The sequence below is a fragment of the Oncorhynchus gorbuscha genome, linkage group LG02, assembly GCF_021184085.1.
Source record: "Oncorhynchus gorbuscha isolate QuinsamMale2020 ecotype Even-year linkage group LG02, OgorEven_v1.0, whole genome shotgun sequence".
In the NCBI taxonomy this organism is placed as follows: domain Eukaryota; kingdom Metazoa; phylum Chordata; class Actinopteri; order Salmoniformes; family Salmonidae; genus Oncorhynchus; species Oncorhynchus gorbuscha.
Genome location: NC_060174.1, coordinates 15,911,247 through 16,199,604, shown reverse-complemented (window position 1 = coordinate 16,199,604; position 288,358 = coordinate 15,911,247). Strand labels below are relative to the sequence as shown.

The 288,358-nt window shown below is 42.6% G+C and overlaps 13 protein-coding genes and 1 non-coding gene across 22 annotated transcripts; 8 read left to right on the top strand and 6 right to left on the bottom strand.

Moving 5' to 3' along the window:
• Positions 1–7,548: 7,548 nt before the first annotated feature.
• LOC123997841 (B-cadherin-like) lies at positions 7,549–19,287 on the bottom strand. The gene is made up of 13 exons (XM_046302445.1): positions 19,131–19,287; positions 12,173–12,257; positions 12,022–12,059; positions 11,779–11,919; positions 11,534–11,689; positions 11,277–11,421; positions 10,977–11,149; positions 10,762–10,890; positions 10,415–10,600; positions 10,002–10,243; positions 8,617–8,756; positions 8,272–8,496; positions 7,549–8,132 (listed from the first exon to the last, which is right to left on the bottom strand). Exons 1-13 carry the CDS (start codon positions 19,161–19,163, stop codon positions 7,969–7,971), a joined length of 1,857 nt encoding a protein of 618 aa, XP_046158401.1. The 5' UTR covers positions 19,164–19,287; the 3' UTR covers positions 7,549–7,968.
• Positions 19,288–27,309: 8,022 nt separating this feature from the next.
• Positions 27,310–44,746, top strand: LOC123997831 (hippocampus abundant transcript 1 protein-like). 2 transcript variants are annotated; one of them, XM_046302431.1, is made up of 12 exons: positions 27,310–27,403; positions 31,943–32,038; positions 32,719–32,781; positions 32,879–33,006; positions 33,260–33,374; positions 33,616–33,834; positions 37,344–37,457; positions 39,011–39,082; positions 40,825–40,937; positions 41,027–41,124; positions 41,628–41,794; positions 43,329–44,746. In XM_046302431.1, the coding sequence occupies exons 3-12, from the start codon at positions 32,755–32,757 to the stop codon at positions 43,533–43,535; spliced, it is 1,260 nt and encodes a 419-aa protein (XP_046158387.1). In that variant the 5' UTR covers positions 27,310–27,403; positions 31,943–32,038; positions 32,719–32,754; the 3' UTR covers positions 43,536–44,746. The 2 variants fall into 2 exon arrangements, with proteins under 2 accessions (XP_046158387.1, XP_046158379.1); XM_046302423.1 differs by lacking the exon at positions 27,310–27,403 and adding an exon at positions 28,925–29,191.
• Positions 44,747–51,970: 7,224 nt separating this feature from the next.
• On the bottom strand, positions 51,971–70,691 carry sass6 (SAS-6 centriolar assembly protein). The gene is made up of 17 exons (XM_046302385.1): positions 70,376–70,691; positions 69,966–70,026; positions 69,290–69,369; positions 69,114–69,218; positions 68,857–69,031; positions 68,452–68,529; positions 68,213–68,332; positions 67,366–67,557; positions 66,912–67,106; positions 60,866–60,955; positions 60,444–60,623; positions 60,146–60,227; positions 59,871–60,004; positions 59,227–59,352; positions 58,779–58,882; positions 58,449–58,543; positions 51,971–52,651 (listed from the first exon to the last, which is right to left on the bottom strand). Exons 1-17 carry the CDS (start codon positions 70,438–70,440, stop codon positions 52,584–52,586), a joined length of 1,950 nt encoding a protein of 649 aa, XP_046158341.1. The 5' UTR covers positions 70,441–70,691; the 3' UTR covers positions 51,971–52,583.
• A 112-nt stretch (positions 70,692–70,803) lies between these two features.
• On the top strand, positions 70,804–80,281 carry trmt13 (tRNA methyltransferase 13 homolog). Its single transcript, XM_046302397.1, has 11 exons — positions 70,804–71,013; positions 75,099–75,148; positions 75,250–75,316; positions 76,788–76,850; positions 77,003–77,072; positions 77,162–77,268; positions 77,358–77,525; positions 77,648–77,720; positions 78,089–78,163; positions 78,344–78,767; positions 78,910–80,281. Exons 1-11 carry the CDS (start codon positions 70,879–70,881, stop codon positions 79,082–79,084), a joined length of 1,407 nt encoding a protein of 468 aa, XP_046158353.1. The 5' UTR covers positions 70,804–70,878; the 3' UTR covers positions 79,085–80,281.
• Positions 77,315–82,586, bottom strand: lrrc39 (leucine rich repeat containing 39). Its single transcript, XM_046302409.1, has 8 exons — positions 82,204–82,586; positions 81,931–82,036; positions 81,628–81,784; positions 81,270–81,406; positions 80,679–80,824; positions 80,423–80,575; positions 79,992–80,170; positions 77,315–79,604 (listed from the first exon to the last, which is right to left on the bottom strand). The coding sequence occupies exons 1-8, from the start codon at positions 82,323–82,325 to the stop codon at positions 79,531–79,533; spliced, it is 1,074 nt and encodes a 357-aa protein (XP_046158365.1). The 5' UTR covers positions 82,326–82,586; the 3' UTR covers positions 77,315–79,530.
• Positions 82,587–84,547: 1,961 nt separating this feature from the next.
• Positions 84,548–92,230, bottom strand: LOC123991354 (lipoamide acyltransferase component of branched-chain alpha-keto acid dehydrogenase complex, mitochondrial-like). The gene is made up of 11 exons (XM_046292863.1): positions 92,103–92,230; positions 91,326–91,452; positions 90,898–90,973; positions 90,549–90,730; positions 90,177–90,304; positions 89,429–89,681; positions 89,132–89,298; positions 88,269–88,346; positions 87,834–88,025; positions 87,529–87,600; positions 84,548–85,691 (listed from the first exon to the last, which is right to left on the bottom strand). The coding sequence occupies exons 1-11, from the start codon at positions 92,145–92,147 to the stop codon at positions 85,524–85,526; spliced, it is 1,488 nt and encodes a 495-aa protein (XP_046148819.1). The 5' UTR covers positions 92,148–92,230; the 3' UTR covers positions 84,548–85,523.
• Positions 85,792–85,924, bottom strand: LOC124015819. The gene has a single exon (XR_006835219.1). It is a non-coding gene; the product is annotated as a small nucleolar RNA SNORD94 (small nucleolar RNA).
• A 5,653-nt stretch (positions 92,231–97,883) lies between the features above and the next one.
• Positions 97,884–113,114, top strand: rtca (RNA 3'-terminal phosphate cyclase). Its single transcript, XM_046302372.1, has 11 exons — positions 97,884–98,323; positions 98,438–98,538; positions 99,075–99,218; positions 100,047–100,170; positions 100,629–100,687; positions 100,786–100,927; positions 107,915–108,036; positions 110,849–110,907; positions 111,575–111,669; positions 111,898–112,002; positions 112,122–113,114. The coding sequence occupies exons 1-11, from the start codon at positions 98,279–98,281 to the stop codon at positions 112,218–112,220; spliced, it is 1,095 nt and encodes a 364-aa protein (XP_046158328.1). The 5' UTR covers positions 97,884–98,278; the 3' UTR covers positions 112,221–113,114.
• A 7,073-nt stretch (positions 113,115–120,187) lies between these two features.
• Positions 120,188–188,108, top strand: cdc14ab (cell division cycle 14Ab). Of its 7 annotated transcripts, none has more exons than XM_046302322.1 (17): positions 120,188–120,685; positions 121,126–121,216; positions 122,041–122,094; positions 123,898–123,973; positions 128,495–128,587; positions 133,116–133,195; positions 138,921–138,987; positions 156,939–157,001; positions 157,702–157,789; positions 158,116–158,346; positions 161,383–161,521; positions 171,393–171,564; positions 173,192–173,295; positions 176,508–176,555; positions 179,676–179,807; positions 182,165–182,564; positions 185,652–188,108. In XM_046302322.1, exons 1-17 carry the CDS (start codon positions 120,589–120,591, stop codon positions 185,679–185,681), a joined length of 1,965 nt encoding a protein of 654 aa, XP_046158278.1. In that variant the 5' UTR covers positions 120,188–120,588; the 3' UTR covers positions 185,682–188,108. The 7 variants fall into 7 exon arrangements, with proteins under 7 accessions (XP_046158278.1, XP_046158286.1, XP_046158298.1 ...); XM_046302314.1 differs by having other exon boundaries at positions 120,189–120,685; positions 179,673–179,807; XM_046302330.1 differs by lacking the exon at positions 176,508–176,555.
• A 10,796-nt stretch (positions 188,109–198,904) lies between these two features.
• On the top strand, positions 198,905–200,141 carry gpr88 (G protein-coupled receptor 88). Its single transcript, XM_046292850.1, is given in 4 exon segments — positions 198,905–198,977; positions 198,980–199,320; positions 199,322–199,794; positions 199,796–200,141. Coding segments are annotated over 4 exon segments (1,002 nt in total). The 3' UTR covers positions 199,911–200,141.
• A 330-nt stretch (positions 200,142–200,471) lies between these two features.
• Positions 200,472–207,004, top strand: LOC123991339 (vascular cell adhesion protein 1-like). Its single transcript, XM_046292840.1, has 6 exons — positions 200,472–200,695; positions 200,793–201,074; positions 201,274–201,564; positions 202,151–202,408; positions 204,875–205,150; positions 205,678–207,004. Exons 1-6 carry the CDS (start codon positions 200,647–200,649, stop codon positions 205,791–205,793), a joined length of 1,272 nt encoding a protein of 423 aa, XP_046148796.1. The 5' UTR covers positions 200,472–200,646; the 3' UTR covers positions 205,794–207,004.
• Positions 207,005–211,315: 4,311 nt separating this feature from the next.
• On the top strand, positions 211,316–223,866 carry vcam1b (vascular cell adhesion molecule 1b). Of its 2 annotated transcripts, none has more exons than XM_046302300.1 (10): positions 211,316–211,640; positions 211,958–212,233; positions 213,633–213,914; positions 214,312–214,572; positions 214,779–215,054; positions 216,133–216,402; positions 218,850–219,161; positions 219,453–219,728; positions 221,873–222,133; positions 222,531–223,866. In XM_046302300.1, exons 1-10 carry the CDS (start codon positions 211,604–211,606, stop codon positions 222,689–222,691), a joined length of 2,412 nt encoding a protein of 803 aa, XP_046158256.1. In that variant the 5' UTR covers positions 211,316–211,603; the 3' UTR covers positions 222,692–223,866. The 2 variants fall into 2 exon arrangements, with proteins under 2 accessions (XP_046158256.1, XP_046158248.1); XM_046302292.1 differs by having other exon boundaries at positions 211,318–211,640; positions 213,624–213,914.
• A 20,111-nt stretch (positions 223,867–243,977) lies between these two features.
• slc30a7 (solute carrier family 30 member 7) lies at positions 243,978–274,210 on the top strand. The gene is made up of 11 exons (XM_046302279.1): positions 243,978–244,136; positions 244,684–244,785; positions 245,206–245,319; positions 248,387–248,474; positions 248,656–248,788; positions 255,843–256,031; positions 257,578–257,625; positions 258,723–258,858; positions 272,367–272,457; positions 272,553–272,702; positions 273,094–274,210. Exons 1-11 carry the CDS (start codon positions 244,057–244,059, stop codon positions 273,139–273,141), a joined length of 1,179 nt encoding a protein of 392 aa, XP_046158235.1. The 5' UTR covers positions 243,978–244,056; the 3' UTR covers positions 273,142–274,210.
• Positions 274,211–275,254: 1,044 nt separating this feature from the next.
• Positions 275,255–288,087, bottom strand: dph5 (diphthamide biosynthesis 5). Its single transcript, XM_046299403.1, is given in 6 exon segments — positions 275,255–275,331; positions 281,049–281,169; positions 282,926–283,032; positions 287,136–287,256; positions 287,775–287,897; positions 288,079–288,087. Coding segments are annotated over 6 exon segments (558 nt in total).
• Positions 288,088–288,358: the final 271 nt, after the last annotated feature.

Here is a 288,358-nt window from a genome sequence, read left to right as displayed (position 1 = left end):
AAGAAGATGGTGATGTCATATGCCATCAGTCGGAATACTAGTAATTTCAACAACTGATTAATATTAAAAACGTGACAAAATAACTCAATTCAGCTAAAGCGACTCTTATCATCAACCAATTTTTGCATTCAATGTCAGTTTGCCACAACTTCCTGATGGAAACGAAAAGTGACACTTCAAAAGACCACATGGTTATGAATAGTTGCATGGACTGAAATATATTGCAAAACATTCACTACTACAGTATTGAAAACTACTTAAGTTTTACAAACAAGGCCTCAGATCTATAAACTAATGACTGGACAAGTAATCAGATGAAGGGCCACGATCAGTAGGGCACAACAATGTTTTGAAACGAAAAGCAGAAATGACACTGTCTTGCAGTCTTGGTAAAAAAAACAATGACCAAGAGTGTGTGCATGTTTGCAGATTCAAGGGTTGCGTGGTAGCCACAGGCCACTGGGTACAACACATAAATACGAATTTGTTCTTAACTGGCTTGTCAGTTAAATAATGGTCACATAAATCAAATCGAATATAATTACAACAGGGATAATTGGGAAATATTTGGTTGAGATGATCAATGCGATTACAACCTATATTCACCCACTCAAAAAGACAGTTGAATTTCCAATGTTACGCTTTTAACCATTTTAAAAGTACAGAAAAATTCAAATGGGAATACAATGTCAGATATTTTGTATATTTATACAACAGATTCATGTGTTGTCACTGTGCTTCATCTAATAGTAGAACCAAATGACCTGGATTGCAGATGAGATTACATTAAAAGTACATGGTGCAAGTGATCAGTGCCATTCAAGATTCTGCACAGATTATTATAGCAATTGTGAAGACCTCCACAGACCTGCAACCATGGCATGCTATCTTGAACATGTTTAATCCCATTTTTTAACTTAGATTTTTGGTTGAGTTGGAGAGGTGAATCCAACATATGTTAACTTGTCCATGAGTAGTTAATAGGCTATTTATTGTATTTCAAAAGTGATATTCACATCTCCATCTCATCCTAATTCACTACATTGGTGTCAAAAAGAGAGAAGGTGTCCGTGAGGCCATCGGAGTGGCATGTACAAGTGAGGGATTTGGCAAAGAGAAATTACTGAACACTGTAGCGACATTAATCCAACACCTAACCACCTTGTCAAGAGTTTCGGGCCTCCTTTCATGATGATTCCAGGCAGCCGCTCAAGAGTAAAATGTGTACAATGTTTGAAATAATTGTGTTTTTTGTTGTTGTGTCGCACTGCTCCCTGCTTTTAAACGGATTACGCATTGCTTTGACAACGATGGATTGATTGTACAAACGTTGTGGAAAACTCATCAAATTTTCTATGGATTTACAAAAAACATGCACCTCCACTGGCACTGCATATCCGAGACAAACTTCAGTGCTTCGGGATAATGCGGCAAGAAGCTCGGTGAGAGGGAATACAGGTAGTAAGGGCACACAGGACAATACTGACAATAGAAGGTAACAGACCTAAAATGCATCAAAAACACAATCGCTCACGTCAATGCAGAGCTCCAACTGAATTATGTGATGTCGCAAATAAGTCCCAGAATGCCCCAGAACTCCAAATGTGCTTGTTTGTAATTCAAGATCATTGATAAACAAAGTGGATGCATTTGAACTGCTTCTTCAATTAGTAAATGCAGACATTGGATGTGTCACTGAAACTTGGGCCCACGAAAACATCCCAGATTAATCTCTTTTCATATATAACTATCAGATGTTCAGAAATGACAGGTCCCGAGAGGGGATGAGAGGAGGGTGTCTGGCTAAGTATGTGAACCACAGTATGCAGTCAAAGAGAAGAACTGACCTAGAGAAAGAGGAATGTGAGTGTATGTGGCTTCAGTTCCGTCCTAAACGACTCCCCAGCTCAGTTTCAACTCTGTTCGTGGGAGTACTCTACCATCCACCATGGGCAAATGAGAAAACACTGTGGATGTGATCAGGATGTCCTATCTCCAAATGGGTCTGTATGGAGACTTTAATCACCTGCCTATCAAGATGCTGACAAACTCCCATCCAGACATGAAACAAGTGGTCAAAGACAAGACCAGAGGGGACGCCATCCTAGATCTGATCATTGCAAATATGAAGAATCACTACAACACCCCCATCGTACTTGCTCCTCTCAGATCCAGTGATCACAAATGTCTGCTGTTCTCCCCAAACACAACATCAGGAGGAAGAAGCCAGGTGCAGCAGAAAAAGGACGTCTGGTAACCCAGAACAGAAAGGAGGTCTCGGCACAATGTATGGCCTGTACTAACTGGTCTGCCGTATATGAGGTGGAGAGCATTGATGCAAAGGTGGAGATGTTCAACTCCTGCATTCAAACTGCACTTGATGTATGCATGCTAATAAGAAATAAGAAAAGAACAGCACTGGACAAGCCCTGGATGACTGAGAGAATAAAGGCCACAATCAGGAAAAGACAGATGATTGTCAACAGATGAGGTACAACATTGAAATGGAGAAAATACAGAAACACAGCGCAAACACTTATCAAAGAAGCAAAGACAAACTACTACAAAACTGAAATCCAGGACCTAAAGAAGAAAAGCACTAAGGAATGGTGGGACTACATTAACAAAGGACTGGTGACGAAAGAAAACATCAGGAGGGAGATTACAGGTCGAGGGTGTAATATTTGTGTTGTGGAGAAATGACCAGGCAGGAGACGGCAGTACAGTTTGTTTTCGTTTAGTCAAAACCTCTCGTGCTCTACAGCCCCCGGCAAAATAGTGCGCATGTGCATTTCCTATTAGGTGTAGTAACATAACACTGCCGTAATACATTACTGCTTAGTAAAAGCATAGTAACTAATATAACCAGATGTAGATCACAGATACTACAAAGGGTTCTGAAGACAAAGATGCGGCTGATGTTTTTAATGTCTTTTTTGCTGAAGAATGGACAAGCACCACACCTCTTGCCACCTTCCCCCTGCCCATGCCTACAAGGCAGGTTGAGCTGTGCAGCATTGGCCAGATAAAGCAAGCTCTGGCCAGACTGAGCCCATGTAAAGCGTGTGGGCATTCCAGCCTGGCTACTAAAAGAGAATGCAGAAGATCTTCTCTCTTCCTACAGCTTCCACACGATGTCACCAGTCTTGTCATTTGCCTGGGCTTTGTTTCTTGGTCAAATGAACAAGAGACAGCCCATTTCTTCCGGTCTCCGACAGGATGTTTTGGTCTTGAAATATCCGGACATGAGTTCAAGACGTGGAGCTATTGAATATACATCGCCCCGTGATCAATTTGATAGGTATTAGTAAACGTTAATAATCTAAAGTTGCATTACAAAAGTATTTCGAAGTGTTTTGTGAAAGTTTATCGTCGACTTTTTTAATTTAAAAAAATGACGTTGCGTTATAAGACGCTGTTTTTTCCTTGATCACACAGTCTTCATAGATCGATATCTAGGCTATAATGGACCGATTTAATCGAAAAAAAGACCCAATAGTGATGTTTATGGGACATCTAGGAGTGCCAACAAAGAAGATCGTCAAAGGTAATGAATGTTTTATATTTTATTTCTGCGTTTTGTGTAGCGCCGACTATGCTAATTATTTTATTTACGTCCCCTGCGGGTATTTTGGGGTGTTGCATGCTATCAGATAATAGCTTCTCATGCTTTCGCCGAAAAGCATTTTAAAAATCTGACTTGTTGGCTGGATTCACAACGAGTGTAGCTTTAATTCAGTACCCTGCATGTGTGTTTTAATGAACGTTTGAGTTTTAACGAGTGCTATTAGCATTTAGCGTAGCGTATTTGCATTTCCAGATGTCTAGATGGGACGCCTGCGTGTCGGGTGGACGTAAGAGGTTAACCAGGACAGTTATTGAAATGGACAACATCAGTGTTAAAATACAATTAAAGTGCATGGTGAGGACATGGGAGCAATGATAGCATGCATCTCAATCAGACATATGCATTGCTACTCCAGGGTGGGGAAGAGGTTCCCATGGTCCCATCAGCTAACTATCTGGAATGGCACTTGGGATCTACTCTCTCTCACACTCAGATCAGTTTCAATGGAGATGAAATACTGTACAATTTATATAGAATCTCTGTGGGAGATGGCATCAATGTGTCGATGTGGCTGGCACACACCATTCAGTGGATGACCAGTTGGTTCACTGCCCTTATCAGATCTGTGGAGTACGGTCATATTCTGCTTGTGTGCTGTATATTCCACACACAGTAAATCAACTCTGATTTTACTGCAATCAGACTTTTTACCGTGTTTCTGTCTCTTGTAATAAATTCATGTTTTCGAGAAATATAGGGTACAAAAATTGGAGTTATATAATTTACTTGATAACCAACAACCCATATTCAAGCCTCGCGTTCTAAATGAATGTAAGAATAAGTCAATATATTTGAAAGGTTAGCTGGTTAACTTAATTCATGAGTCTGCTTTCAGGAACAAACTTCACTCTCCACTTCACTCTCCATGGTTGTATGGAGAGCAGTTAACAAATAGATCAAGACGCAGGTTTCATTATACAAAGACAGAGACAAAAGGTGAGAATGAACCAAAACAGCTTTATTCTCTGCAAGCATGCAAATGATAACCAAGCAACCTTCACAACAATGGTCAATTATATCAACAGTGCCCAAGTGGAATTTTTCACACCCAGTTTTTGCTTTCTTGCCTTCATTTCATGTGTAGAAATAATCAAATGTTAATTTATTTTCACTGATGTGCACAACCAGCTACATACTTAAAATGAAAGACAAAATATTACATGTTCTAGTGAATGAACAATGAATGAAAACAGATGTATTAACTGCAATGTTTCCTCTAAACTGTGCAGTGGCGCAAGAATTTCACTGAGTTCGCCCCATAAGTTTGCACTTTATCGATCAAAGTTTCTCGGGGATCGAATCAACATTTTATCAGACCCTTTTTAATGCAAAAAAAAGAAAACAAATCTAACTTTGCAAGATTGAGTCTATGGTTTTGTTTTAGGCAGAGCCAGATCTCAACTGAGAGCAATTCTATTGATGGGTATCCCTCAAGCGTCTTTCAATTACCCTGGAGTGAATATGCTTTTCAGATCAGAACACAGAGCACATTTGTTGATATTCTTTGCTAGTTAGCGAGTTATTAGCCCAGTTATAGGTACATTGTATTCGGAAAGTATTCAGACCCCTTCACTTTTTCCACATTTTGCTATGTTACAGCCTTATACTAAAATGTATTAAATTGTTGTTTTTTCTTCTCATCGATCTGCACACAATACCCCATAATGACAAAGCAAAAAATATTTAGAATTTTTAGCACATTTATTAAAAATAAAAAGCCTGAAATATTACATTTACATAAGTATTCCGACCCTTTACTCAATACTTTGTTGAACCACATTTGGCAGCAAATACAGCCTTGAGTCTTCTTGGGTATGGCTACAAGCTTGGAACACCTGTATTTGGGGAGTTTCTTCTATTCTTCTCTGCAGATCTTCTCAAATTCTGTCAAGTTTGATGGGGAGTGTCGCTACACAGCTATTTTCAGGTCTCTCCGGAGATGTTAGATCGTGTTCAAGTCCGGGCTCTGGCTGGGCCACTCAAGGACATTCAGAGACTTGGCCAGAAGCCACTCCTTTGTTATCTTGGCTGTGTGTTTAAGGTAGTTGTCCTGTTTTGAGTGGAACCTTCTCCCCAGTCTGAGGTCCTGAGTGCTCAGGAGCAGGTTTTCATCAAGGATTTCTCTGTACTTTACTCCGTTCATCTTTCCCTCAATCCTGACTAGTCTCCCAGTCCCTACCACTGAAAAACATGATGCTGCCACCACCATGATTCACTGTAGGGATGGTATGGGCCAGGTGATGAGCGGTGCCTAGTTTCCTTCAGACTTGACGCTTGGATTTCAAGCCAAACAGTTCATTCTTGGTTTCATCAGACCATAGAATCTTGTTTCTCATAATCTGAGAGTCCTTTAGGTGCCTTTTCACAAACTCCAAGCGGGGTGTCATATGCTTTTCACTAAGGAGTGGCTTCCCTCTGGTCACTCTACCATAAAGTCCTGATTTGTGGAGTACTGCAGAGATGGAAGAACCTTCCAGAAGGACAGCCATCTCCACAGAGAAACTCTGGATCTCTGTCAAAGTAACCATCAGGTTCACCTTCCTGACCAAGGCCCGTCTCCCCAGTTTGGCATGGCAGCCGGCTCTAGGAAGAGTCTTAGTGGTTCCAAACTTCTTCCATTTAAGAATGATGGAGGTCACTGTGTTCTTGGGGCCCTTCAATGCTACAGAAATGTTTTGGTACCCTTTTCCCAGATCTGTGCTTTGACACAATCCTGTCTCTGGGATCTACAGACAATTCCTTCAAACTCATGGCTTGGTTTTTGCTCTGACATACACTGTCAACTGTGGGACCTTATACAGACAGGTGTGTACCTTTCCAAATCATGTCCAATCAATTGAATTTGCCACAGGTGGACTCCAATCAAGTTGTGGAAACATCTCAAGGATGATCAGTGGAAACAGGATGCACCTGAGCTCAATGTCAACCATCATAGCAAATGGTCTGAATTATTATGTAAATAAGGTATTTGTTTATTTGTAACAAAATTGCAACAAAAAACAGTTGCTTTGTTGTGTGTAGATTGATGAGGGAAAAAAATGTGTGATATATTTAAGAGTAAGGCTGTAACGTATTGATTTCAAACATAGTCACACCACACATTTTCCTCTTTGTAACAGGCTGCTGCACTCACCTTTCATGTACAAGGTTCCAATGCAGCCAGTCCTCTCTGAAATACTTTAATGCTTTTAAAGGGGCAATCAGCAGTTGTTAAAATCCATTTTTGGACTTAAGTGATACCTACCCATTGATTCTTGATTCATTTGTTTTTAATGTCTCAAACTTATTTCAGCCATACCCCATCAGAGCATGTTTTGTTTGCCAATGTTTGTAAACGAAATGTTAACACTGTATAGCCTCAACATGGTTGAAACTATAATGTTGATACTGATTGTGTGGCAGCTACTCCTTCTAGTGGCATTGACTTACTGACCAGCAGGATCCTCGCTTATCTTGAACCTGATATTGGTGTTCATATTACTAACTGCAGAGCAATGGAGCTCCTTGCAAAATGCTGCTGAAGTCTGAATGAGGAGAATACCAGTAAACACATGGCTATGTTCTGAATGTTTGTAGATTAATTTGTAGAAGGCTTGTAGAAAAGGGGGCTCACTGAAAATTTGCTCGGTATAATCTACCCATATTGAAGCTTAGCTTTCTAAATGAAACTAAAAATCAATAAATATATCTGAATGTTTGGCTGGTTAGCTTAATGATCCTGCTTTATGGAACAGCCAACAGATGGGAACTGATGTCCTGCACAGTATACACAATAAGACAAAAATATCACTCCATGGTTCTGAAAAACTAGGCTAGATCAAAAAGGCAAGATGCAAATCAAGATTGTGTGTTGTATGAGGGCAGTTAACCAATAGGAAAGAGACGCAGGTTTCAATGTACAAGGACAGAGAAACAAAAGGTGAGAATGAACCAAAAAGGCTTTATTCAATTTATATTAGAAACATGCATAAAGCTCTCTGCAAGCATGCAAATGATCATGTTCTCCATGGAAATAAAAAACCAGCAACCTTCTCAACAATGGTCAAATATATCAGCGGTTCCCGAGGAAATGTATACAAACTCATATTTGCCTTGAAATGTAAAAATGCACAACGAGCAAAACAAATAGAAAATGTGAACAAAAAAACTTGCGTTGACATAAGTAATTCCGAAAAATGTTCAGTACTTTGATGGAACAAATACTGGCAAATTAGCTGTGAATTTTCCTACTAATTTCTGGCTTTGTGACATACCCCTGCTGTCAAAAGAAGTGACAACCTTCCCAAAACAAGCAACTCAGCTCTGCAAGCTATTAAAATGCTAAGGAAATGTCATATAGGTCAGGATCTAACACAGAAATCCCCCCAGGTCATGCAGCTGTCCTCATTCATGGTGACGTGAATGACATGGTCTTGTTTCAGCCCGCCAGCATCAGTGACCCTCAGATTAATGTAGAAGTTTCTCTGCTCCCTCATGGCCTTGAATGTCAATTCAACCACAGTTCCTGGGACAGGAGAAAAATAGGACACATTTCAACTTTGAATGTGAAGAATGTTGTCAAAAGAACATTCTTGGTCTGTTGATATTATTCTGAATACAAATGAACAGACTAATGTAGAGTGAATGTGAAAAGCAATACACACCTGTTTCGTCCATTTGGGCAGCGCAATACATATTGGACCCTTCCAGAAGTTCTACACTGAAGGCTTCAGCAAAGCCTGGCCCGTCTCTGTCTGTCACAGCCAAACGCACTAGACGGGGGTCTTGGTTGCAGAGCTTCAACGGGGTGTCATCAATAGTCGGAGCATTGTCGTTTACATCTTCCAGCTCTATCAGAATGGTTCCAGTTCCAGTTGCAGGGATTTCATCTGATAATCCAAAACAAGATACTTTTATCAAATGGGGAAATGAAGAAGTCAACTAAACGAACCTTGTTCCTTGGTTGAAGCCTGCTGGTGAACAAGATTACAACGAATTCAGAATTCCACCTTCGATGGCGAGAATGAGAACTCTGTATTTGCCATCTTTGACAAAGGGAGACTCTCTGTCCAGGGAGTGTTTGGTTTTGATCATTCCGGTCTCACTGTTGATGTCCAGCCATTTAGCAGGATCTCTGTCCATGCGATACCTAGAATATACAGTACATTGAGTTAAAACATCACCATTCACAAGGCTTCTTGCAATCTTAATGCATATGCATCTGAATGTACTTTATCATAAAGGGCATGTATATCATTGAATTGACTTAGCAGCATAATGTATCTGGGGCAGCACCGTAGCCTAGTGGTTATATTGTTGGACTAGTAACCAAAAGGTTGCAAGATCAAATCCCCAAGCTGATGTAGCAGTGTGATGTTGTTCCTCTAGATTTTGCACCAAGTTGCACACAAGGACCAATTCAAATAGGCCATGTCAAGAGGGGATTTTAATTCAGTGTATTTTTTTATTTAATTACAGCTGCATAGCTAATGTTTTTGTTTGGTGTACAAACACTTTTTCATATCAATATTGTACATGTGATTGTAAAAGTTTTGTATATTTTTGTTTGGTCCATCGCAGGTTACCTGTATTTCCTTACCCCCTTATTGTTTTCTTTTGCCTGACCTTCAGCTGGTAAGGTATGTTTTCCTTGGCTCCGAAATTGTTTAATATTAAACCGTCATAATGTTACACAATGTACTGTTAGGCTACCATAAGTTTGTTACAATGTGGATAATATAAAGATTTATGTTAACAAGTTTCACAAAGCTCGCTAACTAGGGTATCTATTGTAACTTGTGAGTACTTGGGACAGTGTTTGAGTGAGTTTCCATGTGCTTGCGCAGGTGCCTGAGAGCTAGGACCACGCCAAGGGTTAACATAATGTATGTTGTCTCTTCGTGTGCAGGTATGTCTTTTACTTTGTCTGAATTATGTTCTGTATCATTTTGCTTGTGTTGTATGTTGTGCTGTTGTGCATTGAATGTGTGCAAGCAGCACCTGTTATTTCCTTTTGGCGCCCTTTTGCCTGACTTTCAGCTAGCAAGGTGCCTGAGAGCTAGGACCGCACCAAGGGTTAACATAACGTGTGTTGTCTCTTCGTGTGCAGGGCAAATAAAAAGAATTCAACGAGTAACTAGTTGTGGCAGCGTCCTAATTAACAGTACACAACACAGAATGAACCACGCTACACTGACAAGGTACAAAATCTGTCGTTCTGCCCCTGAACAAGGCTGTTACCCACGGTTCCTAGGCCGTCATTGAAAATAAGAATTTGTTCTTAACTGACTTGCCTAGTTAAAAAAATATTTTTTTTAAATCGATCTCCACATTTATACCAGGACCTCAACTGAATGAAATAAATTGCAGATAAAATAAAGTTTCATGAACTCACATGAGTTTATGTGCCATGATGTCTGGATCAATGGCTGTATACAGAACCAAATCACTGTCCACTGGCAGGTGTTCAGATATAGAAACAACCTTTTCCACTGGGTCAAAGACAGGGGCATCATTCCTATCCTCCACATTCACCTGGACTGTGGAGGTGGAGGTGGGCAGGGGTGTGGCAAATGGGACCTCATTCTCCACAGTCACCAACAGGGTGTAGCGATTGTCCTTCTCAAAGTCAAGGGGCTAAATGGGAACGAGACACAGCCAGGTTCATGACACAATGACAAAAACATCAACAATTTTGTCAAATATTTGTATGGTTCTACAGTGAAATTCAGACCACAGTCAAATACATATGTGCTGTAACTTGGCTCCATTCACATACTCATCTGAACAAAGAAACCAAGCAGGTACCTTGGCTGTGGTAATGATTCCTTCCAGTCTACTAGGTCCAGTGTTTACAGTGAACATTCCACCTGGGTCTCCATCTACAATCCTGTACTTGGTGGCCCAGTTGGAAGAGTGTGGCTCATCTCCATCACTCACTGGCATTTTGACCACCAGGGCATTCACTTTGTTCTCTGGGACAGACACCGTGTTCTGGAAAGAAAATACATGAAGAGAACATGTGAGAAGATGTGCTGTATGCCATTTATCAAGTTCAAATTTTCATCAAGTCAGCTCCTTCAAACAAAATATTTCCCTCTTCAAGTCACCTTTACTGTTTAATGAGCGGTACTGTTTGCTGATTGTACACTTACCAAAGACTTCTCAAATTGAGGAGCTATGTCATTGCTGTCCGTTACAGTAATTATGGATTTTCCGAAACATGTCAGACCATTGCCCTCCAAATCAGCAGCTTGGATTTCCAATGTATATTTTGGAATATTCTGGAAAATGACACCAGATGGAGCACATTGTGAAATGTAGCGGTTACTGTAAGTTAAAATTGTATGCTAGTAGTGTAGCCACTAACCTCTCTGTCCAGTCCAGCAGCATTGACCCGAATCCCTCCTGTGACAGGGTTGATGACAAACATGTTGGGACTCGGCAGTTCAGGTTCCTGATTTATAATGGTGTATCTGACATCAGAATTGGCTGAGTCAGGCTCATCTGCATCGGTGGCTGTGACCTCCATGACCTCAAACCCTGAGAAGAAAATATTTCAACATAAATGATATTCATGGATGACAATAAAACATATTGAATATTGATATTGTACTTTTATTCTAAAACTCAGCTAAGTATATTTGACTCAATGTTGACTGAGACACACCTGGTAGGGATGCTTCCGGGACAATCCCTGTAAAAGGATCTTGGGTGAAAACTGGCTTGTTGTCATTCATATCAATTACTTGAACAATAATCTCCATTGGCTCTTCTGCTCTACCCGCACCAACTGCAACAGCATGAACCAAAAGCTAAAGGGGAAAATATAGAAAAATGTTAAAATAACATGCATTCAATGTTATAGAATTCAAAAGGCAAAACAAACTGACATTACCAGATATTTGTCTTATTTACAAACATTACCAAATAATAGTTTTTTCTCTCTCTGTCCAAAGGCTGGGTCACATAGAGAATCCCAGAGTTTTTGTCCACAGTGAACAGTCTCATAGGGGGTTGATCTGCTCCAGAACCAGTGATGCTGTACAGGATCTTCACCTCTTTAGTTTCGGTGGATCTAATCTGAATGTATAAATATTAACAATGTTAAAACCAGAACAAAATCCTGAAACAACAATGTTTTCTGCCAACATAAATCTACAATCACTCACATGCACCACCTCCTTGGGGAAAGGGCCTCTTGCGTTCTCTGGGATGTTGATGGGAGGAATGACCCAATCCCCTTTCCTTCTCACCAGACCTACCAAAGGCTTTGGAAACCCCAGAACTGGAAGACTTGCAGGATATTTAGGCTGTGCCAAAAATATTTGTACAAATTAGAAAAATTAGACCAGCCCTATGATTAGAATTAGAGGAATGAAACTGACACTAAGTTTTAAGATCCACATTCTCACCTGAGAGGCAATGCCAGCATCCTCATGGCCGAAGCCCTCTGTGAGGAGATCAAATGAATATGAACTGTTTAAAAGCAAACTATTCCACTACAGTATGTTGCTACTACTCTGTATAATGCAATATAATATTCTAAACAGTCAAATAGGTCACCCTCAGTTTCTTCCCCTCCAGTCGGTGGATAGTCAAAGCCATTTCCTGACTGTAAAGTCTCAGACATTCTCCCCAGGGCCCAACCCTGAGGTTTGAAGGAAAAGGAATATTGAAAAACATGATCTACACTTCCCTCTATATGTTATTGGACAGTGAAGTTAAATGGTTTTATTTGGCTCTACATTCCAGCCTTTTACATTAGAATGTTTAATATTAGGTGACAATACAGAATGCCAGCTTTTATTTGAGCATGTTTTCATATACATCTGTTCCCCGTTTAAAGATGGAAGCACTTTATGTATCTAGAAAAAAGCTTAAGCATTTGGACAAATTCCCTTTTTGTGCCAGTTTCATAATCTAAACCAGGATTAAGCCTTAATGTGTACTAGTTAAAACGAGTACATTTAAGTATAAAGGCACAAGGCGAGACCCAGATACAGGAGGCAGATGGATTGAGTCTGATATTTATTGTATCCAAAAGGGGTAGGCAAGAGAATGGTCGTGGACAGGTTAAAGGTCAAAACCAGTTCAGAGTCCAGGAGGTACAGCGTGGCAGACAGGCTCAAGGTCAGGACAGATGGGTACAGAGTCCAGAAAACAGGCAAGGGTCAAAACCAGGAGGTCTAGTAAAAGAGCATCGAAACAGGCAGGCGCACAGAAAACCCACTTGTTGACTTGGAACATACAAGACAAACTGGCACAGAGGGGAAGATAACACAGGGATATATACACCAGGGATAACAAGCGACACCTGGAGGGGGTGGAGACAATAACAAGGACAGGTGAAACTGATCAGAGTGTGATATTAAGTAGCTTTCATGAATGTGGCCTAAATTTGGCGTAGTTAGTAGGAGACTATGGAGTCCTGGAGTAAGGTAAGTAAGGTAAGTAAGTCTAAATGAGAACACCTGAGATTAGCCAGAGGATTTCATGAGAATGAAATGAAATATCTGAAGGAAGAACATGAAATGAAGATGAGAATTCTACAGGTTGAATTCGATATGAAGTTGGAAGAGAGAGGCAGTAACGAGACAATTGTGATTACCAACCACGGTGAACAATATGACATGTAAAAAATAAATGTCTCGTTGTTTGGATATTCAAGAGTGAGAGTTTTGTTGATCACCACAAACCACATTTTAAACCAGCCTTGGTTTAGTCACTCATTTAAATTTTGCTGCACACTATTTTAATGTTGTACAGAACAAAGATTATCAAAGCAAAGATAAGCCATAATGAATACATTCCATATTTAAATGCATCTCATCTAGTTGAAGATCTGCAATGTGAAAGCAACTGTATGCAAGTCCTCGTTGGTCATTGCCTGCCTCAGCCTTGGGCATATTAGCTTGATCCTGATCTTCCATTGCAATGCTGCTTCAGGTAGTTGTGCAGCACAGCTGTAGCAATGATCACATTGCAGCATCTTTTTGACTTGAAACGAGGTGTATTGCGTAAACACTGGAATTGACTTATCCATACTCCAAACATACTCTCGTGCGGATATGAGCTTGGTTGTATCTTTGCTGCTCAGCGGTTGTGGGATTTATGTATGGCGTGAATAAAAAGTTACTCTGACCATATCTGTGACAAGAGATGAAAAGAATCTGCCCACTCCATCAAGCAATGGGGACAACAACACAGGGCATTCACGGGACCTCATGGAACCATGGACCGCACCTGCAGAAACTGGACAACGGGGGGAAGCAGAGGAGATACCTATCATAGACTTCTCCCAGCTGACGCTCGACATACCTCCTACGCCACCTCCAGTGGTAGAAACAACCAGCTGGTATGATTGAGTAGAATCAGCCAACAGTAACACGGAAGCAGCAATGTGAGAGTCAGTAGTGCATAACCTTAAAGGGTAATAATAGGAAGCTTCCGTTTAACACACAGGCCTGAGATTACGTAGGTCTACAGCCCCAGTGGGAACTTCCCCTTTAAAAATATATATAAAGAGAACAGAGATCATAAGACAGTATGATCCTCGTTAACATGTGAGACAGACTTCATATGGAGGATCATCATAGCTAAATGTACTATTGCACTATAAGCTTTTTGTTAGACTATAACATTATTAGAGAATTGGATTATTTTGTCTATGTACTTATTGGATCACTATCTGAATATACTTGGTTGAACTTGGTGACCCCGAGACTGAGTCTAAGAAAAACAGAGGTAACCACCTCTTGAATACAGACAAAGTGGCGGTCACTCAGTGAGACATCAGGTACAGATGTGATTGGCAATACAAGGAAACAGCAAAATACCAGTTACAATATATTGAGTCTATACACAGAGTTGTAAGTTACTAGTATTAGGATATACGCTTTTTGTTGGACTAGAACAATATTAGAGGATTGGATTATTTTGCCTATATACTTATTGGATCACGATCTGAATATACTTGGTTGAACTTGGTGACCCCGAGACTGAGTCTAAGAAAAACAGAGGTCTAACCACCTCTTGAATACAGACAAAGTGGCGGTCACTCAGTGAGACATCAGGTACAGATGTGATTGGCAATACAAGGAAACAGCAAAATACCAGTTACAATATATTGAGTCCATACACAGAGTTGTAAGTGTATTAAGATATTAGAATTCGGAATCTAGCGCCGTAGCTGCGAGAATACCGATTACGGGAAAGTGACCAAGGGACTGAGCATTTAAGGTAATTGAACTATTTTCGCTATTTAGTCAATATTGTTAGAAGTGTTAACGCATTTAAAGTTTTGCAATATTATCTGGCATAGCTTAAAGCATTAAGGATTGATTGAGCATTATTGTTGTATTGAGAAACTGTAGAACCATTGAATTGTAATGATGTGTATAAGACAAAAAACAGAGTGACTTAATAAAAGCTTGAAACTTTGACAACTAGGCCAGATTAACGATCTGGAGAGCAAACGCCTTTGACACTCTCACTGAACAGAAAGTGACCCTGGTTATAGGTTAAAGTGATTGCACTAAAGAATATTTCATTGTGTGGACAATAATATATTTTTAAGGAAGTCAAGACATATGCCAATACTAGTTTCCGAGTGACTACTAGCTGACGAGCATAATAACTACTAGGAGTTATTAGGTATTGATATATACATAGGTAAAGATAACTTGAGGGTAAGGAAATATAGGAGGAATCCATAACGCTTCATAATATTTAAATAGGAGTATATCTATCCAAGGCCTCATACTAGACCGGACAATAAGGGAGTGACGAAGAAATAGAAGGGTTGGTAGGGCCGCACGGCAAGGCCCTTGTTACAATGAAGTAACTAAAGTCCCAAAGTACTCTGCCCAGCCAGAGGACGGGGTAGAGGCTTTTGCTGCAGGCATTGGGCAAAAGTCAGCACTGTGACAATATCCACTGTCACCAAGTAGTAGTCCACTATGTTGTCCTCTCTGAAACGAGGTACACAATGAAGAGCTGCATCTTTCCAATGGGCAACAATGTTTGAAAACTCTAAATTAGGTGTGAGTACACCCTGAACATTGATGGAAAACCAATTCTTACAGTTCCTGTACTCCTCATCATCAGGAGTTGATGGACACTTTATGGGAATGTGACATCCATCTATGCATCCGAACACTCCTGGGAAGTGCCTATATTCATAGAATTGCAATTTATAGTTGTCTTGGCCAGCAGCATCAGGAAACTTGATGTAAAGGCTCCACAGTTTACAAATGTCCCAGCAGACTTTAAACTCTTCTACACAGTTGCGTCACTGGCACCACACAAATCAACAGTTTCACGATGAAAGATTCCAGATGCCAAAAACCTCAAAATGATCAGAACTTGGAGAGAATTGGCTAAAGGCCTTCCTCTTTGAGACCGAGAGGAAAGTCTAGGCTTAAGCAAAGATCTCTCCAATGCATTTTCTTTCTACATACGAAAGAGGTCTCAAAGCTAATTCATCAAAGTAGTTTAATGGAAATGCTAATGTTAGCTCTAACACAAGCGAGCGAGCTAGCTATTTTTAGATGCACGCACAATAATATATCAGATACAGATATTGTGACCACTTGGAGCCTGATTTTTTATTTTTTTATTTAACTAGGCAAGTCAGTTAAGAACAAATTCTTATTTACAATGATGACCTAGGAACAATGGGTTAACTGCCTTGTTCAGGGGCAGAACGACAGATTTTTACCAGAGATACAATCTAGCAACCTTTCGGTTACAGGCCCAACGCTCTAACCACTAGGCTACCTGCCTCCCCTGCCAAGGCACGGGGACGTCAGGCGGGTCTGCCAAGGCTGGAACTAGCAGGACACAGTTCAGAGGGGCTAACATAAACCCCAAGACTGCGACAGGCAGCAGACATGGACTGTAAAGACTGGAGGGGGCTCCCAGGGCATCATTGGACAGCAGCAGGCTGGACAACAAAGGATGGACTAGGCTGTTCCCACCAGACATGGACCGGAGATGGTGGTCGGGTGGACTGTAGGAACCTTCCATCTTCATGACCGCTTCTATGAGCTCATCAATCTTGTCACCTGGCTGTGTAAACACAGTGTGTGCTCCGGTTGTCACTGGCAGTCCACGCTCAGGTCAACGCTGATCCCGGTGATATCTGGTCTAGGTTCGATGCTGATCTTCAGGATCTCTGGTCGAGGTTCGGCCCTGATCTTGGCGATCTCTGGTCGATGTTAGCTTGAGGTGGGAACCCCGGTGTATTAGCACCCCGATGAAAAGGCTCAGGCTCTGTTCTCTATTCTGCTGGTCAGCCTGGGTGATGAGTTGTGGAAGGGGAAGGTCATTTTAAAGGTGGTATGTCATGTTTCGAGTGCTCAAGAGAACCCTCTAGCTGCTCTCCCTCGTAGGAGTGGTAAGTGAATGTGTGTGGTAGTCTGTTCCTTGACTTGTAGCCATGCCATAATTATCAAGATATTGTGGCAGGTGAGCTGGTCGGTGCAGATGGGCCACATCTTGTGGAAGATCTTCTCTGTTAACTGGCATCCTTGGGCTGTAGCAGTTACTGGATCCGTATCGAAAGGACCAGGAAAAATAGGTGGGGCAACGCAGGCGCCGGTTTTTGGCCGGTAGCTACCACCATAGGGTGTCCTTCGAGGAAGCATTATTTCAGTTCCAGGTTTCAAAAATGATCCACACACACACAAAACCACTCTAACAGTAATGGTGTCTAACAATGATTGTGATTCTGAAAACAAAGAGGTAAAACAGACTATAGCACTGATACTGTATGCAGGACATGACTAACAAGCTGGCACAGGCTTGTATATAACAGCACGGGCTGTACCACTGTAGCAGGAAATGTGTGTTCACATGACAAGCTACACAGGCTATGGAACTTGTAGAAAATGGTAAATATACTAATGTAAACAATGCAGTATTGTAAGTACGTCTTAAATGACTTAAATGTAAATGTTCACAACATGAACACATTTACCATGAGCGGTGTACACAGAAAATAGCCTAGCAGCACTCGTGAGAACTGTGGTTTATCGCTAACAGGAATGCTAAATAATAACGCACTCTGATGGATATTCTAACACTAGCGAGCTAGCTAACAATCTCCACATAAATGTTGATTACAACAATAGGCAATCTTAAACTCCGAAATCAACAAGACATAAACATATTAAGGCACTTATTTTTAGATGTATGCACAGTAAAATATCAGACAGCTAAGGTGTGTGACCACAGGAGGAAGAGTAGTAGGAGTGCTCGTCCTGGTAGGGAAAGCACGTTTCTGACATCTTGCCTGCTGGTGCTGGGGTCCTACACTGAATATCCCCGGAATTCTATTGTTGATAGGCTGATATAAAACTGATTGGTGTGACATTGACCAATAGGAACTAAAATAATGGTGAATAATATTTTGTGCCATTTTGGAGTCAATTTTATTCTAAGTAAGAATAGAAAATGTTTATGAACACGTGCACTTTTATGTGGATGCTACCATGATTATGGATAATTATGAATGAACTGTGAATTAAAAGGTTACAGAGGCACAAGGATCATACCCCCTAAAAAACTGTTGAACTGACAGTCACTGGAGGCCATCGGGGTGTGTACATGTGAGGAACTTGATTTAGAGAAGCATGGGGACACGCTCTTGAAGGAAGGGGTAGTTTATTACATTAATCAGCTTTATAACCCGTGTTGAGCCTAACCGGCATACATAGGCTGCGTGTGAGTTTCAAATTTGGGGTAAGCATTTTCACCATTAAAATGCTAACTTCCCCTGTTATTGGTAATGATAAGATGTTAGAATGTTTGTTGTAGCCTCTGAAAGGCATCTTACTCATCATTATTCATGATTTATTCATGATTTTTCTTAATCATGGTATTATCAGGATTTATTTTTGAAATGTTCAGAAACATCTTAGAAGGAAATTATTCAAGTCACCATTCACCGTTTAGTTCCTATTGTGCAAAACATAACATTAAAACACCAAAAACAAACTGCAAATGCATTCAAGATTAGAGTCTGAAACTTGATGTAGTCATTGCGTGCAAGGAATATGGGACCAAATACTAAACCTTTGACTGCTTCTATAGACTATAAGAGAATTTGTCCAAATATTTATGACTTACTAACATGGGGGGGACTAGATAAATAAAGTGCTTTCATTTCTAAACTGTAAAACAGATATGTATAAAAGAAAAACTCAAATAATAGGTGACATTCTGTACTGTCGCCTCATCTGACACATTTGATCTCAAGTCCAAAATGCTGTAGAATAGAGCCAAATTTAAATTTTAGCTTCAATGTCCAAAAACAAATTGAGGGGATTGTACTTCACCTGTCATGTCAAAGCGGTACAGAAAATGATATCATATGCATGCATCTTTATATGTATAAATGTTGTAGAGTATATAAGCACTTGTGTCCCCACATTCAGAAAATATTTCATTTCTTGATTTTACTTTGTAGTAAACATTAAAATATAGACCTATTCATTAGTCAAATTTAGCCAGAGCTCACCCAGATCAAGAAGATGGTGATGTCATATGCCATCAGTCGGAATACTAGTAATTTCAACAACTGATTAATATTAAAAACGTGACAAAATAACTCAATTCAGCTAAAGCGACTCTTATCATCAACCAATTTTTGCATTCAATGTCAGTTTGCCACAACTTCCTGATTGAAACGAAAAGTGACACTTCAAAAGACCACATGGTTATGAATAGTTGCATGGACTGAAATATATTGCAAAACTATCACTACTACAGTATTGAAAACTACTTAAGTTTTACAAACAAGGCATCAGATCTATAAACTAATGACTGGACAAGTAATCAGATGAAGGGCCACGATCAGTAGGGCACAACAATGTTTTGAAACGAAAAGCAGAAATGACACTGTCTTGCAGTCTTGGTAAAAAAACAAATGACCAAGAGTGTGTTGTGCATGTTTGCAGATTCAAGGGTTGCGTGGTAGCCACAGGCCACTGGGTACAACACATAAATAAGAATTTGTTCTTAACTGGCTTGTCAGTTAAATAATGGTCACATAAATCAAATAAAATATAATTACATCAGGGATAATTGGGAAATATTTGGTTGAGATGATCAATGCGATTACAACCTATATTCACCCACTCAAAAAGACAGTTGAATTTCCAATGTTACGCTTTTAACCATTTTAAAAGTACAGAAAAATTCAAATGGGAATACAATGTCAGATATTTTGTATATTTATACAACAGATTCATGTGTTGTCACTGTGCTTCATCTAATAGTAGAACCAAATGACCTGGATTGCAGATGAGATTACATTAAAAGTACATGGTGCAAGTGATCAAATCAAAGGCAGGGGGTGGCAGCATCATGTTGTGGGAGTGCTTTGCTGCAGGAGGGACTGGTGCACTTCACAAAATAGATGGCTCATGAGGTAGGAAAATTATGTGGATATATTGAAGCAACATCTCAAGACATCAGTCAGGAAGTTAAAGCTTTGGTTGCAAATGGGTCTTCCAAATGGACAAAGACCCCAAGCATCCTTCCAAAGTTGTGTCAAAATGGCTTGTGGACAACAAAGTCAAGGTATTGGAGTGGCCATCACAAAGCTCTGACCTCAATCCTACAGAAAATGTGTGGGCAGAACTGAAAAAGCGTGTGTGAGCAAAGAGGCCTACAAACCTGACTCAGTTACAGGAAGAATGGGCCAAAATTTACCCAACTTATTGTGGGAAGCTTGTGGAAGGCTACCTGAAACGTTTTACCAAAGTTAAACAATTTAAAGGCAATGCTACCAAATACTAATTGAGTGTATGTAAACTTCTGACCCACTAGGAATATGATGAAAGATATAAAAGCTGAAATAAATCATTCTCTCTACTATTATTCTGACATTTAAACATTCTTAAAATAAATTGGTGATCCTAACTGACCTAAAACAGGGAATTTTTACTAGGATTAAATGTCAGGTATTGTGAAAAACTGAGTTTTAATGTATTTGGCTCAGGTGTATGTAAACTTCCGACTTCAACTGTACGTGACAACTCAGACCTCATAACCGAGGACAGCTTAATGTTATTTTTCGATTTTTACAAAGCATTTGACACAGTGGAGCATCAGTTCCTCTTCCACTCCCTTGAGCAAATTGGCTTTGGAGATTTTTTCTGTAAGGCTATTAAGACTCTCTATAAGAATGGTAACAGCTCTATCAAACTAAAACATGGCACCTCACCTAGATTTGAGTTAAAGAGAGGAATTAGGCAAAGTTGTCCTATCTCACCATATCTACTTTTTATTAATCATCAAACGTCTTACAAATTATTTATATAATAGTACAAGGTATTTCCATAGCTGGTTAAGGAATGATTATAAGCCAGCTGGCTGACGATACTATACTTTTTCTGAAAGACGCTAGTCAGATTCCCAATGTGATTGAATCCTTTTCCAAAGAATCTGGTCTATATCTTAACATTGATAAATGTGAACTCATGGCTGTCAAAGATTATATGTCACCCTCATATTATGGTATTACAGTGAAAGAAGAACTTACATATTTAGGCATAACCATTACTAAGGATCAGAAGTCTAAAGGCTTACTAAATTTTAACCCTCATATTTAAAATAAAAACAAAAAATAAACAGAAGAAGCTAAATAAATGGCTACAGCGAAACTTATCCTTAAAAGTAAGAGTCCTAATAACCAAGGCTGAGGGTATCTCTAGAATAACATATGCCGTTCTATCTTTATATCTTGATGGTAAAATAAGAAAAGAGATAGACCAGATGCTTTTCAACTTTCTGTGGAGAAACCGTACCCATGACATTAGGAAAACTGTTGTAATGAACACTTATGAGTATGGTGGGCTGAATTTTCTGGACTTTACTACCTTAAATAATAACTTTAAGATCAACTGGATAAAGAAATTCCCAAGAAGACCCAATTCTACATGGAATTTTATGTCTTCTCTACTTTTGGTGGCCTTAACTTCATGTTGGCAACTATAATATTGACAAATTTCCAATGAAACTCTGCTTTTTCATCGGCATTGTCATGATCCTTAATTTATAAGCATAATTTTTCTCCACACATATATTGTATTTGGAATAATCGGGACATATTGTACACTGCTCAAAAAAATATAGGGAACACTAAAATAACACATCCTAGATCTGAAAGAATGAAATTTTCTTATTAAATACTTTTTCTTTACATAGTTGAATGTGCTGACAACAAAATCACACAAAAATTATCAATGGAAATCAAATTTATCAACCCATGGAGGTCTGGATTTGGAGTCACACTCAAAATTAAAGTGGAAAACCACACTAACTTTGATGTAATGTCCTTAAAACAAGTCAAAATGAGGCTCAGTAGTGTGTGTGGCCTCCACGTGCCTGTATGACCTCTCTACAATGGCTGGGCATGCTCCTGATGAGGTGGCGGATGGTCTCCTGAGGGATCTCCTCCCAGACCTGGACTAAAAGCATCCGCCAACTCCTGGACAGTCTGTGGTGCAACGTTGGTGGATGGAGCGAGACATGATGTCCCAGATGTGCTCAATTGGATTCAGGTCTGGAGAACGGGCAGGCCAGTCCATGGCATCAATGCCTTCCTCTTGCAGGAACTGCTGACACACTCCAGCCACATGAGGTCTAGCATTGTCTTGCATTAGGAGGAACCCAGGAGGAACCCAGGGCCAACCGCACCAGCATATGGTCTCACAAAATGTCTGAGGATCTCATCTCGGTACCTATTGGCAGTCAGGCTACCTCTCGCGAGCACATGGAGGGCTGTGCGGCCCCCCAAAGAAATGCCACCCCACACCATGACTGACCCACCGCCAAACCGGTCATGCTGGAGGATGTTGCAGGCAGCAGAACGTTCTCCACGGCATCTCCAGACTCTGTCACGTCTGTCACATGCTCAGTGTGAACCTGCTTTCATCTGTGAAGAGCACAGGGTGCCAGTGGCGAATTTGCCAATCTTGGTGTTCTCTGGCAAATGCCAAACGTCCTGCACGGTGTTGGGCTGTAAGCACAACCCCCACCTGTGGACGTCAGGCCCTCATACCACCGTCATGGAGTCTGTTTCTGACCGTTTGAGCAGACACATGCACATTTGTGGCCTGCTGGAGGTCATTTTGCAGGGCTCTGGCAGTGCTCCTCCTTGCACAAAGGCGGAGGTAGCGGTCCTGTTGCTGGGTTGTTGCCCTCCTACGGCCTCCTCCATGTCTCCTGATGTACTAGCCTGTCTCCTGGTAGCACTTCCATGCTCTGGACACTACGCTGACAGACACAGCAAACCTTCTTGCCACAGCTCGCATTGATGTGCCATCCTGGATGAGTTGCACTACCTGAGCCACTTGTGTGGGTTGTAGACTCCATCTCATGCTACCACTAGAGTGAAAGCACCGCCAGCATTCAAAAGTGACCAAAACATCAGCCAGGAAGCATAGGAACTGAGAAGTGGTCTGTGGTCCCCACCTGCAGAACCACTCCTTTATTGGGGGTGTCTTGCTAATTGCCTATAAGTTCCACCTGTTGTCTATTCCATTTGCACAACAGCATGTGAAATTTATTGTCAATCAGTGTTGCTTCCTAAGTGGACAGTTTGATTTCACAGAAGTGTGATTGATTTGGAGTTACATTGTGTTGTTTAAGTGTTCCCTTTATTTTTTTGAGCAGTGTATAAATATACTTCTTTGTTTTTAGAATATTGTTTCCAAAATAATATCCTATTGGTGAGCCAACTTGTAAATGCAGAGGGTCTTTTACTTAATTATAAGGAATTCTTATCACTTTACAAGATTGCTGTAACATCTAAAGATTTTGCAATTGTTTTAGATGCCATTCCCTCAGGTGTTGCTTTATTATTCGGGAATGGGTCAAGACCTGATCCTGAGAATATTCCTACGATTACCCCTGTTGACTCTTCAGTAGGAAAGATTTGTTTTTCTTTTAGTCCATTCAACAACAAAGGAGCTATATGAGCCTTGTTTCAAAAGGATGTTGTACCTTACGTCATGCCATATTGGAATGGGTTTTATTGATAATGTCTGTTGGGAAAAAGTTTGGATGTTGCCACAAACATACCTACTTACTAACAAAATTAAGGAAGTTTCTTTTAAAATTATTCATAAATATTATCCTGCCATCCACTACATGAAGAAGTTATTTTTTTTAAACATACATTGAAATGGTACCTTTTGTAATGACCACCCAGAAAAGTGTTGCATATTGTTTGGCATTGTATTCATGTAAGGAATTTGTGGCAAGACATCAGTAGATTTATAATTGAACACATTTTTTAAGATTTTAGACTATTATGGAGAGATGTGCTGCTTGGATTCTTTACTTATGATAAAATAAGTTGAAACTATTTTATGTAATTCATTTCATTATTCTGTTGCCAAATGTCATATTCACAAATGTAAATTTACAAACAAAACACCACATTTTATTACCTTGCAAAAATAAATTAAACTATATTTTAAATACAATTTTTTATTTTTTTAAAGCTGTTAGAATTATATATGTGTGTATATCCCTTAAGGTCCTTGTGTAATGTGATATTGTACCCCCTAGCCCAAATGTCCTTGGTATGTTTGTTATACATACTCCATGTACTTATATTCCCCATGTACCTTTTATATTGATTGTAATTGTATTAAAAAAAACTTTACACCTCAACGCCAATATGGAGTCAACATGCAACTGTGAGTAAAAATGTATGTAAATAAGTTAGAAATTGTGCTACTAATGCACATGACGTCACAAACACGTCTCGTAAAAGTTATGATGTTTTTGTTTGGTTACCTTTTGGAAATTGTAGAAGTAAAACATTTTCCTTCTTCAGAAGTTCCAGCTAGGCAGGCAAACGTTATTTAGCTAATTAATTTGCAAGCTATCATACAGAGAGGGTATGTATTTTATATGTTTGGAATGCAGCCACCAACTCCCCTCAGCCCTCATATTAAGTGGACACTTCTGATGACGTTTCATGACATCTGACGAGTATACACTTGCAGGGCAAATTGCAAGGGAGGAAGGAAGGATTTTTAAATGAACCACCCTTGCCCGGAAATTCGTCACTCGTTCATGCCACGATGATTGTGTTTTCAGCCACCGGTAGCTTGTGGGAGCTTTATATGCCCTACAGTCAATTATGATTGCACGCCTACTTATATTAACTATATAATTATTAATATAGGCCTACTGTATGATAGCTAGCAAATGTAACCAATGTGAAATGGCTAGCTAGTTAGCGGTGGTGCGCGCTAACAGCGGTTCAATCGGTGACGTCACTCACTCTGAGAGCTGAAGTAGTTGTTTCCCTTGCAGAGTGAGGGGTAATGATGCTTCTGCTTCGTGGGTGTCAGTTGTCTATGTGTGCAGAGGGTCCCTGGTTCAAGCCCAGGTAGGGGCGAGGAGAGGGACGGAAGCTATCCTGTTACATAAATGAATTAGCTAACTAACGTCAGCCTGCCTTCTGAAGAAGGAAGATGTTTTATTTCTCCAAAAGCTAACCATACAAAAACATAATTACTTTTACGAGACGTGTTTGTGCATTAGTAGGACAATTTCTAACTTATTTCCATTTATTTTTACTTACTTGTATGTTGACTCCATGTTGAGGTTTTAAGTTTTGGCTGACTTTTTCTTAGCGGATGTACAATCATCGCAAATTTCATTATGGGGTGTTTCAGGCCCCGAAGTGAACATAATTGAACACTCTCAAACTTCTTTAAAAACGAGGGCAGTGGGGTTTACGTTGCACTTTTCTTGCTTGGTTAATCATTTGGACCTACGACAAAATGGTCATGGGGATTCCCCCAAGGGCGTAAGGTGAGGGTAAGTATATTAGGGTGTGTCTTTTATGAGTTTGAAACGCAGCTGGTGTGTCTTAAGTGTTTGGAATGCAGCCATGGTATCAAGAACTAGATTAAACTATCTGAAACGAGTCACTTATGATTCCCCACATGGCAGTTTCTTGTCATTGTTTGTAGCTATCTGGCCATCCAGTTGCCATATTTATGCAATAAACTTTTTCCATAATGTTATTGAGCCAAATAAGGAATATCACAGCAACTTGTAGGACGTTACATGCTGACCAGACCGGACACGTTGCGTGGGCGTGCGTCACAAAATACATTTAGAAATCCATGTTGTTCAATTATTACACCCACATGGGCCAACGAGCGTCTGCGATGCCAAGGGCTAAAATAGAAGCAATTTCTATTTCTGACACAGATCACGCTGAAAGTCCTGCTTCTCCCATCTCATTGGTTTATAGAAACAGATACCCACATGCCATCTCCATGCCATCTCCTCATTGGTTATACCCACGTGGGTGATTGAAAGAGAAACTGTTTTGCCGGTAGTCGTGGTAATATTATGAAAGTTTAGATGCCAATCACCATATACAGTGGGGAGAACAAGTATTTGATAACCTGCAAAATTGGCAGTGTTTCCTACTTAAAGCGTGTAGAGGTCTGTAATTTTTATCATGTGTACACATCAACTGTGCGAGTCGGAATCTAAAACAAAAATCCAGAAAATCACATTGTATGATTTTTAAGCAATTAATTTGTATTTTATTACATGACATAAGTATTTGATACATCAGAAAAGCAGAACTTAATATTTGGTACAGAAACCTTTGCTTGCAATTAGAGATCATACGTTTTCTGTAGTTCTTGACCAGGTTTGCACACACTGCAGCAGGGATTTTGGCCCACTCCTCCATACAGACCTTCTAAAGATCCTTCAGGTTTCGGGGCTGTCGCTGGGCAATACGGACTTTCAGCTCCCTCCAAAGATTTTCTATTGGGTTCAGGTCTGGAGACTGGCTAGGCCACTCCAGGACCTTGAGATGCTTCTTACAGAGCCACTCCTTAGTTGCCCTGGCTGTGTGTTTCGGGTCGTTGTCATGCTGGAAGACCCAGTCACGACCCATCTTTAATACTCTTACTGAGGGAAGGAGGTTGTTGGCCAAGATCTTGCAATACATGGCATTGCAGGATTTTAATCCATGACGGCGTAGTGTGTTACTAATGGTTTTCTTTGAGACTGTGGTCCCAGCTCTCTTCAGGTCATTGACCAGGTCCTGCCGTGTAGTTCTGGGCTGATCCCTCACCTTCCTCATGATCATTGATGCCCCACGAGGTGAGATCTTGCATGGAGCCCCAGACCGAGGGTGATTGACCGGCATCTTGAACTTCTTCCATTTTCTAATAAATGCGCCAACAGTTGTTGCCTTCTCACCAAGCTGCTTGCCTATTGTCCTGTAGCCCATCCCAGCCTTGTGCATTTCTACAATTTTATCCCTGATGTCCTTACACTGCTGTCTAGTCTTGGCCATTGTGGAAAGGTTTGAGTCTGTTTGACGGAGTGTGTGGACAGGTGTCTTTTATACAGGTAACGAGTTCAAACAGGTGCAGTTAATACAGGTAATGAGTGGAGAACAGGAGGGATTCTTAAAGAAAAACTAACAGGTCTGTGAGAGCCGGAATTCTCACTGGTTGGTAGGTGATCAAATACTTATGTCATGCAATAAAATGCAAATAAATTACTTAAAAATCATACAATTGGATTTTTGATGATAAAAATTACAGAGCTCTACATGCTTTGTAAGTAGGAAAACCTGCAAAATCAGCAGTGTATCAAATACTTATTCTCCCCACTGTAAAGTCAAAGATGAAAAAGCATGGAAGGAGGAGGGATGACTAGAAACGATTGGGTTGGCCGTTTCACGTGTGGATTAATTGGTGGAGTAGAAGAGCTTGTGCATTTCAGGTAAAATAACAACTCAATGTTTATATCCCAGGACAAATTAGCTTGCAACAGCAAGCTAGCAAAATAGGACAAATTACCTAGCAAGCTAAATAGCAAAATAGCCATACATGTTTATTGCTTTTCGACCTGTCCCAAAATTAATGTCATTGGTTCAGAGTTTGTTTTGATATTTTAACCTGCGTGTCATGATCGCGTTTGGTGTAGGGGGACAAAATACATTTATGCACGATAGCACACGCGCGCAGCCGGTTTGGGTTCGTAAAGAAGCAAAGTTCAGTTTTCCTCAAAATAATAATTATTGCAAGCTATGACATGACTTAATAAAATAAAATTGAATAATGTTGCAAGAGAAAATGTAATTTGCCCTCATTTAGCTCGCCAGATCATTTGCACAAGGGGAAATGGTATATGGCCAATATACCATGGCTAAGGGCTGTTCTTACGCATGCCGCAACGCGGAGTGCCTGGATACAGCCCTAAACCGTGGTATACTGGCCATATATCACAAACCCCCGAGGGGCCTTATTGCTATTATAAACTGGTTACCAACATAATCAGAGCAGTAAAAATAATTGTTTTGTCAAACCCGTGGTATACTGTCTCATACACCACGACTTTCAGCCAATCAGCATTCAGGGCTCGAACTACCCAGTTTATAATTGTAAATAAATCCCATTTGTCCATGTGCATTACCATTGATACATCCAACAGGAAAGTTTGAGGGATGACAGTTGGACAGAATCTCAATCTCTGAGCAAGAACCATTTGGAAGAACATTAAAAAAATGGATGCTAGGCTATTTTCTGGCAATTGTGCTGTCATTGTGTGCCTTTAACCTTTAACTAGGCAAACAAGTGGGACTGCAGATAACGGCCTCTGTGATACAGCCCGGGTTCGAACCGGGCTGTTGTGATGTAGTGCCTTAGACCGCTGTCTAAGACTTCAAACCGTTATAAATGGCCCATTTGCAAGATTTACATTTTAATAGGCATAGGCTGCATATTAAAATCTGGGTTTATGATTGTAATTTGACTTTGCCATGGTTTCCTTAGATAAAGGCAGGAAGCCTATAGCCCTTGATTTAAGCAGCTTGTTTAAGATTAATTTCAAGGTAAGAAGTACTTCTTTCCCAATAGCCTGCTGGAATAGGCTACTGAGGATGGTGTCATAATTTCGACCACTGAATTAAATATGAATAATATGTATATGAACTGAAAATGTTTGTCATGATTTGACCTTATATTTTTCCGAGATTCCAGTAGTTTTGAACGCGGCAATACGAGGTCAATTCATGACGTTAGTGATATTCAGGTCTGAGCTCAAGAAAGAGGCCCGAGTTCAGGAGATGAAATTCCGAGTTGGATAACCGTTCAAACGTACTTTTCCCAGTCGGAGCTCGTTTTTTCCCAAGTTGTTTTGAACGCACAAATCGGAGAATTTCAAATTCCCAGGTCACAGTTGTTTTGAAGGCGGTATAATCTTTGATTGCGGGTAAAATGCACGTCAGAACATCGTGTGATGACACGTCATTACGTTTTAACAATGTTTTTGCAAAGATGGCGGTGGCTGAGTGAATGGACGAAACAGCCCTTTTAGTTCGAACATTTGATTTATTCCGTTTCTTATCAAACATAATCTGATTTAAATAGTTTATCTAAAATGTCTTTACAAATATATTCTTATTAAACAAATAACTAGAATGGTAATATGACACAGAGCAAAAAGAAGAAACGGGCGAATCGCAGTCTCCTGCTGGCGAAAAAAATTATTATCAAGGATGGAGGAACGGTAAGTTTACACCAAAATCGCACTATTTGGCATCGTATTTCTTGAGATTAGTTTGCCGCATGTGGTATGTCTGTCTACAATATGTGAAATGTAACGCGCTAGCTCGTTCTGCTTGCCAGCGCCCTAGGGGAAGTTCGGATGCCTCTTCCTAGTCCTATCAAAAACATCAGTGCTAGATACGTCAGCTAGCTAACGTATCTGCTGGTGCTAACTAACGTTGTCTGTTTGTTTACTTCCGTGTAACGTTAGCTAGCTATCCTCTAGTAAAAGTATAGCTTCTCACTCAGCAGTATGGTAGCGAACACTACATGACCAAAAGTATGTGGACACCTGCTCGTCGAACATCTGATTCCAAAATCATGGGTATTAATATGGAGTTGGTCTCACCTTTACTGCAAAAACAGCCTCTACTTTTCTGAGAAGGCTTCCCTCTAGATGTTGGAACTTTCTGCGGGGACTTGCTTCCATTCAGCCACGAGCATTAGTGCAGTCGGGTAGTGATGTTGGGCAATTAGGCCAGGCTCACAGTTGGCATTCCAAAGGTGTTCGATGGGGTTGAGGTCAGGGCTCTGTGTAGGCCAGTAAGGTTCTTCCACACTGATCTCGAGAACCCATTTCTGTATGGACCTCGCTTTGTGCACAGGGGCATTGTCGTGCTGAAACAGGAAAGGGCCTTCCTCAGACTGTTGCCACAAAGTTGGAAGTACAGAATCGTCTAGAATGTAATTGTATGCTGTACTGTTGATTTCCCTTCACTGGAACGACGGGGCCTAGCCAGAACCATGAAAAACAGCCCTATTATTATTCCTACTCCACCAAACCTTACAGTAGGCACTATGCATTCTGGCAGGTCGCATTCTCCTGGCATCCGCCAAATCCAGATTCTTCTTTCAAACTGCCAGATGGTGAAGCATGATTCATCACTCCAGAGAACGGGTTTCCACTGCTCCAGAGTCCAATGGCGGTGAGCTTTACACCACTCCAGCCAACACTTGGCATTGCACATGGTGACCTTAGGCTTGAGTGCAGCTGCTCAGCCATGTAAACCCATTTCATGATGTTCCAGACGAACAGTTCTTGTGCTGATGTTTTATTTTATTTTTTTAAACACGCGCCTCTGCACTCAGCGGTACGGTTCTGTGAGCTTGTGTGGCCTACCACTTCGGGGCTGAGCTGTTGTTGCTCCTAGACGTTTCCACTTCACAATAACAGCACTTACAGTTGACCAGGGCAGAAATTTGATGAGCTAACTTGTTGTAAAGGTGGCAGCTTATGACGGTGCCACGTAGTGCTTGGCGATATGGCCAAGATACCATATCACGGTATATAAACAAATGTTGACACTATTTTATGTTTTTATTTTATTTGCTTTATAAGTAGTGCATGACCTCGGTGGCAACCCATACATTCTAAGTGATTTAAATGTGTATTTCTCCATTTTGATTAGTTTTATACTGATTAATTCAACCCAAAATATTTTTTCGCATTTTCATACATTTCTGCATTTACTGCACTCATTTGAGATCATTTCCACACTGCCATGTAGGGCTGCACTATATGGGCAAACAATGTTGTTTGACATGAAAACGAAGGAAAATGCCGGGGAGGAGTTATTGTGATGGGGTAGGAACCAAAGTGTTGATAATTGTTTCCTATGGGACCCTATAATCTTTGGCTACATTGACTGTTTTCTCTTAGCTACTTCATGTAGCTAACATATTGATGCTTCTTGTATTCCTCTTTGATTTAGAAGGTACAGTTGCACAAACAACATGCTGATTTAGAACTACACCATCACTGGTATTATCAGGCATGTCTACTCTGACTCTGTACATTTATTAGCAAGCTACCTAGCGATTAGCGGCTAACAAGATTTAGGCCCAACTTGCTAAGAAAATACAAACTAGCTGCTTGCAGATGTGAACAAAACAAACTAATAGTGTAATTTATAGAACGCTACTGGATTTATATGAAGAAGCAAATTGAAAACAGCTTTGTTGTCATAAACATTGTTGCATGTGCTGCATTGATCATGCAGACTGAACGCAAGTGTCTTGTGGTCGAGGAACAACAAATGCGCTCCTTGAGTGGCAGGGCGGGGCTAGGTCTGTGTGGAAAGCTGCATGGAGAGAGCAGAGAGAGATGACTCAAGTAGCGAAATAAACTTATAAAAATGTACATTAAACACGGCGTATCACATTTAACAAATCAAACATTCAAATGCCATTATAGAAGGTAAAGTAAAAACCCAAACCAGCCCATGCATCAATACCGGTATATCCTAAAATACGGTACACCGCCCAGCCCTAGACTGCCACGTCGAAAGTCACTGAGCTCTTAAGTACGGTCCGTTCTACTGCCAGTGTTTCTCTTTGGAGATTGCATGGCCATGTGCTCAATTTTATACACCTGACAACGAGGTGTGGATGAAACGGCTGAATCCACTAGTTGTCCACATACTTTTGGCCATAGTGTATAATCATACACAGGTGATCATATTCCTGCTAACAAAAGTCAGATTTGTCAAGAATGCCACTACTGGCTCTTCCAATGTGGGAAATGTAACTTTAGAAGAGTCAATAGTGGCAGATATGAATTATGTTGTTGATGACTGTAAGCAGGAAGTTGCCACACTGTGTATAATGATGTCCTATTGCTGAGTTGACCTTTTAAATATATCTTATTTGAAAGTAAGATCATTGAGTATTGCTTGTTGACATACTTGCATAACGGTTCCACTCTGTTCACCAGGCACAAGGTTTCGGAGCTCCCAGCGTCTACCATGCTGTAATTGTCATCTTTTTGGAATTTTTTGCCTGGGGCCTTCTTACAGCACCCACTTTGGTGGTAGGTTGTCGTCTTTATTACCTAGTATTTCATACAGTGTGATTTGTTGGCTGCTGATGAAATTATTGAAACAATAAGGCCCCTGGGGGATTGGTATATGGCCGATTTACAACGGCTAAGGGCTGTTTTTTAATGCTCGATGCAACGCAGTGCCTTGACACAGCCTTTAGCTGTAGTATATTGGCCATATATCACAAACCCTGAGGTGCCTTATTGCTATTATAAACTGGTTACCAATGTAATTAGAGCAGTAAAAATACATGTTTTGTCATACCCGTGGTATACGGTCTGTTATAAACTGGGTGGTTCGAGCCCTGAATGCTGGTTGGCTGAAAGCGGTGGTATATGAGACCGTAAACCACGAGTATGACAAAAGATTTATTCTTACTCTTCTAATTACATTTTAACCAGTTTATAATAGCAGTATGGCACCTCAGGGGTTTGTGTTATATGGCCAATATACCACGGGTAAGGGCTGTATCCAGACACTCCATGTTGCGTTGTGCTTAAGAACAGCCCTTAGCTGTGGTATGTTGGCCATATACCATATGTTGGCCATATACCACACCCCCTTTGGCCTTATTGCTGGCTGTCAGTCAATCGGCATTCAGTGCTCGAACCACCCAGTTTATAATCAAAATTAAGTCTCTACTATGTGTTCTTATCCCCTTGTTATCCAGGTCCTACATGAGACATTCCCGAAGCATACGTTTCTAATGAATGGCTTGATCCAAGGGGTAAAGGTATGGTGTTTGAACAGGTGTTATTATTTTGAACAGCACATCTAATTGCACTTCAATTCTATTTCCATTCATTGGGTGTCTTCTTATTGTGTTTCAGGGCCTGCTGTCTTTCCTGAGTGCTCCGCTGATTGGTGCCCTGTCTGATGTGTGGGGTCGGAAGTCTTTTCTCCTGCTTACTGTTTTCTTCACCTGCGCTCCCATTCCACTGATGAAGATAAGCCCCTGGTACGATGGCACGCAACCAGAGAGAGTCCATAGTTACTGAGATCACCATTCAAATGAATCATAGTTCTATGGAATCTATTGTGGTTAAACCAATTGGGACGATCTGAACTTCGTGCTGAATTTCACACTGTTCTACTTTGCACTATTCCATATTTTCTGCAAGATGCATTAGCTAATATAATGTGATGTGTTGAGATGGAACTGAGAGTCAAGTGTAATAATAACTGAGTGCCATATCCTGCCTCTGTTTCAGGTGGTATTTTGCAGTTATCTCTGTGTCCGGTGTGTTTGCTGTAACCTTCTCCGTGGTCTTTGCCTATGTGGCTGACATAACGCAGGAGCATGAACGCAGCATGGCCTATGGACTGGTGTGTATCAGACATTACCTACACAATTTATTCTAATCTTCAACTTTCATGTTTGCCACCTCACCTTTTTTGATTCAGTGATCTGTGGTCCATTTGTGGCTAAAATAGTTATATCCTTTAGAACCTATTTTCAATTTGGTCCCACTTAACGAAGTAGACATTTTGCACAAACTCAAGAAAGTGAAACTCCAATTTTATTTAAAGAGTTAGTCAGTAAACCACCTCTACTCTTGTTCGTTAGGTGTCGGCCACCTTTGCTGCTAGCCTGGTGACGAGCCCGGCCATCGGAGCCTACCTGGGCCGTGTGTATGGTGACGGCCTGGTGGTGGTGCTGGCCTCAGCAATCGCTATGCTGGACATCTGCTTCATCCTGGTGGCCGTGCCCGAGTCTCTGCCTGAGAAGATGCGGCCAGCATCCTGGGGGGCTCCCATCTCCTGGGAACAGGCCGACCCCTTTGCTGTGAGTACATTGTCCACTTCTAAAGGTTCTGTCAGTTTCTCTACCCCATGAATTATCCAACTGTTATGTTTATGTACCCCCTTAGTGTGCTTTTAGAGTTCAACATGATTTGGATTGGCCAGATGAGATGCCTTCTCTTGACATCTATATTTATGGAAAATTACATGAGGATTCAAGAAGTAAAGGGTTAGCCCAGTCCTACCAATGTACAAATATATTGGCTTGTTTGGGAAACATTCTCAAACCTGTGAAGATGTGTGCTTCACTTTGGCACTGATCAGTGGTAGTAGCTAGCATTTGTATTAGGCTTTGGTGGGTCTCTGAGACCGAGGAGGAACATGGACATTTCCTTTCTACCGCGTCACAGTCCTGATGCTGGGGAAAGTCTAGAATTCAAAAATAACGTGTGGGGGGGAGACAATGGTATCAATGGAATTGGTGGTGGAGGCAGGTATTGTTCTTGGTAAAAAAAGAGGGCTCAGCAATAGAATGTGGTGAGAATGGCTGTGCTGCAAGACCTTGTCCTCTTGACTGACGGCCATAACTCAATCACTTAATGTTTTCATTAGATTTCATAAAAGAACAAGACCAACTGAGATGTTGTATGCATTTTGGAAGAGAAACTGACCAATTGTAATGTGGTTAATTGTAAGGGTGTAACCTCTTGCAACTTAACCACATTACAATTGGTCAGTTTCTCTTCACAAATGCATACAACACCTCAGTTGGTCTTGTTCATGTGTTTGGACTGAATTGTTTGGTACAGGCCATGTTGGTGTACCTCCGCTTTTAGTTACGAACAATGTCTTTCTAATTGGGCATAGAAACCAACATTGCCCAAAACCGGTTAACCGTGCTGAAATGGCACACAAACATCATTTTTGAAAAACACAATGGGATTTACCTGGCATAAGGAACAAGCGTTTAGACCAAGGTGTGTTCTACATCATGCAAACCTGAACTCTCCTAAAATGGGTTGTTTTTACCTTTATTTAACTAGGCAAGTCGGTTAAATAAAAAATACAAAGTGCTGATATTCCTGATTCCAATAATGATCATGTATCATGTAATGCCTGATGAGAGCACAATCAGGATTAACAACTTATCTTAAATGAAAACATGATTAATCAGCAACACTAAAATAAAGTGCAATATGTGTGTGAAATCAATATGTTAACATTGCTCGGACATTGTATAAGCTTGCTATATGCTATAAGGTTTTCTTACAAAGAGAAAAATATGCACACTTGAGACTCATAATAAAGGGGGCTTGTCTGTAGCACAGTACTTCCCCCACTCTGGGGCAATGAGATGGGCTGTCACTAAAGCCTTGTTCACACTGCAAGCCTTAATGCTCAAATCTGTTTTGGACTACTGATGGTCAAAACAGCAAGTTACAAGTGACCAAATCAGATTTGTGTGTGTTCAGACAGCAGTCATTTACTGACACGGCTATGCTAGTTGTCATAGTAATGACAGGTCTGTGTGTGCAGTGGTGTTGGCTGATTGTGCTTCCTATCACTCAGAAGTTATGTTTCAAACTAAGGTGACAACCCTTCCTATCATGGACGTTTCTCAGTTGCTTTGAATGTTCAAAATCATAGTGTAAAAACACTTAAAACGAGTCCTTTTTGGCTAGCCACAGCAGTCAACTAGGTAGCTGTTTAGCATTGTAGCACATTCACACATTTGTTTGTAAACATTTTACAAGGTAGTTAGCTACTACATGTTCTTGTCAAACTGTCAACAGTGTAGCTACCAAGCAACAAGATATGTTTAAGTCTTAACTACTTGAGGCCAAATGAATCAGATTTTACCGTTCAGACACAAGTCACATGGCCAGGAATCCATTTTTTTTCTGAATTCAAACCTATGAAGGTGGCTTGAAATATAAGATTCCAGTCTGTTCCAATTGCAGGAAAAATAACCAATTTGAAATCAGATATGCAAATAAATAGGATTTAGTACTTAGGATGTAAACAAGGTGCTGAAATCCCTTATTCTAAACCACAGAGAAGGGGAGCATATCAGTGGCTATAAGCTAAACATGCCTATCGCTATTGTAATTTATTTGGCCTTGTCAGAATCCGCTGCGAAGAGCTGCTTGAATGCAGAGGGGAGATTAAGTTTATTTTGATTTACTTTTTGCATTTCCACCTTGCTCCCGGTGGTATGAATACTTTGGTCATGTCGGTGTAAATGTGTCAACATATTTGAGGTGCTGGGAGCTGCATAGGCTATTCTGGTTGAGCAGTGGCTACATAGTATTGTTAACTCTCTGTCCATCGCCATTGTAATCTACTGTGAAGCCAAAATGTTTTCAAACTGGAGATTTAGACGGTGATGGAGAATCCTGATTTGTCGACCCCATCACTCGTAATCGTACAGAACTACTTCCCGAATTTTGATTACAACGTGCAGAGCCTATAGGCGTTGTTTGATTATTCTAATGTATTTTATTCGGGTTTATCGTGCGGACCGAATCAAGTTCCCCACACCTAATGTTCCGTATAAATACATTTACCCTTACACCCATAATTCTCTGGATATGGTAGATGAAATGGCTTACTTTTTAAATCATAGGCTACCATCTGTTGTCTTAATTATCACTGATAAACAATTATATTCTACTGGCTATTGTTGATAGTCTATAAAGAGAAAGCTACAAAAAGACACCTAGCATTGGTCTTGGCTAGCCCACGGTAGGCCTTGGCTAGCCCACGGTAGGCCTTGGCTAGCCCACGGTAGGCCTTGGCTAGCCCACGGTAGGCCTTGGCTAGCCCACGGTAGGCCTTGGCTAGCCCACGGTAGGCCTTGGCTAGCCCACGGTAGGCCTTGGCTAGCCCACGGTAGGCCTTGGCTAGCCCACGGTAGGCCTTGGCTAGCCCACGGTAGGCGTACAGTATCAATATCTATTTTGAAAAGCAGTCGGTCTTAAAGGGGCAACATCCTATTTTGAGATGTAATAAATAATTACAGACCTGCTTTAGAAACAAACATTTACGCAATTAATCTAAAGCAATTGTATCAAATAGAGTAATGTCTTGCATTGTAAAATTATATCATACAGCTTTTAATACATAATTAATAATAACCAAATGTAGCCTATTACTAGCTGAATATAGAGAGAAAGCACACACCCCAATGCATTTAACTGCCAGTGAGGAAAAAAAGTGAACATTGAACCCTGAGTAAATATACCCAAATCAATGCAAGAACAGAAGGGCATGCTAAGATGGCTAGTCATTATTAGTCAGGTCATTTAAAAATTGGTGCGACCAAAGGTTAGTGGAAAAAGCTAGTCTAGAGCCCTGGATTGACCTACAACAATGAGGCTAAAGGATTTTTTTTTTTTTAGTCTGAGCGAAATCTCTCCCTCTCACTTGCTCTCTGGTTGTGACCCAGTTCTCATAGAAGGCCTCCTTTCTGCCATAAGACTTGTGAAGGAGTGGATGGGTGTTCATTGTACATCATATTGTTATCACCAACCCCTTGCTTTCTGTCTCCAGTCTCTAAGGAAAGTGGGCCAGGATTCCACTGTGCTGCTCATCTGTATAACAGTGTTCCTGTCCTACCTCCCCGAGGCTGGCCAGTACTCCAGCTTCTTTCTCTACTTACGACAGGTCTGTCTACAATGTATTCTGTCAAACGTATGGCCCAAATAAACAGTGTGTGTGTGTGACGCATGTCAGATGTGTCCACCCCCTTCCTGTATTAAAATTATTCTCAAATGTTTATTCTATTCTACTACCATTTACTTTGTTCGTATTCTTATCTTGTATTATTTCTTATTGTTGAGAAGGAACCTGCAAGTAAGAATTTCATTGGACGGTGTCTCCTGTACATAAGACAAACTTAACTTTTTGAGTTATTGCCATGATCAATAATGGAGGTCACGGAGGTCAAGTCCCCTTCATAGTCAAAATATTTGGCAGACTTGTCAAGGGGGTTTTATAGTTAATTTGAAGAACATTGCAAAGTGATTTCACAAATGGTCCGTTACACCGTTAATTTCTGTTCTTTGCTGCTTGCAGCTACACTACATGCTCGTCAAACATCTCATTCCAAAATCATGGGCATTAATATGGAGATGGTCCCCCATTTGCTAACAGCCTCCGCTCTCTCTCTTCTGGGAAGGCTTTCCACTAGATGTTGGAACATTGCTGCAGGGTCTTGCTTCCATTTAGCCACAAGCATTAGTGAGGTTGGGCACTGATGTTGGACAATTAGGTTTGATGGGGTTGAGGTCAGGGCTTTGGCCAGTCAAGTTCTTTCACACTGATCTCAACAAAACATTTCTGTATGGAACTCTCTTTGTGCATGGGGACATTGTCATGCTGAAACAAGAAAGGGCCTTCCCCAAAGTTGGATGCACAGAATTGTCTAGAATGCTATTGTATGCTGTAGCGTTAAGATTTCACTGGAACTGCAGGGCCTAACCCGAACCATGAAAAACAGCCCCAGACCATTATTCCTCCTCCAACAAACTTTTTCAGTTGGCACTATGCATTGGGGCAGGTAGCGTTCTCCTGGTATCTGCCAAACACAGATTTCTCTGTCGGACTGCCAGATGGTAAAGCGTGATTCATCACTCCATAGAATGTTTCCACTGCTCCAGAGTCCAATGGCGGCGAACTTTACACCACTCCAGCTGAAGCTTGGTATTGCGCATGGTGATTATAAGCTTGTGTGCGGCTGCTCGGCCATGGAAACTCATTTCTTGGAAGCTTCCGACTAATAGTTTTTGTGCTGACTATTTTTACGCGCTTCAGCACTCGGCGGTCCCCTCCTGTGAGCTTGTATGGTCTACCACTTCGCGGCTGTGCCGTTGTTGCTCTTAGACGTATCCACTTGACAATAACAGCACTTACAATTGACTGGGCAGCTCTAGTAGGGCAGGAATTTCAAACTGACTTATTGGAGAGATTGCATCCTATGGCGGTGCCACTTTGAAAGTCACTGAGCTCTTTAGTATGGGCCATTCTACTGCCAATGTTTGGCTATGGAGATTGAATGGCTGTGTGCTGAAATAGCCAAATCCACTAATTTCAGGGGTGTCTACATGTAGTGTATACTTAGCTAAAACATTGTCTTTGCTTGATGATGGGTGTAGTTACTTTGGTCTCACTGGCAATACAATCATATGCATTTTGTTTTTAATTTATTTTTTCTACAGATTATGGGATTTTCACCTGAAAGTGTTGCAGCTTTCATAGCTGTTCTAGGACTGCTTTCAATTGTTGCACAGGTTAGTTGTCATTCAATTAACATGTACAGTGCCTTCAGAAAGTACACATACCCCTTGACTTATTCTACATTTTGTGTTACAGCCTGAATTCTAAATGAATTATTTTCTCACCCATCTACACACAATGCCCCATAACGACAAAGTGAAAATGTGTTTAGTGATGGGGTTTTTGCAATTTTATTGAAAATGAAATAAAATATTATTTTATAAGTATTCCCACCCCCTTTGCTATGACACTCCAAATTTAGCTTGGGTGCATCCAATTTCCTTTGATCATCCTTGGGATTTCACTACAACTTGATTGGAGTCCACGTGTTGTCAATTCAATTGTTTGAACATGATTTAGAAATAAACACAACTGTCCATATAAGGTCCCACAGTTGACAGTGCATGTCAGAGCAGAAACTATACCATGAACTCCAAGGAACTGTCTGTAGATCTCCGAGATAGAATTGTGATGAGACATACAGTATATCACAAAAGTGAGTACACCCCTCACATTTTTGTACATATGAGTTTCTTTTCCTGTGACAACACTGAAGAAATTACACTTTGCTACAATATAAAGCAGTGAGTGTACAACTTGTGTAACAGTTTAAATTTGCAGTCCCCTCAAAATAACTCTACACGCAGCCATTAATGTCTAAACCGCTGGCAACAAGTGAGTACACCCCTAAGTGAAAATGTCCAAATTGGTCCCAATTAGCCATTTTCCCTCCCCGGTGTCATGTGACTCGTTAGTGTTACAAGGTCTCAGGTGTGAATGGGGATCAGGTGTGTTAAATTTGGTGTCATCGCTCTCACACTTCCTCATACTGACTGGTCACTGGAAGTTCAACATGGCACCTCATGGCAAAGAACTCTCTGAGGATCTGAAAAAAAAATGTGTTGCTCTACATAAAGATGGCCTGGGCTATAAGAAGATTGCCAAGACCATGAAACTGAGCTGCAGCATGGTGGCCAAGACCGGTTTAACTGGACAGGTTCCACTCAGAACAGGCCTCGCCATGGTCGACCAAAGAAGTTCAGTGCACGTGCTCAGCGTCATATCCAGAGGTTGTCTTTGGGAAATAGACATATGAGTGCTGCCAGCATTGCTGCAGAGGTTGAAGGGGTGGGGGGGTCAGCCTGCCAGTGCTCAGACCATATGCCATACACTGCATCAAATTGGTCTGCATGGCTGTCGTCCCAGAAGGAAGCCTCTTCTAAAGATGATGCACAAGAAAGCCTGCAAACAGTTTGCTGAAAACAAGCAGACTAAGGACATGGATTACTGGAACCATGTCCTGTGGTCTGATGAGACCAAGAAACTTATTTGGTTCAGATGGTGTCAAGCGTGTGTGGCGGCAACCAGGTGAGTACAGTCAAGCATGGTGGTGGGAGTGTCATGATCTGGGGCTGCATGAGTGCTGCCGGCACTGGGGAGCTACAGTTCATTGAGGGAACCATGAATGCCAACATGTACTGTGACATACTGAAGCAGAGCATGATCCCCTCACTTCGGAGACTGGGCCGCAGGGCAGTTTCCACTTAGTCATTATGGGGTATTTCATCCATTTTGAATTCCGGCTGTAACACAACAACATGTGGAATAAGGGGTATGAATACTGTCTGAAGGTGCTGTAATCCCAATCTCTGCCATGTTATGTGAACCTGGTTTGGGCATTAATGAGAACTTTCATTACATGCAATATTAACATTCAAATAAATGGTTTCCATTTATATTATTTTTCTTTTGTCAGACAGTAGTATTAAGTTTACTCATGCGTTCCATCGGGAACAAGAATACTATCTTGCTCGGCCTTGGGTTCCAGATACTACAGCTCGCCTGGTATGGGTTTGGCTCCGAGCCATGGTAAGCTTTTTTAAAGTGACTCATCTGATTCAGGTCAATGAAGAGATACTCTTTCAAGTGACTTAATCTGTCTTCTCTCATCTCTACAGGATGATGTGGGCAGCAGGGGCACTAGCAGCCATGTCAAGCATCACTTTCCCAGCAATCAGTGCTTTGGTTTCCCGCACTGCTGAACCAGACCAACAAGGTTTGTACTTTGTACTTTGTTATAGTTTTATTTTGCATCTATGCATAGTCACTTTACCCTCTTATCTACATGAACATATTACCTTGACTAACCCATACCGCTGCAGTGACTCTGTTCCGGTACCCTTTTGTATATAGCCTCTTTATACTGTAGTTATTTTATTACTATTTTTCCTTTAGTTTATTTAGCACATTGTTTCTTACTTTTTAACTCTTCATTGTTGGTTAAAGGCTCATACGTAAGCATTTCACGGTAAATTGTATTCGGCGCATGTGACAAATACATTTTTATTTGATTTTGCATGTTCTTTGATTCATCTATTGGCCTGGTCGTAATTGGAAATGAAAAATGGTTCTCAGTTGATTCAGCGAAATGACATTTAAGATTTTTGTTTCCTTCAAAGAAAGGAAATAATTATTATGAACTATCCTTTTAACTTGCCTGATGAAGTAAAGGTTGAATGCAATCCAATTGATAAATGATTGTTGGCTGTCATCTCACAGGAGTGGGCCAGGGGATGGTGACAGGGATCCGGGGGCTATGTAACGGCCTGGGCCCTGCGCTCTATGGCTTCATCTTCTACATCTTCCACGTGGAGCTGGATGCGCCTCCAGATGGCAACGGGGACACTCCGGTCCATACTCAAGCCCACCTTCAGCTCCTCCCACAGGTTAGCCCCCAGCTCCCCAACCCCAACCTTTTCTGCTCCTCTCACAAGTTAGCCCCCAGCTCCCCAACCTTTTCTGCTTCTCTCACAAGTTAGCCCCCAGCCTCCCAACCCCAACCTTTTCTGCTTCTCTCACAAGTTAGCCCCCAGCTCCCCAACCTTTTCTGCTTCTCTCACAAGTTAGCCCCCAGCTCCCCAACCTTTTCTGCTTCTCTCACAAGTTAGCCCCCAGCTCCCCAACCTTTTCTGCTTCTCTCACAAGTTAGCCCCCAGCTCCCCAACCTTTTCTGCTTCTCTCACAAGTTAGCCCCCAGCTCCCCAACCTTTTCTGCTTCTCTCACAAGTTAGCCCCAGCTCCCCAACCTTTTCTGCTTCTCTCACAAGTTAGCCCCCAGCTCCCCAACCTTTTCTGCTTCTCTCACAAGTTAGCCCCCAGCTCCAACATTTTCAGCTCTTTCCACAGGTTAGCCCCCAGCGCCACACCCCTAACACCAACCTTTTCAGCTCCTCCCACATCTTAGTCCCCAGCGCCACACCCCTAACACCAACCTTTTCAGCTCCTCCCACATCTTAGCCCCCAGCGCCACACCCCTAACACCAACCTTTTCAGCTCCTCCTACCATCTTAGCCCCCAGCGCCACATCCCTAACACCAACCTTTTCAGCTCCTCCCACATTTTAGCCCCCAGCGCCACACCCCTAACACCAACCTTTTCAGCTCCTCTCACATCTTAGCCCCCAGCGCCACATCCCTAACACCAACCTTTTCAGCTCCTCCCACATCTTAGCCCCTAGCACCAACCTTTTCAGCTCCTCCCACATCTTAGCACCCAGCGCCACATCCCTAACACCAACCTTTTCAGCTCCTCTCAACATCTTAGCCCCCAGCGCCACATCCCTAACACCAACCTTTTCAGCTCCTCCCACATCTTAGCCCCTAGCACCAACCTTTTCAGCTCCTCCCACATCTTAGCACCCAGCGCCACATCCCTAACACCAACCTTTTCAGCTCCTCCCACACCCCTAACACCAACCTTTTCAGCTCCTCCCACATCTTAGCCCCCAGCGTCACACCCGTAACACCAACCTTTTCAGCTCTTTCCACAGGTTAGCCCCCAGTGCCACACCCCTAACACCAACCTTTTCAGCTCCTCCCACATCTTAGCCCCCAGCGCCACATCCCCAACATTCTCTGCGCCTCCGCCTTATTGTTTAGATCTTTAGCCCGAACCCGACAGGGCTTGAATTTTCAGGCCCAATCAAACCTCTACTCGTCCTCACAATACACAACCGGAACCAGTCAGATAATACATTTCACTTTGAAGGTTTGTTTTGACATCCAGGATACCTCCTCAAAAATGACCAGACAGTTTAACAAGGTTCTATCCCTGTCTTAAAAGTTAGAGGGTTTTGGGCACTATTTAATGTTAACTAGTTATCAAGTATCAATACACTTGTGTAACCATAATTTGTTAAATGTTCCTAATCACTTCAGGTATGGAAAATGTGAACCTTTTTTTATTTCCTCCTCTCCTCAGAGTTCCATCATTCCTGGCCCGCCCTTCCTCTTCGGAGCATGCTCAGTGCTACTAGCGCTCCTGGTGGCACTCTTCATACCAGAGCAACCTCACCTAGGCCTCCGGCCCGGCAGCTGGAAGAAGCACAGCTCGCCCCACGGACACCCTCACAGCCTGCGGCCGCCAGGGGAGGCCAAAGAGCCCCTACTGCAAGACTCAAACGTGTAACACTGGCTACTTAGGCCAGATGCCCTCCCTCTTCAGAAAGAGAGCTCTTTTATATAGGTATAACAGACAGCAATCTAAAAGCTATATTAAGAGTTACCACTATATATGTATACATAGGAGTATGTTTTTGAGAGAAAGTTCTATCCAAAGGCACTATTTGCAATGGCTTATATTTATTGATTTTTGTTTATTCCTTAAACTTTTACAACAACAAAAATATTCCCTGGACTGTTTTGATGATATTGAACAGGGGCGTAGCTCACTCAGGGACGTACACCTGGTAAGACGGGGCTGTTTCTGAACACAGTGTTCCACAATCAGAAGAGGGCATCTCTGTACAACAAAAGCAACCTAGAAAGATAGATGCATCACAAAGACTGGTTAGTCCTCTAGAATTGGGCCTTCAGCTTTATGGAACGTGGTGTGAGAAAATGACACTGCGGGGCCGAGTTGGAAATTCAGGTGGCATTTCTCCAGATCTCAGCATAAAAAGCCTTAATCCACATAACCATGGAATGTGAAAACGCAATGGACTTGGAAAGGTACAGCTGAATTTTTAAAGCACCTTTTATTTTGAACCTCATATCAAACTGCTGCCTATATGAATTCCTACAACCACTTCGTCAGACTGACTGGTGCCTTTCCTTGGCTTTGGGAGTGTGTTACTTTTTGACGGGACCACAATGAGATCTTGAATCGCCCCCCGATCGCTCTCTCTGAAATCATTGGCTTGGTATTTTTAGTCTTATTCTCATTTGTACGTGTACACGGCCAAGTCCCTAACATGTATGGATCGTACAGTTACAGGAAATGATCATACAAGAAGGGTTTGCCTTTTTGAAATATCTCGTCAGCCAACACGTTGCATAGTTACGGAATCCATAGATCCATCTCCAGTGGCCTTCTATAAACCATTTCACTTGTACAATGCGCTCTTGTTTTAACTTGCTAATTGACCAAATACCAAAAGAAAGTACATATTGAATCATGAAAGTTGTGAAATATTAGTTGTGTGCTCTAGTTATTTATGAGTTGGTGTTATGTAAAACATTGCAATTTCTTAATACTGTATGCTGTTTTCTTTTCCATGTATTGTAATATTGTTTTGCTGCCTTATTTCAACCTTTTAAACATTAAATTGTTGACTGACCGTGTAAATATACATTAAGTATAGAACCATGCATTTCAATAAAGTGGAATATTTTGATGTATGTTGGATTTATGGCTGGGAAACCTGTGCTATTTTAGTAGAACAGATCATTGAGCCAAATCCAAACCAGTGACAAGTCTATACTGTATCTGGTAGTCAATGCATTTTATGGTTCCACCCATGTTCTTTAATTGTACACTCTATAAGATAAATTAATTTGTATGTTCTACTGTGTTGGGAAGGAGACTCCATCTCGCCTGTTGTCAAATACACATTGCAGGCAGTTATTTTACCAAGAAAACATTTAACCTCATGCTATGTTTCTTATCTTACCTATAAAAAGAAAAACGATTTCAGGAAATCCACAAGATGCATATCAAGTTCTCAGTTCGAAGATGACAAACCAGCTAATGGATACTGAACAAAAATATAAACGCAACAATTTAAAAGATTTTACTGTGTTACAATTTATAAGGAAATCAGGCAATTTAGTCTGGTTGTAAACCATCATAGCACTGAGACTGCACTTGTGAAGGTGGTAAATGACCTTTTAATGGTGTCAGACTGAGGCTCTGCATCTATCCCCGTGCTCCTAGACCTTAGTGCTGCTTTCGATACCATCGATCACCACATTATTTTGGAGAGATTGGAAACCCAAATTGGTCTACACGGACAAGTTCTGGCCTGATTTAGATCTTATCTGTCGGAAAGATGTTAAGTCTCTGTGGATGGTTTGTACCCTGACAAATCAACTGTAAATTTCTGTGTTCCTCAAGGCTCCGTTTTAGGACCACTTTTGTTTTCTCTCTATTTTACCTCTTGGTGATGTTATCTGGAAACAGTGTTAACTTTCACTGCTATGCGGATGACACACAGCTGTACATTTCAATGAAATATGGTGAAGCCCCAAAATTGCCCTCCCTGGAAGCCTTTGTGTCAGACATAAGGAAGTGGATGGCAGCAAATGTTACACTTTTAAACTCGGACAAAACAGAGATGCTTGTTCTAGGTCCCAAGAAACAAAGAGATATTCTGTTGAATCTGACAATCTTGATGGTTGTACAGTCGTCTCAATTAAAACTGTGAAGGACCTCGGCATTACTCTGGACCCTGATCTCTCTTTTGACGAACATATCAAGACTGTTTCAAGGACAGCTTTTTTCCATCTACGTAATATTGCAAAAATCTTAAACTTTCTGTCTAAAAATCATGCAGAAAAATGTATCCATGCTTTTGTCACTTCTAGGTTAGACTACTGCCATACATACCTACACGTACGCTACGGTCACAAGACTCAGGCCTCCTTACTGTCCCTAGTATTTCAAAGCAAACAGCAGGGCATTCTCCAAAAGAGCTCAATTTTATGGAATGGTCTGCCTATCCATGTGAGAGACGCAGACTCGGTCTCAACCTTTAAGTCTTTATTAATTTTTTTATTTTACCTGTATTTAAAATAAGTTAAGAACAAATTTTTATTTTCTAATGACGGGCTAGGAACAGTGGGTTAACTGCATGTTCAGGGGCAGAACAACAGATTTGTACCTTGTCAGCTCGGGGGTTTGAACTTGAAACCTTCCACTTATCTAGTCCAACGCTCTAACCACTAGGCTACCCTGCCGCCCCAAGACATCTCTTCAGTAGGTCCTATGATTGAGTGTAGTCTGGCCCAGGAGTGTGAAGGTGAACGGAAAGGCACTTGAGCAACGAACTGCCCCTGCTGTCTCTGCCTGGCCGGTTCCCCTCTCTCCACTGGGATTCTCTGCCTCTAACCCTATTACAAGGGCTGAGTCACTGACGTGATCTTCATGTCCGGGTTGGCGTTCCCCTTTGGTTGTGCCGTGGGGGAGATCTTTGTGGGCTATACTCGGCCTTGTCTCAAAATGTTAAGTTGGTGGTTGAAAATATTCCTCTAGTGGTGACCCTGCTGGTCATCTATGAACATTTGAACATCTTGGCCATGTTCTATTATAATCTCCACCCGGCACAGCCAGAAGAGGACTGGCCACCCCTCATAGACTGGTTCCTCTCTAGGTTTCTTCCCAGGTTCTGGCCTTTCTAGGGAGTTTTTCCTAGCCACCATGCTTCCACACCTGCATTGCTTGCTGTTTGGGGTTTTAGGCTGGGTTTCTGAACAGCACTTTGTGACATCAGCTGATGTAAGAAAGGCTTTCTTTATTAATACATTTGATTGATTGATTGAATTTAAATAAATACATTTGTCCCTATGCATTTTAAATGACTGGGAATAGAGATACAGTGCATTCTGAATGTATTCACACCCCTTCACTTTATCTACATTTTGTTACGCTAGAGCCTTATTCTGAAATGGAAACAAAAATAAAAAATCCTAATCAATCTACCCAAAAGACCCCATAATGACAAAGTGAAAACAGACTCGAAATTGAGCTCAGGTGCATCCTGTTTCCATTGATCATCCTTGAGATGGAGTCCACCTGTGGTGAATTCAATTGATTGGACATGATTTGGAAAGGCACACACCTGTCTATGTAAGGTCCCACAGTTGAGTCAGAGATTAAACCAAGCTATGTGGTCAAAATAATTGTCCGAAGAGCTTTGAGACAGGATTGTGTCGAGGCACAGATCTGGGAAAGGGTAACAAATCAATTCTGCTGCATTGAAGGTCCCCAAGAACACAGTGGCCTCCATCATTCTTAAATGGAAGAAGTCTGAAACCACCAAGACTCTTCCTGGCCAAACTGAGCAGTCGGGGGAGAAGGGCCTTGGTCAAGGAGGTGACCAAAAACCCGATGGTCACTCTGACAGCTCCACAGTTCCCGATGGTCACTCTGACAGCTCACACTTTCCAAAAGGACAACCATCTCCGCCACACATCAGTAAAAGGCACATGACAGCCTGCTTGGACTCTCAGATCATGAGAAACAAGATTCTCTGGTCTGATGAAACCACTCTGGTGTGAATTCCATGCGTCACATCTAGGAAACCAGGCACCACACATGGCCAATACCATCCCTACGGTGACGCATGTTTTCAGTGGCAGGGACTGGGAGACTAGTCAGGCTGAAGGGAAAGATGAACCAATCAAAGTACAGAGTTCCTTGATGAAAACCTGCTCCAGAGCACTCAGGACCTCAGATTGGCGTGAAGGTTCACCTTCCAACAGGACAATGACCCTAAGCACACACCCAAGTCAACACAGGAGTGGCTTTGGGACAAGCTTCTGAATGTCCTTGTGGTCCAGCCAGAGCCAAGACTTGAAACCGATCGAAGATCTCTGGAGACACATGAAAATAGCTGTGCAGCGACGCTCTCCATCCAACCTGACAGAGCTTGAGAGGATCTGTAGAGGATCTGTAAAAAATATGTTTTTGCTTTGTTATTATGGGGTACTGTGTATCGATTGATGAGGGGGAAAAAACTATTTAAGCAATTTTTGAATAAGGCTGTAACGTAACAAAATGTGTGAAGGGGTCGGGATACTTTCCGAATGCATCTGTTGGTCACAGATACCTTAAAAGGTAGGGGTGTGGATCAGAAAACCAGTCAGTATATGGTGTGACCATTTGCCTCATGTAGCACAACACATCTCCTTAGCATAGGATTGATGTTGTCCCACTCCTCTTCAATGGCTGTGTTAAGTTACTGTATATTGGCAGGAACTGGAACACGCTGTCGATCCAGAGCATCCCAAATGGGTGAGGGTGAGTGAGTCTGGTGAGTATGCAGGCCCAGTGGCGACCCGTCATTCAGGGCAGGAGGGGCAGCCATGGAAAAATCCGGAGCGTAGGGGTTGGTCATGTTCTCTAGTTGTGCCATGCTTGGCTCAGTGTTCTGTCACTCATGGGGAACCTACGTCATACAAAATCTATGGGGGGTGACATCAATACACATATGTACCGTAGCTCTCATTGGACTGATAATCTTGCTAGCAAGCTAGACAAGCAGTCATCGTCATGAATCAAGTCGACAATCTACTGGCAAATCCTTTTCAATCCTTGTCATATGAAGATAAATAATGAAAATAAATACACATTAAACATATCGTTGCTCATTGGCCATAGAAGATGGTGCCGGAGGGGATGGCTGCCGTTTTATGGGCTCTTAACCAACTGCTATTTTGTTTGGTTTTTGCATTGTTTAACTTATTTTGTACATAATGTTGCTGCTACCGTCTCTTATGACCGAAAAGAGCTTCTGGACATCAGAACAGCAATTGCTCACCGTGAACTGGACAAACCATTTTTCTTTAATGAGTCGGGCGAGAGGGATTTACTCCAGACACCCGACAATACACTCGTCCCCGTCAATCGCATGAGAAAAAGACAGAAATATCGTGGAAGGAGATTGGGGTGCCTTGTAAGGATCCGGCAATGAGTGGCTAATCTGCCTTTGCCATCGGCAAATGTACAATCACTGGATAATAAAGTGAACGAACTACAAGCACGTATATCCTACCAACAGGACATTAAAACCTGTAATATCTTATTTTTCACCGAGTCGTGGCTGAACGACAACATGAATAACATATTAGCTGGCGGGTTATACACTGTAACGGCAGGATAGAACAGCAGCCTCTGGAAAGACAAGGGGTGGCGGTCTACGTATATTTGTAAACAACAGCAGGTGCACAATATCTAAGGACGTCTCAAGGCTTTGCTCGCCTGAGGTAGAGTATCTCATGATAAACTGTAGACCACACTATCTACCAAGAGTTTTCATCTATATTCTTCGTAGCGGTCTATTTATCATCACAAACCGATGCTGGCACTAAGACCGCACTCAATGAGGTGTATGCGGCCATAAGCAAACAGGAAACTGGTCATCCAGAGGCGGTGCTCCTAGTGGCCGGGTATTTTAATGCAGGGAAACTTATATAAATTTTCGTCATTTCTACCAGCATGTTAAATGTGCAACTAGAGGAGAAAAAAACTCTAGACCACCTTTACTCCACACACAGAGACATCTGCAAAGCTCTCCCTCGCCCTCCATTTGGCAAATCTGACGATAATTTTATCCTCCTGATTCCTGCTTACAAGCTAAAACTAAACCAGGATGCACCAGTGACTCAGTCAATAAAAAACTGGTCAGATGAAGCAGATGCTACAAATACCTAGGTGTCTGGTTAGACTGTAAACTCTCCTTCAACTCACATAAAACATCTCCAATCCAAAGTTAAATCTAGAATTGGCTTCCTATTTCGCAACAAAGCATCCTTCACTCATGCTGCCACACATACACTCGTAAAACTGACCATCTTTACCGATCCTCGACTTTGGCGATGTCATTTACAAAATAGCCTCAAACACTCTACTCAACAAATTGGATGCAGTCTATCACATTGCCATCCGTTTTGTCACCAAAGCCCAATACACTATCCACCTCTGCAACCTGTACACTCTCGTTGGCTGGCCCTCGCTTCATACTCGTCGCCAAACCAACTGGCTCCAGGTCATCTACAAGACCCTGCTAGGTAAAGTCCCGCCTTATCTCTGCTCGCTGGTCACCATAGCTGCACCCACCCGTAGCACACGTTCCAGCAGGTACAGTGGGGAGAACAAGTATTTGATACACTGCAGATTTTGCAGGTTTTCCTACTTACAAAGCATGTAGAGGTCTGTAATTTTTATCATAGGTACACTTCAACTGTGAGAGACGGAATCTAAAACAAAAATCCAGAAAATCACATTGTATGATTTTTAAGTAATTCATTTGCATTTCATTGCATGAGTATTTGATCACCTACCAACCAGTAAGAATTCCAGCTCTCACAGACCTGTTAGTTTTTCTTTAAGAAACCCTCCTGTTCTCCACTCATTACCTGTATTAACTGCACCTGTTTGAACTTGTTACCTGTATAAAAGATACCTGTCCACACACTCAATCAAACAGACTCCAACCTCTCCACAATGGCCAAGACCAAACAGCTGTGTAAGGACATCAGGGATAAAATTGTAGACCTGCACAAGGCTGGGATGGGCTTCAGGACAATAAAGCAGCAGCTTGGTGAGAAGGCAACAACTGTTGGCGCAATTATTAGAAAATGGAAGAAGTTCAAGATGACGGTCTGATGAGACAAAAATAGAGCTTTTTGGTCTAAACTCCACTCGCCGTGTTTGTAGGAGGAAGAAGGATGAGTCCAACCCCAAGAACACCATCCCAACCGTGAAGCATGGAGGTGGAAGCATCATTCTTTGGGGATGCTTTTCTGCAAAGGGGACAGGACGACTGCACCGTATTCAGGGGAGGATAGATGGGGCCATGTATGGCGAGATCTTGGCCAACACCCTCCTCCCCTCAGTAAGAGCATTGAAGATGGGTCGTGGCTGGGTCTTCCAGCATGACAACGACCTGAAACACACAGCCAGGGCAACTAAGGAGTGGCTCCGTAAGAAGCATCTCAAGGTCCTGGAGTGGCCTAGCCAGTCTCCAGACCTGAACCCAATAGAAAATCTTTGGAGGAAGCTGAAAGTCCGTATTGCCCAGCAACAGCCCCGAAACCTGAAGGATCTGGAGAAAGTCTGTATGGATGCTCTCCCCACTGTATCTGCAGTACTAAATCCACATGTGCATGCATGTGTTTGTGCCAATGTTTTGTGGTGCTTCACAGTCTGTTCCATAAGGTGCTTTTTTATAGCTGTTTTTTTAATGCTTGCATCAGTTACTTGATGCAGAATAGAGCCATGACTACATGGAACTCTATGTAGTACTGTGTGCCTCCCATAGTCTGTTCTGGACTTGGGAACTGTGACTTTGCACACAATCATCAGAATAGAAAGGAGTGGGAGGCCCCGGAGCACAACTGAGCAAGAAGACAAGTACATTGTCTAGTTTGAGAAACAGAAGCCTCACAAGTCCTCAACTGGCAGCTTCATTAACTAGTACCCGCAAAACATCAGTCTCAAAGTCAACAGTGAAGAGGCGACTCTGGGATGCCTGTCTTCAAGGCAGAGTTGCAAAGAAAAAGACATATCTCAGACTGGCCAATAAAAATAAAAGATTAAGATGGGCAAAAGAACAGACACTGGACTCTGCCTTGAAGGCCAGCATCCCGGAGTCCTCTTCACTGTTGACTTTGAGACTGGCGTCTAATCAGTTTATTGATGTGCCACACCTGTCAGGTGGATGGTATATCAAAAGTAAACCTGCTTATTAACAGGGATGTAAACTAATTTAAATGAACAAGCTTTTAGTGTACATGGAACATTTCTGGGATTGTTTATTTCAAGCTCATGAAACAAACTTCACATGTTGTGTTTATATTTTTGTTCATTGTAGCTAGTTGATCAGAGAGAGACTAGACAACAGATTCTGAAAACAAAACTTTAATCTACAGATATACACACACATTAATGACTCATTTCATACACCCATATGTACAGTTTTTACACAGCAAACACTTCAGTAGCAATCATTTTGTGGTTCATGCTCTGTTCATCAATACGCTGGTGATGACTTCCGATTAGCATGTACATGTTAACTTTTCTCTGGTTATGTTTTATCAAATTGTTGCACCATGAGAACAGACGGCAGCTTTTCTTGAGGAACACTCATTGGTAGAACGTATCATTCGTACCAGGACTTGAGTACTAGAGTGTTAAAAGTTATGAAGACACCCAGAGCAACATGATGACAGCATTAGTTATGTCAATGCTAATTATGAGTAAGATGTGACGACAAAGTTATTTTTTAAACAAACCAACCAACGTAATATTTGGCAAACCGATCAAGTGGCTTAATTACTATTGATTGGTTGTCTTTTTAATAAATACTTGGAAACACAGCAGGTTAAAAACATTAACATAGGCGGAGGTACTGTGAGAATCTGTGGTTGGTCGAACAATTCACTCTCCTTAGTCACAGTGGTATTCAGTGGTGTGTTGTGGAGTGGACATTACAGTAGTTATTGGCTCCATTCCTTCTCAGCCAGGGAAGTAAGCGGACGACAGAGGGTGCAGGCCAGGCTTGGCTGGTGGTGGCCTTGGAACATCTAGAGACAAATGGGGGGGGAAATGAAGTCGTATGACAGACAAAATCTGAATCTTAATTCAGCAAGGTTACTGGCAATGTGCAAGACAATAGCTGTGTTCGAATACTCATACTAACTACACTATTTGTGATGTTAATTGAGTATATAGTATGCTTATTGGTCATAATATGGATATAGTATGCCAAAAGTTCCAGGCTGTCGTACTAAATTCGCCAAAATATTAAGTATACATGCAGAGGACACTATTTCTGTACTTTAGGGCCCATACTGCAATTCAGAAAATAGGCGTGGCGTCACATGTTCAGATTTTAAGAAAATGGCGGAAAATATGCACCCCATACAACGAGAGCGGATACAAATGCATTGCTTTAACTAATTATGACAATATAAAAAGTAATGATTTTTCAAATAAGTTACCTTACATGTTATGTTGGCTGACAGTTTGTTAGTTACGCTGTCCTTACGAACCACATAGCTTATCATTACAACCGTATGCATCAGTATGTAAGCTAACATTAGTTGGCTAATAATACAGCAAACTAGACAGTATGTTAAGTATAAACTAACTACCCAATGTTCATTTACTTGATTCATCCTGTCATTCTTAGCTAAATGTTATCGTCGTTGTGCGTTCAACGGACATTCTGCTGCTTTCGTAAATTCACTCTGGCTATTTACTCCGATTTCAGAGCACTCTCGTCTGAGTGTACCAGAGCGCAGAATAATGGATTTACGAGCGCGCCAACACCCATTGAATGTGGCCGGTGTCAGTAAAAGTCGGCAAAAAAAAGCGTAATTAAATTGTTACCAGAAGTACAATCACCAACTTTCTGGATAATAAACTGCCTAACCGGCTCTGCTAGGGCGAGTAAAATGGTCAGTGGTCTCATTTGTGTCTGGAAGTAGCTAGCCAACATCAGCTTGGGTGGTTGACTGCCGCTGTAAGGTCAGAACGCTCAAATCAACCCTATTCCTCGGCAGAGCATCCAGTGTGCGCTCCATAAATTAAATCTGGAGGATAGAATTAACACACCCGAAATCGTAAATTGTCTAACTAGTCATTTGTAACAAGAGGTTGCATAGCAACAGCATCAACTTAAGGTAGACCGGCAAAGAGCTAGTACGCTCAATTGAAAGGATACTGTTCGTTTACAGTATACTAAAATTAACTAATAGTATGTAGTGTACAGTATGTTAGTATGGTTATTCGAACACAGACAATGTGTATGATTTTAAAAAAGCAGAACAAACCCATTGGGTTTGGTTGAATCAATTTGGTTTCAATGTAATTTGTCAACGTACATGGAATGTGTAAAGTACATTGGATTAATTTAAAAAAATAATAAGCAATGCAAACTGTTGAGTGAAATTTCAACCACAGGATTAAGTCAAAATTGTAACCAATTTAACAGACAATCCTTGTATAAAATATGTTGAATTTGTACCTTTTTTATTTGACCTTTATTTAACTAGGCAAGTCAGTGAAGAACAAATTCTTATTTTCAATGACGGCCTAGGAACAGTGGGTTAACTGCCTGTTCAGGGGCAGAACGACAGATTTGTACCTTGTCAGCTCGGGGGTTTGAACTTGCAAGCTTCCGGTTACTAGTCCAACGCTCTAACCACTAGGCTACGCTGCCACCCCCTTTGAAATGGACCTTCAACGTTATACAGTGTACAAAACAGTAAAAACACCTGCTCTTTCCATGAGACTGACCAGGTGAGAACTATGGTCACTTGTATAAATTCACTTAAATCAATGTAGTCGCGGCCAAAAGTTTTGAGAATGACACAAATCTAAATGTCCGCTGCCTCAGTTTGTATGATCGCAATTTGCATATACTCCAGAATGTTATGAAGAGTGATCAGATGAATTGCAAAGTCCCTCTTTGCCATGCAAATGAACTGAATCCCCCAAAAACATTTCCACTGCATTTCAGCCCTGCCACAAAAGGACCAGCTGACATCATGTCAGTGATTCTCATTAACACAGGTGTGAGTGTTGATGAGGACAAGGCTGGAGATCACTCTGTCATGCTGATTCAGTTTGAATAATAGACTGGAACCTTCAAAAGGAGGGTGGTGCTTGGAATCATTGTTCTTCCTGTCAACCATGGTTACCTGCAAGTAAACACATGCCGTCATCATTGCTTTGCACAAAAAGGGCTTCACAGGCAAGGATATTGCTGCCAGTAAGATTGCACCTAAATCAACCATTTATCGGATCATCAAGAACTTCAAGGAGAGCGGTTCAATTGTTCTAAAGAAGGCTTCCGGGCACTCAAGAAAGTCCAGCAAGTGCCAGGACAGTCTCCTAAAGTTGATTCAGCTGTGGGATCGGGGCACCACCAGTATAGAGCTTGCTCAGGAATGGCAGCAGGCAGGTGTGAGTGCATTTGCACGTACAGTGAGGGAAAGACAATTTGGAGGATGGCCTAGTGTCAAGAAGGGCCGTAAAGAAGCCACTTCTCTCCAGGAAAAACATCAGGGACAGACTGATATTCTGCAAAAGGTACAGGGATTGGACTGCTGAGGATTGGGTAAAGTCATTTTCTCTGATGAATCCCCTTTCTGATTGTATGGGGCATCCAAATAAAAGCTTGTCCGGAGAAGACAAGGTGAGCGCTACCATCAGGCCTGTGTCATGCCAACAGTAAAGCATCCTGAGACCATTCATGTGTGGGGTTGCTTCTCAGCCAAGGGAGTGGGCTCACTCACAATTTTGCCAAAGAACACGGCCATGAATAAAGAATGGTACCAACTTCGAGAGCAACTTCTCCCAACCATCCAGGAACAGTTTGGTGACGAACAATGCATTTTCCAGCATGATGGAGCACCTTGCCATAAGGCAAAAGTGATAACTAGGTGGCTCTGGGAACAAAACATCAATATTTTGGGACCATGGCCAAGAAACTCCCCAGACAAAATCCCATAAATTCTGACAAACTCCAAGCATTGATTATGCAAGAATGGGCTGCCATCAGTCAGGATGTGGCCCAGAAGTTAATTGACAGCATGCCATGGGCAGATTGCAGAGGTCTTGGAAAAAGAAGGGTCAACAATGCAAATATGGACTCTGCATCAACTTTGTGTAATTGTCAATTAAAGCCTTTGACACTTATGAAATGCTTATAATTATACTTCAGTATTCCAATGTAACACCTGACAAAAATATCTAAAGACACTGAAGCAGCAAACTTTATGGAAATTAATATTTGTGTCATTCTCCAAACTTTTGGCCACGACTGCAGAAGGGGAGGAGACAGGTTAAAGAAGGATTTTTAAGCTTTGAGACAATTGAGACATGGATTGTGTATGTGTGCCATTCAAAGACAAGTATGTAAGTGCCTTTGAACAGGATATGGTAGTAGGTGCCAGGCACACCGATTTGAGTGAGTCAAGAACTGCCCAAAGGACATCCAGCCAACTTGACAACTGTGGGAAGCATTGGAGTCAACATGGGCCCGCATCCCTGTGGAATGATTGACATCTTGGAGGCCATGCCTGAAGATTTGAGGCTGTTCTGAAGGCAAAGGGGGGGGGGGGGGGGGGGTGCAACTCAATATTAGGAAGGTGTTCCTAAATGTGTTCTCCCATCCAAGGCAATTTTTTAAAACACTTTTTCTCCCCAATTTTGTGATATCCAATTCGTAGTTACAGTCTTGTCCCATCGCTGCAACTCCCGTACGGACTCGGGAGAGGCAAAGGTCGAGAGCCATGCGTCCTCCGAAACACGACCCTGCCAAACCGCACTGCTTCTTGACACACTGCTCACTTTACCCGGAAGCCAGCCACACCAATGTGTCGGAGGAAACACTGTACAATAGGCGACCGTGTCAGCGTGCATGGGCCCGGCCCGCCACAGGAATCGCTAGAGCACGATGGGACAAGGATATCCCAGCCAGCAAACCCTTCCCTAATCCAGACGCTGGGCCAATTGTGTGAACCCGGATCTGTAGTGACAATGCAGTGCCTCAGACCTCTGAGTCATGGAATCAGGCAGAACTCCTGTGCTGCCATCCTGTTAGAAGGTAACAGATTATTTTATTACAATGGTTAAATTGGATTTTCATTGTGTTCAATGGTGTTATTAGCCCCCTAGTGGCGCTTTCTGGTACTTAGAAAGACGACGCAAACGGGAAGTTCAGAATTTGTTTTGCACGCATAGAAGCAGCTACAAACAACGCTACGGTGCAGGTCTTTCAATGTAGTTATTTCTTGTCACGCTTCAGCCTTGGAAAAATATTTGTTTGTAAGTTCGATTCAAGCATTTAGCTAATGATGATAATCTTCTTATTGATAGAGTTGCTTACCAATCAATGTTGGTTGCATTTACTCACAAATTGCAATGCCTTTAATGTATGTCGTTAGCTGTATTACTTTGCTCATGCGTCATGCAAACGAATTGTAAAATATACAATGCTGTAGTTTTGTTACTGTTTCTAGTGTAATATGCTTTGTTATTCTACATAGATGGTTATACATTATTAGAGTAATGAAAGGAGCCAATTACCATATGGTTAACAATTAGCTATATGGTTTGGCATCATGCCAGATGCATGGTACCTTAGCGCATGCTTTGTATTTATGCAACTTCAAATGTTTAATGTACAGCTACAGTATGTCGGTGTGAATTGAACACTAAAGTATATTCTTTTCTGTATTTTGCAGTTTCACAACAAACGTTTTCAATATATTCATTCAAGAAAAGTCACGCCTTGGGAGTTTTATTGAAGACTTAGTTGTTAGCTATCTGTCTAGTTTTGCATGGGAACGCAACTCAAGGGCAGAATAACTCCTATCAGCAATACAAGGTTTATTTGAGTAATTGCAAGGATGATCCAATTTCCAGAGAAATTGCCACATCAAATAACAAAAATACTCATAAACTTTGATGAAAGATACATGTTTTACACAGAATTAAAGATAAACTGGTTCTTAATGCAACCTCTGTGTCAGATTTCAAAAAAGCTTTACGGCAAAAGCACAATATTCAATAATCTGAGAACAGCATTCAGCCACAGAAGCAAGCCATACATTTACCCGTCAAATTGTGGAGTCAACAAAAGTCATAAATAGCATTATAAATCTTCACTTACCTTTGCTGATCTTCGTCGGAATGCACACCCAGGACTCCCACAATAAATGTTTGTTTTGTTCGATTACGTCCATATTTATGTCCAAATACGGTCTTTTTATAATAAATCTTCAATAATATTCCAACCGGACAATAGCGTATTCATTACAGAGGAAAAAGAAGGAACGGCGCGCCCGCGTGACTGCGCAGTAAACAACTGATTGGCCTCAGCCTAGTCCACTTATTGAAACAGCTGTTATTCGACACCCTTCCACAATAGACGCCTCAAACAACTTTCTAAAGGCTGTTGACATCTGCTGGAAGCCTTGGGAAGTGCAATCTGGCCCCATAGACACAGTATATTGGATAGGCGATCACTTAAATGAAACTACAAACCTCAGATTTCCAACTTCTTGGTTGGATTCGTCTCAGGTTTTTCACATGTCATATGAGTTCTGTTATACTCACAGACATCATTCAAACAGTTTTAGAAACTTCAGTGTTTTCTATCCAATACTAATAATAATATGCATATATTAGCATCTGGGACAGAGTAGCAGGCAGTTTACTCTGGACACCTTATTCATCCAAGCTACTCAATACTGCTCCCCTGTCACCAAGAAGTTAAGAGGCATGTAGAGTGAACTTCCCCTCATAAACTGGCATCACTCAAACAAACAACCCCCAGTGTCTACAAAGCAGGTATGGATGTGGTCTTACCTCTGTTGAGGTGCATGCTAGACAACAGACCACGGAGGGGAATGCTGTCGTCTCGCTTCTCAAAGTACTTGGACTCCAACCCAGCAGGCTCGCCACTACAAGTTCAAAAAAGAGAAAGAAGAATAAGACCGTTATGAAGATGGAAAAAAAGGCAGTCTGAATGGAAGGCCCAGAGAATAAAGTAGATGGTCTTGGGCTCTTGCTGATGGTGATGGACCATCCATAAACCGGAGCTATTTTCATGCAACAGTGAGCAGAGAAAACATTTCTGAACACTTCAAGTTAATTCTGATGCTGAAAGCACACAACGTAACAGAGAGCTGGACTCACTTCTCTTTGTTGGAGGGCTGAGGGGGATGCTGTGCTGTGGGGCTCCCATCCCTCACATCCACCGGAGACATGCCGGGCTTGGTACTCATCGGGTTAAACTGGACCTGCAATTCAGTCCAGGTCAACAAAAAAAGTCTGAATTCAAGCAAACCCCCAAATACAGCTGAAACGAGTTAGAAATACAACAAAATTGAGTTCAAGCTGCCTTATCCCACACCTCATAGAATTATTGGTTCTTCCAAGATTAAATCATAGTCGACGTAAGGAATTGTTATCCATACCTACATCCATACCTGCTTTAGGTAAATCATCCAGGTTGCTATTCATGATGTGGCCCAAATTCAAGGCGGTGTCATTGCAAAACCACACCTATTTCAACAAACTTCTGAATATAGCATGAAAGTTTAATTAGAATTTCAGCGTAACAAAGGAGAAAAAATTAGCCTGCCTTGGCTCCAGGGCCCTGGTTGTGTAGTGAGAAGACGGAGCGGCTGGACAGAGGGAGTTTGGAGTTCAGCGTGGACGTGATGGGGTAGCCCTGTCCGGCCGAGGAGGGAAACGCTCGGCTGTCCAGCTGAAAACAAAGTCAAGCACACATGACTTGAGCTGATCTGATTGTGTGCACTTTGCTGGTCAAATCGTAATTGGTCAAATCGTAAAAGGTAGACTTGACAATATGATGTCATCATTCACAACATTGCGAACCTTGCAGATAGAAATACCATGAATAGAGCTGACATGATTCCTTGTTATACATAACAAGTTTATTCATATATCTGAATATTCCAAAACTGTGTGTCCTGCCGCCTGCGTAACGCATCTCTGCTAACAGAAAACAATCCAATTTAAATCTGCCAAATGCCAACAGCAGATTCCATCTTTATTGACGTCTATAAGCAGAAAGTTTCCCTGCCTGTGTATGATGTCATATGGTAGAGTCTGCCTTTAAGACGCATACATACAACTCAAATTAACTTTAAAATCGACACAATAAATATAAAACTGCAATTAAAAACACAAAACCCGATACCCACTGCAACTAAAACATCAAACCAATATCTTAACGTGTACTATGACATGTTTATTGCTTACCATGTTGTGAGATGCACCGCCCATCCTCTGTCCAGTTGAGGCTGAGAGAGTTGAAGGAGTCTCAAACGTTCCAAGGATCTCCGGCTTCCTGGATAACTGGTTCTCATTCAGCTGTTTGTTCAGCCACATTATAACTGAAGGATAAGACAAATCCATTGATGCAGGGGAAGACTAAATGAATACAAACAGTAGGTCATTTGATAACAGCCAAGGTTAAGCGCAAAATCATGTAGTTGTATTTTTTGTGAAACATTTCTTTAAACGACCTTCCATACCATTCTCGTTTGTTTTCAGCACCTCCCTGCTTTCATCTAATTTCTGAACAGTCTCCTCCAACTGCTCCTTCAATTTCGACACCTACAGTGGAAGTTACAACCAATAAGATCAATCCAAACTTGACACCCAATAATTATGTTAGCGCCCACTACTCCTCAGAACTTGGCTTGCGCTTGTGCGCGCGCACACACACACACACACACACACACACACACACACTTTCGGCAGCCATTTCTGACCATTTTTGTTATTCTCAGATTCGCATTTAAGGTAGTGGACACTAATGGAAACACACACCTCCTCGTCTCTATGCTTGAGCTGCTGCTGAGTGTCCTGCAGGTCTCGCTGGGCTTTGTGCAGCCTCTCCTGGGTCTCCTGAAGCACCTTCTCCTGAGACACCATCACAGTGTTCTTCACCTTGATCTTCCCCACCAGGCCCCTCAGCTCTCCCTGCAGCTTCTTGATGATGCCATTGGCCTAGGAAGTCAACACGAGGTAGTGTCAAGACGGTACTTCACCCCCACGCTCAATGTGTTCTTTCTCAAAGGGGATGTGATCAGACCCAAGACAAAATTGCTATCAATATTTAGACTCAAATAAGTACATGAGTGGACAAGGACTTGTGGATTTGAACTTGACTGGCTTGAGTCTATGACCATGTATTTTCAGACCATGACATGCATAACAAAAAGCCATGACTGGAAATGTAAGTAACCCACCTTTATGAGTTCCTCAGACAGGGATTTCACTGTGGCTTCCAGTTTTCCCATTTGGAGTTGTTTGCTTTCGGCATTTCCTTCAACTGAGTTCTACACACAAACACAGAATGTCACATGTTGTATAGCACACTGTATTACATATACAACTAATATAAGGACAGGACATGAGACTGGAGTAGAAATTAACGTCAGCATTGTTTAATGCATTTCACAAGAAGAACATTCCAAGCATTTCAACGTAGGTAAGCAAGGGAGGGTTACAAGTGCCCTAAAGGGACAAAACTAGAATATCAATACACAACATATTCCTCCCCCTATACCTTTGATGACTCATAAGGAAAAAGTAAATATTCACTGTTTTGCCTTGTTTTCTTTTTAATATAAGTTATCTTGATGTAAATAAATGAACTTTTCAGAATAGCCATTTCTAAACTAGGGATAGAGGGTAGACTGCCTCAGTCCCCAGACTTAAGCCAGGGGTCTATTCTGCTCCAATGTCGGAGGTTAGTCTGAACTAAATAGTCAACCTATCAGGGGGTCGTCTTTCTCTTGCAGGGTAATGACGACGTACAGGTGAGTCTACAGTCACATTATCTCTGAGTCTGAGTGGTGATGGTGTATGCCCAGACCGGGGTGCAACAGTACCCTGAGTAGGCACACTGGCTGGTTCAGGTGAGTCTAGAGTACTTTCCACATTTGTAGGTTGCTGCAATGGATGTTCAGGTGATAGCTCATAGTCATGGTAGGTCTCCAGTAGCTGATCTTAGTTTGTCACTTGACATGAGTCATCTCTGAGGTTGGTTCCTGGCAACAGTTGATCCACGTGTCTCCTCCAGATTATGTTTTCTGGTGTGTGAACTGTGTAGGACATAGGCCCTGTTTGTGCAACCACTGTGGCTGGTATCCACTTTGGACCTTTGCAGTAGTTCTGAGCAAGAACTCTCTCCAGCTATGAAGCTTTTGTCTTTTGCTTTGCTCCGTCTCTCCACCTGTGCTCTCTGTACAACCTGTCTTGTCTTTGGAGGTCGAGTCACGTGCGAAGCAGTCTTTTCATCATGGGTGCCACGTTGGTTGTAGGGTGGGGAGTGTTTCTGTACGTTAAAACCTGTTTGGGACAGGGGGCAGCATTTTCACATTTGGATGAAAAGCGCGCCCAGAGTAAACTGCCTGCTACTCAGTCCCAGTTGCTAATATATGCATATTATTAGTAGATTTGGATAGAAAACTCACGTTTCTAAAACGGTTTGAATTATGTCTGTGAGTATAACAGAACTCATATGGCAGGCAAAAACCTGAGAAAAATTCAACCAGGAAGTGGGAAATCTGAGGTTTGTAGTTTTTCAAAGCTTGGCCTATTGAAAACAGTGTATATGGCATCTAATTGCACTTCCTAAGGCTTCCACTAGATGTCAACCGTCTTTAGAGGGCTCTTTGAGTCAGTGGTCTGGCAGAGTGCCACGAGCATGTGACGTGCGGTGATGTGAGAGGTAGCTCTCGTTCCATTGCTTTTCTACAGACAAAGGAATTCTCCGGTTGGAACATTATTGAAGATTTATCTAAAAAACATCCTAAAGATTGATTCTACACATCGTTTGACATGTTTCTACAGACTGTAACGGAACTGTTGGACTTTGTCTGGACCTTGTGCTTCATGAAGATGGATTACTGGGCGGAACACATTAACAACAAGTTGGACATAAATGATTAACTTTATCAAACATTTATTGTGGAACTGGGATTCCTGGGAGTGCATTCTGATGAAGATCAAATGTAAGTGAATATTTATAATGCTATTTCTGACTCCAACATGGCGGATATCTCTTTGGCTTGATTTGTCGTCTGAGCGCTGTACTCAGATTATTGCATGGTGTGCTTTTTCCGTAAAGTTTTTAAAAATCTGACACAGCAGTTGCATTAAGGAGAAATCTCTATAATTCTGTGAATAACACATGTATCTTTTATCAATGTTTATTATGAGTATTTCTGGAAATTGATGTGGCTCTCTGCAAAATCAGATGTTTTGGAAGAAAAACATTACTGAACGTAACGCGCCAATGTAAACAGATTTTTGGATATAAATATGCACTTTATTGAACAAAACATACATTTATTGTGTAACATGTCATATGAGTGTCATCTAATGAAGATCAAAGGTTAGTGATTAATTTTATCGATATTTCTGCTTTTGTGACAACTATCTTTGGCTGGAAAAATGGCTGTGTGTGTTTTTGTGACTTGGCTCTGACCTAACAATCATATGTTGTGCTTTCGCTGTAAAGCCTTTTTGAAGTCGGACACGATGGGTAGATTAACAAGAAGTTTCTTTCAGTTGGTGTATTGCACTTGTTAATGTGTAAAAGTTACATATTTCAAAAGAATATTTTTGAATTTCGCACGCTGCCTTTTCAGCGGAATGTTGTCGAGGGGTGCCGCTAGCGGAACCCCTAGCCATAAGAAGTTTTAACAAGAAGGTGTTTAGACACCTATTAAGGGAGCCGTTATCGTGATGATTTTAAAGCCTGCTTCATCGTTTGGACAAACCTTTCAGCGAGGCCGTTCGTAGCAGGGTGATACGGTGCTGACTTGATGTGCTGAATTCCATTTCCGGAACTCTTCAGACACCAGTTGGAGGCCATTATCACTAACGAGTTGCGTCGGCAAGCCGAAGAGACAGAAGATTGACCGTTGCTCTTCGATGGTTCTCTCCGCTGAGATGCTCTTCATCACTGTGACCTCAGGCCATTTGCTGTGTGCGTCAACTACGACTAAGAAAATTACGATCCTCCATTGGGCCTGCATAGTCTATGTGGACTCGCTGCCAAGGCGCCTCTGGGAAGTCCCATGGGTGTAGTGGCGCTAGCTGAGGAATGTTCCTCATCTTTTGATATGCAGAACATGACTTGACGTTGTCTTCGATAGCTGCGTCCAGACCTGGCCACCAAAAGTAGCTGCGTGCAATCTCCTTCATTCGCACCATGCCACAGTGCACTTCTCAGTGGTGGCAGTATGATGACTCGAAAACCCCATAGCAAGCATCCAAACTGAACTGTGAGCTTGTTTCTCCTCACTGGGTAAGGTTGTAGGCTGTCTGACATCTCCTTTTCCACGAGTGACAATGTCCACAACCTCAGACATCACTGGATCAGTGTGGGAGAACTTTTTCCACTTGGACAGATGTAACTAGGGCATTCGTAATTTCCTTGAAGTAGAAGATTTCAGCCTGGGAGTGCTTAGTGTGTGTGACAGGTAAGGGTAGCCTTGAGATGCCATCTGCATTGCAGTGCTGCTCAGACCTTCTGTACTTGGTATCGTACTGGTGAGAAGATAACAATAACGCCCATCGCTGCATGCGGCTGGCTGCAAGCAACGGAATGCCGTTGTGGGGACCAAAGATTGAGGTGAGGGGTCTATGGTCAGCCAGCAGTGTGAATCGTCAGCCAAACAGAAACTGATGAAATTTCTTAACTCCAAACACAATTGCGAGTGCTTCACGCTCGATCTGTGCATAATTGCTTTCTGCTTTACTTAAGGTCCTTGATGCGAAAGCAATTGGCCTTCACCTGATGGCATGATGTGTGACACAACCACACCAACGCCATAAGGCTATGCATCACATGCCAACTGTAATGGCAAGTTGGGGTTGAAGTGGGTTAGGGCCTCTGAGCTAAGGCTGTTTTCACTTTCTTGAAGGCCTCCTCACATCGGTCTGTGCACTTCCACTGTTTGGTTTAATTCAAAGGTTCATGCAGTGGCTTTAACATGTTAGCTAGGTTTGGCACAAACTTTGCGTAGTATGTCAGTAGTCCTAAGAATGATCTCAGCTGACTCACGTTCTGTGGGGATGGAGCTTCCGTCAACGGCCTTCACCTTCGATGGCGCCTTGTGGAGCCCCGAACTGTTGATGACGTGGCCCAGGTACTCAGAGGGCCGGGAAAACTTGCATTCGTCCAACCGGACCCTCAGACCGTACTCCTCCAATCTCTGTAGTGTAGCGTTCAGGTTTCTCAGGTGCTCCTGCTCGTCTTTGCCGGTGATGAGTAGATCATCGAAGTAACATTGGACCCCAGTGAGCCCACTCAGTATCGGGTCCATAGCTCTATGAAATAAGGCAGGAGCTGAGGTGATTCCAAAAGGAAGCCTCCAGTACCTGTACAGTCCTTTGAGTCACTATGATCAACAGTTCTTGTGACTCTCGGTCCACATGCATCTGTAGATAGACTTGTCAGGCCTATCTTACTGAATTTTTGTCCTCCAGCTAAACCAGAAAAGAGGTAGTCAATGAGGGGTAGTGGATATTTTTCAGCAGTCAAGACTGGGTTAACGGTGACTTAGAAATCACCACAGAGTCTTGAGTGAGCCATATTTTTTTATGACTGGAACAACAGGTGTAGCCCATTCACTAACATTCACTGGATCCAATACTCCACTCTCGACTAGTCTGTTTAGCTCAATTTCAACTTGAGGTTTTATGGCGTATGGGACAGGTCTAGCTTTGAAGAACTTTGGCTTGCTGTTTGGTTTAACTGTTATGTCCTTCATACTGCCAAGTTCTTCTTGGAACACATCTGCGTGTTTCCTCAATATCCCTTGTAGGTTTGGGTCCTCTTTTGCAACCATGTGAATTTCCTGCCAGTTTAGTTTGATCTTTACCAGCCATGTGCGTCCTAGCAATGCTGGATGGTTGCCTTTCACAATGTAGAGTGGTAGCTTTACCTTCTGTTTGTTGAGCTCCACTGTAACAATCACGCTTCCTCTCACCGGTGTATGTTTTCAGTGTCATCTCTGTGGGCTGTAGTGTGAGGTGATGTAGTTTCTCCTTGTATACAGCCTCAGACAGCAAAGATATGGCTGCTCCAGTGTCCAGTTGCATCCGTACTGCGTTTCCATCCAGTAGCGGTGTCACCCAGTACCCGTATCCATTGTGTGAAATGGACAAAACATGCAAAGATTCTTCCCCTTCAGACAAGGTATCACTTTGTTCATCCTCCGTGTGCTCCATTTTATGCACTTTCTTTTTGTACTTCCTGAAGTCGCTTTTCCTTTGTTCAGTACTTTTGTTTTTAAATGCACGTTCGATGTGACCCTTTTTTCCACAACTTCTGCAGTCTAAGTCATTGCACCAACACTCCTCTGCTTGGTGACCTGGTTTCCCACAGCGATAGCATGGCTTTCCATTCACCGTGTTCATTCAGATAACTGTTTAAATACAGCCACAAACTGAGTGATTCCCCCTCCTCTTGATTTCTCTTATGGAACGGGAATCTCTCTGTGATTATCAGTGGTTTGGGAGAATAATGTCATTTTAAGGTAGCCACAATTTCATCATATGATTTATCACCAGGTTTTTCAGGCGTTACTAGGCTGCGCAGTAGATTGAATGTTTTTCCTCCCAAAACAGTCAAAAATATTGGCACAACGACTTCTGCTTTAATTCCATTTGCCTACACAAAGTACTCAAAAACACTGTGTAAGAACTCCATTGTTCCATAGATTCATCAAATGTTCCTATTTTCGGTTTATTTTTCTTTCTCACACTTTTCAGACGGTCCCTTACACCAGACCCCTTTTTTCCTTTCTTTTAACTCACGCTGACTTCACTTTCTCCCGCAGCGAAACTCTTCCTATCCCTCGAGGCTCTCGTTGCCGTGACATCAAAGGCTAGCTAGCATCACTCAGTCGAGTGCTCCACGTTTTGTTTGAGTCTTTCTACAGCGAAAAAAATAACGAATTTAACTCAGAATTTCTGCCGAAGATTAGCACAAACGTGAAAACGTTTCTTCCTCGTCCCCAGTTTTGTTGTATAGCACACTGTATACAACTAATATAAGGACAGGACATGTGAAGGAAACAGAAATTAACGTTGGCATTGTATAATGCATTTCACAGGAAGAACATTCAAGGTAGGTAAGCTGGGGGGGGGTTACAGGTGCCAATATCAATACATAACATAATTCATTAATATTAATTTTAACAAAGATCCTGGCTTTTCTGACAGTATTGAGGGGGGGTAAATGCTCTCCATTTGCCAAGGGGACTGACTACATACCTTTTGTTGCTGAGTGGCTTCCAGCACTTCCTTGGTGCGGAGCACGAGCTGCTCCTTATCTTTCATCTCCTGCTCCAGGACTGCCACACGTGTCTGCAGCTGGTTCACCTGACGCTCCTTCTCGTGACACTCCGTGTCCAGGGTGCCGTTCTCCCTCCGAAGAGACAGGGCCTGCTGCTTCGCTCGCTGAGACTCCTGTTCTCACATACACACTTGTCAGCAGGTTATTTAGACATTGGTGGTCAACATGGCGGCCGGCAAGATTTCAATTTCTCTATTAAATCAGTAATTCAATATGGATGTAAAAAAAAAAAAAAAAACACACACATGATATGAAACGACAGATACTTATCCTAGGAGCGTTTCAGACTTAAAAATGTAAACTGTTCACAAAAGTGGCAGTTTTCATGAAATTTCCCCCACTAAATGATGGCCGCTTGCGCCCCCCCCTCACCTCTTCCAGTCCCACTAGTTTGGCTTTGAAGTCGCGGATGGTGGACTCGCTCTTGTATCTCTTCTCAGTCAGGTCCCTGTTGGAGGTCTCAAGCTCGGCCAGCCTGCTCTGCAGCTGTTGGGTGCTCTTAGTGTGGGCTCCCTCCAGCTCCCGGCGCAGCTGCTCGTTTTGTTGCTGCAGCCTGGTTTGTGTCTGCACAGGGCAAGATGAGAAACACCACAAGAGAAAACCACTTATTTTTGAGAGAAATCATATAAAATCTAGCATGAGAACTACGTTCATAGAAGTGAGCTTCTAATTTTTTCTAGCTTATAAATAGGCACATTCTTCTCGCCCCTGTCTTTAGTGTACAAGAGAAAGTAGTGTACCATGTTCTGTCAATATACATAGTAAAATAATAGTTTATTAATAAACAACTCCAAGGGGGCCCCTTTTTCTCTCCCAAATTCTGTTCCTCAGTTTATTTTACAAGTGTTAAGTGTTAGGTGTGTTTACAAGTGTTAGGTGTGTTAGGTTTGGCTTTTTAAGCCAATAGCGTGATAATTTCAATGTGTTGATTAGATAGTAGCTGGGAGCTTTCGGTGTCTACTTGTGAGATTTGTTCATGACAGTTTTCGGTGGAACACGTGAAAATTGCATGTAATTTCAGAATTGTTTGGCGAGCTTCTCATTAGGTGGGCTGCGAGCTACTAGTAGCTCGCTATAAACCTGTTGGAGACTCCAGTCATCTCAAATAGATAAAAAAAACAGTCAAGGTTTTATGGCTTCTGATAACTGGAATAGCACTTAGACGATTTCAGGCAGTTAACTAAACATAATACTTATAATACGAGAAGTTACATGATACCTCCAAAGCGTTCTCCCGCTCTGCAGTGAGGTCCTGAGAGTGGCGGCTCGACAGAGCGCTTGTTTGGCTGGTCCACTCAGACCGAAGCTTGTCTAGCTCTCTGCTCTTCTCCGACAGAGTCTGTAAGACACGTTTATATGAAAGGTGACCTTTTTAAAAATCGGGACCCACTTAAGATGTTACTTCTCCCGCCTACATTTTTAGATGAATCAATCAATTCAGATCAACTACTGCTTTACCTGTTGTGTGTAGCTGAGCTGCCTCGAGAGATCATCTTCAGTCTTCTTCAGCCTCTGTTCCAACTGCTGCTTCTCCTCCTGACATATCAAAATGGGGGGATAGCTTAAAATACAACGAAGAAGTTTCTCAGACTTTAGTATACCGCAGTCTGTGTTGCTTCATGGAATCTCCCAAGGTCCTTCATAGGTCTGCTATCAACCATTCCCAAGACTGAGGTCACAAAGACAACTAGGGGTGGTTTCCCAGACACAGATGAATCCTACTCCAGGACTAAAACCAACCTCGATGGAAAAACTCCATCAAAAATGTTTATTTTTTTATTTATTTTAATTTGATCCAGGACTAGGCTAAATCTGTGTCCCCGAAACTAGTGTTTCTAAGGGAGTTACGGGAGATTCACTTACCTTTACACAGGAGAGACAAACTGCCAGGTACTTCTTGATCTCCACGTCAGTGCCATGTAGCAGCTTCAGAGACAGGTGAGTGAGGTGCTTGAATGCGTTGGTCTCCACAACATTGAGGTTGGCAGGGCTGTGGTCTAATACTGGGGATGATGGAGATGACAACTGGAGCAGAAATCTAGGGAAAGGAGAGCAAAGAGACATCACATGTCCATGATCTCAGTTAGTGGAGACATTCAACGAGCTGAGAGTCTTCTCACCTTGGATTCTCTTTGTCTTGCTCCGAGATACACTGGTTTAGCAGGTCTATAAACTTCTGAGGAAAGGACGCAAAGTCTACCAACAGGCCCTGTTGAACTTTCAAACTGATGACAGAGAAGACGTAGGATTAGTGTACGCTCATTATAGTGGGCACAATGACTGAATTGTAAGATACCTTTGAAAATCCTCTTCTGATATGGCAAGGTTGTACAGAAAATAAGGGTCGGTGTCATCTGTCAGTCTCACCAGCAGATCCTAGAATGCAAAGTTGTGTTAGTTACAGTGGCTTTTTCACTAACTACTACCTTGAGGGAAGGACTGACATTTGGGAAATGCAGACGTGATAGGGAATCCCTTGAACAGGGGAAGTGCATTGTCAACTAACGTCAATCATTAAGCAGAATCCAGTCGCTAATGTTTGTAGGTCAGCCCTTGAAAACCATTAAGGCCCATGAATAGTCTAACCCATGCATGCCTCCCAGAGAGCCACCCTTTTGCAACTTTCACTTCCATTAAAAACACCCACTAACAGTTATGTGGCTGTAACGATGCATTGCTAATTAGGACTGGTGCTTCTCCAATGTGTTGTACCATGAAGTGAGTGACAGGAAACTTTTGGTGTTGTTGATGTCTGTTCAGCGGAAGTTAGCCCGCCGTGGTATGATGTTGTATTGATGAGTATCTTTATGTTGGGTATTTATGCATGCCCACAGTAGTAAGCAATGCATTTCGAGATCAATGCACTGGTTTCTGAAACACTGCTCATTCACACTATATAAAAAGAGGGAGGGTGATGATGGGAAAATAATCTGTCTTGCAAAACACCAACCAAGGTTGTAAGTACCACTTACCCTTTTGTGGACTGGATTAGTTGTTAATTGAAGCTCAATGCAGACTCTGATATTTCCTCTCCTGTAATGTAAAGTTAGCCAGAAAGATTCAATCAATGTATTTTTAGTCGTAACATAGAACTCCATTGATATATTTGTTATTATCAAGCGCCATCTGGCGAATGGCGAAGATGACATTTAACGTTACTGAACATGCTAACTTAGCTAGCTAGCAATGTAACGCGTAGCACAGGTTGCTGGATAGTCTGTAGCTAGCTGATGCCCAGACACGACTATATCAAATTGATGAGCTATCTAGTTAGGCCGCAAGTGTCGATATTGCTTGATATCTAGCTAGTTACGGTAGCTAGATAACGTTAATTATGCTAGCTAGTTAACGAACGGTAACGTTAGCAATCAATCGAACTTACCTTTCTTCGCAATCTTTGCATTTGACGTGCACTTGCAATCGCTTATTGAAAAGTGTTTCTGTCATGATTGTTTCATACTCCCAAAAATGTAGTGTCTAAATTGCAAATTCCAAGGTTAGATTTGTATGGCCTTGGTTTAAAAAAAATAGTCTCTTCAATTTCGAGTTTGGCGCTTCTCTCCCGCGAATAACCGTTGGGGAAACATTCACTTGAGAAAGAGGCGACGGAAGTAACGTCGAGAAATAATGTGCGCGTTCCAGATCATCTAAATTGCAGACGAGTGGTGGAATAGCACAATGTGCTGCTTCACTTGTTGATCGTTCTTACAGTCAAACTACAACAACACCACATTAACTACACTCTATAGCTACTACTGGGTATAAATGTGTAAAACATACTCAGTAATTGAGTTGCAGCTTCGTGAAATGTAGACCACCTGGAACGCGTCCCCATTCTATGGTACTGTAGTTGGATGACGTGGTAACTATACGGAAGTAGTAAACATGGAGGTCCCCACCACGGACGGCGTGTCTGCACCTCTGCCTGGAAGATGTGCTTTTTACGTGGAAAAGAAAAAACGATACTGCAAAATGATAGTTGGAAGTGGAAAAGCATATTGTGGGGAACATGCTAATGCGGTAAGTAGAGCAGGACACCACCACACTGTTTGACACAACTGTCAAAATATTCCCAGCCACGGCTAGCCCCATAAACTACCCCCTGAACGTGGGGGATTTGTGTAGGTTACTGTTATGGCAACTGAAGATAGCTGACTAAACTTCACTCCATGGTGAATGAAGTTTCAAATTAACTCCACCAACGGAGTGATGCAGAGACCAGGCGAAGTGGAATTAATCTCCGACTACATCGATTCGGCCATAGACTAACAAAATATGGATGAATCAAATGCCGCGTTCATGTGCCAGTCGGAACTAGGGACCTCAAATGTTAGATGCAGCACGTGGATAACTACAACCAAATTCCCGAGTTTCCTAGTTCCGACTAGAACGTGAACTAGACTGTAAAAAAAACATGGATGAAGCCATCACCCCATTGTTTCCAATGAGAATGCTCAGTGGCACATTTGATTATCAGGAAGTCATTTCAGCATGTCACCATCTTACTACATGGAGGAGTTTTTGGAAACGTTGCATGTACAGTTTGAGTTACTCTAGGACAAGTTTCCTCAACTGGTGTTCCGCAGTCCAAATTTGGCATGCAGGAGGTTTTTATTTGTCCCCACAACTTTTCTAAGCATAAAAGACTAAAAACACCAGGAAATCAGCTTCAAGTGATTTTCATTTAGGAAATATATTCCCAAGTATTCACACACAGAGAGAAACGTGTTTGTATACAAATGTAAGCAAGTTTTGAAATGATCTATATGGGATTCTTGCGGTCAAATTGCAATTTACAAATTATTTGTAGTTATGTTCCGGCCTGACCATCGAGTCATAGAAAAAAACGGCCCGCGGCTGAACCTAGTTGATGATCCCTGCTCTAGGAAGTGATGTTGCAGGCCAGCTCAGTGCTGCCACCTCTCATGGAGTAACTCAAATTGAATGCTGACCAAGGTACTGCAGGCCGGCATTAGCGACAAAATTATCTTTATAACATTGTCTGTGTATGATTTTAAAGTAATCGGTTCAAATTAGGGATGCACGATATATCGGTGAAGATATCGGAATCAGATATTAGCTAAAAATGCCAACGTCGGTATCCGCCCGATGTCTATATAACGCCGATGTGAAAGCTGACGTACATACCTATATGACATAATGACGCCACAAAAAATGTTGTATTACATGTGCAATAGCGTCACTGCTCTGAGCTTCACGACATACTATGGAACATCGTTTGGGTCTTGGCGTGTCAAAAAAGACACACGTCAAATAACACTTTGTGTTAAATAAGCTTTTAATTTGACACTTGTCAAATAACACAGTTCTATTATAGAATGCTGTGTGTTCTCAATTTGCACATGCAAGCCAAGCTCCACCACTACTATCAGTAGTACTGTCAAAGCTGTACAAACAAGTCTGCAAACAAGCCACGAACCCTGCTGCCCAAAGCTAATGTTATAAGCAGCCAGCTAGCTTCATCTGGCTAGTGAGGCTCGACTGGACCAGGTTATATGTTGTGAAGCTAGCCACAATAAGTATTAGGCACAATCGTGGCATTTGTGATTTGCCTTCAAAGTAAAAGTAACCCTTTGAAAGTGATACCCACAGAAGACAACTGGGAAGAGTTTACACAAATATTAGCATTGTAGCTCTTATCACAGAACTGTGACTGTGAAATCACCTCCCCAGTCAGCCAATTGTGTATTGATATTAATATTTCACTGTACAGCTTTACCTAAGGATTGGGCATCAATGAAATGGGGTATCAGTCTACTCAATACCCAATATATTTTTTCCCAAAGTTATCAGACTCCAAACCATCCACGCAGTATTGTTTTTCCTCTGGAATACTGTACAATAAACATAGGTTGACAATAAATGAGGCTCAATTCACAGTTGTTTCAGTAAGGCTGTACAGTGAAATAAGTATGCCCCCAATGCAATTATAAAGTATAATACATCCAGTATGATTAACAGATTTTTGTCAAATTAACAAATTGTTGTCTTTTGACTTTATATAACATTCCAACCTCGTTTTGCATGATCGATTCAATTATGGCATACTTCTACAATTTGTATTCATTTGCATCACTGTCAATTACATATTTTATTTTGAAGGCTAACTGCAAAGTCCACTACTGTGGCTAATTCCTATTGTGGCTAGCTCCACATAGATTGGTCTGACCACCATTAATCAAATAAGAACTGTTTTATAAATTAGGGTTAATTTAGATGACACCTAGCTATATAGTTACAGTTGAAGTCGGAAGATTACATACACTTAGGTTGGAGTCATTAAAACTTTTTTTTCAAACACTCCACAAATGTTTTGTTAACTATAGTTTTGCAAGTCGGTTAGGACATCTACTTTGTGCATGACACAAGTAATTTTTCCAACAATTGTTTACAGACAGATTATTTTACTGTGTCACAATTCCAGTGGGTCAGAAGTTTACATACAGCAAGTTGACTGTGCCTTTAAACAGCTTGGAAAATTCCAGAAAAAGATGTCATGGCTTTAGAAGCTTCTGATAGGCTAATTGACATAATTTAAAAATATATAATTTATTTGTCACATACACATGGTTAGCAGATGTTAATGCGAGTGTAGTGAAATGCTTGTGCTTCTAGTTCGGACAATGCAGTAATAACCAACGAGTAATCTAACCTAACCATTCCAAAACTACTACCTTATACACACAAGTGTAAAGGGATAAAGAATATGTACATAAAGATATATGAATGAGTGATGGTACAGAACGGCATAGGCAAGATGCAGTAGATGGTATCGAGTACAGTATATACATATGAGATGAGTAATGTAGGGTGTGTAAACAAAGTGGCATAGTTTAAAGTGGCTAGTGATATGTGTATTACATAAAGATGCAGTAGATGATAGAGTACGGTATATACATATACATATGAGATGAATAATGTAGGGTATGTAAACATTATATTAAGTAGCATTGTTTAAAGTGGCTAGTGATATATTTTCCATCAATTTCCATCCATTCCCATTATTAAAGTGGCTGGAGTTGAGTCAGTGTGTTGGCAGCAGCCACTCAATGTGGCTGTTTAACAGTGATGGCCTTGAGATAGAAGCTGTTTTTCAGTCTCTCGGTCCCAGCTTTGATTCACCTGTACTGACCTCGCCTTCTGGATGATAGCGGGGTGAACAGGCAGTGGCTCGGGTGGTTGTTGTCCTTGATGATCTTTATGGCCTTCCTGTGACATCGGGTGGTGTAGGTGTCCTGGAGGGCAGGTAGTTTGCCCCCGGTGATGCGTTGTGCAGACCTCACTACCCTTTTTTAATGCGAGTATAGTACCTTTTTTTATGACCGGCCTGATGGAAATGGGAAAGAAATTTGAACTTTCCAAATGTCTACAAAACAAAATTTGCTAGACAAGATATCTTTTTGTGTCTGTAAAATTAATTATGCGAGAAATGTTGGTGGAAATGCTTTTATTCGCAAATATGGATATAATAACATATCAAAGTACAATTGGAATCACGTGATGACTTGTGGTCCTCCTACAACTCGTCTGGAAAGCATGCTGTTTATTAGGATACAGATGAAATAAATGATGATGACCTTCACAGGGTAGTGAAAGTGCAAGGTGATGAGCTTGATTCTCCTTTCTATTAAATACGCAGGGTTTTATTCAGGTGACATGATCATTGATACTAGGCTGCCGTTTGACAAATACAAATATTCTTGCTCTTTTGTCCATAATAATCTCATGATATAGGCTATAGATGCGCTCTAGCTAACCGCTCAATACTGTATCTGCATTCTTTTGGCTAGAGCCACTTTTTTTAAAACCATCAGTAGAGTTGAAAATGCGATGGAAACCCATTTAACTTGTATTTTATATTTGGTACATGGAATTTAACAGCAAAAGGTATTTTTATGTGCATTACGTCATCACGCAGAGCCTTTTCTCTGCACCTTTGTACATTTGATGGAAACCTATCTCATATGTTTTTATGCTGATTTTTGAATATACACATGAAATTCTGCCGCCAATTGGATGAAAACCTAGCTATTAGGAGTGATATATGTTTCATATTGCAACTTCTCCTCTTGTGCTGTGTTTAGGAAAAGGACTGTGAGAAAAAAAGAATACCATGTCCTCTGGATCCAAAACAGTAAGTTGGCACTTGGGAGAGACAAAATCCCGAATTTTAAAAAGGTAAATTGTACCATTTCAGGAGAACCTCTAAATCTATGATTTCATCTGTCTTTGTAGTACTGTATTCGAAGATCTTTTAGCAAAACATCTGAAGAAGTGCAACTCCAGAGAGAAACCCAAACCTGTAAGTTGAATATACACTGAACAAAAATATAAACACAACATGTAAAGTGTTGGTCCCATGTTTCATGAGCTGAAATAAATGATCCCAGAAATTTTTCCAACTCACAAAAGCTTATTTCTCTCAGATTTTGTGCACAAATCCGTTAGTGAGCAAAAAAGGCCACTAAAACATGTCGTTTTGTCACACAACACAGATGTCTCAAGTTTTGAGGTAGGGTGTAATTGGCATGCTGACTGCAGGAATGTCCACCAGAGCTGTTGCCAGAGAATTTCATGTTTATTTCCCTACCATAAGCCACCTCCGACGTTGTTTTAGAGAATTTGTCAGTTGTGAGGCCAACCTGCCTCACAACCGTAACCACGCCAGCCCTAGACCTCCAACATCCGGCTTCTTCACTTGCAGGATTTTCTGAGATGAATTTCTGCACAATTTGTCAGAAACCGTCTCAGGGAATCTCATCTGCATGCTCGTTGTCCTCACCAGAGTTTTGACCTGACTCGAGTTTGACGTCGTAAATGCTTTTAGTGGGCAAATGCTCACCTTCAATGGCCACTGGTACACTCGAGAAGTGTGCTGTTCATGGATGAATCCCAGTTTCAACTGTACCGGGCAGATGGCGTCGTGTGAGTGAGCTGTTTGCTGATGTCAGTGTTGTGAACAGAGTGCCCCATGTTGGCAGTGAGGTTATGGTAGGGGCAGGCATAAGCTACGGACAACGAACACAATTGCATTTTATCGATGGCAATTTGAATGCACAGATACCGTGACGAGATCCTGAGGCCCATTGTCGTGCCATTCATCAGCCGACATCACCTCATGTTTCAGCTTGAAAAAGCACGGCCCTATGTCGCAAGGAAAAGTACACATTTTCATGGAAGATGAAAATGGCCGTTCTTCCATGGCCTGCATACTTACCAGACATGTCACCCATTGAGCATGTTTGGGATGCTCTGGGTCAACGTGTACGGTAGCGCGTTCCAGTTCCCGCCAATATCCAGCAACTTCACGCAGCAATTGAAGAGGAGTGGGACAACATTCCACAGGCCACAATCAACAGCCTTCTGGTCCTTCTGTAGCTCAGTTGGTAGAGCATGGCGCTTGTAACGCCAGGGTAGTGGGTTCGATCCCCGGGACCACCCATACGTAGAATGTATGCACACATGACTGTAAGTCGCTTTGGATAAAAGCGTCTGCTAAATGGCATATATTATTATTATTATATATTATCAACTCTATGCAAAGAAGATATGTTAAGCTGCATGAGGTGGTCACACTAGATACTGACTGGTTTTCTGATCCATAACCCTACTTTTTTTTAAAGGTATCTGTGACCAACAGATGCATATCTGTATTCCCCATTTGTTCAGTGTAATTATGAGAATACATACCCAGGTATCTCAAATACATTGGCCTAAATGTCCCTTCTATTAGCCTAAATTGATTAATCTTTCTTTCTCCTATGCAAATGTAGCTGTTCTATGTGCAAGATATTAATGCTGGACCAGCCATTGTTGAGGACACCCTCAAAGATGAGGTAATGTCACAGCATTGAGTCACTAAAGTGACATTATATACGAGAAACTGGGTGTATGTCTTATGAGCAGAACCTTAGAAAGATGCTGACATTACCTACAATAGAGAGACACCATGATTAAGGCCATACTTACATGATTCACTTTTATTTAGGTACCTTTATCAGATCGCAGCAAAGCAGAGTTGAACCTGCTCATAAAAAAACTGAAGACTGCCGTCAAAGGTAAGCAATACCTAACAGCATTCACTGACATGCTGAACATGATTAATCCAATGTGGTGCTTAATGTATGAGCCCCCAATGTTTCTGCAGGGTTCAAATGCAAACATGAAGAAAATATACAATCTCACCCTGCTCTCCATGAAGCTTTGAATGATCCAAAGAATGGGGACTCTGCATTCAAACACCTGAAGCAACAGGTACTTTAATTTAATCTCACATGATTTGCATTCATTTATATACATTATCTTTCAATATAAATTAATGTATGATTTGCCTGTTTTAAAAGGCGTCCCTTTTAGGAAACATGGAGGATTTGCACCTGCTTGGACCTAACAGGTGTTTTGTTGAGTTTGGTGCAGGGAAAGGCAAGCTTTCCCACTGGATCCATGTCGCTCTGAAAGCCTATGACGACATCCATTTCCTGCTTGTGGAAAGATCAAGCGCTCGTTTTAAAGTATAACACCACCTGTTAAGCTATGTTTTATCTTTCAACCCGTTTATACATAAAGTGATATATTTGGCTGTGCACACATCTTCACTGTTAAGTAATTGTCCCCCCAATTCATTCTCATTCAGGTAGATGGCAAACATCAGAATTCTGATACCAAATTTGAAAGACTACAAGTGGATATTCAGCACCTTGATTTGCGTAAGTAACTACATTTAAAAGACACATTTTAATTTGAATAATATTTATTCACATTAAACAGTCAATCAGTTATCATGTAAAATACATCATCACAAACAGACACCCTACCCTGTTAGTGTTTTCTGGAGGTGAAGTGGATTATACTTTTCAACACAGTGAGAGAGATGCCACACCCTCTAAAAATGTACCCGATGGGATCACCCTTCAAACACAAGTTGGCACTGACAAATTGCCTGAAAAGCACACTTATATATTATGAAGATTAGAAGAACTTGTACAGCCAAGTACATAGTTGATTTAAGAATTGAACAAAGCATTAGCAGGCACGTTGAGCTTTTCTGAAACCTTTTCCTGTTATTTGCCTTTAGGTAAAGTTCCTCTCCTCCAAGAAAAGGGACTTCCAGTGGTTGGAGTGGGCAAACACTTGTGTGGCGCAGCAACAGGTAAGACCAGGCACTACATCTCTGAGTACTAGGTCTCACCGGGGGGAAAGATCTTGTACTGGAATCTTGAATGGTGTTGAATTTTGAAAGGCAACATAGAAGTGATTCCAAAAAGAATAGTTATTGATTAATGCGTCTTTGAGTCACTCCTTACTCATTAACCTCCACCACACTGAATAGACCTTGCTCTTCAATGCCTACTGGGCAGCTCAGAGACTGCGCCCCATGGGATCAAAGATCAGCCACCCAGCAAGCGCTCAAAGCTCCAGCAGCAGCCTGGAGAGTCTACAGGACCGGAGCTTCAGCCCATTCCCAGGGTGGCAGGGGAGACAGCTGCCGGCCAGGACCTGAGGGTGGGTGGGGTGGCCATCGCCTTGTGCTGCCACCACCGCTGTGACTGGAGGCATTATGTAGGCAAGGAGTTCTTCAAGGAGAAAGGACTTGGTGCCTCTGAGTTCGCTGCCTTCCTGCGCATGTCAAGTTGGGCGACCTGTGGCTCGAGACAAGCGAGACAGACCTCTCCACCACAAGGTCAAACTGACCAAACATTTGAGGAAGAGGAGCATGAGGCGACAGAAGAGGCTGAACTAGACAGCTTGGAAGGGTGAGTATTGCCATTGAGCTGTAGAGACATACATTTCACCCATGTTGCATAGTCATTGTAACATAGACTGAAGACCTGTCGTCACATTGTGTCCAACATAAACCTCAATTGCTTCATCTTTTTTCTTCTTCTGTGCTATTAGAGTGTTGAATGCTGAGGACCGTGAACACATAGGACGCCTGTGCAAGCTGCTGATTGACCAGGGCAGGGTTCACTTCCTGCAGCAGAAGGGATTTGACTCCCGCCTACTCTACTACACCAGCTCAGATGTTTCTCTAGAAAACGTGTTGCTGACTGCACTTCCCGCCTCGCGGTGAAAATAAATTCCATTGACAGTGCAACCTGCACGGTGCACGGGCAGCACAACTCTCTATTTTGAGCAGTGCTATTTATCTTGATACTTTTCCTCTTTTTTTTTAAGCCCAAGAAAGCATGAAACCTGTTTGCAGTTACAGAAAACATTACACTGGTAACAGAAGAAAACAGACTGTTAACAAGGCAAAAAGCTCAGGACATAGCAGACAAGACTATGGTTGGAGTCAATTCCATTTAAAGTTTAGTCATTTAATTTTTGTAAATGTATTTTTAAAATGTCCAGGAAATTAAGTGGATTTGACAAGTTAGATTTCCCAAAAAGAGAAAGAAATGCTTAAAAGGACATGCTTGACAAGACCAGGCAGTCACCACATGGAAGACGAGACTTTGTCCACAACAGACAAGGCAGGAACCGACAGAGGCCAACATGAATGACTGCTACAGTAGGTCACAGTAACAGTGCAGATTCTGCCACAGCTTCAAGGGTCACATTTAGTTCTGAGGTGTAGTTTGACTCCGGTGCTGAAACAGACATTTCAAAAGGACAGTATCATTAAAGAGCAATTCCGGGGTCTACAAAAATGCAAATACCTTTTGGCACGATTTGTTCCAGGAACAATTAGTAATATCATAAATATTCATAGTAGTCAGCAAATGACAACGTGTCTTTGGAAGCTAGCTAGTGAGTCAAACTGCACTAGATGGCACCGTACAGAACGTAACGTTAGGTGGATGACTTGAGGACTTTTCTCACCTCTTGGGACTGGGAGTGGTACCGTTAGCTTGTTTGCCTACTTTGTTTTTCTGCGTGGATTAAACTTGAATAAACTTTTCAATAATATGTCAGCTTACCCTGCTATTAGTCAACAGGTCACCATACAGTTCAAGTACATATTTGTTGGTACATACGATTTACACGATGCATATTTAGCATGGCGTTAACTCTTTTCCGTGCCTCCTGGCAGTAGACGCGCATGAAATCTCGGCCAAACATCTCTCTGTCATCCTCTTCCTCATCCTCAGATTTATTCGGGGCAGCTGGCAGCTCCACTTCATATGTTAGAGGGTTGTCTCTGAAATTCACAAACCTGCAAGTATAGCGAACATGATGAATGAAGATTAATTTGTTTTGATATAAAATACATTGATGGAAATCTTTTGCTAGTTTTAATATGAATATAAAGCTTTTGGAAATACAATTAATGACTCATGGCTTACGTATTCGTTTACCCGCTTTTATTAAGTTAATTGTTGCCGATCTGGGCCAATACATTTGTTTGTCTACAGCCCACTCATCCCCAAAACAACCAATAGCTCCCATCCCTAGACATGGCACTCACCTGAGGTTGTTCATGTCCTCCATCATTGAGGGAATGTCATGTAGCTTATTGTTGCTAAGCACCAGCGTGTCCAGGCTTCGCATGTAACAGATGTTGTCAGGCAGGAACTCCAGTTCGTTCCTCTGCAGCCACATAGTATGCAGCTTCTCCATTCTGGACAGAGCAAGCACATATGTATGTAGTTTTTTTCTCTTGTGTATTTCTATCGAAATGCTGTGCTTGGATATATGGTTATGGTAGATGTGTGTAAGCCTACCTGTGGATGTCATGTGGTAAACTCTGCAGCCGATTTCCACCCATATCCAACCATTCCAGGGCAGGCAGACTCACCACACTCTCTGGGATCTCTGTGAACTGGTTCATGGAGAGATCCAAGTGGCAAAGCTTCTTCAGGTTGCTAATCTGAGGACAACAGAACGGGAAATTAGCACAGTGAGGGACAAGCACATGAATCATAATGTACCTAGAAGGTTCCAATAAAGGAATATATATATTTTTTTAAACACTACTTCATATTCATCATCTCCAGAACCACCCCAACATCAACATATGTGAAAATGGAACGTTTCTATGTTTTGTAGTAAAATATTGAGGAAGATAAGTGTTCCAATGACATCAACAAATTAGTAGGCAATGCCTACTCACAACTGGTCAAAATCACACGATGCACACCGATGATGTCATTGGAAATACTTAAATTCCTATATCCTTTTAATTACAGCACATAAAAAAGCACAATTTTCACATATGTTGATGGTGGGGTGGTGCTGGAGAGAATGAATATGAAGTTGAAAAATGGTTTAGTTTCCCTTTAACGTTAAACCAACAATCATGCCATGTTGGGTACCTCTGAAGGCAGCTCGTCAAGGTCCCTGTTCATTGCCAGCTCCAGTTTCTCCAGGTTCTCACAACAGCCCAGTTCTTCTGGAACACTTTGCACTCTATTGTAGCTCACCAGCAGCTCCCTTAGCCTGGTCAGTTTACCTAGAGAGGGAAAGCTACACAGTAGGTAATGTGTTCTGACATGAAGCACAAGTCATCACCCACTGGGCACAGACGTCAATTCAATGTCTATTCCATGTTGGTTCAACATACTTTCAATGAAATTAAGTGGACACTACTTTGATTCAACCAGTGTGTGCCCAGTGGGCAGCGTCTGTGATTACATTCATTGAGGGGATGTTACATGTAACTGGTTTACTGACCAATCTCTTTTGGGATCTCTGTGATGGCATTTCGGGACAGGTCAAGAACAAGCAGATTCTCAAAGCTGGAAACGAAGCGGGGGATTGTCTGTAGTCCAACCCTGTGAAGCTGCCACTCCATGAGTTGAGGAAAGTGAACCAAGGCTTGAGGCAAAGTCTGTCAAAGAAGAGTATTCAACATAAAAAAATGTTATCTGGTGCTATGCTTGTCAATTTTCCCCAAAAGTAGAGTTTGTGTAAAAACACTTGCTGTTCTATTTTGATGACAATCATACGGCATAGAGTTAAGATGACGGAAGGTACCTTCCATTCTTCTTTCTCTATCCTTAAAATGACACGTCCTTCCTCTGTCACCACCTTCTCTTTCAGCTTGGCCAGTATAATCCGATCTTCCCAGTTATGTCTCACCCTTTGGTATAGATTTACATTTACTTTTAAGTCATTTAGCAGACGCTCTTATCCAGAGCGACTTACAAATTGGTGTAGAGCAATACGTCATAGACAGGTCCAAGTTATCTCAATGAGTTTGGTCTCATTCACTTTCTATTAAGATGATGAAGGATAAATATCACTCACCTACCTACACCGGCCCGTTGTTCTTGTTGCTTCTGCAGATCTTGTTTCGTTTTCTTAATTCTAGTCTCCCAAAGGGACTTGATAGAGCTGACGGAGCCACTGCACACTGCCACCCCGGTCATGGTGACTCTACACCAACTGTTCAAACAGCTCCCAAAAATGTCTAAACTCAAAACAGGACTGGAGTCTGGTTGATCACTGCTTCCCTTAATTAGCTAGACAAGGACAGATGCAGGAAATTCTCTGCTCAGATGTATTGACTGCAGAAGGAAACTCACTCATAATGATGATTGATAACATAAGATTATGTAGCCTGTTTTTTATTTGGATCTTCATTCATCTTCCATATCAAGAGGAGATTACTCTTTCACATAATTGACAAAAATAGACTGTAAAGTTCAGGGAAGCACGAACACAATGTGCGAGTTAAAAACCGATTGGAGCACAGCTGTAGTAGTCCTGTAAGAAATGGTAAAATAGTACTTTCTAGATTGGACAAATTTGCTTCAAGAAAACCCTTGTAATGAATTCCTCACAAATCTCTTCAGTGTATTCCATTGTGTTGATGGAATAACTTCTTTGCTTTGAAAATCTTGTAACAGAGTAGCAATAGACCTCTTCCCATGTCTGTCACTGGTGATGAAACGTGACCCTAGAGGAGGTCTAATTTTAGTCAGGGGTAGAACACTGAAAATAGTGTTGGTGGTCACATGCTAAACTTGGCACATGGACTTCTGTCTCCCCTGACAACACATACCTTCAGGAGATGGTAGAAAGAATAGAGTGAAATAGTTTGTGGTGGAAAACCTTCAATGTCCATGCAACATGTTTGTCCTCTGTTTAACAGGGAGTGAAATAAGAGTAATTTAGGATCAGCTCTATTTGTTTCAAAATCTGAAAGACAGACTAAAAGATTGAGCAATGGTCAATGGAAAGATGGTTACATTTTAAATAGACTGTAGACCTATGTGATCTATAGACCTTTTAATAGCCATAAATAAATACTGGAAATGTTCAACCTGTACTTCTCTCCCATGCTTTACTTTCAGGTTTGGTGACAACTTTTCAGTTCCTATAGATAAGGGCAGTCAAACTCATTCCATGGAGGGCCTGGTGCAAGGTTCGGACCAGATTTGCACCCCCCAAAAAAAAAAAAAAAAAAAAACATTATTTCATTATTGTTGGACAAAAATACTCTAAAAACACCAGCAAAATTGTGCTTTTAATTTTTAAATACTGTTCCAAATGATTCCCAACATAGAGATATGTGCTCGTATACAAATCTAAGCAAGGTTACACATTATGGTTCAGTCACATATTGTATGTTTGGGCTTCTTGTGGTAAATTTGTAGGATTACAAATTATTAGCAATTCTGTTCAAGAACAAAATTGTCCCACGGCTGAATCAATACTGAACAAAAAAATGAACGCAACATGTAAAATGTTGGTCCCATGTTTCATGAGCTAAACTAAAAGATTCCAGAAATGTTCCATATGCACAAGAAGCTAATTTCTTTCAAATGTTGTGTACATATTTGTTTACATCCCTGTTAGCGAGCATTTCTCCTTTGCCAAGATAATCCATTCAGCTGACAGGTGTGGTATATCAAGAAGCTGATTAAACAGCATGATCATTACACAGGTGCACCTTGTGCAGGGGACAATAAAATGGCACTCTAAAATGTGCAGTTTTGTTTCACAACACAATGCCACAGATGTCTCAAGTTTTGAGGGAGCATGCAATCAGCATGCTGACTGCAGGACAGTCCACCAGAGCTGTTGCCAGAAAATTTGTTTAATTTCTCTACCATAAGCCATCTTCGTCATTTTAGAGAATTTGGCTGTACGTCCAACCATCGTCACAACTGCAGACCCCGTGTAACCACGCCAGCCCAGGACCTTCACATCCCTCTTCTTCAACTGCGGAATCGTCTGAGCAGGGGGTATTTCGGTCTGTAATAAAGCCCTTTTGTTGAGATAAACTCATTGGCTGGGCCTGGCTCCCCTATGCCCTCCCAGGCCCGTACCTTTGCCCAGTCATGTGATATCCATAGATCAGGGCCTAATGCATTTATTGAAATTGACAGATTTCCTTATGTACTGTAACTCAGTAAAACCTTTGAAATTGTTGCATTTATATTTTATTTCAGTATAGTTGATCCCTGTCCTAGTGTCTGCTGTTTTTTTCCTTTCAATGAAAACCTAGGACTCTGTTCAATCTGTATTGACGAAACGTTACAGAAACTAAGGTCATTTCCAAATTGAGCTGACATAGCTGTAGATCGATTAAGAGAGAACCCGCAGACCCTCTGCCCTTCATTCATAGAATGAGATTGACACGTGATATAGATAAATGAAAGGCTTTATTTTGCCAAAATAATGAGCTTCACGAGTTTTGGGGAACATATAATTCACAACACAAGAACAAAGCTTTACACATTAAATGTATTAAACTTGTTTTCAGGATTCACACTATCAGAAAGAACAGTGGTTGTCGAGTCAGTCTGGCATTTCTCCTGTCCCGTCAAATAATACAATCTCCCTTAAGTACAGAGAGATCACAGTACACATTCCCCAAAATCCTACACTAGGTGTTCACTTCCAACCATAATTTTTAAAGCAATACATTATCTGACAGCAATAAAAGCAGACTAACAGATACATTTATCAAACTTAACAATTGTAGGAGCCTTATGTCCACTCATAGCAGATGTGTACACTCACAAGTGCGTGTTGTGCAATGATGCTTTTCAAGGGGAATCACTAAATCACACACTCTTGAAAAGAGCTTTCTAGTGTTGCTGAGGGAATTTGTGGGGCCATAAAAAAAATAAAGACAAGCCCTTGCACCTTTAAGGTTATTCCCTGGTTTCGGCACCAATACCCTTAAAGGTGCAGGGCCTTTTTTTACAGAGCCATACAGTATTTCAGAAATAGAGTAGGTTTACTAAAGGTCTGTTTTCCAACATTCAGCAAAAAGCGCTACTGTTCCTAACCATCCTATGTCAGTAAGGCAACCGGAAGAGAGAAATAAAACTAAGGCAACACACAAAGATAAAACAGCCTGCAACTTGATATTAGTTTCACAATGTTGAGTAGTAGGTAACTTGTAGTGTCTGTGGCATGTGCAGCCATTCATATTCTGAGGAAGAAAGGTTTTGGAAGGCCAAGGAGACGGGAGCAGTATGGGGACAAGTAACACCCAGTCAATGTGACTACCCAGAGAGTCAGAGTACAGTAGACCATTTTCACATAATCATGGTGACTGGTTTTGCGTCTCAGAGCTGCATTCAGAGGAGGCCGTCCATGGTGCCGCAGGCTCATTTTAGGTCCAGGACCATTGATGCTGGGTTCTCCAGGTAGTCCGTCCACAGGTTCGAGAACCGCGCCATTGTGGCCCCGTCGATGATCCGGTGGTCTGCCGACCAGCTGACATTCATGATGTGAGCTTTCACCACCTCGTCCCTTGAGTTAAACCTCGGCAGGACCTGAAAGGGGCATGAACATGTCAGGAGATTATTATTCATAAAGCAATCAAGACATACATAACCACCAAATAAATATAATGTAACAAGTACAGAGAGTCATGAGGCTCAGTCAGGCATCTGTATCGTGTCTGCACCTCCCAGTCAGCCAGACACATACCCACTGAGCTAAAAACCAACACTCAGCTCCCATTATCAGCCGAGTTCCGTACCCCTGTGCTTCTCACCATAGCCATCATGGACAACATAGAGTTGAAGTTCGAAGTTTACATACTCTTAGGTTGGAGTCATTAAAACTTGTTTTTCAACCACTCCACAAATTTCTTATTAAACTATAGTTTTGGTAAGTCGGTTAGGACATCTACTTTGTGCGTGACAAGTAATTTTTCCAACAATTGTTAACGCACAGATTATTTCCCTTATAATTCAATGTATCACAATGCCAGTGGGTCAGAAGTTAACAAACACTAAGTTGACTGTGTCTTTAAACAGCTTGGAAAATTCCAGAAAATGTCATGGCTTTAGAAGCTTCTGATCGTGTAAATGACGTAATTTGAGTCATTTGAAGGTGTACCCTGTGGATGTATTTCAAGGCCTATCTTCAAACTCAGTGCCTCTTTGCTTGACATCATAGTAAAAATCAAAAGAAATCAGCGAAGACCTCAGCCAAGAAAAAGTTGTAAACCTCCACAAGTCTGGTTCATCCTTGGGAGCAATTTCATCTGTACAAACAATAGTACGCAAGTATAAACACCATGGGACCACACAGCCGTCACACCGCTCAGGAAGGAGACGCATTCTGTCTCCTAGAGATGAACGTACTTTGGTGCGAAAAGTGCAAATCAATCCTAGAACAACAGCAAAGGACCTTGTGAAGAAGCTGGAGGGAACAGGTACAAAAGTATCTATAGCCACGGTAAAACGAGTCCTATATCGACATAACCTGAAAGGCCACTCAGCAAGGAAGAAGCCACAGCTCCAAAACCACCATAAAAAAGCCAGACTACGGTTTGCAACTGCACATGGGGACAAAGATCGTACTTTTTGAAGAAATGTCCTCTGGTCTGATGAAACAAAAATAGAACTGTTTGGCCATAATGACCAGGGGGGGGGGGCTTGCAAGCAGAAAAACACCATCCCAACCGTGAAGCACGGGTGTGGCAGCATCATTTTGTGGCGGTGCTTTGCTCCAGGAGGGACTGGTGCACTTCACAAAATAGATGGCATCATGAGGGAAAATTATTTGGATGTATTGAAGCAACATCTCAAGACATCAGTTGAAGCTTGGTCGCAAATGGGTCTTCCAAATGGACAATGACCCCAAGCATACTTCCAAAGTTGTGGCAAAATGGCTTAAGGACAACAAAGTCAAGGTATTGGAGTGGTCAACACAAAGCCTCAATCCCATAGAAGATTTGTGGGCAGAACTGAAAAAGCGCGTGCGAGCAAGGAGGCCGACAAACCTGACTCAGTTACAGGAATTGGCCAAAATTCACCCAACTTATTGTGGGAAGTTTGTGGAAGGCTACCCGGAACATTTGATCCAAGTTAAACAATTAAAAGGCAATGCTACCAAATACTAATTGAGTATGTAAACTTCTGAGCCACTGGGAATGTGATTAAAGAAATAAAAGCTGAAATAAATCATTCGCTCTGCTATTATTCTGACATTTCACATTCTTAAAATAAAGTGGTGATCCTAACTGACCTAAAACAGGGAATTTTTACTGGGATTAAATGTCAAGAATTGAGGACTACCGAGTTTAAACGTATTTGGCTAAGGTGTATGTAAACTTCAGACTTCAACTGTAGCTGATAAAGTCATTTAGGATTCACAAACCTGGATCTTTCCCAGAGCGCCAATCGCCACCTCTGAAGGCAAAATCACTGGCTTTGCATACGTGCCTCCAATCTGATTCAAGGGAATACACAGATACATGACATGTAAATACTGAACAAGCGACCCATGCAAGCATAGGAAACAAATAATGCAGTAGCTAGCAGTCAATTACTATTCAAATAAGCATTACTAGATGAATACCACAAAGCCCAACCAGTTTGATTTATGAGTATTACTTAACAAGCGCATCCTCCGAGCTTTAGCATTAGTTTCTCCCAAGGCCCCCAAACCCCACCCCCTCTCACCGAGCCGATGTTGGAGAGGGTGAAGGTGCCTCCTGTGAGGTCGGCCGTGCCCAGCTGGCCCGTGGCGCCCAGAGTCTGCATGCGGTTGAGCTCCACGGCAATCTCAAACACACTCAGCATCTGCACATTCTTCACATTGGGTACCAGCAGACCCCGGCTCGTGTCCATGGCCAGGCCAATGTTGTGGGACACCTGGTTGGAGGAGACGAAAAAGAAGCTGACCCAGTTTGGGTTCTCAATCTTTTCGACGGGGGGGGGTTTGAGAAGTTTAAACACTCTTCATGTTCATGTTAATGATTGCTTCTATTTCTACCGTCCAGAATTGTGCTCGCCGTGATCAAGCACAAATACACAATGTATTTTAATATTTTGATGCGTCATTATCTATAATAACACTGCAATATCTAGAGCTGGGGGACCTTCCGGCAGCCTTACCTTGTAGGTGATGTTCTGAACAGCCTCGTCCACCGAGGCGTTGAGGATGGGGAAACGGAGTAGGCCCAGAGAAGCAGCCTGCTCAAACAGACAAGATATTTATCACCATCACAGCAAACAGACTATTTCTCCAAATCCTCCAACATAGTCCTTTTGGTATGGTATGGGGCGGCAGGTAGTCTAGTGGTTAGAGCATCGGACTAATAACCGGGAAGTTTGCAAGATCGAATCCCTGAGCTGACAAGGTAAAAATCTGTCGTTCTGCCCCTGAACAAGGCAGTTAACCCACTGTTCCTAGGCCTTCATTGAAAATAAGAATTTGTTCTTAACGGACTTGCCTAGTTAAATAAACTTTTAAAAATGGCATGATGCATCCCACTGCATCATGAGACTTATGACACCTGTTGCAGTGAGGTTGCTCTCCAGACATAACAGAAGCCATTTAAGCCGTTTAATTTGTCATAATAATAATAAGTAATTTGGCATGGGTGGTCATAAACTGACATGAGCTTATAACACTCATTCCAATGTCATAACAATCATGCCAAATAATGTGTTATAGTGCCACCTTGCCACCTCACTATAACACTTTATTTGGCATGATTGTTATGACATTGGAATGAGTGTTATAAGCTCATGTCAGTTTATGACCACCCATGCCAAATGACATATTATTATTATTATGAGAAATTAAATGGCTTCTGGTGTTAAAAGTTTATTTAACTTGGCAAGTCGGTTAAGAACAAATTCTTATTTTCAATGACGACCTAGGAACAGTGGTTTAACTGCCTTGTTCAGGGGCAGCTTGACACCCAAATGTCACCTCACAACATCATTATATTATGTCAGGAGTCAAAGTTCACCTTGATGAAGAAGGGCATGTAGCTGAGCTTGACACCACGAGCCTCTGACAGGCCCTTCAGCTCCTTGCGCAGCTGTACCAGCCTGGTCAGGTTCACCTCATCACAGTACCCAAAGTGGGGAATTTTCAAGGCGGCAGTCATGGTCTTTACCATCGCTTTGTGGAAACCTGGTCATTCCAAGGATTACAATGGGAAAAAGGGATCACCCATAGTGATTATTAACTGAATCAGAGATGTATCCCAGAAAGCAAATACATTTACTGGAAGCATTAACCATCTCTGTAAAACTGCCTCTACCTTTCAGGGGCTCAGTGCTGTCCGTGCCCGAGAAGACAGGCCTGGAGATTGCAGGGAGCGGAACACTTGGTGGGAACTTCGCCTTGGGCTTGACACCCGAAGAGGGGGCGGATGCTGTGGGAAGTGGAGGCTGAATCTCGTGGAATGGGGTCAGGGGTAAGATGGCCCCTGTCTGTTTGGCCAGGAAGTTGAGGATGTCCTCTTTGAGGATCCGTCCGTCTCTCCCCGTTCCGACCACTTCACTCAGCTTTATCTGAGAAGGAGTAATGAGACAGACAGGTGAACATGAGGTAAAGGAATAATGGGGAGTGGCAATGAGGTAAAAGGCCAGACAGGTGGACATTAGTGTGGTGGGGGTCGATACACTTACATATCGCAATGTTATTTATTTGTTTTATATATATTTTTACTGTAGATAGCTGTAGTTGGCGCTTTTTAAACAGTGAGACACCATGTTTTCAGCAGTTATTTTCCTGACTGATCAAAACTCATTTTCTCATGCTCTCTTGTCTCTCTGTAGTAGAACATACAGTGAGCAATATGTTTGGAACATCATATTGCAATACATATCAGCACCTTGGTATCGTGATAACATCATATGGTCCCTGGCAATTCCCAGCCCTAGTGGACATCCACAAAATCCTGCACACCTATTAGCTCTCTAGGATGACCATTGGTACCACTGGTTAAAGGGGCAGTGTGCTGCTATACTTTGTGTTGACAGTGTGTGTATGTTTTAATAACTCACATTGTTCTCCATAGCTAAACGACGGACTGCAGGGGTGGCCTGGGTCTTGTGTCCCTTGATTTCCTGGTGTGTGTGCTCATCGTGTGACATTGCCGGGGTCTCCACAACATCCTCCTCATGGGCCACCTCTGAAAGATTGACCACAAAGTCACCATCACCACCAACCATTGGGAGTCAATGTTGTTTTCGGACTTCCAGATATTCTGTTGTGTTTCTACATTTGTATTTTTATGATGAACGGTAATATAAAAAGGTAAAGGAAATGGCTTCAATGTTTCCAGTTCCAACTGTTCTGAAAATGTTCACTGTCAGCGACTTCATACATAAGAAGTTGGGAGATTCCCATTACTCTAGTGTTGGTGCCCTACCTACCCGGACCGGACTCTGTCTCGATATCCACCAGCGCTGTGCCCACTAAGGCTGTAGCATCCACCTCATAGTAGAGCTTTTTAATGACACCGTCATAGCGACTTGTGATGGTAACAGATGCCTTGTCACTCTGTACCTCACAGATGCTGTCAAACTGAGACACCTTGTCTCCCTCCTTTACATACCTATGGGAAGAGAAAGAGACATGGAACCCTAACAAAATATGTATCTTGGAGCAGCAAATCTTGGAGCAGCAAAGCCCTGTAATAATTGAACTTGTGTGCCTTCTAGTGGCAACTCTTATAAAAACCTAATTCATAAAAAAGTGGTGTACCATATTTTGAAAACATACCATTCCTTCACCGTCACCTCCATGATGCCCTCACCAATATCTGAAAGTTTGAATGGCAGAATTGGTCCTGGTGTGACTGTAAAAAGAACAAGTGATCATTAAAACAACATTAATTATTTAGCCTATAACTTCCACATAGCCTTATGTCTATGACATCTGTTGTAATAGAACTGATTTAAAATAAAATATTTTTAACATAATTTGAACCTGTAAGATTGATTGTTTACAGCCTGTGTGTACACTGTCAACAGCGTTCTTACTTATTGGGCTAGTTCGCTTTGAATGGTACAATGCCCGGGTGGTTGGAGATTTAATTTAAGGACCAAGGGAATGGTCTAAAAAAAAAGCAAACCCACCCCCCAGCACCGGGCCCTGCAAAAAGAACACGCCTCAGTTGGAATATACTGTTAGTGCAGAAGCCTACTCACCATAACTTGTGCGAAAAAACCTAGTGCTGCACAGCTGAGGGATGAAGACAGAATGGGGATGGAGGGTGTAGTCTGGTCGGCCAGTTTGGACCCTGGAGCAGCAACGCTTGTGCCGGTGTTCCAAAATCTGGGATGATAAACATTGACAATAAAGAGATCCATGTCATTACCATTAATTTGATGGGGTTGGACACTGCGGGAGCTCGCTACTTCTATACACAGCATCTTTAGTTATTATATAGCATGACTGTTGGGTAGCTATAAAAAGTTAACTAGATGCAAAGCAAGTTAAGTTATTTAATATCTAACCAATTTAACATCCAACAAAGTTAAATCGTCAATACCAAAGTGTTGTAGCCATTCATGGCTAAATTGTTTATCGAAGTTACTTTATCTAACGTTAACTGGAAACTTGTTGAAAAGACATTGTAACCATTGGCATTCATGTTCAATTCTGTCATCACACACAACGTCAAGAGTTTGAGTCAATTTGTTGGCTAGCTACATATTTGGGCTAGTAGTAGCGAGCAAATAGCATTTTTTGTCAATACAAAGCAATGTCGAAATATTTAATTTCAATCCCACCGTAGTGTAGACTAGTTCACTAACGTTAGCCATTCAGCTAGGTAGCTTGTTTGCTAGCAGCTGCATAGGTAAAGTCTCTATATGGAGGTATAGTGGCAGGTTTTCTAAACGTATGATACTTGTGCATCATCAACTATTTATGCAAAGTTTTCAGGTGGGGATTAACATTTGGAAAAACTCAAATAAACATACCAAGCGTCTCATAAATGTGAATGAGCCTCTAGTAAATGCCGCCATCTTTGTTTTCTTTCGGATCTGACGGACAATGCACACCCCTTTCAATGGCCAATCGCAGATCAATCACAAATAGGGCAGCGTGAAGGGATTGTCCGCTCCTAAATAGAAAACAAGTCAGTTTTGACTGGACTAGTGGTCCACTAGTATATTCTGGACTGCTAGTCCAGTCAAAATAACTAAATTGGTGTTCCATTTACCTTGGCTGTTTGATTCACTAAGAAAGTTCCTTAACACTTTATTTGAGGGGATGTTGATAATACATTCATTATCCATAACACATACGCAGTACAACCAAATATATGTCTAACTAATCCAAAATAGTTCATATGTGTCGTTTACAGTGGGAGCATATTATTCATAGCGGGCAGAACAAGCATGGACGTGGGAAAAGCCAAGCACGAGCTAGCGAGATCCCATTGGCGCGTTGTAGCATATATTTGCATATTTCAATACGGGAACGCCTCCCTCGTGAATTTCTCGTCAAGTCTATAAAACTAAGTGCACTGTGATTTTAACATATTCTAGTTTAAGGAACATACATGTATTTACTGAGCTAAGTAACCCGTGACTGGACTGCCTCTCACTACCATAGTTGGGAGTGAGAAAAAGTTCTAAACGGATGCTTCAGCCAAAGAGTTTTACAACTAAACCAAGATAGACCACAGCCTATTGTGTTCAATGGGAATAAAGAGTCATAGTGGGCAGAAAAAGCAATGAGGTGGGCAGATTCAAGCACAAGCTAGCGAGATCCTATTGGCGCGTTCCAACATATATCTGCAAATTTCCGGTAGGGAACACATATTATGTGAAGTGTGCCTGTGCAGAAACTACATTCGCCTTTGCACTCCTTCTAAGCAACGCGATTTTTAAAAGTTCTGCAAACGGTAAAAAACTTAGTCCACTCTGTTCATAACAGATTTTAGTTTTGGGATAGAAAAAACGATTTTGAAATAAAAATGTTTCATCGACGAGAAAATGTGCCGAATATCGGCCAAAATCCAACTCGTTCCATCTCACACTCTGTGTCTGTGTTACAACATTACTTGAGGCGATGTTAATGGGGTTAATAGTGATGGACCAGTAATTGAGGTTTGCTGGTTTGAGTCCCTGAGCTGACTATGTGATTAAGTAAACCGACTAGGTGAAAAATCTGTTGATGTGCCTTTGAGTAAGGCACTTACCCCTTATTGCTCCAGGAAGTAGCTCTGTTTATGAGTGTCTGCTAAATTACTCAAATGTCAAATTTATTAGCAAATTCATAACACATACGCAGTGCAACTTTACTTGAGGGGATGTTAATGTAACAGATGTCATTGTACTTCATAATTCTCTTGTGTTGTATTTTTAAAGAAAGGACTGTCCAGTCAGCGATCGAGGTTTATTGGTGTTTATTCTGACAATAGACACAAGGAAGCACATTAGATGTGCAGGACAACAGTATTTTCATGGCTGTAGATTTGTGATTCGTTGCTTGTCAGTCGGTATCAGACTAGGTTTTTTGTAATCAAACATCAAAACAATGACAAAAATAGTACAAAATACAATCAATGTCAGTACCTGACGATAGATAGAAGAAGCAAATTAGATTTGCAGGACAGTATGTTGATGGCTGTAGATTTGTGTTGTGTCTTTTGGCATGGAAATGCAGTGCCTTCAGAAAGTATTCACACCCCTTGACTTTTTCCACATTTTGTTGTGTTACACCCTGAATTTAAAATGGATTCAATCGAGATTTTGTGTCACTGATATATGCACAATACCGCATACTGTCAATATGGAATTTTGTTTTTAGAATTTTGTACAAATTAATAAAAAATGAAAATCTGAAATGTCTTGAATTAATAAGAATTCAACCTCTTTGTTATAGCAAGCCTAAATTTAAAGAAATGTGCTTAACAAGTCACATTATAAGTTGCATGGAATCACTCTGTGTGCAATGATAGTGGTTAACATGATTTTTTAATGACTACCCCACCTCTGTACCACACACATACATTTATCTGTAAGGTCCCTCAGTCAAGAAGTGAATTTCAAGCACAGATTCAACCACAAAGACCAGGGAGGTTTTCCAATGCATCGCAAAGGGCACCTATTGTGAGATGGGTGAAAAGAAAAGAAGCAGACACTCAATATCCCTTTGAGCATAGTGAAGTTATCAATTACGCTTTGGATGGTGTATCAATACACCCAGTCACTACAAAGATGCAGGCGTCCTTCCTAACTCAATTGCCAGAGAGGAAGGAAACCACTCAGGGATTTAACAATGAAGCCAATGGGGATTTTAAAACAGTAACAGATTAATGGCTATGATATGAGAAAACTGAGGATGGATCAACAACATCGTAGTTACTCCACAAAACTAAATGACAGAGTAAAAAGAAAGAAGCCCGCACAGTATAAAAATATTCCCAAACATGCATTTTGTGTGCAATAAGGCACTGAAATAATACAAAAAAAATCATGCAAAAAAATGTGGCTAATTAATTAATTTATGTTTGGGGCTAATCCAACACAACACATCACTGAGTACCAGTCTTCATATTTTCAAGCATAGTGGTGGCTGAATCATGTTATGGTTATGCTTGTCATTGGCAAGGACAAGAGAGTTATTTAGGATAAAGCAAAAATAATAGCAATCCCAGGAAAAATCCTTGAAGAAAAACTTGTTCAGTCTGCCTTTCAACAGAAACTGGGAGACAAATTCACCATTCATCCGGGAGGGACAGAAAAGGCCCAAGCATCCTCCTACGAAGCCAGAAACTGGACACCTAGCCATGGCCCGGGACTGGAAGATGCTTGTCGATATTGGCCAGCAACTCATTTTTCCACCTGAGATTGCTTCTACCAACCTTAGGCCAAACATGGTACTCTGGTCCCCTTCACGAAAGGCTGTGTACATCATAGTGCTCACAGACCCGTGGGAAAACTCTGTTGAAGAGGCCTACGAGCGTAAAAAACTGCGTTACACAGAGTTGGCAGCAGACGCAACTCAGCGTGGCTGGAATGCAAAAGTCTGGCCAGTTGAAGTGGGATGCAGAGGATTCGTGGCTTGTTCCACCATCAGGTTGCTGAAAGAACTTGGAATCCATGGATAGGCTCTGAGGCAGACCGTCAGAGCAGTTTCTCAAGCAGCTGAAAGAGGCAGCCAGTGGATCTGGATCAAACGGAAGGACCCTTGCTGGGCTATAACTTCATGACCCCCCCACCCCCACCTGAGAACCCAATTCAGATCCCTCCAACTTGAGGAGGGCATATGAGGTATGCGGTCAGCTGTAGGGCTGGCTCAGGGAAGAGGACGCCCCTGCCTTGCATAGTCTCGTGGGAAATCTTAATTGTGCATGGGACACAAGCTAAAGCTTGATCACCCTTTAGCTGGCCACCTTTGATGAGGGTGTTTAGTGATTAAAGGCCGAAACCCCCACTGATTTGAAGGCACACTACTGAGGATGTGTCCCAAAATGTACATCCTAACCCAGTTTAAGAAATAAACCTCCCATGCCACTCTGTCAACATCACAGCAAATCTCATGTGAGTGCATTCCATCTATTGGCACAATGGACAGTTTTAACATCTCGTCCCGTGTTTTATGATTCTGGTGGACATTCCTGCAGTCAGCATGCCAATTGCATGCTTGCTCAAAACTTGAGACATCTGTAGCATTGTGTTATGTCAGAAAACTGCACATATTAGAGGGGTCTTTTATTGTCCCCAGCACCTGTGTAACGATCATGCTGTTTCATCAGCTTCTTGATATGCCACACCTGTCAGGTGGATGGATTATCTTGTGAAAGAAGAAGAAATGCTGACGAACAGGGATGTAAACACATTTTTGCACAACATTTGAGATAAATTAGCATTTTGTATATAGACTTTAAAAAATATATTTATTTATTTATTTTATTTAAAGAAATTTATACTGTATTATTTATTGACTGTATGTTTGTTTATTCCATGTGTAACTCTGTGTTGTTGTATGTGTCAAACTGCTTTGCTTTATCTTGGCCAGGTCGCAGTTGTAAATGAGAGCTTGTTCTCAACTAGCCTATCTGGTTAAATAAAGGTGAAATAAAAATAAATAAATACAATTTTGTGCATATGGAACATTTCTGGGCTCTTTAATTTCAGTTTGTGAAACATGGGACTAACACTACATCTTGCGTTTATATTTTTGTTCAGTGTATATACATTAGGACATTTACATAGTGAACTCGTACACATTGTAAATATGAAAATAGAATATAGAATTTCAGAACGTGACCTACCCCTTGCATGTCAATATCAGACTAAGAAGAATTTACGTTCGCAATCTTCCCCTATCTGCAAACGTAACCAACGGCATAAAACCTTATTGATATTTAAATTCAATCAATTAATATAAATATATTTCTGCTGTGTCAAGTGGAAACATAACCAACCCTGTTACATTAATAACACATTCATTATCAATAACAACCACAAGTTGATATTTCCGGTATATCACACAGTAAATGTAGTTTGTTTGTTATACTGCAGATTTGAACATGCAAAATGATCAAGTGCTGCTAATCAATGTGTTTTGCATTGGTTATGAATGGGTTATGTATGGGTTATGAATGGGTTATGAATGGCTTATGAATGGGTTATGAATGGGTTATGAATGGCTTATGAATGGGTTATGTATGGATTATGAGTGGGCTATGTATGTTATGAATGCGTCAGGTTATTATAGGTTATTAATGTGTTATGTATGGGTTATGAATGCATTATGTATGGGTTTTGAATGGGTGAAATATGAGTTCTGAATGTGTTATGTATGGGTTATGAATGGGTTATGTATAGGTTATGCATAGGTTATGAATGTGTTATACATTTTAAAACTGGGAACCAATCAAACAATGGGATGCCTATCCAAAGACAAGGTCTGCAACCACTGTTGAACTTTGTGTTTTGATGCATCTCAACAACAAAGGGATGTGGGTGTTTGTTGCTTATCCAATAAGAGTATCCAACCTGATCAGAGGAGGAGACAGAGCCTTGACTGCATAGGAAAATCTTCCTAATAGAATGTCTGTGCTAACGTATGGATATGTTTATTGGGTGCAAGTGCATCCAGTATTATTTTTGGTGTGCTGAATGGGGCAAACACCTGGCTCCTCTGACCCCAAGACAAATATTCTACTTGCTACTAGTCAAAATGCCAATAATAATAGGAACATACTGTACCTATGTGGCAGTGTTTATCAAGGTAGACTCAGCAATATGACGTAGATGCAGAAAGTAAACAGCATATTAGGTCAATTTCCTTCAACAAGCACGAGGCTCAACTTCTCCGCTGTTTCAGTCCGGTGGCTTTTAAGCTGTAACAGTGTGAAGCGAACATGCGCGCTTGCGCAGATACTGTGTGTGACCGTGTGAGAGCAAAGTCTTGCATCTCGCTCATCTCAATATCTGCGGTGTTGCTCGTTGCAATGCCATGACTTAAATGCTCTCTCGCTCTCTTTCACACACACACACACACTGTAATGCGTATTAAAGGGCGGTTGAATTACACAATTAACAATTCATTGGTCATGAAGCACGAAAATGCTAAATATCTAAGGTAAGGACACCAATGTAATTTTGGTGAACCATCCCTTTAATGCCTATGCATTAATTCATTGTTATGATTTGTAGTATTTTTTTCTAGGCCTTCCCCACTACTTTTCCAACTTTGAACAGGGAGGGGGTGAGTCAATTGATTCCTTGCTGATCACAATTGCGCATGTGCCAACAGTCAACACGATCAAGAGTAGCAGCCTTAATGCTGAGCAACATTTCATGGAAAAATGTGAATAACACGTGAACATCGCAGTTCAAATATAACCCGTTTTTTCGTATCGTTGTGGGATTTTCATTTTTTCTCTCCCAAGTAATAAGAAATTGCTTTCATTGATAACTACCGCACTGCGCAGTGACGGTTGGGGGAAGTTCACAATTGGAGTAGCTACCCCAGACGTCGGCGGAGTGTCTGTTACATCAAACGCTATAAAAAGCTACTTCAGGGCAGAGCATCCATATTTGCGTGTTTTCACATCTTTAGGTACAGACATCATACATTTCTTATAGTGGAGGAGTCATTGAAAAACATAAATATTTTTCTTCTTGTTTCAAAAATGGCCGCAGCAATGGTGGAAATGGACGGAAGTATAATGGAGGGTGTGAGTATTTCACACGATTAAAATACAATTTCTACTACATATTTTAGCAATATGATTTGACATTGAACTTAGAATATGTTTTTACTATGTATATTATGTTTTGTCCTCTTTCAGGGTGGGCAAATTTTGAGAGTATCTGCCGCACTGAGTTGCATCAACGGCGCTTCCATCAGAATAAACAAAATTCGCGCAGGTAGAGGTACACCAGGATTAAGGTATTCATTTTCTAAATCCATGTCATGAATTTGTAGAGTATGTAGCTGGCTAGACGACAACAAAAGCCACATGTCATCCTACTAATATAAGAAAGCTTCATTCGAGTTGCAGTCTATAGCCCTGGGGCAATCGCCGGCGTCTCCAGACAGAAGTTTAGTCAATCAGAAAACAAAGCAAAGTTGGTTTAAAGGACCTTTATTTTCCAAGCAGATAGAGCGTCAACTTTAATCTGACAATTAGCTGTTTTACAGCCCATGGTCTATAACTTGTCTTATCTTTTGTTTCATATTTAATGGCAGATGCCCACCCTCATAGCTATATTTTTCATGTGATCCTTTGTTGGTAATGTGCAAGCACATGGCAGTTGACTTATTTCTATCAACAACTGAACTAGAAAACTTTTCCCTCATTGTCTTTTGTCATTCAGTGCAGATGATATCATAGCCTACATATTGTCATTATTCAATTGAAATAGCTACGTTTTTTCCCCTTTCATTGTTAACCACTTGCCCCCCCTTCCCCTTTTCACTACTAGACCACAGCATCTGTCAGGGTTGGAGTTGGTGAGGGACATTTGTTGTGGAAATCTTGAGGGAGGCTCAGTGGGATCTACAGAAGTCACACTCACCCCTGGGAAAATAAAAGCTGGGAATCACACCGCAGACCCACAAACGGCAGGGTAAATCATGTTAGGCTGCACCACCGTTATTCCTGACGGCACACATTCAATGGGAGTATGGGACACAGTTTTTGGTTCCTAATCTCAGACAATAATTTATTTAACTAGGCAAGTCAGTTAAGAACAAATTCTTATTTACAATGAAGGGCTAGGAACAGTGGGTTAACAGCCTCGTTCAGGGGCGGGATTGACAGATTTTTACCTTGTCAGCTCGGGGATTCGATCTAGCAACCTTTCTGTTACTGGCCCATGCTCTAAACACTAGGCTACCTGCCGCCCCAAAGAAAGACAGAGCTGTGGATGGCTATCCAAATGCACTTGTTAAAAACCTTGTTATTATCAATCTGACATGATACCCATATAAACATTACCCAAAACTATGTTGAGTTAAGACAATTTCACAAAATAGCAGGGGAAAAAATATTTAGCCTCAGACGATACAATATACTTCAGTGTCAATTTTTAAATGGAAATTAATTTTGTGTATAACGATGGGGGATATTTACATTTGGGAGTCTGGAACCCCTGTTAGTCTCCTGGGGCAGCAGATAGCTTAGCGTTTAAGGGCGTTGGGCCAGTAACCAAAAGATCACTGGTTTGAAACCCCTGAGCCGGCAAGGTGGAAAAATGTGCCGTTCTGAGCAAGGCAGTTAACCCCCAACAACTGCTCCCTGGGCACCTATGATGTCGATTTTTTAGGCAACCCCCTGCACCTCTGATTCAGAGGGTTTGGGTTTATTTTGGTAGAATGCATTTAGTTGTACAACAGGGAAGGTAAAGGGGAAACCTAGTCAATCTATCTCATACTTCTATCTTGCTCTGTTCCAGGAGTGTGGGGCTGCTGCTGCAGGTCTCTCTACCCTGTGCCCTGTACGCTGATGGCCCCTCTGAGCTCTGTCTGAAGGGGGGCACCAACGCGGATATGGCCCCGCAGATTGACTACACCATCAAGGTATGGCTAACCTTAACCTGTGTTGGGAGAGGTACCAGTGGTTGTAATTTTTAAAATGTATTTTACCTTTATTTAACTAGACAAGCCAGTTAATAAGAAGAAATTCTTATTTTCAATGACTGCCTAGGAACAGTGGGTTAACTGCCTTGTTCAGGGGCAGAACGACAGATTTTTACCTCATCAGCTCGGGGATTCGATCTTGCAACCTTTCGGTTACTAGTCCAACGCTCTAACCACTAGGCTACCCTGCCGTAATGTGGGTTGGGTTCCTGGGAAATCATGAATTTTAGTTATCACAAATTCTTAAATACCTTGTCTATAGACAGGCACGAAGATGGACTGCTTGGTTTATGACTGTCACTAAACATCCTCTTATTTGCCATCTACTTATTTTTAAGTTAGTTTCTTTGTGTTACCGTTATATGTACTCCTAAAGTCAGTTTGACATTTTCCCCCAGGTATTCAAGCCCATTGTGGAGAAGTTTGGTGTACATTTCAACTGTGACTTGAGAATGAGGTTAGTATCGTCCTCCCTGTTAGATTAGTGTTGGTGTAAAAAAAATACTGCCTGGTACCCAAAATATAACCATGCGTGCATGTTCTTGTTTTGAATAGGGGCTACTACCCCAAAGGCGGAGGTGAGGTGGTGGCTAAGGTTAGCCCAGTGAGCGAGCTGAGCCCTGTCAACATGACCGAACGAGGAACCATCTCCAAGATCTATGGAAGGTCCTTTGTTGCTGGGGTTTTACCCTATAAGGTACCATACCAAGCAATGGCGTTGGGTTAGAGTTGCCTATGCATTTTAAGTTACTGTTATACAGTGCCTATAAAAAGTCCACACCAGCTTGAACTTTTTTTCCACATCTTGTTGCGTTACAAAGTGGGATTTAAGAAGATTTAATTGTATTTTTTTTGTAATTGATCTACACAGAATACTCTAATGTCAAAGTGAAAAGAATTCTACTCATTTTACAAATTAGTTTTTTTAGGCTAACTGGCTTAACAAATCACAAGTTATATGGACTCACCATGAGGCCATTAGGGATTTTAAAACTGCTGCAGAGTTCAATGGCTATGATGGGCGAAAACAACCGAGGAAGAAAAAAACACTGCAAAGGAATTATTATTTTTGGCTTAAATGCAAAGCCTTGTGTTTGGGGGCAAATCCAATACATCACTGAGTAACTGCCTCCTTTATTTTCAAGCATGGTGGTGACTGCATCATGGTATGGTATGCTTGACATCGGCAAAGACTGGGCAGTTTTTCAGGATGAAAAGAAACAGGATTGAGCTAAGCCAGTGTTTCCCACACTCGGTCCTCAGGACCCAAACGGGTACACGTTTTGGTTTTTGCCCCAACACTGCACAGCTGATTTAAGTGATCAAAGCTTGATGATTAGTTGATTGTCTGACTCAGCTGTGTAGTGCTTGGGCAAAAACCAAAACGTGCACCTTTTTGGGGTCCAGAGGGCTTAGTTTGGGAAATCCCTAAGCTAAGCACACGCACAATCCAAGAGAACCTGCTTCAGTCTGCTTTACACCAGACACTGGGAAAGGAATTAATCTTTCAGTGGGACAATAACCTACAACATAAACATTTACATTTAAGTCATTTAGCAGACGCTCTTATCCAGAGCGACTTACAAATTGGCCAAATGTACACTGGAGTTGCTTACCAAAAAGACTGAATGTTCCTGAATGGCCAAGTTACAGTTTTGACTTAAATCTGCTTGAAAATCTATGGCAAGACTTTTGTGAAGTGCTGGTTCAGAAAAGTTATTGTATTATTAAAAACAAGGTATTTGGTATTTATTAGGATCCCCATTAGCTGTTGGAAAAGCAGCAGCTACTCTTCCTGGGGTCCACACAAGACATGAAACATAATACAGAATGACATTATATAGAACATCATTAGACAAGAACAGCTCAAGGACAGAAATGCATACATTTAAAAAAGGCACACGTAAAAAGGAGAGGGGTTATTTAAGATACTCCTTGAAGAAGTAGGGTTCCTGGTGCTTTTGGAAGATGTGCAGGGACTCTGCTTTCCTAGCTTCAGGGGGAAGCTTATTCTACCATTGGGGTGTCAGGAGAAGAGCTTGGACCAGACTGTGCGGAAGCTGCCCTCTAGTGGTGGTTGGGCCAAGAGACCAGAGGTGGCTGTACGGAGTTGGGGTGTAGGGTTTGAGCATAGCCTGAAGGTAGGGATGCCAGTGGAGATTGCAGCGAAGCGGGATGATCTTGCAATCAGAAGGTTGCAAGATCAAATCGCCGAGCTGACAAGGTAAAACTCTGTTGTTCTGCCCCTGAACAAGGCAGTTAACCGTAGTCCGTCATTGAAAATAAGAATTTGTTCTTAACTGACTTGCCTAGTTAAATAAAGGTGTTTAAAAAAGGATCTGCTGGTTCACGGTGTCGAAGGCAGTGGGTAGATTAGAGGATGAGAACAGAGGAGAGAGACAGTAAGCTTTGGCAGTGTGGAGAGCCACTGTGACACAGAAGAGCAGTCTTGGTTGAGTGACCAGTCTTGAAGTCTGACTGGTTATCGGAGTTGATCAGACAGTGTTTTGGAAAGATATTTAAAAAAGATACAGTTTTTGATGTCAAGATGATTTAAGTGTTGTATTTTTGAGGAGGGGAGCGTCTCCGGACGTTTTGAAGTCAAGAGTGGACCCTTCCAGTGGCCAGGGATTAATTGATGAGGGAAGTGAGGACAGGGAGAAGGTCTCCAGAGATTTTCTGGAGGAGGGGAGGGGTTCAAGCGGGCAGGTTGTTGGGCAGTCAGACCTCCCTAGTTGCAGGATTTCCTCTGGAGAGAGAGGAGAGAAAGAGGTCACTGAGTAGGGAAGTTCTGTGTGAGTGGACCAGTTGAATCAATAGGCTGAGTGAATGACTAGCGGATGTCGTCAACCTTCTTTTCAAAGTGTCTGACAAAGTTGTTCGGGGAGGGGGTGGAGGATTAAGGAGCGAGGAGAAGGTTGAAAAGAGTTAACTGGGGTTAGAGGCAGAAGCTTGTAATTTATAGTGATAGAAAGTGGCTTTAGCGGCAGATACAGAGGAGGAGGTAAAAATCTGTCGTTCGGCCCCTGAGCAATACAGTTAACCCGCTGTTCCTAGGGCGCCTGAAGACGTGGATGTCGTTACGCATTAAATGCGTAAGACACATTTCAGTTGAAGGCATTCAATTGTACAACTGACAAGGTATCACCCTTTCCCTCAGAGGAGGGAGTGAAAGTATGATAGGTCCTGCAGAAGTTTAGTTTTCCTCCATTTTCACTCAGCTGCCCGCAACCCTGTTCTGTAAGCTCGCAATGAGTCACTCAGCCACGTAGTGGGAGGGCTGAGCCGGCCAGGAGGATAAGGGACAGTGGGAGTCATAGGATGCGGAAAGGGATGGGAGAGTAGGGTCGATGAGGCAGAATCAGGAGACAGGATTTCATTTTTTCCCCCTGCCCAATTTCGTGGGAACCAATTGGTAGTAGTTACAGTCTTTGTCTCATCGCTGCAACTCCCGTACGGACTCAGGAGAGGCGAAGGTCGAGAGCCATGCGTCCTCCTGAAACACATCCCAACCTAGCCACACAGCTTCTTGACACAATTCACATCCAACCCGGAAGCCCGCCGCACCAATGTGTCGGAGGAAACACCGTATACACCTGGAGACCTGGTCAGTGTGCACTCCACCCAGCCCACCACAGGAGCCACTAGTGCACGATGAGGCAAAGCTATCCCTGCCGGCCAAACCCTGCCTAACCTGGACGACGCTGGGCCAATTGTGCGTCTCCCCATGGACCTCCAGAATCACCAGAATCTCTGGTGGCCCAGCTAGCACTGAGATACAGTGCCTTAGACCACAGTGCCACCCGGGAGGCCCGAAGAAGGATTTAATAGAAGGGAGAGATGATAGGATAGAGGAGGGAGTAGTGGGAGAGCGACAATTGCGACGGTGCATGACCGTCTGGGTAGGGGTGAGTAGCTAGGGTTTGAGGAAAGGGACACCGAAAAGGAAGCAAAGTAGTGATCAGAGACCCGGAGGGGGATTGTAGTGAGATTAGTAGGCGAACGGCCTCTAGTAAAGATGAGTTCAAGCGTGCCTGCCTTGTGAGTTGGAGGGGATTGGGAAATGTTGCGGTCAAGAGCAACAGTAAAATAACAATAGCGAGACTATACAGGGGGGTACCGGTACAGAGTCGATGTGCAGGGGGGCACCGGATAGTAGAGGTAATTGAGGTAAGATGTATATGTAGGTTGAGTTATTATCTATGCATAGTCAATTCAATAACAGAGAGTAGCAGTGGTGTAAGGGGGGGGGGGTCATGCAATAAGTCTGCGTAGGCATGTGATTAGCTGTTCAGGAGTCTTATGGCTTGGGGGGGTAGAAGCTGTTTGGAAGCCTAGACTTGGTGCTCCGGTACCGCTTGCCGTGCGGTAGCAGAGAGAAAGTCTATGACTAGGGTGGCTGGAGTCTTTGACAATTTTTTAGGGCCTTCCTCTGACACTGCCTGGTATATAGGCCCTGGATGGCAGGAAGCTTGGCCCCAGTGATGTACTGGGCCGTACGCACTACCCTCTAGTGCCTTGCAGTCAGCGGCTGAGCAGTTGCCATACCAGGCAGGCAGTGATGCAACCAGTCCGGATGCTTTTGATGGTGCAGCTGTAGAACCTTTTGAGGACCCATGCCAAATCTGTTTAGTCTCCTGAGGGGGAATAGGTTTTTGTCGGGCCCTCTTCACGACTGTCTTGGTGTGCTTGGACCTTGTTAGTTTATTGGTGATGAGGACACCAAGGAACTTGAAGCTCTCAACCTTTTCCACTACAGCCCCTTCGATGAGAATGGGGGCATGCACGATCTTTTTTTCCCTGTAATCCACAATCCTCTCCTTTTGTCTTGATCATGGTGAGGGAGAGGATGTTGTTCTGGCACCACATGGCCAGGTCTCTGACATCGGCGAACTTAACGATTGGAGTCGTGCCTGGCCTTGCAGTCATGAGTGAACAGGGAGTACAGGAGGGGACTGAGCACGCACCCCTGAGGGGCCCCTGTGTTGAGGTTCAGCGTGGCGGATGTGTTGTTATCTACCCTTACTACCTGAGGGCGGCCCATCAGGAAGTTCCTGATCCAGTAGCAGAGGGAGGTGTTTAGTCCCAGGTTTTAGCTTATTGATATGCTTTGAGGGAGGGCACTATGGTGTTGAACGCTGAGCTGTAGTCAATGAACAGCATTCTTACATAGGTGTTACTTTTGTCCAGGTGGGAAAGGGCAGTGTGGAGTGCAATAGATTGCATCATCTGTGGATCTGGCAGCGCAGTATGCAAATGATGTGAGTGCTTTGTGTTGATCGTCATTTAGGCAGGTTACCTTAGTGTTCTTGGGCACAGCAACTATGGTGGTCTGCTTAAAATATGTTGGTATTACAGACTCAGACAGGGAGAAGTTGAAAATGTCAGTGAAGACACTTGCCAGTTGGTCAGCGCAGGCTCGCAGTACATGTCCTGGTTATCTGTCTGGACCTGTGGCCATGTGAATGTTAACCTGTTTTAAAGGTCCTACTTACATTGGCTGCAGAGAGCGTAATCACACAGTCTTCCGGAACAGCTTGTGCCCTCATGCATCTTTCAGTGTTATTTGCTTCGAAGCGCGCATAGAAGTAGTTTAGCTCATCTGGTAGACTTGTGTCACTGGGCAGCTCTCGGCTGTGCTTCCCTTTATCATCTTTAATGGTTTGCAAGCCCTGCCACATCCGACAAGCATCAGAGCCGGTGTAGTACGATTCAATCTTAGTCCTGTATTGGCGCTTTGCCTGTTTGATGGTTTGTCGGAGGCCATAGCGGGATTTCTTATAAACTTCCGGATTAGAGTCCCGCTCCTTGAAAGCAGCAGCTCAAGCCTTTAGCTCAGTGCGGATGTTGCCTGTAATCCATGGCTTCTGGTTGGAGTATGTACGTACGGTTACTGTGGGGACGACGTCATTGATGCTCTTATTGATGAAGCCAATGACTGATGTGGTGATTAGTCACTGGTGCGTCCTGCTTTAATTTTTGCTTGTATGCAGGTTTCAGGAGGATAGAATTATGGTCAGATTTGCCAAATGGAGGGTGATTTTAAGTTTCCCTGTATTAAAGTCCCCAGCCAAGAGTGGCTCTGCCTCTGGGGGAGTGTTTTCCTGTTTGCTTATAATGGAATACAGCTCATTGATTGCGGTCTTAGTGCCAGCATCAGTCTGTGGTGGTATGTAGACAGCTATGAAATTTACAGATAAACTCTTGGTAGATAGTGTTGTCTACAGTTTATCAAGAGATACTCAGGCGAGCAAAACCTTGAGATTTCCTTGGATATCGTACACCAGCTCTTGTTTACAAAAATACATAGTCCGCTTCCCCTTGTCTTAACAGACGCCGCTGTTCTATCCTGCCAGTACAGTGTATAACCAGCCAGCTGTATGTTGATAATGTTGTCATTCAGCCACAACTCCGTGAAGCATAAGATTTTACAGTTTTGAATGTCCCGTTGGTAGTTTAATCTTCCGTGTAGGTCATCGATTTTACTTTCCAAAGATTGCACGTTTGCTAGCTGAATGGAAGGCAGTTGGGGTTTATTCGTTGGCCTACGAATTCTCAGAATGCAGCCTGCCCTCCAGCCCGTTTTTCTCCACCTTCTCTTCATGCAAATGACGGGGATCTGGGGAAAGCAGTATGTCATTCACGTCAGACTCGTTAAAGGGGAAAAAGGGATCCTGCCAGTTCGTGGTGAGTAATCGCAGTTTTGATGTCCAGAAGTTTTTTCAGTCATAAGAGACAGTTGCAGCAACATTATGTCCAAAATAAGTTACAAAAAAATCATTTAAAAAATACAAGTTCCAAACAACGCAAAGAAACTAACAAAAAAAACACAATCTGTGGCTGTGTATGAAAGAGATTCTGTGTACTATGTCATATGTGCACAACGTCATTGCTCTCCGGCTCTCTCTCTGCTGTGTCCACTGAGCTGTTGGGCCTGCCCTGCAACCTTATTGGTTAACGCTGGGCAGGCCTTTTGGTAGTTGTCACTCAAATGAGAGGGGCTGAAGCTCTTTGGGTAGAACTCAAATTCCTACGGGGCTGGCCCACATGGGGTGGAAATTTAGGGAAAATGGCGCAGCTTCAAGAAAACGTTTCTTTCAAACTAGTGATTTCGTGGCTAATTGAGGTAAGACATTATGCTTACAATTGGCTCATTCACCCCTCTCCCCTGTAACTATTTCCGAGGTTGTTGCTGTAAATGAGTGTGTTCTCCGTCAACGTACTTGGGAAAATAATGGTTAAATAAAAAATCTTAATGTATGAGCTACACATTGACACATCCAGCCCAAATAGGGAGGTAGTCACCAAAATACCGGAGCATGTCTTTAATGTAGTACTGTAGTGATTACTTTTAGCCCTACCTACATGTACATATTACCTCAACTACCTTGTACCCCAGCACATTTACTCGGTACTGGTACTCCTTGTATAATCTTTTCACGGTGAAGTCTACACTTGTTGTATACGGCGCATGTGACAAAGTAAAATTGAAATTTTGCGGTTTTGTCCTTATTCCACTTGTGTACTTACAAACAACGGATTAGACCATTATGGACAGGTGAAATGCATGTGATGGAGCAGTTTCCTGTCCGTCTGCTACCCCTCTGGACTTAAATGCACATGATAAAATGAAGTAGTTTCTGAGATCAGATTTGAGTGAGCTCAAATACTCCTTTTCCTCCAGCTTGCCAAGGACATGGCCACGACTGCAACAAGAGTTATCAGGCGAGAGATAAAGGACCTTTACATCAACATTCAAACACTGCAGGAGAAGGACATGGCCTGTGGAAGCGGCAACGGCATCATGTGAGCGTATTTACATGACATTAACCATTGCATTATCACTCAAATGTATTTATAAAGCCCTTTTGACATTGGCAGATGTCACAATGTGCTTATACAGAAACCCAGCCTCAACTCCAAACCGCAAGCAATGCAGATGTAGAATCATTGTAGCTAGGAAAAACTTCTTAGAAAGGCAGAAACATAGTAGGAAGAAACCTAGAGAGGAACCAGGCTCTGAGGGGTCTTCTTTTGGCTGTGCCGGGTGGAGGTTATAAGAGTTCATGGCCATTAAGGCCAGATCGTTCTTCAAGAAGTTTAAACGTTCAGCAGGGTCAAATAATAAGCAGTGGTTGTAGAGGGTGCAACAGGTCAGTACCTCAGGAGTAAATGTCTGTTTGCTTTGAGGTCGAGACAGCAGATGGGAGAGGGAGGGTCTAAACAGCAGGTCCGGGACAAAGTAGCACCTCTGGGGAACAGGTCAGGTTTTCCATCGCCACAGAAACTGGATCAGAGGCACAACCAGGTGGACTAGGGACACCCTGGAGTCATCAGTCCAGATGGTCCTCCGGGAGGGGAGAGCGATGGCAGAATTAGAGGGACACCAATCTTGGGGCACCACAAAGTTTGTTTCATGAGTTACAGATTCCCGAATTAACTAAAGAATATCAGAATATATTGTAAAATGAGTCATCCATTCATTAATTATTAGTATTATTATTACCTCATATCAGTCTTTCTGAATGTCGTTGACTTCAAATCTGCATGAACCCATGTCTAAATGTTTCAGTGATAGTAAATAATTAAGACAATTTGTGTAACTAAAATAATCACACAGAATTACATACACACACAATATATTATATGTTGATCACTAGCATAATGCAATGAAAAGTCCCTAGTGGACTAACCTGATATGACAGCTTGGTACACAATGAAAAGGGAGGGGCATGTTAATTTATTATACATGCGTGTGAAGCTATGCTCATGGGAATATGAATACTTTGCACATGAACGACCGCTCATTTGAAAATAATTGCAATGTGTATATATATTTACGCTTGTATATATATTTACGCTTGTATGTCTTTGTTGTCTCTGTTGAAATCGCTATTGGGAGTCATTCGACAGAAGTCTCTGGTTTGTCCACCAGAGGTCACAGTGTCCTTTGTATTTGTTGTCGTCTTTGTTTTGGAAGTGTTCGTTAGATTGGAGGGTCTTGTAGTTGGTCTTGTAGTTTTAGACCATTTGTCACGTATTCAGCTCGCGCTGCACGTATACTGGGCTAGTAGTTTAACCTCTTGAAGCTAGGGGGCACTATTTTTATGTTTGGAAAAATAACGTTCCCAATGTAAACAGCCTATTTCTCAGGCCCATAATGCTAGAATATGCATATAATTGACAGATTAGGATAGAAAACACAAAATATTGTCTGTGAGTATAACAGAACTGATATTGCAGGGGCAACCTGAGGAAAATCAAACCAGGAAGTTGCTTCTATTTTGAAAGCTCCATGTTCCATAGCATGCCTAAGCTCCATTTAAAGGGATATCAACCAGATTCCTTTCCTATCGCTTTCTCAAGGTGTCAACAGTCTTTAGACATAGTTTCAGGCTTTTATTTTGAAAAATGAGCGAGAAAGATAACATCGTGTCAGGTGTTTGCATGAGTTTTGCTCGCGCAACAGAGTTTGGGCAGCCATTGCCTCTCCCTCTCCTACTGATAAAGACAGTTGCAGTTGATATATTATCGATGGTATATTTGAAAAACAACCTGTGGATTGACTATAGAAAATGTTTGACATGTTTCTGTGGACATTACGGATACTATTTGGAATTTGTCTGAGTTGTCGTGACTCACCTTGAAGGGTGTGGTTACTGACGTGGAAAAAGGTTTTTATATAAAAATTATCTCATTTAGAAGGTTAAAATCACATTTCATCTTCTCACAAATTGTTTTATATTTAATCATCTGTTGTACAACATTTAGATGTAAACCTGACCCTGTGAATGCGTACACTTTCAGAGATAGTTATTTAGTTTTACTGTCCTTGCGGATCAGTGGGACGCTAAGCCAACATCCGGTGAAATTGCAGAGCGCGAAATTCAAAATGTAAAAATTCTTCAAATTCACCATTCATGAAAATACAAGTGTCTTACATCGTTTAAAAGCTTAACCTCTTGTTAATCCAGGCGCTTTATCAGATTTCAAAAAGGCTTTACAGTGAAAGCAAACCGTGCGATTATCTGAGGACAGCGCCCCGCGTACAAAAGCATTACAAACATTTTCCAAACAAGCAGAGGTGTCACGAAAGTCTGAAATAGATCCCTTACCTTTGAATATCATCCTCTGTTTGCAATCCCAAGAGTCCCAGCTACATAACAACTGTTTGTTTTGTTCGATAAAGTCCTTTATATCCCCAAAAAGTCAGTTTAGTTGGTGCACTTGATTCAGTAATCCACCGGTTTCCCTCGTTCAAAATGCATACAAATGAATCCCAAATGTTACCAATAAACATTGTCCAAACAAGTGAAACAATGTTTCTAATCAATCCTCAGGTACCCTAATATGTAAATAAATGATCAAATTTGAGGAGAATAGTATGTTCATGGTGGGTGGGTGAGAGAGAGGAGAGGGTGGGAGGGCTGGTCTTTGATCCTCACCCAGGAGGGAAAGTCATGACAGTAGACTGATGGCTTGCATAATGTTTTGTGTCCCTAGTTTGGTGGATAGACAATAGAGAAGGTAACATTCAACAGAACTGCAATGGGTTGTCTCATCTTAAATGCTATCCACCTCTACCACATTTTTGATATGGTGTCTCTATTCTCCCCAGAATCATCGCAGAGTCTTCCACAGGCTGTATATTTGCAGGGTCAGCTCTTGGCAAGAAAGGTGAGAAATCCATTGTTCTTATGCTTGTTTGGTCTTTGAAGTGAAGTGTACAGTCCAATATGTACCACTAGTGGGCAACGTTCTACAAATAAAGACATGCTTGACAATGTTATGCTGTGAAACTGTATATAAGCTTGGATGGTGAGTAAAGTTGTGCTTCAACATAAGCATTGCTAAAGCCATACAAGGTAAGTGGTCAACAGCAGAGAATAGGGAAATATTGAGAAAAAGGAAAATGTTGGCTAACATTTTCAAATTGCTATCCTATGCATCTGTAGGTTGTTTTTTTAATGTTGTGACCGTTACATGAACAAAAGTTTGTTCTATTGGGGGCAGAGTTAGGAAGTGTATGTATCTGAATAATTTAAATATCCAACCCAGCTCTATCCAATGACCTGGTTTGCACCTCCCCTGTGACTCTCTCGCACACCAATAACCTCTGGGCCAGTATTCTCAAATCTTCTAAGAGTAAAATATCTGTTGATTTGGAGTCAGTTTTGCTTTTTAGATCATAATATGATTTGATTATTCTAGGGAGGCCTGATCCTAGATCAGCACTTCTGCTCTTAGACGCTACAAATATGGGCCCAGATAAAATAATTGGGGGGGAAAATATAACACATGCTGAGCAGATTGGCTGTCTAACGCTGGTCCCCCAATGTCTCAGGTGTGTACCCAGACAAAGTGGGCTTTGAGGCTGCAGAGATGCTGCTCAGGAATATAAGGCACAACGGCTGTGTGGACGAGTTTCTGCAGGACCAGGTTAGCAATAAACCACGCACACACATGGGTATTTCACAAACCAAGCTTCGGTGTCCTTCTGTAAGTAATCTATAATCATTGTAATTAACGTATACTTCCAAATTCAAGTTAAGAATGGGTGCTTGACACCATACCTCTCCTTGCCTCACTGTCCATCTCACAGCAGCCACTTGAACTTACTCTATTTGAAGTCAGCTGCTGAACTCTTCTTCTTTCACTCCCTGGCAGCTCATCCTTTTCATGGCCTTGGCAAACGGCATCTCCAGAATCCGCACTGGCCCAGTCACCCTACACACAAAGACTGCAATCCATGTGGCAGAACAGCTCACCCAGGTGGGTCCAAAACACATTTTAATTGATTTCCAAAGACTCAATTGATGGGAAAATGAGTACTCAGTGCATGGTTTTATAAAGTCAACTTTTTATATAAAATGTCTTTCCCTTATTCCCAGGCCAAGTTTACAGTGACCAAGGCAGATGACGAGAATGCCAGCAATGACACCTACATCATCGAGTGCCAAGGAGTGGGTGTCACCAACCCTCATTTCTAGCCACACCCATGTGTCTAACCGCCCCTTTTATGTTGTCTCCACCTGCAGCCGTGGATAGAAGAGGTACTGGAGACACTACTGTGATGTCATCTAACGGTCAGATGCTGCTTCTATTTATATTAGGATTTATTGTGGCCCTCGTGGCACGATATTCAAGCAAATGAATTATTGGTTTACAAACGCACAGCCACATGACAGTTGGTCATCGTTGTCCTTTCCCCCTATTGCATTAACTGTCATTACCCTCGTAGCTTGTATAACTCAGGGTATTAATGCCTTACACTGTTATAATAAAAACATTAGATTTCTGTGTAGAAGGGGTGTACGTTTCAGCAGTCTCAGTGCATACAGGCTTTTATGGCAACAAAAAAAAACATTGTTCATGGTCTCTGTCCCTAGTTGATCATTCTAGTTCCATTTTGCTTCATACGGGGAGGATTTCTGTATTTTGAAAGATATGTCTTGAAAAAGTGATTGCTGAAAAGCAAAACATTTTGGGGCTATGACAACAATGGACTAATGAAACAAATACCAATATGTTGTTTTTGGGTGGAGTTTTCCTTTATGTCAATTGTTTCACTTATTAGATTTTTTTTGGTGCATTGTTTGTCACTCAGGTAATGCAGATTAGACTGCAGAGTTGTGTTGACTACTGTATTAGTCAGATAATGTTTAAAAGACAATGTGGAGATTTGTTTTCCACATTGTTTTGAGAAAATATGAATAAAATACCTTATTTTTGCCTTCTCTGAACAAAAGATGATCTTGAGTAAAGGATTTCTGACATATCATGGATTGATTCAGATATCTTCTCACCCCCAGAAATGCGTAGCTGGATGTCTGTCATCACTCATAACCCCTTCATTGCATTAAAAAATTAAATCCATGTCTTTACATATCATGGTAGTGATTCAAACTGTTTTAGTACAGGGGACTATTTAATTCCAGTGAATGACTCGTTCCAGCAATCTTAATGTGCTGAAGAGTACATAGCCATAGCATGGAGTTGCTTGTCTGATAGTTATTAGCTATCTAGCTGACCCAGCTTGATAGCATGGTCATGTTATACTTGCCAACTAATGATTCGCCAGCAAGAACCTTTGCTTTTTGCCATTGCAACTGTTGAGGTGCTTGGTGTTCTTATTCCAGATCATTAGCAGAAATAGCTGCAGGGTTGTCTGACTGGAAAGCATGCAGTCAGACACCTTGGGCATTTCACTGTACTTGTGCATGTGATAACTAAGTCTTCAGGAGTGAAGTGTAGACCCATGGAAAAACCTTATGCAACTTCTCTCAGCAAAGCTGACTTTTTTCCTCCAGTCTGCAACTACTTGACAACTTTTTCGACAAGCTCTCCAAGTAATGAGAAGGTTAACTATGGTATGTTTTAGCTTTGCTTGTTGAGTGGTTATGAACGTGGTTAATGTGTGAGGGCTTGAGGGTTGACTGCAAGGCTTGTTGCTTAGCTATTTTTGTGGCCTAATCCAATTCTCTTCACTCACCACCAAATGTGTGGACATCTCATTGGTGAGGTTGTTGTGAACATTGAGCTTTTTCTCAATCTCCAGTTATTCACAACCGTAATCTGTGTGTTGCTGATAGTCACCAACTTTCTAATTTTAAGCTATTGTTTTAGATTGAAACAATTGTTTTTATTGGTAGCTCAGTCACTGAATTGTATACCGATTTTACAGTACATACAAAACTACAAATTCTCAATAAAAAAATAATCCCAAAGTACAACACCCATAATAGCACCACTATATAAACTTTAGTCTGCTTTGTCTATTTCAGGGACACCCCAGGTCCTGGCTATGTACTCACGGCAGGGGATATTGTGTAATCTTATCAGTTATCATCTTGGCCTGTTTCCTTCCATCTTTTCATCGTTTTTCTCCACCCATCCTGTTTGTCTGTTCTCAGATGCAATAAAAGGTTACAAACCTTGAAGACCATTTAGGGAGCTGATGTCGGACTTGAAAGTATGATAATGAGAGATTTGTTTGCTACAGTACAGCAGGCCTACAATCAGTAATCTCTACGTTCACAAACCGTGGCGGTGCTGATAGATACAGTATGTCAACACCACATGACTTTAGGGCCGTTGAAGCATTTTTACTGCAAATAAAGCAAGAGAAACAAACTATAGTAATCTTATCAGGTTCATAGTGTAGGAACAGGCCTGAAAATGTATAGTGTAAACAATATACTGTAACCTGTATTTGTCAAATATACACACTTATGTTGTTCCTTGTCAACCATTGCTTAACCTTTCTGAACTGCCCTTACAATGGTTGCATAAAGGATTATTGTCAACACACTTCTGAAGTGAAAAGATTTACTCTGAGAGTTGGCAGAGCCATAAAAGCCTATGTTTCAAAACCAGTGCTATTTCAACTACCCAACACTCCGAGGTTGGGGAAATTGCATCACGCCACAGTTTTAAATTCGCAAAACACCCTGTCAAGACAACTCTCTTGATCTAATACTCTTATTGTCTGGTGGTTCTTTAGAATAAACTGATGAGAGGAAACTATGCACATCCAAAGATTCTCTTGTCTGAAATTGCTTTCCTTGTTGCACAGTGCAGGTAAGCCATCTCTTCACAGCACAGAGGTGGGTGTCACCTTAATTGGAGAGAACGGGCTTGTGGTAATGGCTGGACCGGAATCAGTGGAATGGTATCAAACACATGGTTTGATTCCACTCCATTTGCTCCGTTCTAGCCATTCTTATGAGCCGTCCACTGCTTTACAGGTACAGGTTTGCTTGTCCTTCTTTTCCATGATGTCAGACATGGAGAGTATTAAGTTGCCTCAACATCAAATACAAACAACTCGTCAATGAATGTTGTGTGAGAAATACTGTAATACAAAGCACGGCAATCAGATGACAAGTGAGCAGCATTTATAGGGCAGATGGATTTCTATCTACATAGAGTAAATGGCACATTAGTGGTTGATCAATCGGAGAGGGAACTCAAGGAAGATTGAAATTCCCACCTTGCCTGCTGTGTAACAGGAACAGGAGCCTCGTGAGGGCCGATCACATTGCAGTAACCAGAGGTGGTTACCTGATCCCACCTTGCTAGCTTTGTGTTCCTCTGGCATGCTCAGGGGTACAGCACTCACAAAGCCCCTCTTTCTCTCGTTTGGTAAACATCGACTTGTTTATATTCTGGGGTTGGAGCGGCACAGTGATCCACAGAGTTGTCGCTGAAGGTCCCGGGTGGCCCCCAAACCTCCCGTTTTGCTGCACCCCAATGAAGGCATGTCAGACGTTGCTTCCTGGAGGACCCAGGAGCACAGTGACTGGAGCCAGCCTGCAGCCGCAGCATCAGCCCCCCAGCGGGTCTGGATCTCTCTCATAGCAGGTGAGCTAGATCCATTGAAAACCACACTCTCTCTAACTGCTGCCAGAGGCATCAATCTTTACTAGGATCAATGAGTATTATATCTGGGATTGGGGTTTGTTTTATGTGGTCTCTTCTAAGCTTCACTGAAAACAGGCACAGTCTTTATTGCAATCCTGTGATTGAATGAAAATGAAACAAACAGCTACTATTATCAAGGCATTTCACAGATAGTGAAACTGCCACCTCCGTTTGTGACATTACAAAGAAGTTACTGTATACAATGAGCATTTTTTTCTCCCTTGAACATCATTCCCGACGCAGCAACAAAAAAATGTGCGCATTGTGCGACGCTCCTCGGCTCTGCTTCGTCAACAAAATAAAAACAACATCCGAGGGGTGGCCAGTGACGCTGTTTCTCTACTGCGGATTCCGTCTTTAAAGGATGGTTTAATAAGAATACAAATGTACATAATGTTGTGCTTACCAAATAAACCCGAGTTGATACAAGCCTAGGTAATAAGTGAACCATCCATTTAAGAAAGCCTACCTTGAAAGGCCAGGGTTTGTCCCGGTCATGTTCTGGATTATATTTCTGTCAATTTATGGGACTTTTTTGACTTGAGCAGCTCCGGAGGCATACATTCTGTGTAGTCCCAAACTGTGCACGATGGCAACAAAAACAAGGGGTTGCTTTCAGTTCACTCACTTACTCCCTCTCATTGGGGGTGACCCACATACATACTGGCACGAGAGGATGATACCCATAGAGATCCTATTAAATTCCTATCAAGTGACATACAGTTCCTTTCGGTATGTATTCAGACCAATTGACTTTTTCCACATTTTGTTAGGTTACAGCTTTATTCTAAAATGTATTAAATATTTTTTCATCCGCATCAATCTACACACAATACCCCATAATGACAAAGCAAAAACAGGGTTTTAGAAATGGTTGTAAATGTATTTATTTTTAAATTTAAAAAAGATTCAATATACATAAGTATTCAGACCCTTTACTCAGTACTTTGTTGAAGTACCTTTGGCAGTGATTACAGCCTCAAGTCTTGGGTATGACGCTACAAGCTTGGCACACCTGTATTTGGGGAGTTTCTCCTATTCTTCTCTGGAGACCCTCTCAAACTCTGTCAGGTTGGATGGGGAGCGATGCTGCACAGCTATTTTCAGGTCTCTCCAGAGATGTTAGATTGGGTTCAAGTCCGGGCTCTGGCTGGGCCACTTAAGGACATTCAGAGACTTGTTCCAAAGCCACTCCTGCATTGTCTTGACTGTGTGCTTAGGGTCATTGCCCTGTTGGAAGGTAAACCATCACCCCAGTCTGAGGTCCTGAGCGCTCTGGAGCAGGTTTCCATCAATGATCTCTCTATACTTTGCTCCGTTCATCTTTCCCTCAATTCTGACTAGTCTCCCAGTCCATGCCGCTGAAAAACATCCCCAAAGCATGATGCTGCCACCACCATGCTTCACCGTAGGGATGATGCCAGGTTTCCTCCAGAGTTCAAGCTAGGTTTCATCAGACCAGATAATCTGTTTCTCATGGTCTGAGAGTTCTTTAGGTCCCTTTTGGCAAACTCCAAGTGGGCTGTCATGTGCCTTTTACTAAGGAGTGGCTTCTGTCTGGCCACTCTACCATAAAGGCCTGATTGGTGGAGTGCTGCAGAGATGGTTGTCCTTCTGGAAGGTTCTCCCATCTCCACAGAGTAATTCTGGAGCTCTGTCAAAGTGACCATTGGGTTCTTGGTCACCTCCCTGACCAAGGCCTTTCTCCCCCGATTGCTCCGTTTGGCTGGGGGGCCAGCTCTAGGAAGAGTCTTGGTGGTTCCAAACTTCTTCCATTTAAGAATGATGGAGGCCACTGTGTTCTTGGGGACCTTCAATGCTGCACCATTTTTTTGGCACCCTTGCTCAGATCTGTGCCTCGACACAATCCTGTCTTGGAGCTCTACGGGCAATTCCTTCGACCTCATGGCTTGGTTTTTGCTCTGACATGCACTGTCAATTGTGGGACTTTATATAGACAGGTGTGTGCCATTCCAAATCATGTCCAATCATTTGAATTTACCACAGGTGGACTCCAAGTTGTAGAAACATCTTAATGATGATCTATGGAAACAGTATGCACCTGAGCTCAATTTTATAGCAAAAGGTCTTAATGCTTATGTAATAAGGAATTTCTAAACTGTTTGAATTTGTCTTTGTCATTATGGGGTAGTGTGTGTAGATTGATGAGGATAAAAAAATAATCAATTTTAGATTAAGGCCGTAACGTAACAAAATGTGGAAAAAGTCAAGGGGTCTGAATACTTTCCGAAGGCCCTGTAAAACAACAGGACCATGTAAGACATCATAGTAAAATGGAGGGATGTTTCCTGTACCACAGTATAAGTCATAATACCCATAAAACCTAGCGGTCAAACAGGAAAATAGTTCCAATGGTTTTTACACCATTCATTTTCCCATAGGAGATTTTAGACACTTAAAATAAGGGATGTGTTTCATGTAGGCTTAACCTGGTGTGACTTTTTGATTACGGTGTAAATTTCTTAAGGACAGGGTTTACTTTTATCAATATGTTCGGCTCTATTTTCCTCTGAGTCGAAAAATGCTTAAGCGTTTTGAAATCCGCCACACACGCTTAAGCGTTTTGTCAGAAAAAAACATGCACACATTTAAAAACAATATGCTACCTATTGTTTTATCTATAAGATGTCTTGCACAAAAAATACTATATTATATACTATTATTAGTATTCTAATTGCTAATTATATAATGATATCTGATTCTGGTGTCACAGTGTACTTTAGGGGCAGTACTTATGTTTGGATATAAAGATACATCAAACATTGAGGATGAGATTAAGCTGAGATCAAGCTTGGTTGCATATTGTATTGCGTTTATAAAATGAAATAAGCACCATCCCCCGAATTCGGGGGATAGCCCTGACTCCATGATCCTAGGTCCAGCAAATGCCATACAACTCTCCTTCCGTGGCCTCCAATTGCTCTTAAATACAAGAAAAACTAAATGTATGCTCTTCAACTGATCGCTACCTGCACCTGCCCGCCTGTCCAACATCACTACTCTGGACGGCTCTGACTTAGAATACGTGGACAACTACAAATACTTAGGTGTCTGGTTAGACTGTAAACTCTCCTTCCAGACCCATATCAAACATCTCCAATCTAAAGTTAAATCTAGAATTGGCTTCCTATTTCGCAAAGCATCCTTCACTCATGCTGCCAAACATACCCTTGTAAAACTGACCATCCTACCAATCCTCGACTTTGGCGATGTCATTTACAAAATAGCCCCCAATACCCTACTCAACAAATTGGATGCAGTCTATCACAGTGCAATCCGTTTTGTCACCAAAGCCCCATATACTACACACCATTGCGACCTGTACGCTCTCGTTGGCTGGCCCTCGCTTCATACTCGTCGCCAAACCCACTGGCTCCATGTCATCTACAAGACCCTGCTAGGTAAAGTCCCCCCTTATCTCAGCTCGCTGGTCACCATAGCATCTCCCACCTGTAGCACACGCTCCAGCAGGTATATCTCTCTAGTCACCCCCAAAACCAATTCTTTCTTTTGCCGCCTCTCCTTCCAGTTCTCTGCTGCCAATGACTGGAAAGAACTACAAAAATCTCTGAAACTGGAAACACTTATCTCCCTCACTAGCTTTAAGCACCAACTGTCAGAGCAGCTCACAGATTACTGCACCTGTACATAGCCCACCTATAATTTAGCCCAAACAACTATCTCTTTCCCTACTGTAATTAATTTATTTATTTATTTAGCTCCTTTGCACCCCATTATATGTATTTGTACTTTGCACATTATTCCATTGCAAATCTACCATTCCAGTGTTTTACTTGCTATATTGTATTTACTTTGCCACAATGGCCTTTTTTGCCTTTACCTCCCTTATCTCACCTCATTTGCTCACATCGTATATAGACTTGTTTATACTGTATTATTAACTGTATGTTTGTTTTACTCCATGTGTAACTCTGTGTCGTTGTATGTGTCGAACTGCTTTGCTTTATCCTGGCCAGGTCGCAATTGTAAATGAGAACTTGTTCTCAACTTGCCTACCTGGTTAAATAAAGGTGAAATAAAAATAAAATAAATAAAATTTAAAAAATCTAATCTAATCAGCAACCAACATCTTAGCCGTTACTCCAATAGGTCTGAAATGATTGAACACTTAAAAGTAGGCGTTTGACAAAGGTTGTTACAATATTAACAGAAGATTCAGTTGCTCATATCAAGCTATATATTTACTTATATAGTTCTGGGGGATTTATAGCATGTCATTATGTTTTTTCCTGCATTCTATAACTTTTGTAAATAATCCACTGGGCCATGTTGAACAGGCATAATCAAAGTGTGTTACTGATATAGGCCTCAGTGTTTACCCATATACGTTTTTATTCTACTCTCTTTACTGTGTCCTTCCCTCCATTGTCGAGTTCAGACAACGTATTTGATCGCTGATTGGTTGAGGGAGACCATGCCCTGGCAACGTGCCTTTGTGTGGCGATTGGGTTTCTGGTTACCATGTGATGTCCCTTTAAGATGTTTGCTTGTAGTCGAATGACTATCCGCAATCATGGCAGGGATTCAGGAAAAAGATTTGTGCACTGTCTGGGTAGGAAATAAGTCAAGAGGACGTCTGCTATTTGTAATGCATGGATATTTTCCTCAGCGCTGAATGAAACCAAGAGGCACGCAAATATTTTTTGCTGCAGAGCTTTACTTTTTCTTGGGCATGGATTTCGAATGGTCAAATTACGTTTAATTTATTATTTTAGCCAGAGCAAAGTGCGTGGCTGCTAGCAAACCGCTAACTTAGCTACTAGTTGGATAGACGCTATCCTAACTAAATGAGCTACTCTGTTTTTTATTTAATTTTTTAGTGTTTACTAATATTTAACTAGTTAGCTTTTTTTTCCAGTTTAGTCAGTCTTAGCAACTTGTTTGTGTCGATCGATGACTCTCGACAGCCTTAAACATTCTCCTATCCTTTCAACTTTGTTTAAAATGGCAGACGACATAGAATTGATAGGAGCCTGTGAATTAATAAAAGGTAAGTGAACATTTGCTAGTTGGCGATGTGTAAACTTTCTGCTAATTAATTATCAAGTCAACGCGAGTATTTTCGCCAACCTGGCTAGCTAGCCTTCTTTTGCGAGCCAGTCTAAGCTGTCTGTGATTGACATGAATTGGTTGGAGAACTACTAGCTATGACTAACGTTACTGGCTAACCTGAAACGAATATTGTCTTATTTTCAAAGTAAACTAAGAGCGAATTCATCTGATATTTTCAGATTAATGTAGTTTTGTACGGGACGTCAGCTAGCTAGCTACCTTGTAATCACAGCTCGTGGAAAACAATGTTGCCAAGTCTTCCTTGGTGAAGTGTGTTAAACGATTTGTTTGTTCTATCGATGTTGTGATGTCTGTTGTTATGGCCCCTGAAGGTTTGCTGTTCATACATGTATGTACCCATGTTTTTTTCTTCTTCAGATCGATTATATTTTGCTACCCTAAGAAGCAAGCCAAAAAGCACTGCAAACACTCACTACTTCTGCACAGATGACGAATTTATCTATGAAAAGTAAGTTTTGTTCTCCCTCGCAGTATCTCTTCGCACTTTCATTAGCTTCAGTGCATTTGTTTAGATACGGTCCACTGGACAGCGCCAACAAGTGTCGCAGGGTTGCTGAAGAGCTGTCACTGCAATTACGTAACAGCTTTTAATTGAACGTTTTCCAATTCAGATTAATAAAGCCATTGTGTTCCACTCGGCTTGGAGTTGACCAATGGTTTACATCAATGGTTCCCAAACTTTTTACAGTCCTGTACCCCTTCAAACATTACACCTCCAGCTGCGTACCAGGGTCAGTTCAATTTCAAATGTTGTTTTTTGCCATCATTGTAAGCCTGCCATGGCAAAAAAACAACATTTGAAATTGAACTGACACTGGTACGCAGCTAGAGGTTGAATGTTTGAAGGAGTGTGATTTTTTTTGTCACAATCCTGTTCGTGGGAAGTGACAAAGAGCTCTTATAGGACCAGGGCGCAAATGATGATAAACCATTTAGCTCTTTATTTAGCCATCTTACATATAAAACCTTATTTGTTCATCAAAAATGTTGAATAACTCACCACAGATTAATGAGAAGGGTGTGCTTGAAAGGATGCACATAACTCTGAAATGTTGGTTGTATTGGAGAGTCTCTCTTAAATAATTTTCCACACACAGTCTGTGCCTGGATTTGGTTTCATACTTGTGAGGGCTGAGAATCCACTCTCACTTAGGTACGTGGTTGCAAAGGGCATCAGTGTCCCAACTTGAAATCGCCCGACCTCTAGTTTTCATAACAATCGGCAATCGGCATTTTTGGACACCGATTATGGCTGATTACATTGCATTCCAGGAGGAGACTGCGTGGCAGGCTGACCACCTGTTATGAGTGCAGCAAGGAGCCAAGGTAAGTTGCTAGCTAGCATTAAACTTTAACATAGTTCAACATAGTCACTAGTTAACTACACGTGGTTGATGATATTACTAGTTTATCTAGCTTGTCCTGCGTTGCATATAATCGATGCGGTGCCTGTTAATTTATCATCGAATCACAGCCTTCTCCAAACGGGTGATGAATTAACAAGCACATTCATGAAAAAAGCACTGTTGCACCAATGTGTACCTAACCATAAACTTCAATGCCTTTCTTAAAATCAATACACAAGTATATATTTTTAGACCTGCATATCTAGTTAATATTGCCTGCTAACATTAACTTCTTTTAACTAGGGAAATTGTGTCACTTCTCTTGCGTTCTGTACAAGCAGAGTCAGGGTATTTGCAGCAGTTTAGGCTGTCTGGCTCGTTGCGAACTGTGTGAAGAACATTTCTTCCGAACAAAGTCCGTAATTAATTTGCCAGAATTGTAAATAATTATGACATTGAAGGTTGTGCAATGTGTAACAGCAATATTTATACTTAAGGATGCCACCATAAATGTTTGTTTTTTTCTTTTGAAATGATGGTTTCCGGATTTGACCATATTAATGACCTACGGATCGTATTTCTGTGTGTTATTATAATTAAGTCTATGATTTGATAGAGCAGTCTGACTGAGCGGTGGTAGGCAGCAGCAGGCTCATAAACATTCATTCAAACAACACTTGCCTGCATTTGCCAGCAGCTCTTTGCTGTGCTTCAAGCATTGCCCTTGTTTATGACTTGAAGACTATCAACTCCTGAGATTAGGCTGGCAATACTAAAGTACCTATTAGAACGTTCAATAGTCAAAGATATATGAAATACAAATGGTATAGAGAGAAATAGTCCTATAATAACTACAACCTAAAACGTCTTACCTGGGAATACTGATGACTCATGTTAAAAGGAACCACCAGCTTTCATATGTTCATATGTTCTCATGTTCTCTCGGTGGAGAGCCTCTCGGTGGAGAGCCTCTCGGTGGAGAGCCTCTCGGTGGAGAGCCTCTCGGTGGAGAGCCTCTCGGTGGAGAGCCTCTCGGTGGAGAGCCTCTCGGTGGAGAGCCTCTCGGTGGAGAGCCTCTCGGTGGAGAGCCTCTCGGTGGAGAGCCTCTCGGTGGAGAGCCTCTGCAGTGTCCCCAAGTGGCATCAGGAGCAACTCCTTGCACACACGTTACCACTCCACTATGTCTCCCTGTCATGGCTTTTGCGCCATCAGTACAAATACCAACATGAGCAGCAGCTACATACAGACCGTTAGTGGAATTCCCTCGAGAGAGTAACAGTTCATGTGATTGGATGTTAATTATTTGACTAGGCTACCTGTATTTGACATTGTGTTGTTATTTTGCTGAACACTAGATGGTTTATTTTTTATTTTTTGGCAGTAAAATGAGGATACTCAGGCGAGGAAAAAACCTCACCCAAATCTATAGCCCCGTGGGAAAATATAAATGGACTGTTTGAAAATGTGAAGGGAATTTTATTTTTAAAGGGAATCACATTTTTATTTGCTGTACCCCCAGGTCTACGTGTACCCCAGCTTGGGAATACCAGGTTTACATAGTGCAAGCGTTTGATTAACCCTCCCTGCTGAACTTGTGAACAGGAAAGTGAAACACAAAATTGTGGTTCAATACAAAAATGTAATTGATAAGAAATATTACAGATGGGGTTCATTCCTGAATTAGGATAGCTAAGGCATCTCAATATTAGGAAGTTCTATGTTGAATGAAAATATGTTTTAACCAATTCAGTCTGACATTTTTTAAATGTTAATTATATTTCAGCTTCTATGCGGATTTTGGACCACTCAACCTAGCCATGCTATACAGATACAGCTGTAAACTCAACAAAAAGCTGAAGGTAAGTCATGTGCCTCTCTCTGTTCGTGCCTTTCTGCCCCCATTAAGAATGTACATTATGTATCTGTGACAACAAAATCAATTTGTGTAGTTCTACCTCGCACGCCCTCATTGACAACAACCGCAAGGTCTGTGGCATTTGAAGACATGCCAGCACATAGAGTAGTGTAGTTTATGGGGTTAGTTATTAGATAATTGCAAAACCCACACACTGCCCGCTCGGCTAGAGTTTAGCTACTTGCAAGGACAATACTAAATTCAGAGAGGTCTTTAGCAGTAGTATATGAGCATCTTTTTCTCTGTCTCCATGTCATTTTAAAACCATTGTGCAACTTGAAGGGTAGGTATGGAATTAATGGATAAAGCACAAGTCCTCAGACCATTTAAATCAAAGCTTTGGCAAAGTCATTGGCTTTCTGTTTTCAGCCACTGACTCACCTGTCCCAAAGCTGCGTTGGCACTTTCCCTCGGACAGAGTCATTAGAGATGCCAGGATAATCTGTGTAGGCTGACACAATCTGCTCCAGCTCGTAGTATAGGCTACAATATTCATTCAGTGGCCAGTTTATTAGGTACACCCTTCTAGTACTAGGTTGGACTCCCCTTTGCCTCCAGAACAGCTTGAATTCTTCAGGGTGTGGAATTTAGTATCAAATGCCCTAACTTGTGGAAGAAAAACATTACCCACATCACTGCCACCAGGTTGTACCAGGCAGGCTGGGGCTATGGAATCATACTGCTTACGCCAAATCCTGACTCTGACATCAGCATGACGGAACAGGAACTGGGATTCGTCGGACTAGGCGTTCATTTTCTACTCCTTAGTTGTATGGTTTTGGTGATCACATGCCCACTGGAGTCGCTTCTTGCTTTTAGCTGAAAGGAGGGGAACCCGGTGTGGTCATCTGCTGCAATAGCCCATCCGTGACAAGGACTGTTGCGTTCCGATATGCTGTTCTGCACACTACCGTTGTCCTGCTGTTATTTGCCTGTTTGTGGCCCGCTTGCACGATTCTTGCCATTCACCTTTGACCTCATCAACGAGCTGTTTGTTTTCTCTCACAGTACTGCTCCTGACTGGATGTTTTTTTTATTTGTCGCACCATTCTCGTCCGGCCGTTTCTGAGGTACTGGCACCGACAATTATACCACACTCAGTGGCATAGGTAACTCATTTAGCCCATTCTAACATTCAATCAAACAGTAACTGAATGCCTTGATGCCTGCCTCACGAATAATGTTCCCTCTAAGCTGTGTGCCTGCGCAGGCGTGAAGTAGCCAGAGACTGCCGCGCAGCTCCCCGGGACAGAGTGCAGAACAATATTAGCCACTTGCAACATACCGAAACTAAACAAACTACGCAAGGGTTCTCATGGTTGTAGGGTTCTCATGGTCATGACTCGGCCTGTACTCTACACAAACCGGCATAAACAGACCGGCATAAACAATCAAAGTTGCCATAGGCCTATATGCAAATAGACCATGCCATATGTGGATCTGTGCCATTTACTTTGAACAGGACTGTGTTTACTGCTGTGGTTATGAGTAGATGCACTTGTTTTAAGATCAAACTAAGAGCTGCATGCAGCATCAAACAACCTAAAAATGTTCAGTCACCTCCTTGTCTGGAGGACAAGTATATGAACAGGTTCATGTCGAGCCCTGCGTGTTTCAGAAGTCTCATGGAATGTAGGCCTACATTGAACACCACACATTGCTACTGTAGGCTTAAGGAAATGACTGTTCTATCAATGTTAAAATGTTATGGAATGCATTTTCTTCATTGTTTTTGATGGTAGGACACTCCGGTAGGAGTGTCAATTAGCCACAGTAGCCTACTTGGTCACTGTTTTAACTCTAACTTAAAGCGGGTACAGACTCATGTTGTTTAAATGCATATTTGAGAATATTTGCGTAAAAATCTGTCGCCGGTTGGATGGAAACCTAGCTAGTTAAAATAATTTCATTGGTCTTGCCTGTCAAGTACATGGCATGTTGTTTATAAAGCTGTCTTTGTTCTTGTTTGTGGATGTGCTTTTATCCAGGAGTCATAACAATTCTGCTATTCACAATTTATGACACTAATGCCAATTTTTACATGAATTCAGTTGCTGTTAGGCTAACCTGAGAATTTGATTTATGGTTGTCATTCTGGGTGCTTAAATTCTCCCAATATGTTTATTGTTCAGCAATCTCAATTATATTCAGAGGTATGTGAGGTAAAGGAGATGTGAAGTTTTCGCTATGCCTACTCAATTTTTAGCTCTCAATTGCCCTTTTTAAAAGCCCACCAGGCCAAAACCTTCTCATAAGACCCTGGTCAATGGGAGCTCCCAACTTCCCAGACACACACCAATAAAGTTGCCAATTTTGTCTAACTCATGCCTTTCTACCCCAGTGTGAATGTTGCTCGCATAAAGAGAGTTTAATTAATAGAGGTTCTGCGTCTTTTTGTCCTGTCATTTTTCCGTTGAAGCAGACGATCTGTAGATCTGTTATATGTAGGTGTTGGTCAGTGTTGAAGGTAAAGTCTCAAGCAAGCATGATGTTTTTATGGCTGTCTCTCCCTCCCTCCCTCCCAGTCCACGCTACCACGCTTTGCCCTCCGGTGTTTGTGTTGTCAATAGTGTGTTGCCTTAGGGACAGCATTCCTTTGAAACTCCATTGGTTTGAATCTGGTACATGAAAGCTGAGATGTAAAAAAAAAAAAAAAAAAAGACAGGAAAAGTGGACAACCCTGATTTTAAGAAATGACACCGTTTGGAGGATGTGAACATCCCATACCTGTGGAACTTGATCTGGGACATACAGAGCCCATTTGATATGTGTTGCCCCCACTCACCTACCCCATTTCCACATCCTCTCACCACTCATGCTTGTGTCTGGCCTGGCTTCCGGTTGGTCTGGCTTAACCTGCTTAGCGATGCAGTTCACCTGTTTTAACCCTGACCTTTAGCCAGAGGCCTACATCCTCTAGAAGCCTTGTTAGTTAGTCTGTTGAAGTATTTTACATATAAAGTGAAAGTATTAGAGCAGATTGGGTCTATTTCCCCCACAGTGCATTGTAGGCTATGTCCTATTGCTCATAGCCGTCAATGTATTGGGAACACTGACAGTAGGCTACATTTTTCTGTGATAAAGCATTTTCTTCGTATGAAGACAAGCATATTGTTGCCATTGAATGCAAGAACTACAGTGGGGCAAAAAAAATCCCTGAAAAAAAATCCCCGAAAATCACATTGTAGGATTTAAAATGAATTTATTTGTAAATTATGGTTGGAAGTTTTTGTTATTGACCAAATACTTATTTTCCACCGTAATTTGCTAATAAATTCATTAAAAATCCTACAATGTGATTTTAGGGGAAAAAAAATCTCATTTTGTCTGTCATAGTTGAAGTGTACCTATGATGAAAATTACAGGCCTCACTCATCTTTTTAAGTGGGAGAACTTGCACAATTGGTTGCTGACTAAATACTTTTTTGCCCCACTGTAGGTTGCTTCCCTCAGGCTGAGATGATGATGATGATGATATTGGCATTTTTCTCATTTGGGCAAAAGTCCATCCACTACCCTCTCTCTTGCCTCTGTCCTCTTTATAGTCCTTCGTGGAAGAGTTTTGAAATCTGCCACACCCCCTTTTAATCAGCTTTTTGTCAAAGGACGGGAAAAAAAGCAACATGCTACTTTATAACCATAAAATGTCTAGCGCATGACTTAATTAGTTTATCACTTTACACATGTATTTTGGGATCCACCCCTGTAAACATAATTTGCGTGATGGGGGGGACTGGGTTTGTCCTTACAAGCCTTTGTGGTTTCATTTCCATACCAAACTTCAATTAGGCTAGAGACCCAAGCATGCTGTTCCTCATATTGCTGATTAGCCCTGTGTAGCAGTGACTATGTTTATGGATGGATGCGTCTATCTTCTAGCTTGCCTGTGCTGCTTCTTGAGTGCTTTGGCCGACTCGGGCAGTGATTCTGAACGAGAACACTGACCGCGGCATACACCGGCAGCCCATCTGCCAGCGGCTCCTCTTCCTGCATCCCTAGCGGATCGGTGGTGTCCTGAGCGTCTGAGCAGCAGCTGCCCCAGCATCTATCTGCATCTGTCCAAATAATATAGCCTAGTGTAATATCATATACAAGCCAGAACCAGATGTGCCTTTAGGTCTATTAATTAGCCCCAAAACTGCCACATTCTTGTGTCTTTCTTATTGAGTGCAAAATAGGAGGCTGCTGAGTTTATCGTTGTTGATTTCTGTATGTTTCATGAACACTAGTATTTATAGGACTAGTGTATTTCTAAGCTAGATAGAAATACGTCATACACAGTACTGTACAATCTTTGGTCACCTAACTGTTGTTTCGACGTGGTTTAGTTGAGTTTTCTGTGACTCATCCAGTGTTTGTGCATATCTTTATCAATTATTCTAATCTAAATAGCTCTAATGTGAAGAGGTTCTAAATGAATGTGATTCAGTTTTTCTTACGTGTTTTTTTCTCCTTTTGTCTGCAGTCGTTCACACTGACCAGAAAGCGAATCGTGCACTACACCAGCTTTGACCAGCGGAAAAGGGCTAATGCTGCTGTTTTAATTGCTGCCTATGCTGTGAGTATTGCCTTCTATCTATCTCTCTCCTTTCTCTTCTCTCTGCAGGGAAGGAAGTTAGGCAAGGAGAAAAAAGCTTATATTGGGCCGTTGCGTCATGCTGCACCCCTCAACAAAATGCAGCTCAACTCATTTTGCATTAGTATCTGTTACGAATCCCTTTTGGCCCGACAGTCTAGGGGGGATGGTAATGAGACCCGTAACATAACTCATGCAAATTATTGTGACAAAGTAAAAGTGTGCACGAAATAACCACGACAACAGAAATCTACTGTCAAACTCTAGGTTTATTTATAAACACACGGTAATGGGGGGAGCAGGAAAAGGGGCTGAGCTGGACCCAAGGAAAGAAACAATAAATATACAAAAACACACCCCTAAGCTAGACTAGCCTACTTTAACAGCTAACTAACTAACCAAAAATACAGTGGGTGGTCCGCCCAGTTCTACCTAGTGTATTTAACAAAGTTCACCTACGGGTAGTGTATGCCCATGGGCGACTTGTCTTGGTTTCCCTTTTTCCCACCAGCAAACGAACAAACACCATAACCAAAAACAATACTCACAGGTGATGACAAAGTGCTATGGAGGTGCTTTAAACAAAAGAGAGGTTAAGACACAAAGCGAGAGTGAAACACAGAGACCTACAGACATGGCATTTACAGAGAGATTGAGCTAGAGATTGAGCTAGAGATTGAGCTGAGCCGAGCGCTAGAACAAACAAATGATGGGGTTTTTAAACCATGGGGAAGGAACTGTGATAGGTCAGGAAATAGGAGGTGTGTCTTCTGATTGATGATTGATTGTTGACTGATTGGGGAGTGATGATTTTCACCTGTGAGGAGAGAAAAGAAACACACACACAGGATACACACACACACACAGGATAACTGTATCCGTAACAGTATCAATGTACCCAGATGGCCCCTATGCACTTTTCCCCTAGCGTGTTGTTTTTGTTGTATCTGCAGTATTGTCTACCCAGGCCTTTTTTTCAGGGCTTCTTTCAGTCAGTGCTGATTTCCTTTTAAGGTGGCACTCCCCCTTCCAGCCAGGTCTCTCTCTGACTCTTGGAGAAACGGATGGGAGAGGACTGCTATAGACAGCCCTATTGTCCTGCCACAGTGACCCCATCTTCCTGCCCCCTTTGAATGCCCAGCAGCTCCTGTTGCATTAGTCCCTATTCATTTGGTCCCTTGCTGCCAGACATGGTTGAAGGCTGTCCTTTCACTCCCAGTCAGATACCAGCCTTGACTGTAATGTGTGACGGCATCTCTTGCCAGCTGGCCGCTCGGTCACATGGCAGTAAATGAGGGGATTTATCCGGTTCTTCTGTTGTTATGCTATGATGAGGACATGCCTTATGACAGAGCCCGGCAATGGCATGATGATCTTCTCAGGCAATGTGGGTCACTAGTATTTACTCAGTGGACTGTGCCTAGTCCCCAAGGGAACAGACAGAGGAACAGCAATGGTCATGATACACTTTGCATGTAATCTAAGGCCCTTCTCTGAATATTTTTTCATTGTGATGCCCTGCCTGGACTAGAAACATGATATAGGCTCTATCAGCCCTTCTGGTTTTCGCCCTTAATGGCTATGACAATGAATGGTAAAATGCAGTTGTTGAGTTTCTCACAGTTAACATGGTTTTCTTAACTAGCTAGTCTATATACATCCCAAAGTATATTCTTATAATGGCCAGGGTTGGATTGAATAAGGACCGTGGTCTTGTTAGCCAACCCAGGCAGGGCCCCAGTCTCATAGCTCTGGGATGAGATTTGAAGCATCGTTGCAGCAGGGGCCTTGCTGGATTATAATCTGGATTTGGCATCTAATCCTGGTTGACAGTGGCAGGAGGACAGTTGCATGCCATAATACCCCCCCCCCCCAACACACCCACCCCTGAGCTGAACCATGTACATCATGCTATGCCCAACTGTTCACATGCTAGTTTAGTCCTGTCAGCATGTCTAGACACTAGCCATATTGACACATGATCAGATGCTTGTCAATGTCTGTCAATGCTAGAGATAATGTATTTACAGCACTTTCCAAACAAAAATAGGATTTGATCCACTCACCAAATAGATCCTGTCACTTTTCCCTTTACATTTCCTGTATTGGCCAATAGGAGACTGATGACCTTGTGGGTTGTGGGAGTTGAATTGCATTGATGGTGTGTCTAATCTGTCACTCAGTGACCCTATTAAAGCTGCTGTCATTTATTCCTTCCTAGACAATCTCTCAAGGGTAGATGCACAAGGCGAGGCGCTCCGCTAAATTTAGCCTGAACCCTGACCCGAAGCCCAAGATGAACTCCCCATTCAATGACTGAAATATCAGCACCTCTTTCAAAACCAGGCCATATAATTTCTTTCCTCTGCACGATTCATTGGCTCACAAATGCACACAGAGGACATGGCATTCAGAAATCAATATCGAGCCTGACGAACTGTGTTTATCCACTTAGATGGGATGTGAGGTTTGTCTGCAATGTTGTAACCTCTGTTCTGCAGTGTGTCTAGCTATTTAGCCTAGGGGGATTGTGTTGTCTTTAATAACGAGAGAACATGCAGGGAAGGTGGCAGGGCTTTCCTCCCTGTTGTTTTCTCTCCAAGTGGGTCTACATTGATCCGGTCAGGTGATTGTGTGGGCTCCGTTGAGTCCTCCTGGGCCTGCTCTTGTTACAGATGTTTTAATACCAGTAACCCGCTTTGAACCCAAGAGAATTATATGTGTGGGACGAACAGCTGTCCCTGTGGGACTCCAAATTCTGTGTCACGTGGGACAACACACACACACACACAGACACCAGCAGTAGACTTTAAGCTGGTGCATTTCAGCAGTATCCAGTTGTCTGACTGGTGAATATTTCATGAAGTGGGAGCAGCAATAACAAAGCTCTGTTCTTTTTGCTGAGGGGACACCGGCTTCATGCACTGCTTGGCCTCCATGTCACCAGACCTACTGATATACAAGCTGCATACACAAGCCCACTCTCCCATACAAGCCTCCTTCAAGACAAATCTTCCATTCAACATTTTCACACCAGCGCTGGTCGGACCTGTTAAAGTTCATAGAAAGAAATCAGTCAATTGAAATAAATTCATTAGGCCCTGATGTATGGATTTCACATGACCGGGAATACAGATATGCATCTGTTGGTCACAGCATGATCATGCTGAAAGTTGAGGTGATGGCGGTGAATGATTCGCACAACAATGGGCCTCAGGATCTCATCACGGTATCTCTGTGCATTCAAATTGCAATCGATAAAATGCAATTGTGTTCGTTGTCCGTAGCTTATGCCTGCCCATAACCCCACCGCCACCATGGGGCACTCTTTTCACAACATTGACATCAGCGAAACTCTCGCCCACATGACGCCATACACGTGGTCTGCAGTTGTGAGGCCTGTTGGACTTAGTGCCAAATTCTATAAAATAATTTGAGGTGGCTTATGGTAGAGAAATGAGCATTCAATTCTCTGGCAACAGCTCTGGTGGACATTACTGCAGTCAGCATGTAGTTGCGCTCTTGCTCAGAATTTGAGACATCAGTGGTATTGTGTTCTGTGACATCTGCACATTTGAGTGGCCTTTTATTGTCCCCAACACAGGGTGTACCTGTATAATGATCATGCTGTTAATCAGCTTCTTGATATGCCACACCTGTCAGATGGATTGAATCTCATGACAAAGGAGAAATGTTCACTAATGGGGTTGGAAACAAATTTGCGCACAACTTGAGAGTAAGCTTTTTGTGTGTATGGCTGATTTCTGGGATCTTTTATATCAGCTCATGAAACATGGGACCAATACTTTACATGTTGAATTCATCTTTTTTTAAATGGAGTGTCCGGGATTTACGTACAGAATAATATGTAATGCTCCGAGACCAGTTTTGTTATTTCCAGAGGGTTTGTTTACGTTCTTCGTTTACTTTGTTCATAGTTCTGCTTAATTCTCTACATCTTCAGTGGAAATGAAATAGCAGATGTGTTGCTTGTCTCTGCCCTCCACTCTCTGTCGTTACAACTCCTTGTATGGATGTGGGATGCCGAGGTGTTGATTCAGATGAGCCCTGCTTTTCTGACCTGGGGTTGGGAGAGCAGCACTTTCGTGGATGGATATGAGTTGGCTACCGTGTGTTTCTGTATGGCTTCCATTTGGAGAGCCTGTGGTGCTGTGACCATGCCGTCTGGCCCCTTACTGGCCTATTTAGGCGGATGCCTGGGGAATCTCATGTGACACCGTGTCTCCCTCTCCCTGTTATATTACCTGTCCTTGTTACATTCCCTGTTTTATATTAGTGCTCTAAGAACAAATATTTTCAAAACCAGAGTAAATCAGGAAGCTGAAGGATTACCAAAATGAGGGAATGAACTGTGGCTTCAGTGATTCCAAGCGATGGTTTACTAACTGCGTTCTCTCACACTTCCTCTGTCTCGCTCTCTCTTACTCTCTCTTACTCTTTCTCTCGCTCTTTCTTTTTGTCTTTCTCTTCTCTCCTGTTTATCTACCAGGTCATCTACCTAAAGAAGACCCCAGAGGAGGCCTACAGGGCTCTGATCTCAGGCTCCAATGCTTCATATCTTCCCTTCAGGTAATACCAGACTAGCCATGTGCACTCTACCACACAGCAGCATGATTTCTAACCACAGAAACAATCATTTAATAATTGTCTAGGAAGCACATCTTGGCTAATTGCCTTACATCACAGCTGCACCTGACAAAGACCCGGGTCACAGCTGCACCTGACAAAGGCCCGGGTCACAGCTGCACCTGACAAAGGCCCGGGTCACAGCTGCACCTGACAAAGGCCCGGGTCACAGCTGCACCTGACAAAGGCCCGGGTCACAGCTGCACCTGACAAAGGCCCGGGTCACAGCTGCACCTGACAAAGGCCCGGGTCACAGCTGCACCTGACAAAGGCCCGGGTCACAGCTGCACCTGACAAAGGCCGGGTCACAGCTGCACCTGACAAAGGCCCGGGTCACAGCTGCACCTGACAAAGGCCCGGGTCACAGCTGCACCTGACAAAGGCCCGGGTCACAGCTGCACCTGACAAAGGCCCGGGTCACAGCTGCACCTGACAAAGGCCCGGGTCACAGCTGCACCTGACAAAGGCCCGGGTCACAGCTGCACCTGACAAAGGCCCGGGTCACAGCTGCACCTGACAAAGGCCCGGGTCACAGCTGCACCTGACAAAGGCCCGGGTCACAGCTGCACCTGACAAAGGCCCGGGTCACAGCTGCACCTGACAAAGGCCCGGGTCACAGCTGCACCTGACAAAGGCCCGGGTCACAGCTGCACCTGACAAAGGCCCGGGTCACAGCTGCACCTGACAAAGGCCCGGGTCACAGCTGCACCTGACAAAGGCCCGGGTCACAGCTGCACCTGACAAAGGCCCGGGTCACAGCTGCACCTGACAAAGGCCCGGGTCACAGCTGCACCTGACAAAGGCCCGGGTCACAGCTGCACCTGACAAAGGCCCGGGTCACAGCTGCACCTGACAAAGGCCCGGGTCACAGCTGCACCTGACAAAGGCCCGGGTCACAGCTGCACCTGACAAAGGCCCGGGTCACAGCTGCACCTGACAAAGGCCCGGGTCACAGCGCCACCTGACAAAGGCCCGGGTCACAGCGCCACCTGACAAAGGCCCGGGTCACAGCGCCACCTGACAAAGGCCCGGGTCACAGCGCCACCTGACAAAGGCCCGGGTCACAGCGCCACCTGACAAAGGCCCGGGTCACAGCGCCACCTGACAAGAAGGCCCGGGTCACAGCGCCACCTGACAAGACAGGCCCGGGTCACAGCGCCACCTGACAAGACAGGCCCGGGACACAGCGCCACCTGTGTCTTCATCCTCTTATTAACAGGATGTGTGTGTCTTACAGTAGATTGGGCCTGTGTGTATACAGTATCATTCAAAACTTTGGTCACCTACTCATTCCAGGGTTTTTCTTAATTTTTTACTATTTTCGACATTGTAGAATAATAGTAAAGACATCAACTATGAATTAACATATTATTTAATGGAATTATGTAGTAACCCCAAAAAGTGTTAAACAAATACAAATATATGGAACTGGGCTCCCGAATGGCGCAGCGGTCTAAGGCACTGCATCTCAGTGCAAGAGGAGTCACTACAGTCCCTGGTTCGAATCCAGGCTGTATCACATCCAGCTGTGCTTGGGAGTCCCATAGGGCGGCACGCAATTGGCCCAACGTCATTTGGGTTTTGCCGGGGTAGACCCGGCAAAACCCTTTTGTTCTTAATTGACTTTCATTGTTAAATAAAAGTTGCCACATGATTCCAAGTGTTATTTCATAGTTTTGATGTCTTCATTATTATTCTACAATGTAGAAAATGGTAAAAATAAAGATAAAGCCTTAAATGACTAGGTGTGTCCAAACTTTTGACTGCTACTGTATGTGTACATAATGACGTATTACCTGAGGCTCCAATAACTTCTGGAGTGTCTCGTGTCATTTACATTACATTTACATTTAAGTCATTTAGCAGATGCTCTTATCCAGAGCGACTTACAAATTGGTGCATTCACCTTATGACATCCAGTAGAACAGTCATTTTACAATAGTGCATCTAAATCTTAAGGGGGGGGGGTGAGAAGGATTACTTATCCTATCCTAGGTATTCCTTAAAGAGGTGGGGTTTCAGGTGTCTCCGGAAGGTGGTGATTGACTCCGCTGTCGTTCAACCAGGTCAGGTATTAGACCTGAAAAAAACCGATTCGATGCCCTCTCTGAAAGTAATTATATTTCATATAGTACGGTCTGTAGCTTTCCCAGGTAGGTTTGTGGCAATGACTAAACATTTTCTATATCCTACAAGTTTATCCAAAACATTTTCTTCAGTTATTAGTTCTGCCCTACTCTGAAACAGAACACACATTTGTTTTTTACTCTGGATATTCCAACCACTCTCTCCCAAGCATAACATGGACTGATCTGCTTTCCCGTAGCATAAGACATCTATGCCTATTGTGGATCAGCGGACTCACACTTTTTAATAGGATTGGATGACATTTCAGAGGAGTGAAAGTGGTAAATGGAATAAACAGAATGTTATATCACTCACACTGCTGTTACGTGCACACATAGTTTAATCCTGATGTTAGCCTGGTTTGTTTGTCTCGTCATAACACAAACAAACAAACAGTTGTCATGCATCTGGATGGAGTGGACTGTTTAGAATAGATAGCTGGATTAGATTAAGATCTTTAATTTGGAATTATCATGGGGCTACTGTTTTCCAAGCTATAATTTTAGGATTGGTTAGGATTGTTTTTGCAATTGTTCACCTCGGTGTTAGTTTGACCTTTTTCCTTGAACAAATACCAGGAACGAGGCTATAGTCGTGTGTGTTGGCTATACTCGAGTCTGTAGCAAATAGCCTTATCTCACCAGTTCTTTCCTAATGAACTGTGTAGTGAGTCACACCCTCATGACCACCGTACCATCGGCATTCCAACCTAACTCCACATGGAGGTCAGGAATTTGGGTGGAGGGGAACATTTAATGAGGGACAGAGCGAGGTTACGTCGTCTGGTAAATAAAGTGAAAGCATGTTGATGTTTTACCCACTCTCTGCCATTCTCTGCCACTAAATTGACCTGTATGGCTGCTTTCTTTACTTGTCTTGTCCACAAAGCCTGTGATTCATTGCCCTGTGACACGGGTTGGCAGCCAGGCTCTAGGATTGATTTGGGTATTGTTGGCTTGAGTTATGATAGTGACAGATATTGGCCCTTCGGGCTTGTCTCAACCTGCCTGCTTGTTTGGAGAGAGAATGGAGCTTTTGACAGTTTACTTTAGTTGTAATGGGCCTCTAGCAAATGGGATGGCACTTGCATAATATGTTGAAATTGATGAAGAATGAACAAGGGGAGAAGGGCGAAGAAGGGGATGGCGTTCTCATCATTCCATTATTAGGCTCTCTGGTCCATCACTTCTTCAAACTGTAATGTTCATTTCATTTCCCCCAGTGTTAGCTTGAGGAATTACGAACACAAACGACTAAAGTCAAACAGCAATTTGAATTGCTTTAAGAGCTATGTGTTCACTCCCACCTAAACTACAGCATATAGGCCTCGTTTTACATAGTTGTGTAAAGAGGCTGGACCAACCCTCCTCCTTCCACTCTGCGAAGCCAGCACTTTTTTAAAGTTTAATTTTGAACTGGGTTTGATGGATATCTCTGAGCTACTTTTAGAAAGTCTATTTCTAACTGGGCCTTTGACCTTGACTTTTCCTCCATCTCTCCCCAGTGGTTCCCTTCAGAGGGTCAGTCAGTGTGGTTAGAATATTAGCAAGCTGGGATGGAGGGAGGGGGTGATGGAGGGACAGACTGTACCCCGATCCTCAGCTCACATAGTTAGTAGGGCAGGGACAATACCTGTATTGCAATATTCACTAGTATTGTGGCAAGGAAATAAAATACGAAGCGGATTTGAATTGTTTAGAGAAACTGCCCAAATGTTGGGAACAATTATCATTATTTCGTCATCCAGAGTCACATTTATTTATTTTCCAAGCTATATAACGCAATATTTTACATACTGCAGGTTTTTAAAGGACAAAGGAGTTTGACCTGCTTTGTGTTTTAATTTTTTACATGGAAAAACTATTACGGTACTGCTATCATCACAGCCCTACTAATTAGTGGTTGACTTATTTTAGCTGTGTGCAGACTGGAGTTTGAGATGGTATTGCTACACTGTCATGACAGGGAAACGGACTGACTCACACGCACATTAGTACATTGATACACATTACGATACAGAGACTCAACACATTGTGGCATATAATCACACACATGCACAAATGTTTTTTCTGTATGTGAATGTCTGTGTGTGGTGTCACGGTAACTGAGCTCCTCATGCTTCCGCCGCACTGCTTTGTGTAGGTGGCCTCTTGAAGGTTCTTGGTTGAACCTCTCCCATTCACGTTGATGTTCTTGTCAGTAGCAGAACGCTCACAGCCTGCAGCTTCACTCCAAGATTGGAAAGGGAACACAACAGCTGACTTTGACCCAGATTCTTTCTGCCATCTACAATATGCATATGAAATGAGGAATCAAGTAAACTTGCGCATAATGTACATTCAGTTTGTGTGCATAAATGTGTTTTTGAGACAAACTATGTTATTGGCTAGGCCAAATAGGGCTGCAATGCAAATGCTTGCATTTTGTGAAGGATATCTCTAGAAAGATCTCTCCCACATTGTCTGGTGTCCTCTCTCAGGGCCAACTCTGCACGCAACATCCCCATAAGAACATGGAGATCGTCTTCCGCTTTGCACCATGAATATACAGAGCCCTGTTTCAAGCTCTGTTTGAAAACAACGTTATTTTATTCTCCTTTGTCTCTGGCCTATTATTTAGTGTCCATCTATCCCATAATATGAGACACTGCAAATGGTAATTGTTTCCAAGGTGACTCAGTGTCACCCACAGCCTGTATATCAGGGGTTCTAGATCTAGGATGTCATCTGAGAAGTGTATGGTGACATCAATGTTGTCCTGGCGCAATGCCTGGTTCTATTGGAGCATTCCTCTTGGTACCCATGTCCCATGAAGATGATATCATTATTTAAAGGTTTGGATAGAGGGTTGCTTATTTGTGTCTGTGTGCAATGGGGATGTTTGCTGTATTTTGAATCTGATATGGGTGTGTGTCTGGAGGGTTGTTATCAAATCAAATCACATTTATTTATATAGCCCTTCGTACATCAGCTGATATCTCAAAGTGCTGTACAGAAACCCAGCCTAAAACCGCAAACAGCAAGCAATGCAGGTGTAGAAGCACGGTGGCTAGGAAAAACTCCCTAGAAAGGCTGAAACCTAGAGGAACCAGGCTATGTGGGTTCCTCTTCTGGCTGTGCTGGGTGGAGATTATAACAGAACATGGCCAAGATGTTCAAATGTTCATAAATTACCAGCATAGTACAATAATAATAAGGCAGAACAGTTGAAACTGGAGCAGCAGCACGGCCAGGTGGACTGGGGACAGCAAGGAGTCCGTCATGTCAGGTAGTCCTGAGGCATGGTCATAGGGGGGTGAGGATGCTACATTGGCTGTCCTCTGCCAATCTCTCTGAAGTACTTAGGCAAACATGGAGAATATATAGCTTACCCTATTCAAAGAGAACCTTGTATACCCCTCTTGTCCATCCATAACTCTACCTATAAAGTACCCATGTGTGGGCTCCAGTTTTTCCAATCTCTGTGTTCATTGCGACACTCTTATCACTCACTCATTTTTCAATGAATCGTTCACTCACGCCTTCATGTCTTTGTTTTTCAGGGATGCCTCGTTTGGAAATTGCACATACAACCTGACGATTCTCGACTGCCTACAAGGAATCTGGAAAGTGAGTTGTGTGTATTTATGGAGTTATTTGGCTTTACAATAAATTGTAATGTTAAATTGAACTTTAATAATTTTTGTAACATCTTGATTGCTTTCCTCCTGCGCCCTCTCTTCCTCTCTCTATCACCATTCTAAGCACTTTTTATATCCAAGGCAAGCTAACACTTTACAGGAAGTGATGTTGGTCTTCAGTTACTCAGTAACTACCATGGTAGCCTAAATGTAAACACAGTACTTATTTTCGTTCTGTCCTTAGGTTAACTACACATGTCAATGTTGATGTGTAATTACCTTAATTCTGAATGAGTTACCAAATTATTTGAAACCCCAAACCATCTACATGGTATTTATGCATCATAACCTGAAGTTAATAACACCTTCAGCCTAAACTGAGGAAATCGAGACCTATTTCAACGTAATGGGTTAGGATGAGTCTTGCAGTGTGACGGGGGTTACAAATTAAAGTTTTTCATCTGTCTCATAGGACCAATTATAAACTGTGTGGTTCGTGGCCTGAATGCTGATTTGGCAGACAGCCGTGGTATCGTATACCACGGGTATGACAAAACATATATTTTTACTGCTCTAATTACTTTGGTAACCCATTTATAATAGCAATAAGGCACCTCGGGGGATAGCCATGGAATATTTTGCTAACGGCTGTATCCAGGCACTCAGTTGTCGTGCTTAAGAACAGTCCTTAGCCGTGGTATATTGGCCATGTACCAGACTCCCTCAGGTCTTATTGCTTAAATAACCTGCTTTTATCCAACCAAAATTGCATTGAGATTCCATGGTTAAACAAACCTGCCATAGCAGTCTAAAGAAGTGTCTTTGTTTACAGCTTTGCCCGCACATCCTGACCTAGCATTATTAAGACCATAATCCCAGACTGAGGGCAGAGTTCTGTAGTCCGGGTGGGTGGAGGATCCTATGTTGTGTGTAGTCTATGGGGTATGAGGGTGTTCTACTTTGTTGGGGGGGATGGTGAGCAGTAGGAAGGTAGCATGGACTCACGCGGCACAGCATGTGGGGCACACTTCCCTGCAGGTACATGGACGAAGGCGCTCGCTCTCTCACAGTGGCTAAGCTGGGGATTTATGGTGCCGGCAGTGTGTGCCTCGGTCTGTTCTTATCATGGCTGACTAATCCTCCTCCGATCAGACATGGAGGTCAGTATTTGGGTAGAACGTTCCCTGTAGATGCAGGGTCTCTCAGAACGTTCCCTGTATTTAATGGCAAATCTAGTGGTCAAAAGGGAATGAGAACTATACAAACAAAACCCAGAACATCTTTATGGTGCCACCTTAGGCTTTTTTTCCTGTATATTTCTGTGTAGTGTGTGCAAACCTGGTCCATTTAGTTGCTGGAAGTCATGGAGAAAGCTTTACGGTGCTTGTGCTGTATTTTTAGCTACAAAGGTTCTGTCCATGTTTTGACATGGAATGGAGGGCCTCCTTTTAAAATGGGATGATGTGAACTTATTACGTACTTAGCATCAACACTTGGTTGAAACTAGAGGTGAACCGATTAATCAGAACGGCCGATTTAATTAGGGCTGATTTCAAGTTTTCATAGCAATCGGAAATCGGTATTTTTGGGCGCCGATAAAATAAAATAATTTTTTTTCTATTTTATACCTTTATTTAACTAGGCAAGTCAGTTAAGAACACATTCTTATTTTCAATGACGGCCTAGGAACGGTGGGTTAACTGCCTCGTTCAGGAGCAGAACGACAGATTTTCACCTTGGTCTTCAACTGGTCCAACGCAATAACGACCTGCCTCTCTCTCGTTCCACTCCACGAGGAGACTGCCTGTTACGCAAATGCAGTAAGCCAATGTAAGTTGCTAACTAGCATTAATCTTATAAAAAACAATCAATCATAATCACTAGTTAACTACACATGGTTGATGATATTACTAGATATTATCTAACATGTCCTGCGTTGCATATAATCTGACTGAGCATACAAGTATCTAAGTATCTGGCTGAGCGGTGGTAGGCAGAAGCAGGCGCGTAAACATTAATTCAAACAGCACTTTTGTGCGTTTTGCTAGCAGCTCTTCGTTGTGCGTCAAGCATTGCGCTGTTTGACTTCAAGCCTATCAACTCCCGAGATGAGGCTGGTGTAACCGAAGTGAAATGGCTAGCTAATTAGCGCGTTAATAGTGTTTCAAACATCACTCGCTCTGAGCCTTCTAGTAGTTGTTTCCCTTGCTCTGCATGGGTAACACTGCTTCGATGGTGGCTGTTGTGTTGCTGGTTCGAGCCCAGGGAGGAGCGAGGAGAGGGACGGAAGATATACTGTTACACTGGCAAAACTATAGTGCCTATAAGAAGATCCAATAGTCAAAGGTTATTGAAATACAAATGGTATAGAGGGAAATAGTCCTATAATTCCTATGATAACTACAACCTAAAACTTCTTACCTGGGAATATTGAAGACTCATGTTTAAAGGAACCACCAGCTTTCATATGTTCTCATGTTCTTAGCAAGGAACTAAAACGTTAGCTTTCTTACATGGCACGTATTGCACTTTTACTTCTCCAACACTTTTGTTTTTGCATGATTTAAACCAAATTGAACATGTTTCATTATTTACTTGAGGCTAAATAGATTTTATTGATGTATTATATTAAGTGAAAAAATAAGTGTTCATTCAGTATTGTTGTAATTGTCATTATTAAAAATAAATAAATAAAAATCGTCCGATTAATTGGTATCGGCTTTTTTTGGTCCTCCAATAATCGGTCGACCTCTAGTCGAGACGTACTACAGCTGAATCTCTGTGTGTGTGTGTGTGTGTGTGTGTGTGTGTGTTGTTTGGCCATGTCATTCCAGAAAATTTGTCAAACACCCATTGGACAGGAATGTCTCAGATCCCACTGTACATTTCAGCTTTTTCTGCCATCTTCCCCAAAAGGCCCTAGCGCCCACCTACCCCACTACATCACTCCCCAACAACCTAGGGAATGTCTCTTCCCATTGTGAGAGGCAGGGAATAACAACTTAATCCGTGGCGATATTGAAATTTACGGGAGATTTTAATCTCCAGTGCCCATTTATTTGAAATGAGGATTTGGGGTGAATTTAAACTTGCCTTGTTAATTCTCATGAAATGTATACAAGTCCTGGTATCGGTATAGGCTAGTATATAGCCCTCAGAACAACTTGCCTACTTCCCTTTGTTGCTGTTTTGCTGGTGCTTTAAGCACCCATTTCCCCACCTCGTTATGGTCCTGTAATGCTGTGAGTCTCTAATGTATGGTGTTGGCTCAGACGGCAGCCTGTTGTGTTAATTACAGGCTGTTTCGGTTCTAATCACGGTGATCTGTTCCATGATTCACTGTTTGGCTGTTTCTCTGCCCGGGCTTCTCCCAGTGCCCTCATTAGCATGCCACTGTGCTGAAGAATTAATCACTTGACACACTGTCGTGTAGCCGTCTTCATCGACCTGGCCAAGGCCTTCGACTCTGTCAATCACCATATTCTTATCAGCAGACTCAGTAGCCTCGGTTTTTCTAATGACTGCCTTGCCTGGTTCACCAACTACTTTGCAGACAGAGTTCAGTATGTCAAATCGGAGGGCATGTTGTCCGGTCCTCTGGCAGTCTCTATGGGGGTGCCACAGTGTTCAATTCTCGAGACGACTCTTTTCACTGTATATACCAATGATGTTGCTCTTGCTGCGGGCGATTCCCTGATCCACCTCTACGCAGACGACACCATTCTGTATACTTCTGGCCCTTCCTTGGACACTGTAGCTCAGTTGGTAGAGCATGGTGCTTGTAACGCCAGGGTAGTGGGTTCGATCCCCGGGACCACCCATACGTAGAATGTATGCACACATGACTGTAAGTCGCTTTGGATAAAAGCGTCTGCTAAATGGCTATTATTATTATTATTATATATTAACCTCCAAACGAGCTTCAATGCCATACAACACTCCTTCCGTGGCCTAAAACTGCTCTTAAACGCTAATAAAACCAAATGCATGCTTTTCAACCGCTCGCTGCCTGCACCCGCACGCCCGACTAGCATCACCACCCTGGATGGTTCCGACCTAGAATATGTGGACATCTATAAGTACCTAGGTGTCTGGCTAGACTGTAAACTCTCCTTCCAGACCCATATCAAACATCTCCAATCTAAAATCAAATCTAGAGTCGGCTTTCTATTCCGCAACAAAGCCTCCTTCACTCACGCCGCCAAACTTACCCTAGTAAAACTGACTATCCTACCGATCCTCGACTTAGGCGATGTCATTTACAAAACAGCTTCCAATACTCAAACTGCATCCAGTTTGCTGAGTAATCACAGTGCCATCCGTTTTGTTACTAAAGTACCTTATACCGCCCACCACTGCGACCTGTATGCTCTAGTCGGCTGGCCCTCGCTATATATTCGTCGCCGGACCCACTGGCTCCAGGTTGTCTACAAGTCTATGCTAGGTAAAGCTACGCCTTATCTCAGTTCACTGGTCACAATGGCAACACCCACCCGTAGCATGCGCTCCAGCAGGTGTAGCTCACTGATCATCCCTAAAGCCAACACCTCATTTGGCCGCCTTTCGTTCCAGTTCTCTGCTGCCTGTGACTGTAACGAATTGCAAAAATCGCTGAAGTTGGAGACTTATCTCCCTCACCAACTTTAAACATCTGCTATCTGAGCAGCTAACCGATCGCTGCAGCTGTACATAGTCCATCGGTAAATAGCCCACCCAATTTACCTACCTCATCCCCATACTGTTTTTATTTATTTACTTTTCTGCTCTTTTGCACACTAGTATCTCTACCTGCACATGACCATCTGATCATTTATCACTCCAGTGTTAATCTGCTAAATTGTAATTATTCGCCTTCCTCCTCATACCTTTTGCACACAATGTATATAGACTCTTTTTTTCTGTGTTATTGACTTGTTTATTGTTTACTCCATGTGTAACTCTGTGTTGTCTGTTCACACTACTATGCTTTCTTGGCCAGGTTGCAGTTGTAAATGAGAACTTGTTCTCAACGAGCCTACCTGGTTAAATAAAGGTGAAATAAAATAAAAAACACACAGGTAAATGCTAGCTTCTGGACGCAATTATAATTTTTTTTCAGTTGAAGTCGGAAGTTTAAATTTAACAAAATTTTCAACCACTCCACAAATTTCTTTTTATCAAACTTTAGTTTTCGCAAGTCGGTTAGGACTTCTACTTTGCATGACACAAGTAATTTTTCCAACAATTGTTTACAGACAGATTATTTAACTTATAATTCACTGTATCACAATTCCAGTGGGTCAGAAGTTTACATACACTAAGTTGACTGCCTTTTAAACAGCTTGGACAATTCCAGAAAATGATGTCTTGGCATTAGAAGCTACTGATGGGCTAATTAACTTAATTTGAGTCAACATCTCAACCGTGAAGCACGGGGGTGACAGCATCATGTTGTTGGGGGTGCTTTGCTGCAGGAGGGACTGGTGCACTTCACAAAATAGATTGCATCATGAGGTAGGAAAATTGTGGATATTTTGAAGCAACATCAAGACATCCGTCAGGAAGGTAAAGCGTGGTTGTAAATGAGTCTTCCAAATGGACAATGACCCCAAGCATACTTCCAAAGTTGTGGCAAAATGGCTTAAGGACAACAAAGTCAAGGTATTGGAGTGGCCATAACAAAGCCCTGACCTCAATCCCATAGAAAATATGCGGACAGAACTGAAAAAGTGTGTGCGAGCATGGAGGCCTACAAACCTGACTCCGTTACACCAGCTCTGTCAGGAGGAATGGCTCAAAATTCATCCAACTTATTGTGGGAAGCTTGGGGAAGGCTACCCAAAACGTTTAACCCAAGTTAAACAACTTAAAGGCAATGATGCCAAATACTAATTGAGTGTATGTAAACGTCTTACCCACTGGGAATGTGATGAAATAAATAAAAGCTGAAATACATCATACATCTCTCCACTATTATTCTGACATTTCACATTAAAATAAACGTGGTGATCCTAACTGACCTAAAACAGGGATTTTTTTTTACTGGGATTAAATGTCAGGAATTGTGAAACTGACTTTAAATGTATTTGGCTAAGGTGTATGTAAACTTCTGACTTCAACTGTATATACATGAAAAACAAATATTGTATGTATGAAAAGCTGATCCATTAAGATGTCTGGAGAAAAATGAATAAATCCATTGCAAAATAATGCGTTAAATCCTCAAGCTGCTTGGAAATTAGTGTTGGGTGTGTTCTATTTTTACTCACGCAAAAGATGTGAGGTCCTCATAGGCACTATAGCTAAGTGTACTGGGCAAAATTGGCATAAATTGTGTTTACTATCCCCGTGTCCAGTGTTCCCGCCGAGGAGATTATTTTTTTCAAAACCGACAGACTGCCTCACGATCGTGCCTTGAGGACAAAGTAACGAGGCTGATCGGCGTAAAGCTTTTCCAAGGAGTTGACAGTTTTTACTTCCCATCTGTTCTCTTTGATCAGGCAAAGGTCTGCTGCAAACGCAAGTAAATTAGAAGCACATTGTGTTCATCAGGCCCAGTCCTAGCAGTTCTGCTACCACCCTAAGCCAGATCAACATATGCTGCCCCTGTGTCATGTATAGTATATAGTCTATCAATCCATTCCAAAACTTGAGTAATAATGTGTATCATGTATCAACATTGTTGCCAACTAGTCACATTGGAGAGTTGCAATCATTAGGATGCCTATTGCCTATAGTATGAAACAGAGTTATCAATAAGCCAACTATATCACACATGACACCAGTCATGACCCCACGATAGTTACATTTACATTTAAGTCATTTAGCAGACGCTCTTATCCAGAGCGACTTACAAATTGGTGCATTCACCTTATGACATCCAGTGGAACAACCACTTTACAATAGTGCATCTAAATATTTTAAGGGGGGGTGAGAAGGATTACTTTATCCTATCCTAGGTATTCCTTAAAGAGGTGGGGTTTCAGGTGTCTCCGGAAGTTCAAATGACAAACATAATATGAATTAGCATGTTACCTTAAATGCATGGCGCTGGCCTCGTTTCACAGGAGCATTGTAAAATAAGCTTTCTCTCAATGAACCAGTCTTAACAAATGTTAATTTTCATATCGGATTTGATTGTCCAACAACAGTTTTATAACGTCTTCAATTTGTGGCTGCCTTGAGTGCGTTGGGCTAAATTACATTTTTATTTTACCTTTATTTAACTAGGCAAGTCAGTTAAGAACAAATTCTTATTTTCAATGACAACCCACCTGTTCCTAGGCTAACTACCTGTTCAGGGGCAGAACTACAGATTTGTACCTTGTCAGCTCGGGGGTTTGAACTTGCAACCTTCCGGTTACTAGTCCAATGCTATAACCACTATGCTACCCTGCTGCCCCGAGAGGCCTAAATTGTCATTTGAAACTGCTGTGTTTTGTAATTAATTAATTAAACTGTTCATACAAACAATAACAGGCCAGGTTGTTCATAATTTATACATTATACATTTTAAACCATTTTATATTTTTTTATTTCACCTTTTAACCAGGTAGGCCAGTTGAGAACAAGTTCTCATTTACAACTGCGACCTGGCCAAGATAAAGCAAAGCAGTGCATCAAAAAACAACAGTTGCACATGGGATAAACAAAAGTACAGTCAATAACACAATTGAAAAATCAATATACGGTGTGTGCAAATGGAGTAAGGAGGTAAGGCAATAAATATGCCATAGTAGTGAAGTAATTACAATTTAGCAAATTAACACTGGAGTGATAGATGTGCAAGTAGAAATACTGGTGTGCAAAAAAGTAAATAGAAACAATATGGGGATGAGGTAGGCAGTTGGATGGGCTATTTACAGATAGACTATGTAAAGCTTCAACGATTGGTAAGCTGCTCAGATAGCTGATGCTTCAAGTTAGTGAGGGAGATATGAGTCTCCAACTTTCCAGTTATTGGCAGCAGAGAACTGGAAGGAAAGGCTGCCATAGAGGTGTTGGCTTTGGGGATGACCAGTGAGATATACCTGCTGGAGCGCATGCTACGGGTAGGTTTTATGGTTACCAGTGAGCTGAGATAAGGCGGAGCTTTACCTAGCAAAGCCTTATAGATGACCTGGAGCCAGTGGGTCTGGCGGTGAATATGTAGCGAGGGCCAGCCGACGAGAGCATATAAGTTGCAGTGGTGGGTGGTATATGGGGCTTTGGTGACAAAACGGATGGCACTGTGATAGACTGCATCCAATTTGTTGAGTAGAGTGTTGGAGGCTATTTTGTAAATGACATCGCCAAAGTCGAGGATCGGTAGGATGGTCAGTTTTATGAGGGTATGTTTGGTAGTGTGAGTGAAGGAGGCTTTGTTGTGAAATAGGAAGCCGATTCTAGATTTAATTTTGGATTGGAGATGCTTAGTGTGAGTCTGGAAGGAGAGTTTACAGTCTAGCCAGACACCTTGGAATTTGTAGTTGTCCACATATTGAGTCCGAACCGTCCAGAGTGGTGATGCTGGGCGGGTGTGGGCAGCGATCGGTTGAATAGCATGCGTTTTATTTTACTAGCGTTTAAGAGCAGTTGGAGGCCACAGAAGGAGTGTTCTATGGCATTGAAGCTTACATTTACATTACATTTAAGTCATTTAGCAGACGCTCTTATCCAGAGCGACTTACAAATTGGTGCATTCACCTTATGACATCCAGTGGAACAGCCACTTTACAATAGTGCATCTAAATATTTTAAGGGGGGAGGGGGTGAGAAGGATTACTTTATCCTATCCTAAGTATTCCTTAAAGAGGTGGGGTTTCAGGTGTCTCCGGAAGGTGGTGATTGACTCCGCTGTCCTGGCGTCGTGAGGGAGTTTGTTCCACCATTGGGGAGCCAGAGCAGCGAACCGTTTTGACTGGGCTGAGCGGGAACTGTACTTCCTCACTGGTAGGGAGACGAGAAGCTTGTTTGGAGGTTTGTTTACATTGTCCAAAGAAGGGCCAGAAGTATACAGAATGGGGTCGTCTGCGTAGAGTTGGATCAAGGAATCATCCGCAGCAAGAGCGACATCGTTGATATCTACAGAGAAAAGTCGCCCTGAGAATTGAAGCCTGTGGTACCCCCATAGAGATTGCCAGAGGTCTGGACAACAGGCCCTCCAATTTGACACACTGAACTTTATTAGAGAAGTAGTTGGTGAAGCAGTCATTTGAGAAGCCAAGACTGTTGAGTCTGCCGATAAGAATGTGGTGCTGCTGCACAGTACTGTCTTTTATCGATGGCGATTATGATATCGTTTAGTATCTTGAGCGTGGCTGAAGTGCACCCATGACCAGCTCGGAAACCGGATTGCACAGCTGACCCATAATGGAAGCAGGCAATGAGGCAGTGATCCCTAAGATCCTGATTGAAAACAGCAGTTGTATTTGGAGGGCAAATTGGTCAGGATAATATCTATAAGGGAGACTCCTCCCCGTTTGGCAGTTCTATCTTGACGGAAAATGTTGTAGTTGGATGGAAATCTCAGAATTTTTGGTGGCCTTCCTAAACCAGGATTCAGACATGGCAAGGACATCGGGGTTGGTGGAGTGTGCTAAAGCAGTGAGTAAAATAAACTAAGGGAGGAGGCTTGTGATGTTTACATACATGAAATCAAGGATTTTACGGTTCCGGTATTACTGTGTCGGCAACTTGTTCTACTAGGATAAATGTTTTTATAGTGGGGAGGAAGACAACTTTTCAATAAAACCTGTCGTTGGTATAAGGTCATTATACTTTTATTTTATTACAACTTGAGGCTATTTTTTATTCTGATGAATGACCATAATCTAAATGTGATTCTGAGCACCGTGGGTGAACGTCCTAAAGCCGTACACACCCAATCCATATGGATGTTTGGTAAATTTCTCGAATGTCTGGTAAATTAAAATCTTGCAGGTCACGTTGTCCGGCACCTAATTTTCCTAATGAAAACCGTGGTACACACGCACAAATGTACATAGATGATGATATGTTTTTGTATCTTTTTTTTATTTAGATCTTGTAAAAGAAAATACAATGTTATATTCTCCTACATTCCTCTCACATTCCAAACTTCAAAGTGTTTCCTTTCAAATGGTATCAATAATATTGCATATCCTTGCTGCAGGCAGTTAGTCATTTTAGGCAAAAAATAAATAAAGAGTGGATCCTTGAGGTTTTAAAGGGATCTCCTTCCTTTGTAAACCTTAACATGGTACAGAGCAGGAGTAGTACATTTTCACTGTTTACTGTGGCTGGCAGAGGGCTTCATTCACTATGGAACCTACTGCCCAGGAGAACTGAGAAAAGGTACTTAACACAGGCCTGGGAGAGAGAGCAGCTCACAGACAGCGGTCAACACTACAGACCTGGCAGGGAGACTAGGGGATGGAAAAAGACTGCATGCACGTGCCCACGGCACGTTCACATATCCAATGTTTGTGTGCTTTTTTTGTCCATTCTGTTTCCCTGTCTGAACGGGGTAGTCTCCTACTCTGACTTTCTGTTTTATAAAGTGATTTGACATTTCATTGTTTTTTAAAAATAAATTATTAAAAAATCTACTGTCCCTAAGAACACAGTGGCCATTATTCTTAAATGGAAAAAAAATGTAACCACCAAGACTACCAAGAGCTGGCTGCCCAACCAAACTGAGAAGGACCTTTGTCAAGGTGGTGACCAAGAACCCAATGGTCACTCTGAAGGAGATCCTCTATGGCAGGGGTGTCAAACTCAAATACCCAGTGGGCCAAAATGTAAAACCTGAACAAAGTCACAGGCCAACATTGAACAAATTAACCTTTTAATATGGACCCAAACAAGTTTTGCTTTAACATTGAATATGGAACAAGCATCGCTTATTACCATACAATATATAATTTAATAGTGGAGACATGCAAAATCGAATTTCAAATGAAAAAACACATCAATGGCATTCATTTATTAAATAAATAAAATTTAAATAAAAATTGTATGCCTCTTTTCTATTTGCAGCCTTCTGATTTAAATACCAAAAGAAACTTTTTCCACTGGCTAATAATTTTACAAATAAAATGATAATAAATCAATCAACCATTCAAGCCCATGCCTTGTAGCAGATACCTGGCATCTCTTCTTGGATGCTAGTTCATCAATGTCTGGGCTCAAGCTCTGAGCTGAAGAAATCCTCATTATCGAGCGAAGATGTTCATCAGTCAGACGTCTCCTGTGAGTTGTTTTGGTCATCTTCATCGAGGAGAAAAGTTGCTCGCATAGATAAGTGCTGCCGAACATGGAGAGCATCTGAGCAGCTTGGGTGCGGAGCTGAGGCATTGTGTCAGGGATGAACCGTGGAAACTGTGCGGTGCCCACAGCATCATACTTTGACTTCAGCGTGTCTTTGCACTGGAGTTCAATCAGCTCCATTTGGATGTTGGTTGGTGCATTTTCCACATCAACTGCGAAGGGATTACTAAGCAGTTCAAACTTGCATTTCTGGGCATCGAAGTCGGCAAATCGCCGGCTAAACTCAGCGGCGAGAACACTGAGTTTTTCAGCAAACTGTGCGCATGGGAACACGGCGGTAGAGATCTGCGCTTTTATGGATTGGCAGCAGGGAAAATGGCAAGGGTTTCCTTGCAGCATCTGATTCTCCCACAGGCACAGTTTAGTTTTGAAGGCCCTCACTGCAGCGTACATGTCTGTGATGATGCGCCCCCGCCCCTGAAGCTGCAGGTTCAGTGCATCGAGATGGCTCGAGATGTCACAGAGAAAGGCCAGCTCACACAGGAACTTTTGCTCCCGGAGCTCTGCTGTATCCTTCCCTTTGGTTTCCAGGAATTGACATATTTCCTCACTCAGCTCGAAACATCTGTTCAGTACTTTTCCTCTGCTTAGCCATCTCACCTCTGCGTGATACGGCACGGTATGCCGAACCACACTCCTCCAGAAAAGATTTAAACTGGCGGTGATTTAGACCTTTGGCTCTTATAAAGTTAACTACCTGTGTTACTGTGGTCATAACATGTTCCATCTTTAGGGCTTTGGCACACAGTGCTTCCTGATGTATGATGCAGTGGTAAACAGTTAGCTCACCTGCACAGTTCTCTTCCCGCATCTTCTCCCGAACCATGCCCACCAGTCCACTCTTTTTACCGCACATCGCTGGCGCACCATCTGTCGTTAATCCAACGAGTTTATCCCACGGCTGCTTTATTTCAGTTACACATTTGGAAACCTCCTCAAAGATTTCCTTTCCTGTGGTTGTGCCATGGATTGATTTGAATCCTAATAACTCCTCCGTAACACACAGATTTGAGTCCACTCCACGGATGAAGACTGACAGCTGAGCAGTATCAGATGCGTCGCAGCTCTCATCCACAGCGAGGGAGAACGCAACAAAATCTTTTCCCTTTTCCATCAGCTGGTCGAACAGATTGGTGGCAAGATCACATGTGCGATCAGCTACTGTGTTCAGGCTCAAGTTTGAAAATGCTTGTTTTTTCTCTGGGCATACGAGGTCACAAACCTTCATCATGCACTTTTTCATGAACTCTCCCTCATTAAAGGGCCGGGCTGATTTTGCGATCTCTGCTGCCACTATATAACTAGCCTTTACAGCAGCCTCGCTTTGTGATGTGGCTTTTTTAAACATATTCTGTTGTGAAACCAAACTTCTTTTCATCTCCTCTACTTTCTGGTTCCTTTGAGTCATGTCCAGGTCCTTGTATTTGTCATGGTGTTTCGTTTCATAGTGTCGTCTAATGTTGTACTCCTTACTTACAGCCACGTTGACTCCACAAACAAGACAAACAGGTTTGTCTTTTACATATGTAAACAGATATTCTGCCTCCCACTTGTCCAGAAAGCTCCTGTTTTCTGCCTTTCTTTTCACCATTTTTGGGAAGGGTTAGCTCACTGACAGTTGTAGCGTCTATGTTGCTATGACTACTGTCACAGAGGAGAGAGCGTTTCTGGGTCCTGTCCTGATTGGCGCTCAAACAGCAGAGCATTATGGGATTCGTAGTATTAGTGGTGAATGCGCTGTATAATACCGGCGGGCCAGCTCTAGTAGTAATTTGGTATTGTCTCACGGGCCAAATATAATTACCCCACGGGCCAAATTTGGCCCACGGGCCAGAGTTTGACACCCATGCTCTATGGAGATGGTTTTCCTTCTGGAAGGTTCCCCCATCTCTGCAGCACTCCACCAATCAGGCCTTTATGGTAGAGTGGCCAGACGCTAGCCACTCCTTAGTAAAAGGCACCTAAAGGACACTCAGACCATGAGAAACAAGATTCTCTGGTCTGATGAAACCAAGATTGAACACTATGGCCTAAATGCCAAGCGTCACGTCTGGAGGAAACCTGGCACCATCCCTACGCTGAAGCATGGTGGTGGCCACATCATGCTGTGGGGATTTTTTTCAGCGGCAGAGTCTGGATCGAGGGAAAGATGAACGGAACAAAGTACAGAGAGTTCCTTGATGAAAACCTGCTCTAGAGTGCTCAGGACCTCAGGGCTGGGGCAAAGGTTCACCTTCCAACAGGACAACGACCCTAAGCACACAGCCAAGACAATGCAGGAGTAGCTTCTATACAAGTCTTTGAATGTCTTTAAGTGACCCAGCCAGAGCCTGGACTTAAACCCAATCGAACATCTCTGAAGAGACCTGAAAATAGCTGTGCAGCATGCTTCCCATCAAATCAAAATGTATTTATATAGCCCTTCGTACATCAGCTGATATCTCAAAGTGCTGTACAGAAACCCAGCCAAAAACGGCAAGCAATGCAGGTGTAGAAGCCCATCCAACCAGGCAGAGCTTGAGAAGATCTGCGGAGAATGGGGAAAACTCCCCAAATACAGTTTTGCCATTCTTGTAGCCATACCCATGATGACTCGAGGCTGTAATTGCTGACAAAGGTGCATAAAAAGTACTGAGTGAAGTGTCTGAATACCTGTGAAAATATATTTCAGTTTTATTTGTAATAAATTTGCAAACATTTTTTGTTTTGTTATTATTGTGTGTAGATTTGATTGGGGGGGGGGGGGGATGACAATTGAATCCATTTTAGAATAACGTAACAAATGTGAAGGGGAAAAATGTGGGAAAAGTCAAGGGGTCTGAATACTTTCTGACTGCACTCTCCACTACATCTTATTATTGACAGCCAAGTCAAAGGGTCGCTGTTACGAATTCCTTTGGCCCGGCAGTCTAGGGGGGGATGGTAACGAGACCCGTAACATAACTCATGCAAAGTATAATAGTGACAAAGTATCAGTGAGAACGAAAAACCACAGACAACTTAATTACCGTCAAACACTCAGGGTTTATTTGAAAACGCACGGTAAGGGGGGGGGCAGGAAAAGGGGCTGAGCTGGACCCAAAGAAATAAATATCTAAAAATACCCCTAAGCTAGACTAGCCTACTTCAATACAGCTAACTAACCAAAAATACAGTGGGTGGTCTGCCCCGTTCTAACTAGTGTTTTTAAACTAAGTTTACCTACAGGTAGTGTATGCACATGGGTGACTTTTGTACCCCCTTTTCCCACCAGCAAACACCATAACACAAACAATACTCACAGGTGGGGACAAAGTGATCTGGAGATGCTAAAACAAACAAGAGAACTACCGAGAGATTGTTTTACAGAGATATTGACAGAAAGAGATTGAGCTCCCGAGAAAACAGTTGACAGGGTTTTTAAACCAAGGGAATGTGAATGGGCAATGGAAACAGGAGATGGTGTGTCTTCTGATTAGCGACTGATTGGGGAATGATTGCCACCTGTGAGGAGGGGAGAAGGAGAGAAAATTAAAATTACACAAAAGGACACACGGACAGAATACCTGTATCCGCAACAGTCACAAAATGTGACTAAATGGTTGCAAAGTTCACCAACAATGTTTCAACTAAAGCCTTCATAAACTACTAAAGTCTTATTAAACTGGTACAGGGGAATGGTGATATGAAGCTGTGTGATGAGTGCCTGTAATGGCCTGACCGGAAAGGAAATGCATAACAGAGTAGCTCATGTTGGTGTTTTGTGAGGAGCAGGGTTGGACATCTAGCAATTCTGGCAAATGCCAGATCGGCTGCATTTTTTTTTAATGGGCTGGTCGAAATTGACACTTACAAATATTTGATAAAGGGAAAAAAATAAAGGTGACAGGGCCATTGGCCCATGGGCTTGCTAATATTGTTTTATTTTTTTTGCACAATTTCTTTACACTTAACTATAATGAGCCTTTTGCTGATCAGCAGCCCCCTGAACAAGATGGACCGGCCTGGGTTTCTCACATTCAAAGTCAAACGTGGCATCAGCAGAGACCTTTTCCGACTCTGTCATCCGACTCTCAGCCCAGATCGTGGTTTGTAAAAAATGGGAAGGCTCCCTATAAAAGTAGAAAGAGCACATTCTACATTGTCACCTCACTCAAAACAACCTATTTTGAGGGATGCTAAAACCCTGATTTTATTAAACAGTTAAGTGCATTATCCTCATTCTTATAATGAAAGCTTCTGCCCTGTGCCTGATTCACTGGGGCATGCTGCTGTGATGAGCAAACCACTCTCCTCTGACTGCAAAGAAACTTGCACTGATTGTATAACATTTCAAAATGCAGTTGCAGGAAAAAACACCGGTTTGGAAGCTTTGTCCCCTTGTCGAAGAGAGGAGGGTCTCAGATTTCTGGAGGTAAACTTTCTGTATGTCAATTTGGCTTCATAGCAACTATTTTACAACCAAGATATTTGATATGGAGCGGCGCCCTCCCTGAAATGTGCACCGGCCATTGCAATTTGAACCTCCTTCAAACAGCACACACAAATAAATCGTATCAGTGTGTAGAAAAATGGCTTAATTGCCAAAGTTTTGCACTATCCCTTTAAGACTCAACTGGTGACATGACATGATATAGTTTATTAGTCTATCTGGTTGGCATGGAAACCCCCGCCTAGCCTGCTCAGTGTCGAAGTTTGAAGTTTTATTAGTATGTACAGGATACACATGGTATACTCTGTCCAACGAAATGCTTACCTGCAGGTTCCTTCGACAATGCAACAACAACAAAAGATAAAAATATGAACATAAAGTAAATGGCTCTGACTATAATAAACATTTTAGCATGAGTATAATACAGGAAGCTACAATTTATAGTCCAATATTTACAAATTTGTGGGTGTGCGAGTGCATGTTTGCTGAAGTGCAGAGAATCAGAGCAGGTGGTCAGTCCAGTTCAAGTGTTCGGCAGTGTGATGGCTTGTAGATACTAACAGGCTTCTATCAGACCTCATGCTCTGATACGGTCTGCCCGACGGTAAGGGAGTGAACAGCTCATGGCCGGGGTATTTGTTCACAACCAGTTTTGATTTAAGAACAAAGCCCTGGTCTTCCAGTCTATTTCAGTTTTTGGTTTGTCAACTGGATAAAAATAAATAAATCATCTCTTAGGCTATTATACTGACTTTGGAGTCTGTGACTGATCTAGATATGAGAAACCAGAACCGTGATGTCTGTGTCCAGTCCATTAAACCAGTTGATAATTGATTTCCTGTGGATAAAGAACCAGTCTAAACTTCCGGACCACCAGGACTTGAGCTAAAAAATAAAAAGAAGAGGGCGCTCAGCCGAACTATAAAATTCACTAAATAATTTACTTCCTTGTACAGTGTTGTGAATCATGACCCCCTAATGCTTATCGATAACAGTTCAGCAGCATATGGCTCTTACAGTGTAGTACTGGCTTCACACACACTCTTATAATCAGACCCTCCCTATTTGACACCACTGCCACAAATGTCACAGGTCTTAGACAAGAGGGACACAGTGGTGTGGAGTAGGATAGAATACTGGGAAGGAGCATGGTGATATCATGTTCTCCTCAGGCTCACCATGATCCTGGTGGCTGGATGCTGACTCGGTTGGTTGCTGACTGTTCACTGTGTACCTATCATTACCAACACTATACACTGAGTGTACAAAACATTTAAGAACACTTGCTCTTTCCATGACAGGCTGAACAGGTGAATCCAGGTTAAAGTTATGATCCTTTATTGATGTCACCTCTACCTCAATCAGTGTTGCTGAAATGGAGGAAAGGGGTTATAGAATGAGGGGGGGTGTAACTCAATATTAAGGTGTTCCTAATGTTTGGTATACTCAGTGTATTAAAGGTTAAAGTGCACAGATAATTATCCTTAGTGATTTAGCCTCGTACTTAGCGACCGCATCGTGTCATGTTGTCATGCCAACAATTACAGTACCACATACCATCTTGCTTTTATTATTGCTTTACTATCCCTGTCCTTTTAAGCAACAATTATCAACATGGCTTAGTTTGATACAGCTGATATTGTCTGCGGGGGTCACTTTGCTGATCTCCGCCATAACAGATTATAATGATGATGCTTCAGGCTTCCCAGCAGACCGAGAGTTTGAGGTCAATGTAGTTCTGGGGCTGCCTGGGTCACTAGTTTTGCTTGGTCATGAATCAGTTTAGACACACAGGCCTGGCCTCCACAATCAACCAACCTCAATCCAATTGAGTTGGTTTGGGATGAGTTGGACCGTAGAATAAAGGAAAAGCAGCCAGCAAGTGCTCAGCTTACGTGGGAACTCCTTCTAGACTGTTGGAAAAGCATTCCTCATGAAGCTGGTTGAGAGAATGCCAAGAGTGGGCAAAGCTGTCATCAAGGCAAAGGGTGGCTACTTTGAACAATCTCAAATATCAAAAAATATTCTGATTTGTCTAACCCTTTTTAGTTATTATGTGATTCCACATGTGTTATTTCATAGTTTTGATGTCTTCACTATTACTCTACAATGTAGAAAATAGTAACAATTAAAAACCCTTTGAGTAGGTGTGTCAACTTTTGGTACTGTATATATATATATATATATATATATATATATATATATATATATATATATATATATATATATATATATTAAACTGTCTGCTCTCTTTTCTCCAGGCCCTGCAACATGGATTCTTTGACTTTGAGACATTTGACGTGGACGAATATGAGCACTACGAGGTAATGTTGTCATAGTGACATTGGACTCCGCTCCAATAATAAGTGCCCACTCATCAATTTGAACGGCGAAACATCTGTAAAGGCAAACCGCAGCACACCTACAATATTTACAATCCCACTCTAAGATGTTACACTGATGACCTGACGTGACCTTTTAGATTCATAAATAGTCTACTGTGAGCGTCATCCGTTTTATTTGACCCGACTCTGCAAAAACAGACAGAATATTTTTCACCGAAAAAAGTGTTTGGCACTTGGTCACTAAAACAAAAGCAGCAAAGAGGAGGGATTGGTCCTTTGCAAATTGAGCAGTTGTTGATAATGACCTATTGCGTACCAAACTAGCCTGTCTCTGCCGTTGTGCCATTGTTGGTCCCAGATCGGTTTGTGCAGTCTTGCCCACCTGCAGTGTAAGGTTAGGTTGTTACTAAAAATGGCTACTAACTGGAGGCCAATCTGATTAAGTAAAGGCTAAATTCTTAGGAACGTTTTTAAGTCAGAGCAAAATGTCCATATCAGTCTGGGGCCCTGTTTGATGAGTCCTTTTATTTTTGGTACCTTTTTTTAATTTAAACAGGGAAATCCCATTGAGACCAAGACCTCCTTTACAAGGGATCCCTGCATGTACACAATTATTCAGATTCACAACATTCCCAATCAGTCGAGACAATCAGTCTTCTCCCTTCTCTCTGTGTTATAGCGAGTGGAAAACGGTGACTTCAACTGGATCGTGCCAGGGAAGTTTCTGGCCTTCAGTGGACCCCATCCCAAAAGTAAAATAGAGAATGGTGAGACGAGTTTTGGATTCAGTCCTTGACCTTTTATGTGCTCTTCCCCTTTTAAGAAAAACAGACGCTGTTCTAGAGTAATTTAGTACAGTTGCCTCGACCGATGAACCTTGACAGGGTTCAGGTTTAGATTCAGGTAGACTTTCCCTATGCATCTGTTCTCGCTAATCCTTTCTCTTCTGTAACAGCAGATGGCACCATTAGTGTAGTAATACATTTGACAACATACTAAGGAAGATTGCTCTATGCTTCAACATAATCAGTTTTCCTTACCTATGTTTTACACAAATTAGCTTACCTTTAATCTCCTCCCCATCCCAACCCAGGCTACCCTCTCCATGCCCCAGAGGCGTACTTCCCCTACTTCCGGAAACACAACATTACCACGGTGGTGCGGCTCAACAAGAAGATCTATGACGCCAAGCGCTTCACGGATGCCGGCTTCGACCACTACGACTTGTTCTTCGTGGATGGCAGCACACCCAATGACGTCATCACCCGCCGATTCCTGCACATCTGCGAGAGCACCGATGGAGCCGTGGCCGTTCACTGCAAGGGTGAGAGACACACACACACACTGCAGTATCTGTTGAGATATTTCAAATAGCTTGCCTGGCATATGGACTCTGCTTTTTTGGGACTATATTGATGTATTGCATTGGTGTGCCTGGAAAGCTAAATCACGCGTACCCTGACTATTTAAAATAGGTTGAGAGGGATTTTAGAGTTCACAAAATGTAGCCTACATGGCTGAGCCAAGTTAATCAGTAATACAATGCTCAACTGTAGGCTACAACTTGTATTCTTGGCCCCAAAGGGCTGTTTTATGCAGGTCTGATACTTTGCTTAACAAGTCACATAATAAGTTGTATGGACTCATGCTGTGTGCAATAATAGTGTTTAAAATTATTTTTGAATGACTTCCTCATCTCTGTACCCCACACAGAATTATCGGTAAAGTCCATCAGTCGAGCAGTGAATTTCAAACACTGATTCAACCACAAAAACCAGGGATATATTCCAATGCCTCGCAAAGAAGGGCACCTATTGGTAGATGGGTAAAAATAAGAAAAGCAAACATTGAATATCCCTTTGAACATGGTGACGTTATTAATACAAAGTGTTCTGTTTGGGGCAAATCCAATACAACACATTAATGAGTGCTGCTCTCCATATTTTCAAGCATAGTCGTTGCTGCATCATGTCATGTGTATTCTTGTAATCGTTAAGGACTGGGGAGTTTTTCAGGATAACAAATTAACAGAATGGAGCTAAGCACAGGCAAAATCCTACATGAAAACCTGGTTCAGTCTTTCCACCAGACACTGGAAGATGATTTATCCTTTCAGCAGGACAATTTTTATTTATTTCACCTTTATTTAACCAGGTAGGCTAGTTGAGATCAAGTTCTCATTTACAACTGCGACCTGGCCAAGATAAAGCAAAGCAGTGAGACTCAAACAACAACACATGGAATAAATTACACATGGAATAAACAAACATACAGTCAATAATACAATAGATATATTCAGTGTGTGCAAATGAGGTTGGACAAGGGGGGTGAGGCAATAAATAGGCCATAGTGGCTAAATTATTACAGCATGGCAAATTAAACACTGGGGGATAGATGTGCAGAAGATGAGTGAGCAAGTCGCAATACTGGGGTGCAAAGGAGAAAATTAAATAACAATATGGTGATGAGGTAGTTGGATGGGCTATTTACAGATGGGCTATGTACAGGTGCAGTGATCTGTGAGCTGCTCTGACAGCTGGTGCTTACAGCTGCATCGCAGCGCTAGCTGTGCCACCAGGACGCATGACTTCCTTCGACCATCGTCTCTCCCGAGCCCGTATACGGGAGTTGTAGCGATGAGACTAAATTGTTTTTTTGTTTTTTTTATTTCTATTGGAAGGATTTAATAATTTGCAATTATGTCTACTTATGATAAGGTAAAAGGTTTATGTTTCTGTATCAGTGGTAGATGGTAGATATATCCAATGCAAAAAACATTTACATTTAAATGGAATTAATATTTGCATTTAGTGCCATTAGTTCCTATATATTCCTGTTAATTCCCACAAAGTTTCCACCTCTGAATATTCCCCAAAATGTGCAACCCTACTAGATACGTAAACATTATTAAAGTGGCTAGTGATTCCTAATCTATGTCTGTAGGCAGCCGCCTCTGATGTGCTAGTGATGACTGTTTAGCAGTCTGATAGCCTTGAGCTGTTTTTCAGTTTCTTGTTCCCAGCTTTGATGCACCTGTACTGACCTCGCCTTCTGGATGATAGTGGGGTGAACAGGCAGTGGCTCAGGTGATTGATGTCCTTGATGATCTTTTTGGCCTTCCTATGGCACCGGGTGCAGTAGGTGTCCAGGAGGGTGAGAAGTTTGCCCCCGGTAATGCGTTGGACAGACTGCATCACCCTCTGGAGAGCTTTGCGGGTTGTGGGCGGTGCAGTTGCCGTACCAGGCGGTGATGACAAAAGTATGTGGCAATTGTGCGCCGCCCTATGGGACTCCCAATCACAGCCTGGATTCGAAACCAGGGTGTCTGTAGTGACGCCTCTAGCACTGAGATGCCTTAGATTGCTGCGACACTCGGGAGCCGTAATGAACTTATCCTCTGCAGCAGAAGTAACTCTGGGTCTTCCTTTCCTGTGGCGGTTCTCATTAGAGCCAGTTTCAACATAACACTTGATGGTTTTTGTGACCGCACTTGAAGAAACTTTTAAAGTTCTTGAAATGTTCCACATTGACTGATGTTCATGTTTTAAAGTAATGATGGACTGTCGTTTCGCTTTGCTTATTTGAGCTGTTTTTGCCATAATATGGAGTTGGTCTTTTGCTAAATAGGACAATTTTTTTAATTTATTTTTATTAGGCTCTCCATTAGCTGTTGCAAAAGCAGCAGCTACTCTTCCTGGGGTCCACACAAAACATAATACAGAATGACATAATACAGAACATCAATAGACAAGAACAGCTCAAAGACAGAACTACAAAAAAAAAAAAGGCACATGTAGCCACATATCAATACATACACACAAACTACCTAGGTCAAATAGGGGAGAGGTGTTGTGCTGCGAGGTGTTACTTTATCTGTTTTTTTGACACCAGGTTTGCTGTTTGAGCAATATGAGATTATGATTATTTTCATCTGTATACCACCCCTACCTTGTCACAGCAAAACTGATTGGCTCAATGACTACCCCATGAAGCTGGTTGAGAGAATTCCAACAGTGTATAAAGCTGTTATCAAGGCAAAGGGTGGCTACTTTGAAGAATCTCCAATATAAAATATATGTAGCTTGTTTTACACTTTTTTGGTTACTTCATGATTCCATGTGTTATTTCATAGTTTTGATGTCTTCACTATTATTCTATAATGTGGAAAATAAATTGAAGAAACCTTGGAATGAGTATGTGTGTCCAAACTTTTGACGTGTGTGTATATGTGTGTGTATATATATATATATATATCTCAATCAGGTCTGATGACATTGTTACTTTTAATTTGTTCTATTCAATTCCTTATCCATGAAAAATTAAATCCTAATTATTTTCACTCGCTCATTCTTGTCATCAGCTGGCCTTGGGCGTACTGGCACCTTGATAGGCTGTTACCTAATGAAGCACTACCACTTCACGGCAGCAGAGACCATCGCCTGGATCCGGGTCTGCCGGCCGGGCTCTATTATCGGGCCTCAGCAGCACTTCTTGGAGGAGTAAGTACTCCTAATAGCTGGTCCTAGATCAGTTTCATTCAGCTACATGTCTCATTCATATACACTGAACAAAAATATAAATACAACAAGGTCAAAGATTTTAATTGAAATAAATTCATTAGTCCCTAATCTATGGATTTCACAAGACTGGCAATACAGAGATGCATCTGTTGGTCGCAGATGCCTTAAAAAAATACAAATATTCTCCAGCATGCCAGTGGCCATCGAAGGTGAGCATTTTCCCACTGAAGTCGGTTATGACGCCAAACTGTCAGGTCAAGGTCAAGATCCTGGTGAGGACAACGAGCACGCAGATGAGCTTCTCTGAGACGGTTTCTGACAGTAGATTTCTGATGTAGAAGTTCTTCAGTTGTGGAAACCGACAGTTTCATCAGCTGTCGAGGTTGCTGGTCTCATACAATCCCTCAGGTGATGAAGCCGGATGTGGGATGGCGTGGTTACACATGGTCTGCGGTTGTGAGGCTGGTTGGACGTACTGCCAAATTCTCTAAAACATTGTTGGAGGCGGCTTATGGTAGAGAAATTAACATTTAATTCTCTGGCAACAGCTCTGGTGGACATACCTACATTCAGCATGCCAATTGCAAGCTCCCTCAAAACTTGAGTCATATTTATTTTCTTTATTTTTTAAACACGATTTCAGTTTAATCCACCTGAAAACAACAAATAATACAACAAATATTGTGGTTAAATTCAAATATACTAATGGATAAAAACACTATTTTTCAAAGAAATGTTTAAAGAAGTTATAATTTTAGTGAATGATATCATAAATAGGACTGGTGGAGTTATGTCACACATGCAGCTAACACAGACATATGGAAATGTCTGCTCTACCCAAAATTACAACCAATTAATTGCAGCATTACCACAAAAATGGAAGAGGCAAGTAGAAGGGGGAAAAAAGTAAGGAACTTGTATGTCAGCCCTGTTTTAAAGAACATAAATGGTTAAAGAAAAGTGTAATAAATAGAAACATCCCAAACATTCCAAAAACTGACAGCTGTGCCATATAAATTGCAAAATAGTTGCGAAGAGATTTTCAATGTACCCATTCCATGGCACATGGTTTATGAATTGATAAGCAAAACTTCAAATGTTTCAATTTAAATTACTATACAAAATTCTTGCAACTAATATAATGTTATATATATGGGGGATACAATCTTCCCAGCTCTGCAGATTCTGCTGTGAGGAGGCAGAGTCATTAGATCATTTATTTTGGTATTGTCCATATGTAGCTCGTTTTTGGTCACAGGTCCAGGAATGGCTGAAGAATTGCAACATTTGCCTAGAACTAATGATAGCAATACTGGGTGATTTGAAAAGCCATAGTCAATCTATCAATAATATTATAATTATTTTAGCAAAAAAATATATTTTTGATTTGCAATCTGTAGAAGCTATGAGAATAGAAAGGTTCAAGTTGTTTGTGAAGCATCATAGCACAGTTGAAAAATATATGGCAAATAGAAATCCAAAATGGATGATGTTGAGAGATGGATGGGAGAGGTTGAATGGAGCGGAAGGGTGGGACTAATAGCAAGATAAACCATGTAAAACATATGGGGTCTGTAAAATGTATATATGTTCAGAACTTTTGTGAAATAGCACAGTTACAAATAGAAATCAATGGACATCAGAAATAGAGGAAGGACTAAAAACAATCAAAAAATAACTATTGTAACATAGACTGTGTCTGTAAAATGTGTATAAGATTGAACCCGGATCTGTAGTGACGCCTCTAGCACTGCGATGCAGTGCCTTAATCAGCTTCTTGATATGCTTGATATTCCTGTTTAATCAGCTTCTTGATATGCTTGATATTCCTGTTTAATCAGCTTCTTGATATGCTTGATATTCCTGTTTAATCAGCTTCTTGATATGCCACTACTGTCAGGTGGATGGATTATCTTGGTCAAGGAGAAATGCTCACTAGCAGGGATGTAAACAAATGTGTGCACAAAATTTGTGAAAAATAAGCTTTTTTGTGCGTCTGGAAAATTTTGGGGATATTTTATTTCAGCTCATGAAATATGGGATCAACACTTTACATGTTGCGTTTATATTTTTTTATATGATTTTTTTAAACATTTGACATTATAGTATTTTTGAAGACATTCTTGTCCAGAACAAATTACAATTAGTGCATTCATCTTAGGATAGCTAGGTGAGACAACCACATCACAGTCGAGCAAGTAAATGTTTCCTCAATAAAGTAATTATCAGCAAAGTCAGTGTTAGTAGGGAATTACAGTTGTTATTTTGGGGGGGTAGTGGGGGTTTATTTAATATACTCTTTGAAGAGGTAGGGTTTCAGACGTTTTCAGAAGATGGGCAGAGACTCTGCTGTCTTGACGTTAGAGGGAAGCTGGTTCCACAATTAGGTGCCAAGACTGTCATGATGTTGTTTTCTTGCCTTTGACTGCCAGTTTGACTTGTTCTTTCAGTTGCTACTGTAGAGGGTGCCTGAAAACGTTTGCAGTACCAATTGATCGTGCCTCAGGTTATGACCAGGTTTGAGCTGTGTTTGATTTGTAAATCGGGACGTGCCGAACAAAAAGTGAGCGAGATAGGAGGGTGACCTGGGGGGCTCTGAGGTACCGGATTACATATATATATATTTTAATCAGGCACTGCATGCTTTTGCGTACTGGCATAGAGCAGTAGTGTAGAGGCGCTTGCAGAAGTTGCACACATGTTTTGTTGTTGTAGCCTATTGTTCAACAATAATGTGGCCTTTTTATGAATGCATTTCATGCAATTCTACATCATTTTACATGACTGATTTTTTTTTTAATACCTCAGAAATGATTGAAATGACAGGGTACTTTGACACTTGACAAACGCAGAATCTGAGATCAATAAAAACGACCTCATCATGAATCCACCGATCACCTGTGTGTGTGTGGAGACGCACATATTGGACAATAGGAGGAAATTACCGTCCTAAAAAAGCTTGGCCGATGGCCAGCGCGCTCGTTCCAAAAGCCTAATCTCTCTTGTTTTACTTAGTAAAACAATGCAATGACATGCCTTTTTGGAAGTTGGTCAAATCTTTTGGTAGCCTACAGGCAGATCGGTCTTTTCTTTTCATCAGGAACCATTTGCTTTCCAACCTGTGTTTTACTGCATTTGTATTTGAAATATTGCGAAAGGCCTGTTTTTGGCTGCATGATGTTCACTGACAGATTTGCCACGCGCTCCCGAATAGGCTATGCCTTGTGATTGAACTACACACAATCCACAGCTAGGCCATTTTTTTAAATGTAACTTTATTTAACCAGGTAGGCTAGTTGAGAACAAGTTCTCATTTACAACTACGACCTGGCCAAAATAAAGCAAAGCAGTTTGACACATACAACAACATGCTGTCAATAATACAATAGAGAAAGTCTATATACAGTGTGTGCAAACGAGGTAGGATAAGGGGGGTGAGGCAATAAATAGGCCATAGTGGCAAAATTATTACATTATGGCAAATTAAACACTGGAATGGTAGATGTGTGGAAGATGAATGTGCATGTAGAGATACTGGGTTGCAAAGGAGCAAGATAAATACAGTATGGGGATGGGTAGTTGGATAGGCTATTTACAGATGGACTATGTACAGGTGCAGTGATCTGAGAGATGCTTTGACAGCTGGTGCTTAAAGCTAGTGAGGGAGGTATGAGTCTCCAGCTTCAGTGATTTTTGCAGTTCGTTCCAGTCAGTTGACAGCAGAGAACTGGAAGGAAAGGCGGCCAAAGGAGGAATTGTATTTGGGGGATGACCAGTGAGATATACCTGCTGGAGCGCGTGCTACGGGTGGGTGCTGCTATGGTGACCAGTGAGCTGAAATAAGGTGGGGCTTTACCTAGCAACGACTTATAGATGACCTGGAGCCAGTGGGTTTGGCGGAGAGTATGAAGAGAGGGCCAGCCAACGAGAGCGTACAGGTCGCAGTGGGTAGTATATGGGGCTTTGGGTGACAAAACGGATGGCACTGTGATAGACTGCATCCAATTTGTTGAGTAGAGTGTTGGAGGCTATTTTGTAAATTACATCGCCAACGTCTAGGATCGGTAGTAGAATGGTCGGTTTTACGAGGGTATGTTTGGCAGCATGAGTGAAGGATGCTTTGTTGCAAAATAGGAAGCCGATTCTAGATTTATTTTTGGATTGGAGATGCTTAATGTGAGTCTGGAACGAGAGTTTACAGTCTAGCCAGACACCTAGGTATTTTTAGTTGTCCACATATTCTTAGTCAGAACTGTCCAGAATAGTGATGCTGGATAGACGGGCAGGTGCGGGCAGCAATCGGTTGAATAGCATGCATTTAGTTTTACTTTCATTTAAGAGCAGTTGGACGCCACGGAAGGAGAGTTGTATGGCATTGAGTCTCGTCTGGAGGTTAGTTAACACAGTGACCAAAGAAGGGCCAGAGGTATACAGAATGGTGTCGTCTGCGTAGAGGTGGATCAGAGAATCACCAGCAGCAAAAGCGACATCATTGATGTATACAGAGAAGAGAGTCGGCCTGAGAATTTAACCCTGTGGCACCCCCATAGAGACTGTCAGAGTTCCGGACAACAGGCCCTCCGATTTGACACACTGAACTCTATCAGAGAAGTAGTTGGTGAACCAGGCGAGGCAGTCATTTGAGAAGCCAAGGCTGTTGAGTCTGCCGATAAGAATGTGGTGATTGACAGAGTTGAAAGCCTTGGGCAGGTCGATGAATACGACTGCACAGTAATGTCTCTTATCGATGGCGGTTATGATATCGTTTAGGACCTTGAGATTGGCTGAGTTGCACCCATGACCAGCTCTGAAACCAGATTGCGTATGGTGGGATTCGAAATGGTTGGTAATCTGTTTGTTAACATGGCTTTCGAAGACTTTAGAAAGGCAGGGCAGGATAGATTTAGGTCTATAGCAGTTTGGGTCTAGAGTGTCTCCCCCTTTGAAGAGGGAGATGACCGCGGCAGATTTCCAATCTTTGGGAATGTCAGACGATACGAAAGAGAGGTTGAACAGGCTAGTAATAGGGGATGCAACCATTTCGGCAGATTATTTTAGAAAGAGAGGGTTCAGATTGTCTAGCCCGGCTGAGTTGTAGGTGTCCAGATTTTGCAGCTCTTTCAGAACATCAGCTATCTGGATTTGGGTGAAGGAGAAATGGGGGAGGCTTGGGTGAGTTGCTGTGGGGGGTGCATGGCTGTTGATCAGGGTAGGGGTAGCCCTGACAGTGTTGAGGGGTGGTTGTTTGACTGCAGACCCATAACGGATGCAGGCAATGAGGCAGTGATTACTGAGATCTTGGTTGAAAACAGCAGAGGTGTATTTGGAGGGGAAGTTGGTTAGGATGATATCTGAGGGTGCCCGTGTTTACGGATTTGGGGTTGTACCTGGTGGGTTCATTGATAATTTGTGTGAGATTGAGGACATCAAGTTTAGATTGTAGGATGGCCGGGGTGTTAAGCATGTCCCAGTTTTAGGTCACTTAGCAGCACGAGCTCTGAAGATAGATGGGGGGGCAATCAATTCACATATGGTGTCCAGGGCAGAGCTGGGGGCAGAGGGTGGTCTATAGCAAGCGACAACGGTGAGAGACTTGTTTCTGGAAAGGTGGATTTTTAAAAGTAGAAGCTTGAATTGTTTGGGTACAGACCTGGATAGTAAGACAGAACTCTGCAGGCTATCTCTGCATTAGATTGCAACACCACCCCCTTTGGCAGTTCTACCTTGTCGGAAGATGTTATTCAGGGTTATTGGTGGTCTTCCTAAGCCAGGATTCAGACACGACTAGGACATCCGGGTTGGCGGACTGCTAAAGCAGTGAATAAAACAAACTTAGGGAGGAGGCTTCTAATGTTAACATGCATGAAACCAATGCTTTAGCGGTTACAGAAGTCAACTAATGAGAGCACCAGGGGGGAGTAGGAGTGGAACTAGGCACTGCGGGGCTGTTAGCAGGCCGGGGCTTGCAAGCTAGCAGAAGGGCCTTAGAAGGATGTCGCGACAGAGGAAAGTCTGTTTTAGCCTCCGCGTGCGGTGAGTCGTGATGGATTAGTAGGGTTCCGAGTAGCAGAGGGGTCCAAGTCCAATTGGCAAAATAGGTATAGTGGCCCAAGTAATTGGCCGATGGATCTATTCAGCTAACAGTCCAATATGCTCTAGACATCTAGCGGGCCGCGGCTAGCAAGCTAGCAGATGGGCATTCAGGGGACATCGCGGCGTAGGGGCCAGTTGAGTACCCCCTCGAGCAGGTTACGTCGGTAGTCCAGTCGTGAAGGATCGGCGGGGTTCTGTGCCCTGTACCGGCAGTAGAAGGGGTCTGGGTATTGTAGCCCAGAAGTGGCTGATGGGCCTCTTCAGCTAGCCGGGAGAATGGGCCTAGCATGGGCTAGCTCCAGGCTAATAATTGGTGCTTGCTTCGGGACAGACGTTAGCCATTTGTCACTCGTATTGCAGCTAGCTAGCTGTGATGAATCAGTGAAAAGGTCATGAGCTTTCGATAGGCATCCGGGGATATTGAGAGAAAATTAGGTCCAGTATGCTCTGGTTTGAGTCGCGTTGTACAAGCTGGCGAGAGCTTTCCGAGCTAAAGGTTAGCCGATGACCGGTTTTTCGGATGACTGCCTTGCCTGGTTCACCAATTACTTCGCAGACAGAGTTCAGTGTGTCAAATCGGAGGACATGCTATCCAGTCCTCTGGAAGTCTCTATGGGGGTGCCACAGGGTTCAATCCTCGGGCCGACTCTTTTTTCTGTATATATCAATGATGTTGCTCTTGCTGCAGGCGATTCCCTGATCCACCTCTACGCAGACGACACCATTCTATATACTTCCGGCCCGTCCTTGGACACTGTGCTATCTAACCTCCAAACGAGCTTCAATGCCATACAACACTCCTTCCGTGGCCTCCAACTGCTCTTAAACGCTAGTAAAACCAAATGCATGCTTTTCAACCGTTCGCTGCCTGCACCCGCACGCCTGACCAGCATCACCACCCTGGATGGTTCCAACCTTGAATATGTGGACATCTATAAGTACCTAGGTGTCTGGCAAGACTGTAAACTCTCCTTCCAGACTCATATCAAACATCTCCAATTGAAAATCAAATCAAGAGTCGGCTTTCTATTCCGCAACAAAGCCTCCTTCACTCACGCTGCCAAACTTACCCTAGTAAAACTGACTATCCTACCGACCCTCGACTTCGGCGATGTCATCTACAAAATTGCTTCCAACACTCTACTCAGCAAACTGGTGATGATCAGTCAACCAACCACTGGACTGTATGCTCTAGACAGCTGGACCCACTGGCTGGCTCCAGGTCATCTACAAGTCCATGCTAGGTAAAGCTCCTCCTTATCTCAGTTCACTGGTCACGATGGCAACACCCATCCGTAGCACGCGGTCCAGCAGGTGTATCTCACTGAACATCCCTAAAGCCAACACCTTATTTGGCCGCCTTTCGTTCCAGTTCTCTGCTGCCTGTGACTGGAACGAATTGCAAAAATCGCTGAAGTTGGAGACTTTTATCTCCCTCACCAACTTCAAACATCTGCTATCCGAGCAGCTAACCGATCGCTGCAGCTGTACATAGTCTATCGGCAAATAGCCCACCCATTTTTACCTACCTCATCCCCATACTGTTTTTATTTATTTACTTTTCTGCTCTTTTGCACACCAATATCTCTACCTGTACATGACCATCTGATCATTTATCACTCCAGTGTTAATCTGCAAAATTGTAATTATTCGCCTACCTCCTCATGCCTTTTGCACACAATGTATATAGACTCCCCTTTTTTTTCTTTTTTTTCTCTACTGTGTTATTGACTTGTTAATTGTTTACTCCATGTGTAACTGTGTTGTCTGTTCACACTGCTATGCTTTATCTTGGCCAGGTCGCAGATGCAAATGAGAACTTGTTCTCAACTAGCCTACCTGGTTAAATAAAGGTGAAATTAAAATAAAATTAAAATAAAAAGCAGTGGTTAACTGACTACTAGCTAGTAGCTAGTGAGCTGGCTAGCTTCTGTTGGGGGATTCTGGTTCCGAGGTAAATAAAAATACTTGAGAAAAAAACAGATCCACACCACATTGGGTGAGGCGAGTATTTTGAAGTTGAGGTTTCGAAAAATATAAAAAGATATACATGGGACACGACAAGACGAATGACAAAGAAGTCTGACTGCTACGCCATCTTGGATGTTTATATAAGCTATTGATCCTCTTGAGGCTAAATTCCTCCTCGTGTAGTATGGTAAATTCTATAATTTCAGTGAATCTCACTCTAGTTGCAGTGGGGCAAAAAAGTATTTAGTCAGCCACCAATTGTGCAAGTTCTCCCACTTAAAAAGATGAAAGAGGCCTGTAATTTTCATCACATTAGTTATTAGAATATCAGGCACATTTTCACATTACGTTTTTCACCTGGGCAGGAGAATTTACAGAGGCGGCAACTTGAATGAACACTGATCGCTTTTATTAGAATTGTTACATTGCAAACAGTGAAAATTATTTTTCATGCCAAGAGAGGTACCAAATCCTGGCAAATGGGTTCTGGAACGAAACAGTCCAAAACTGAAAGGTGGTAGGATCCGTCTCAAATTGAGCACTGTGTTTGAGGAATTGGCGAGGTAACTTTAGTCAACTCTGCGTTCAACTCAGGATAACTGGTCATATGAAAGTGGCCCACCTTTTTGCCAGGTAAATTCTATGGCAACGAACCCTTCAGAACTAACCTGCTCCGGGGCAGGCTAATTCACAGCTAACTCCACTTACCCTGAATGAAATGACGACTGAGTTAAGGACCAATGAAATCAGATTCCTTCCCTCTTGCAAAGATCAAGACATGAAACCAGAGGTCTCTCCACAATCCCCAAGTCCAGAACAGACTATGGGAGGCGCACAGTACTACATAGAGCCATGATAACATGGAACTGCTTTTAAAATAACAGTTCATGTTCGTTGCCAGTTACGTTTCTGTTCCTTGAAAAATGACATTTATTTTCCGGTTTTCTGTTCTGTTCCCTGAACCGGTTCCAACCGCTGGTTGCAGTGCTCGGGTCTTGTTCCTATTTGGTCATCTGTGAAGCTGAACAGACTCCTGTCCTGGTCCTCCACAGCTTGTATCTGTAATCATCCCCCTTCCTCATCTCGACTCATCCCTCCGGACCAGCTATCTGTGAATTCCTCTCTGAATTAAATGCTGAATTTTCTGAAATGTTGTAGATTTTCGCAGGGGACCACTTCTTTCAAGTTGCTGACTACTCTGTGTGTGTGCATTGTCTGTCCATTTCCTGTTAGACTTTCCCCCATGGAGGAGTGTGTTCCCCCTTAACACACACACACCAGTAGGATACTTTTGACAGCTTTTCAGGCTTACCCAACAGCCGTTCTGTGGGAAGTGTTTGTCGGCTCAAGTGTTTGTCTTTAAACCAGGAGTTGGAACCTAGCTGTCTTAAGATGAATGCACAAACTGTAAGTCACTCTGGATAAGAGTGTCAGCTAAATGACTACAGTGTAAATGTTGTTTGTCCTAATTCTCCAATCTGTCCATGTTCTGGGGTAAACAAAAGGGTAAAGATTAAATGGGGTTCTGTTTCCTCTGCTCCATTCAATCCTTCAACAGCAGCTATGGTCTTATCTCTTGGCATAGTTTCCATCACAGCACAATGGAATGGTATGGATGGACAAGCTGGTCTGTATCGGTCTCTCTCTGGTCAGGCCACAAGTGACACGGTGTTATAGACTTAAGGTCACATGGTAGGTGAGGATTTCCTAATGCAACCTCTCCATCTTTCCATCTCTCTCCTTCCTTCCCTCTCCCTCCCTCCCTCCCTCTCTCTCTTTGTCTCAGGAGGCAGGCAGCCATGTGGATGCAGGGAGACATGCAGCGTTCGCAGCCGAGGGGTGTGTCTCACCTCATCTCCAGCATGGACGACCTCACCCTCAGACCAACCCACACCTCTATTACCACCAGCAGCCCCGCTGGCATCCTCAGGTCCCACAGTACCGACCGCCTTCAAGAGGTCAGCGCCGCCCACAACCCTGCCCTGGGTCCTGTTCATTAGGCACCAAACGGAATAAAACAGGCTGAAACAAAAATGAGATTTTCTCTTCCGTTTGGTGCCTAATGAACAGGACCCTGACAATGCCCCATTTTCCCTGTGGATGTGATGTACATCTGCATTGTTTCCAGCTAAGAGGCTGCAGATATTCTCCTACCTTTTAGTGTTCTCTCTGTTGATTGGAGAAAATCTGTGATGTCTGCGGTGTATTATGTAGTACATACCTGTAATGGAATGTGTTTAATTTATTAATCAAACCAGCACTAAACAGACTTTAGCAGCATTTCTCAAACTCTGTCCTCGGGACCCCACATTTTTATTTCTGCCTTAACACTACACAATCATCAAAGTTTGACGATTAGTTGATTATTTGAATCAGCTGTGTAGTGCTAGGGCATAAACCAAAACGTGCACTCCTTGGGATCCTGAGGACTTAGTTTGGGAAACCCTGGACTAGAGGATTTATTTTTATAGACAATTGTTCTTATACACAAAACAGTACCGTATTCTGGTCTGTTAACCTCTTTCAGCTAGGGGGCACTATTTTTATGTTTGGAAAAATAACGTTCCCAATGTAAACGGCCTATTTCTCAGGCCCATATACTAGAATATGCATAAAATTGACAGATTAGGATAGAAAACACTCTAAAGCTTCCAAAACTGTCAAAATATTGTCTGTGAGTATAACAGAACTGATATTGCAGGCGAAACCTGAAGAAAATCAAACCAGGTAGTGGCTTCTATTTTGAAAGCTCCATGTTCCATAGCCTGCCTTCGCTCCATTTAAAGGGATATCAACCAGATTCATTTTCCTAATGCTTCCTCAAGGTGTCAACAGTCTTTAGACATAGTTTCAGGCTTTTATTTTGAAAAATGAGCGAGAAAGATAACATCTCGTCGGTGGATAGCTGGGTGTTCGCATGAGTTTTGCTTGTGCAACACAGTGGGGCAGCCACTGACTCTCCCTCTCCTACTGAAAAAGAGACAGTGCCGGTTGATATATTATTGATTATATATTTTAAAAACTTTGACATGTTTCTGTGGACATTACGGATACTATTTGGAATTTTCGTCTGCGTTGTCGTGACCGCTCGAGCCTGTGGATTTCTGAACATAACACGCCAAACAAACGGAGGTATTTAGGATATAAAAAATAAGGAACATTTATTGTGTAACTGGGAGTTTCGTGAGTGAAAACATCCGAAGATCATCAAAGGTAAGCGATTAATTTGATTGCTTTTCTGATTTTCGTGACCACGCTACTTTGATGCAAGGTGTTCATAATGTTTTTTTTCTAGTGATCAATGAACTTACACAAACGCTTGGATTGCTTTCGCTGTAAAGCATATTTATAAAATCTGACACGACAGGTGGATTAACAAAATGCTAAGCTGTGTTTTGCTATATTGCACTTGTGATTTCATGAATATAAATATTTTTAGTAATATTATTTGAATGTGGCGCTATGCAATTCAGCGGTTGTTGATGACAATTATCCCGCTGAAGGGATGGGTAGGGTCAAGATTAATCCAATCTACCGTAGATACTTAGCCACATTATTTTATGTGATCATGTGTTCTCTCCACAGAACGACTACATTGGGGAGAATGGCCTATGCATGACCCAAGGTGATAAATTGCGTGCCTTAAAGGGCCGGCGCCAGCCCAGGTCGGCCACAACAGGAGCTCTAAGGTAAGAGCTGCCTGGGATACTCCAAACTTCACCCTTTAAGATCCTTTCACTTTATTCCTTTCCACCTTTTTGAGATCTCAAGGACTTTTCTCCTTTAGCTGTATAGCTTGTTACGTTTGAACTCTGTCCTCCGTTCTATGGAAAGTAATACATATTTAAGTATTTCAGTTACTCAACCATAATGCCATTACATCTTCAATGACAGGTTAAAGGTCTATACAGGAGATATCAGATCAGTATACTTCAGGGTTCCCCAACTGGCAGCTCACAGGCCCGAATTTCCCGGGTAGTTTTATTTGCCCCCCCTTAAGTTTTCTGAGCAAAAAATAATAAATACAATTTTCATTGTTGGGTATTAAAAAAATGTAAAAACACCAGGAAATCAGGTGATTTTAATTTGGGAAATCTGTTCCGAAGTATTTCCACTAATAACAGAGACACGTGATCATAAACAAATGGAAGTTAAATTTATGTTTTATTCCAATATTATATCTTTTAAGGCTTCTTGCGGTTAATTTGCAGTCTATAAATTATTTGTAATTATGTTCTGGCCACCTGACTGACCATCCGCATAAGAAAAAATTGTCCCGCGGCTAAATCTCGTTGATGATCCCTGGTATACGTCAAGGCACTGAGACAAAATGCTGAAGTAAATAGAAATCAAACCAGAAGTATACTGAACTAAAATATAAATGCATCATGCAACAATTTCTACGATTTTACTGAGTTACAGTTCATATAAGGAATTCGGTCAAATGAAATTAATTAATTAGGCCCTAATCGATGGATTTCACATGACTGGTCAGGTGTGCAACCATGGGTGGCCTTAGAGGGCATAGGCCCACCCACTGGGGAGCCAGACCCAGCCAATCAGAATGTGTTTTTCCCCATAAAAGGGCTCTATTACAGACAAATACTCCTCATCACCCCTTCCCCCCCAACCCCCCTCAGACAATTCCGCAGGTAAAGAAGCTGTATGTGGTTACACGTGGTCTGCGGTTGTGAGACTGGTTGGACAGACTGCCAAATTCTCTAAAACGACATCGTAGGCAGCTTAGGGTAGAGAAATTAGCATTCAATTCTCTAGAAACAGCTCTGGTAGATTTTCCTGCAGTCAGCATGCCAATTGTGCGCTCCCTCAAAACATCTGAGACATCTGTGTTGTGTGACGACAACTGCTAATTTTAAAATGGCCTTTTATTGTCCCCATGATTATGCTGTTTAATCAGCTTCTTGATATGCAACACCTGTCAGGTGGAGTGATTATCTAGTCAAAGGAGAAATGCTCACTAACAGGGATGTAATTTTTTATTTTATTTTACCTTTATTTAACCAGGCAAGTCATTAAGAACACATTCTTATTTTCAATGACGGCCTGGGAACAGTGGGTTAACTGCCTGTTCAGGGGCAGAACGACAGATTTGTACCTTGTCAGCTCGGGGGTTTGAACTCGCAACCTTCCGGTTACTAGTCCAACGCTCTAACCACTAGGCTACGCTGCCGCCCCAAATAAACAAATTTGTGAAAAACTTTTGAGAGAAATAAGATTTTTGTGCACATGGAACATATCTGGGATTTTTTTTTCTCCGCTTATGAAACATGGAACCAACTCTTTACATGTTGTTTGTATTTTTGTTCAGTGTGGCACGACCAGTTCTGGTTGGCATGGAAACCACCGCCCTGCTGGGTTCAGTATCAAGGAGGTTTAGTTGTAATAGTCTGTATGTACAGGAAATGCATGGTATACATCGTCCAACGAAATGGAATGTTTTGGATTTATCTGTCTTTGTCTAGTGCAGTCTCCTAGCTAGTGAGACAGTCTGTGGCTCTGTGATCTGACTCAGGGCTCTGGTTTCCATGGTTACCTTGCTGAAATAACACAGGCACGGTCCGGCAGGTTATCCAGTACAGCCTCGAGTCCTCTTGGGTATGACGCTACAAGCTTGGCACACCTGTATTTGGGGAGTTTCTCCCATTCTTCTCTGGAAACCTTCTCAAGCTCTGTCAGGTTGGATGGGGAGCGATGCTGCACAGCTATTTTTAGGTCTCTCCAGATATGTTCGATTGGGTTCAAGACCGGGCTCTGGCTGGGCCACTCAAGGACATTCAGAGACTTGTCCCAAAGCTACTCCTGCGTTGACTTGGCTGTGTGCTTAGGGTCGTTGTCCTGTTGGAAGGTGAACCTTTGCCCCAGCCCTGAGGTCCTGAGCACTCTGGAGCAGGTTTTCATCAAGGAACTCTCTGTACTTTGTTCCGTTCATCTTTCCCTCGATCCAGACTCTGCCACTGAAAAACATCCCCACAGCATGACACTGCCACCACCATGCTCCAACGTAGGGATGGTGCCAGGTTTCTTCCAGATGTGACGCTTGGCATTCACGCCAAATAGTTCAATTTTGGTTTCATCACACCAGAGAATCTTGTTTTTTATGGTCTGCGAGTCCTTTAGGTGCCTTTTGGCAAACTTCTAGCGGGCTGTCATGTGCCTTTTACTGAGGAGTGGCTTCCATCTGGCCACTCTACCACATAGGCCTGATTGGTGGAGTCCTGCAGAGATGGTTGTCCATTTGGAAGGGTCGCCCATCTCCACAGAGGAGTTCTGGAGCTCTGTCAGAGTGACCATTGGGTTCTTGGTCACCTCCCTGAACAAGGCCTTATCCCCGTTTGGTCGGGCTGCCAGCTCTAGGAAGAGTCTTGGTGGTTCTAAACTTCTTCTATTTTAGAACGATGGAGGCCACTGTGTTCTTTGGGATCTTCAATGCTGTAGACATGTTTTGGTACCCTTCCCCAGCTCTATGCTTCAACACAATCCTGTCTAGGTGCTCTACAGACAATTCCTCTGACCTCATGGCTTGGTTTTTGCTCTGACATGCACTGTTTACTGTGGGACATTATATAGACAGGTGTGTGCCTTTACAAATCATGTCCCATCAATTAAATTTAGCACAGGTGGACTCCCATGTTATTTCTGTTTTATTTTTAATACATTTGCAAACTTTTCAAAAACCTGTTTTCGCTTTGTCATTATGGGGTATTGTGTATAGGTTGATGAGGAAAATGTTTTATTTAATCCATTTGAGAATAAAGCTGTAACGTAACAAAATGTGGAAGAAGTCAAGGGGTCTGAATCCTTTCCGAATGCACTGGAAATGTGTGAACATTCTGTCTCTGGAAGTTAAATCTCATTTAGCTTTCTTGCTCTTTTTTTTCAGACTTGAAGACATGAAAATGCACACCAGGTCACCGTCCCAACCTTTTAGGTACCTTTACAATAGTGTTGACTATGTGGTTTGTCTAAGTGGAAGGGGTGTATCCTAGCTATCACAAAACAGTCTCCTCAATATGCGGGATCGACACCTCTCTCGAGTCTCAACGCATATCTCGGCACATGCCTATCTATATTTCATTCAATTCGGTGCAAAGTATAGCTCAACTTAAGCTGTAACTAGGCTACCTGCAGCAATGTGCTGGATGGTCAGAGGTAGAGGAGAAGAGGCGAGTTGGAAGTGTGAAGAGGGATGGAAATGGAACTCCCTCTTTTGTGCTAAAGTACAGCCCTTAATTAATTTTCCTCAAAGAGGAGCGAGAGAAGAGCCTCTATACAGCTCTCCATCCTCCTACTCCTTTAGCCTTGGTTCTTTCACCTATTCAAAGGTTAGCGTGTAGGTGTGTTTGTTGTGTGTTTGTTTGTGTGTCTGTGTAACAGTATAACTTTAGACCGTCCCCTCGCCCATACCCGGGCGCGAACCAGGGACCCTCTGCACACATCAACAACAGTCACCCACGAAGCATCGTTACCCATCGCTCCACAAAACTGCGGCACTTGCAGAGCAAGGGGAACTACTACTTCAAGGTCTCAGAGCAAGTGACGTCACTGATTGAAACGCTATTTAGCGCGCACCGCTAACTAAGCTAGCCGTTTCACATCCGTGACATCTGTATGTGTGTACCTCTGCGTGTCTGTCTGGGTGACAGTATGTGTGACTGTGTGTGTTGTCTGCGTGCGTGTGTGTGTGTGTTAGAGGTCGACCAATTATGATTTTTCAACACCGATTATTGGAGGACCAAAAAAGCCGATACCGATTAATCAGACAATTTATTTATTTGTAATAATGAAAATGACAATACTGAATGAACACTTATTTTAACTTAATATAATACATCAATAAAAATCCATTTAGCCTCAAATAAATAATGAAACATGTTCAATTGTGTTTAAATAATGCAAAAACAAAGTGTTGGAGAAGTGAAAGTGCAATATGTGCCATGTAAAAAAAGCTAACTTTTGAGTTCCTTGCTCAGAACATGAGAACATATGAAAGTTGGTGGTTCCTTTTAACATGAGACTTCAATATTCCAAGGTAAGAGGTTTTAGGTTGTAGTTAATATAGTATTTATAGGGCTATTTCTCTCTATACCATTTGTATTTCATATACCTTTGACTATTTGATGTTCTTATATGCACTTTAGTATTGCCAGTGTAACAGTATAACTTCCGTCCCTCTCCTCGCCCCTACCTGGGCTCGAGCCAGGAACACATCGACAACAGCCACTCTCGAAGCAGCGTTACCCATCGCTCCACAAAAGCCGCGGCCCTTGCAGAGCAAGGGGAATAACTACTGCAAGTCTCAGAGCGAGTGACGTTTGAAACGCTATTAGCTCACATCCCGCTAACTAGCTAGCCATTTCACATCGGTTACACCAGCCATTAGGCTGATAGGCTTGAAGTCATAAACAGCGCTGTGCTTGCGAAGAGGTGCTGGCAAAATGCACAAAAGTGCTGTTTGAATGAATTCTTACGAGCCTGCTGCTGCCTACCATCGCTCAGTCAGACTGCTCTATCAAATATCAAATAACACAGAAATACGAGCCTTTGGTCATTAATATGGTCGAATCCGGAAACTATCATTTCGAAAACAAAACTTATTATTTCAGTGAAATACGGAACCGTTCGGTATTTTATCTAACGGGTGGCATCCCTAAGTCTAAATATTCTTGTTACATTGTACAACCTTCAATGTTATGTCATAATTACGTAAAATTCTGGCAAATTAGTTTGCAATGAGCCAGGCTTCCCAAACTGTTGCATATACCCTGACTCTGTGTGCAATGAACGCAAGAGAAGTGACACAATTTCACCTGGTTAATATTGCCTGCTAACCTGGACTTCTTTTAGCTAAATATGCAGGTATAAAAATATATATATCTGTGTATTGATTTTAAGAAAGGTACTGGTGTTTATGGTTAGGTACAGTCGTGGAACGATTGTGCTTTTTTAAAATGCGCTTTTGTTAAATCATCCACCAGCGTTGCATCGATTATATGTAACTCAGGACACGCTAGATAAACTAGTACTATCATCAACCACGTGTAGTTAACTAGTGATTATGATTGATTGTTTTTTATAAGATAAGTTATTGCTAGCTAGCAACTTACCTTGGTTTCTACTGCATTCGCTTAACAGGCAGGCTTCTCGTGGAGTGCAATGAGAGGCAGGTGGTTGGAGTGTTGGACTAGTTAACCGTAAGGTTGCAAGATTGAATCACAGAGCTGACGTTCTGCCCCTGAACAAGACAGTTAACCCACCGTTCCTAAGCCATCATTGAAAATAAGAATGTGTTCTTAACTGACTTGCCTAGTTAAATAAAGGTGTAAACATTTTTTTGCCAAAATCGGCGTCCAAAAATACAGATTTCCGATTGTTATGAAAACTTGAAATCGGCCCTAATTAATCGGCCATTCCGATTAATCGGTCGACCTCTAGTGTGTGTCACTGAAAGAGGCCGAGGCTACTCAGACTAGCACAGTCTCCTCTAATTGCTGTACCGTCCTGAATGACGTTGGAAGTTCTTCAGCCCAGTACTGACAGACAGATCACAGACATCCACAAGCAGCGGACAGACTGCTTTAATGAAGGAACTGGGAGTGATTCCTCTTTCCTCTTTTCTGTCTCTTATTATCTCTCTCCCTCATTCATTCACACATCTATAATACTGGCGTATTATACTAGAGTAAATATTAAATGGTTATGCTTTGATAAATCCTTACCTAATCAGTAGTCCTTCAGGTACTGTTCTGTAGTCTGTGGTTACAGGGTAGAACTTTCACTGGGTGTCATCAAAGTCTTGCCCACTCTTTTGTTTGTTTCTGACAATGGGATTTGTACTGTAGGTCATTTATGTCTTTAAGGGGTGCAAACTATCCAATTAGCATGTCCGACTAAATGTTTTATGTGTGTCTAGTAGTAGAGATTGTGTGTTGGCAAAAGCTCTAGTGTTAACAGCTCTTACTATTATTCACCTCACACCATGTCTATCCAATGATTCTTCCTTTCCTTCTATCTGTCTCTCTCTCTCTTCCCTCTTTCTCTCTCCCAGTAGGATGAACCTTGGAGTGGGCACGCAGTGTACCATCTCCCCACTCAAGTCCTCCAAAGTCCCATCATCCTCTGCTTCCGCCACGGCCAAGAGAATCAGCCGCAGCTCCTCCTCCTCGGCATCCAACCTCAAGAGGTGAGCCCCCCCCCCCCCCCCGACACGTCTTACCCTTTACTCCTCTTTTATCTACTCACTATTTTTTTTTTTTTCATTCTTTCCCCTCTTTTCCCATTTCTTCCTCCCTTTTCTTTCTGTTTCACACTGCGCAGCCTCCCATCCCTCCATTTATCCACTTACCCTTTCTCTTGTCTCCTATAGAATTGTATTTTACTCCTTTAACGTTTCTCTTTCCCTCTCTTTCCTGTCCTGTCCTTTTTTGGCTGTCTCAGTCCCCTGGTTGTGTTTCTGCCTGTCTGTGACTACCCCATGTCCTGAGTGCAAGTGGCAGGTGGAAGGATATGCAGGGCAGGACAGGGAACACGTGTGCAGTGTGTCTCAGTGACCAGACCGATTCACAGAGAGGGTTGATGCTCTGCAGGCTGTGAGCATTCTCAACAGACCAAATCTAAATCCCCCGCATTCTGCACCACTATAGACAGGGACTAGGACATAACACAACACAGAAATATGCCACAACAATCTCTCCTCTGGAGGAGCAGTACCAGACCTACTGTACTTTGTGCTCTTTTCAGGATTTGTTATTGTCTTTTTCTATTCTACCAAATTATTCAACAGTGAATGTGTAGGTAGGTAGCCATGGCAATATAGATTGGCTGAATCAATCTGCTATTACTGTCCGACTCAATCCACTATTGTAGACTGCTTGCCGTCAGTGTAAATCGGTTGTGTGTAATTTGGCTGATCCCATTTAGTCGGCTGGCCGATTGTTTGATCGATAGGGTTTGTCGAGCAGTTAAGAAATAAATAAAGATGTTTAACGCCAAGTCTTGATTGACGCCTGTCTCAGTAGACTAATCCATTGCAGAGGTGGCACACCAGTATCACCAGAAGTATATTTAACGTTAATTCCCATCGTTTCTAACCTACAATGTCTGTTTGGTTACCGTCATTTCTGTTAACGCATTACATATATTATTACAGTCTTACTGTTTTCATTGTAGGAGTGGACACATTGTTTGCAGATAGCACAATCTAGGCTACACTTGTGAGAAACAAGTTTTGGTTTATTTCATTCCATTTATGAGTTGTCAATTTATTCATTTTGTTTTGTTTTTGGAGTGCTCCTGTCAACGTTGAGTAAGGACATGCACCTGATTACACATAGAAGTATTTTTTTATCAGTTATTTTTTCATCACTTCAAACAACAAGTAAACAACGTCTGTTTTTACATCTGTTGAGAATCACAATAGTTCCTCAATGTAGCCTATTTGAACACTTTCCAGCTCTCTCCCTTTCAGTAACCACCACTTGGTGTGAATTGGGGGAAAAATGTCATGCTCTGATCCGGTGGAGACACCATAAAATAGGCCTACCTGGTTACTTGTTATCCCTTGCACAAATACAGCTGTGTTTGTCCAGAGCTCACTGGCCAGGAAACTCTGAGGGTCCAGAATATCTTATACAATGTTGCAAGATCGTTAGTGCAAGCTTTGGGCTGAACCAAGTTGATAAAATGACTTAAATGTAAATGTAATGTAATGATAGTTGATACAATGTTTCAAGTTCCTTGCAGACAGGCCTTGCATAGCCAATGTGATTTATTTTTATCAGGATCTTTTCTTCCTGCACGATGCAATGTTTTTATTTGTTGCCTTTATGTCAGCTATTTTTACATAGTTGGAAATGGCAATACTTTTAGATTTGTATAATTTTCATTTCGACATCATTTTTTATTAATCACATGACAACGATTTTGAGATGTAAAGACTTTATTATAAAATAAATGAAAGTAACTGGCACGCAGATTAGTAGAAATGGTAAGATACATTGGCACTCTGAATGGAAAAGGTTGCTGACCCCTGGTGTAGCCTATTACCTGCAACTTCAGGAGCTTATGGCAGAATCTGAGAAGGCCAGCAGGGGGAGATGGTGGTTCGGGAACAGGTTCTTTTCTTCTGGTTAGGCTGTCTTGATCTCGGAATCCCTCTTGTGGCATTTGTCTTAATTATTTAATCACAGTGCGCTTATGTAGACTACTCAGACAAGCTGAGTATCTTACATATAGTTGATTTTATTTAAACACATACAGTGTGTCTATATATGGGAAAAAAAAAACATTTTAAAATTTCGTAGATTGGTCGAAAGAACAGATGGCACTTGGTCGACCAAGATTTTGTTTTAGTTTGTGACAGCCCCAGTGAAAATATAGTAAATCAGTCCACTATTAGATCCACAGTACCAGTCCACAGTAGTCGTCCTCTCCTGAGCCGCTGAAAGAAGTTAGTCCTCTTGTCATTGTGTTTGTTTGGTGTTTGGGATGTGTCCTATGTATTTATGTCCCCTTCCCCGCTCCCATCTACCTTTCCCTCAGCTCCTTCATTAACTGCAGGCTAGCCAGCTCCTTAGGCAACCTGTACGCAGCTGACAGCAGCGAGGGCAATAGGAAGCTGCTGTACACGCCCTCTCCATCACACTCTTCCTCCTCTCCTCCCTCCATCGTCACCACCCCCATCCCTCCGTCGGGCTGGGCCGCCTCCGTTCACGGCTACGTGACTAACGGCGTGCACGGCGCCAATTACCACCACCATGAGGTCAACAACAATCAGTATAACTCGTCCCCTACTGGGGTGTTCAGCCCCGCGGGGGCCCCCCAACATGCTGCAGGCAGGCTGGGCCCCGGGTCTGATAAGTACAGCCCATTCAGACCCCAGCAGGAGGGCTACTCTGGGCTCAGCGGACCTTCCGGCCGCTACCTCAGCCGCTCCATCCCCGTAAGTGTGTGCCCCGCCCCCAAAAATACTCCAACATCACCATCTTTTTGTTATTTCTACACTCTTACCCTTATTTTGAACTGTCATATTTCCTCTCTGCACTTCTGTCAAACACGAGTGTCCTCCCTTTTTGTGTCGATGTTGTCTATTTATAATCGTAGCCAGTCAACATTTTTGTCCTATCCCTGCTGCTGCTAAGGGCTCTCCACTGTGTGTCTAACTCTCTGGCGGCTCCACTGAACTCCTCTGTTCCTTGTCTGTTGTCTGCATGGTGCTGAAACAGGACCTGCGATGGCCTTGTTCCAGTCTAAATGCCTACTTCATACACACTAACCATGACTATTCGGCCATTTCCCACTCGATATCCTTCTCCAGTTAAAATCATTTACTGGCACATTTGGGCAGAAGTCTAATTAGTGTTATGAACGATTGTGCCTCTTCAAATGTGTGTTGTTGGAGAGTTATTTTGAGTACATCTCATATCTGAGCCATCTAACAACACTTGAAACATAAGAAATGAAAGATAGACTAGTGTGTTCTATAGATGCAAAGGAAGACCGATCACACCATAATCCCCCCCCCCCCAACGTCGTAGGCCATCATATGCCTAAGAGAGATTATAGGTTGACTCATTTCCACTTCCAATTGTTTCGGTCCTGGAAACTTTTTCATCTTTGTCCATCCTGACTTTTATGCTTTTTTTCCATTCGACTGGCCAACCGAAGGCCTTTGTCTACATCATTTTCAATGTCAACTGTTTTTCCATTCGACTGGCCAACCGAAGGCCTTTGTCTACATCATTTTCAATGTCAACTGTTTTTCCATTCGACTGGCCAACCGAAGGCCTTTGTCTACATCATTTTCAATGTCAACTGTTTTTCCATTCGACTGGCCAACCGAAGGCCTTTGTCTACATCATTTTCAATGTCAACTGTTTTTCCATTCGACTGGCCAACCGAAGGCCTTTGTCTACATCATTTTCAATGTCAACTGTTTTTCCATTCGACTGGCCAACCGAAGGCCTTTGTCTACATCATTTTCAATGTCAACTGTTTTTCCATTCGACTGGCCAACCGAAGGCCTTTGTCTACATCATTTTCAATGTCAACTGTTTTTCCATTCGACTGGCCAACCGAAGGCCTTTGTATACATCATTTTCAATGTCAACTGTTTTTCCATTCGACTGGCCAACCGAAGGCCTTTGTCTACATCATTTTCAATGTCAACTGTTTTTCCATTCGACTGGTCTACATCATTTTCAATCTGTTTTTCCAAGGCCTTTGTCTACATCATTTTCAATGTCAACTGTTTTTCCATTCGACTGGCCAACCGAAGGCCTTTGTCTACATCATTTTCAATGTCAACTGTTTTTCCATTCGACTGGCCAACCGAAGGCCTTTGTCTACATCATTTTCAATGTCAACTGTTTTTCCATTCTTTGACTGGTTTTTCCAACCGAAGGCCTTTGTCTACATCATTTTCAATGTCAACTGTTTTTCCATTCGACTGGCCAACCGAAGGCCTTTGTCTACATCATTTTCAATGTCAACTGTTTTTCCATTCGACTGGCCAACCGAAGGCCTTTGTATACATCATTTTCAATGTCAACTGTTTTTCCATTCGACTGGCCAACCGAAGGCCTTTGTATACATCATTTTCAATGTCAACTTTTTTTCCCCCAAAGATGCGCTTTTTGTAACCATTATTATTAAATCTAGACTATGTGGATAAGAATGTGCTAAATTAAAAACTGTACGTTTTTAGGCTGGCAGTCTGGTGCTGCTCTCTGCTATTACAAGAATTTGACACGCTCAGCCATACTGTAGCGCTCACTCATTCCCTGAGAGGCCAGCCCAGTAATCCTCTTCCTTTATAATGAATATTTGGAGGGCTTTCATAGGCCCCGACCACGAGGGGGACTTTCATAGGCCCCGACCACGAGGGGACTTTCATAGGCCCCGACCACGAGGGGACTTTTTTAGGGCCCGACCATGAAGGCCAGACATCTAAGTCTAATTCCCAGAACTTCCCACACTTGATTCCGCTCAGAATAGACGGACTCTGGTTAAAAACGTATAAGGTTGGTGCAGTATCGCTGTCTTTAGATTACACAGGGTAAGCTGACGTTACTTCTCATTCTACACCACTGGTAGCATTTTGGTGATATAGGAATGATGCTTTGTGCCAACATTCTCACTACTGTTTCTCAGGCAACCTAGAGTGTTGCACCATTGTCATTCATTTAGCATTGGAGGAGGGACAGACTCAAAAGCTGCTACCCTTGCACAGATATCAAGTTAATTCACGTTTGTTCCCTATCACCTTGCCTACTAAATAAATAAAGTGTAGATGAAATCGCATCATCTTCCAATCTACTCCCCTAACCTTTCATAGGTGATAGTGGCACACCATTCTGGCAGCCACAGGCCCACACACCGTGTGAATAGGGGGAACCGGTGATGTGACGGATAGTGAGTGGTTATGGCAGAGGGAGTGGTTGACAATGGGGATTATTGGATGACTATCTGTTATGAATGTCTCCGCTGTCCTCTTGTCTCTTTGTTTTGCCAGTCAGTGGAGTTGTGGCTTCATCAGAATAACATAAGCTTTTTCCTTCTCTCTCATTTGCTCCCTTCATGCAACGTGCCTCCTACCCCCATCTGTGTGTCAGTCCTGCTAATTCCTTCTCTAGCTGAATGCACACAGAGACACCCTGTCTGTCTTGTCCACCATAAATGTATTCATTAGTTCAGGAAAATACATTTGGCATTTTAAGGATTGTCTATTTGAATGGCTTTTCTTTGACCTTTGCAACCAACAGTTCTATTGTACCCTGTTAGAATATAACATTTCATGCAGACTTGTTATATAACAACCTTCTCCCTGCATGTTCTTTGTCTGCTGTCAACAATTTGAAAACAATTTACATGCAGCAATTTGCTTTTACATTTACCATGGATCCATAGGTTGTGTTATGATGTCATAGGTTGTGTTATGATGTCATAGTTTGTGTTATGATCCCCTGTGATTCACGTTCATTATACTCAACGTCATATTGTGTCTCTGTCTCCCCTCCACCTCTTGCAGTCCCTTCAATCTGAATATGTTCAGTACTAAAGCTGCGTTTCTGCGTTGACCAAGACTGGACAGCCATCGTGACGACTGAACTGGGCGCGATGGAGTCTCCCACCCCTCTCCATCTCCCCCTTCTTCCCTGCTTTCTCCCACATACTGAAAAGGAAATGAATAAACCAGGAGGACGTATTACATTTATTCTTCTCTCTTGGCACCTGGACGGCTGTGATCTTTGGGGGCAGGCACATAGACAGCAACAAACTCACAAGGGCTTATGGAACTTTGAGTTTTGAGCTTCTTCTGTCAGCTTCAGACGGCTTCAATCCACCTTAACTGAAGTCACTGTTTGTATAATGCTAACAAAGGGAGATTACCCGGCTGTAGTTAGGCTTGGCCAGGCTGTAACTATGTGAGTGCTCTGTCTCTTTAAAGCTGAGATATGGCCATATACTGTAGACTGGAGGTTCTCTGCTTCCCTGCATCACAGATTTCCGTTTTTATTTATGTGTACATGTGCTATACAAAATTACTGTGTACACAACACATGACATGTAGTGAAAAAATAGGATATTTTTAGACAAGGATTTTATACATGAAACATGACAATTGTGTTGCCTGGATAAAGAAATATGTTTATATTTACAAGTGGGTTAGCAAACAGGTTTTGGTTTATCGCAATTCTATTTTTGTCTGAGTGTTACTACTTCACTAACAACATCCAAATATGCGAGGGGTTTATGGAGAGGTTCCTTATCAGCAATGTATTGGCAGCACAGGACCAGGCTCAGGGTGATGTGCTCTTGCAATTATGATTCTGTTTTGTGTGTGAGAATGTAGACCGCGTGCACATGCACGCTAATGTATGTACGTACCATAGACTGTATAAAAACCTGTATGTACGTACTTACCTATGTGAGTGTGTGTAGATGAATGAGACTGCATAGTGAGTGTGTGTAGATGAATGAGACTGCATAGTGAGTGTGTGTAGATGAATGAGACTGCATAGTGAGTGTGTGTAGATGAATGAGACTGCATAGTGAGTGTGTGTAGATGAATGAGACTGCATAGTGAGTGTGTCTAGAAACCATGTGTGTGCAGTCCTCTGCCCATGGAGTGAAAGGGTCTCTAGAGAGAAGAGAATGACGTATAGGGAAGAGATGAGTGTTGTCTCCTCTTCACTATTTTAAATTGTTTTAAATCAATTCAATGAACTGGTGGGATTTGATAACCCCCAATTGGAACTAATTCATGCTTAATGTTCTCCTCTGTCGCAAGCCTACGTCAATCCTTTCAATGATTTGCATCTCAATGGGACTCACATGGTCAAGTAAAGGATAAATACAGAATATTATCATCAAAAAGGATGTAGCTAATTTCATAAACCCTCACAGGTCAATGATTTGACAACTAAAGTCATAACAATAACCAGACTGGGTTATTGTGACTAGGTATGTTGAGCATGATGAACAGTGGTCATTAGTAGAGAAAATGTATTGTGTTGTTGGACCAACACCACCCGCAACATAAGCCTCAGTCCCTGCGGTATACCATACACCAGGCAGCTTAGCAATCCCCTCCACAGACACAAGATCCCACTGCAATAATGCTCTTTGAAAGGAAAAGGAGCACATTTTCAGTGTTATTCGACAAGCTGTGGGTTATGGAACTTGATTTGTGGCAGCCTATTTTTAACACATACCTACTGTAGAACCAGTTATGTTAGTTGTGTTATCGTCAGGGCGCAATGATAACAGATGTTTGTCGCTATTACTGAAATATTTCCCAGTTTTGTCGAGAATGTAAAAACAACGCAGAAACTTTTCCTGCGTATTACAATTCTTTCAGACTGTAGAAGGAGATAAAAACATTTCCGCTTTGCAGGTAGAGGTTCCTAAAAAAAAAAATGGAAAAGCACAACTGTCCCCCAAAATACCGTCTTTAAAATCTCATGCTGGATGTCATTGTGTGTACAATGCAGCAGTCATTATCAAAGCTTGTTTTTTTACCAATGAATATGATCTACTGTGGCGCGACTAACTCATCCATTTTCTGTTGGACCTTATAAGAGTCCCTATATGCTTTTTACTTTTAAAACTTTTGTTGAATTTCAAAGTTGATTTAAATAAATGTGTACCGAAGCATCTGTTCATGGCTGCAATGATGTTTATTTTGTTAGAGCCCTGTACATTCCTGGCAGTGAAATGTGTTTCTTTGTTTCGAGATGGGAGAATCTTAATAATGCAGGTATTCTACCTCCTTGAAATGTACAATTTATAGCGATACAATTCGTACTTGAATTTATTTTTCAAGCAGTATGTAAAGAAAATCTATAACTGTAGATTAGTATTTTTGCTTTTCATTTTCTTACAGTAAGAATAGTACAATGTCTACTGTACTACATGTGTATATTTGACAGGGAACAGAGGTTGCTGAAGGAAGTAACACAATTAAAAAATATAATTTTCAAGATTCTTGCCTCTGTAAATGATTTATTCTTGCTCCTACTGTCTCTTTAGAACTCTTGCCATCTTGACAGATAAGAATTAACATTTTTATTATAGCAAAGGAAGGAACACAAGCTCTGACTGATTCTGGTTGTCTTGGTTTGATAGCTGTTCTATCCTTTCAGCTGTCAAAAAGGTTAAATGCTTTATTTGAAAACGCTAACTGAACATGTTATGCAGGTGAATGAGGACCCAAAAGCGACTTGGCGAAAACAGAGTCTTTAATCCAGTAAAGTAAATCTTCAATACTCCTAGACAATTCGGAGCGGTAAATAAAGCATAAAGAACAATTCCACTCGTAATCACGAGAACTGACAGGAGACTCGATAATAAACTGCAGGTTGCCTCGGGAAGGCACTTGACCGTAGCAGACTCAGACACCTGCTCACCACGCAGCATCTGAGGGAAACACGACACGACAGGGCGATACAAAGACACAGCACGGTGAACAATATACAAGGATCCGACAGGACAGAAACGGAAAACAGGGGGAGAAATAGGGACTCTAATCAGGGGAAAAGATAGGGAACAGGTGTGGGAAGACTAAATGATTGATTAGGGGAATAGGAACAGCTGGGAGCAGGAACGGAACGATAGAGAGAGAGAGGGAGAGAGAAAAAGGGGAACGAACCTAAAAAGACCAGCAGGGGGAAAACGAACAGAAGGAAAAGCAAAATGACAAGACAATATAAGACAAAACATGACAGTACCCCCCCACTCACCGAGCGCCTCCTGGCGCACTCGAGAGGAATCCTGGCGGCAACGGAGGAAATCATCAATCAGTGAACGGTCCAGCACGTCCCGAGACGGAACCCAACTCCTCTCCTCAGGACCGTAACCCTCCCAATCCACTAAGTATTGGTGACCCCGTCCCCGAGAACGCATGTCCATGATCCTACGTACCTTGTAAATAGGTGCGCTCTCGACAAGGACGGGAGGGGGAGGGAAGACGAACGGGGGTGCGAAGAAAGGGCTTGACACAGGAGACATGGAAGACAGGATGGACGCGACGAAGATGTCGCGGAAGAAGCAGTCGCACAGCGACAGGATTGACGACCTGGGAGACACGGAACGGACCAATGAACCGCGGAGTCAACTTACGAGAAGCTGTCGTAAGAGGAAGGTTGCGAGTGGAAAGCCACACTCTGGCCGCAACAATACCTAGGACTTTTAATCCTACGTTTATTGGTGGCTCTCACAGTCTGTGCCCTGTAACGGCAAAGTGCAGACCTCACCCTCCTCCAGGTGCGCTCACAACGTTGGACAAACGCTTGAGCGGAGGGAACGCTGGACTCGGCAAGCTGGGATGAGAACAGAGGAGGCTGGTAACCCAGACTACTCTGAAACGGAGATAACCCGGTAGCAGACGAAGGAAGCGAGTTGTGAGCGTATTCTGCCCAGGGGAGCTGTTCTGCCCAAGACGCAGGGTTTCTGAAAGAAAGGCTGCGTAGTATGCGACCAATCGTCTGATTGGCCCTCTCTGCTTGACCGTTAGACTGGGGATGAAACCCGGAAGAGAGACTGACGGACGCACCAATCAAACGACAGAACTCCCTCCAAAACAGTGACGTGAATTGCGGACCTCTGTCTGAAACGGCGTCTAACGGGAGGCCATGAATTCTGAACACATTCTCGATGATGATTTGTGCCGTCTCCTTAGCGGAAGGAAGTTTAGCGAGGGGAATGAAATGTGCCGCCTTAGAGAACCTATCGACAACCGTAAGAATCACAGTCTTCCCCGCAGACAAAGGCAGACCGGTAATGAAGTCTAGGGCGATGTGAGACCATGGTCGAGAAGGAATGGGGAGCGGTCTGAGACGACCGGCAGGAGGAGAGTTACCTGACTTAGTCTGCACGCAGTCCGAACAAGCAGCCACGAAACGGCGCGTGTCACGCTCCTGAGTCGGCCACCAAAAACGCTGGCGAATAGAAGCAAGAGTGCCTCGAACACCGGGATGACCAGCTAACTTGGCAGAGTGAGCCCACTGAAGAACAGCCAGACGAGTGGAAACAGGGACGAAAAGAAGGTTACTAGGACAAGCGCGCGGCGACGCAGTGTGCGTGAGTGCTTGCTTAACCTGTCTTTCAATTCCCCAGACTGTCAACCCGACAACACGCCCATAAGGAAGAATCCCCTCGGGATCAGTAGAAGCCACAGAAGAACTAAAAAGACGGGATAAGGCATCAGGCTTGGTGTTCTTGCTACCCGGACGGTAAGAAATCACAAACTCGAAACGAGCGAAAAACAACGCCCAACGAGCTTGACGAGCATTAAGTCGTTTGGCAGAACGGATGTACTCAAGGTTCTTATGGTCTGTCCAAACGACAAAGGAACGGTCGCCCCCTCCAACCACTGTCGCCATTCGCCTAGGGCTAAGCGGATGGCGAGCAGTTCGCGGTTACCCACATCATAGTTGCGTTCAGATGGCGACAGGCGATGAAAAAAATAAGCGCAAGGATGAACCTTATCGTCAGACTGGAAGCGCTGGGATAGAATGGCTCCCACGCCTACCTCTGAAGCGTCAACCTCGACAATGAATTGTCTAGTGACGTCAGGAGTAACGAGGATAGGAGCGGACGTAAAACGTTCTTTTAGAAGATCAAAAGCTCCCTGGGCGGAACCGGACCACTTAAAACACGTCTTGACAGAAGTAAGAGCTGTGAGAGGGGCAGCAACTTGACCGAAATTACGAATGAAACGCCGATAGAAATTAGCGAAACCTAGAAAGCGCTGCAACTCGACACGTGACCTTGGAACGGGCCAATCACTGACAGCTTGGACCTTAGCGGAATCCATCTGAATGCCTTCAGCGGAAATAACGGAACCGAGAAAAGTAACGGAGGAGACATGAAAAGAGCACTTCTCAGCCTTCACGTAGAGACAATTCTCTAAAAGGCGCTGGAGAACACGTCGAACGTGCTGAACATGAATCTCGAGTGACGGTGAAAAAATCAGGATATCGTCAAGGTAGACAAAAACAAAGATGTTCAGCATGTCTCTCAGAACATCATTAACTAATGCCTGAAAAACAGCTGGCGCATTGGCGAGACCAAACGGCAGAACCCGGTACTCAAAATGCCCTAACGGAGTGTTAAACGCCGTTTTCCACTCGTCCCCCTCTCTGATGCGCACGAGATGGTAAGCGTTACGAAGGTCCAACTTAGTAAAGCACCTGGCTCCCTGCAGAATCTCGAAGGCTGATGACATAAGGGGAAGCGGATAACGATTCTTAACCGTTATGTCATTCAGCCCTCGATAATCCACGCAGGGGCGCAGAGTACCGTCCTTTTTCTTAACAAAAAAAAACCCCGCCCCGGCCGGAGAGGAAGAAGGCACTATGGTACCGGCGTCAAGAGACACAGACAAATAATCCTCGAGAGCCTTACGTTCGGGAGCCGACAGAGAGTATAGTCTACCCCGAGGAGGAGTGGTCCCCGGAAGGAGATCAATACTACAATCATACGACCGGTGAGGAGGAAGGGAGTTGGCTCGGGACCGACTGAAGACCGTGCGCAGATCATGATATTCCTCCGGCACTCCTGTCAAATCGCCAGGTTCCTCCTGAGAAGTGGGGACAGAAGAAACGGGAGGGATGGCAGACATTAAACACTTCACATGACAAGAAACGTTCCAGGATAGGATAGAATTACTAGACCAATTAATAGAAGGATTATGACATACTAGCCAGGGATGACCCAAAACAACAGGTGTAAAAGGTGAACGAAAAATCAAAAAAGAAATAGTCTCACTGTGGTTACCAGATACTGTGAGGGTTAAAGGTAGTGTCTCAAATCTGATACTGGGAAGATGACTACCATCTAAGGCGAACATGGGCGTAGGCTTGTCTAACTCTCTGAAAGGAATGTCATGTTTCCGAGCCCATGCTTCGTCCATGAAACAACCCTCAGCCCCAGAGTCTATCAAGGCACTGCATGTAGCACCCGAACCGGTCCAGCGTAGATGGACCGACATAGTAGTACAGGATCTAGATGGAGAGACCTGAGTAGTAGCGCTCACCAGTAGCCCTCCGCTTACTGATGAGCTCTGGCTTTACTGGACATGAATTGACAAAATGTCCAGCAAGTCCGCAATAGAGGCACAGGCGGTTGGTGATCCTCCGTTCCCTCTCCTTAGTCGAGATGCGAATACCTCCCAGCTGCATGGGCTCAGTCTCTGAGCCAGAGGAGGGAGATGGTTGCGATGCGGAGCAGGGAAACACCGTTGACGCGAGCTCTCTTCCACGAGCCTGGTGACGAAGATCTACCCGTCGTTCTATGCGGATGGCGAGAGCAATCAAAGAGTCCACACTGGAAGGAACCTCCCGGGAGAGAATCTCATCTTTAACCACTGCGTGGAGTCCCTCTAGAAAACGAGCGAGCAGCGCCGGCTCGTTCCAGTCACTAGAGGCAGCAAGAGTGCGAAACTCAATAGAGTAATCCGTTATGGATCGATCACCTTGGCATAGGGAAGCCAGGGCCCTAGAAGCCTCCCTACCAAAAACTGAACGGTCAAAAACCCGAATCCTCTCCTCTTTAAAGTTCTGGTAATTGTTAGAGCAATCAGCCCTTGCCTCCCAGATAGCTGTGCCCCACTCTCGAGCCCGGCCAGTAAGGAGTGAAATGACGTAAGCAACCCGAGCTCTCTCTCTAGAGTATGTGTTGGGTTGGAGAGAGAACACAATATCACACTGGGTGAGAAAGGAGCGGCACTCCGTGGGCTGTCCCCGGAGTAGCAAGGTGGGTTATTAACCCTAGGTTCCGGAGGCTCGGCAGACCAGGAAGTAACAGGTGGAACGAGACGAAGACTCTGGAACTGTCCAGAGAGGTCGGAAACCTGAGCGGCCAGGTTCTCCACGGCATGGCGAGCAGCAGACAATTCCTGCTCGTGTCTGCCGAGCATGGCTCCTTGGATCTCGACGGCAGTGTTACGAGCGTCTGTAGTCGCTGGGTCCATTCTTTGGTCGGATCCTTCTGTTATGCAGGTGAATGAGGACCCAAAAGCGACTTGGCGAAAACAGAGTCTTTAATCCAGTAAAGTAAATCTTCAATACTCCTAGACAATTCGGAGCGGTAAATAAAGCATAAAGAACAATTCCACTCGTAATCACGAGAACTGACAGGAGACTCGATAATAAACTGCAGGTTGTCTCGGGAAGGCACTTGACCGTAGCAGACTCAGACACCTGCTCACCACGCAGCATCTGAGGGAAACACGACACGACAGGGCGATACAAAGACACAGCACGGTGAACAATATACAAGGATCCGACAGGACAGAAACGGAAAACAGGGGGAGAAATAGGGACTCTAATCAGGGGAAAAGATAGGGAACAGGTGTGGGAAGACTAAATGATTGATTCGGGGAATAGGAACAGCTGGGAGCAGGAATGGAACGATAGAGAGAAGAGAGAGAGAGAGGGAGAGAGAAAAAGGGGAACGAACCTAAAAAGACCAGCAGGGGGAAAACGAACAGAAGGAAAAGCAAAATGACAAGACAATATAAGACAAAACATGACAGAACATAGCATCTCTTTATAAATGGCATATTTATTTCCAATGACAACAACTAAGGCACATCAACTCTGAGCCTCCTATTGCAATAAAGGCTCTGCATCAACTCTGTTAAGCTGGGTTGTTAACCTACATTTCTTATCTTGAAAGAGATTTTAAACAGCCACAGACAATCGTTATCATGAAAGTCAATTACCAAATACCTTGGTATAATACTCCACAAAGATGCACTTGAAATAATGTTTTTTCTTTTTAATAGTAACTATATTTGCCATACTGCGAAGTCAATCGAAACCGAAAGGGTCAATTAGTCTCTTCTGGTGCATGAATAAACTCAGCAAAAAAATAAATGTCCTCTCGTTGTCAACTGCATTTATTTTCAACAAACTTAACATGTGTAAATATTTGTATGAACATAATATTCAACAATTGAAGCATAAACTGATCAAGTTCCACAGACATGTGACTAACATAAATGGATTCATGTCTTCCTGAACAAAGGTGGGGGTCAAAAGTAACAGTCAGTATCTGGTGTGGCTACCAGCTGCATTAAGTACTGCAGTGCATCTCCTCATGGACTGCACCAGTTCTTGCTGTGAGATGTTACCCCACTCTGCAAGTTCCCGGACATTTCTGGTGGGAATGGCCCTAGCCCTCACCCTCCGATCCAACAGGTCCCAGACGTGCTCAATGGGATTGAGGTCTGGGATCTTTGCTGGCCATGGCAGAACACTGACATTCCTGTCTTGCAGGAAATCACACACAGAACAAGCAGTATGGCTGGTGTCATTGTCATCATGGAACGTCATGTCAGGATGGGCCTGCATGGAAGGGTACCACATGAGGGAAGACAGTGTTGAGATTGCCTGCAATGACAACAAGCTCAGGCCGACACCCCGCCCCAGACCATGACGGACCCTTCACCTCCAGGCCTCGGTGTAACGCTCATTCCTTCGATGATAAACACGCGACCATCACCCCTGGTGAGACAAAACCGTGACTTGTCAAATCAAATGTATTTATATAGCCCTTCGTACATCAGCTAATATCTCAAAGTGCTGTACAGAAAAACAGCAAGGAATACAGGTGTAGAAGCACGGTGGCTGGGAAAAACTCCCTAGAAAGGCCAAAACCTAGGAAGGAACCTAGAGAGAAACCAGGCTATGAGGGGTGGCCAGTCCTCTTCTGGCTGTGCCGGGTGGAGATTATAACAGAACAGGCCAAGATGTTCAAATGTTCATAAATGACCAGCATGGTCAAATAATAATAATCACAGTAGTTGTCGAGGGTGCAGCAAGTCAGCACCTCAGAAGTAAATGTCAGTTGGCTTTTCATAGCCGATCACTAAGTTGACTGTGCCTTTAAACAGCTTGGATAATTCCAGAAAATTACATCATGGCTTTAGAAGCTTCTTTGAGTCAATTGGAGGTGTACCTGTGGAAGTTTTTCAAGGTCTACCTTCAAACTCAGTGCCTCTTTGCTTGACATCATGGGAAAATCAAAAAAAATTGTAGACCACCACAAGTCTGGTTCATCCTTGGGAGCAATTTCCAAATGCCTGAGGGTACCACGTTCATCTGTACAAACAATAGTACGCATTGTGGCGTACAGCAGGTCAGCCACGGAAGCGCTATTGGACTCCGGAAGTATGGTTTCGCTCGTTACCACGTGCCTGCTGATCCAGGAGACCGAAAGGGGTAAGAAGATGTCCATTTCCTGTGTTCACGGTTGACACAAAGTAGTAATCAACCGTATGGACCACAAGGGAGCCGCCACATTACAGTGGGTGCAGTGCCAGAACTGCCGGTACCTCTCCTAGTGGGACGGGATTGTCCTCTGTTCGCAGTCCTATGGGGACATGAGTTGAGGAAGAAGGTACGAGCCGGCCGAGGAAGAGAGCGGGGACGACCAATAGCCTGTGTGTGGCCCGGAAGCAACCGGTTAACCAGCATGGGTCTACGGCTCCAGAGTCGGAGGGGGCACCGGAATCCGAACCCCCTGGGGAACCTCTGGAAGAGGAGCCCATCCTCCCCCTCCTCGATTTCGAGGGTCCAGTCGAGACCCCGCTGGGGGCCAACTGAGGGGACAATTCGGGATGGCCCAGTGGGAGGATCTGAACTTGAAATCCGCCGCAGCCCAAATGATAGCGGTGGATGGACAGCTACTTCCGGGAGTGAGTGACTGGCGATACCACCATTTCCAAATCAAGAATAACATTTTATATAAGGTGTCACGCCAACAGGGGGAACTTCGAGAGGTATTGTTACTGCCCCGACTGTACGTGGGAACCCTTCTTCAGCTGGCCCACACCCACCTGTTGGGGGTGCACCTGGGAATGGAGAAGACCCGGGAACGGATCGCCTCCCGGGATGAGGAGGGCCGTGGACGTCTACTGTTACAGCTGCCCGGAGTGTCATCTCACAGCCCCGAAAGCCCACTACCGAAGCCCTACCGATCATCGGGGTGCCCTTTGAACACATCGCCATGGACATAGTGGGACCCCTGGTTAAACCAGCACGAGGACACCGGTACATCCGGGTGATAGTAGATTATGGTCCAGGTCTGCAATCGGGGAGCCCAGCCCCCAAGAATTCCAGGTGGGAGACAGGGTGCTGGTCTTAATTCCCACAGCCGAAAGAAAGTTCCTGGCAACATGGCACGGACCATACGAGGTGGTCTAGAAGATGGGACCTGTCAATTACCGTCTACGGCAACCGGAGAGACAGAAACATCAACAGATTTACTACATGAACCTGTTGAAGAAGTGGCACGAGAGAACAGCCTTGGCCGTGTTGTGGTCGGGACCCAGGATGCCAACGGGACCAGTGGTGGTTCCGAGCAATGAGGACCTCGACCCGGCCCAGAAGCAAGAGCTCAGGGAGCTTGTAGATCGGAACACGGCAGTGTTCTCCGAGAAGCCGTGCCACATGACCCGCATTGAACGCCACATCCGTACACGGCCCAGCGAAATGGTAAGAAAGAGGCCATATGGGATTCCGGAGGTCCGAAGAAAGGCCGTGAAACAGGAAGTGGAGGCTATGCTGAGGATGGACGTCGTTGAAGAGTCCCACAGTGCATGGTGCAGCCCAATCGTGTTTGTGCCCAAACCGGACGGTAGCCTCCACTTCTGTAATGATTTCTAGGGGGTGAATGACATCAGCTTATTCGATGCATATCCCATGCCGAGGGTGGACGAGCTCATCGACCGATTGGGAAAGGCCCAGTACATCAGCACCCTTTACCTGACCAAAGGATATTGGCAGGTATCGTTGGCAGCCTCCTCCTGGGAGAAGACGGCGTTTTTGACACCAGACGGGTTGTATTAGTCCCGGGTACTCCCGTTCAGTCTCCACGGAGCCCCACCCACATTCCAACGGCTGATAAACAAAGTACTTTGACCCCATCAGCAGTACTCAGCAGCCTATTTGGATGACATCATCATCCACAGCCAAGGCTGGGAAAAGCACTTGACACGCCTCCAGGCGGTGCTGGACGCACTCAGACAAGCCGGGTTGACAGCGATCCTCAAGAATTGCAAACTAGGTTTCGAGATGGTGGAATAGCTGGGGTATTTGAATTGACAGGGGAACGTCAATCCCCAGGAGAGGTAGGTTCACGTGATGCGTGACTGGCCCGTTCCACGCACCAAGACACAGGTCAAGTCCTTCCTGGGACTGGCAAGATACTATAGCAGATTTATCCCCAACTTTGCTTTTGATATATTATTTAATAAACACCCTAATCATACTCTGTCTGTGTCTGATCTGTGTAAACGTCTTGACCCAACCCCCTGGTCTGCCACAGCATGTATAAACACCATGGAACCACACAGCCGTCATACTATTGGGGCGGCAGGTAGCCTAGTGGTCAGAGCGTTGGACTAGTAACCGAAAGGTTGCAAGATTGAATCCCTGAGCTGACAAGGTAAAAATATGTCATTCTGGCCCTTAACAAGGAAGTTAACAAACTGTTCCTAGGCCATAATTTAAAATAAGAATTTGTTCGTAACTGACTTGCCTAGCTAAATAAAAATACAGCTCAACAACGAGACGCGTTCTGTCTCTTAGAGGTGAACAAAGATCGTACTTTTGGGAGTGATGTCCTCTGGTCTGATGAAACAAAAAGAGAACTGTTTGGCCATAATGACCATCGTTATGTTTGGAGGAAAAAGGGGGAGGCTTGCAAGCCGAAGAACACCATCCCAACCGTAAAGCACGGGGGTGGCAGCATCATGTTGTGGGGGTGCTTTGCTGCAAGAAGGACTGGTGCACTTCACAAAATTGATGGCATCATGAGGGAGGAAAATTATGTGGATATATTGAAACAACATCTTAAGACATCAGTTAGGAAGTTAAAGCGTGGTTGCAAATGGGTCTTCCCAATGGACAATGACCCCAAACATACTTCCAAAGTTGTGGCAAAATGGCTCAAGGACAACAAAGTCAAGGTATTGGAGTGGCCATCACAATGACCCAACCTCAATCCTATATAACATTTGTGGGCAGAACTGAAAAAGTGTGTGCGAGCAAGGAGGCCTACAAACCTGACTCAGTTACACCAGCTCTGTCAGGAGGAATGGGCCAAAATTCACCCAACCTATTGTGGGAAGTTTGACCCACGTTAAACAATTTAAAGGCAATGCTAATTGAGTGTATGTAATCTTCTGACCCACTGGGAATGTGATGAATGAAATATATGCCGAAATAAATAATTCTCTCTATTATTATTCTGACATTCTTAAAATAAAGTGGTGATCCTAACTGACCTAAGACATAATTGTTCCTAGGACTAAAGTGTGAAAAACTGATTTTAAATGTATTTAGCTAAGGTGTATGTAAACTTCCAACTTCAACTGTATACTATATATATAATATATACTGTATATATTTGTTTATTGTTTTATTTTTTGCCTATTGGGCCCTCTTTTGGCCTGGGCCCAGGGCCTTCCCCTGTTTACCCTGCCTGCATTAATCAGTCTCTGCCTATTTGCGCTTCTAATTATTTCAGTATCTGGAAATCATTCAATATTAATGAAGACGCTGGGTGCAATAGGCTAGATGTGTAGGCTAAGTGTTAACATCAACCTGCGTGCTGCTCCATTCTTCTTCTTATCACCACAGGCGCGCTGCGCTTATAGTCTATTACCCCCCATGCAACTGTATCACTGCCGCATTAACATGGGGAACATATCCACTGAATATGAGATTGGCATAAACAATATTGCATAAGGACTCCTTTTCATCCTTTCGTATGAAAAACCTTTTTTATTCTTCAAACATGCCAAACGAATCGGCGCAACTGATAGACTGCGATGTGGGACACAATGCAAAATCAACCTTGCGGCAGTCTATTCTCTCATGTGCTTGTCTGGGACAATTTTAAACCTTTTGGGCGGCTACCTGGTCAAGACATTTAAGAAACGTCGAACGGCTAGTAATGCGTTCATTGTGAACGGCTGAATAGCCGAACTGTTGGTGTGCGCGATTTGGATGCCGCACGAGGCAGTGGAGATTTCTTCTGGTAGTCCTTTTCCGGCTGGGTACCAAGCCTTCAAAGATGCGCTCCTATTACTCGGCATCACTTCTCTTTTCTCCCATTCCCTCATAGCCGTCAATCGATACGGTTTGATTACCAAATCACCAGCGACGTATCTGCCCATCTACCAAAAAAAGACACACATAATGAATGCTAATTGCGTCTTGGCATTCGGTGCTGGGATTTCTTCTACCCTGGATCACGTCTTCGCGGTACCCACAGGAAGGATGCTCATATCTCCCTGCTTCCGCAGCATCACTGCTCGATGGAGGGAGGCCCATTCTCTCTGACCCATTTGAAGCTGGTACCCTGGTGTTGACTATTATTGGTAAGACAATGGTTGTTTTGTATTGTTATTTCTAAATATTTCGAAGGGTGCAGATGAGTATGAAGAGGGTCAACATATTACATTTTCTTATCGTGAATAACCTTCCCTATTCGCTCGCCAGAAAGGACAAACGTTGGGGGTTCTACGTGTTGGCAGTGTGTTTCATATTCATCCTCACTACAGAGCCCCATTTCCGGGTGTTATTAACAGCACTTCTTTTTACCACGGTTCCATTGGCACTTGGGACATGTTCATGGATTCGTTTCTGCACTATCTTTGGAGTTTAGAAAATATTTCAGATCTGTGCTCAAGGGAGAATTTTGGAGAGGGTCTGCAGTTGGAGTTGAGCCCATTACCATGAATACAATATCTCAGCTTCTCCCAAGACATTGAACATAATCTGAACTGCTATGACATTGTTTATTGTAAGGATACAGCTGCTACAGTGTTTTAGAAACACTATAATGTTACTCTCAATTGGAAAATGTTAGTGATGCTGTTACAGCGTTATTCTGTAGGTCCATTATGGAATACTGTCACTGGAAGCACACTCAACAAATTAGTCAAATATTTGTAAAAACATTATGTATAACACTAGTTTGTCTAGTTTCATGTATTTTTCAATATACTGTTTTATGGACCATGGTTGTAATAGTGTTATATGCTAATTGTAAATCAGTTTGTGTTCATTTTAATAAAGCAACATTTTTAAGTGCAAAACTTTGTGTCACATCTGGCCATTACAGGAGACTAGGGGCTTCTTTATCATCACTTTCACTTTGACTTACACACACACACACACACACACACACACACACACACACACACACACACACACACACACACACACACACACACACACACACACACACACACACACACACACACACACACACACACACACACACACACACACACACACACACACGGTTTCCTGACGCCATCATTGTTTCCATTTGGAAATGACTTAAGGAGCCCATAATAACAGGAAAAGATCTAGATGAGCCCTTTTTGGCATCAGAATCATGGAATGTCCAGTCTTCTTAAAGTAAAGGGTGGATACCTTGCACATCTAGTGGCCAAGCTCTGCAGCAAAACTTTACATTCAAGCTCAATATTCTAACTGGATATGAAAAAAATGCAACTTCTTCAACTGTGTGCCTTCTTCCATGTCATAGGTAAACATATTTTCTCTGATCAATAAATTCATATTAATTCCATTTATGCTTTGGATATTTTATGTATTTCATTAATGTATGTATTGTTGTTTTGTAGTCTGTAGTCAGATAGAAGAAATCGCCATTTCACCTCCTGGGAATGAGGTATTTGTGCTAGCAGGTTCAGCCTTCCAGTTCACCTGTGCTTGCGTTGGTAGTTGTAAGACACCACAGTTCAGCTGGACAAGAGCTACTACTGACTCTGATCGTATGCGAACCAAAAACAGCACTCTCAAATTTTCCAACGTGAAGATTGAGGATGCGGGTCGATATACCTGTGATGCAAAGTGCGATGGCAGTTCAGAGAAAAAACTCAAATCTGTCAAGATGACTGTCTATGGTAAGTAGAATAATTGTAGCATGTGATGACATAACCTCAAAAACTACTGTCAATGCCTCGAGTAATGTCTTGAATATTTTGACATATTTACACTGTAAATTATAATGCTAGTCTACTTTAGCCAAGGCCTAAATAACTTGTTTTGCCATCGTGTGAAAGAGCAAAATCACTCTCCATCAACTTCTCTCTGATTTTACAGCTTTTAGTCAACCTGTGTTGGTGATGCCAAGTATTTTGACGGAAAATGTGGCTTGTGATGTAACATGCAGTGTTGATGCATTTGACCACGTTGACAGTGTCCACATAAGCTGGTATCTAGGAGGTGAGCTTCTTAAAGATGAAACTCAGCAGACTTTGGATGCAGCTAACGTGTCGGACACACTGACTCTCACTGCCCTGAGGGACTATACTGGGAAGAGTCTGACCTGTGAAGTGAAAGCAGACATGAGAAATAACTCAAAACAGGTTTCTTACTGTCTCGACATACACTGTGAGTACCTTATTACAATTCCGATTCACTTCAGAATGGGTATACGGTGTCTTAGTGATAGTCCCTAGTTAGTTTGTGAATAAATCATGCTAACACGTTACTGAAAGCATCCATGTATAATGCATTATGATGCAGCTATGCAGTGTAAGACTTGTCATGAGTATGTTTGAACCCCTTTATAATGTCTTATAATCCTAATGATCTGGACTAAAATGCCAGCCAGTTTGGGATGTCAGAAAATGTTACACATAGAGAAACATAGCAAATAAGACTTGTTATAAGACATTATAAAGGCTCCTACATGCTTTTAACAGGTTAGAAACCATTGTATCTGGATGCTCTCGGTAGAGTGTTACCGAAATGATTCACTGTGTTCAAAGATGTCTCCTTCCAACCTTGTTGGCAGTACAGTACACTTAATCCTTGAGCTATTGAACTGCTTGACTTATGCTGAATTACTAATCGCCCTCAAGGCGCCACTCCCTGGGCACTCATGTAGATCAGACAGGATCAGATAGATCCTGAAGCAATATGATAATATGATATGTCCTCAGATATCTCATAGTAACGTGTTGTTGTGTTCCAGATGCACCTAAGATCAACATCAGTGCTTCCCCATCTGGGATGGAAGAGGAGGAAGTGGTGATGAGCTGTAGAAGTGACGGCAACCCCACCCCTACTATTGAGTGGGAGAGAAAATGGGAGCTGTGGCCCAAGAATCTGCATCGACATGCACAAGGAAATGTCACGGGCCGGCTACACCGCAGCAACCAAGGGGTTTACCAGTGTGTGGCCAAGAACATGGTGTCCGAGGCAAAGCAAGAGATGAAACTGGAGGTGCAATGTAAGTGTTCTACTAACTACTTTAGCCAGGGGCCAACAAGCAGGGGTTCCACATTGCTAAGCTTAAGATACCTTATCTGATGGTACTGGAACTGTAATAATATGCCCACGCTAATTGTTATGACAATGTCTTTTTTTCACCTTTATTTAACCAGGTAGGCCAGTTGAGAACAAGTTCTCATTTACAACTGCGACCTGGCCAAGATAAAGAAAAGCAAAGCAGTGTGACACAGACAACAACACAGAGTTACACATGGAATAAACAAGTGTACAGTCAATAACACAATAGAAAAAAAAGAAAGTCTATATACAGTGTGTGCAAATGGCGTCAGGAGGTAAGGCAATAAATAGGCCATAGTAGGGAAGTAATTACAATTTAGCATATTAACACTGGAGTGACAGAGGTGCAGATTGTGATGTGCAAGTAGAAATACTGGTGTGTATAAGAGCAGAAAAGTAAATAAAAACAATATGGGGATGAGGTAGGTAGATTGGGTGGGCTATTTACAGATGGGCTATGTACAGCTGCAGCGATTGGTTAGCTGCTCAGATAGCTGATGTTTAAAGTTAGTGAGGGAAATATAAGTCTCCAGCTTCAGCGATTTTTGCAATTCGTTCCCGTCATTGGCAGCTGAGAACAGGAAGGAAAGGCGGCCAAAGAGGTGTTGGCTTTGGGGATGACCAGTGAGATATACCTGCTGAAGCGAGTGCTATGGCTGGGTGTTGTTATCGTCACCAGTGAGCTGAGATAAGGCGGAGCTTTACCTAGCATAGACTTATAGATGACCTGGAGCCAGTGGGTCTGGCGATGAATATGTAGCGAGGGCCAGCTGTCTAGAGCATACAGGTCGCAGTGGTGAGTGGTTGACCGTGTCCGCATCATCGTTTGATTCATAATTGTACTATTTGCATTTACAAATGACAGCATTTTGACATGTGTACTCAACAAAAATGTAAACAACAAAGTGTTGGTCCCATGTTTCGTGAGCTGAAAAACAATATCCCTGAAATTTTCCACATGCACAAAAAGCTTATTTCTCTCAAATTTTCATACACAAATTTGTTTACATCCCTATTAGTGAACATTTCTCATTTGCCAAGATAATTCATCAACCTGACAGGTGTGGTATATCAAGAATCTGATTAAACAGCATGATCATTACACAGGTTCACCTTGTGCTGGAGACAATAAAAGGCCACTCAAATGTACACTTTTGTCACACAACACAATGCCACAGATGTCTCAAGTTTCAAGGGAGCGTGCAATCGGCAACACAGACTGCGGGAATGTCCATCAGAGCTGTTTCCAGATAATTTCATGTTAATTTCTATACTGCAAGCCACCTCCAATATAGTTTTAGGTAATTTGGCAGTATGTCCAACCAGCCTCACAACCACAGACCACGTGTAACCACACCAGCCCAGGACCTCCATATCCGTCTTCTTTACCTGCGGGATCATCTGAGACCAGCCACCCGGACAGCTGATGAAACTTTGGGTTTGCACAACCAACGAATTTCTGTGCAAACTGTCAGAAACCATATCAGGGAAGCTCATCTGCATGCTTGTCATCTCCACCAGGGTCTTGACCTGACTGCAGTTCGGCGGCGTAACCGACTTCAGTGGGCAAATGCTCACCTTCGATGGCCACTGGCATGCTGGAGATTTGTGCTCTTTACGGATTAATCCTGGTTTCTACTGTATCGGGTAGATGGCAGACGTGTGGGCGAGCGGTTTGCTTATGTCAACGTTGTGAACAGAGTGCCCCATGGTGGCAGTGGGGTTATGGTATGGGAAAGCATAAGCTACGGACAACGAACAAAATTGCATTTTGTCGATGGCAATTTGAATGCACAGAGATAATGTGACAAGATCCTGAAGCCCATTGTCGTGCCATTCATCCGTCGCCATCACCTCATGTTTCAGCATGGTAATGCACGGCCCCATGTCGCAAGGATCGGTACACAATTCCTGGAAGCTGAAAATGTCCCAATTATTTCATGGTCTGCATACTCACCAGACATGTCACCCATTGAGCATGTTTGGAATGCTCTGGATTGGCGTGTACGACAGCGTGTTCCAGTTCCCACCAATATCCAGCAACTTTGCACAACCATTGAAGAGGAGTGGGACAACAAGCCACAATCAACAGCCTGATCAACTATATGCAAACAAGATGTGTCGCACTGCATGAGGCAAATGGTGGTCACACAGATACTATCTGGTTTTCTTATCCACGTCCCTACCTTTTTTTAAAGGTATTTGTGACCAACAGATGCACAAATGTATTCCCAGTCATGTGAAATCTATAGATAAGGGCCTAATTAATTTATTTCAGTTGACTGATTTCCTTTATATGAACTGTAACAGAGCAAAATCTTTGAAATTGAAATATACCATTTTTGTTCAGTGTATATAATTTCATATTATCTATGCATTTTTAAGAACATTTGTTTGATCTTTGCAGACGGACCAGCAAACACAAGTATCCAGTCCTTCCCACTGCAGGCCATTTCCTATGGGGTTCAGCTGAACCTTACCTGCTTGTCAGACATGTACCCCAAAGCCAAACAGTACATCTGGACCAGAATCCCAGATATGGCCCTACCCAAGGAGGCCATGGTTACAAACAGCCATTTAATCATAGATAACTTCCAAGAGCACCACCAAGGCATCTATGAGTGTAGAGTGATTCACCACAGTGGGAAAACAGAGAGAGCATTCTATACCGCCTCTGTTCAAGGTACGTAATAGCCACCCGTGTGTTGTCATATTTGCTGCCTTGTAATGATTTCCTCCATCAATAAATGTATATTGATTCACAAAATTACCAGTCTATGTATAAGTCAAGACTCTCCAACCTTCTTCTTGGAGAGCTCCTGTCCCGTTTTCAATCCAACCTCAGTTGTAACTAACTGGTTCAGTTTATCAACCAGTTAATTATTAGAATCAGGTGCGCTAGATTAGAGTGAAAACCTAGAGGCCGGTATCTCTCCAGGAACAGGGTTGGAGAGCCCTGGTATAAGTAAATAAAAAATGCTATTAAGGAATTAAGTGGTTAAAGAGAACTGATTTATGGATTGATAGTCATTTGTAAAAAAAGGAAACGTGGAGGTTTCTACATGGAGACTAACCAGTCAAACCTTACTGCTGTTCATATTGCCAGTTCCACATCTTTAAACGGCTTTTAGTAATATAGGCTTTTGCACTACTTGTACTACATTCCCTAAAATGTTATTTAAATGTGGTGTCCCTCTGTTGTGCCTGCAGCGGAGCCCGAGTCTAAGGTGTTCACTCAGATGGTGGGTGCAGTGGCTGGCAGTCTTGTCAGCGGAATCACAGGAGGCCTCGTGGCAGGATTCATGTTAGCTAAATGGCTGAAGTGATGCTACCTTAAATCACCTCACTGTGTGGGATCTAATCCGGAGCCATTCAGATGGTTTCAACCAGAGTGCCTTATTATCAATTCATACAGCAGAGTTTAACAGCGATTAATGTACAGTACTTTCAGAAAGTATTCATACCCCTTAATAATGTATTCCACATTTTGTTGTGTTACAGCCTGAATTCAAAATAGATTAAATAGTTTTTTTAAAAGCCGATTTAAGTCCAAACTCTAACTAGGGCACCCAGGAATATTCAATGTTGTCTTGGTAAGCAACTGCAGTGTATATTTGGCCTTGTTTTTAGGTTATTGTCCTGCTGAAAGGTGAATTTGACTCCCAGTATCTGTTGGAATGCAGACTGAACCAGGTTTTCCTCTAGGGTTTTGCTTGTGCTTAACTCTATTTAGTTTCTTTTTAACGCATAAAACTCCCTAGTCCTTGCTGATTACAAGCATACCCATAACATGATGCAGCTACCACAATGCTTAAAAATAGGAAGAGTGGTACTTAGTGATGTTTTGTGTTGGATTTGCCCCAAACATAATGTTATGTATTCAGGACATGAAGTTAATTTCTTTACCACATGTTTTGCAGTTTTAATTTAGCACCTTTTTGCAGACAGGATGCATGTTTTGGAAAATGTTTATTCTGTACAGACTTCCTGCTTTTCCCTCTGTCATTTAGGTTAGTATTTTGGAGTTGTTGATCCATCCTCAGTATTCTCTTATCACAGCCATTAAACTCTGAGTTAGGAAGGAAGCCTGTATCTTTGAAGTGACTGGGTGTATTGATACACCATTGTTGGATTCGGGATGAACTCTGAACATTGAGATATTAAATAAATTATCATAAGCATTGAATATAAGGAGTGAAAGAGACTGGGTTTTATGTCAGAAGTTAATTGTTTTCTGTAGAAAGACATGGCTTTGGAATGTGTTGTGTGTACAGGAGGAGATCATAGGATTGCTATAGGGGAGCAGATGGATATCTGTGGATTAGGCGAAGGAGGGGTTGAGGTCAGGTCCCCTGAAGGGAGTAATAAGGGTTTATTACCCTATTACTCTCTTCCTGTGGAACCATAAGATGTAAGGATTGGAGAGCCGGAGGAGTGTCTAAAGTGAGGTATATATAATTGTGATGGTGAGAAATGTTATTTTGTCTGAATACAGCTGTAATGACCCTTTGGGAAGAATTAAACTTGGTTAAGCTTCTCTAGTGTCCGTGAGTTATTTACTCTGAAAAGTTAGAACCTAACACCATCCAAAGTGTGATTAAAAACTTCACCACGCTCAAAGGGATATTCAATGTCTGGCTGTGATACAGCCCGGGATCGAACATCTAGTGATGCCTCTAGCACTGAGATGCAGTGCCTTTGACCGCTCGCCACTCAGTCCCGCAAGAATTGAGGCTGTTCTGAGGGAAAAAGGGGGTACAACTCAATATTAGGAAGATATTCCTAATGTTTTGAACACTCAGTGTATATTGTGAAGATAACAGGTTGTTCTTAACAATCAAACGGAAATAAATGGAATGCTTGTGTTCAATGGAAGGATTTGAACCTTACCAGAAAGTCTACAACATAGGTTGTGTATGGGTTTTACTGTAATCCTACACCATCTCTATTGCAAATATGATCGGTGCCCTTCTCCCCCACCTCAAACACATACTTGTTATATTTTTGTAATGTTTTGAAGCAAGAAGATTTCCATGATATGAATAGTAATCCAGATATAACAACAATTCAAGGAAGTCCAAGAGGTCCTTCGTTTTGCTTCTGATTGTTTCATACCAGATTGCAATCAATGTGTTTTATATATTTTCTCCACGTAAAGCTACAGCTTATTACCTACTGTAAAAAGTATTGCAGAGGACAAAGTTGGATATTGAAAATATTGTTAATCACATTTCTATTTGTTTCCATAGTCACCAATTTAATTTTAAATATGCAACATAGTCTTACATTTAAAATAGATCATGGGGTATTGATGGGGTAGATCCTCATCAAGGACCTCTGAGCACATAAGGCGATCTGGAGCGTAGTGACCCTCTTGAAGAGGGGTGTGATGGGTTAGATTTGCGGTGAAGAGAATCAGCGGATTACCACTTTATCAATTTGAGATTTTAAAACAAAACAACAAGAAAAGGACATTCCTGAAGAAACTTTGTGCACTCAGCTAGCTAAAAGTTATTATTAAAATTGATGAACACGGAGCACTCTGTGTACTAGACTCTCTCTGTATCTGTTTTTCAACAAGTAAGACTGATTTTTAGTGTACATTCTATACCAGGGCAGTGCTCTTCCACACCCTCCAGCACCCCTGAAATCTCATTGAGATACCACAGCAATTTAATACGATCCAAAATGTGCCTGACCATAGCCGCGGGAAGTCATTTGGGGGTGGGGTGCAACTGTTATCCAGTGAAGCAGGGTGGTGGCATCATGCTGTAGGGATGTTTTTCAGTGGCAGGGACTGCGAGACCAGGCAGGATGGGGAAAGATGAACAGAGCAAACTACAGAGAGATCCTTGATGAAAACCTGCTCCAGAGTGTTCTTGACCTCAGACTGGGGTGAAGGTTCACCTTCCAAAAGGACAATGACCCGAAGCACAAGCCAAGATAACGCAGGAATGGCTTCGGAAAAAGTCTCTGAATGTCCTTGAGTGGCCCAGCCAGAGCCCGGACTTGAACCCGATCAAACATCCGATCCTCGTTTGCTAAGTCAAACGACACCGCTGGTTCTACTCACACTGCCCTACCCTGTGCTCTGACCTCTTTCTCCCCTCTCTCTCCAGATGAAATCTCGCGTCTTGTGACGGCCGGCCGCCCAACAACCTGCCCGCTTGACCCTATCCCCTCCTCTCTTCTCCAGACCATTTCCGGAGACCTTCTCCCTTACCTCACCTCGCTCATCAACTCATCCCTGACCGCTGGCTACGTCCCTTCCGTCTTCAAGAGAGCGAGAGTTGCACCCCTTCTGAAAAAACCTACACTCGATCCCTCCGATGTCAACAATTACAGACCAGTATCCCTTCTTTCTTTTCTCTCCAAAACTCTTGAACGTGCCGTCCTTGGCCAGCTCTCCCGCTATCTCTCTCTGAATGACCTTCTTGATCCAAATCAGTCAGGTTTCAAGACTAGTCATTCAACTGAGACTGCTCTCCTCTGTATCACGGAGGCGCTCCGCACTGCTAAAGCTAACTCTCTCTCCTCTGCTCTCATCCTTCTAGATCTATCGGCTGCCTTCGATACTGTGAACCATCAGATCCTCCTCTCCACCCTCTCCGAGTTGGGCATCTCCGGCGCGGCCCACGCTTGGATTGCGTCCTACCTGACAGGTCGCTCCTACCAGGTGGCGTGGCGAGAATCTGTCTCCTCACCACGCGCTCTCACCACTGGTGTCCCCAGGGCTCTGTTCTAGGCCCTCTCCTATTCTCGCTATACACCAAGTCACTTGGCTCTGTCATAACCTCACATGGTCTCTTCTATCATTGCTATGCAGACGACACACAACTAATCTTCTCCTTTCCCCCTTCTGATGACCAGGTGGCGAATCGCATCTCTGCATGTCTGGCAGACATATCAGTGTGGATGACGGATCACCACCTCAAGCTGAACCTCGGCAAGACGGAGCTGCTCTTCCTCCCGGGGAAGGACTGCCCATTCCATGATCTCGCCATCACGGTTGACAACTCCATTGTGTCCTCCTCCCAGAGCGCTAAGAACCTTGGCGTGATCCTGGACAACACCCTGTCGTTCTCAACCAACATCAAGGCGGTGGCCCGTTCCTGTAGGTTCATGCTCTACAACATCCGCAGAGTACGACCCTGCCTCACACAGGAAGCGGCGCAGGTCCTAATCCAGGCACTTGTCATCTCCCGTCTGGATTACTGCAACTCGCTGTTGGCTGGGCTCCCTGCCTGTGCCATTAAACCCCTTCAACTCATCCAGAACGCCGCAGCCCGTCTGGTGTTCAACCTTCCCAAGTTCTCTCACGTCACCCCGCTCCTCCGTTCTCTCCACTGGCTTCCAGTTGAAGCTCGCATCCGCTACAAGACCATGGTGCTTGCCTACGGAGCTGTGAGGGGAACGGCACCTCAGTACCTCCAGGCTCTGATCAGGCCCTACACCCAAACAAGGGCACTGCGTTCATCCACCTCTGGCCTGCTCGCCTCCCTACCACTGAGGAAGTACAGCTCCCGCTCAGCCCAGTCAAAACTGTTCGCTGCTCTGGCCCCCCAATGGTGGAACAAACTCCCTCACGACGCCAGGACAGCGGAGTCAATCACCACCTTCCGGAGACACCTGAAACCCCACCTCTTTAAGGAATACCTAGGATAGGATAAGTAATCCTTCTCCCCCCCCCCCCTTTAGGATTTATATGCACTATTGTAAAGTGACTGTTCCACTGGATGTCATAAGGTGAATGCACCAATTGTAAGTCGCTCTGGATAAGAGCGTCTGCTAAATGACTTAAATGTAAATGTAAATGTAAATCTCTGGAGAAACCTTAAAATAGCTGTGCAGCGACACTCCCTATCCAACCTGACAGGACCTGAGAGGATCTGCAGAGAAGAATGGGATAAACTCCCCAAACACAGGTGTGCCAAGCTTGTAGCGTAATACCCAAGAGGACTCAAGGCTGTAATCGCTGCCAAAGGTGCTTCAACAAAGTACTGAGTAAAGGTTCTGAATACTTATGTAAATGTGATATTTCAGATTTGTATTTTTAATAGATTTACAAAAATGTCTAAAAACCTGTTTTTGCTTGGTCATTATGGGATATTGTGTGTAGATTGACGAGGGGCAAACTATGGATTCAATTTTAGAATAACTCTGTAACGTAGCAAAATGTGGAAAATGTCAAGGGATCTGAATACTTTCTAAATGCACTGTATATGAGAGGATACTGGTCTGTAAATCAGACTGGTCTCTTCACATGGACATCTATATCCTCAGATGCATTGGTGTTGTCCTAGAAATACATTCTAGTTATATTGCTATGGGTATACTTAATGCTGCATTTAGGTGGTAAACCATACACATATTTATGTTAATGGAGATTTAATTTAGCTCAATACGTGTTGTATATATTTCAGGCTACCTAATGGTGCAGTGGTCTAAGGCACTGCATCTCAGTGCTAGTGGCATCACTGCAGACCCTGGTTCAATCCCTGGCTGTATCACAACTGGCCGTGATCGGGAGTCCCATTGAGCAATTGGCCCAGCGTCATCCGGGTTAGGAGAGGCTGTCATTGTAAATAAGACTTGTCTGGTTAAATTCAATTAAAAAAAATACTTGGCAGGCAGGCAACCAGACAGATAAAATACATAAATATGTCTATGTTAGTTAACATATCATGTCTGTGATTTTCAGAGGGATCCCAAATATCTTGCTCCTCTGCTAAAAGATAATTTAATCACGTTTTAAAGGAAACCATCTTGTGTTCCATTTAAACCAGCAGAGGGGGATGTCATTCACAACCAAACCAGACAAAGAGAGAGAAAGAAGAGCGAGAGAGAGAGAGAGAGAGAGAGAGAGAGAGAGAGAGAGAGAGAGAGAGAGAGAGAGAGAGAGAGAGAGACAGAGACAGAGACAGAGACAGAGACCGAGACTAGAGGCCACTCAAAGAGTGGGGGAATTTATCCTTGGTATTTTAAGGGGGTGTTTTAAATATATATTTTCCCTCTGTTTGTATCCCCTCTATTACAAGTGATACATCCACAGGCTCTGGATCTGGACACTGGGCAGCCCAGACACAACATCCACAGCATAACAAAGGAGGACTAAGGAAATTTACAGTCTAGCTCAATGTCTCTGTTATGGATAGTGATACTACCAGTAACAGGTAAGCTTATATTCCTATCATTCCAACAGATTTATACTTTACAATCAGTGTGACTTGTCTTCAATCTATATACTGTAAGAAGCCTACTGTGTTTCATGCATTTTAATATGATTATGGCTAGGCCTGTCAGTATTGTACTTGACGATATTTACATATGCAGCCATAGTAGGCTAAATATTATAATTTACTAATAGACCTACCTTATGACTAATAATTGACTGTCATGACCTCAACGTACCTTAGACTACTTTATAGTTACTGTTATGTGTTATTGATTATGAATGGGAATTCTAATTCATTCTTATTTTACATTTCAGCCTTTGCATTTCATGTGGAGCTAAAACCAAAGAGTGCATTTTTCAGAGTTGGTGATAGGCAGGAGCTGCGATGTTCGGTGAAGGATTGTAACGAAAAGGTTACTATGTCCTGGGCTTTGCTGGGGGATAAGCCCATGTTTGCTAAAATACACACCTCAGGATCGGAATCCGTGGCGGCCTTTGACCCTGTGATGACAGTACATGATGACATACTTCTCTGCAAAGTCAGTTGCGGAGCATTGACCAAACAACAGCGTGTGGTTGTCAAAGTGTACTGTAAGTCCATTAAACTTGATTCAGTAAGCCATCATAAACCATTGTAATTAGCCAATATAAAATGCACATGAATGCTTATAAGTTTGTCAATGATTATTATAAATATTATGAATGCTATTGAATTGTAATGCTTATCATACTTATAAATGCTTATAAATGAAATATGAATGGATCAATAAATTGTTTATTAATACTTTAATAATCACACAACGTATTATAAAGTCGGCCGTATGTAACTTAATTCATTAGGGAATTTAATCAGTCCAATTTAATTAGTTCTACAGTGACTTCAGAAAGTATTTACACCCCTTGACTTTTCCACATTTTGTTTTGTTACAGCCTGAATTTAAAATGGATTAAATTTGGGTTTTGTGTCACTAACCGACACACAATACCCCATAAAAACAGTTACAGAGTTGAATAGCTGTGATAGGAGAAAACTGAGGAGTTGCATTGTAGTTACTCCACAATACAAACCTAAATGACAGAGTGAAAAGAAGGAAGCCTGAACAGAATACACATATTCCAAAGCATACATCCTGTTTGAAATAAGGCACTAAAGTAAAACTGCAAAATATGTGGTAAAGAAATGTACTTTACTTCTTGAATACAAAGAATTACGTCTGGGGCAAATCCAACACATCACTGAGTAGCATATTCAAGCATGGTGGTGGCTGCATCATGTTATGGGTTTGCTTGTCATGTCAACAGCAAGACCTACAGAGTTTTTATGAATACAAATAAATGGAATAGAGCTAAGCACAGGCAAAATCTTAGAGGAAAACCTGTTTCAGTCTGCTTTCCAACAGACACTGGGAGACAAATTCACCTTTCAGTAGGACAAGAACATAAAACACAAGGCAAATATACACTGGAGTTGCTTACCAAGATGTCATTGAATGTTCCTAAGTGGACTAGTTACAGTTTTTACTTAAATCAGCTTGAAAGTCTATGGCAAGAATTAAAAATGGCTGTCAAGCAATGAACAACCAGTTTTAAGACAGTTTATATAATGTACACATACTGTACAATTCAGGTGTGCAAAGCTCTTAAACACTTACCCAGAAAGACTCAAAACTAATATAATCACTGGCGACAGTGATTCTAACATGTATTACTTAGGTAAATTAGAGATGCATTTTAGTTTCAATAGATGTGATAAACTATCTAAAAACATGTTTTCACTTTGCCATTATGGGTATTTGTGTGTAGATGAGTGTTAATTTTAAAAATATTTAATCAATTTTGATTTCAGGCTGTAACAACAAAATGTAGAATAAGTAAAGGAGTATGAATACTTTCTGAAGGCACTGTACATGTTGAAAGGAGGTCTATGAATTTCAATTTCAAACATGTGTAGCTGCCCTACGATCGACATTTGATATTACAGCATTTCCAGACGCACCTGTCATATCAGGCTACGACCATCTTCTCTTGGGCCAGTCCAACACTCTGACATGTGAGGTGATAGATGCTTATCCCGTGGAGCACCTGCGACTTGAGTGGCTGCGAGGAGACAGCATGCTCCAGACAGACGCAGAGTCCGTTGTATCTACCTACAGGTTCACGCCCACCCCAGAGGACAAAGAGACAAGCATCACATGCAGAGCCTCTCACGATCAGGATGGTGTGCCTGATGAAGAGAAGACCAAGGAAACCACCGTATCTCTCACAGTGCTTTGTAAGTTACTAAAGTATAACTGTTAGACAAAGGGTAATCTCTGTTAACCCAGTGTAAAATCTTGCGGAATTTGGTCAGCTGTGTGATTCATTTCTGTTTATATGTGTTAGAAATTGAGAGTTCTGTCTCCACCCTCACAAAAGGAAAATCACACACCCAGGACTTCCCCAGGCACAACTGGTTCAATTGAACTTCTATAGAGTTTGGAAACATTTGGAACTTAACTTTCATAACGGCAACAAATAATCTTTTTAATTCAAAAGATACACTTACCATGCGCAATTTAGCAATTAACAATGACTCAATGGAATGCAATGGAATTTGAGTCAGGAATAAGGATTAGATTGAGACCTACCTACAACAACCACATCAAAAATGTGCTCTTTATTTTCTCCAGATGCGCCACAGAATATATCAATATCTGAGCCGACTGCTGTGAGAGTTGGCTCCAGTCTCATGTTGTCATGCCATGCTGAAGGGAACCCCAGACCAGATACACAGTGGAAGGCCATTGGTCCAGATGGACAGGCTGTTATTGTGGGGCAGAGCGAGGAGCTTGTCCTTACAGAGATGACACTGGTGGATGCTGGTCAATATGAGTGTGTGGTGAGCAACACCATTGGAAACATCACAGCCAGCGTGAACGTCATTGTTCAAGGTAGGATGACTTTGAATTTCCCCTTAGTTTTGTATTTTGGATCATTACTGTTTGGTGTCACTAGATAGTTTAATAGTTAGGAGTAATCTTTATTGCTTTGTCTAAAAAGTATGTTTGGAGGAGCAATCTCAATAAAACAATGTCTAAACTAGCAAGCTAAAGTTTTGTCTTGTGCTCTCTATCCTGGATGATTTCCCTTCTGGCAGCTCCCCCAACCAACACTACCATCACAGTGAGCCCAGCCAGTGAGGTGAAGGAAGGGGAGAGTGTGACGGTGTCCTGCCTGTCGGACGGAGCTCCGGTGGTACGTATGGTGCTGAGGAGACTCTCTGAGGACCAGGATGTAGAACTCCAGTCCAGCAACGGATTCTCCACCTCCTTCACCCTCTCCTCTGCCCTGCTAGCAGACTCTGCTCTCTACCAGTGCCAGGCCTTCAATGAGCACGGCAGTCAGAAGGTCAGCGCCTTGCTCTCTGTTGAAGGTGAGATTTTTTTAAACATTTGGGTAATATTACATTTTAAGTTGACTTTATGCTTTTGCACAGTAGTTACTATAACTACTTTAGTTACCAGAGTCAAATTATGTAATTTCAGCTTTGCACATTAAACAAGGGCAGGATTCTAATAATGGAAACTGGCCAAATTATTTTTCAAAATAGTTGCCTTGTTTCAGTGTATTACATATAATTACCAAAGTAGCTGTATAATATATTTCAATGTCAAATGTAACCTAAATACAGTATGCCCTGTTGTTCTGCAAAAAGGTCACCAGTATGTCTGGGTGGTTGTCCTTCAGTTGAACTATAAGAATGAACAGAATGTTACTTTAGTAATGTACAGGTAAGAGGCACGTTCTATCGTAAACAGGGAATTTGTCTTAGTAAATTTACTGATAACCCACATTCTCTGGGGAGCAAACAGTGTTGCGTCACCAAGCCAGTATGTTCCCCTCTGGGTAGAAGAGCCATAGAACAGTGGCATAGCAGATAGCAGAAATAGTAAATGATCTGTTCACACTCATACAGACAGTTGAGAGACTCTCCAATGTGGATTGCTGCTATTTTCACTCTGAGGATAGGCTTCACACCTCCAGGTAAGATGAGATAAGTACAGGAGCTGCTGATATGCCCTTGAGCAAGGCATGTAACCATAATTGCTCCTGTAAGTTGCTCTGTATAAGAGAATCTGATAAATAAAGTATATGTTTCTAATACTATTGGTGATGATCATGTGGAGTGGAGGGCTCTGGCAAAATATTCATTGTGTTACCCATCAGATTATTTTTGTGATGAAACTTTACTTTGTGATGTGTGTTTACTCTTCTTAATTCACTGTAATATTTGCCTTGTTTTTTCTGTTGTAGATTAAGATGTAGAGATATTTGATTTTGCTAAGAGCTTTTCTTGCAGGATAGTAGTATTAATTTAATTCAATTAACTGAACAGAATTTTTCGAAAATGGAACAGAATCAAATTGAACTGAATTTCTCTCTATTCAATTGAACTGGGCATAGAAACTGCAACACCATCGATCCTCTCTCCTGTGGTTTTATTCTCTCAGAGTATCCCCTGGAGGTGGCGATGGATGTGGGGGTGACGGCTGAGATGGGATCCAACCTGGTGCTCTCCTGCCGGGCTTGGGGCTGTCCCCAGCCTGCCTTCTACTGGAGCAGCATGCTGGACATGTCCGTCCATAGCCGTGCACACACCCAGGACTCCCTCTCCCAGCTCTACCTGGGCCCACTTGGGCTGATCAACGAGCAAGCCTACACCTGTGAGGCCAAGTGTGGCTCTGTCATCAAGGCCAAGCACGCTGAGGTCAAGGTCTTCTGTGAGTATACGATACAGTGGCAAGAAAAGGTATGTGCACCCTTTGGAAATACCTGGATTTCTGCATAAATTGGTCATAACATTTGATCTGATCTTCATCTAGGTAGCAACAATAGACAAACACAGACTGCTTAAACTAATAACACAAACAATTCTATGTTTTCATGTCTTTATTGAACACACCGTGTAAACATTCACAGTGCAGGGTGGGAAAAGTATGTGAACCCTTGGATTTAATAACTGGTTGACCCTCCTTTGGCAGCAATAACCTCAACCAAATGTTTTCTGTAGTTGAGGATCAGACCTGCACAACGGTCAGGAGAAATTTTGGACCATTCTGCTTTACAAAACTGTTTCAGTTCAGCAATATTCTTAGGATGTCTGGTGTGAACTGCTCTCTTGAGGTCATGCCACAGCATCTCAATCGGGTTGAGGTCGGGACTCTGACTGGGCCACTCCAGAAGGTGTATTTTCTTATGTTGAAGCCATGCTGTTGTTGATTTACTTCTGTGTTTTGGGTCATTGTCCTGTTGCATCACCCAACTTTTGTTGAGCTTCAATTGGCAGACAGATAGCCTAACATTCTCTTGCAAAATGTCTTGATAAACTTGGGAAATAATTTTCCCGTCGATGATAACAAGCTGTCCAGGCCCTGGAGCAGCAAAGCAGCTCCACCATACTTTACAGTTGGGATCAGGTTTTGATGTTGGTGTTCTGTGCCTTTTTTTATCCACACATAGTGTTGTGTGTTCCTTCCAAACAACTCAATTGTAGTTTCATCTGTCCACAGAATATTTTGACAGTAGCTCTGTGGAACATCCGGTTGCACTTTTGCAAATTTCAGACGAACAGCAATGGCTTCTTCCGTGGTGTCCTCCCATGAACACCATTCTTGTTTAGTGTTTTACATATCTTACTCATCAACAGAGATGCTAGCATGTTCTAGAGATCTCTATAAGTCTTTACCAGACACTCTAGGACTCTTCTGAACCTCATTGAGCATTCCGCGCTGTGCTCTTGCAGTTACCTTTGCAGGACGGCAACTCCCAGGGAGAGTAGCAACAGTGTTGAACTTTCTCCATTTATAGACAATTTGTCTTACCGTGGACTCATGAACATCAAGGCTTTTAGAAATACTTTGGTAACCCTTTCGAGCTTTATTCATGTCAACCATTCTTAAATCTTAGGTCTTCTGAGATCTCTTTTGTTCGAGGCATGGTTCACATCAGGCAATGCTTCTTGTGAATAGCAAACTCAAATTTTGTGAGTGGTTGTTATAGGGCAAGGCAGCTCTAACCAACATTTCCAATCTCGTCTCATTGATTGGATTCCAGGTTAGCTGACTCCTGACCTCCAATTAGCTTTTGAAGAAGTCATTAGCCTAGAGGTTCACTAAATTTTTCCAACCTATGCTGTGAATGTTTAAATGATCTATTCAATATAGACAAGAAAAATACAATAATTTGTGTTATTAGTTTAAGCACATTATGTTTGTCCATTGTCTTGACTTAGATGAAGATCAGATCAAATTTGATGACCAATTTATGCAGAAATCCAGGTAATTCCAATTGGTTCACATACTTTTTCTTGCCACTGTACATCATCAGAAAGATGGCTTGGTTTAGGTCAATGTATTTGCTTTGAAACGAGCTTTGCATCAGCCATCTTTTTACAGAAGTCCAATGCCAGATTGATACGATGAATTCAAGGTTATTTGGAAATGTCCAGTTGAAAACAAAGTTAGTTGGGGTTGTGTGTTTTCTTGCCTTACACTTGTTCAGTGGGATCATGGCCTCGTTAAATTCTACAGGTTTATGTTGATACAGTAACTGTTTTGCTCAGTTTTGGGTAATGCTTAGGTTCACTTCACTGACTTGGAAAGAGTACAGTGACGCTTTGTAGGAGGTTAGAAGAATACTCCTCCTCTTATGAAACCAAACTTAGGACTTAAAGCTTGAATGTTCCTTCATGCTGCTCTCCCACATAACATGGGCAGAGGTCCAGTTTGCTTTTGTCGGATTGCACTGGGATCAGTAGTCTGGTTCAATGTGGGAGAGGGATCACCAAGAAGTGAAGAATAATAAATACACTCCAGGGTCACTGAAGTGAAGACATTTCATATTTCCTAGATGTGAATGTCATTGTGTTGAAGGGGGTAAGGGTTGCTTTATTCCAGGTCTTTGACCCACGGTTATATCCAGAGGGATGTTTCACAAGTTGTGTGGATTAATGCCTCCCTTACTGGAAGTCATTTTTTTTTAAACGGTATCTTATGGGAATTTGTCAGGTCCCAACATTAGGATTTGAAACACCCCATCTTTGAACCTTCAAAGTGAAGAGTCTACCATTCAACATGCCTGACTAACTCGCTCACATCTCTATCTGGTCTCAGCTTCTTTTAGTCACATATTAATATTTTAATCTACCCATTTCTCTCTCCTCCCCCAGCTTTCCCCTCGGACCCTATCATCGAGAACACTGGCCCCTTTCTGGAACACGGAGTTGGCATCTTTTTTTGTTCGGTAGCCAACGTCTACCCAGCCAGTCTCCTGCAGATCCAGTGGCTTGATGGGGAAATCGAGCTAGCCTCCGAGATGGGACAGTATTCCAGTGAACTCCAGAATGTGACGTCAACGCTTTCTTTCTCGATTGGACCGGAGGACCAGGGCAGACAGATCACCTGCAGAGTCAGTCTTCAGATGGATGAAGTCCCTCAGAGTGGGAGAGAGAGGCAGGCAGTGACTGTACTGGAGCTCCACTGTAAGTGGTTTTACAGATCATTGAAATCTGAAAAAAAAGGATTTTGTTCCGCCCCATCATTATAACACACCGGATTCCACACATTGTGTTCTGAATGGAGGACCATGAACAGTTAATTGCTTGAATCACATGTGTTTATGGTGGGTTGTCCACCCCCTTGGTGCCTGCAACTTAGGGAATCCTTTATGCCGAACTTCAGTCCTTGAGGTGTGAATGGCAGTTGTGTAGTGAGGGTTTATAACCGATGTCTGCGTTTATAAACCTTAACTGAGTCTGATGTTTGCTGTGCAGATGCCCCCAGGGGAACCACCATCACAGTGAGCCCAGCCAATGAGGTGAAGGAAGGGGAGAGCGTGGCGGTGTCCTGCCTGTCGGACGGAGTTCCGGTGGGACATATGGTGCTGAGGAGACTCTCTGAGGACCAGGATATAGAACTCCAGTCCAGCAACAGATTCTCCACCTCCTTCACCCTCTCCTCTGCCCTGCTAGCAGACTCTGCTCTCTACCGGTGCGAGGCCTTCAATGAGCTCGGCAGCCAGCGAGCTAGCACATACATTACAGTCAAAGGTGGGTGCCAGGCTTCTGGCAAAAACACACCACATCAAGTCTTTATTCCGCTCCCACGGATTCATACTGGCAACAACAGTAAACGTTCCCTAACCCTGATTAGCTTTTTTTTGCTTCTTCAATGAAGTAACTGTTCTTTACACCCACAGATCTCTTGTTTTTGCTTCTTGTTTATGGTCTGTTATTTGCTCTCATTTGTTGGAGTGTGGCCGTTCTATCATCATGTGGCAGCTGCAGTGGTGTAAAGTATTTAAGTACTTTTTTTGGTATCTGTACTTTACTACTTATATTTTTGCCAACTTTTACTTCTCTACATTCCTAAAGAAAATAATGTACTTTTTACATTTTGATTGTCCAATTCACACACTTATCAAGAGAACATCCCTGGTCATCCCTACTGCCTCTGATCTGGTGGACTCACTAAACAGAGAACATCCCTGGTCATCTCTACTGCCTCTGATCTGGTGGACTCACTAAACACAAATGCTTTGTTTGTCAATTATGTCTGAGTGTTGGAATGTGTGCCTGGCTATCCGTTTAAAAAAAATAAGACAGAAAATTGTGTTTTTCTTAATTTAAGAAATTTGAAATCATTTATACCTTTACTTTTACTGGGTGACTTTTACTTGAGTCATTTTCTGTTAAGGTACCTTTACTTTTACTCATGTATGACAATTGAATACTTTTTCCACGTCTGGGGAGCTGTCAGTATCTAAGAACATGCTCTATAAGTTCGTCATTGGCTGAGCTGTTGTCACACTGTACCAAAATAGAATATCACACTTATACCACACTTAACACTGCACAGGAACTCAACAACATGAAATGACATAAAGTCATTCTAGATAATGGGTTCTATAGAACATGCCTCATTGATATTTCACACACTGTTGTCAGTAGTTTCACACATTTTGCTCAGTAATCAACAATGGAAGAGACAGTAATTGTATGAAAATCTCATTCCAAAATCATGGGCATTAATATGGAGTTGGTCCCCCTTTTGCTGCAATAACAGCCTCCACTCTCCAGGGAAGGCTTTCCACTAGATGTTGGAACATAGCTCTGGGGACTTGCTTCCATTCAGCCACAAGAGCATTAGTGAGGTCGGGCAGTGATGTTGGGGGATTAGGCCTGGCTTGCAGTCAGCGTTACAATTCATCCCAAAGGTGTTTGATGGGGTTGAGGTCAGGGCTCTGTGCGGGCCAGTCAAGTTCTTCCACACTGATCTTGACAAACCATTTCTGTATTGTCCTCGCCTCGCCTTTGTGAACGGGGACATTGTCATGCTGAAACAGGAAAGCGCCTTCCCCAATCCGTTGCCACAAAGTTGGAGGCACATAATCTTTTAGAATATAATTGTATGCTGTTGAGTTAAGATTTCCCTTCACTGGAACTAAGGGGCCTAGCCCGAACCATGAAAAGCAGCCGCAGACCATTATTCCTCCTCCACCAAACGTTATAGTTAGCACTATGTATTGGGGCAGGTAGCGTTCTCCTTGTATCCGCCAAACCCAGATTTGTCCGTCGAACTGCCAGATGGTGATTCATCACGCCAGAGAACACGTTTCCACTGCTCCAGAGTCCAACGGCGGCAAGATTTACACCACTCCAGCCGATGCTTGGCATTGCGCATGGTGATTTTAGGCTTGTGTGTAGCTGCTCGGCCATGGAAACCTATTTCATGAAGCTCCTGACGAACAGTTCATGTGTTGACGTTGCATCCAGAGGCAGTTTAGAACTTGGTAGTGAGTGTTGCAACCGAGGACAGCCGATTTTTATCGCAGCACTCTGCGGTCCTGTTCTGCGAGCTTATGTGGCCTACCACTTCGTGGCTGAGCCTTTGTTGCCTTTAGACATTTCCACTTCACAATAACAGCACTTACCAGATGACCGGGACAGCTCTAGCAGGGCAGAAATTTGACGAACTGGCTTGTTGGAAATGTGGCATCCTATGACAGTGGGCTGTCGACATACTTTTATATAAATATTGTATGTTGCATTGTAAACTGCCAATAGACTAAATGTCGTACAGTATTTCAGACTATAACTGTACTATATTAATTTTAAAATTAATTTGTTATTTCAAGGCAGTCTCAAGTGTCTTCCCTCAGCATTGATGTGTGTTCTATTTTCCTTGTGTCCAGCACCTCCTAGGAACACAACAGTCCTGATATATCCATCTGCTGAGGTGCAGGAAGGCCAAAATGTCACCATCTGCTGTCACTCTGTCAGTTTCCCCCCACCTGCTGTGGTTTTAAGGAAACTGGATAATGGCACAGAGCTCTACTCCCCGGATGGGAACTTCCTGCTGGTTAACCTTACGCCCAATGATACAGGCCTATACCAGGTGAATGTTACCAATGACTTGGGTTATGAGACCGAGATCTTCAGCATCAACGTCATAGGTGAGTGATGTGGTTCAGTGTTCGCTCTTTAGCTTGGCATGCTAGAAGAAACAGGAAGAGAGTTCTTTATTTCCCTTCACCACAAATATAATTATTATATTTGTTATTATTATATGAAATATAATTCACAATAAAACCAGTTACTTGAAACCACTTTGAACCCCATGTTGAACTGAGAAATTGGGAACAGTGAACTCGGAGATAGACCTGACAACAGTGTACAGTAGTTTGAGAACAGTGAAGCTTGCAAAAGCCAAGGAAATTCCATCCACCAATAACAAACACTGGTGTCATTTGAGAGGACTCGAATGCTGTGGAAACATAAAATCTAAAATGTTAGCCAATCTGTCTCGTCCTCACTGTCTCCCTGTTCTTCCCCTCTTCCCTTGACCTCCAGAGAAGCACTCCAGTACTTCACCAGACTGGAACCACGTAGTCATTCCTGCTGTCTGTGTGGGTATCATGGTGACCACCACGGGCCTAATCCTGGACTACCTGAGGAGAGCCAGGAGGAAGGGTTTCTATGAGCTGGCAAAGTGTAAGCCCAGGTCTGCATAGACTAGAGGAGTCTAAAACCTGCGGTCCAGAGCCAGATTGTGGCCCCCACTTGTGCTACCAAAATAACCATGTACTGTATTAGTATCACATCGGTGAGTGTTTTGTGGTTCCTCAGGCAAAATGACTTTTACACTGTGTGCAGAGGCATACCAAGGGACAGACCTACCTAGTGGAGATGGAACAGATGAGAGGTTCGTCCTCTGTCAGGTCTCCGTTGAAGGGCAGAGGACAAGGCCGTATGACCTTTGGATGTTACTGGAAGAGGAAAAGAGAAGTACCTTTAAGGAGATGTGGTCTTCTGGATGTTTTTCATTTTTATTAAACCTAAGCTAGAAGTCAGTCAAATGTTTAATAATCTAACTGTCTGCAACTAACTATTATTTGCTCCTTTTTTCACTTCTTGGCAGCTTTCATTGAACCCATCGATGTCTAAGTGTCACAACTATTGGATGAATGCAATATGTTACATGTTTTTAAACAAAATTATACCATTTGTAATTTACTGTGATAAAAAGTTGAAATGTTTAATGAGTTAATTACAATGCATTTGAAATGTACAGTTTAAATTAACTTTGTTATATCAGTATGGGAAGGTGGTTTCCCAACAATAGGTGAAGTCGCTATTGTGGTAATGTAATATAGAGAAGCAAGGTAAACTGTATTTGCCTCATAGCTTTTTGTGTATATAGGGGAAACAGCGCCACTGTCCACCCCCACAGCTGTTGTTCTTGTTTTTGTTTTGTTGACGAAGCAGAGCTGGGGAGTGTCGTAGTAACAAAAAAATGGTGTTCTTTCGCGCGTGCAATCATGTCCGCTGCAAGGAAAAAAACAGTGTTTGTTGTTTGCATTAACTTATTTGGTGGATGTAATATCGCAAACGGATGTGGCAATTTCACCATTAAGGATTCCAGCTTTAATGTGGAATCTTATTAGAAGTGTTTGCATGGAGTATTTTTGTCCCACACCATTTTCTTTATTGCTGTGGGATATTATAGCCGGTTTGGTACGTGATTAATGAAGCTGTTGTTTTTAAATCAAAGCCTATATAGAATGTATTTGTTATGTTTATGACTGTTCATACTCCTTTGAATGTTGTGAATATGTTGTGCCCTATTTTTTGTGAATTGTGTTTGAAATGAACATTTGTAGAGATGTTCATTATTAAATATTTATTTCCATAACTAAAAGCTGTTCATTGAAATAGGAGCTTTGGGTTTGGGGTCTCCTGTTGCAGTGGGGAAAGCCAGGGTACGTTTCAACAAGTATCAGGGGCTTTGTATTGAATGCTTTATTTATTTTTATTTGACCTTTATTTAACTAGGCAAGTCAGTTAAGAACAAATTCTTATTTACAATGACCGCCTACCCCAAACCCTGAACTGGACAACGTTGGGTTGTGCGCCGCCTTATGGAACTCCCAAACATGGCCAGTTGTGATACATTACATTTACATTTAAGTCATTTAGCAGACGCTCTTATCCAGAGCGACTTACAAATTGGTGCATTCACCTTATGACATCCAGTGGAACAGTCACTTTACAATAGTGCATCTAAAACTTAGGGGGGGGTGAGAGGGATTACTTATCCTATCCTAGGTATTCCTTAAAGAGGTGGGGTTTCAGGTGTCTCCGGAAGGTGGTGATTGACTCCGCTGTCCTGGCGTCGTGAGGGAGTTTGTTCCACCATTGGGGGCCAGGGCAGCGAACAGTTTTGACTGGGCTGAGCGGGAGCTGTACTTCCTCAGTGGTAGGGAGGCGAGCAGGCCAGAGGTGGATGAACGCAGTGCCCTTGTTTGGGTGTAGGGCCTGATCAGAGCCTGGAGGTACTGAGGTGCCGTTCCCCTCACAGCTCCGTAGGCAAGCACCATGGTCTTGTAGCGGATGCGAGCTTCAACTGGAAGCCAGTGGAGAGAACGGAGGAGCGGGGTGACGTGAGAGAACTTGGGAAGGTTGAACACCAGACGGGCTGCGGCGTTCTGGATGAGTTGAAGGGGTTTAATGGCACAGGCAGGGAGCCCAGCCAACAGCGAGTTGCAGTAATCCAGACGGGAGATGACAAGTGCCTGGATTAGGACTTGCGCCGCTTCCTGTGTGAGGCAGGGTCGTACTCTGCGGATGTTGTAGAGCATGAACCTACAGGAACGGGCCACCGCCTTGATGTTGGTTGAGAACGACAGGGTGTTGTCCAGGATCACGCCAAGGTTCTTGGCGCTCTGGGAGGAGGACACAATGGAGTTGTCAACCGTGATGGCGAGATCATGGAACGGGCAGTCCTTCCCCGGGAGGAAGAGCAGCTCCGTCTTGCCGAGGTTCAGCTTGAGGTGGTGATCCGTCATCCACACTGATATGTCTGCCAGACATGCAGAGATGCGATTCGCCACCTGGTCATCAGAAGGGGGAAAGGAGAAGATTAATTGTGTGTCGTCTGCATAGCAATGATAAGAGAGACCATGTGAGGTTATGACAGAGCCAAGTGACTTGGTGTATAGCGAGAATAGGAGAGGGCCAAGAACAGAGCCCTGGGGACACCAGTGGTGAGAGCGCGTGGTGAGGAGACAGATTCTCGCCACGCCACCTGGTAGGAGCGACCTGTCAGGTAGGACGCAATCCAAGCGTGGGCCGCGCCGGAGATGCCCAACTCGGAGAGGGTGGAGAGGAGGATCTGATGGTTCACAGTATCGAAGGCAGCCGATAGATCTAGAAGGATGAGAGCAGAGGAGAGAGAGTTAGCTTTAGCAGTGCGGAGCGCCTCCGTGATACAGAGGAGAGCAGTCTCAGTTGAATGACTAGTCTTGAAACCTGACTGATTTGGATCAAGAAGGTCATTCAGAGAGAGATAGCGGGAGAGCTGGCCAAGGACGGCACGTTCAAGAGTTTTGGAGAGAAAAGAAAGAAGGGATACTGGTCTGTAATTGTTGACATCGGAGGGATTGAGTGTAGGTTTTTTCAGAAGGGGTGCAACTCTCGCTCTCTTGAAGACGGAAGGGACGTAGCCAGCGGTCAGGGATGAGTTGATGAGCGAGGTGAGGTAAGGGAGAAGGTCTCCGGAAATGGTCTGGAGAAGAGAGGAGGGGATAGGGTCAAGCGAGCAGGTTGTTGGGCGGCCGGCCGTCACAAGACGCGAGATTTCATCTGGAGAGAGATGGGAGAAAGAGGTCAGAGCACAGGGTAGGGCAGTGTGAGCAGAACCAGCGGTGTCGTTTGACTTAGCAAACGAGGATCGGATGTCGTCGACCTTCTTTTCAAAATGGTTGACGAAGTCATCTGCAGAGAGGGAGGAGGGGGGGGAGGAGGATTCAGGAGGGAGGAGAAGGTGGCAAAGAGCTTCCTAGGGTTAGAGGCAGATGCTTGGAATTTAGCGTGGTAGAAAGTGGCTTTAGCAGCAGAGACAGAGGAGGAAAATGTAGAGAGGAGGGAGTGAAAGGATGCCAGGTCCGCAGGGAGGCGAGTTTTCCTCCATTTCCGCTCGGCTGCCCGGAGCCCTGTTCTGTGAGCTCGCAATGAGTCATCGAGCCACGGAGCGGGGAGGGGAGGACCGAGCCGGCCTGGAGGATAGGGGACATAGAGAGTCAAGGGATGCAGAGAGGGAGGAGAGGAGGGTTGAGGAGGCAGAATCAGGAGATAGGTGGGAGAAGGTTTGAGCGGAGGGAAGAGATGATAGGATGGAAGAGGAGAGAGTAGCGGGGGAGAGAGAGCGAAGGTTGGGACGGCGCGATACCATCCGAGTAGGGGCAGTGTGGGAGGTGTTGGATGAGAGCGAGAGTGAAAAGGATACAAGGCAGTGGTCGGAGACTTGGAGGGGAGTTGCAATGAGGTTAGTGGAAGAACAGCATCTAGTAAAGATGAGGTCGAGCGTATTGCCGGCCTTGTGAGTAGGGGGAAGGTGAGAGGGTGAGGTCAAAGAGGAGAGGAGTGGAAAGAAGGAGGCAGAGAGGAAAGAGTCAAAGGTAGACGTGGGGAGGTTAAAGTCGCCCAGAACTGTGAGAGGTGAGCCGTCCTCAGGAAAGGAGCTTATCAAGGCATCAAGCTCATTGATGAACTCTCCGAGGGAACCTGGAGGGCGATAAATGATAAGGATGTTAAGCTTGAAAGGGCTAGTAACTGTGACAGCATGGAATTCAAAGGAGGCGATAGACAGATGGGTAAGGGGAGAAAGAGAGAATGACCACTTGGGAGAGATGAGGATCCCGGTGCCACCACCCCGCTGACCAGACGCTCTCGGGGTGTGCGAGAACACGTGGGCGGACGAAGAGAGAGCAGTAGGAGTAGCAGTGTTGTCTGTGGTGATCCATGTTTCCGTCAGTGCCAAGAAGTCGAGGGACTGGAGGGAGGCATAGGCTGAGATGAACTCTGCCTTGTTGACCGCAGATTGGCAGTTCCAGAGGCTACCGGAGACCTGGAACTCCACGTGGGTCTTGCGCGCTGGGACCACCAGAGTAGGGTGGCCGCGGCCACGCGGTGTGGAGCGTTTGTATGGTCTGTGCAGAGAGGAGAGAACAGGGATAAACAGACACATAGTTGACAGGCTACAGAAGAGGCTACGCTAATGCAAAGGAGATTGGAATGACAAGTGGACTACACGTCTCGAATGTTCAGAAAGTTAAGCTACGTAGCAAGAATCTTATTGACTAAAATGATTAAAATGATACAGTACTGCTGAAGTAGGCCAGCTGGCAGTGGGTGCGTTGTTGACACTACACTAATCAAGTCGTTCCGTTGAGTGTAATAGTTTCTGCAGTGTTGCTGCAGGGATTCAAACCAGGATCTGTAGTGACACCACTAATACTGAGATGCAGTGCCTCAGGATCTTACAAGCTCTTTCCCAACAATGCAGAGTTTAGATCCTTTATGTAGTCTCTTATCTTAGTCTTCTTAACCCTTTAACATTTGAAATGTTAGCTGTCCCCACTCTGGCTGGATTCCAATCGGAATTACACATCACTTTGCAAGCCAATATAATGCGACTGGCTGGCCTGATGTGGCCTGCAAACCGTGAGTTTCAGGCCACTGTATTAGGGTAAACTAGGCCCTCAAAATAAGGCCTTATGAAATATGTATTGTATCATCTTAAATAATGCAATGATAGCATATTCACTTAGGATCTCACTTGGGTAAAAGCCACATGACTGGTTGATTGGGGTGTTATATTCATATATATTATATTGAGATGTTGATATTCACAGAGGGCTGAATCCTGTCATGAATCATACGTTGAGGACAATAGAAGATTAGGAATTTTTCTTGCGTTGCTCTTATGCCGTAGTCAAAAAGCGTCATCAAAGTGCTAGCATCAGTTTTCCCTTTTAGATCATATTGAATCAGATTATTTAGACGCTAGATCAAGATTCTTTCTCTGAGACACTTGATACATAAGACCCCAAACACAGTAATGGGTGGTATCAGAGAGAAAGAAGCGAACCGAGAGGGCTAAAATTTGTCTGCGTGACATGGGGATATTTTGCCTGAAGGTCAATGAGAGTGTCGAATTTGGTCAACATAAAATTGAATTCCTAATTTGCTAAGAGGGGCGTATTTGATCAAATAGAAGTGTCATAATTTTAAGGTTGTTTAGAACATAAGTGTTTAGGATTGTTTAGGATATATTTGGACGCACATGGCATCACGGCAAATTTCAGAAAACATTTTTTTTTATCAGAGTTGTGCCTGTTGTTCATGTGTGTCTTCCCTATTGTTGACTAGAATGTCCCTGTCTGCTACCGCCTGTCTTCCACCTTTGCAGACATTTAATCGCATTGTTAAAGTGGTCCGTCCAATATCTTGTCAATATATAGATCATTTTAACTCTAACATTTCCTCTAAATGCACCATGGGAAATATGCAAATCAGGCTCAACACCCAAAAACAACACCCCAAAAACATCAAAATAACCATTATTGGTTCCATAATATTGTAGAAACAATAATGGTTCTTTGGAGCTTTTAATTTTTGTATGGTTCTTCAAATAACCATCCCATTTAAAGAGTTAACGGGAAACCTCACTGCTAGACACTATTTGGAGTGTTTTTCCAGGATGTTTCAGGCAGGGCCAGACGGATTACCAGGACGTGTACTGCGAGCATGTGCTGACCAACTGGCAAGTAGGCGAGATTCCTCTCAGGAAAACAAGTAACATTTGCAATGACTGACAAAGACAAACAGCAGAGGGAGTATATATACAGTGACAGAGTGGGGATTGGAACCAGGTGTGTGTAATGATGACGAGACAAGTCCGGGGTTGATGAGTGAAGGGCATTTGCCAGCAGTATCTTTGGCAGCAGCTAGAAGGCCGGGGATGCCAAACGCCTGAGCTGGACAGGAGGGAGAGCCAAAGCGAAGGCTGGTGCGACACATTTTTATATTTCTGACATCAATTGGATACACCTCAACGGGGCGGTCCTCCACGTCCTGAAATCAATATGAATTCTGGACATTGTGGTTTCCTTACAACCAGAAAATTGAGTTGTCCTGTTTCTACCGCTAAAATGAAGAAATGCAATTTTTTGCATGTATTGAGAAAATTCTGGATTTTTATGAAACATATGATATGTTAATAACATGTTAATGGACATATATTGTTAACTACTAGAGCAGTGGTGAAATGCCCCTTTGAGGTTCCCCTATGGCATCATTCTAAAGAACCTTATTTGGTTTCAACTGTTACCTTGATTTATGAGTGTAGTATCTATTCTTAATTACAGGGAACATTGAGTTTCTCAATAATGTAGTGAAAAGAGGCCCAGGTGTCTTATACAATCAGATTGCATGTTCAGAGTTCTAGCACACTGAGGATATGTCACACCAAACTAAACTGTTCAATCATTGGGTTTCAAACATCATTAGTGTCCATAACAAGCTTCCATGTTCTGTCTTTAAAGGTTACTTTAAGTGATGGCCATTGATGTCTTTAATCAAACGTATATTGAGCCCCCATGGGCACTGATAGTCGTTCTCAATATGGCAAAGAAATCAGGGTGGACAAATCAGAACAAGGCATTGCTGCTTCAACAAAGCTTTATAATGTTCCCAGCTCCTTTCTTCAGCACATTGTCTATTGTCTATTGTCTATTTTCTTTTCCCTTTCCACCATATTGGCTAGTTGCCATGGAAACAGCCCCGATGCCTGGCTTTAGAAGGAAAGACGGGTGTAATATCCAGAGGACAAAGACAACCCCCGAGGACAAAGACGTGTGAGAGAGTAGGGGAGGGGCAAATGTGGTCTGTCTTGGAGAGATGGCAAAGTAAGTTTATCCAGACCACTGATGTCTCAAATTTGACAGACAGTGAGCGAGAGACCCATTGGTAGTGGAACATGTTAAGGGTGAAGAGGATCTCCTTGGGTATAGGTCTATTTTGTGATCATATGGATCCCAAGACTATGGGTTAAAAATGCTATTTTGCTGAATGGGTTAAAAATGCATGTTGCTGAATATGAAGAAAAAAACAGTCCTTCTCTGGAATTAATTAGTGTTCGCAAGCAGTTTCATTGGAATACATTTACTGTTCACCTTCATTAAGTAGAAATACTGTTATTAATTTATGAAGACTTATAATATACTTATAATATATAAAATATACTTCATGGTTTTATTGTGATCCTGTGTAGCTCAGTTGGTAGAGCATGGCGCTTGTAACGCCAGGGTAGTGGGTTCGATCCCCGGGACCACCCATACGTAGAATGTATGCACACATGACTGTAAGTCGCTTTGGATAAAAGCGTCTGCTAAATGGCATATATTATATTATTATATTATTATTATTATATTATTATATTATTATATATTATTATATTATTATATTATTATTGTGATTTGATTGGTTTCTGATATACTAAGCAGCCCTGTACTTACACCTGAATAAGGAGTGAAAAAGCACATTGAGGGATATTGGAAATGAATATCACTTTTGATTTTGATCAAAAAACACATTTGAATCTTATTTTGGTCAGATATGCAATTGAAAACTCTTCCTATAGTATCTATTGTTGTATTAGGTTCTCTCCACAGCCTAACATTGAACATATTAGAGTGGGCACGTGAGGTGTGCATTGATATGCTGCTCAGCAAGTTTGTATTGTATAAGAATGCACTTGGCCAGTCTAGGGCCGGCCTACGCTAGAAGACGAGTTACCAGAAATGTCTTTCTCAAAGAAGATAATAATCATGGAAAAGATTTACAAAGCATTTTTAACCAATTAGCTATGGTAAAGCTACGTTCAACATGTGTATGGGAGTAAAGGACAGTTCTGTACATGGTGAAGCACATGAGCTGCTCTCTTGCTTCACTGGCCTGTGCCATATTGGTATTAAAGGAGATAAATATCTCACAGCTAACACTGTTGAGTGCTTTTCCATTTAAATAGCTTTCCTGTTATGGTGTTGAGTTGTGTATTTTTTTGTTGTTGTCATTTAGCAGACCCATTCTTATCCAGAGTGACTTACAGGAGCAATTGGGGTTAAGTGCCTTGCTCAAGGGCACATCAACAGAGCCTTGTCGACTCGGGATTCAAACCAGCAACCTTTCAGTTACTGGCCCAACAATCTAACTGCTAGGCTACCTTAGCAAGATGGCGCCGACAGAGATGGTCACCTCACTTCAAGTCCTTAGGAAACTATGCAGTATTTAGTTTTTTTTAATGCATTGTTAGCCCAGAAAATCTTAAGTGTTATTAAATACAGCCGGGAAGAACTATTGGCAATAAGAGCAACATCAACTTACCAACATTATGACCAGGAATACCACCCAGGACAGTGGAACTTATCCCAAAAGCCAACCAAAAACAATGACACCGCAAATGAGGCAGACGGAGCGGCCTCCTTGTCAGGCTCCGTAGACAAGCACCCCACCCACCACTTCCGAGTATACTACTCGCCAATGTCCAGTCACTTGACAACCAGGTAGACAAAATTAGAGCAAGGGTTGCCTTCCAGAGAGACATCAGAGATTATAATATTCTCTTTTTCACAGGACCATGGCTCTCTCGGGATACGTTGTCGGAGTCGATTCAGTACCTGGCTTCTTCATGAGTCTCGCCGACAGAGATAAACACCTCTCTGGGAAGAAGAAGGGGGGTATGCATCATGATTAACGACTCATGGTGTAATCATAAAAACATAAATGAACTCAAGTCCTTCTGCTTACCCAACCAGAGTCTCCCTCCTGTCCGGGGCCCGCTGCGAGGGTCCCCAGTCCGAGGTCAGCGGTGAGGGTCCCCGCTCCAGAGGCACCACCTTAGTGGGCCAAGCCTATAAGGTGGAGCGGGGTCGACGTCACGCACCAGAGCCGCCACCGCGGATATATGCCCACCCAGACCCTCCCCTATAGGTTTAAGTTTTGCGGTCGGAGTCCGCACCTTTGGGGGGGGGGGGGGGGGGTACTGTCACGCCCGGACCTTAGAGATCCTTTTTTTGTGTTCTATGTTTTCCATTTCTGTGTGTTTGGCCGGTTGTGGTTCTCAGAAGCAGCTGTCTATCGTTGTCTCTGATTGAGAACAATTCTTAGGTAGCCTTTTCCTACCTGTGTTTTGTGGGTAGTTGTTTTCTGTTTTTGTGTCTGCACCAGACAGAACTGTTTCAGTTTTGTTCGTTTTCTTTGTTTTTGTTATTCAGTGTTCAGTTCTATTAATAAATCATGAACACTTACCACGCTGCGCCTTGGTCCTCTTCTTCAAACAGCCGTTACAAGCACTGCATACAGTAGATGTGGGCATGATTCTCATACTCCAACCCGCTCGCTTCAATTGGGCAAACCATTCCGACCTCAACGCTTGCTTCTCGTTTTTTTGGGCCACAAATGAGTTTTAACCCCAGACAGAATGGTCGAGACAGGGCTCGAACCCCTTTTGCCAGAGGGGCATATGTGATCCGGGTTTGGGTTGAACTCGACCAGTCTCCAACAGACCTGATTTTGATTGTTGTTTGTGTAGTTTGCACGACAAGACTGGGTGAGAAATCTTCATAGTTTATATATATATTTTTTGTACTTGTACCCCTTTTTCTCCCCAATTGGAAGTTACAGTCATGTCCCATCGCTGCAACTCCCCTACGGACTCGGGAGAACCAACGGTCTAGTGCCATCCGCCTCTGAAACACGATCCTGCCAAGCTGCACTGCTTCTTGACACACTGGAAGCCAGCCGCACCAATGTTTGAAGGAAACACCGTCTAGCTGGAAACTGGAGTCAGCTTGCAGGCACCTGGCCTGCCACAAGGAGTCGCAAAATCGCGATGGCACAAGGAAATCCCAGCCAACCAAACTCTCCCCTAACGACGCTGGGCCAATTGTGTGCTGCCTCATGGGTCTGTCGGTCACGGTCTGCTGTGACACAGCCTGGGATCAAACCCAGGTCTGTAGTGACACCTCAAGCACTGCGATGCAGTGCCTTAGACCACTGCGCCACTTGGGAGGCCCTCACAGTTTATATTTACATCACACAAAACAATTGACTTGGAATATTTCATTAGAATGCTTGCCAGTTAACTTACCATTAATATTAGTCAATAAATGTCAGAACATTTGTCTAGGGAGAAAAATGTAAGGGAGTACAAGGGCAGTAGAGTGTTTATCTTCTCCGATGACCTGTGTTTCCATGTTCCCTCTTGCATGTTCCCCTGCCTTCCCCCACATCCCTAAGGCCTTCCCAAAGCATGCTGATCCATGCAGGAACGCTATGTTTGAAGTTCCAAGTTCCTTATGAAAATCAATGAGGAAAGCAAGTGCTTGTGTCTCGAAATAACAATTTGTCCAGGATAAAGTGGTTGCACAAGGTGCACTAAGAAGTATTCAAAGTGACACCAAAGTTATGCTTGCTTTCCTGTTGCCTGCTGCAGATGGGTTCATTTACTCAGTGGCACAGCTGTCTAAAGCACTGCATCTCAGGGCAAGAGGCGTCACTACAGTCCCTCGTTTGAATCCAGGCTGTATCACATCCGGCTGTAATTGGGAGTCTCAACTACCCACAATTGGCACAGCGTCTTCCGGCTTTGGCCTGGGTAGGCCATCATTGTAAATAAGAATTTGGTCTTAACTGGCTTGCCTAGTTAAATAAAGGTAAAATAAAACATGAATAAAATAAATTGTTTTATTAATCTACGGTGGAACTTAGCCTTTGGCCGAAAGTACTTGACCCATTGAATGGATACTTTGACTTGCCACGTGTCTACCTTGGTTGAAGTAGTTTTAGCAATGATGATGAAAATGCTTGGCCAAGTCTTGCATTCTTAATTAAGCAGAAATCTGTACTGTCTGTGTGTTCTCTGCTCTTGGAGAGCAACACGCTGCATAATTTGTGATGACCTTAGAATGGTTGAATAGACATCAATACATCCCTTTAACCTTTGTGTAGTCTTAACATTCTGTATACTCCCCTTGTGCTACGGTTTTAAAAAATGACACTCCTTCACTAAACCCCTAAAATAAAGCATCTTAAATTAATTTTATACCCCAAATATCACGTTCGTCATAATGATGAGACCAAGGTGCAGCGTGAGTAAAGTTCCAAATAATTTTAATAATCTGAAACTCACCTAACAAAACACCAACCAAGCCGCTACTGCACTGAGGCAACTATACATAGACAAGATCCCACAACACAAATTAGGGAAATGGCTACCTAAATATGATCCCCAATCAGAGACAAAGATAAACAGCTGTCTCTGATTGTGAACCATATCAGGCCAACATAGACATACAAAAACCCCTAGACATACAAAAAACCCTAGACATACAAAAACTAGAGTACCCACCCTAGTCACACCCTGACCTAACGAAAATATATAGAAAAACAGAGATATCTAAGGTCAGGGTGTGACACCAAATATATTTTGCATGAAGAAACCTGTCATTTATCACAAACTTTGTGAATATCTGGGTTTTTTCCCTCTTCACAATGCAGAACGACTGCATTAATCAGTGGACACCCCTTGGTTTTATTACAACACACCTGTCATAATTGTTTTCCTTACTAAAGTAGAGGTTTATTATTCTTATTGCTAAAGGTACTGCATAGGTGTAAACATTTTTTTGTTGTTGCAAGAGATCGCACTTGTATAGCCTAAGAAAGTAGCAGAAATGTGCAGAAAGTAGTTGTGAATGCATTTTATTGAATGGAAACAATAACAGTCTTGAACTTTTTTGGCAACATAGGGATATATTCTTATATACTGTACAACGAGGAATTCAACTACAAAATACTAGTCTTCTCCCATTTTTTAACCATTGCCCCCACTCACAAGGTGTAGCACATAGCATTTGTTTTGCAGTTTATCTTTGGGGGGGCAGAATTTCCATCTCCTCCTCTTGCCTGCCACAGCTGTAGCCTCAGGTGGATCAGGACAAGATTCAGCACCCTGAACAGCTTTCACAAGCGCTGCAGGGGCTACTGTGGTGGGGAGGCGCTCCCTTCTTTGAATGTGTGGGGTTACAAGTGCCTTTCTCAGCTGCTCCAGGAACACCCTCCTCTAGTTGCACTTATCAGGCATCCAGGTAGGGTTGCTCTTCTTCCATATCACGAAGCCATTGAATGAGGACACATCAATGATGTTATGGAAGATGAACAGGGGCCAGCGGGCAGTCATCCTCCCGCAGCTGTAAGTTCCAATCACCTTGTCCAGGTTGTCCATGCCTCCTTTGTTGTGGTTGTCCAGGATGATGGCTGTCTTCCTGTCCTCACGATCACTGATCTCAGCCATTTTGTGCAGTGTACTCAGGAGGACCACATTCTTGTTCCTCTTTGGGAGGTAAGAAACTAGAGTGGTGGTGGGGGTGAAGGCAAACTTTGATGAGAAGGCCAACCATGGTGATCTTCCTCTTCAGGAGCTGCTGGCTGAGTTCATAAGAGGTGAAGAAATTGTCACACGTGACATTGTGCACCCTCAGTCCATCTGTCACATCAAGCACAACCCGCATCCCCTGGTTCTTCTCCGGGCCTCCACTGGTCGGCTTCCCTGTGTAGACTTGCATCTTCCAAGGGTAACTGGATTGTGCGCCACAGGTCACCCATATCTTGATACCATACTTTCCTGCCTTGCTGGGCATATACTGCCGGTGTCACACCCTGACCATAGTTTGCTTTGTATGTTCTATGTTTTGTTTGGTCAGGGTGTGATCTGAGTGGGCATTCTATGTTGGATGTCTTGTTTGTCTGTTTCTGTGTTTGGGCCTGATATGGTTCTCAATTAGAGGCAGGTGTTAGTCATTGTCTCTGATTGGGAGCCATATTTAGGTAGCCTCTTTTGTGTTGGGTTTTATGGGTGATTGTCTCCTGTGTCAGTGTTTGTACCACACGGGACTGGTTTCGGGTTTTCACATTTATTGTTTTGTAGTTTGTTCATGTATAGTTTTTCTTATTAAAAAACCATGAACTTCAACCACGCTGCATATTGGTCCGCCTCTCCTTCGACGGAAGAATCCCGTGACAGCCGGAAAGGACAGCGAACTTTTGACAAAAGAGATTACTATCAGCAATTAGTATCAGTGTCACAGATAACAATTACATAAATCAATTATATTACAGCAATACATAATAAAATTAACATTGAAAATCACTTACATTACAGATATGAAAATAAAAATGTACCTCAGAATGGAACCAGTTGCTCATCTACCTTTACTTCAGGCCCAGGGTTATAGAGGTATGGCAGACGCTCCACCCACGTCTCCCAGACTCTGTTATGGCCGCCAGTTTGTCTCTCACATGTCTTGCAGGTCTTGACTCAAGGTTATCAAATCGTAGCATTCTTGAGAAAGTGTGAAAGACTTTCAGTGGCATTGTGGCACGGAAATTTGCCCTTCCACTCTCTGCATCCCAGAGACTACATGTAGCCTTGCCTTGGGACCAACACACACACGCTAAGATTAGCAGCCCTGTGTAGGCACGCAGGTCAATCTCATCCATTCTTTTCCAGTTGTCTCCATATTTACGGAAACCCTCCAAATTTGTCATCTCCAGGAGGATTTTTTCGATGGCTGGTGTGACGAACATGCAGAATGTTGAGGCGATGTCCTGGGCATGGGCAACTGCATGTCTTGTGGGCCCTGGGGTCATCCTTATGACATTTTGTCCTGCCATCCTGCCCTGGTTGTCATATGGTGACAAGGACCATGTTATTTTGCTGTTTTTTGACAAAAATGTCTCTTTTTCAGCATGGGAGATTTCTTCTTAATTTGAAGATGATGCATCGTGCTCTGGGTTGTAATTCTTCCCCATCTTCTTCGTCAGATACCTCCTCTTCTTCTAAATCATTGTTCTCTTGTTCTTCCTGAACATCTGAAAAAAATCTGATCTACGACCTGTTGGGCAGTGAAACGTGCACTCATGGCTTCAGCAGAGAGAACTGGTGGGATTGTCATCTGCAGCACCTTTATAGCCTCTGACTACATTCCCAATTAGTAAACAAGGCTTTCAAGTAATTCTTATTTTGTCTGAAATTTTGTTTAATTTGTCTGATATTTTGTTTATTTTGTCTGTGAACTTGCATCATGTGTGGGGTCGTGGAGGGGTCGTGGAGGGGAGATGCTGCACCTGCACAAAAAAAGTTTTAGTTTTGTCTGAGTTCAATCAGTAGCACACATAATCTACATTTCTAATTGTGTGTGTGTGTGTGTGTGTGTGTGTGTGTGTGTGTGTGTGTGTGTGTGTGTGTGTGTGTGTGTGTGTGTGTGTGTGTGTGTGTGTGTGTGTGTGTGTGTGTGTGTGTGTGTGTGTGTGTGTGTGTGTGTGTGTGCGTGCGTGTGTGTGTGTGTGTCTTTGTGGTGTGTAATTGTTTTTTTAACTGTCGGGTCAAAAATACCCTAACACAATCTTTGTACCCTGCTAGTGTACAGCTTTCATGGAAATATAAACAAAGGCAATGTTTCACTTTTTTTAATGTTGGGGTCGCTCTAGGAAAAGTAATCAAATTTAATTTTGAACAAATATAATTTATTAAATCAAATCAAAGTGTATTTGTCACGTGCGCTGAATACAACAGGTGTAGACCTTACAGTGAAATGCTTACTTACATGCTCTAACCAATAGTGCAAAAAAGGTATTAGGTGGACTATAGGTCCACCTATAGTGCCTTGCGGTCAGAGGCCGAGCGGTTGCCGTATTAGGCAGTGATGCAACCATGCTCACGATGTTGCAGCCGTAGAACCTTTTGAGGATCTCAGGACCCATGCCAAATCTTTTTAGTTTCCTAAGGGGGAATAGGTTTTGTCGTGCCCTCTTCACGACTGTCTTGGTGTGTTTGGACCATTCTAGTTTGTTGTTGATGTGGACACCAAGGACCTTGAAGCTTTCAACCTGCTCCACTAATGAGAATGGGGACGTGCTCGGTCCTCCTTTTCCTGTAGTCCACAATAATTTCCTTAGTCTTGGTTATGTTGAGGGATAGGTTGCTATTCTGGCACCACCCGGCCAGGTCTCTGACTTCCTCCCTATAGGCTGTTTTGTCATTGTCGGTGAGGTAGTACATTGTTGTGTCATCTGCAAACTTATTGATGGTGTTGGAGTCGTGCCTGACCATGCAGTCGTGGGTGAACAAGGAGTACAGGAGGGGACTGAGCACACACCCCTGGGGAGCTCCAGTGTTGAGGATTAGCGTGGCAGATGTGTTAATACCTACCATCACCACCTGGGGACGGCCTGTCAGGAAGTCCAGGATCCAGTTGCAAAGGGAGGTGTTTAGTCCCAGGATCCTTAGCTTAGTGATGAGCTTTGAGGGTACTATGGTGTTGAACGCTGAGCTGTAGTCAATGAATAGCATTGTCACGTAAGTGTTCCTTTTGTCCAGGTGGGAAAGGGCAGTGTGGAGTGCAATAGAGATTGCATCATCTGTGGATCTGTTTGGGCGGTATGCAAATTGGAGTGGGTCTAGGGTTTCTGGGATAATGGTGTTGATGTGAGCCATTACCAACCTTTTAAAGCACTTCATGGCTACAGACGTGAGTGCTACGGGTCTGTAGTTATTTAGGCAGGTTGCCTTTGTGTTCTTGGGGGGTTTTCTCTGCTGTTAAACATTGTGGCGGGTCATTTTTTACCCTTAAGACAACACAAGGGTTAAAGAGCACCATTGGACAGGCAACTATATCTCACAAGTTCACCAAGGACCATCTCAGTACAAATTTGACATGCATGCATTTGTATGCTAATTTATCATAAGCATAATAAAATATTTCAGCACAAAAGTGGTGGTTTATGAGTGATGGTTTACTGTATATAGCGATTCCCCAGTCTTGTAAAGGAAGAGACTCACATTCTTCAGGACTTTGATTAGAAATGGGTATGCAAACTGAAACCAGGCTGACTTACACTTTGACCCAGTGTCTGGTTGCTGGAGAAGTGCCAAGGTAAACACAATTATTTTAGTCAGACATGCCTTTGGAGAGATGAACTGTGCGATGGTGGTCTGGAGATGAAAACATAAAATCTGGGCTATTTCTTAACAGGAGGACACTCCAATTCTCTATCCAAATCTATACTGTACTATACTCTAAATTTACAAAGTAATATTGCAATAATGCATTATGCAAGATGTTCAAAAACACATAGCTTGTACCATGGACACAAGGGCTGAAAAAATCCTGGCAAGGTGTGGATGTCTTGTGCACTGTTGTTTTGACAATTCAGATTATAAAACTTTAGGAATAAACAGGCAAGACAGATCATAGGTGACATACAGAATCAGGGGATGTGTGGAACAGGATCCTTTACCTTGTGTACATTTTTCCGTCTGAGGAGCATCTGTTATTCTATAGACATAAAAGAGGAACTTGTTCCTGCTTCATGTATTAGACAACATCTTGTGACTTGTTGTTTTGCAGACCACTTCATGTTAATGAGACCAGAATGGGTTAGTCATTCATTGACAGTCACGATTTATGTGTTATACTCCCAAACAAAACACTAGTTATTACACTGTTGTAATACATATTCATAAAGTTATTGAATGAAAGAAGACTTTGAAGATGTTGGCCCTTATTTTATACTCTGCCTTATACACCAGTCTCTTTGTCTTTTGGATCAGTACTGTACTGTGATTAAAAATGGCAAAAGAATATGAAAGTCATTATTCAATAAAGTTTTGGTATTATACTTATCTTTCTTCATTTCAGATTGTTGAATAATCCTAAGATTATTCAAAGTCTACCGACAGTTTGATAAGGATTACAATTTCAGAGGCTAAATGAAGGCTTGGCATTAGGTGAAGGATGTTACCCAATTTTGGGTAGCAAATTTATGGCACTGCAACGTGACAACCAGTTTAGATGCCAGTTCCCATACTTATGCAAATTGCTAAAAAACAACAAAAGAAAATTCACAGAACAACTGTTCAACTAAATCAAGCCTTGCCAAGTGGTAATTTATGAGATGGGCATGGGTGTTGTTAAACTTTTTAGCTTCCCAAACTTTTTTGTACTTTCGTCAGTTCTGGGATTTTATCAAACCAGACACGTATTGTGTGTGTCTGGTTCTTACATTTGGATCAACAGACACAGTTACCATGGGAACATTTCCCCTCTGGAAGCACAGTTTTAATGTTCACAAACATTGCTTTTTTTCAACTCTTTAATATTCAGCCCTTATGCCCAGTTTCTCATCATTACCTTCGCTTGTTGCTTGATTATCTGAGAATCCAACAGCTCTCATGTTTGTGAAGTGTCTCTTTGTCACCTACTGTATGCTTCCACTTTTCTATTTTATTTCACCAGACAGATATAATTAATGCATTGGCCAGCATACCTACATTGAATAACATATAACAACAAACTTGTAGCACAGACATCATCCTTCTCTAAGCAAAGGAAGGAAATAGTGTTGGTGTAAAACACAGGGGAGGAGAGGACCTACCTTGGATCTTTTTAGAAGCACAGGAAGTTGCCAAACTTGAGATGATGTCACGCCCTGATCTGTTTCACCTGTCCTTGTGCTTGTCTCCACCCCCGTCCAGGTGTCGTCCATCTTCCCCATTATCCCCTGTGTATTTATACCTGTGTTTTCTATCTGTCTGTTGCCAGTTCATCTTGTTTGTTCAAGCCGACCAGTGGGTTGTCTCAGTGCCTGGGTTTCCCTAGTCACGCTTTTCTCAGCCTCCTGGTTTTTGACTTTTGCCTGCCCTGACCCTGTACCCGCCCCGCCGTCCTGTTCCTTTCCGCCACCTCTGGATTACCGACATCTGCCTGTCGTCCTGTACCTTGGCCTCTGCTCTAGCTTATCGATCCCTGCCTGCCTTGACCTGTCGTTTGCCTGCTCCTGTGGTTACAATAAACATTGTTACTTCAGTCTGCACTTGGCTCTTACCTTGATTCTTGATAGATGGTTATTTCCCAGCACTCCCTGGTTTCTCCTAATGTGCTATCCTCACTGTGATTCATGCGTTATCCTTTTATAAAAAAGAGCAGGAAATGAGTGCCTATATGGATGCAATTTCAGCACTATTCTCACAGTGGAAGAATCAATGTTTTGTAGTGTTTGCAGTCCAATGTATAGCCAGTCATATGTTTTCTAAATATATTGGCTCTAATTTTTGTCTGGCTTTTTTACTCAACAGCCTAAACAGCAATGTAGATTTCATATCATCACCAGCAATGGGGTCTAGCTTGCTTATCCAGAGCTTGGGGGGTATCTAGTGGTCAAAAAGATAAATACATTGGCAGATTCTTCATATTGCATGTTGTACCTTTCTTTTAGCAAACTCGGCCTAAAGTTTAACAAAATTGCATTACATCATTGAGGGCTTAATTTCAATACATTTCTGATAATTGACTAGTTTTCTATTATATGATTTTTTTTTAGGGTAGCCTATGTTTTTCCTATAATGGAAAACTGAATTTTGGCAACCTTAATACTAGATTGTTAAATTAGGAACTCAAACTTTGTTCCATTTTAGACTTTATTTGGGAAATGTGAATTATAAGCTTCCATGAGCATGTTTTTCATTCAAATTAAAATAAATATATTATTTTGTTGAATAAATCAGAAATTACTCTGCGACACAGGGTAAACATTTTTAATTACTTTTTGTAATGACATTGTATTTGTAAGCACTATTGTGCAATCAGGGTAATGTAGCCTACTCAGGGTGAAGAACTGTAGGCTGAATTGATCTGAGACAGTATCTAATGTGATGGTGAAAGTGTTGTATTAAAAAATAGTTATTTTTTTACCCCTTTTTCTCCCAAATTTCGTGGTATCCAATTGGTACTTACAGTCTTGTCCCATCACTGCAACTGAACGATAACTACAGTGCCTTGCGAAAGTATTCGGCCCCCTTGAACTTTGCGACCTTTTGCCACATTTCAGGCTTCAAACATAAAGATATAAAACTGTATTTTTTGTGAAGAATCAACAACAAGTGGGACACAATCATGAAGTGGAACGGCATTTATTGGATATTTCAAACTTTTTTAACAAATCAAAAACTGAAAAATTGGGCGTGCAAAATTATTCAGCCCCTTTACTTTCAGTGCAGCAAACTCTCTCCAGAAGTTCAGTGAGGATCTCTGAATGATCCAATGTTGACCTAAATGACTAATGATGATAAATACAATCCACCTGTGTGTAATCAAGTCTCCGTATAAATGCACCTGCACTGTGATAGTCTCAGAGGTCCGTTAAAAGCGCAGAGAGCATCATGAAGAACAAGGAACACACCAGGCAGGTCCGAGATACTGTTGTGAAGAAGTTTAAAGCCAGATTTGGATACAAAAAGATTTCCCAAGCTTTAAACATCCCAAGGAGCACTGTGCAAGCGATAATATTGAAATGGAAAGAGTATCAGACCACTGCAAATCTACCAAGACCTGGCCGTCAATCTAAACTTTCAGCTCATACAAGGAGAAGACTGATCAGAGATGCAGCCGAGAGGCCCATGATCACTCTGGATGAACTGCAGAGATCTACAGCTGAGGTGGGAGACTCTGTCCATAGGACAACAATCAGTCGTATATTGCACAAATCTGGCCTTTATGGAAGAGTGGCAAGAATAATATAATATAATAATAATAATAATATATGCCATTTAGCAGACGCTTTTATCCAAAGCGACTTACAGTCATGTGTGCATACATTCTACGTATGGGTGGTCCCGGGGATCGAACCCACTACCCTGGCGTTACAAGCGCCATGCTCTACCAACTGAGCTACAGAAGGACCATCCAATAAGAAGAAAGACATTTCTTAAAGATATCCATAAAAAGTGTGGTTTAAAGTTTGCCACAAGCCACCTGGGAGACACACCAAACATGTGGAAGAATGTGCTCTGGTCAGATGAAACCAAAATGTAACTTTTTGGCAACAATGCAAAACGTTATGTTTGGCGTAAAAGCAACACAGCTCATCACCCTGAACACACCATCCCCACTGTCAAACATGGAGGTGGCAGCATCATGGTTTGGGCCTGCTTTTCTTCAGCAGGGACAGGGAAGATGGTTAAGATTGATGGGAAGATGGATGGAGCCAAATACAGGACCATTCTGGAAGAAAACCTGATGGAGTCTGCAAAAGACCTGAGACTGGGACGGAGATTTGTCTTCCAACAAGACAATGATCCAAAACATAAAGCAAAATCTACAATGGAATGGTTCAAAAATAAACATATCCAGGTGTTAGAATGGCCAAGTCAAAGTCCAGACCTGAATCCAACCGAGAATCTGTGGAAAGAACTGAAAACTGCTGTTCACAAATGCTCTCCATCCAACCTCACTGAGCTCGAGCTGTTTTGCAAGGAGGAATGGGAAAAAATTTCAGTCTCTCGATGTGCAAAACTGATAGAGACATACCCCAAGCGACTTACAGCTGTAATCGCAGCAAAAGGTGGCGCTACAAAGTATTAACTTAAGGGGGCTGAATAATTTTGCACGCCCAATTTTTCAGTTTTTGATTTGTTAAAAAAGTTTGAAATATCCAATAAATGTCGTTCCACTTCATGATTGTGTCCCACTTGTTGATGATTCTTCACAAAAAAATACAGTTTTATATCTTTATGTTTGAAGCCTGAAATGTGGCAAAAGGTCGCAAAGTTCAAGGGGGCCGAATACTTTCGCAAGGCACTGTATATGATGGGGAGCAGCATAGCCTTCTATTACGATTAAGGATTCTGGGTAGCAGTAGTATCTGATGGGGAACAGAACCCCCGAATGTAGGATAGCCAACTGTATCCATACACCAACATATCATTGGCTTTATTTTAGTTATGTCTCAAAACCTATCCACCTTATTATTCTATTTAACCTGTGCCATACTCGCTTTAGGTTTATAGTAAAATATGTTTGGCAGCGCGAGCGCCCTCTATCGACCGGATGCATGTCTCATCTCCTGCTTGAAGGAGCTGAGTTGGTGGTTGCAGCACAAACCAACAGTCGCTACCTAGCCACAGTCTGGGACTGCTAAAATGTTACCATTATCTATAAAAGACGACGAGTACAAGCCAGCCAAATTCAACCTCCTTGCCAAGATTTCAGGATGGTTCAGGTAAGTTGTTTTGTTCGTACTGTCTTTTTATGTTTTATTTAGCTATTTTGAATCTATGCTGAAAATCAAGCCAAAATCTGATGCTTCTTGAAACATAATGGATTTATTAGCTAGCTACTTTACAATCTATATTGGTTGACCAGATAGATATTGTTGTCAGCTAACGTTACATAGACATATTTATAGGGGACATTAGTTGGCTAGCTAACTTCGCTTCAGATGCCGGAATGGATGTCTTAACTAGCCAACACAGCTGGAAGTTAGCTAACGTTAACGTTACTTCCGACTTACTTAGCTATCTAGTAGTAGCTATCTAACCTAGGGCGGTTGTATAATGTTCAATATTTATATGCAGTCAACATGCTTTACAGCTAAATGTATGTAATATTTGCCATAGCTAACGTTACTTCTCATTCATAAACTGCCAAACAAAAGCAATCCACATGACTGTTGTGATTAGCGCAGGGCTAGCTTGTTTGATAACTCGCGCTAGCTTGCGGCTTTCTTCAGCTGGGATTCTAACTCAGTGCAATTTCTTATTTTCCAGATCAATCCTATCTGATACAACATCACGCAATTTGTTTTTCTTCCTCTGTCTGAATCTGTCCTTTGCTTTTGTGGAATTATCGTACGGCATATGGAGTAACAGGTAAGTTCTGACCGTATATAAATCTCTTCAGGATGTGCCACGTATGTCTAAGCATTGTGCCATAAACCGTTGCATGCACTGCCCCTATCAGTGGGAATGCACCACAAACTATATATATTTTAGCTACTTTGATGATTGTTATTCCCCAATGTGTATTAAAATGTCTATTCAGCTTGACGTCTGTACATTAATTTCTGCTAGGACAATCCTCTCTGCAACGTGTTCAAATGACCTGGAACCAGCTGATTATCTGTCTGGTCTCCCAGGCTAGTATTCAAATGTCACGATCATAAAATGTAATGTCTTCCCATAGACAAGTAACGAGCTAGCTAGAACTAATATATGCAAGAATAAATGTTATTGTTTTATCAGCCATTACTTAGTCATTCATAAAAGTACTGTTTTTTTTTTTGCTTTCAGTTTAGGCTTGATATCAGATTCCTTTCACATGTTCTTCGACTGCACTGCACTTTTAGCCGGACTTGCAGCCTCAGTGATCTCCAGGTGGAGGTCAAATGACTCCTTCTCATATGGGTAGGTATGCAATCAATGTAGACCAGGGGTTTCAAACATAGGTGGGTGGTTTGATCTTTTGTTATAGCAGTATCGAAAGGAGTTTGTAAGATGTTTTAATTGAGGTACACTGAGCACTCACGTACCCGTCTCCGTGTTTTCAGTGTTGCTCCTAGAGGATTTTCCACCACGTACCAACAGACTACACTGTCGTACGGCAAGTTGACTAATAAACCAATATTATTTCTTGACAACAAGGTTCTTGCGTCGTACTCTTTAGATGCCAAGGGAAACCCCAACAGAAGGTTCCACAAAAGAGGAGTACTCACGTTTGACTCTCCTCCAGAGAGTTGATTCTGAAGCTGCTTTCAACCAACATGGCTAAAATCCTTAGCATCCCATCCTCGTCGCTATTATGTAAAGGATATTTTCAGGTGAATAAAAAATAAGCGCAATGTCTAACAGGCCTCTTGGCAACGCCCTTTATATTCTAATCGGACAGTACCAAATGTTCTCTAAACATAAGCCAGAGAGGCTTGTATGAAGTCAAAACAAAAGGCGGTGACTATGCCACCTGCTACAGAATCGGTGTTTATAATGTCATCAATACTAAACTCAGCAAAAAATGAAGCGTCCCTTTTTCAGGACCCTGTCTTTCAAAGATCATTTGTAAAAATCCAAATAATTCAGAGATCTTCATTGTAAAGGGTTTAAACACTGTTTCCCATGCTTGTTCAATTAACCATAAACAATTAATGAACATGCACCTGTGGAATGGTCGTTAAGGCACTAACAGCTTACAGACAGTAGGCAATTAAGGTCAGTTATGAAAACTTAGGACACTAAAGAGGCCTTTCAACTGATACTGAAAACACCAAAAGAAAGATGCCCAGGGTCCCTGCTCATCTGCGTCAACGTGCCTTAGGCATGCTGCAAGGAGGCATGAGGACTGCAGATGTCAGGATGGCAACAACTGCCTGAGTTACACCAGGAACGCACTATCCCTCCATCTGCTCAGACTGTCTGCAATAGGCTGAGGCTGAACTGAGGGCTTGTAGGCCTGTTGTTAGGCAGGTCCTCACCAGACAGCACCGGCAACAACGTCGCCTATGGGCACAAACTGGACTAGGCAGGACTGGCAAAAAATGCTCTTCACTGACGAGTCACAGTTTTGTCTCACCAAGGGTGATTGTCGCATTCGTGTTTATCGTCGAAGGAATGAGCGTTACACCTAGGCCTGTACTCTGGAGCGGGGTCGTTTTGGAGGTGGAGGGTCCGTCATGGTATGGGGCCGTGTGTCGGCCTGAACTTGTCATTGCAGGCAATCTCAACGCTGTCTTCCCTCATGTGGTACCTTTCCTGCAGGCTCATCCTGACATGACCCTTCAGGATGACAATGCCACCAGCCATACTGCTTGTTCTGTGTGTGATTTCCAGCAAGACAGGAATGTCAGTGTTCTGCCATGGTCAGCGAAGAGCCTGGATCTCAATCCCATTGAGCACGTCTGGGACCTGTTGGATCGGAGGGTGAGGGCTAGGGCCATTCCCTCCAGAAATGTCTGTGAACTTGCAGGTGCCTTGGTGGAAGAGTGAAGTAACATCTCACAGCAAGAACTTGCAAATCTGGTGCAGTCCATGAGGATGAAATGCACTGCAGTACTTAATGCAGTTGGTGGCCACACCAGATACTGACTGACTTTTGATTTTGACCCCCCCCCCCCCCCCCCCTTTGTTCAGGGACACATTATTCAATTTCTGTAGGTCACATGTCTGTGGAACTTGTTCAGTTTATGTCTCAGTGGTGAATCGTATGTTCATACAAATATTTACACATGTTAAGTTTGCTGAAAATAAACGCAGTTGACAGTGAGGACTTTTTTTTCTCAGTTTATAATAATCGGTGTGTCCTCAGTACTTGTTCCTTCAGTAGCTCTGTCAATCACTATCACATGATACGAGAACAACCTATAACATTCAAGTATCAAGTCTAGTGACCATCAACCCCAACACACATCACTGTCACAAACAGAACTGGAAATCATGTGTGTTGCAGGAAGGGAAAACATATAAATGTCAAGCATTGTGTTAATTACTCTTAACTGAATATTAACTTTATTCATCTTAAATATTCCCATTACAAATAAATATAACACATTTTTTAGAGCGGCTGTCCAGACCTCAACTAAGACTGTATGCGGTCCGTGGGGCAAATTGAGCTTTACACCCCTGATGTAGAGTGCTAGCAAAGAGTGAAGCTACAAAGGTTACGTTGTCTCAAACTAATAAGATGTGTCTGCACGTGTTTACATGGACCTTTTCTGATGTCTCCATTTTCCAAGCGTATACGGATACCTGCATTATTTGTGATCTTATGCCTTTATTGATATCCAGGGTTTCCAATCCTCCTGGTGAGCACTAAAACTTTCTGTGACAGAATGTGCACCTTCACTTAGGGCTGGTGCGGTAATTGTATAAGCGTGTAACCAATGATTATGGTTGAAGACTGATGAAAATAAAATAAGTCAACCATTTATTTTTTGTGAACTTAATTTTTAAGTCGATAAACTCTACCCAACAGTAGTCAAGTAAAAGTAAGCCTGGTTCACATAACAGCTGTTATAAAGCAAGAGGAGCGGAGACAAAGTTTTAGAATTTTGTGTTGTGGAACAAACGGCTGACTGAAGACTGCTGAAGTCGAAGTTTCAATTTCCATGGGCACATGGACTCTACAACGTGATGAAACTTCATTGCAACAAAACCTTGCTGAAACAAGGAGCAAACTATTATCATGAAATGGATGCACTCAATGGCTTACCAAAAACAGCGCACACTGTGACAGTTCGGAGGAGAGGAGCATTGTGCTTCATGAACGACTATAACGGTGGTCGTTTGACTGACAAATAAGACATGTAAAATTCCATGACTGTCACAGCCCTACCTTCAGTACACATTTGGATGTGTGTATTGCTACTCATGTAACAAAGGTGGTGCAGTTGTTTTAAATCCCATTGGTATTTGGATAGGTGATTATAGCCTTTTATTGTTTACCTGAGTGTATTGTTTTTCTAATTCTTATCTCTTTTTCCAGGTATGTGAGGGCAGAGGTGTTGGCAGGGTTTGTGAATGGCCTGTTCCTCATCTTCACTGCCTTCTTCATTTTCTCAGAAGGTGTAGAGGTATGTCACAGAAGTCATTTTCATGATGTCACATAATGAAACCAGGTTGATGGGCCTAGTGTTAGCACAATAAAAAATGAAATTGACAATTGTATCTACCTTTTTTATTTAAGATGATCCACTCTGAATAATGTTTTTGTGATGTTGTTTGACTGGTCTTGTCTCCTGCTGCTCCTGACAGAGGGCTTTGGAGCCGCCACACGTGAATCACGATCGCCTGCTACCAGTGTCCGTCGCTGGACTGCTGGTTAACCTGGTTGGCATCTTTGTATTCCAGCACGGGGGCCACGGCCACTCTCACGGCGGGGATGAAGGTAGGACCAGGACATCTCTCTCTCTCTCTCTCTCTCCAGTGTCACTTTGCACCTCCATATCACTACAGGATCCCCTAATCATCACACTCTCCCAAGTGGTCAGTCCTTTCCTGATTATTTCTCTCTTCAAAGTTCCTGTACTTCCTCCTTGTGCTTCTATGCTAGGTCTAAAAGCATATAGTATTGGGGTGGAGCCATGAGGTGGTTTGCCTTATCAATTTTTCTCCTAAGGTTCCTTTACTTGGCTGTCCCCCAAGTTGTTCACTCAAATCCTTCCCAGGCTCATGTGTGGCTTTCTCTACTCTTTCTTTCCCAAGTATCTCTCTCTTTCCCAAATCCCTCTGCTCTCTGCCTAACCCCTGTCCACTCTGAAGTCACCAGTCCCTGTACCCTTTTCAAACACACTAATATTAGCTTGTCTCATATACTGTATGAAGGAAAGCTAGTTTTGTCGAGAAACTAGTCAGACATCATGCACATGTCTTGAAGCTGAGCTTCACATGCAATTAGAGATTAGAAACACTCCTCTTATGGACGTCAAACTTTCAGCCTGCTGCACAGACACTGAAGGCTCTAGTCTAGAGCGCGCAGTAAATTGTGTTCGAGTGCATTTTTAAAATCTAAATGAGTGAGAAATAGATGTCGTTGTTGCAATAGTTTGTGAGTTGACATGTTAAATTATTTTGGCATATTAAATTATGTTAATTTCGCTAATGTGGACAGTTTGCTACTACCTTACACAAGGTTGCATTTTCACCCCATAAAATTGTGGAATTACCCGTTTTTACCTCAGATTGATAATGTTCGTATAAAAGTTTAGTCATCACGATGACATAAGATTGATTGCTTTAAACAGATCAATATCTTTGGTTTTGTGCCATTAATTTTATCACTCGCGCTGGGATGCTCAGGACTTAAATCTTGTTAATGAAATCACACGAATAGTTAAGTTTCTAGCCACACAACAATACATGAATTTGACTGTCAAATCATCACTTACATAGCAGTCAACTTTTTGTCAGTGTTGGTATTCTATGCCGCGTTGTGATTCTTTTAAGTTAACTAACAAAAACATTGTATGTTCTGTTTTCCATGATGGCAGCCTCCCAAAATAAACATCTGACATTCCAAAATATACATATAAGCCTTTTACAAGTTTCATCTAACCAGCCATGTATAGGTTACTCAAAGTTTCCCTGTGGCCTTTGAATAGTGTTAGTTCAAACTGCGCTACACCACAAACGTTCTATTGATTTCAGTGTGATATTAATGGAAGTGATGCGTTGTGTTACACTTACCGTGTTGCGACCCACATAAAACAAAATGCAACACTTCAAAATGTCTTCTACAATCGGTGTGGTTTTTGAGCTGTGTTCGTTTTAACAGGACGTGCAACCTCTTGCGCAATTGATTTCAACGTGATATCGATATGAGTAATTGACAAATAAGTGTTGCATTTCTCTTTCCGTTTTGTTGACCCCCCCAAATTAAAATACATCACTCCAAAATGTAGCTGACGGTTTTCTGCAGGTTCTCTAGCCAGTGATTACAATATATCTCCAGTTTCCATTTGTAGTTTTTTTAGTTAGTTTGAACAGCATGGAATCTAATTTCGATAGCGGTGATTTGTTGTCAAAAACAACCGGTATTTGGTGCAGTTTAAGGTGCTTGTTTAAAAAAATGCAAGTGATATGATTGCTATTGTTGCACGAGGAAGTCGGAAGTTTACATACACCTTAGCCAAATACATTTAAACTCAGTTTTTCACAATTCCTGACATTTAATCAGAGTAAAAATTCCCTGTCTTAGGTCCGTTTGGATCACCATTTTTTTTTTTTATGTGAAACGTCAGACTAATAGTAGAGAATGATTTAGTTCAGCCTTTATTTCTTTCATCACATTCCCAGTGGGTCAGAAGTTTACATACATTCAATTAGTATTTGGTAGCATTGCCTTAAAATTTTACTTGGGTCAAATGTTTCGGGTAGCATTCCACAAGCTTCCCACAATAAGTTGGATGAATTTTGAGCCATTCCTCCTGACAGAGCTGGTGTAACGGAGTCAGGTTTGTAGGCCTCTTTGCTCACACACACTTTGTCAGTTCTGCCCACAAATATTCTATAGGATTGAGGTCGGGGCTTTGATGGCCACTCCAATACCTTGACTTTGTTGTCCTTAAGCCATTTTGCCACAACTTCGGAAGTACAGTGGGGCAAAAAAAGTATTTAGTCAGCCACCAATTGTGCAAGTTCAATTGTGCAGCCACCAATTGTGCAAGATGAGAGAGGTCTGTAATTTTCATCATAGGTACACTTCAACTATGAGGGGGGGGGAATCTAGAAAATCACATTGTAGGTTTTTTAATGAATTTCTTTTGAAAAATATGGTGGAAAATAAGTATTTGGTCAATAACAAACAAGCCAGATTTCTGGCTCTCACAGACCTGTTACTACTTCTTTAAGAGGCTCCTCTGTCCTCCACTTGTTATCAGTATAATAGACACCTGTCCACAGCCTCAGTCACACTCAACTCCACTATGGCCAAGACCAAAGAGCTGTCAAAGGACACCAGAAACAAAATTGTAGACCTGCACCAGGCTGGGAAGACTGAATCTGCAATAGGTAAGCAGCTTGGTTTGAAAAAATCACCTGTGGGAGCAATTATTAGGAAATGGAAGACATACAAGACCACTGATAATCTCCCTCGATCTGGGGCTCCACGCAAGATCTCAACCCGTGAGGTCAAAATGATCATAAAAACGGTGGGCAAAAATCCCAGAACCACACAGGGGGACCTAGTGAATGACCTGCAGAGAGCTGGGACCAAAGTAACAAAGCCTACCATCAGTAACGCACTACACCACCAGGGGCTCAAATCCTGCAGTGCCAGACGTGTCCCCCTGCTTAAGCCAGTACATGTCCAGGCCCGTCTGAAGTTTGTTAGAGAGCATTTGGATGATCCAGAAGAAGATTGGGAGAATGTCATATGGTCAGATGAAACCAAAATATAACTTTTTGTTAAACTCAACTCGTCGTGTTTGGAGGACAAAGAATGCTGAGTTGCATCCAAAGAACACCATACCTACTGTGAAGCATGGGGGTGGAAACATCCTGCTTTGGGGCTGTCTTTCTGCAAAGGGACCACGACGACTGATCCGTGTAAAGGAAAGAATGAAAGGGGCCATGTATCGTGAGATTTTGAGTGAAAACCTCGTTCCATAAGCAAGGGCATTGAAGATGAAACGTGGCTGAGTCTTTCAGCATGACAATGATCCCAAACACATCGCCCGGGCAACAAAGGAGTGGGTTCGTAAAAAGCATTTCAAGGTCCTGGGGTGGCCTAGCCAGTCTCCAGATCTCAACCCTATAGAAAATCTTTGGAGGGAGTTGAAAGTCTGTGTTGCCCAGCAACAGCTCCAAAACATCACTGCACTAGAGATCTGCACGGAGGAATGGGCCAAAATACCAGCAACAGTGTGTGAAAACCTTGTGAAGACTTACAGAAAACGTTTGACCTCTCATTGCCAACAAAGGGTATATAACAAAGTATTGAGAAACTTTTGTTATTGACCAAATACTTATTTTTCACCATAGTTTGCAAGTAAATAAATAAATAATCCTACAACGTGATTTTCAGGATTTTCTTTTCTCATTTTTTCTGTCATAGTTGAAGTGTACCTATGATGAAAATTACAGGCCTCTCATCTTTTTAAGTGGGAGAACTTGCACAATTGGTGGCTGACTGACTACTTTTTTGCCCCACTGTATGCTTGGGGTCATTGTCCATTTGGAAGAGCCATTTGCGACCAAGTTTTAACTTCCTGACTGATGTCTTGAGATGTTGCTTAAATATATCCACATAATTTTCCTACCTCATGATGCCATCTATTTTGTGAAGTGCACCAGTTCCTCCTGCAGCAAAGCACCCCCACAACATGATGCTGCCACCCCCGTGTTTCATGGTTGGGATAGTGTTCTTCGGCTTGCAAGCCTCCCCCTTTTTCCTCCAAACATAACTATGGTCGTTATGGCTAAAGAGTTCTATTTTTGTTTCATCAGCCCAGAGGACATTTCTCCAAAAAAGACAATCTTTGACGGCTGCGTGGTCCCATGGTGTTTATATTTGAGTACTATTGTTTATACAGATGAACGTGGTACCCTCGGGCATTTTTAAATTGCTCACAAGGATGAACCAGACTTGTGGAGGTCTAACATTTTTTTCTGAAGTCTTTGCAAATTTATTTGGATTTTCCCATGATGTCAAGCAAAGGGGCACTGAGTTTGAAGGTAGGCCTTGAAATACAGCCACAGGTACACCTCCGATTGACTCAAATTGTCAATTAGCCTGTCAGAAGCCTCAAACGCCATGACATAGTTTTCTAGAATATTCCAGGCTGTTTGAAGGCACAGTCAACTTAGTGCATGTAAACTTCTGACCCACTGGAATTGTGATTAAGTTAAATGATCCGTCTGTAAACAATTGTTGATAAAATGACTTGTGTCATGCACAAAGTAGATGTCCTAACCAACTTGCCAAAACTATAGTCTGTTAACAAATGTGTGGAGTGGTTGAAAAATTAGTTTTAATGACTACAACCTATGTGTATGTGAACTTCTGACTCAAACTGTGTGTATCATCGTGGCCAAAAGTTGAGAATGACACATTCATTTTCAGTCTGCTGCCTCAGTTTGTATGATGGCAATTTGCATATACTCCAGAATGTTATGAAGAGTGATCAGATGAATTGCAATTAATTGCAAAGTCCCTCTTTGCCATCCAAATGAACTGAATCCCCCAAAAACATTTCCGCTGCATTTTAGCCCTGCCACAAAAGGACGAACTGACATGTCAGTGATTCTCTCGTTAACACAGATGTGAGTGTTGACGGGGACACGGCTGGAGATCACTCTGTCATGCTGATTGAGTTCGAATAACAGACTGGAAGCTTCAAAAGGAGAGTGGTGCTTGGAATCATTGTTCTTCATCTATCAACCATGGTTACCTGCAAGGAAACACGTGCCGTCATCATTGCTTTGCACAAAAAGGGCTTCACAGGCAAGGATATTGCTGCCAGTAAGATTGCACCTAAATCAACCATTTATCGTAAGAAAAAAGTGTTCAGGGCGCCCAAGAAAGTCCAGCAAGTACCAGGATGGTTTCCTAAAATTAATTCAGCTCGGGGCACCACCAGTACAGCGCTTGCTCAGGAATGGCAGCAGGCAGGTGTGAGTGCATCTACACGCACAGTGAGGCAAAGACTTTTGGAGGATGGCCTGGTGTCAAGAAGGGCAGCAAAGAAGCCACTTCTCTCCAGGAAAAAACGCAGGGGCAGACTGATATTCTGCAAAAGGTACAGGGATTGGACTGTTGAGGACTGGGGTAAAGTCATTTTCTCTGATGAATTCCCTTTCTGATTGTTTGCGGCATTCAGAAAAAAGCTTGTCTGGAGAAGACAAGGTGAGCGCTACCATCAGTCCTGTGTCATGCCAACAGTAAAGCATCCTGAGACGATTCATGTGTGGGGTTTCTTCTCAGCCAAGGGAGTGGGCTCACTCACAAATTTGCCAAAGAACACGGCCATGAATAAAGAATGGTACCAACACATCCTCCGAGAGCAACTTCTCCCAACCATCCAGAAACCGTTTGGTGACGAACAATTCCTTTTCCAGCATGATGGAGCACCTTGCCATAAGGCAAAATGGGAACAAAGCATTGATATTTTGGGTCCATGGCAAGGAAACTCCCCAGACCTTAATCCCATTGAAAACTTGTGGTCATTTGTCAAGAGGCGGGTGGACAAACAAACAACCCACAAACTCCAAGCATTGATTATGCAAGAATGGGCTGCCATCAGTCAGGATGTGGCACAGAAGTTAATTGACAGCATGCCAGGGCAGATTGCAGAGGTCTTGAAAAAGTGTCAACACTGCGAATATTGACTCTTTGCATCAACTTCATGTAATTGTCAGTAAAAGCCTTTGACACTTATGAAATGCTTGTAGTTATACTTCAGTATTCCATAGTAACATCTGCCAAAAATATCTAAAGACACTGAAGCAGCAAACTTTGAAAATTAATATTTGTGTCATTCTCAACTTTTGTCCACGACTGTAGATATTACAGTTTATATTTTCAATACATCACATTGTTTCTGCGTATTGGTTATTGATTTGCACATTTAACCTGATATTTATCTAAATGTCTTGTCAGCAGGAAGCAGCGACAGTATCATTTTCAACTTTAGTTTTAGGATTATAAATGCATCTTATAAATGCATCTTTCAACTTGACTTTTTGCATCACTGCCTGGTATGGCAACTGCTCGGCCTCCAACCACAGGGCACTACAGAGGGTAGTGTGTACGGCCCAGTACATCACGGGGGCCAAGCTTCCTGCCATCCAGGACCTCTATACCAGGCGGTGTCAGAGGAAGGCCCAAAAAATGGTCAGACTCCAGTCACCCTAGTCATAGACTGTTCTCTCTGCTACTGCACGACAAGTGGTACCGGAGCTCCAGACTTCTTAACAGCTTCTACCCTGAAGCAATAAGACTGCTGAACAGTTCAAATGTTCAAATCAAATGGCAACCCAGCCTATTTGCATTGACACCCCACCCCCACATGTACATATTACCTCGACTAACCGGTGCCCCTGCACATTGACTCTGTACCGGGACCCCTTGTTTAAACAAATAAATAATTACTTAACCAACAATGCAGTTAAGAAAAATAATTGTTAAGGGCTTGTAACTAAGCCATGAAAGGTCTACACCTGTTGTTTTCTGCGCATGTGACATGTAATTTGATTTGACATTTACTATAGTATGACTTTTGTCAGGTTAATTAGCTGAACACGTTCCTCAAGCAGGGAGCACCCTGAATAGAAGAGCACCAATACCAAGTGTATATTCTTTCACCTTTATGTTCAATAGAATGTCAACTGATTTACATGTTTTCCTCTTGACACAGATGTAGGTGTTTGAGCACAAGAATAAACTGGGCCGCTGACATTTTTTCAGTAATAACGATGATAATCTGTGTCTTCTATCTCTGCAGGTCATGGCCACAGCCACTCTTTGTTCAATGGCAGTACGGGCCACGGACACAGCCATGGGGGGCATGGGCATGAGTCCAAACACGGAGATGGGCACGGGCACAGCCATGGAGACGGGCACAGCCATGGAGATGGACATGGGCACAGCCATGTAGGGCACGGTCACTCCCACGATGACCCCCACTGCCATGGTGAGACCACACCTGGCACAGAAAACAAAATGGCTGTAATGCAGTGTGAGAATTCTCAGTCTCTTGTTCCAGAATTGGTAGTTATTTCAGTGGGTTGCAATGTTGTATTTCCATTTAGGTAAATACACAAAGCATTTGAGGAGAGTGAATATGCGGTGTATGAAAAGGCAAACACCAGAAACATTTTCCCAAGAATTAGTTGTAGATTCATATTGAAGATACTTTAAATGAGTTTTCTGCTTCTCAATGTCTTGAGCATTATTTAGGGATCCAATCCCAAATAAATTCTTACCCATTCCTTGTTAAAGGTGCAATTTGGGTTGCTACATCCATTTCTGGACTTTTAAATTCATGATACTCGTTCAGAATCATTGGGTAACTTATAATTGCCCATGAGCTTAGTTCGACTGTCATACCCCATCATATACCCAAACATGCTTTTTTTTACGCCATTGTAAACAAACACTGTATAGCCTCAAATGGTTAAAGCTATAATTTTGATAGCTATGGATGCAAGGACTGACCATCCATGGTGTCTGAATTTGAGTGGTCACATTTTTCCAGCCCCATACCTCAGCTATTTATCAAATCAGTGGCGGGGTGGCCGCTTTGTTTGAACAACCTATTTACCCTTTAAATCTCTACACACTGAATTAGTGCCCTCTAGCTGAAAATTACTCTTTGCCTGTAACGCTAGGTGGCGCTATTACCACATTGCTGAAACCTTCCAAATCCTGTCAGCTCTATAAGCGGGACTCAAAGATGTACTGTTGGGGAAAGGGAGCTGTTTTTTAAGGCCTGATTGCTCAGTATGTGCAATTGACTGTTCACTAACACTTTTACCACAATTCAGTCTTTGCTAGCACTACACGGTTTGATATGTGAGCTGGCACTTTGTATGTGGCAGCACTTCACTCACCTTTTCAGTCACGATCCTGTATGCTTCAGTTGGTAGAGCATGGCGCTTGCACTGCCAGGGTTATGGGTTCGATTCCCGGGGCCACCCACCCATACGTCCCGGGGCCACCCACCCCGGGGCCACCCACCCATACGTCCCGGGGCCACCCACCCATACGTCCCGGGGCCACCCACCCATACGTCCCGGGGGGGCCACCCACCCCATCGTCCGGGGCCACCCACCCATACGTCCCGGGGCCACCCACCGGGGCCACCCACCCATACGTCCCGGGGGGGCCACCCACCCATACGTCCCGGGGCCACCCACCCATACGTCCCGGGGCCACCCACCCATACGTCCCGGGGCCACCCACCCATACGTCCCGGGGCCACCCACCCATACGTCCCGGGGCCACCCACCCATACGTCCCGGGGCCACCCACCCATACGTCCCGGGGCCACCCACCCATACGTTTGGATAAAAGTGTCTGCCAAATGACAGTAGTTATTATATATTGTGTCCCAGCAGAAGTCTCGCTGAACCTATGCAGGCAGTTGAAATGCTGTTGTGAATCCAAGTTGTTGTTTGCCCTGTTTTCTATAGTTAATACTAATTGTCTGCTGTATTTAATGTATGTATTTATTCCAGATGAACTGCACACACCAGGCAAGGGCTCCAGCAAACAGATTTTGCAAGGTACTGAACATTTAAATGAATTAGCTAATTTGATGTACAGCATAATCCAGCTATTGACTAATTTGTTCACCTACTGTATGTACGCTGCGCACAACGTTGAATTTTTATTTTAAAATATTTGCTTACACCACCATTCGTCACATCCGTAATGGCCGATTTAATATGTGTGAGATTGTAGTCATGAATTTTCATCCAGTTCAAGATAATAAAACAAAATGTATTGTCTCCTGTACAATTGCAGTGCCAGATTGGGCTTCAGAAAAATGCCCCAAATCAAAGTTATAGGCACAGTAGCAATTTATAATTTGTGGTTGAAGTGCCCTTTAAACACCGGGAAAATGTTTTGAGGCTAAAACTTTTTTTGTGTATCTATTAATATAATTTCTTTGTCTTAGCCTGTAAAGTGTTTTTATTCTCCACACTGACTAGGTGCAGTGAAATAGCAGTAGTAGCAGTAGTAGTAGCAGTAGTAGTAGCAGTAGTAGTAGCAGTAGTAGTAGCAGTAGTAGTACAACGCCCCGGAGCAAATTAGGGTTAAGTGCCTTGCTCAAGGGCACATCAACAGATTTCTTTACCTTGTCGGCGCATGTAACCTTTCGGTTGCTGGCCCAATGCTCTGACCGCCAGGCAACCTGCCGCCTATATCTCAACTTCTGAAGTTTCAATCGATGTGAATATGAAAGGACTAAACAAAGTCTGTGTTGTGGGGAAATTGGCGTTGTATAACCTTTTGACCATGGGACTGTGGGGGGAAGTTGTAGCTTGCTCTCAAGGAGAGTGGTGCAATTCATAAGCCCATGGGAACAATGTGACATACATGTGACATGTCAGCGGAAGTGAGTCCAGTGTCAGAGCTGCGCCTTCCTTACATACAGTCCAAATCAACCTGCCCAACTGGGTTAAAAAAGAACTTCAGTTGTAACTGATACAGTAGCTTGATTTCTAAAGTCAGAGTACTTATGTGTTGAGCATGAATGTTAAAAAGTTTAATGATAATAAAAATCAAATGTTTTAACTTCTGCCCAGTATTGTTTGCGGGACTTATTTGTAGATAAGGATGATATGAAATACTTATGACGACCAATGTTGTTTTGCAGGGGTGTTTTTACATATCGTAGCAGACACCCTGGGCAGCGTTGGAGTGATCATCTCGGCCATCCTGATGCAGAAGTATGACCTGATGATCGCTGACCCCATCTGCTCTATGTGCATCTCCATTCTGATCGGAGTCAGGTGAGATGACCGTACACAGCAGTAAATTCCCAACAGGTCACACACTCATTTTACAGATATTCCCATAAAAGAGAAACTTAAAGGCCATCGTCAAACTTCTGCCGGAAAGTAGCACATGCACATAGAAAGGGTTTTCACCAGTCCAGTTTGGAAGTATTATCTTCAGGATGGAACCAGATACCGTAAGTACAGCTCAAACCAGGACATACCTTTTTTTAGGTTATATAACCTTTCTTTGTTTGATTTTTGCACTATTGCAAACTGTTCTTAAAACACGGCCCAGTAGTTGTGATTTTGGACTCATTAGTGTAGTTCACTTGGATTGTTTTTGACTTGCCATGGTAGCAGAGAACGCCAGAGAAATTTCACAATCCCCATCCACTGAATGCTCCAAGTAGGGCCACACCCAAGGAATATTGCACACTGGCTTCTCCCATGACATTGAATATAGGTATTCGTATCCAGCTTAATGTCTTTAGTAGGGCTGATGCCAGTATTACAATATATTTTTTCAATGGCAAAAATAAACTCTGATCATGTTAGGTTCTGAACAAACAGAGTAAAAACTCAAACGGACGACTAGAAAAAGCTCAAACCAAGTTTATTCACCCACTGGGTCATACAGCGGCAAAGATGAAGCATGATTACACAAACGCATATATTTATACCCTCCTGGGTGGGGTCAATCCTTACACATCCAGACAGCCAATAATACATCTCTGTAGCTTGTCAGGAACTTCATTGGTTCCTCTCATGGTGTAGTCATGGCCCTGCCTGACGCTAGAACCTTCGTGGGCGTGAAATGTACAGTATCAGTCAAAAGTTTGGATGTACTCATTCAAGGGGTCTTTATTTTTCTATTTTCTACATACATTTTCTATTTGAGCTTCTTCAAATAGCCACCGTTTCCCTTGATGACATTTTTGAACACTAGTCATTCTCTCAACCAGCTTCACGAGGAATACTTTACCAACAGTCTTGAAGGAGTTCCCACATGCTGAGCACTTGTTGGCTGCTTTTCTTCATTCTGCAGTTCAACTCATCCCAAACCATTTCTATTGGGTTGAGGTCAGGTGATTGTGGAAGCCAGGTCATCTGATGCAGCACTCCATCACTCTCCTTGGTCAAATAGCCCTTACACAGCCTGGAGGTGTGTGTTGGGTCATTGTCCTGTTGAAAAACAAATCATAGTCCCACTAGAGTGCCTTGGAAAAGTATTTTTCATATTTTGTTGCATTACAATCTGTATTTAAATATTTTTATTTGGATTTCATGTAATGGACATACCCAAAATAGTCCAAATTGGGGAAGTGAAATAAGAAAAATATCTTTAAAAATATTTTTTAAAAAAATTAAATTTAAAAAAAAGTTTGGTGCATGCATATGTATTCACCCCCGTTGCTCTGAAGCCCCTAAATAAGGTCTGATGCAACCAGTTAACTTCAGAAGTCACAATTAGATTGCACACAGGTGGACTTTAACTAAGTGTCACATGAGCTGGCACATGATCTCGGTGTATATATACACCTGTCCTGAAAGGCCCTGGAGTCTGCAACACCACCAAGCAAGTGGCACTATGAAGACCAAGGAGTTTTCCAAACGGGTCAGGGACAAAGTTGTGGAGAAGTGCAGATCAGAGATTGGTTCTAAAAAAAATATCAATCTTTGAACATCCCATGGAGCACCATTTAAATCCATTATTAAAAAATGGAAATAATATGGCACAACAACAAACCTGCCAAGAGAGGGCCGCCCACCAAAACTCACAGACCAGCCAAGGAGGGCATTAATCAGAGAGGCAACAAAGAGACCAAAGATGGCCCTGAAGGAGCTGCAAAGCTCCACAGCGGAGATTGACTTATCTGTCCATAGGACTACTTTAAGCCATACACTCAACAGAGCTGGGCTTTACGGAAGAGTGTCCAGAAAAAAATAAGCAAACGTGTTTGCCAAAAGGTATGTGGGATACTCCCCAAACATATGCAAGAAGGTACTTTGGCCAGATCAGACTAAATTTGCGCTATTTGGCCATCAATAAAAACACTTAGTTTATGCCAGACAATCACCCCGAGAACACACTCCCCACAGTGAAGCATGGCGGTGGCAGCATCATGCTTTGGGTATGTTTTTAATTGTCAGGGACTGGGAAACTGGTGCGAATTGAAGGAATGATTGATGGCGCTAAATACGGGGAAATTCATGGGGGAAACCTGTTTCAGTCTTCCAGAGACTTTAGACTGGGACGGAGGTTCACCTTCCAGCAGGACAATGACCATAAGCATACTGCTAAAGCAACACTCAAATGGTTAAAGGGGACACATTTAAATGTCTTGGAATGGCCTAGTCAAATCCCAGACCTCAATCCAATTGAGAATCTGTGGTATGACTTAAAGATTGCTGTACACCAGCAGAACCCATCCAACTTGAAGGAGCTGGAGCAGCTTTGCCTTGAAGAATGGGTGAAAATCCCAGTGGCTAGAATGTGCTAAGCTTATAGAGACATGCCCAAAGAGACTTGCAGCTGTAATTGCTGCAAAAGGTGGCTCTACAAAGTATTTGCTTTGGGTGGGGGGGGTGAATAGTTAGTGTAGAGAAGTAGAAGTATTTGATACACTGCCTATTTTGCAGGTTTTCCTACTTACAAAGCATGTAGAGGTCTGTAATTTTTTATCATAGGCACACTTCAACTGTGAGAGACAATCTAAAACAAAAATCTAGAAAATCACATTGTATCATTTTTAAGTAATTAATTAGGATTTTACTGCATGACAAGTATTTGGTACAGAAACCTTTGTTAATACGTTTCCTGTAGTTCTTGACCAGGTTTTTACACACTGCAGCAGGGATTTTGGCCCACTCCTCCATACAGATCTTTCAGGTTTCGGGGCTGTCGCTGGGCAATACGGACTTTCGGCTCCCTCCAAAGATTTTCTATTGGGTTCAGGTCTGGAGACTGGCTAGGCCACTCCAGGACCTTGAGATGCTTCTTACGGAGCCACTCCTTAGTTCCCCTGGCTGTGTGTTTCGGGTCGTTGTCATGCTGGAAGACCCAGCCACGACCCATCTTCAATGGTCTTACTGAGGGAAGGAGGTTGTTGGCCAAGATCTCGCGATACATGGCCCCATCCATCCTACCCTCAATACTGTGCAGTCGCCCTGTCCCCTTTGCAGAAAAGCATCCCCAAAGAATGATGTTTCCACCTCCATGCTTCACGGTTTGGGTGGTGTTCTTGGGGTTGTACTCATCCTTCTTCCTCCAAACACGGCGAGTGGCATTTAGACCAAAAAGCTAATGTCCGGTCTAATGTCCATTGCCCGTGTTTCTTGACCCAAGCAAGTCTTTTCTTCTTATTGGTTTCCTTTAGTAGTGGTTTCTTTACTCCCGTTCAACCATGAAGGCCTGATACACGCAATCTCCTCTGAACAGTTGATGTGTATTTCTTGAACTGTAAAGCATTTATTTGAGCTGCAATTTCTGAGGCTGGTAACTCTCTATTGAACTTAGCCCCTGCAGCAGCGGTAACTCTGTCTTCCTTTCCTGTGGTTGTCCTCATGAGCCAGTTTCATCATAGCGCTTGATGGTTTTTGCGACTGCACTTGAAGAAACTTTCAAAGTTGTTAATTTCCACCCCAACCGTGTCACAACACAACTGATTGGCTCAAACACATAAAATTAATTCCACAAATTAACTTTTAAGAAGGCACACCTGTTGAATTCCAGGTGAGTACCTCATGAAGCTGTTTAGAGAATGCAAAGATGTCATCAAGGTGAAGGGTGGCTAATTTGAAGAATCTCAAATATAAAATGTATTTTGATTTGTTTGGTTTTTGGTATTTTATTAGGATCCCCATTAGCTGTTGCAAAAGCAGCAGCTACTCTTCCTGGGGTCCACACAAAACATAATACAGAACATCATTAGACAAGAACAGCTCAAGGACAGAACTACATACATTTTTAAAAAGACACATGTAGCCTACATATCAATGCATACACACAAGCTATCTAGGTCAGATAAGGGAGAGGCTTTGTGCCGAGAGGTGTTGCGTTATCTGTTTTTTGAAACCAGGTTTGCTGTTTATTTGAGCAATATGAAATAGAAGTTCCATGCAATAAGGGCTCTATATAATACTGTACGTTTTCTTGAATTTATTCTGGATTTGGGAACAATGAATACACCCCTTGTGGGATAAGTGTGTGTCAGAGCTGTGTAAGTTGACTATGCAAACAATTTGGGATTTTCAACACAATGTTTCTTATAAAAAGAAGTGATGCAGTCAGTCTCTCCTCATGCATAGTATTAGTATTAGCCCTCTGATGACAATTAAGAGCAAAGCGTGCCACTCTGTTCTGGGCCAGCTGCAGCTTAACTAGGTCCTTCCTTGCAGCACTGGACCACACGACTGGACAATAATAAAGATTAGACAAAACTGTAGCCTGCAGAACTGACTTTTTTGAGTGTGTTGTCAAAAGCAGAGCATCTCTTTATTATGGCTAGACCTCTCCCCATATTTGCTGCCATTGAATCTATGTTTTGACCATGACAGTTTACAATATAAGGTAACGCCAAGTCATTTAGTCTTCTCAACTCCTCAATGTCCTCAGCCACACTGTTCATTACCAGATTCAGCTGAGGTCTAGCACTTAAGGAATGATTTGTACCAAATACAATGTTCTTAGTTTTAGAGATGTTTAGGACCAGTTTATTATTGCCCACCCATTTCAAAACAGACCAACTCTTTGTTAAGGGTTTCAGTGATTTCATTATCTGTCGTTGCCGATGTGTGTATGGTTGAAACATCCGCATACATGGACACGTGCTTTGTTTAATGCTAGTGGAAGGTCATTGGTAAAAATAGAGTTACGGTACACCACACTTTATATGTTTGACATTAAGACGCTTCCATTAAAGAAAACACTGAGTTCTATTAGATTGCCATATTGTGGATTCAGAGCGGAGGTTGAACAGTCATAGCACTTAAGTTTTTTCAACAACTGGTTGTGGTCAATAATATCAAAGGCTGCACTGAAATCTAACAGTACAGCTCCCATAATCTTCTTATCAATTTCTTTCAACCAATCATCAGACATTTGTCAGTGCAGTACATGTTGAGTGCCCTTCTCTATAAGCATGCTGAAAGTCTATTGTTAATTTGTTTACAGAGAAATAGCATTGTGTTTGGTCAAACACAATTTTTTCCAACAGTTTGCTAAGAGCTGGCAGCAAGCTGATAGGTCTGCTGTTTGAACCAGTAAAGGCCACTTTACCACTCCTGGGTAGCGGAATTACTTTGACTTCCCTCCAGGCCTGAGGACAAAGACTTTACTCTAGGCTAAGATTCAAAATGACATATAGGAGTGGCTATAGTCAGCTACCGTCCTAAGGAGCTTTCCATCTACGTTGTCAATGCCAGGAGGTTTGTCATTATTGATCGTTAACAACAATTTTCCACCTCTCCCACACTAACTTTACAAAATTCAAACTTGCACTGCTTTTCTTCCATTATTTTTTGTTATACATTAATATAATTGCTCACTTTGTGGGCATTTCCTGCCTAAGTTTGCCCATTATGCCAATGAAATAATCATTAAAATAATTGGCAACATCAAATGGTTTTGTGATGAATAAGCCATCTGATTCGAAGACAGATGTGGAATTTGGCTTTCTGCCCATAATTTCATTTAAAGTACTCAAGTTTTTTTCTGTCATGCTTTATCATTGATCTTTGCTTCATAATAAAGTTTCTTAGTTTTTGTTGAGTTTAGTCACATAATTTCTCAATTTGCATTATTAAGCCAGTCGGATGTACAGCCAGAGTTATTAGCCACCATTGTGTTATTTCACGATGTCTTCATTATTATTATTATTATTATTAAATAAAGAAAAACCATTGAATGAGTAGGTGTCCAACTTTTCACTGGTACTGTATGTTTGTGAGAGAGGACTAGTAGGAGGGTCATTGTGGGGCCCCCCCTCCCAGAGGTTTCTCAATTAATTCATTCTCAAATCATCTGTTGACTTGACCTCGAGCCAAATTCCTCCATAGTTCCACAGACAACCTGCCGTATCAGGAATTGAAACTAGAATGTTGCCCTTTTGGCTCTCTCCATAGGACCAGAATATGAACTTTCTGCATTTCCCCTTGTCTCACTCTAACTTTCCATAGCTCAAATTCCTATCCACCTTTCTTTGACCCCAACCTATACATTCCTTATACATGTAAAGTAATCAATACGTTCTAGTATGGAAACATGAGTAAGTATATTTCAACAGTCCTTTAAAAACCTATGTAAAATATTGTGTGCTTTAGCTTGCAAAATAAATCATTTTAAATCTGGATGACAACATAAAAAAAGTTTGGTTTCCAACGTTAGCTTTCCAACGTTAGCTTTCCTAAGGAAGTGTAATCTTTTTTTCCACCGCTATGACACTAACGAGTATCGCGATGATGGTATTGTCCCGGCCCTAGTCTTTAGTGGTGAATCAGTGTTCACCGTAGACACACTGCTCTTGGTGCTGCAGAACAAGAGGGAAGGACAGAAGGCCTGCGTGCATTGTCATGTTTCGCTGCTTCAAACCTATACACAAAGGGTTGGATTCAATCCGTATCACCGAAGTATTGCAGAAGTTCTGCGTTACAGCTTTTGCAATGTTCCTTCTTTCGCGGAGACTGCAGTCACAGTAAATGCTGCATATGTCGGCTGAATCGGAAATGACCTGACATTAATGCAGATCTTCAGTGATCTTCAGTGATACAGGTTGAACCCAGCCCTAAAGAATGCCCAGCATTGATTGGAATGCTCTTTGTATCCTGTATCTGACTTAGGGAGCTGAAGTCAACATGACTTGTGATTACATCAGGTTTCAGCCCAACATAACTTTTTCCTTGATCACCTCGCCATTCCCAACAGAGACAGTGGTAGGTGCTGTAGCCCAACTAGTAGTCAGTGTGTGGCCCTATGAGAAGTGAGGTGACATTTTCATATTTTGTTACGCAGTGAATGGTGGAACTAGTGAAATCCAGAGGGTCTATTTGGTGAGGAATGGGTCTTGAGACCCAGAGCAGGAAAGAGGCATGAGTAGTCTCCATAGTGGCTCTGCTGCTCATGTTTTAGGGGGATTTTCCTTGGTGTGCCGCTGTATGTTGTACAGTAAAGGCGAAATGTTCAGGGAGTGGGCCCCTTTATCCAAATGATAAACTCAGCCTCTCTGGTAGACTTGTTCTCCATTTCATAGTGTTTGAGTCAGTTCTTTCTTCCTCTCTGGAATGTGATTGTTCTGTTAATATCTGTGAACAAAGCCATCCTTGAGTGTGAATCTCTCACTCTTTCTCTGCCTGAGTGGGGTTTTGTCATTGAGACTTAAGCCAAAGCGTTTGTCGTTAGCTATCCGTGAAAGGCTTTTTTAAAATCTTTTTTTTATTTTTACAGTTCACATGTTTGACAGTAAGGACAAGGGAACCCGCCTAGGCCTATTTTACAACAGGTTGCGTTCCTTCTTGGAACAGAGCGAGGCTCATGAAGGACTCATTTTAATACAGGTGCGATATGGGACAAGTCACGGAAGAATGAAAAGGGGGGAGGAGCAATTAAATAGCACAAAACATTGACAAGCAGATGTAAACCCCAATATAAGACAAATTTAAAAACATACACTTAACCTTAACTTTGTAAATGCACCTCATCTGCAAGAGTTTTTGGGGTCTTATTTCAGCATTTTTGAGCTTGTTTGTTAATTGACTGGATGGAAGAAAATGGCGAGAGGGAGGCTGTCAACCAGGGATTTGAAAAAAAAAATCCCCTTTGCGGCTATTTTGTCCCCCCACTGAGAATGTTGTGCGGGTCTAGTGAGTGTGCATAGGCTCGGTACAAGATAGTCATTGCAGATAGTTTGGGTACCATAACTATTTAGCAGTCTTATGGCTTGGGAGTAGAAACTGCATGCCTGTTGGTCCGAGAGCCGAAGCTCCGGTACCATTTGCCGGACGGTAGCAGAGTGAGCAATCGAGTCTTCCTCACACCGCCTGATATAGTGGTCCTGAATGACAGGGAGCTCGGTCCTAGTCATGTACTGGGCTGTCCGCACCGCCCTTTGTGCGGAGGTGCACTTGCCATATCAAGCGGTGATACAGCAAAGATGCCCTAAATGGGGCAGTTGTAGAACTTTTTGAGAATCTGAAGGCCCACGCCAAATCTTTTCATCCTCAGAGGCAAGAGGTGCTGCCATACCCATTTCACGACTGTGTGGACCATGTTAAGTCCTTAGCGTTTTGGACGCCATGGTACTTGAAGCTCTCGACCTGTTCCACAACAGCCACATCGATGTGTATTGGGGCATGTTCTCCCCTCTTTTTCCTATAGTCCACAATCAGCTCCCCTTCCATACCAAGTGTGACAACACCCTAAGGTTGTTGGCTCAACGAGACATTTGTGTTTACACTGCCCTGCTAAGAGGGCGGCAACTGTCGAGAGTGTTGTACCTCCGGAGGTAGTGGTTAAGACGTGACAAGTTCTCAAGTTTACATTCCAGTATATGTGTAGTCTGAGATTTTTTGTAAAAAAAAAATATAAATGTAAGACCCTTTATGGTAATGCTGATTAGAGATTGTGTGCTGAGAGGGATTCGTGTTAGTGTGGCAACTCGTCACAGATGTGTTTGGACAGTACATACCCAGGTGCCATACAAAGGTTCATTTGGGTAAGATAAAGGCCGAACAGGGTTGAGTGGTCGTAAGTAGACTTGACTTGGAGTATATATTGACCCAATTGTTGAATGCTTAACGAACAAGTCCTTCATAGAAATGGAAAGCATTCTCTAAGGTTTGTCACTTCTGTACCCACTGTAATGACACAATTAGTCAAAAAGGCCTACTCTTACGTTTTGACCTCTGTTCCATCATTCCCTCTCATGAACTGGACTTGGCAGTAGACATTGTTTTGGCTGGTAATGAATGTGAGATTTCAGGCTGAGGTCAGGTAATGGCCAAGGGAGATATGGAACCCTTTTTCCACATTACTACTGTGAAAGCCCTTTCTGGTGGTCACAGGACGCTATGTTTACATTGTTCAATCTTTCATGGTCTTTGTTCCCTCTCGTTTTCTTGACTCAATGAGTTAATGCATAATAGCTCTTAAACAACCAGTATTCACTTATTTTGTAGTTTCTTATAACTGTGGAGTTTTTTTGTTTTAATGACATTTTTTTGATGACAATGCAGTGGAGCTTCTGCTTCCCCGGTCTCCCTCGCTCCCCCGTCGGTTTAATGTAACCATTCTAGTGTAGCCAACAGTAATAACAGCTTTTCACTTGATCCTTTCAATCAGAGGGACTTCAGATTGAAGCGTTGGTCTTGGTTGTGGGGCGGAGATTTCACTAGCATGTCATGCATTGCCATTGGCTCTCTATTTCGTTAATTACAGGTTTCCGAGTTCCTTTTGAATTCTTATTTTGCCTCATCCTCTTTTCAGTGGCTTTGGTCATGTTCAAGGCCTTGCGTCTGAGACTATTTATGTATCCATCTTACCTTCTCAAAATGGCTAACTTCTCAGCCCACCTTTATTCATGGTGGGTCTGTGTCCCTTAATTTTTTAAATGTTGTAACAATGAACATATGCTTCCGTTCAGAATGTGTGGATGGAGGTAGGGCTGTTGTGGTGACCGTATAGGCATGAAGGCAGTCAAAATGATGTTACCGTTTAGTCACGGTTATCAGGCTTCTCCAAGCTCTGATGCTGCTGATGGTCATTAGTAGCCTACCAAATTGTTTTGGTACCCTTCTGCAGACGTACCTCGGACAATTCCTTCGAAGTCATGGTTTGGTTTTTGCTCTGACATGCACTGTCAACTGTGGGACCTTATATAGACAGGTGGGTACCTTTCCAAATCATGTCCAATCAATTGAATTTACCACAGGTGGACTCCAATCAAGTTGTAGAAACATCTCAAGGATAAAGCGGAAACAGGATGTACCTGAACTCAATTATGAATCTCATAGCAAAGGATCTGAATACTTATTTACATAAGGTATTTCTGTTATATTTATAAATATATACATGCATACATTTTGGGAAATGTTCTAAACCTGTTTTCGCTTTGAATTATGGGGTATTGTGTGTAGATTGCTTAGGAATTCTTCTGATTTAATTGATTTTGGAATAAGGCTGTAGACATAGCAAAATGTGAAAAGTCAAGGGGTCTGAATACTTTCTGAAGTATTAGCCTAGATGCCATGTATCTCCCCAGTTTCAAGCCAATTAAGCATATAGGAGTACCTATTCTTAAACCGCTCAACACAGAATAGCCGCATGTGCGCACTACCTCAAATCGTTTGGAGAAAATATACTTTCAATTTTATTCAGCTTAGTTCAATTGTGTTCTTCATACTATAAAATATGCAGTGGAATTCTAAGAAAATCTTGTCTGCTATTTGAACTAGTGTATCCCACAGCCATATGGCATAGCCAGATCAGGACCTAACATAAGGACAACTCAGAGTATGCTATTCTGTTCTTCTGAAATAAGTCTACATTTTTCTTCAAATCATGCTTCTTTAGACCTGTCTAAAATAAATAATGGATTTATTGTGAAGGGGTAGGCAATATTAAATGGAACATTTAAGTTTTTAAAAATAATCTAAATCCTAGGTTGGATCAGTGGCTTGTAGGCTGTGTGGAAGCCAGGAGGAGCTAAATGTTTTTAAGTCTGTTAAAAGGTCTATATGAATTAGTATGATTTAAGCTTTGCTATGTGGGCCTCTGGTGACTCAGTCCATGATGTTGCCTCTACTCGGCTACACAGGAAGGCTTGGAACAATAGTATGATGTCAGAGCACAATCTCCGCTTGCTGGGAGCTTTCCTGTTTTCAGATGATTGTCCAGAGTATTGGCAAACATGGAGGCAGCTGAGTAGGTCATAAATGTCACTTTACATTAACATTTGTATTTTAGCAGACATTTAGCACAAAGGGCTTATAGAAAGTTATTAATTTATGATTGAAGAGCATGGTACTTACTTTCTTTAATCAAATCATGAGGCGACACAAGAAGAGACAAGCTCCTGACTACGAAAATGACTTTTCAAGCAATACATTATGGCCTTAATACACTGAGGTTATTGGCTTCTTCGGCAGTAGCATACATGGTTCAGTACAACAGACAGTATTACACAAACCTCTTGTGTGTGCTGAATTTAAGTGTGGTACCACAGTTTACTGGCCAGCATTGCTGAGCAGTCAGGAAATGGATGGATCACTAAAAGGCTCCACATTACTGTTTAATGTCAGGCTGGCACAAAAAAAGCTTCTGTAATGGCTGCCCATACCTTCGTAATCTTAACTTCTGTATTACCGAGTAAGCTATTATTCTAAAAGTACAGTAGACAGACGTAAACACACTTAATGTATTCATTTAGCTGCAATTCAAGGACATTTAGTAAATTATTGTTTGGCTTTTCCAAGTTTTTACAAAATGACAAAGCAAAAATTTCATGGCTGTTATTGCAATTATTGTTCTACTTATTCTTTTGGCTTCAGACTAGTGCAGTAATCTGTTTGCAGATTGAAGTTGTTCCTGACTTCAAATTTGCTCAAAGGTTCTCTTTTCTCATCACCCATTTTCGGTTTCATAATTACATGGTGGATTATAGGGTAGAGAGATTTGCTACATTTGGACCAGACCCGTATGACTCATCAAAGATGAAGCTGAAGAATGTACAATAGCCTAGCAACAAGCAGGCTCAAACACTGGTAAATTCTTATTTATAAGGCCATTTTATCTATCATCTCTCCTAGCTCGAAATGAAAACATACACAAGGTCAGATCTCAATATTGTTTTATGCTAAACTTCCCGAAAATTAGAACCAAGCATGGAAAAAGTTCCTTTCATTACTCCGCTCCCTGGTCTTGGAATTCCCTCCAAACCAACCTAAAACTACAGGACCTGGTGTCCCTGGAGGAGTTCAAAGGACAAATTGATCGTTTGACACGTAGTTGTCACCCGATGTCACTAGTTTGTGTTGCCTTATGTATGGAAGCATGTTTTACTTCACACACACTGTTGTCAGTGTCAGACCTTTCGCCTCTTGCCAGGCTGTGATTGTAAGCACGGATTTGTTCTTAATGGACTTGCCTGATTAAATAACACATTATGCTGATGAGCTGGTTATAGTAATGTTACTAATGTGTGGTGTACGGTAGTGCAAGGAAGACTGTAGACGTGGAGGACGGGCAACATTTATTTTTCCCATGTTGGCATGGACCAATTGGGGTGTAGGGGGGGATTCTGGGATGGTGGGGGTTTGGGGACAGGGAAAGACGCCAAACCCTCTAATGGCTCACATATGCTGTGGTGGTTGGCCTTGTGGCTTTGGAATACAGGTCTGGCGGAACGTGCCATGACAGATGGGCTTTTTGAGACTGTGGGCGCTAGATTGTTGAGGGGAGACGAAAGAAAGGCGCAAGAGTGGCTGGCATGGCACTGTCCAGCTATGCGTGAAGGCACTGTCCAGCTATGCGTGAAGGCACTGTCCAGCTATGCGTGAAGGCACTGTCCAGCTATGCGTGAAGGCACTGTCCAGCTATGCGTGAAGGCACTGTCCAGCTATGCGTGAAGGCACTGTCCAGCTATGCGTGAAGGCACTGTCCAGCTATGCGTGAAGGCACTGTCCAGCTATGCGTGAAGGCACTGTCCAGCTATGCGTGAAGGCACTGTCCAGCTATGCGTGAAGGCACTGTCCAGCTATGCGTGAAGGCACTGTCCAGCTATGCGTGAAGGCACTGTCCAGCTATGCGTGAAGGCACTGTCCAGCTATGCGTGAAGGCACTGTCCAGCTATGCGTGAAGGCACTGTCCAGCTATGCGTGTAGTTTCGACTGCAGCCGGCTTGGTCTGCAAAGTACTTCTCCTGCTCTCTGAAAGAAGCTTCTGTTACTTCCAACTCTGCAAGGTATGGCTAGGTGGTTTGATGGCAAAACATCCCTATTTGACCTAGACATGCCATTTGTGAGGAATTCTAGATAATTGAGAGGTTTATGTTGGAACGAAGAGAATTGGGGGCTCTATTCAATCTGGAAAGCTGAAGAGTTACAGATTCTGCGATAGAAATGGGAAGGGAATTTCCGACAGCCTTCATATGCAGCATTTACCATTATTGCAGTCTCTGCTAGAGCAGGTACATTGCCGTTAAATTTAAATCACAATGTAAAGCTGAACTTGCGAGAATGGGGCTTGAATTGAGCTCTAGAGCAGAAATATTACCCATATTTCCACTAATTAAAGTAACATTTGTCACTCCTGTGTTATGGTTCCCTACCTATCTGCCTGCCTCGCCGAGCAAGCTCTGTCATTGTCCAGGGTTCATGTTGTTCAGATTGACTCCCGACCCAGTGGCACGAATATCACTTTGGCATGCCTTGGCCCTGGGCCTGCCAGGTTTGTGAGTGTTAACAGGAAAGTGTAGGGTTGGGGTAAATAAGTCACGCTGAACTTTTATTTGGTCCTTTCCCTCTGCCAGTGTGGTGCCCTTGCTCAGGGAGTCCATTGGGATTCTGATGCAGCGAACTCCGCCGTCTCTGGACAACACCCTGCCAGAGTGCTACCAGAGGGTAAGTGCTGCACAACCATGCCTCAACCATACCCTCACATCAAAGCTGAAAACATGGTGGGAAATGGTACTATAAATCTGTGTGTGTGTTTGCAGGTGCAGCAGTTACAGGGTGTGTACAACCTGCAGGAGCCTCACTTCTGGACCCTATGCACAGATGTCTATGTCGGCACTCTCAAGCTGCTAATCGCACCCGATGCTGATGGCAAATGGATTCTTAGCCAAACACACAACATTTTCACACAGGTAGGAACGGAAGCAATCCCTTTGTAATTTAACACACATGGCCATTCTCCTACAAGTACACATACTGATTAGCCAGCAGCAGATAGGAAACCACAAAATCACTGGTAACATTTGAAAACAACCAACTGGTCAGCAGACAAAATGAAGTTGCTCCTTGGTTTATGGGCAGATGATCAGTCTATTCAAGTCCAGGTGGAAGGTGTGAAACAGATGTAGCAGCCGAGTTCGACAAGCTAGGTATTAAGAGCTCTGCCATGATCACATTAGAATGACATTACACCTGTACTAGGTAATGACGGGCCACAAATGTCAGAGACATGAAAGAAAATCTTCACTGTGACGGATGTTGATGCAAAGCTTGACAGTTTGTCTCAATTGTACTTATCCACAGGCTGGAATACGGCAACTGTATGTCCAGATTGAAGTGGCAGCGATGTAGGGGGACTTGTTCCTCTCTATGTCCCCGGGAATCCTGGGACCAAAGCCCTCTGTGCTGCTGTGGGGGTTCCTTCCCACCATGTTCCCCCCACATCTCTCTGGGTCTCAAAGTTTACATCCCAAACCAAGGACCAAGACAGAAGCAGCTATAGGACAAGTACACTGACTTTTGGGAGGAAACAAAAAAACGATGGAAACCAAAACCTGCCAATTATGTGACGTCTGCGAGGAAAACAAGAACTTTGCTTCAGACACTACACACACACACACACACACACACACACACACACACACACACACACACACACACACACACACACACACACACACACACACACACACACACACACTTCCACCCATTCTACTGTTTAGGACATTTGTCTGAGAACTCACGGGCCATACTGCATGTCTTGGTTAGATCCTTTTTCCCATTAAGATGGGGTTTTAATTAATTGAACTATTGTCTGATAGGAGTTTAAGTACACTTCAATGGACGTTTTGTGTTAAGCCAACGTTTGTACGTCTATCATACCAGTCCCACATAATTACCTAGGGGGCATATTCCGTTTGGCCATTTAGTTGCACTTTGCACACTTGAGCCATTCAACTGTCATTCGGGGTTTCTTAAGTGCCTTTTGAATCAAATAATGGACAATCAGTCATATCGTCATGTGAGAAGCCATTCGTTTACTATGTGTGACTGGAATCATCATGTCCTTCAAGGCCCGGAGGGAGTCAGACGGCCGACATGGGTCTTATTCCAACTCTTTTGGCTCCATCTTTGATCAAACATCCTTTTAAGAGTTGTCAGGGTAATTTTTCCTAAGGGAAAGTTGTAAGAATTCCTCTTGACCACGCTTGACATAATTCTCTGGATGGCACACAGCAGCTTTATTTGAACCATGAACAGCTGCTTACCACCTTGTTAAAGGGGATGGTTGAAACAGACATCAAAATGAAGTTAGCCTAAAACCCTAAAAAGCATTTTATTATCCTCATTGGTCTTAAGTTTGCAGTTGGCCAGTTCCAATCTTCTTTTGAAATGTAATAAATGATTTTACTGCACAGTTTATATTCTTTCTCATTATTTGTGTTTGCAGGAATGGAGGTTGACATGGGATAATAGTTTAAACTTCACCTTGAAAAGGTTTGTCTAAGCCTGTGTATATCTCAATGTTTGTTTAGTTCCACTGTTAATTGTTACATATTTGACAGGTGGTGCATATCTTTAAACAAGGAAATTGCTCTGTTTGTCATCCATGATTTCCTATCTGTAAATAATTACTTTACCAAATGTCATACTATTAAGGCTGGTTTTACAGACCCAGAAAAAGGTGGCTATAGCATTCCAGGTTGTCTCCGATTTGCCTAAGAAAATAAAAATGGGAAGTAGCAAACACTCGTAACAATTTGATCACCTAAAAGCATTCTCTTTGGATAATCTCAATTAAAAAGTGGTTTTAAAGAATTGGTTGATCTGGGTCTGGGTAACTGACCCTAAAATAACTGATTGCATTTTCCTTAGTCTGTGTTGTCATTTTCCAATACAAGACTACAGAACAGCTTCACTTTTTACCAAGTCACTGTTACTGAGCAGTTGTGTTCCTCCGTGACCTTTTTCTTCATTTCCTCCTCAATCAGGCTAATGACATTTTATGACAATACAGACAACGACCAGCGAGCGTCAAGAATTTGTTGACCCTGATTCCAAGGCCATAGTGAGATTAAACTACCGGATACATTGGCATATTCAGAGTACAATAGCCCTAAAGCAATCACTGGCTCTCCTTTTATGGCATGATGTTGATCCATCACCCTGACCCTACTGCTGCATTTGTGTCATTCATCTGTTAGTCAAGTCAACAACGGTATGGATAAGAGTTGGTAGGCCTATACAACACATGGCCCTGGGTGGAACTGTCTCACTGTCTTTGGAGAACCTTCAGAGATCCTGAGAGTCAGTTTTGAGATGGGGTGTGTGCATTAGGAGTTGTACGTTGAGCTGTCATGAGGTCCTGCTGTATGTCGGGGGTGATGGCTGACAGACAGAGCATGTCTATCTCCAGCGGGTGCAGGTGACCCGTCACGATCATGGAGTGTAGTGGGCCGCCAGGTCACAAGATGCCGTCTTGGATGGCCTGGTCCTCGGCTCCCACCCTGGCGAGACCACACATCTTCTCCTCACTAATGGCTGGAGGGAGAGAGACAATCAGTGGTATTGCTTTTATGTACATTCAAAGCCCACTATTTTGTTTGAAAAACAATGAAATGGCTGCCGTGGAGGTCTGGAGTAATGTAAGGCCAATGGGTTCATACTGACCAGACCTACAAGTCACAGGAAGTCGGTGGCACCTTAATTGGGGAGTAAGGGCTCATGGTAATGGCTGGAGTGGAGGTCTGGAGTAATGTAAGGCCAATGGGTTCATACTGACCAGACCTACAAGTCACAGGAAGTCGGTGGCACCTTAATTGGGGAGTAAAGGGCTCATGGTAATGGCTGGAGTGGATTGTTATCAAATACATCAAACATGGTTTCCATGTGTTTGATGCCATTTCATTCTCTCTGTTCCAGCCATTATTATGAGCCGTCCTCCCCTCCGCAGCTTCCACTGCTACAAGTGCTGTGGAGGAGACATCTTGTTCGGAATTTAAAAGCTGCATCTAATTGACAAGTGTAGACAAGACAAGCCCTTTGTAAGCAGTGAAGACATTCACAATGAAGGACGTGGCCTTATGCCAAGCACCCAGCACTGTACTGTGTAGGTCAAACGGAATATCTCTATTTTATTTCAACACATTGAAATCTAGCTGTTTTTTTGTTGTTGCCAGTGCTTCATTCTGGTGCTAGAATCAGAACTATAATATAAGCGCAACATGTAGTGTTGGTCCCATGTTTCATGAGCTGAAATTAAAGATACCTGTAATTTTCCATAAGCACAAAAGGCTTCTCTCAAATTATGTGCACAAATTTGTTTACATCCCTCTTAGTGATCATTTGTCCTTTGCCAAGATTATCCATCCATCTACCAGGTGTGGCATGTCAAGAAGTTGATTAAACTGCATGATCATTACACAGCTGCACGTTGTGCTGGGGACAATAAAAGACCACTCTAAAAATGTCAAGTTTTGAGGGAGTGTGCAATTGGCATGCTGACTGCAGGAATGTCCACCAGAGCTGTTGCCAAAAAAATGTTATGTTCATTTCTCCACCATAAGCCGCCTCCGTCGTTTCAGAGAATTTGGCAGTGCATCCAACCGGCTTCACAACCGTAGACCATGTGTAACCAATCCAGCCCAGGACTTCCACGTCCGGCTTCTTCACCTGCAGGATCGTCTGAGACTAGTCACCCGGACAGCTGATGAAACTGAGGATTATTTGTCTGTAATAAAGCACTTTTGAGGGGAAAAACTAATTCTGATTGGCTGACCCACCCATGGCTGAGCCCCTGCCCAGTCATGTGAAATCCATAGATCAGGGCCTAATGAATTTATTTAAATTAACTGATTTCCTTAAATTAATTGTACCTCAGTAAAATCTTAGAAATTGTTGCATGTTGCGTTTATATCTATGTTCTGTTTATAATAACAGTGGAGTCTCATGTAAATCTACAGAAAATGTCTACAAGAAAAGCGATATACAGTTGAAGTCGGAAGTTTACATACACCGTATACATTTAAACTCAGTTTTTCACAATTCCTGACATTTAATACAAGTAAAACTTGTCTTAGGTCAGTTAGGATCACCACTTTATTTTAAGAATGTGAAATGTCATAAGTGATTTATTTCCGCTTTTATTTCTTTCATCACATTCCCAGAGGGTCAGAAGTTTACATACTCAATTAGTATTTGGTAGCATTGCCTTTAAATTGTTTAACTTGGGTCAAATGTTTCGGGTAGCCTTCCACAAGCTTCCCACAATGAATTTAGTCCCATTCCCCCTGACAGAGCTGGTGTAACTGAATCAGGTTTGTAGGCCTCCTTGCTTGCACACGCTTTTTCAGTTGAGACTGGTGTTTTGCAGGTACTATTTAATGAAGCTGCCAGTTGAGGACTTGTGAGGCATCTGTTTCTCAAACTAGACACTAATGTACTTGTCCTCTTGCTCAGTTGTGCACCAGGGACTCCCACTCCTCTTTCTATTCTAGTTAGAGCCAGTTTGCGCTGTTCTGTGAAGGGAGTAGTACACAGCGTTGTTCGAGATCTTCAGTTTCTTGGCAATTTCTCGCATGGAATAGCCTTTATTTCTCAGAACAAGAATAGACTGACGAGTTTCAGAAGAAAGATCTTTGTTTCTGGCCATTTTGAGCCTGTAATCGAACCCACAAATGCTCATGCTCCCGTTACTCAACTAGTCATAACAATGCCAATTTTTCAGCTGTGCTAACATAATTGCAAAAAGGTTTTCTAATGATCAATTAGCCTTTTTAAAATTATAAACTTGGATTAGCTAACACAACGTGCAATTGGAACACAGGAGCGATGGTTTCTGAGAATGGGCCTCTGTACACCTATGTAGATATTCCATTAAAGATCAGCCATTTCCAGCTGCAATAGTCATTTACAACATTAAGTGTCTATGCTCTGTTTCTGATCAATTTGATGTTATTTTTATTGACAAAAAAATGGGCTTTTCTTTCAAAAACAATGAAATTTCTAAGTGACCCCAAACTTTTGAACGGTAGTGTGTGTGTGTATATGCACATATATATGAACCAGTAAATCTGGGAGAAATATAGACTGAACAAGCAGTTAACAAGCAGTTTACAACCTTTCTGCAAACCGATACATGAAAAGTATTAGTGTGACATAAGATTAACTGTTGTCCAAAACAGTTGATTTACAAAGTGATTTACTAAGTGGTGAAGAATCATTCCACAGATGTGGACCATTTGTTTTTTCCCTTAAACTGGTCATGAACAACTTCTTTTCCAAATGACCCAAGACCAATCTGATTATGTCTTTTAGCCTTCTCTGGTCACCTTTGCACCATTACATTTTCAGGAAAATGCTTCTGGAGAATGCAAAACCACACCAGCATAGTAGTCATACATCATTTTGATGGATAATATGAAACATCAAATTTCACTGACACTTACACAAAGACAATCAACAATGGTCCTGCTAGTTCCATCATAGTGATGGGGATTCCCTCTTTGTCATGTAGAATTATGGAGTACATGTTGTCTGAGGGAGTCATCATGATAGATGACCCAATCAGAGTAATGCATGCCTCTGCTTTTGTTGTCTGCACTTGTTCACCCTTTTGGGGTGTGGAGGTGACTGCTAATGCCAGGCTTCCCCAGTTACACAATTGAATAATGGGGTTAATGTCAATGGGGTTAACATCAGAGAACTCACATATATACAAACCCACACATACACCCTTTTTGCAGCTGGGGACACATAGGACACTTAGGGGAGTGACCCTAAACTCACAGACTCCGCTTCATCCATTACCTTGAATTATAGAGCTCTCCCGTGTGCGCTTCGCTAGCTCAAATAAATATAAATGATGAGCTTTCGGGCCATCTGCCTCATAGCCGTCTCCCCATTACAGAAACAAACAGTCTGCTATTGTGACTGTGGTTGAGGCCTGCTTAATATGCACCCAGGGATGGCACACACAGGGGGAAAGGGCTGTTTGTATTTGGAGCAGAAACAGTCATAATATGAGGGCTTTGTTCAGTCCCAGCCTCCCAGGGGTGAAAGTGTGTAGAAATGAATGACACACACGTAAACACACTAAATAAATAAAAATCAAATCAAACTTTATTTGTTACCTGCGCCGAACACAACAGGTGTAGACTTTAACGTGAAATGCTTAGGTTGGTGTCATTAAGTTGGAGTCATTAAAACTCGTTTTTCAACCACTTCACAAATTTCTTCTTAACAAGCTATAGTTTGGGAAAGTCATTTAGGATATCTACTTTGTGCATAACACAAGTCATTTTTACAACAATTGTTTACAGAAAGATTATTTCACTTATAATTCATTGTATCACAATTCCAGTGGGTCAGAAGTTTACTTACACTAAGTTGACTGTGCCTTTAAACAGCTTGGAATATTCCAGAAAATGATGTCATGGCTTTAGAAGCTTCTGATAGGCTAATTGACATCATTTGAGTCAATTGGAGGTGTACCTATTTCAAAGCCTACCTTCAAACTCAGCGCCTCTTTGCTTGACATCATGGGAAAATAAAAATAAATAAAAAATGGTAGACCTCCACAAGTCTGGTTCATCCTTGGGAGCAATTTCCAAACGGCTGAAGGTACCATGTTCATCTGTACAAACAATAGTATGCAAGTATGATCACCATGGGACCGTGCAGCCGTCATACCGCTCAGGAAGGAGATGCGTTCTGTCTCCTAGAGATGAATGTACTTTGGTGCAAAAAGTGCAAATCAATCCTAGAACAACAGCAAAGGACCTTGTGAAGATGCTGGAGGAAACAGGTACAAAAGTATCTATATCCACATGACCTGAATGGCCGTTCAGCAAGGAAGATGCCACTGCTCCAAAACCGCCATAAAAAAGCAAGACTACGGTTTGCAACTGCACATGGGGACAAAGATCGTACTTTTTGGAGAAATGTCCTCTGGTCTGATGAAACAAAAAGAGAACTGTTTGGCCACAATGACCATCTTTATGTTTGAAGGATAACGGGGGAGGCTTGCAAGCCGAAGAACACCATCTCTACCAAAATAGATGGCAAAATGAGGAAGGAAAATTAGGTGGATATATTGAAGCAACATCTCAAGACATCAGTCAGGAAGTTAAAGCTTGGTCACAAATGGGTCTTCCAAATAAACAATGGCCCCAAGCATACTTCCAAAGTTGTGGAAAAATGGCTTAAGGACAACAAAGTCAAGGTATTGAAGTGGCCATCACAAGGCTCTGACCTCAATCCTATAGAAAATTTGTGGGCAGAACTGAAAAAGCGTGTGCGAGCAAGGAGGCCAACAAACCTGACTCTGTTACACCAGAAGGAATAGGCCAAAATTCACCCAACTTATTGTGGGAAGTTTGTGGAAGTCTACCTGAAACGTTTGACCCAAGTTAAACAATTTAAAGGCAATGCTACCAAATACTAATTGAGTGCATGTAAACTTCTGACCCTCTGGGAATGTGATGAAAGAAATAAAAGCGGAAATAAATCATTCTCTCTACTATTATTCTGACATTTCACATTCTTAAAATAAAGTGGTGATCCTAAGTGACTTAAGACAGGGAACTTTTACTAGGATTTAGCTCAGGTGTATGTAAGCTTCCAACTTCAACTCTATATGTCTAATGAGTATGTATGTGTGCATATAGTGTGTAAATATATAGTCTAGTGAATGTGTGTAGGGTCAGTGCAAATAGCCCATCCTTGACAAGGATCGACAAGTTGTGCGTTCCGAGATGCCGTACTTCATACCACTGTTTTATTGAGCTATTATTTGACTGTTTGTGGCCACCCTGTTAGCGTGCACAGTTCTTGCCATCCTCCTTCGACCTCTCTCATCAACGAGTTGTTTTCCCCCACAGGGCTGCCGCTGACTGGATGTTTTTTGTTTGTCGCTTCATTCTCGGTAAACCCTAGACAGTGTCATGTGTGAAATGCAGAGGAGGGCGGCCGATACTGGATCCGGCGCGCCAGGCACCAACCATCATACCACGCTCAGAGTCGCTTAGGTCACTTGTTTTTCCCATTCTAACGTTCAATCAAACAGTAACTGGATGCCTCTCTGCTTGCTTTATATAGCAAGCTATGGCCAATTGACTCCTGTCTGTCTGTAGGCACCATCTATGAATGGGGTGGTGTACCTAAAACTGTCCAGTGAGTGTATGCATACTACTCTGTACATATTTTCCACTTTGTAAATCTGTTTGTATTGATAACTTCAAAGAAATTGTAGCACTCACCAATCAGGCATAGTGTGTGCATCCCTAAGTCCCTGTTCTACTTGGTTTCATCATAGAATGTTTCCGGTCTCCAGGTGTCTGTCCAGAACACAATGGACACAGTCTCTCCAAAGTTCTACAGCTGTCCAAAAGAAATGTACACAACATGATTTAAAGCTAGAATCGTTATTTGAAACAATAACAAAGCAGCCACACCGCCTCTGGTTTGGTAAAAAGCTGAGGGATGGGCCTGGAGAAAGGTAACCACTCAAATTCATAGAAAGAGCCATGGATGACCATATCATGACAATATTTTTAACCATGTTGAGAATATACTGTTTTTGTTTACATAATTTACTAACATTGGTGTAAAACAAGCTTATATTTTGCATTCTGATGGGGTACAACAGCATTGGACAAGAATGGTCAGTTTCTCAAATAAAGAGTTTGTGGTTCTGGTTCACTTGTCTGAGAATCTGTGCGTCTCTTAGTGCTCCTGTGAGCTTATCGATTGTGTGTGTGTGTGTGTGTGTGTGTGTGTGTGTGTGTGTGTGTGTGTGTGTGTGTGTGTGTGTGTGTGTGTGTGTGTGTGTGTGTGTGTGTGTGTGTGTGTGTGTGTGTGTGTGTGTGTGTGTGTGTGTGTGTGTGTGTGTGTTTTTAACCGACTTTGTTTTTCAGTATATAAAAAATCACATGGCAAAGACGTGCGAGCACACAGACCCAAAACATGCACTAGGACCCGACCCAACCCACCCCTTTCACCAAAAAGCTAACACAAGAGCACTGCAGTGCAAGAACAAAACACTGTTTGATAGTGCCGGTCTGATAAGACACATTAAACTGGCATTTTCATAATATATTTCTTACCATTTAAAAAACTGAATTAGAGAGCAGTTGTAATAGCTCATTTTAGCCATCTATTTACCTGTTATTTGAAACCAATTTCAAATTGTTACACTAATGTTTTACAAAATATACTAATTCTCAACCCACATATTCCAAGTAATCTGAGCTGAAGTTGGTCATTTTCTAACATGTGTTATTAGTAGTATCACAAGGAATACATTTAAAACAGAAAGGTAAATTATACAGGGAAATATAGTATACGCCCTCAGGGGAGTATAACCCTCCCCTACGGGAGATGGTGAAACACAGTAGAAAGGTAAATTATACAGGCAAATATAGTATACGCCCTCATGGGAGTATAACCCTCTCCTGAGGGAGATGGTGAAACACAGTAGAAACAGTGTGTTCCACAGGCAGGGAAAACACACCAAATCTTGACCCCTTGCGACAGGCATTGGGCACTTCATTAGAAAAGCAAAGCCTCCTTCTCTTCGGTTATTGCTCACTGGCAATGGCTTTGAGATGCCAGATCGCTTCCAATTAGTGCATCTGATGCGCTCCACTACCCACTAATGAAGACCCTGGCAATTGCCAGCACTTATGTTAGCGGGGCTAATCTGTGAGGTACTGGGGAGAGACACAGCTGTGCTAAGCTAGCAGCCCCCACATCAGAGGCAGGGTGGGACAGCTGGGCTCACGCGCTCACAATGCTCCCCTGACAGGTCAATGCAGGGCCACATTATGATGTCCTGGGCTGGCCTGGACATTCAGCGGGATACGTGCTGCTCTGCCGTCTCAGTTCAAAGATATTCTTACCCAATGGCATTTATGCTCTTTGATTGCTTTAATGGGACGTTGCTACAGAATAGTTCAGATGTCATAAGGTGAATGCACCAATTTGTAAGTCGCTCTGGATAAGAGCGTCTGCTAAATGACTTAAATGTAAATGTAATGTAAATGTAGTAGACCAGACGTAATATGATGGCTCTTTTGACAATGTTTGTGGGGATGTAGTGAGTTTTAGGTTACAACATGTCTTTGAGTGGACTTACCTGGAGGCCACAGCATTCAACTGCGTTCATGGAGGCATTATGGATGACCCTGCATTGTATTCCAGCATTCACTTCTCTCAGGACCATGTCACTGTGGGTGGTGGAGGTAGAACCAAATAAACATCAAGTGTTACTATAAACATGGCCTGATGCTGCCTTAGAAACCTGACAAAGTAATGAAGTCTACCATTTCACTTTGCTGCTCTATTTCCATTCCAAACCAACTGGCAGTTTGCTACAGTAAGGTTGGTTTTGGATGTACTTTGGGCAGTCAGACTCTTATTGTTCGACTGCTTGATTTATTTATTTCAAAAGCCAAACTTGGCCCAAACAGAATCCTTGGTTTTTAGATGTCATTAACATTATTAAACCCCAACATTCCTTGGAGCAAATCGTGACCGTGATGGAAAGTGGAGAATTTGACTGAACTCCTGCTCCCCTCCTCCTGGTCAGTGGTTTTGGTGGGGAGAAGAGCAGAGAAACATTCTGATCTTCACCAGGACGTAGAGTACCATTCAATGGCTCTAGCAGATGGAGGTGCAGTACAATGAATCAGTGGATCTTTCCAGAGACGTAGAGTACCATTCAAGTGGCTCTAGCAGATGGAGGTGCAGTACAATGAATCAGTGGATCTTTCCAGAGACGTAGAGTACCATTCAAGTGGCTCTAGCAGATGGGAGGTGCAGTACAATGAATCAGTGGATCTTTCCAGAGACGTTGAGTACCATTCAAGTGGCTCTAGCAGATGGGAGGTGCAGTACAATGAATCAGTGGATCTTTCCAGAGACTTTGCTGTGTTTACACAGCAGTTAGGTCCAGTTTTGTCCTACTAGTTTCCATAGAACATTTCCCCATTGGAAAATAGCTGCAAAAACACTTTGCTTAATTGTGTGGTGCTCCGTTGAACATCGCAGTCATACCAAACGATTTTGTGAGATAGTGTTTTTGTAGCAATTTCAATTAGTTCCGTTTCCATTTGTATGGAAAGCAAATAGAAACTGCAGTTGGTAGTCATTGCGGACTGAAACATACCGAGGTCATGAGATTTAAAATATTTGTGGCATGTGATGTTGCTTATGATGGCAAGCATCAACTGCAGGTTTAGAGGAAAAACAGTGGTGTTCATTAAAGCAACTTATTTCAACCAGTTTGTAATGATGTTATTTCAACCAGATTCTAACTTGTTTATAATGAGGTTACTGTATATACTTACTAACTTATGATGGTGAGTTGTGTGTGTACAGTATGTGTGATATAACATCTCACCATAGTCAATCACTGTGTGTCAAGAAGTGTTAGTACATTCATTTCATTAGAGCAGTGTAAACAGGAAAAGTCCATTACAGTCATTTAGAAGATGCTTTTATCCAGAGCAACTTACAGCAAGTGGGAATCAAACCCACAACTCAGGCATTTCATACACCATGCTCTGCCCACTGAGCCACAAGAGACAGTATGTATGGATATGTGTAAGTGTTTCTCCACGTCAGTCCGAGATAACCATGAATTTATGTTGATCACATGGAGATCTCTCCTTAGCGTAAATATATAGGTCATGACAGGCACATATATAATAAGGTTTGATAGGCACATATACAATAAGTCATGTCATTCCAGTTGACATAAGCCTTCTATATAAAAATGAAAATGTCTTTCATGTGTTATGACATTTAAAGATGCGGTTATGACATTTAAAGATGCGGTTATGACACTTAAAGATGCGGTTATGACACTTAAAGATGCGGTTATGACACTTAAAGATGCGGTTATGACATTTAAAGATGCGGTTATGACATTTAAAGATGCGGTTATGACATTTAAAGATGCGGTTATGACATTTAAAGATGCGGTTATGACATTTAAAGATGCGGTTATGACACTTAAAAAGATGACATTTAAAGATGCGGTTATGACATTTAAAGACATGACATTTAAAGATGCGGTTATGACACTTAAAGATGCGGTTATGACATTTAAAGATGCGGTTATGACATTTAAAGATGCGGTTATGACATTTAAAGATGCGGTTATGACACTTAAAGATGCGGTTATGACATTTAAAGATGCGGTTATGACATTTAAAGATGCGGTTATGACATTTAAAGATGCGGTTATGACACTTAAAGATGCGGTTATGACATTTAAAGATGCGGTTATGACATTTAAAGATGCGGTTATGACACTAAGCCCGTTTTCATCCATAGAATATTCACATGAAAATCTATCGCCAATTGGATGGAAACCTAGCTACTGTTATGGATGTGTCATGATTTTGAACAACACTTCAAGTAAAGTGTTACTGATTTGTTTCCGCCCACTGCCAGGGAGACATGATTTCAAGAACCACAAGATGCATTACACTGATGCTATTCACTACACTGGTGTCGGATGTAGGATGGCGCCTGTGACATATACACTGCTCAAAAAAATAAAGGGAACACTTAAACAACACAATGTAACTCCAAGTCAATCACACTTCTGTGAAATCAAACTGTCCACTTAGGAAGCAACACTGATTGACAATACATTTCACATGCTCTTGTGCAAATGGAATAGACAACAGGTGGAAATTATTGGCAATTAGCAAGACACCCCCAATAAAGGAGTGGTTCTGCAGGTGGTGACCACAGACCACTTCTCAGTTCCCAGGCTTCCTGACTGATGTTTTGGTCACTTTTGAATGCTGGTGGTGCTTTCACTCTAGTGGTAGCATGAGACGGAGTCTACAACCCACACAAGTGGCTCAGGTAGTGTAGCTCATCCAGGATGGGACGTCAATGCGAGCTGTGGCAAGAAGGTTTGCTGTGTCTGTCAGCATAGTGTCCAGAGCATGGAGGCGCTACCAGGAGACATGACAGTACATCAGGAGACATGGAGGAGGCCGTAGGAGGGCAACAACCCAGCAGCAGGACCGCTACCTCCGCCTTTGTGCAAGGAGGAGCAGGAGGAGCACTACCAGAGTCCTGCAAAATGACCTCCAGCAGGTCACAAATGTGCATGTGTCTGCTCAAACGGTCAGAAACAGATTCCATGAGGGTGGTATGAGGGCCAGACGTCCACAGGTGGGGGTTGTGCTTACAGCCCAACACTGTGCAGGACGTTTGACATTTGCCAGAGAACACCAAGATTGGCAAATTCGCCACTGGCGCCCTGTGCTCTTCACAGATGAAAGCAGGTTCACACTGAGCACATGTGACAGACGTGACAGTCTGGAGACGCCGTGGAGAACGTTCTGCTGCCTGCAACATCCTCCAGCATGACCGGTTTGGCGGTGGGTCAGTCATGGTGTGAGGGTGGCATTTCTTTGGGGGGCCGCACAGCACTCCATGTGCTCGCCAGAGGTAGCCTGACTGCCATTAGGTACCGAGATGAGATCCTCAGACCCCTTGTGAGACCATATGCTGGTGCGGTTGGCCCTGGGTTCCTCCTAATGCAAGATAATGCTAGACCTCATGTGGCTGGAGTGTGTTAGCAGTTCCTGCAATAGGACGGCATTGATGCTATGGACTGGCCCGCCCGTTCCCCAGACCTGAATCCAATTGAGCACATCTGGGACATCATGTCTCGCTCCATCCACCAACGCCACATTGCACCACAGACTGTCCAGGAGTTGGCGGATGCTTTAGTCCAGGTCTGGGTGGAGATCCCTCAGGAGACCATCCGCCACCTCATCAGGAGCATGCCCAGGCATTGTAGGAAGGTCATACAGGCACGTGGAGGCCACACACACTACTGAGCCTCATTTTGACTTGTTTTAAGGACATTACATCAAAGTTGGATCAGCTTGTAGTGTGGTTTTCCACTTTAATTTTGAGTGTGACTCCAAATCCAGACCTCCATGGGTTGGTAAATTTGACTTCCGTTGATAATTTTTGTGTGATTTTGTTGTCAGCACATTCAACTATGTAAAGAAAAAAGTATTTAATAAGAATACTTCATTCATTCAGATCTAGGATGTGTTATTTTAGTGTTCCCTTTATTTTTGTTGAGCAGTGTACATGAGGGACTTGGTATAGTGAAGTGTGGGGACATGCTCTCCTGCAACAGAGAGGATAGTGTAACAGTCCTAGGCTCTTTAAGATCTTCCCCAAGTCGGCTTGACCCTATTGGAGCAGTGGTGAGACAGTTTGGCTAAGGCCTGGGTTAATAGGTTCATGAACAACTTTAACAGCATAAAAAACAAGTCCAGTAATCAATGGTCTCCCTTACACAAATGGATCTCCTACCACAAGACATTCCACCTCACTGACCTCAGACTCTTTCAGGAGCTAATCAGCCTTCTGTTTCACCATGTCCCCGTCGGCCAGTATCAGCTTCCGTCCATAGTCCTCCTAAGGTCAAAGATCATCACACTCAAAACACACAATGTCTTTGAATTTGCTTAAAAAACAGTGGTGTCATGTAAAATGCAATAATGGATTCACTTTATCTGATGGCAACCTTTGTCCCCATTCTGCCAGCTTGAGCTGTTGTTTAGCAAACATACAATGTGTGTCTATAAACTATACAATTTGTGACGTTTACTCCATTTTTAAGAAAACACTAGGAGTGGGAACGATCACTGAAGCCGCAGTCTGTAAGATTTCCAGCCACTCACTTCAATGGTCATTTCAACTAAAGAAAATTGAATGTAATGTCATACCAGTACTTTTGTTTTGATCTGAAACTAGAAGCAAAGTCAATAACATGCACTTCAGAAGGGATTATACCCTGATGCAGTTATCACCTGCTCTGGACTACTTGAGGGCTGACTTCAAAATGTACAGGTGATCGAGGGATTGTAGCATGCACACAATATCACTGTCAGTCTGTCACCGCATTCACAAGTAGTATATAATATTAACCATACCAGTGCAACTGTCAATGTGGACGTGTACGCTTCCTAGTAGACACAAATTCATTGCTTTACAATTTCTAATCCCTTTACGGTGATGTCCTTTGCACCTACTAACCCAAGCCCAATAAAGTACAGCTTCGTAATGTCAAAATATCACGCTTTTTTATATGTGGCTAACACCACACGTTTTAACAACTGTCTTGACCACAGAGTAGGCTAGCTAGCTAGCCAAAGTGCTAAACCTAGCAGAAAACAGACCGCTGCAGTTTTAAAATGGTCCGTCATTAGTTATGACAGAAGATATACAAGCTGGTACGTACAACATGCTTGCATTCATTAAAGAATTCACTTAAGAATACAAAGCATAATTCTTACAAAACTGTTTGGAGCCACTTGGCACTAAAAGCTTGTGTAGCCACTATACACTTTCACATACAGTACCAGTCAAAAGTTTCTACATTGTAGAATCAAAACTATGAAATATCACATATGGAATCATGTAGTTAACAAAAAAGTGTTAAACAAATCAAAATATATTTGAAATTCCTCAAATAGCCACCCACTGCCTTGATGACAGCTTTGCACACTCTTGGCAT

What these genes read in the sequence shown, in the direction of transcription:
- LOC123997841 (XM_046302445.1), bottom strand. Translation starts at nt 19,163, where the DNA reads ATGGCATATGACATCACCATCTTCTTGATCTGG. An exon ending in ATGCTGGCATTGCCTCTCAG is followed by an intron (nt 11,920 to 12,021) that starts GTGAGAATGTGG and finishes TTTTTGGCACAG; the next exon opens with CCTAAATATCCTGCAAGTCT. An exon ending in CTGCTGGACTGGACAGAGAG is followed by an intron (nt 10,891 to 10,976) that starts GTTAGTGGCTAC and finishes GTCATTTTCCAG; the next exon opens with AATATTCCAAAATATACATT.
- LOC123997831 (XM_046302423.1), top strand. Translation starts at nt 29,111, where the DNA reads ATGACACAGAGCAAAAAGAAGAAACGGGCGAATCGCAGTCTCCTGCTG. An exon ending in GCTTGATCCAAGGGGTAAAG is followed by an intron (nt 32,782 to 32,878) that starts GTATGGTGTTTG and finishes ATTGTGTTTCAG; the next exon opens with GGCCTGCTGTCTTTCCTGAG. An exon ending in GCAGCATGGCCTATGGACTG is followed by an intron (nt 33,375 to 33,615) that starts GTGTGTATCAGA and finishes CTTGTTCGTTAG; the next exon opens with GTGTCGGCCACCTTTGCTGC.
- sass6 (XM_046302385.1), bottom strand. Translation starts at nt 70,440, where the DNA reads ATGACAGAAACACTTTTCAATAAGCGATTGCAAGTGCACGTCAAATGC. An exon ending in AAGCCACTCAGCAACAAAAG is followed by an intron (nt 60,956 to 66,911) that starts GTATGTAGTCAG and finishes GTTTGTGTGTAG; the next exon opens with AACTCAGTTGAAGGAAATGC. An exon ending in GCTGAAAACAAACGAGAATG is followed by an intron (nt 60,005 to 60,145) that starts GTATGGAAGGTC and finishes CTTATCCTTCAG; the next exon opens with TTATAATGTGGCTGAACAAA.
- trmt13 (XM_046302397.1), top strand. Translation starts at nt 70,879, where the DNA reads ATGGAGGTCCCCACCACGGACGGCGTGTCTGCACCTCTGCCTGGAAGA. An exon ending in TCAAACACCTGAAGCAACAG is followed by an intron (nt 77,269 to 77,357) that starts GTACTTTAATTT and finishes CTGTTTTAAAAG; the next exon opens with GCGTCCCTTTTAGGAAACAT. An exon ending in CTTGTGTGGCGCAGCAACAG is followed by an intron (nt 78,164 to 78,343) that starts GTAAGACCAGGC and finishes CACACTGAATAG; the next exon opens with ACCTTGCTCTTCAATGCCTA.
- lrrc39 (XM_046302409.1), bottom strand. Translation starts at nt 82,325, where the DNA reads ATGACCGGGGTGGCAGTGTGCAGTGGCTCCGTCAGCTCTATCAAGTCC. An exon ending in AGAGATCCCAAAAGAGATTG is followed by an intron (nt 81,407 to 81,627) that starts GTCAGTAAACCA and finishes TTCCCTCTCTAG; the next exon opens with GTAAACTGACCAGGCTAAGG. An exon ending in TTACCACATGACATCCACAG is followed by an intron (nt 80,576 to 80,678) that starts GTAGGCTTACAC and finishes TGCTCTGTCCAG; the next exon opens with AATGGAGAAGCTGCATACTA.
- LOC123991354 (XM_046292863.1), bottom strand. Translation starts at nt 92,147, where the DNA reads ATGGCGGCATTTACTAGAGGCTCATTCACATTTATGAGACGCTTG. An exon ending in GTTTTTTCGCACAAGTTATG is followed by an intron (nt 90,974 to 91,325) that starts GTGAGTAGGCTT and finishes TTCTTTTTACAG; the next exon opens with TCACACCAGGACCAATTCTG. An exon ending in CAGCACTGAGCCCCTGAAAG is followed by an intron (nt 89,299 to 89,428) that starts GTAGAGGCAGTT and finishes TGGAATGACCAG; the next exon opens with GTTTCCACAAAGCGATGGTA.
- rtca (XM_046302372.1), top strand. Translation starts at nt 98,279, where the DNA reads ATGGCCGCAGCAATGGTGGAAATGGACGGAAGTATAATGGAGGGT. An exon ending in GCAGACCCACAAACGGCAGG is followed by an intron (nt 99,219 to 100,046) that starts GTAAATCATGTT and finishes GCTCTGTTCCAG; the next exon opens with GAGTGTGGGGCTGCTGCTGC. An exon ending in GTCAGCTCTTGGCAAGAAAG is followed by an intron (nt 110,908 to 111,574) that starts GTGAGAAATCCA and finishes CCAATGTCTCAG; the next exon opens with GTGTGTACCCAGACAAAGTG.
- cdc14ab (XM_046302314.1), top strand. Translation starts at nt 120,589, where the DNA reads ATGACTCTCGACAGCCTTAAACATTCTCCTATCCTTTCAACTTTGTTT. An exon ending in GAGTGCAGCAAGGAGCCAAG is followed by an intron (nt 122,095 to 123,897) that starts GTAAGTTGCTAG and finishes ATTATATTTCAG; the next exon opens with CTTCTATGCGGATTTTGGAC. An exon ending in CAGCAGCACTTCTTGGAGGA is followed by an intron (nt 161,522 to 171,392) that starts GTAAGTACTCCT and finishes TCTTTGTCTCAG; the next exon opens with GAGGCAGGCAGCCATGTGGA.
- LOC123991339 (XM_046292840.1), top strand. Translation starts at nt 200,647, where the DNA reads ATGAAAAAAATGCAACTTCTTCAACTGTGTGCCTTCTTCCATGTCATA. An exon ending in TGCCTTCTTCCATGTCATAG is followed by an intron (nt 200,696 to 200,792) that starts GTAAACATATTT and finishes GTTGTTTTGTAG; the next exon opens with TCTGTAGTCAGATAGAAGAA. An exon ending in TGTCAAGATGACTGTCTATG is followed by an intron (nt 201,075 to 201,273) that starts GTAAGTAGAATA and finishes CTGATTTTACAG; the next exon opens with CTTTTAGTCAACCTGTGTTG.
- vcam1b (XM_046302292.1), top strand. Translation starts at nt 211,604, where the DNA reads ATGTCTCTGTTATGGATAGTGATACTACCAGTAACAG. An exon ending in TGTGGTTGTCAAAGTGTACT is followed by an intron (nt 212,234 to 213,623) that starts GTAAGTCCATTA and finishes TTGATATTACAG; the next exon opens with CATTTCCAGACGCACCTGTC. An exon ending in GACTGTACTGGAGCTCCACT is followed by an intron (nt 219,162 to 219,452) that starts GTAAGTGGTTTT and finishes TTTGCTGTGCAG; the next exon opens with ATGCCCCCAGGGGAACCACC.
- slc30a7 (XM_046302279.1), top strand. Translation starts at nt 244,057, where the DNA reads ATGTTACCATTATCTATAAAAGACGACGAGTACAAGCCAGCCAAATTC. An exon ending in CAGCAAACAGATTTTGCAAG is followed by an intron (nt 257,626 to 258,722) that starts GTACTGAACATT and finishes GTTGTTTTGCAG; the next exon opens with GGGTGTTTTTACATATCGTA. An exon ending in TGCCAGAGTGCTACCAGAGG is followed by an intron (nt 272,458 to 272,552) that starts GTAAGTGCTGCA and finishes GTGTGTTTGCAG; the next exon opens with GTGCAGCAGTTACAGGGTGT.